The 243,793-nt window shown below is 41.8% G+C and overlaps 2 protein-coding genes across 32 annotated transcripts; one reads left to right on the forward strand and one right to left on the reverse strand.

Moving 5' to 3' along the window:
• Positions 1 to 39,260: 39,260 nt before the first annotated feature.
• LNX1 (ligand of numb-protein X 1) lies at positions 39,261 to 163,537 on the forward strand. Of its 2 annotated transcripts, XM_043572631.1 has the most exons (11): positions 39,261 to 39,393; positions 57,802 to 58,287; positions 127,045 to 127,286; positions 127,796 to 127,948; positions 133,020 to 133,222; positions 135,439 to 135,810; positions 147,721 to 147,855; positions 155,368 to 155,545; positions 157,662 to 157,890; positions 162,438 to 162,596; positions 162,958 to 163,537. In XM_043572631.1, the coding sequence occupies exons 2-11, from the start codon at positions 57,896 to 57,898 to the stop codon at positions 163,091 to 163,093; spliced, it is 2,199 nt and encodes a 732-aa protein (XP_043428566.1). In that variant the 5' UTR covers positions 39,261 to 39,393; positions 57,802 to 57,895; the 3' UTR covers positions 163,094 to 163,537. The 2 variants fall into 2 exon arrangements, with proteins under 2 accessions (XP_043428566.1, XP_043428567.1); XM_043572632.1 differs by lacking the exons at positions 39,261 to 39,393; positions 57,802 to 58,287 and adding an exon at positions 66,902 to 67,490.
• On the reverse strand, positions 161,254 to 242,980 carry FIP1L1 (factor interacting with PAPOLA and CPSF1). 30 transcript variants are annotated; one of them, XM_043572633.1, is made up of 19 exons: positions 242,618 to 242,966; positions 241,420 to 241,464; positions 241,277 to 241,316; positions 233,216 to 233,273; positions 232,005 to 232,108; positions 227,066 to 227,130; positions 226,414 to 226,521; positions 225,822 to 225,952; positions 225,457 to 225,525; positions 217,155 to 217,264; positions 210,569 to 210,676; positions 200,310 to 200,403; positions 198,253 to 198,409; positions 184,252 to 184,278; positions 182,171 to 182,225; positions 180,291 to 180,346; positions 172,994 to 173,207; positions 165,181 to 165,318; positions 161,254 to 164,613 (listed from the first exon to the last, which is right to left on the reverse strand). In XM_043572633.1, exons 1-19 carry the CDS (start codon positions 242,700 to 242,702, stop codon positions 164,466 to 164,468), a joined length of 1,812 nt encoding a protein of 603 aa, XP_043428568.1. In that variant the 5' UTR covers positions 242,703 to 242,966; the 3' UTR covers positions 161,254 to 164,465. The 30 variants fall into 30 exon arrangements, with proteins under 30 accessions (XP_043428568.1, XP_043428569.1, XP_043428573.1 ...); XM_043572634.1 differs by having other exon boundaries at positions 217,155 to 217,258; positions 242,618 to 242,907; XM_043572638.1 differs by lacking the exon at positions 241,420 to 241,464 and having other exon boundaries at positions 242,618 to 242,944.
• Between the last annotated feature and the right edge of the window lie 813 nt (positions 242,981 to 243,793).

Consider the following 243,793-nt stretch of genomic DNA (forward strand, 5'->3'; position numbering starts at 1 on the left):
GTATACTGTATTGCCAGCATTCTTTCCACACGCCCTCCCACCCCAAGTGACTAGAAAGATTGATGGCAGGCCGCAAGCTCACTGCTTGTTTTCGGAAAGGTGGAGGGCTCTACCTTTCTCCCTCCTATTCCAGAATGCTAGTGAACGATTCTGATCGACCTGATAAATCAGCCAACCCTTGGACCGATCCCTGTGACCAGAGAAGGGTGGACTATGACCAGCAGGGCTGGGTCACGCGCCCACCCTTCCTGCAGGGGTGTAGTAGTGAGTCAATTGGGCAATGACGGGCTATGGTTACAACCCCGCTAGGACCAGGGAGTGGAGAAGGAGGTCCCCAGAGGGAAGGGCATACCAATGCCAGAAGAAGGATAGAAAAATGAGCCAGGCAGACAAGAAAGTATTAATTAGCTCAGCCTGTCTCACTGGGCTTAGGATAACAATGGTTGTTGTAAAAATCTAGTTGAGCGGCTAGTATTGGGTGCTCAAGGCCAACGTATGCCTTTCAGATTTCCCACCATCTTCAATGTAGAATGTTACCGTGACACGTGATTTACAATATACTCCATGCCCTACTGAGTTACTTTGCAATGGTTTCAATGTTATTAACAAGAATATTGATAACTAACTACATTGCTCTCAGTCGGTTTCTGCACAGGGTTCCAGTGTTTCCCACATAATATTTTATGAATTCTAGGAGGCCCCATGTGAAGTAGCTGGCACATGTTTTGCTTTATAGCCTTTCTGGTGATGGAGAAACTGGACCCTAAGGAGGTTACGCAACCTCCCCAACGTCCCATGACCAGTTTGTGGCTGAGCCAGTAAACTCTTGTCTCATGTCCCAACGGTGGGGATCAGCTCCCCTCTGGTCCACCATTTGGCCCCGATGAGGAAGATTGATGGTGATGAGGGTTCTTATGTCAAGCACTAGTGTGATTGGTTTTTAATGGTCATTATTTTCACCTTACAAGGAAAATAGCATATCCTTCTCTGGCTAAACATTGTTTTAGTAAAAGCCACAAAGCAGCCCCCTGAGTCCTGTTTACAGAACTGAGCCCAGCCTAACTCTGCTGAACTGGCAAAAACTGATAACCTCACTCCAGCTTCCAGCTTCCCTGGCCCTGGTCCACAGAACGAGGATCTGTGTTTCTGGGTATTGCCATGCATCTTTCTTCATTTATCATGGCTGGGGGAAGTGAAAAGCAGTGCAGAAAACAAAGAAAAGAGATGAAAACCCTGGAAAAAGGAGATGGTAAAAAGAATATATACAAGGGGAGAAAGAGAAAGGAGAGACTAAGAAAACTGTAATGCACAGATGACCAAAGAGAAAGAACAGTGGAGAAACAAGTTCGGAGGAAGGTGGTGCCACAGTTCCAGGAGGCAAGGGAGGCGGACGTTAGCGAATCTCTATCATGTGCCATGGACATTCACACCCATTCTCTTACACTTGTGACCTCCTTGCAAGCAATGTGTGGCCACCCCACGTTATATAGAGAAGGAACCAAAGGATCATGCGAATTGATGGATTCATGCAGCTAAGAAGTGATAAAGTTGAGGACGAACCCAGATATGGCTGACATTCTTTCCACCCCACATTCCCATCATCCACATACTGTGTAATCACTACTTGTCTTAGGACAGGTTATTTAGAAGCAGAGCCTGAGACAAGGATTCTTGTACTTCCTGAGGAAGCGTTCTCAGGAGAAGGGGAGTGAGGGAAGTGGGGGAGGGCAGGGGAAAACTCTAAGCAGGGATATGACTCAATTACTCCAGCTTCAGCTGGACCAGTAAGGAACATGCATGCCCTTCAGAATGCATCCCATCCCAAAGCAGGGGAGTCAGACTTCGGCACCCCTGCCGATCAGTCATGATCTGTGGGCCATCCCTCTCGGCCAGGGTGGATGTGAGACATGTAACATCTCAAGGGAGTGGCTGTTTAGAAGAAGGCAGGTCTCTGGAGGAGGAGGTGGCTCTATGCCTTTAGCTGTTGGAAGATGGGTAGACAGCCCAAGCAAGGCAATCTGCACCAGGGCAACAATATCTTCCCTGCATTCTGCTACCAGTCTCCGACTGTGCAAGGGAAGAGAGAAGGGATGTCCAGAAGAGAAGTAACCACTGCCCTCGTGGTCACTGAAGAGCCCGTTCTGAGTGCCAGTGTCAGTTCTGAAGGCCCGGCCCCCATGGTAGCTGGTCTCACAGTCAATCTGCAGGCAGCAGACCTCACACACCAGGAAGTTTCTGTGATAATGTGGTCCTATATCTGCCCCCAAGCCATATTGCTCCCTTCAACGGCCCCCTGCCTCCCCACCAGGTCAAGGTTCAATGGTTTCTGGAAATCAGAGGACCCAGGATCCTTGACATCCCCTTCACCACATTCATATAGTTGTCACCAACTCTCTCTCCACATTCTTCTTTGCTTTTCTCCAGCAGATATTTTTTAATGTTTATTTATTTTTGACAGAGAGACAGAGACAGAGACAGAGTGCAAGTGGGGGAGGGGCAGAGAGAGAGGGAGACACAGAATCCCAAGCAGGCTCCAGGCTTCAAGTTGTCAGCACCAGAGCCTGACGCGGGGCTTGAACTCACGGACCCTGAGATCATGACCTGAGCCAAAGTCGGACGCTTAAATGACTGAGCCAACCAGGCGCCCCTCTCTGGCAGATTTTATCTTAAAATTTCAAACACATAACTACAGAATCTCACTAAGCCAAAACTTCTCGAGGACTTTTAAAAATACATGTATCAATGCCAAGGCTCCCTCTGCCTCCCGGGAGATTCTGAATCTATTAACTTGGGATTTCTTTGAAGTCCCTGGTTGATTCTGATTGCAGCCAGGATTGAGAATCACTATACCAGGCATTCCTCAGTCACTTTGGGCCTGTATGCTAGAATCACGTAGAGCATTTAAAAAAATACCCACGCTCAAATCCCATCCCCCAGAAATTCTGATCTGTTGGGTCACAGTAGGTATCCGACATGAAGGGTTTTTTAACGCTCCCCAGATACTTCTCACATGTAGCCAAGGTGGGGAAACACTGGCTTGGGGATTTATTCAAATTGTTCCATGGGGAAGCATGCCAGGATAGGGAGATTTGGAACTGCGTTGGGATCAGAGTCCTGTTAAAAGGACCAGAAGCCTCCAGGGACAGTAACAGTAGAGGCGAAAGGAGAGATGCTCACTATTAATTTGACAACGAACAGTCAGTTGGATCACATTTGCCGCCGAACGTAAAGTAGAACTACATTTTTCAGGGATCTTTGTTTCTTCAGGTGTTCCTCGGCATCTCTCTGCTGGAGACCTGCTAAGCGGCTTCTCCCACAACTGGTGAGTGGAAAAGGAGATCACTGTGCCTGAGATTCAACCCAGAATTAATTTACCCAGTTAAGACAGCTCGGGTGTGATCCTATCCCTCTCCTGATTCTCCCCCTGCAATTGTGTCCTATAAAGTCAACTGCAAACACTAAATTAGCAAATACTGAACCATGGCTCCTAGGGGACACATAGGGTTAAGCTCCCTGCTAGCTTCTGGTCACATTTTCAGCAAACAATCAATATACAACCTTGTTTCATATGTGTTTCTGTTTTCAGACACCTTATTTAAATATATATCATTGAACCATTAACATTGAACCCACGGCCAACGCACTATCACTCATGCCTGAACAAAGCGTATCTAAGACGCTGATGTTCTCTGTAAGGCACATCACAGCTTCCTTGTCCTTAGGGACACTAGAGAGCACTTCACAATGCTTAGGGGCCATTTTAGACAGGAAATTAGCAACCGAAAGCACAAAAACTGTGGCACTAAATAGACCATGAAAAGGACACTTGTTGAGCTGAAACAGGAGGGAAGATATAGCTGAACATGTGCGTGAAAGAGTGTTCAAGTACCACAGATATTGAGTTCGGGTTGCAAATACATTTTAGCAAGTAGGGAAATTCACCACTATGGGATCCACAAATAATGAGGATTGACTATATAAGCATCCAGTTCTGAGTGACAAGATGTTTTCACGCCTTACTATTGATTTAAAAGCCTCTGTTTTAAGCTAGCGCTCCTGAAATACTGTATAGTCAATTAGATTAAAAAAAAAACAAAAAAACAAAACAAAACTACAGTGCTGCTACCCCACTTTTTTTTTTTTTAGCCAAGTAACTATTTTCATGGGAAAATATTTGTTTCCAAAAATAATTGAAGATTTTTTATTGGTTTGTCGCCCGGACCAATGGAACATAATAGACAAAATCAGACTAGGTGCGTTATGTAGATTCTTGCTTTTCAGTAGAACGTGTTTTGGAGGAATGACAGAAATAGACATATTTGTGGTCTTTATCGTGGATGCACAGAGAGGGGCTTCTTTTTCTTTTTTTCGAAAATGGTATCATCCATTTAAAAAATTAAGCAAGGTGTGCCTATAATGTAAAACAGAACAAAACAAATAGCTCTGTTCAAGCCAGGGGTGTGGCCTCCGGGCTGTCTAGCTGAGATGTGCTGGGAAGAGTCACAGACTATTACCACTCTGATCAACCCACGGATTAAGCAAACATGGTGAATGGGTGTCTTTTCTCCCAGCTCCCAGGTCTGAGCCTGTCTCCTACCTACCATCAAGCTTTGTTGCTACACCCCTAGGGCAAATAACTTGGCTGCTGGTTCAGAGCACCCTTGGGCAGGGTTGCAGCCTATGTGCTGACAAACCATTCGGAAGGGAGACTTTGTCTTTTACAACACACTTTCTTTCCAGATCTTAGAAGGAACCCATGCTTTGGCACAGCCTGGGACATTTCTGAAAGGGCCAGAACAAGGGCGGAAGGAGCCGGGGAGCTCTCGGCACTGAAAGCCTACACCTCTCTAGAGTTGGCATGAATTTGGTCTGTCTCTTGGTGGGGAAGACCTTGTGGCCCTCATTCTGGCTTCTGCTACGGACAGCTTCTGGTCCTGTTTTTGTTTGTGGATGCACCGAGGGAGGGCTAGAGGCAAGGCGGAGGGGGCTTTGCCCACACTCCCACTTCAAGTAGCCCCTTAGTCAGCCCAAAGAAACATTCTGTACCTGCGTGCTTGCCATGTGGATACAGCTTTAAGAAAAGTCTTCTGTTTGCCCCATTCTTCGGGCTCCATGGCTGTCCTCAAGCTTTGCCTAACAGAAATTCTGGAGATGATCCTGTTTCCAGTGAGTTTACTTTTCACTCCCACTTGACAAGAATAGCCTCAAGTTGGAGTGTTATAAATTGATAGCCATGGTCTGTCTTCGTTGCTTCCTAAATGCAGTTTTCCTCAGAGACTCGTAAGGTCAGAATGATATAAACCACAGGTCCACTTGACCTGAGCTGAGCACTCCCACTGAACACCCATCCTGGAATAATCCTGTGGGAAGTGCAGGGGGGAGGACTGGCTCACGAGGAGGGTGCAGGACTTCTCGGCAGAAGCACCTCCAGATCCTTGAGAGAAGGAGCAAAGGCAGCGGAGGCTTAACAGGTTCTGGTTCCACTCAAAGCATGAAATCTGAACAGATTATGGCAACCATCTTCAGAGGTACGCTAACTCAAGACTGACCTACCCATAAGCACATTTAAAGAAGCAAAATCAATTACCCCACATCCATGCATTCATTCAACCATTGTTTGGCTTTTTTTATATTTAAATTTTATTTTCTTTAGCATGGGAGAATTCAGTTTGGGGTTATTTCATTTATCATTTATTGGAGTCGGGGTGCATCAATTCAAAGCAGAAAATCTTGTGTTGTTGATCTGTGATTGTTACTTTCAACATAAGCGGTCACTGTTAGAAGGAGTTTTCATGGAAATGTTAATGTGAGAGGCAACCCAAGTTATTTGGAAGGGAATTAAACTTTCAACAAGATTGCTCAACTCTGTTGGAACCTGGTTTTTTCAATTTATTTTTAATTTATTTTAATTTTTTTATTCTTTTATGAAATTTATTGTCAAATTGGTTTCCATACAACACCCAGTGCTCATCCCAACAGGTGCCTGCCTCAATGCCCATCACCCACTTTCCCCTCCCCCCCACCCCCCATCAACCCTCAGTTTATTCTTAATATTTAAGAGTCTCTTATGGTTTGCCTCCTTCCCTCTCTGTAACTCCCCCCCCCCCCTTCTCCCCGCCCCTGGTCTTCTGTTGAGTTTCTCAGGATCCACATGTGGGTGAAAACGTATGGTATCTGTCTTTCTCTGCCTGACTTATCTTACTAGCATTACACTCTCCAGTTCCATCCACATTGCTACAAATGGCCAGATTTCATTCTTTCTTTCTCGTTGCCAAGTAGTATCCCATTGTATATATAAACCACATCTTCTTTATCCATTCGTCAGTTGATGGACATTTAGGCTCTTTCCATAATTTGGCTATTGTTGAAAGTGCTGCTGTAAACATTGGGGTACAAGTGCCCCTATGCATCAGCACTCCTGTATCCCTTGCATAAATTCCTAGCCGTGCTTGGCACAAAAACAGACACATAGACCAATGGAATAGAATAGAGACTCCAGGGGTGCCTGGGTAGCTCAGTCGGTTGAGCGTACGACTTCAGCTCAGGTCATGATCTCGTCGTCCATGAGTTCAGCCCCACATCAGGCTCTGTGCTGACAGCTCAGAGTCTGGAGCCTATTTTGGATTCTGTATCTCCCACTCTCTCTGCCCCTTCCCTGCTCACGCTCTCTCTTTGTCTCTGAAAAATGAATAAACCTTAACAATTAAAAAAAAAAAAAAAGAATAGAGACTCCAGAATTGGACCCACAAATGTATGGCCAACTAGTCTTTCACAAAGCAGGAAAGACTATCCAATGGAAAAAAGACAGTCTCTTTAACAAATGGTGCTGGGAGAACTAGACAGCAACATGCAGAAGAATGAAACTAGACCCCTTTCTTACACCATTCACAAAAATAAACTCAAAATGGATGAAGGACCTGAATGTGAGACTGGAACCTGTTAATGTAACAGGTTAGGGCTTTTCTTATAAACATTAACGAGCAGTTTACATGGGAAAGGATGATAAATATATCTGCAGGACTCCTCTGGACCATCAAGGACCATGATAAGAGAGTCAGGAGGATGGGGAAGCTCCTGCATAATCAAAAATTCCAAACCTGATGTCCGTCACAGCATTCAGGGAAGTCTTATTACATGAGTAAAATCTTCCTTCTCCCTGAAGACACCACTGGCCTATGAGACAAAGGCCAGATACAGAGCTTCAACTCTTTCCTACCAAAACCCTCTTAAACCCAGTGAGCGTACGTGGGGCATTTGTAGCTGATTTCAAGAGCTCCTGTTGGAGGTTGTGGTGATCCTACATCCCACTCTCGTCCAACCAAACTAGCCTCGGATCCTTGGCCAATCTTTATATAGTGGTTTTTTTTTGTTTGTTTTTGGTTTTGGGGGTTTTTTGTTTTTGTTTATTTTTTTTTTAATTTTATGTATGTATGTATGTATGTATTGTCAAAGATGTCTGAAGAATAAAGGCTCAGTTTTCCAGACACTTGCTATTCTTCTAGCTTCACTTTCCATTTCAGACTCTTGGCAAAGATGAGTGTATGGTATGTTTTTCATTAGATTTCAAAAGTCAAATTAATACTCAAGTCTTTGGCTTTTATGACTGTCAAGCTCTTTTCTGAAGTCCTTAAGAAACCTTGGAGCATTCTTTGGATCAGAATGAGCTGAAGAAGAGCTTGTTTCCTTTCCTTGGTTTGCCTATTTATGATGAAAAGAATGTAAAGACGGGACTTTTTTTTTTAATGTTTATTTATTTTTGAGACAGAGAGAGACAGAGCATGAGTGGGGGAGGGGCAGAGAGAGAGGGAGATACAGAATCGGAAACAGGCTCCAGGCTCCGAGCTGTCAGCACAGAGCCTGACGCGGGGCTTGAACTCACGAACCATGAGATCATGGCCTGGGCCAAGGTCAGACGCTTAACAGACTGAGCCACCCAGGCGCCCCAAGATGGGACTTTTAACTGAGAAGACATACGATTCTCTCTTTTGGCTAGCTCCCAATTTTGTCAACTGTCCATGTGGCTTCTGGTTCCCTTCCAATCTGATCTCCATGTCGAGGCTGGGTGATCTTTGCAAAATGCTGTTATGCCTAGCACCTAATGTTGTCCCTGGCTCAAAGCATGTTCCACAAAAGTTTGGTGAAACAAATGAATGCGGAAATGAATACTAGCTTTCCGGTAGCTAATCTCTACTTATTTTTAAAAAGCTTTATTGAGTTATAACTCACATCTCAAAAAATTCACCCTTCTGAAGGGTAGACTGCACTTTTAGTATATTTGCAAGGTTGTGCCATCACCACCATCATCAAATTTCAGAACACCTCCATCACCCCGAAATGGAACCCCAGAACCAGTCGCAGTCCCCATTTCCCTGCTGCTCAGCCCCTGAAAACTACTAATCTGTCTTCTGTCTTTATGGGTGGGCCTATTCTGGACATTTCTTTTTAAAGGACCATATGATATGTGGCCTTTTGGGTCATATGTCTTTCACATAACATAATGTTGTCAAGGTGCATTCATTTTGTAGCACAGATCAGTACTTCATTCTTTTTTGTTGGAGAATAATATTCCATTTTGTGCATATACACCACACTGTTAATCCATTCATCAGTTCATGGAAATTTGAGTTATTTCTTTTTTTTTGTTGTTTTCTTGGCTATTAATTAGAAAGCTGCTATGAACTCTTGTGCAAAGTTTTGTATAGACATAGGAATACATATACCTAGGAGCAGAATTGCTAGGTCATATGGTAACTCTGTTTTACATTTTGAGGAACTACCAAACTAAACAATGGCTGCACTATTTTACAAACTCAACAATAGATAACGGTTCCAATTTCTTTCCGTCCTCACCAGCACGTTTTGTCTGTTCATCTGCTTGCTAACGTGGTTTTATTTTAAAAAAAAATGTTTTTTACCATTTTTTACCATTTCCACAGTTCAGTGGCATTAAGTACATCAACTAGTTGTACAGCCATCACCACCATCCCTCTCCAGAACTTATTTATCTCCCCAAACTGAAATTATTTATTCATTAAGTAGAACCTTTCTATTCCTCCTTCCCTCAGCCTCTGAAAAGCACCATTGCACATGCTATCTCTGTGAATTTGACTACCCTAGAGACCTCACCTAAGTGGAACCACACAGGGTTTGGGTTTTTGTGACTGGCTTACTTCACAGAGCATAATATCTTCGAGGTTCATCCATATGATAGCATGTGTCAGAACGTCCTTTTGAAGGGTGAATAATATTCCATTGCATGACTATGCCGCATTCAATTTATCCATTCATCCATTTATGGACACGTGGGTTGCTTCCACCTTTTGGCGATTGTGAACAATGCTATGCACCTGAGTGTACAAATGCCTGTTTGAGTCCTCATTGCACTTCTTCTAGAAATATACCCAGAAGTGGATTTCCTGGACCATATAGTAATTCGATGTTTAATTGTTTTGAGGGACTGCCATACTGTTTTGCACCGCAGCTGTACCATTGGACATTCCCATCACCAAGGCTTCTAATTTTTCCCCCTTCCAAGCAATCCTAGTTATTTTCTGTTTCGTAAAAAGAATAACCATCTAAATTGATGTGAAGTGATACCTCATTGTGGACCAACATCTGTATTGTCTTTTTTATTGTCTTCGTATCCTAGTGGGTACGAGGTGGTTTATCATGGTTTTGGTTTGACTTTCTTCTAATAATAATGTGAACATCTTTTCCTGTGCTGTTGACCATTTATAGATTTTCTTTGGAGAAGTGTCTATCCAAATCATTTGCCCAGTGTTTCTTTTATTGTTTGTCTTTTTACTGTTGAGTTGTAAGAACTCTTTGCATATTCTAAATACAAGTCCCTTATCTAATACATGAGTTGCCAATATTTTCTCACATCGTGTCTTTTCATTTCCTTGATGGTGTCCTTTATACACAAACGTTTTTAGTTTTGATGAAGACCCATTTATTTTTTTCCTTTGTTGCCTTTACTTTTGGTGTCATTTCTATGGAACTATTGGCCTAATGCAAGGTCAGAAAGGTTGACTGTTATGTTTTCTTCTAAGAGTTTTATAGCTTTTGCTCTTACCTTTAGGCTGATTCTTTTTCTATTGAAATATAATTAACATAGGGGAGCCTGGGTGGCTCAGTCGATGAAGCATCCAACTTCAGCTCAGGTCATGATCTCAAGGTCAGTGACTTTGAGCCCCACGTCGGGCTCTGTGCTGACAGCTCAGAGCCTGGAGCCTGCTTCAGATTCTGTCTCCCTCTCTCTCTGCCCCTCCCCCACTCATGCTCTGTCCCTCTCAAAAACAAATAAACATTTTTTTTTAATTTAGAACTATAATTAACATATAACATTATATTAATTTAGGTATATAACATAATGATTTGATATGTATATATATTGTAAAACGATTACCAGAATAAGTTTCATTAACATGGATCACTACTCACAGTTATATATTTTTTTCTTATAATAAGTACTTTTAAGATCTACTCTCTTAGCGGGGCGCCTGGGTGGCGCAGTCGGTTAAGCGTCCGACTTCAGCCAGGTCACGATCTCGCGGTCCGGGAGTTCGAGCCCCGCGTCGGGCTCTGGGCTGATGGCTCAGAGCCTGGAGCCTGTTTCCGATTCTGTGTCTCCTTCTCTCTCTGACCCTCCCCCGTTCATGCTCTGTCTCTCTCTGTCCCCCAAAAAATAAATAAACGTTGAAAAAAATATAAAAAAAAAAAAAGAAAAAAAAAAGATCTACTCTCTTAGCAACTTTTGAATATATAATGCAGTATTGTTAACTGTAGTCATGCCCGTGATCCATTTTGAGTTAATTTTTATATATGGTATGCCTATACTTTTAAAAAATATTCGTCTAAAAATATATCAGTCTTCATGAAAACAATTAAATATATTCATTACTCTGCAAAAGAGGGCAGTTGCCGCAGCGTTGAGCAGTTTCCTTAACCAAAGTCATTTTCTTATGAATTCCTTAAAAATATGCAAGAATGTTCATATGTAGAAAAAAGTTCTTCTCTTTAGCCATATATAGATTGTATTTATAAATTCAGAAGGTGTTTGAATATTTTATTTACCCAATCATTTAGTAGATTTTTGTGTCTAACGTGTACATGTAGCTCTCCAACAGGTGGGTAGTCTTCAGAGTGAAACAGTATAGAAACGTCAAGGTGAAGGACAACTAGGAGAGGCCTTTGGGCCTTAGATCGTAAGTGCCCTGTGAGAGTAAAACTCCAGCAGACGGGGAGGGTGGCAGTGAGGGCTATGAAGTCACCGCTAAGAGGCTGTATATTATACAAAGGACAAAAGTGGGATAATTATTAAAAGGTACAAAAGAAGAAGAAATTACCCAATATAAGGGAAACCTGAGCAGGTGTGCATTGAGAAGAGATAACTGATAAGGAGAGGCCGAAGGAGCCAAGAGAAGGAGGGACTGAGCCCAGTCCTCAGGGGCAAGCACAAGGGACCGCATGACTTAACTGATCCATGCAAGATTGTGGTTGAAACTAGAGAAGTTCAAAACCTTCAAAACTGGAGCTCCACGTGCAGACGGACCCAGATTTAAATTCTGGCTTTGCTTCTTAGCAGCTGTGCAGTCCTGGGCAAGCTGTGTAACCCGTCTATCCTTCACTGCCCTCTTCCATAAAGTGGCATCAGTAATAGACCCACCTCATCAGGTAGTTTGAGTGAGGATTACACGAGCACTACCCGTAAATCTCTTGGTAGTTATAAATTCTCAGGAGCTCTAACAAAAGCAAAACGCATCCACAGTACTGCAACTGAGAACTCAATCGGTTAAAGTTGTGTTCCATTATAAGCCTCTTCCTACCACTTGGTCTTGACAAATACCTGAGAAGCCCATATGGTTTGTATGAGACTTGTTCGCGACTTCTCTTCCTCCTGTTACGCGGAGTTGAAGCTCTTTCCTCTCCCACCCTCTGGTGTAAAATGCATGAAATTAGCATACCTTTTAGCGCAGCCATTCACATTGGCGGATGTACTTCAGCCACTCAATATATGCAGCTCCCAGTGATCCATCTAGGATGACATTAGCACACCATTTTGAAATCTCCAGCCCTGAGCTAGGATAAGTGATTGAAGCTCCAGATGACTGAATATCTCCATACAATGTTTTCCTAATCTCTGGGGAATAAAAGGACAAGATGTTTCCATCTTTCGTGTGCAACCGAATTCACTCTGGGCAAAACTCATTAACGCTCCCCTCCCAAAGAAGAATATTTTACAACCAAGAGAGACAACATGGTGAAAGAAAACGCTGCTGACTTCCAGCTCTATCGGCTAGCTTTTAAAGCCCTGTGACACAGACAATGATGAGCCACCTTTCCGGTGACATAGACGTCAGCCTCACTCCCATACCCGAGTCTCTCCGGCAGTGCTGGGTTTTCCCCGGGAAATACAAGCAAATGTGACTGGTGGCTTGTTTTCCTCAGAATGTTTTTCTTTTACACTTCAACCTTCTCCCTCTCATGAGCTTCCGTTTTTGTGTTCTTTACTGTATCCTGTTGTAATAAGAGGATTTTGTTTTTATACCGATTTGGAAAACTTCCTTCCTGGCATTCAGATTCTCGCTTCAGATGTCAGACTGAGAGATAATGGTCCATTGCTAGCCCTGGGGTCGGGGATGGCGGAGGAACAAGGACAACTGTAGTCTCCACGGGCCGATCAGGTTGACACGCTTCGTGTGTGAGAGGGGCCCAGTGTGCACCAACACTGCCGCACTGTTCACGCTCACGACACCGGGGCATTAACATGCAAGGCTGGTGTTTTGAAAATTGTCAGTCTTTTCTAATCTACGCACTCTTTGAAACGTCAGGAGGTTTTCTAAAGAACTTAACCACTCAGAACAAGGTTGGATTTATTGCCAATGCCAACTCTTGTGCTCAAAACCCGCCCTTCCTGGCTTACGACGTACCTACGGCTTTCTGAAGCGGATTCCATTCAATAGCTGCCTTCTTGTGAAAAACTGCAAATATACAATAAGTAACGTTTTTAAGAATACCCGGGCAAAGAGGGGAAAACATATAAGTGAGTGTAACTCGCCTGTAAAAGCGATTCTGAAAACCTTATTACCCTCCAGAGCCCCATTTGAATAAAACCCTAAATTTCCAAAACTTGCCTACGTACTGACAAATAGTAGAATTCTAGTGGTTAAAAAGATCTCTGGTGGGGCTGGGGGGAGACCTATGGGATTGCTTTGTCCAACTCCCTCATTTATTAGTGAGGAGACAGAGCCCAAGGACGTGAAAGGAGAGGCCCAAAGCAAGGAACTGAATTTAGCACCCAGCTCTCAAATGTAAAAGCTCATTTTACATCACTTCCTTCTGTCTTCTGAGGTGAGATCTGGTAAATAAAATATAACGAGAAATCATAATGTAATTTTTTTTTTTTTTAGAGAGAGAATGTGAGGGAGGGGCAGAGAGAGAAAGAAAGAGAGAATCCCAAGCAGCCTCCACACCCAGTGTGGAGACCAACGCAGGGCTCTGTTCCACAACGCTGGGATCATGACCCAAGCTGAAATCAAGAGTTGGACACTCAACCCGCTGAGCTACCCAAGTGCCCCAATATAAACTTTTTAGAAGTAGAAACTAGATCTTCTTTTTGACCTCTAGCCATTTCCCCGTCCCCCCCCCCTGCTCCCCGCTTTCCCTAGCTCTGTCTGATTCTCGCAGGTACCAGTGAGACTGACCAGTGTCTAGAATCGTGTGATGTAGTATCTACCGTGGGTAATTGGCACATCTCATTCGTCCACACGGTGTTCTATCAAACGAGCATCGACTAGACATCCATTACATGCAGGGTGGCAAGTAGGTCCTGAAGCCCTGCAAATTATATAGAAAAATAAAGCAGTCTCCCCATCCTTAAGAAGCTCATGAACTAGTACTACAGACAAACAGGTAAAAAAAAAACAAAAAAAAAAACCCAAAACAACCCTCAGCCAGCGTGCTTTCTTGAAAGGATGTCCACCTTCTCCGGGGGGGCAGAGAAGGCCAAGGAGGGAAGGGCATTCTGGGCAGAGGGTACTACGTAGAGAATATAATTTGGCAGTTTGGGAGAATTGCGAGGTCCTTCACAGTAGCTGAAGCCAGGCTTCTGAAACTTTAACATGCATACAAATCACAGAGGGCTTTTGTTAAGAGGCAGACTCTGGTTGTGCAGGTCAGGAGTGAGCTCTGAGATTCTGCAATGCTAGCAAGCTCCCAGGTGATGTCAATGTACTCCACGGCCCCTACTCTGAGTAGCGAGTTGCTAAAGAAGAGATAAAGTTGGGGTCATAAGCAGGAGCCGGTGAATAGTGTTTTGAAGGCGATGCTATAGAATTTGGATTCTCTCTAAAAAAGAACAGGGGTAACAACGATGCTTGGATAACTTGAAACTGACGTTGGCTTTCTAAGTTTATTGGAAGCTTGAAAGTCATTCCCACCAGACAGCTTTCTCATCATCCCTGGGTAGAGCATCACATGCATATCTTAGTGTAGAGCCTGTTGCCCTGGAAGGTAATGCTAAATCACCCATCTATCTATCAGATTCCCTTGACTTTAAGCACTGGGAGACCAGTTATGTCTTTTTCTGCATTGAATCCTCAAACTGTATGCACCCCACACCTACCACTGTACCTGACCTATACAACCTTTTTCCATAAACCTTGGCCACATGATATATTCGTTCTAGATCAGTGATTTTCAAATGTTAGCGTGTGTCCCAATCACCTGGATGGCTTTTTAAGGCAGATTGCTGGATCCCACACCCACGGTTTGTGATTCCGTACGTCTGGGATGGAGATTGAGAGTTTGCAGTTACAACATGCTCCCAGGTGATGCAGATGCCACTGGTCTGGGGACCACACTTCGAGAACCACTGGTCTAGAAGAATCACTGGTTACTTCCTACGAAGTGGTGTTAACAAAAGAGATAAAGTAAGTGAATGACAAAAAGCATGCCCTCGAAGCTGTGGAATCGTGGGCAAATTAGTTAACGTCTCCAGGCCTCAGAGTGCCCATGCACAATGAAGATGATGATAGCACCTACCCCCTAGAGCCAATGTGAGGGGTCCTACTGAGCGAATGTATAGAAAACATGCAGGAGTTGCAAATACGTATTAATTATCACTGCCAAAGGAACTCAACTCACTTGCTAATAGAACAGAGAGAAGAAAACAGCTTCTTAACAAAGCCACGGTATGTTTCTTTACAAGTAAACTTGGCAAAGGTAAACTTAATCCCTAATCCTTTAAATCTGTAGGAATATCATAGCCCCTGCTGCATTTTTTGTATCCACAGTTTTTATACATTCTTCATCGGTGAAAACACTAGCTGATCCCTGGGTTTGTTCAGAAGTTTTACACTTCACACCCGTTGGGATGGCTATAATAAAAAAGACAATGATAACAAATGTTGGAGAAATTGGAACCTTTGTCGCTGGTGGGAATGTAAAATGGTGCCACCACTTGAGAAAAGAGTTGGGCAGTTCCTGTCAAATGTGGAGTTCCCATATACCGAGCACGTCCAGGTATACCCCCTGGAGAATTGAAAATGTGTGTTCTTACAAAAACTTTTGCATGAATGTTCATAGCAGCCTGGCTCATAGTGGCCAAAATGTGGAAAGAACCCAAAGGCTTGTCAGTTGAGCTAAAGAGAATGTGGTATATATCCATACAGTGGAACAGCCCTCAACCATAAGAAGGCAGGACTGATCCGATGTCTGGTACAAAGGCCACATGTTGTATGACTCCATTTATAAAAGATGTCCAAAATAGGCAAATCCATAATCCACAGGCAGATTAGTGGTCTTGCCAGAGCTGGGGAAAAAGGGAAATAGAGAGTGACTGATAATGGGATGGGATTTCTTCTGGAGATGATGAACATGTTCCAGAATTAGATAATAGTGATACACCTACAGTCTTGAGAATATACTAAACACCACTGAACTACGTTTTAAAAGGTGAATATCATAGTTTGTGAATTATATCTCAATGCAAAAAAAATTTAAGACCCTAGAATCCTACTTGGTGAGAATAACATTTTCATCTTAGGGTTGTACTATCTAATAAGGTAGCCACTGGCCACATGGGGCTTTTGAGCTCACGAAGTGTCGTTAGTCCAAAGTGAGCTTTGCTATAAGTGAAAATACAGACTAGAATTCAAAGACTTAGTTTAAAAAGAAAAAAAAAAAGGCCATACCTAAATACCTAATTACATTTTTGATATTGAAATGAATCTATTTTGAATATATTTGGTTAAATAAAATATAATGTTAAAATTAACTTACCTGTTTACTTTTTAATTTTATTTTTTAAATTTATTTATTGTACTTTTACTTTTTTAGATGTACTTTTACTTTTTTCTAGAAAATTTAAAATTCTGTATGTGACTCACATTATCTTTCCACTGGCCAGCTCCGCCTTCAAGTTCACCCACAGCAGGTTGGTGTCTTTGCAGAGGCACGTGAAAGTGTTTGCATCTGGAGGTTAGTGAATCTGAAGCTGGTCCTTTTCCTTTACATAAAGGGCTTTGTCCCAGGGACTTGATTAGCTCTGTTTCATTAGCATGACTCAACACATGTACACAGGGCAATTCAATGGATGTTTCCAGTTTTTGTTCTTTGAGTAGAAGGCCACCTGCAAAAACAGAACCTTGTTATCTCAAAGAACAAGGTTCTGGGCCATTATTATTTTAGAAAGTACTTTTTGTGTCTCTTGCTAATGAACTACACAGCAAATCATCTGAAAAAGGAATTTTGTAAGGCATCGTTTCTTTCCTGCTCCCAGTGACTTATTTCCAAGACTCAAGTTCTGTGTCAAAATACTCTTAGCCTTCACGTGCGTTTCTAGATGTAAGTGAAAACAGATCATAGGAATTCTCCTCAAAGGGAAATTGGTTTTAAATGAACTGAACACAAGTATTTATTTAGTAGGCGCAGTAGTTAAGAGCAAAATATTTAAGTAGTGTCGGACTGTCTGTCCATCATTGATCAAGTTAAGTAAGCTGATTGCTTTTTAAAAAATCATAGTATCTTTTTATTATGAAAATAATGGGGGCGCCTGGGTGGCGCAGTCGGTTAAGCGTCCGACTTCAGCCAGGTCACGATCTCGCGGTCCGTGAGTTCGAGCCCCGCGTCAGGCTCTGGGCTGATGGCTCGGAGCCTGGAGCCTGTTTCCGATTCTGTGTCTCCCTCTCTCGCTGCCCCTCCCCCGTTCATGCTCTGTCTCTCTCTGTCCCAAAAATAAATAAAAACGTTGAAAAAAAAATTAAAAAAAAATAAAGAAAATAATGTATGTTATCTTGAAAAATTCCAAAACCATCAAAAAACAGAAGTAAATAACCAGCGCTCCTAATCGCACAGCCAGAGACAATCATTGTTAATACATAAATGTCTGTCCCTCCTTTGGAAAAAATGGCCTTGAGGAGTCAAAATTATTCTATATAGAGTAAAGCTGGCAAAAAATGCTGTTGTTGCCTATTGGATGACACATAGTAGAACATTTATTTTTCAACCAATCAAAAACAATTCTATTGGCATTCTGAATTTTCAGAAGAAAACTCCAGTTTGTATAGGTCTGGTATATAACATCCCTGTGTTACAATTTCGTGGCTGGGCTAAATGTAAGCCTTCGGTCCTTACTTCCGTAAAACAAGAAATATATTTACACTGCACATGTAGAAGATGTGGGTGGGCCTATCTCTGTACACCTTTTTTTTTTTTTTCTATTCACCAACAAGGCTATATAAAAATATTTACTGCTTTCCTATAGGTTCATGTGTGTGGTGTTGTGTCCACGTCATGAGACAGAAGGATGGATTATTCACTGGAGTTTTTATGGACCCACATTCAAGTGTTTCCCCAGCTGTGTTTACAGCTTTGGGTTTCTAAGCCTCTTGAGAAGTAATCAGTTTTGATTATCTTAAATCCCAAAGTAAATTTTCTTTTTTTTGGAGATTATTCTAGTTGCTAACACAGGTTAGCCTGGCCCATTAAACCATCTTTTAGTGCCATGACCTTCAAAAAGAAGGCTGTGGTTTTGCTTCGAGGAGAAAGGACGATTTGAAATATGACTCAGATTCTTCCTCGTAAGAGGTGAGGTCTCAAAACTCCTTTGCTTTTTTTTTTTTTAAGTCTTGTCCTACTCTTTTGTCACTTCATTGAAGAAGTCTGGTCTCTTTAAAATAGTGTTAAGGACTTGTAGAGCCAAGATTCTTATATGATATTGTTTTTTGCTAATTGACAGGTTTATGACTTTCTGTATACAAGCACAGACATATATTATGCTCTCAGAAATAACTTGGTTCTTGGCTAACGACAAGTACAAGTGATATCTAAAAGTTTTGGAGATTATAACTCATTGGTGATTCCTTGTTAGGTAACTTTTACAAATGGTTGTGTTTAAAGGTCCTCAGTTTAAACCTTAGCTAAATATTCCTTAGCTATAACCATACAATTAGCCACATTAAGAGCCAGAGCCTTAGCTCTTAGCAAATGCTCTTGGACAGAGCAGATAACACATCTGTGCCTCAGTTTCCTTACGGGTGTGACAAATAACTAATTAAATTAGGTTAATTCATAGGAAGTGAGTGGTGTAAATGCTGGCATATGGATAGGGTGTCAGTAAACGTTAGCTGGTGCTCCTGTCACCCCTGCCACGAATGGATCCGTGCCACTCTTTCTTGACCGGCACCCCCGGGGCTTCCACCCCCTGGAGAGATGCTCTCCGCTTCCAGGCTGGGATCTTTGGGAACGACCTATTGTTTGGAAAAGTGAGGCAACAAGGGTATATCTGCAGGGCTGGCCAGGGAAGCCAAACCAACCAGACATTTGTTTTCTGACACGTGCAAGTACTAAGAAAACGAGGTGAAAGCAGGATCAGGTATCCCACGAGATACTTCATTTGCTCAACATATGCTGAACTCCCTCTGGCCATCCTGTGCTTTCTGGCTGCGGGGTCCTGAAGAGTAGACATAAGATCCAACGCATGCCTTTTTACAGTCTTGTCTTCTGGGAACTTTTTTTTTTTCAATATATGAAATTTATTGTCAAATTGGTTTCCATACAACACCCAGTGCTCATCCCAAAAGGTGCCCTCCTCACTACCCATCACCCACCATCCCCTCCCTCCCACCCCCCATCAACCCGCCTTCTGGGAACTTTTTAAAGTGGGTAGTACTTGGGAATTACTTGCGTCCGTGTGGGGAATGTGTTTTCCGAGATTTCTCAGGAAAAAAAATAGAAAAGGAGTCTCATTATACACAGAAAAGAGAAAGCTAGATACTGAATTAAAAGGTCCAAGCCTCTGTATCAATCGACTATTACTGTGGGATGAACCACGCCAAAACCCAGCGACTAAACCAACCACCAATTGTTATTTGTCATAATTCTGGAGGTTGGCTGACCTATTTCTCTGCTGGTTCTGTCTGGGATCCATCGTGAGACTGCCTTTCGCTGGAAGGTCCAACAGCCCCACTCCTGTATCTGGGAGTTGGTGCTGGCTAAAGGCAAGAGGCTCTTTTCCTCCCAAGGCCTCTTGCTCACCAGTAGGCTGCCCTGAGCTTCTTTACAGCACGGCTGCCTCAGCGTCCGAGAGGGCAAGAGAGGAAGCTGCAAAGCCTCTCAGTGTCCAGTCTCTGGAACTCCCACAGAGTCCTCCGCCAGCCCAGGCAGATTCCCAGGGGTGGGCAAACGGTCCCCTACTTCAGTTCACTACTGCTGCATTAAAATATATATATATATATATATATATATATATATATATATAATAGCTTAGGGGTGCCTGGGTGGCTCAGTTGGTTGAGTGTCCAACTCTTGATTTCAGCTCAGGTCATGACCCCAGGGTGATGGGATCGAGCCCCACATTGGACTCCATGCTTAAGATGGAGCCTGCTTAAGATTCTCTCTCTCTCTCTCTCTCTCTCTCTCTGTTTCTCTCTGTCTCTGTCTCTGTTTCTCTCTCTCTCTGCCCCCTGCCCTTCTCCTGCATCCAGCTCCCACTCTAAAAAATATAGAGCTTAAAAGAATCTTTTTAAAATTTCTCCGTAATTCATTGGGGGCCATCATCGTACTAATCTCCCACAGCCTATTTACCTACCACTCTTTAAATTGTGACATTTTCTCTGTGGTGGCATCTTTATCCCTCCTCTTTCTTTCTGCAGCTACTCAGTTTGAAGTGTCCGTGATTTGAGGAAAAAGGACAAGTGCATTTCTGTCTCACTCTCAGAGTTCAAAAACAGATGAGTGAACTTAGGAAGGGCTCCAAAAGTCATCTTGGGATAAGATGAAGAGAGTACATGTTTTAGGAGAGAAAAGGAGCCAGATTCTGAGGCGGGACCACACCCCTCGAGCCTTGCCTGCACCTGGAGTTTCCTTTGAAGTGAAGGAAATTGCTGTACCACAAGGAGGCTGAAGGAGGCCGACAGATGCGAGCATGGAATGTAAGACCAGTAAACGTTCTATAAACACAAGGAGGCGAGGGACTCATGAGCAGTAAACAGCGTGGGCTGACTAAAGGTATCTCAAGTTAGTGTTCTTCTTATATTTACCTCATACCGGATCCTGAGGAAGTTCACAATGTAGACAAGGCTATAATTCCAAGATGGATGACCTAAAGAATTGGTCATTTCCCCAGGTACCCATGGTGGAACCCTTCACTTTCTGCCTGGAATTGTGTGATCCTCCTTACTTAGAAAGGTAACCTGGCAGTCAAGAATGGACGTGTGGACAAGACGGAACAGAGGTAGAAACACCTTCATTACTAGAAGGATGATGGAGACTTTGTGAGTGCTATTTCTGAGATGAAACACTGTGTCATAGCAGAGGAAGTCTTAGAATTAAATATGGGAATCCCAGAATCAGAAAATCTTCCCTGGAGAATGTGTTGGTGCAGGGGTACAAATGGAATAGCAAATTTGTATTTGGCCAGATGAGTGCTTTATGTCCAATAGCACACATTCATACATTTTCACAAACAAATGTATGTGATTCAGTTCAATCATAGGTACAAGTGTGTGGTCATGTGTGGGTGGTCTTTTTGTTTGTTTTCTCCTTTTTGGCTTGGTGCTTCCTTTTCCCTTCCACACATGTTAATTCCCAATCCACCCACCTACCCAGATAACCCATATAAATAGTCTGATGTGTATCTTTCCTATTTTACCAATGGCTATGCAACCGTATACATATGCACACACACATACACACCCAAGTGCTTTCTGATAATCATTTGTTTTATAAAAATAAAACCATAGTACACATTTTTTTTTGTCTGCGTTGTACTTTACTCAGTCCATAACATGTTCTGAGTTTCTTCCTGTACATTCTTTGTGATGGCTCTATTATTCCATCCTATGGATATCCCATAGTTCAGTCAACCATTCCCTGTTGCTGGAAACACACAAATAATTTGCAAAAAACAAACAAACAAAAAAACCCCGAATTTTAAACACCTAAAATAACCAAAAGAGTACCTCTCTATGAATCCTTTAGTTCTGGAGATTTCATTTCTGTGGGAGAGGTTCCCAGGAAAAGAACTGTTGACCCGAAGAATATATGTATTTTCAATTTTAATACATACCACCATACTGCTTCCCCAAGAGGCTGTAACATTTTTCATTCCATTCACACTGCATGAAGTGTTTCCTTTCTTACAGTGCCTCTGAACGATAAGCATTATAGATCTTTTAAATTTTAGACAATCTGATATCTCAGATTAGTTTAATTTGCATTCCCTTCACTTGTGGGAAATTTGAGGATATTTCCATGTTTCTTGGCATTCGGATTTGCTTTTCTGTGTATTGCCCATTCATATTCTTCACCCATTTTCCTATTGGTTTGTTCTTGTCTCTCTTGTCAAATTATAATACATCTTTGTAAATTATAAAAATTAAATATATTATCTGCATTATATATATTTCTGCAAATCTGTCATGGTCAATGATATTTTTATGACACCTTTGCCTTAAAAAATATATTTTTTATAGTTAAATATGTCCATCTTTTCTCTTGTACCTTTTGACTTCTCAGTTTTTATCAGGAAAGTTTTCCTGTACAATATAGTACATATGATCTACTAGATTTTCTTGCAAGAGTTTTGCTTTATCTTTGGGGCACCTGGGTGGCTCAGTTGGTTAAACGTCTGATTTCGGCTCGGGTCATGATCTCACAGTTTGTGGGCTCAAGCTCCGTGTCCGGCTCTGTGCTGACAGCTCAGAGCCTGGAGCCTGCTTCAGATTCTGTGTCTCCCTCTCTCTCTACCCCTCCCCCACTCATGCTCTGCCTCTCTCTCTCTCTCTCAATAATAAATAAACGTTAAAAAATTTTTTTTTAAGTTTGCTTTAACTTTATATTTTTCATTCATATATTTGTATTATGTCCTTGGAGGTGCCATAAAATTTGGATCCAGTAAGGTTCCAACTTGAATATAATGGCTTTATAGAGGGTTCAAATAACTGGTGAAGAAGTCCCCTGCCCCACCCCCATTTTTCCGAAATTATTTGTCTTGCCTTTGGTATTTATTTTTCTCTAGAAACTTTACGATCACTTTGTCCAATTGCCAAAACAAACAAACAAAAAATACCACATCGTTGAAATTTGGGGGAATTTTTATGATATTGAGTCTTCTCGTCTAAGAATTTGGTACATCTTTCTTTCCATTTCTTCACTTCTCCTTTTATGTATTTTAGTATGACCTTGTTGTTTATTTCCTTTTTTGTTATATCTATTTCTAAGTATTTCACAGGGGTTTCTTTTTCAATGTTTTAAATGGATTTCTTCCATTCCTATTCTTATTGCCAGAGTAAAGAAAAGCTACAGAATTTTTTTTTTTTTTTTTGCATATTTTTATATCCATCTAACGTTACCAAATTCTCTTCTTAATTCTGGGAGATTTTTACTAGATTCCTTTGGGTTTTCTAGGTTTACCCTCATGTCATCTGCAACAAATAGATCATTTTTCCTCTTCTTTGCCAATGTTTTTTCCAGTTTTAAAATTTGTTGCCATAAAGTTTCATATTCTATTCTCTTTTAATACTTCCAGTCACTTTAATCTGTTCTTTCTACTTCTTGATCTTTCATAATTTTGCTTTTTATTCATTTTAAAAATCAAAATTTGTTTAGCAAATGTATACATTTTTAATATAACAAGATTTTAAATTTATTTACCTATTCTACTACTTTCTTCTTTCCACTTCATTAAGATTTTAACTTTATTAATCACTCTATTGTCTTTTTCTTTTTTTGCTAATTTTCTCTATCTTTTTAATTTTTATTTGAGAGAGAGAGAGAGAGCATGAGTGGGGAAGAGGGATAGAGGAGAAAGAGAAAAATCCCAAGCAGGATCCACACTGTCAGCACAGAACCCGACCAGGGGCCCAATCCCATGACCCTGGGATCATGACCTGAGCTGAAATCAAGCTCAACCAACTGAGCCACCCAGAAGCCTCTTTTTTTTGCTAATTTCTTAGAATGTGGTGTTAGTTTCTTTATCTCTCATCTTCATTATTTCGCAACGACAAATTTTGACTATAACATTTTTGATACAATCTTTGTAGTGTCTTAGAGTATATTATAAAGTTCTCTTTTTTTTGTAGCTTTCAAGATGATCAGTGATTTCTCTTTTGATTACTTCTTTGAACCAAATTATTTTCTAAGTATCTCTTAATTTCCAAGTAGTCAATTTTTTTTGGTCATTTTAAAATATTTTTTTTTCTTAGTGAATTAGGATCAGATCACATAACCTATAACATTTTTACTCTTTAAATTTGCTGAAGTTTTCTTTGTAGCCAGGTATAAATGTTTATGAATGTTCCACAAACATATGAAAATTCTCTTTATCAGGAATGTAGGGTTTCATCCAATTATGGTGTTGGGAGGCAGCATGGCATGGAGGTTAAAAGCAAAGACTTCAGAGAAAAATATGTCTACTTCCAAATCTTTACGTTACATATGACCTTGAGCATATCTGTAAGAAGTGAATGATAATAGTGTCTACCTCATAGAGTTCTTATGGGAATTACATTATTTCATATTTATAAAGTGTTTAGAATAGAAATTAGAACATAGTAAATGCCATATAATTAGTTGCCATATTAATAAAAAATACTTGGACAATTCATTTGTGTCCTTATCGCTTTCTTTCTGCAGAATTGCCCAAAACAGTCCAAAGAGATTTACCCAGTGAATATAAGGTTTTTTTGGTGTTTTTGAGGGTGGCTTGTGGGTTAAAACATTACTCTGGTGCACTATTATTTTTTATTAAATTTTAAAATGTAATACTTCTTTAGTCTTTTATAAAAACTATGTATTTTCAATGCTCACCTTACTTTCTTGGATTTTTCTTATCTTTACTACTTATTTATTTATTTATTTATTTTTGACACTTGACCACACTTAAATTAAAAACTTTGCCCTTTCAGGATGCTTGGGTGGCTCAGTTGGTTAAGCATCCTACTCTTGGTTTCGGCTCAGGTCATGATCTCACAGTGTCATGATTTCAAGCCCCATGTCGGGCTCTGCCCTGGCAGTGTGGAGCCTGCTTGGGATTCTCTCTCTCTCCCTCCCTCTTTTTCTGCCCCTCCCCCACTTGCACTGTCTCTGTTTCTCTCAAAATAAACTTAATTTTTTTTTTTCTTTGCCCTTTCATAAACTGAATTCCAATCTCGTTTTTCCTTAACAGGTTGCCTTTCCCTGCACATAGCACATAAATAATCATTCTTGTTATACTTTAGAATGCTAGGTTTTCTTCCGGGTATTTTGTGCCAGGTAAAGGAGTCTACGAAATCAGATTGGATTAGAGGTGTGCTCCCGGAATGGCGTTAAGTGTACCAACCTCCACAGTCCATTTATTTTTACCATTTCTAGTGCCTTTCATTTTTTTATGTGTAAATCCAGCTTTCTGTCCCCTATCGTATTCCTTCTGCCTAAAGAAATTTCCTTTAAGACTTCTTACAGTTCGTGTCTATTGGTAATGAATACTTCCAATCTTTGTCTATCTGAAAAAGTCTTCATTTCTCTTCATATTTGAAAAAACTTTTTCACTCGGTATAGAAATTTGGGTTTACAATATTTCCTTTTCAGTACTTTAGAGGCGCTCCCTCATACTCTTCGGCTTTCATAGTTTCTGATGAGAAGTCTGCTAACATTCTTATCTTCTTTCCAGTCTTTCTCCCATCTTCTACCCTGCCCCAGTCTTTCTCATGAGTACCTGCTGTGGTCTGTGGAGAAGAGCCTGTGAGTGAGTGCGAATCTTCCTTTTACCTGTGACTCCCAGGATTTCTAGACTTTCATGATAGCCCATGCTTGACTCTAGAAATTCTTTACAGGGACTCATGGGTGGCTCAGTAGGTTAAGCGTCCGACTGCGGCTCAGGTCATGATCTCGCAGTTTGTGGGTTTGATCTCTGCATGGGGCTCTGTGCCGACAGCTCTGTGTCTCCCTCTCTCTGCTCCTCCTCTACTCACCCTCTCTTTCTCTGTCTCTCTCTTTCTCTCTCTCTCAAAAATAAATAAATTTTTAAAAGAAATCCTTTACAAATTTTAGCTGGAGTTTTCTTACCTGCTTTTACGCAAAGTCTGTCTTCCTTCCATACTTGGCTTCACATTAGCTAGTACTCATGTTACATTTCTCCTCGGAGGTGCCTATTTTTTGCTTAGATTTCAGGCTAGTTGGTTTCCCTACAACCTCAACTCTTGAATGGACCCCAGAAAAACTATAATTTTATAGATTATCCTGCTTTTATTTTTCGTAGGGTGTGAGTGATGCTCTTTCCAGATTTTTACATTGTAAGAGAAATCCGTTTACTGAGATTTTAAGTTTAATTTACAAATATTTAATCTAGCAAAAACAAAAAGCAGTTCCTTCTTAGGGTACTTTTGTAAATTGATTTATTAAATGCCTTTAAAATCTTCAACTACGGGTGCCCGGGTGGCTCGATTAGTTAAATGTCTGACTCGATTTCTGCTCAGGTCTTGATCTCACAGTTGATGAGTTTGAGCCCCATGTCAGGCTCTGTGCTGATGATGCAGAGCCTGCTTGGGATTCCCTCTCTCCCTCTCTCTATGCCCCTCCCCTGCTTGTGGGCACTCTCTCTCTCTCAAAATAAATAGGCATTTTTTTTAAAAGAATTTAAAAAAAAAGAAAGTCTATGGGAGCAAACAATAAACAATACACATAATAAATAAACAATCAACAGAGCAATTTAGAAATACTAAATGCCATGGAATAAAATAAAAGTGGAGCAGGGTATGTAGGATCAGGAGTGTAAGGGGACGTTTGCAACTGTACATAGAATGGTTACGAAAGGCTCCACTGAGAAAATGACATTTGAGTAAAAATCAAAGGAGGGACAGAGCTGGCCATGTGGGCATCTGGAGGAAGAGTATTCCAGGGCAGAAAGAATAGCTGATGTCAAGTTGTAGGACAGAGTCATGCTTAGTGTGTACAAGGGAAAGCAAGGAAGCCAGTGTGGCTGGAGTGGGGTAAAGGGGAGAGTAATAGATTAGGACTGAGAATTGTTGTGGATTGGGCAATATGGACGTCATTGGCTGAATATGCACAATTTGGGAGAAATGGGAAGGAAATGCCACGTTCATCGTTCAGCACAATGGTGGAGATACTTAATTCTGTTACTTCTCTCTAATTTTTTTAATTTTTTTTTTACTTTTTTTTACACTTTTTCTTTTTCCTAATTTTCAAAAGTTTGACCATTCTCCGAGGCAAGATATCCCCAGTCTGAATTTCTTGAGTTTTCTGGGCTCTAGCCTCGTCTCATTTCTGTCTCTACCTGCTACAAGGAGAGGCGGGCAATTTCAGCTATTTTTTTCCAGTAGGCCCTGGGCACGGAAAGAGGAAAAGGGCTGTGTGCGATTTGGGGCCACTGTGGCAGTCTGGGCAGGAAACAGGTGTCATTGTCATTAGAGGTCATCAAAAACAGCTTACTGAAGGGGCCACTCGGAAGGTGTGCACAGTGATGGTGCGGTACTCCGTGCAAGTGAGAGTGTGTGTTTCAGTGGCAGGGGTGGAGCCATTACCACATAGGAGAATAAAAGCAATGACTTAGAACTCTGAGGGTTTGTGCCCTATGTTGGAAAATCAACCACTACATTAATCTGGGAGGGGAGTTTAAATGCACATAAGATAGCATGTCACTGCCTTTGGAATCCTCTGCATTCATAGCGTTGTCTTTTTTTGGTTTCCAGTCCCTGCATCCCTATTTTCTTGGACGGGAAGATTACAACCTGCCATCCTCACCCAAGAAGTTCAACCCACCCTAGACATGAGAACAAATCTTTAATCTTGGAGACTTTACTTTCTAGTTCATTATAGGAAAGACAGGTTAATCTGTCTCAGACTTTGGATCGCTATTCGTAATGCACTTTGGGTTACAAAAAAAAAAAAAATCCAGCTAGCCTAAGTATATTCCAGATATCAGGTGTGCCCCCTTGCACATGGAGATTTAGTTAAACTTGGTCTGAATCCCAGTACCACTGCCTGTGAGAATTCAGCCCTCACCACCATCTCCATGGGTTCCCGGGTCACTTTCTCTTGTTTCTTCCTGCCTCCACACTCCCACATTGGCACGGGCTGTGCCAGTTCTGCTTCTTGTCTATCTGGCCGTTAAGTCTGGATTTTTCACCAGTCGCCCCAAATATGCTCATTACTTCAGCATTTTGTGAGGATAGAAACTTTAATGACAGGTCACTTTTCACTGTCTCAGTTCATTTTACCTTCAATTACCTTTCCTGTTCAAGGAGGACGTACAGTGCTTATGAAGAAAAAAAAAAAACAAATAGGAAGTGCACCAGATTTAGTTGCTAGTATATTTTTAGTGGGGCAAGGGGAAAAGAGTAATATACCTTCTTTTCTAGGAAGAATAGAACAAAAGCAACTTTGAATATGGGCATACCATCAGCTTCATAAACCTCCCTCCAACAAATCCACAGAACAATAAATAAATTCTGGCAGTTCCCTTTGTTTCTGTACCACCCACCATCTATGAGAATTTTTTTTTAAGTTTTATCTATTTATTTTAACAGAGAGAGAGAGCATGAGCAGGGGAGGGGCAGAGAGAGAGAGAGAGAGAGAGAGAGAAGGAGAGAGAGAGAATCCCAAGCAGGCTGTGTGCTGTCAGCACGTAGCCCGATGCAAGGCTGGATCTCGTGAACTGGGAGATCATGACCCAAGCCAAAGCCAAGAGTCAGACACTTCATGGACAGAGCCACCCAGGCGCCCCTCTATGAGAATTGCTAATATACATGATAGTCCTATGTTGCAACGAAAAGGCCATCAGAAATAAATTTTCCACTTGTGAAGCCATAGCCAAATATTCCAGCCAATATGATAGCTCGTAGAACTGGGGGTCATTTTCAAAATATTTGACAATCAGTACAGCACAGGCATCGACCAGCAATAGACCAGACCAGTTGGACAAGGTGTCAGGAGTCAATACCTAGTACAGCCCCGTGGTAGATACCAGCTGAATATCTACCTTCGCTACAACCCAACAGCAACTTTGCTAATTCGCATCATTTTGTTCCCAGATGTTCCTTTTCTCTTTCCATTCCCAAACCAAACTTTGTTCATCACTTATGCAACAAAGACATTGTTAAACTTCTTCATGTGCCCTCCCAACATGTCTCAGCTCCTGTCCCATTGTTGCCCCCGTAGGTATCATCCCTAATAAAGTCCATGTTTCATCATACCTTGGCATCTGTTTCTCCCAGGACCCAGACAAACCCTCTAATGGTTGTATCAAAATCACAGACAGCAGAGCTCACTTGTTACATCTGGATTTATCCCTGGATCACTGCAGAGGTTGATTTCATTTCCATTACTTTTGGTATGTACCTTGGCAGACTCTGAGTTTATTTCTCACTTTATCCCTCTTTCCATCAACCAGCAGAATCCTAAGACTTCCTGATGAGGATCTACTTTTGCTCTTCCATAAAATCTCATGGGATCATTTCCAGGGGAGGACAATGGTATGAATACAAGTCAGCCATTTAAGCAGGGGTAAAGAGGGTGGGTGGTGTATGGACTGTATAGAATGGGGAGATTTGGGGGAGAGGGCATGGGGGACAGGGAAAAATAGTGATAATCAGTCCAGAGAGTTTGGCTTTGAGAAGACTGACACTTGGGACTAACCCACTGGCGACCCCTGGCATGTGGTTCCTGGTTTCTTTATCCTGGAGGAGATGCCACCTTGAAATGGGCTGAAGGTAGACCAGGAATGTCACGAATCTTCTTCTGACTTCAAGTTCAAAGGCGTTAGTGCATGCAGCAGGCCCTAGGGGCAGAGATGAGGAAGGGATATCCCATCACCACTGCTGTCCCTCTGCCCAAACTTCCCAACTCCATGACGTTGAAGAACGAGCATCTCACAGTACCTGGCTTACTGCCACTCTCACGCTGTAGTGACAGCTGTGGGTTTAATGGGCAGAAGGAACATGAACAGTGTTGATCCAGGTGCAGCCGGATCACCTGGAAGGACTGGCCACCCTGGGGAGACACTTCAGTGAGAGTCACCCAACACGGGGGTGTGAGTATGCCTGTGGCACAACATGTCAAAGCTGCACATCCAGTCCACCTCCTGGGGCAACTCAGAGAAAGTGGGATTGGACTGGAAGGGTGGCCTCTCCTCTTGCCAGATGGACCGCACCACTCCAGGGGGACAACCTGAACTGGAAGAACCAGCCTGGCCACCCTGAGCTGATGGCCAGCACTGATATCGACAAAGCCTCAAATTAAGACGGTACAAACAGGGAACTTGGCAATCTGGGGCCTCTATTACCCAGACCAGTTAATAACGCTGCTTCTGGCTCTGAACTCTCCATAAATGTTCAGTGAACTGAGATGAAGGGATCTGAATACAAAATGCAGGCCTCTTGTCAGCCGTTCTCACATCCCGCAGGAATGATTTCCTGCTGCCTCACCTGTACCTTGGCCCCTGGCTTGCAGTCGAGTCAACGTTTCCAACTCAGGATCGGTTGAGCTACTCAGTAATGGAGGACTCCGGGAAAGGTCTGTGATGATAACTACCCACCCCCCACCCCCCAGTCTCGCAGTTGGCAAAGGACAGCTGGTCAAAGTATTCATTACTCGGTGATCATCTACACTTCGGAGGGGAAGGACAGCTTCCACACTGACTTTGGGAGGAGATGGCTGCTCCTGGGGCAGAGTTCCCAGAACTGGACCTGAAGAACCCTCCCTCCACATAGCCCAAACCCGTGTCCACTGCCCTGCTTCGCTGTGGCTTCATGACCACGAGGAGGTCTACCCTTGTTTAGTCTAAGCAGCTTGTCATGGAGAAGTGACAGGTAGCCATGGAATTCAGCTCTAAGAAAGACCTGAAAAGGCACCCATCCAGATTCATCATCCACCGTGAAAAGGAGTATCTTCACCTGCTCAGGATTCAAGAAAAGTCAAAGGAACTTTCCTTTGCTATTAGTCAGAATCTGACTGAGAGGCCATCTCCTCGTTGATGGTGAGTGGTCTTCATGATATTCTCTTTTTTATATTCTTTGACTTAGGAGAAGTAAAGGACAGGCTTCTTGGCAGTGATCCCCATTTTTGAGGACCTGCCCTTTCTTGGACAGAAGTGAAAGTTCACTGAGAAGGAAAACACTGCCCCGCCTAGAAAGTTGGCTTCCTCTATACTTCTCACACCAAGGAGGCCAGCAACGTGATCCCCCTCTCGATTTTGCCTTTTCCACTCCATCTCACTGGGACATTTTTGTGGGTGTGTCTGTAAGTCATTGTAAGTTACTAGTTATTATGAATTTTCTACTCCCTCCGGAAAAAGTTTGAAGAAGTCAGGCTCTTAGGCCTAAACAAGGCTCTTAGGCCTGAACTCTATAATACAGCAGAAAAGACAGCAAATAGAGTGGAGAGTTGTGGGGAGGAAAATGCTAATTTGTTCTCCACTGAGGACTGACAGCACAGAAAATAGAATTAAATGGGAATTTAGATATGTGACACTTAAAAAGCTTATGAGGTTTGAGGTGGGGATCTTTAAAAATGGTTTACTGAAGTAAGCCGACTCCACTTTCAAGGAAGTTCAATTCTACTGATGTGAATATCTACAGATGTTTCTGTCGCCTGTAAAGAACGGGCCTTTTTCAAATTCTGCCCAAGGTGCCAGCAATTCTGACAGTGGGCGGGAAACCCAGAGGCCACATTTGAGAATTAGTCTTTCTACCCTCTCGGAGAACCCACCCCTACAGTGTGAAGACTGTAAAGCTGTAAGAGGCCATGAGTTCTCTGGGGTAACATACATAGATTCTAGAAGCAGGTTAGGCTCCCCTTCTTGTGGACTCCCTTCTCTGCATGGCCCTACAGAGCTAAGGGCCACCACGAGGCTGTGTGGGCACCCGGGAAGACTATGAACCCTAAAATCAAGACGAACTGCACTCCAGTGTTGGCTCTGCCATTTACTAGCTGGGCAAACTGGAGCAGGTACTTTTTAACTGGGAGCCTCTAGATGAGAAGAAAAAGCCCACCCCCTCCTTCGTCCAAGTGCCCCTGCGCTACTCCTCCGTTATGGTGATTCCCACCTTTAGTTGTTTAATCATTGGCCTTAAACTCTACTTCTCCTTTGATTATGAGTTCCTGAAAATACTCTTGTTCTCCTTGACCTTGCCTCACATATTAATGGTGTTTCATAAGTTTGCCGAATAAGCGAGTGAAAGAATTAATGAGTGAACAAGGAATGTCTAGACTGTAGCATTATTGTAAAATTAAAATGGAATACAATCAGCTCCCTGTCCAAAGTCAACAGGCCTAGACTCCTGGGAAAGGAAGGGAAACCTCAAGATTTAATTTGACATGAATTCCTCCATCCTCTCGTCCTCTCCTTGTTTTAGATTCAACTTTTATTTATTTTTTTTAATTTTTTTTGTTTGTTTTTAATGTTTATTTATTTTTGAGACAGAGAGAGACAGAGCATGAATGGGGGAGGGTCAGAGAGAGAGGGAGATGCAGAATCCGAAGCAGGCTCCAGGATCTGAGCTGTCAGCGCAGAGCCCGACGCGGGGCTCGAACCCACAGACCGTGAGATCATGACCTGAGCCGAAGTCGGAGGCTCAACTGAGCCACCCAGGCGCCCCTCAACTTTTATTTTTAATGTTTATTTATTTTTGAAAGAGAGAGAGAGAGGGTGAGTGGGGGAGGAGACAGAGGAGACACAGAATCCGAAGCAGGCTCCAGGCTCTGGGCTGTCAGCACAGAGCCCAACATGGGGCTTGAACCCTCAGACTGTGAGAGCATGACACTTAACCGACTGAAGTTGGACACTTAACCGACTGAGCCACCCAGGCGCCCTGTCTTAGATTCTTCTTTAGTTCTTTGAACTAATATTTATCACAGGCATTGGGCAATGGGCTGAGGCCTGAGCATCTATGAAAAGCCATGTTCCCTACTTGGCTGTCTAGAGAGGAGAGAGTCTTTAAGAAACTGACAATCAGTGACAGAGCCGCTGAAGTAGAGTGTGTGTGGTAAGCACAAGGCAGGCACAGATATCCACTCAGGGAGGTCACAGAAGTTTCTGTGAAGGAGATGGCATTTGAGCTGAGCCCTATGGATGGAGGAGGAGTTTCCCAGGCTGAGGGAGGAGTAACACCTGAGTCTCGGGTCTGCCTGTCATCAGTTGGGCATGTCGCACAAGTTACGTCACCTTCCAGAGACTCAGTTTCTTCATCTGTTAAGTAGAGTCAGCTCATGGGATTTCTGCCAGGAATCTGTGAGAGAACACAGACAGCGTGCATACCATCCATCCAGGCAATGGCAAATGAACAATGACTGTTAGATGGCCTCGCAGGGGTGAGAGCCTAGAAGTGAGAGACCTTGGTCGTTAAGGGAACCACAAGCAAGTTTTGGGGGTACGCAAGGAGAACTGCCGTAAACAGTGCCTCTTTCCAAACTCGGGTCTGGGATAATCTGGAAAATATTCAAAAGAATAATGATGGAGGCAAAAATATCACCTTTTAAATGGTAGTGGCTAAATTGGAGAACAACACCCGGGACAAGGGAAAACAGAGCTTGAAGACACCCGGACCAGGCAGACCTGGGAGTGGCGGTTTCTCAAACAGAAGGCCGGCCAGAGAAAACTCAGAGCACGGCGGCGCAGCACAGGGAAAGTCTGCCTTGCTCCCAACACAGAAAAGGGAGGAGCAAAGCCGAGGTTACCTGGTTGTTCTTTCCCGTATTTCCAGTCGGGGACTCCCAGAGGCAGAGTGGGGAAAAGTGTGGAGCTAGTCAGGGCCTGCTTTGGAAACCACTTTCCCGTGGAAGTCGGGGTGTGAGGGAGTGCTCCCCTCCGACACAGAGTTACTCGGGCCTGGGGTCTGGGAGGTGGATGGTGTTCTGAGGATGGAAAAGATAAGAAAGATCTTGACGAGTTTTGATAGGCAGGCAGGGGCCAGATCGTGAAAAACCTCAAGTGCCAGGCAAGGCGGATAAGCTGAAGGTGGGGTGACCACCGAGAGGGAAGGGAGAGACACTGAGCAGAAGTGTCAAGGTTAGTGACCAGGACAGCAGGACATATCTAAATAGTGGCTCTAGGCTTCATGCTTATAGGAGGAGGGAAGGTGGTGCCACGGTCCTGCCAGGTCACCAGGAAGTCGAAGAGGCTGGCAAGGAAGTTGAATCTGGGCCAGATAAGCTTGAAGTAAAACCTAGGGAGCAGGTATTCTTGGGCAGCCTCCAGGAAGCAGGGATCACAATCAGTGCAGAGAAGAAAGCGAAGTTTGAATAAGGGAGTGAAAAACCTGGAGGGTTGAGAATAGCAGTCCCTGATTTTTTGAAATGGAAGATTTGGGGGTGATAAGAAGATCCAACGGGTAGCCCTCAGAAAGGGTAGCCTAAGGGGAGTCGAGGTCAATGTCCTTATAGTTGAGGGGGTCAAGGATGCTGGAGGGGTCATCTACAGTGCCATGAAAGCCCTCAGAATGAAGCCAAAGTTAGCAAAGAGAAGAGACATTTTCCATTTTCCATATATGGTACTAGGTCAATCATTAGAGCTGTATATGAAGGAACCAGTAAAGAAACAAAGACATGATAGCCTCCAAAATAGTAATAATCATCACCCAAAAATGGAGTAACCCACCTGGTTTACGCAGGGGTGGAGTCATATACACATAAAGATATTTACAGTTCCGGAATATAGGCCTTGTGATAATTATAGTTGTGTATATGTGCTGAAGCAGAGTATGCTGGCCACAAATATGTGCCAAGTTCACAAAATACGTGCCAAATCCAATACCTGATGCACTACCTCTCCCCCAAATAGCACGCAAAGCAGAGAAATGTCTGCTCCTAACCTGTAGATCCATAGCGTGTCCTAGAAGCTCATCTGCCAACCAGGCAATACACAGGCTGTGAGTTTGTGGGAGAACCAGAATCTCTTCCACATACACAGAACCAGATGGCATCTATCACATCAGCTGATAGTTGTGATTATTACTATTATTTTCCATAATTGCCCTTGTGGGATCTGCTTATTTGCATCATGCTAAGCACTTGTAATTAGCCAATGAAAGATTTGGGGCTAAGCTAGTTTAAAAAAAAAAAAAAAAAAGACCTGAGGCCAATTTGATGGCATGTATACAGCAATTCCATCTCATAATGCTGAGCACTTTCAGCCAAAGAAGCTTTTTCTAGAGATGTGTTTATTAAAATCAGATGGGATATGTTTTTGTTGTGGCATTTAGTCATCTTAGACAACTCTACAAATATGCCATGAGAAAAAAAAAGGAAGCAAACAGGGGCAAAGTAATTCTGACGAATCACGAGGCATGGTCTTAGCAATGGGTCCATTGCCAGGAGGAATCCTTGAGGATGCCAACCTTCATTGTGTTGATCTAGAAGGAAAGAGCTTTGAAAACAGACCTCCTTTCCCCCCTTAGATTTCCCTGTCAAGACACATAAAAGAATTCAAACTAATCAAAAAGCCCAAGTGAGCTGGCTGGTTAACTAGGACAGGCCCAACCTTGAGTTCAGAGGGATTTCTAATGTGTTCCACCTGCCCTTCCAGACAAAGATGTTTACGGGATATAACGACTGCAAAGGAGACGTGCTTCTAAAGAGAAAGAAGACCATAAAGTAGCCAAAATGGCACATCCTGGAAGTTTAGCTCAACACCGAAAACATTGTCACTCTTTATTTTTTCTAGATAAGTGTATTCTTGATCCCCTTTATCTATTTCATCCCCTTCACCCGCCCCCCCCCCCCACTCCCCACATACACACCTACCTTCTGGCAACCTTCAGTTCGTTCTCTGTATTTAAGAGTCTGTCTTCTGGTTCGACTCTTAAAACATTGTCACTCTTGATAAATTACCCTGTGCATAAGATGCTGAATTTCTTTCTTCCTTTTTTTTTTTTCAATTAAAAAAGCTGTTTATTCATCATGAGACTAGTAGCCAGCAATATCATGGAGACCGGAAGCAGTCAGCCCTCGAGGGGCTTCATAATCTGGTCCTACAGTACCCATCCAAACTTAGCATGTGATGGATCCTCTTCCCCTGCTTCCACCTGCTCCCCCACCACACCTTCCTCCCCACCACACACAGGCTGTGATCATTCCTGCCTCCATCTACACGGCCACCCTGTTTGGAACTGTGTGCCCTTCTCACCATCTCGCCAGATCCTTCAAGGTTCAATACGTTCTCCATGAAATCTTCCCTGATGGCACCAGCCAACACCATTCTTTTCCTTTCCTGACTGTCTTGCCGTCTTCTGTGAAACTAGGCATAGAAATTACATTGTCCTGGGACTTACGTCTTGAAGATTCTAAGGTTACCTCTCAGCTCAAGGGCACCATGGCCCTTTAGCAAGGACTAGAGACTACACCGTATGGTATGGGGGAAAAGAATGGTGCAGTGTGCATCTGGTATTTGCCAACCCAGGTCTCCATCATCCGTCATGGCGGTGGTGGTATTGGAACTTAATTTTACATGGTCTCATATTACCCAATGGCATGTTGTTCCTTCCATGTTCTTAGGGCTGCCCTGATAAGATTTTCAGATTTTAAAGGCACTGACTGTTGAAGTTATAGAGAGAAATAACCATAAAAGGTGCCATAGACTGACAACTGATCGTTCTAAAGGGATCCATCAAGTTGATCTTCCATTCTCCAGTTGATTTGACGGGCTTTGAAAAGATGATTTCATACTTCAAAAGTACGATTTCATGGATTTCCTGGTGCGTTTCACATAACTGTATGTAGAAATATATGCACGTGTGTATATGTTCTATGCGTATATACTGTACGTATAAACCAGATTAGTAATTCATCTGTAACTGAAGACACTCCTTCCCGGAAACTACACTCCCCCAGGGCTACTTCCACAAGATACTTCCTTCTGAATAGGGAACAGGTGAGAAGCTTCATTAGTGTCCACGAAGTTGCGCCATGAGCATGAAATTAGAAACTTTCCTCCCCTTCTTTCCACTGGTTAAAACTGCTCTGGGCCTGCTGCTTGAGGGCTGGTCCGTCCTTAAGTAACTTCTCAGCCTTTCTATATGCCTGGGTTTCCCCAGCTTTGAATGCACATAGCACCTAACTTAAAGGGTTGTTGTAAAAAAAAATACTTAGAACAGTAAGTAGCACCCACTAAGTGCCTATTCAATGTTAGTTTTTTACGTTTCTGATTTATATCTTTTCCACAATACTTTAGAAATGTCATTTCCTGAATAATGCGACGACAGCCCCAATGGAATAATGAAACCCATATTGATTTTTTTTTTGTAACTGTGAGAGATTATTCTAAATCCAGGAGTACCAAGATGCCTCTTACTTGGGATGGCTGATTGTGTGAAATACATCTACTTTTGTCTCTTTCTCTTCGTGTATACACCATACTAGGGTGTGAACTCCACTCCTGCTTCAACTGTTGTTCTTAATGTTTATTCATCAGGCCATATATGTAGATGGCCGAGTGTATGTGACTATAGATAGCAAGGGAAGCCCCATAGCCTGGGAGCCTTTGGATAAAGCTTTGTGCCTGATCACTTCCTACCAATTCTTTTCCCCTGCAACTCCCCCACCAAAACCAAACCAAAACAAACAAACAAAAAAACTGTGATTCTGCCCTCTGAGGACAGATTTGGTGGCCCTAGAAAAAAAAGGTGAGGCATGACTGACACACAGGAAAGGCAGGTAGCTTCAAGACTGCCAGAGGCTCGGCCTTCCAGATGACTCACGGGGTTGGCCACTCGCCCTGCCCTTCTCAGGGACAAGGGGACACCCTGTCAAAGTGAAGGAGAAGTCTTTCTTTTGTTGTTTCTCAGCTGAGTCTCAGCTGGTGGACCAGGTCTTTTCCTGAAAGACCTAAGTGGTGGAAAAGTGTTTGCAGAGTTGTTTTGTTAATACGAGACAGGGGAGGCCACGCCTACCTTAGTTTCTATTGGATAAAAATGTGAGCGGGCATTTTTTTTTTTTTAAGGCTTTTCATTCTCTTCAAAGCGCACCCAGCTCCCAGGTGGGGAAGGTGTTAACACAGCAGTCTGGGATGGCTGGGGGAGGGTGGCCAGGGAAGTATCCAGAGTCTGCTCTGTACCTCAGGCACTTAACTAGAATTTCTCCTCCTTCCCTGTCCGATCCTTTTACAAGGTATTGAATGACCGGCTGCGCTCAAAGTGGAGGCCAAGAGAGCAGAATCAAGACCTCCTTCCCTTCCTCCTCCCCCCTCCCCCTCTCCTCGATTCCTCTTCCTCCACCCCTCCCCCCAGTCAAGACACCAACCTACCCATCACAGGACCTACCGAAACCCGCTAAAGTAGTCCAATGTTAGAATGTGTGGAACCAAAGCGTTTCCAGTATCAGGAGAAGAGAGACACAGAATGGGGGGGGGGGGGGCAGGGAGGGATAGGAATTTCAACACTTTTTTCTCAAGGGGTGGGGGGAGGAGGAAATGTCTCTCTGAGGAAACGTCTCTGCCTTCTCTTGGAGTGAGAACGGACAGTATCCCCAGGTAGTGCTCCAGAGAGTGAATAAATTGTTGAGAGATGCTGGATGGGGACCACAGACATATAGGACGTTTAAATACAATGAAGGGAGTTGTTTACAATCTTCTGGAAGATGCCAACGCGTTTAACAGTCAGTCCTAATAGCTCCCAGCTGCGGCTGTGGTGCTGGTGGAGCTGAGCTGTGGAGTTACTATCTTTTCCTGCTGGAAAAACTGAAGCAACACAGCGACTTGCCCAGGGTCACACACCAGGCTTGGGACAGAAATAATCCTGACTCCTTCTTCCTGGCTGTAACCAGCAGACAAAGCCACCTTATTACTGTACTATCATTCAAATCTGAATCATTTAAATTGTTCCTAATTGCAGGCCTACAAGTGAACTGTCAACTCCATGTGACTAAGACGCCAGGCAAGCCGAGGTAGGAATGACCTTGAAGTTTTACAAACTCCTGAATAAGGGCTTAAAACGCTGCCCTCCCACTGGGGCGGGGGTAGGGAAAAAGCATTTGAAAACGTGACCTTGAAAATGCCAACATATAGCATATTAAGATTTTTTTTGAATTTGAAGGGGGGCCTGGGTGGCTCAGTCAGTTAAGTGTCCCAACCTCGGTTCTGGTCATGATCTCATCATTCGTGAGCTCGAGCCCAACGTCGCGGGCTCTGTCCTGACAGCCAGAGCCCGGAGCCTGCTTCGGATTCTGTGTCTCCCTCTCTCTGCCCCTCCTCCGCTTGCACTCTGTGTGTGTGTCTCTGTCTCTCGAAAATAAAGTGACATTTAAAAAATTTTTAAAAAGATGTATTTGAAGACTCACCTCCAATTTTTTTTAAATTAGAACACAGAAACACATGGGATTCAAATGGATACCATTCAAAAAGGCATTTGAGGGTGACTCTCAAATATTTTTCAAAAAGTCAGTCTTCACACTCTTCTTTTTATGCCCACGAATTTACTGTCTTGATTTGGTGGTTCAGTGTCTTTTTTAAGTCTTTTAGGGACAGCTACTTGGGACAGGGTGGGAGGAGGGGGCCGAGGAAACAACCAGGCTTTTAAGTTCCAATCTGTCCACGGGGCTGGACACGTGCCGTGCTCAGGAAAGAAAGTTAATTCCAAGGCAAATTGCTCTAACTGATTCATTTGTCCGAACCGAGACGCCACCTACCTGCTCACAGGTATTCAGGTAAATGACAGGTGGGCGGGACCTATTGACTGTTTCAATAGCTAAGGTCCCAGCAATGTTTTATCTGTGAGGCTCCCTGTGATGTCACACATTTCCTGCTCTCAACCAACCAATGCCTTCCTCCTTCCTTTAGGCACCTGTACGCTGAGGTTGAGCCTGGTCACTGCTCAGGCAGCCCCACGAGCTGCTGGATTCACCCACAAGGCATGGAAACTTCGGGGCTGCTGCTGCTTTGAGAGCCCCAGACACACACTTGAAAAGGTGAGTTGAAACTCTCCATTTTTCTCCTTTGACGGTCAGCCCCATGGCCCTTGAGGGATCTGAATGAGGAATGTGAATGAAAAAAATACATAAGCTGAATGGCTTAGCTCTGAGTTTGTCCCACAGGGAGAAGCCCTTTTGAGAGGGAAGAGCAGAGAGATGCCTTTGACATTTTGGTTGCACAGGAAAATTCTCCCAGGCCAGATATTTAATCCTTTTTCTTTCTCTTAATCATTAAGCCAGCCTCTGCTTGTCTGGGAAGTTGATCTGATTTTTTTTTTTTTTTTTTAAACCCTGCAGTGGAGACTTTTTTGAAACTGAACTCAAAGGTTCAGACCTGTCCTGCCCGTTTAATGGGGGTTGAGAGGCCAGTGCCGACTGAATTCACGGTTGCCTTATTTTTGCCTTACTTTCTGCATTTGTCTCCCCAGAGGGAATTTCCATCTGAACCTAACATGTCCCCCCACCACCAGAAGTCTGTTTCACCAGCTGCCCCCCTCAGAAGCCCTGGACTCCTTCTCCTTCCTCTTTCTCCTCTAAAAACTTCTTCTGTTTTCTTTGTTCTTTGTTGACGCTCTTAAAATCCACTTTGCAGTCTGGATTAGAATTGTTTACATCCAGACCTGGCCTGGCTGCCTGCTGACCTTTGATTTAAAGAAAAGATCATTTCCTCAGTGCTTACAAGAATGTAACTTCAGGTCTGATCTTTAATTGTTGTTTGTTTTGTTTTTTAATTCTTCCACTTTTTTCCCCCTTTAACAGCAAATCTTTATTTAATATTTTTAATAGCAAATATATGGAGGAGACTGTTCTCCCCGGGACCTGACTTTTTTTTTTTTTTTTTGAAGCAATTTTACTCCTAGGATCCATTTTTGTGTTCTTACTCTTGATCCCACAGCCTATACTCCTTCTGTTCTTGACAGCCCAAGAGCCCCACTCTACATCCAGCAGAGAAAGGAAAATACATCCCGTTTCCCTGCTGAGCTGAGCTGGAAAACATGGAGGGGAGAAATCAGCCTGTGAGGGGACCTTTCATTCTGGATTCCTTCATGGCTGCTTTTCTGAGATTTCAGTCAGCCAGTACCTTTGCAAAGGAATAGCCTGTTAGGGGTTATGCTCAGATTCGTCCGCCCCGAAATTCAAAGTGCATGTCAATTCTCCAGAAGTCGAAATCGAAACAAGCTGAGAAGAGTTTTGTCGGACCGCTGCTTCTCACTACCGAGATTCTGCCCCGGCCTTGTTGCCGCTTTCTCGCTTATTCGGTGGAGGCTCGTACTGTTCTTGAACTGACCTTCGTGGGTTCTTTTCCCGAGTGGTATGTCTGGATGGTGGTACCTTACCCGTGTGTTTTCTCACTTGATTCGGAGCTTTGTCAGCAGAGGACAGAAAAAGAGCTCTCAGGTCCTGAATCTTCTGGAGCAAAATATGTCTTTAACGTCAGAAACCTCTCCACGAGACGCGTTGCTTCTGGATTACCATGGTCTGTTAGATCTTTGCATCGTAATTTATGATTAAGTACCCCATTTCATCGCTACATGTCAGGGTCCCTGGCTCCTAAAGGAACAGAGCTGTGGGTGCCATGCCCCCAGATATAAGAAAGGAAAGAAACTACAGAGGCTGGAATTCAGAGTCAGGTTATCTAGACTGCAGTTGGCCTCTTGGATAATTTGTGCACAAATACTGTCCGAGGGGATGAACGCCCCACGGTGGCTCCCTACGTGTGGTAACTGCATCTCTTGGTTCAAGTGGCAATAAGACCTGTCTGGAAAACATACGGTGTCTCTCCACTTAACATCCTTGAGCAAGTGACTTAGCCGCTCAGGCCCTCAAGTGTCTTCATCGGTAAAACAGGAGCCAATCCCTGTGATACGAAGTGATCGTGAGAAGTAGTTGAGGTAACAGAGAGAGAGGGTCATGTGGCCAGTGTCTAGGGCCACGTGGGTGCCAAACAAAGGCAAGATCGGCTCTCGAAGGCATTCTCCTGGGTGCTTGGCAGAGATAGTGTGACCCTAGCAAGATAAGAGATCTTCCGTGGCTGCCGTCGTTAGAAACTCTGATGGTTCTTGTAATGGTTATTAATTGTACGTAATTAACTCCAACTTAACAGTTCAGAGAAAGAAAACAGGCAGGAGGCAGGAGGACACTACTTCAACCTTGTCATACAAGCTGGGGCAATCTGGCCTCTGCCAGCCCCCGGACATGCTTAGGAGCCGCCGGCCGCTGCTGTTCCTCCGGCTTTTCCCGCCTCAAAGCTGTCGCTGCACCACAGACCCAGCAAACGTGGTTCTCCGCAGGCCTGCGGGGGACATGTCCTGTTGTCGTTTGCTGTAATCTGACTTGGCAGGCAGCCCTTTCTGCTTTCCACTGTGCTCTCTCCAGGGCAGACTGGGTGCTTGGTTTCCTCCAATCTTGCTGATAAACACCCTGTGCCGCTGTGCCTCGCCACCCTGGGCGGGGGAGGGGGGTGTGGGGGCGGGGGGCGGGCCGGAGGGAGGAGGAAACCGGTTTCGAGCCCGCACTGCCCTGGGGAAGGGGGCTTGGGGATCCCTTGGATATGATGGCCTCACTAATGGATTATCCTGTACCCTTCGATGACCTTGAGTCATTGCCTAAGGCTCCCGGGCCTTCTCTAGATCTCACCCTATCCTGAAAAGCTAAGGCAGGTTTTCATCATTCATGACCAAGGTAACCGCCTAGCGGATGGACAGGGGTTCATAACCTTGACCTTACTACTGGTGTGCTTCGGGGATCCTGGGGGAAAGCCTCAACTTCCCTGCCCATCAGTTTCCTTGTTTACCTTTCCCCAAAAAGGGACGCTAACATGGCAAACCTCACGAGTGGCCGGGTCCTCTAGCAGAAGCTAGGGGGGGCAACATACCTCGGTAAATCAGACCAACTGCAGGGGAGTGGGTGATGCCTCACCGGGAAATGCTCATCTTGTGTAGTTCTTGGTGGAACAGGGCTACTGCTTTAGAATAGTGGTTTGGCCTCTGCCATCAGGTTGCCTGGGTTCAAAACCCAGCTCTACCTTATACTAGCGGGAGGGGGGGTGGGGGTGGGGGGCTGGGACCGGTTATTTAACCCCGCTTTACCTCAGCTGGAAAATAGGCTTCTTATGAAGAAGAAACAACTGAAATGTGTTAACTGCTTGGAATTCTACCTGGCACAATGTGAGCTATTGCTAGTAGTGGGTTTTTGTTTTTTTTTTTAATTTTTTCAGTTTATTTATTTATTTTGAGAGAAAGAGAAGAAAGGGAGACAGAGAGAGAAGGAGTGAGAGAGAGAGAATGCCAAGCAGACTGCACTGTCAGCCCAGGGCCCAAGGCAGAACTCGAGTTCATGAACTGTGAGATCATGACCTGAGCCAAAATCAAGAGTTGGACGCTTAATGGACTGAGCCACCCAGACAACCCCCTTCCCTGAATACTGTTTTTTAAAAGGAAAGTAGAATCAGATCTGGGTTCGAGGCCTGGTTCCACCAAGTAATTACTAGGCACTCAGTACCTCTTTGTCTTATGTACCAAACCCCATGCTATTGTGAAGAATAACTGACATGGTTTCATGTAATTTGCCTGATGTATAATATAGCAGGTGCCCAATAAATGGCAACTCTTGTTCTATTATTACAGGCATATATCTCTTGTTATATGATACACAGGCATATATCTCTTGTTATATTATATACAGGCCTATATCTCTTGTTATATGATACACAGGCATATATCTCTTGTTACACACAGGAATATATCTCTTGTTATATTATATACAGGCCTATATCTCTTGTTATACACGGGCATATATCTCTTGTTATATGATACACAGGCATACTTAGCTTTATTGCATTTTGCAGATATTGCATTTTTTACAAATTACAGGGTCGTGGCAAGCCTCCCTCCAGCAAGTCTATCGGTGCCGTTTTTCCAACAGCATTTATTCCCTTCATGTTGTGTCACATTTTGGTAATTCTCACAGTATTTCAGACTTTTCATCACTATCGGATTTGTTATGGTGATCTGTGATCAATGATTACGACTCAGTGGAAGCTCAGATGACAGCATTATTTAGCAATAAAGGTGTTTTTTTTTTTTTTTTTAAGTTTATTTTGAGAGAGAGAGGGAGAGCACAGGTGCATGCAAGCGTGAGTGGGGGAGGGGCAGAGAGAAAGGGAGAGAGAATACGGAGCAGACTCCACAATGTCAGTGTAGAGCCCAACGTGGGGCTCGATCCCACAAACCGTGAGATCACTACCTGAGCAGAAATCAAGAGTCAGAAGCTTAACTAACTGAGCCACCCAGGAGCCCCTAGAAATAAAGTATTTTTAAATTAAGGTATATACATCATTTTTTTTTAAATTTTTTTTTCAACGTTTATTTATTATTTTTGGGACAGAGAGAGACAGAGCATGAACGGGGGAGGGGCAGAGAGAGAGGGAGACACAGAATCGGAAACAGGCTCCAGGCTCCGAGCCATCAGCCCAGAGCCCGACGCGGGGCTCGAACCCACGGACCGCGAGATCGTGACCTGGCTGAAGTCGGACGCTTAACCGACTGCGCCCCCCAGGCGCCCCGATTTTTTTTTTTTTTAGACATAATGCTATTGCACACTTAATAGACTGTGGTGTAGTGCAAACATAACTCCTATATGCACTGGGAAACCAAAAAATTCATTTGACTCGCTTTAGTATAATATTTGCTTTATTGAGATACTCGCTTTTTTGTGGTGGTCTGGAACGGAACCCACACTGTCTCCGAGGTGTGCCCGTGTGGAAAACAATTATTATATTGGTTAAAGTTAGACTTCTTGGGTCGTGCTACAGTTTGGACGTAATAACGATGGAAACAGTAGTAAGTTGAGGGCCAAAGACTCTTTGAGAAAAACAGATTTCCCGAAAGCCCCCTCCTTCCCCGAAGGTTTGGAAAGAAAACCTGTTAACAAAGATTATCTTGTTTATCTTGGAGCTCCGGGGTAGGGTGGCTGCCCGTTGAAATGCCTGGTCTTTTGCAGACCTGTGGCGGTAGGACTCGGTGAGGTAAATAAACAGTGGATTCTCCTGGAGCAGTGATTCCTAGCTTCCTGGCCTCCGGTGTCTCCCTACTGGATGTGAATTCCTCACTTGGAGTGGAGAAAATAGGGTCTGCTGGGATTCTGACTTCTTGAAAGGCCATGTAAAGTGCCTGCCAAGAGAGCACGTACAAGGGAGGCTCTGAAATGTGTCTGCCTCATCACGTCAGTATTCGTGGAGCTCATCTATTCATGGATCTCCTGGTGATGACACAGAACTATGCCTGATATTTACGTGCTGGCATCGTGTAGACTCACTTTTATGTGGGTGGCATATTTATGGCCCTCTGACAGTGCCTCTAAACTATCAAGGGCTTTTCAAAACTATCTGGAAGGAAGACCACATCTCTCTTCCTGGGTTAATGGGATTTAGCTATCTGCTCTCCCCAGGGACTAAGGGTCAACATGAAAACCATGCAAGTTGGTAAGTATAAAAAGTGCTGAAATCAGAAACAGAAAATGTTGGTCGCCTCCTGTGAACCTCTTACATTCACCATTTCCTCTAATCTCGTTTTGTTCCGAGTGAACAATGACACCCTCGTGACCTATTGCTTAGTTATCTGGAGACACACAGCTCATCAATATAAGAAAGAATTTTCTTTTCTTAAGAATTAGAGCTGTCCAAAAATCCAGGAGGTTGCCTTTTGGGGTACTGAGATCTCCGTCACTGATGGTGATTGTTTTTTGGTGCATTTGTTTATTTGGCATATTTATATGTGCCTGGTATGTGTTGCTAAAAGAATGAACGAATACCAGAGAGAATTCGTGTTTCTTCAGCAAATCATCTATTCATCTCTAAAGTGAAGGTTATCGTTGATCTCGTAGCATTACTATAACAATTAAGTGAGAAAATACATGTAAAGCACCCAGCACAGTATCTTGCACCTAGTGAACTACTCATTACGTAGTAATAATGATTATGTTGTATTTTCTACCGTATTCTAAAAAGGAGGGGGAAGAAGCGAATCCTGCTTCAGGTAGGGAGTAGACAAGATGGCCTCCAGATTTGAGATTTGTAGTTTTTATGAGAATCCCTTCATTTCTATCCTTTTCATCCCTGATCTTCTTCCTCTGCCTTTCTAAAAGAAAGGTGCTTGCTCGTGGGAGCCATGCTCTTTGACATAGTAGGTTAACCAGTACACTTTTAACCGTGGCAGTAGGTTCTGTCCCAGTTAACCAGGGATGTTGTTGTTGTTGTTGTTGTTGTTCTGTTTTGTTTTGTTTTTTACATCATTCATTTGTGCCTTGGAATGTGTGGATTCAAATTCCACCATGATTTTCCAGTGACTCTTATTTGCTTCTTATGTTTGATGCATTTGTCACAGGCACACAAAAGACTTCACCAACAGCAGAATGGAAACTCTCCAAGATTTTTCTTTAATAGCCTCTTGGCACAGCGCATGGCAACAGCACTGCATGATGGTGAGGTGGAAACATGCCATTGCTATCTGGGAGATGATTTGCATAGCTGGCTTATGACTGCGTTTGTCAGTCACGTGGCCTTTTTTGACTAGAACGCTGCACGTTTTGGCTCCTGCGTTAATACATGAGTCACCTCGTGTTTTCAAACTCCTCATTAAGTATTGTTGTTATGTGTGTATTATGTTTTCTACAACACACACAAACTCAGCCATTCCATCTGTAGTCTTGGGGCCCTGGCAAATTTGGTGTAATTGTCATCGCAGAAGACATCAGTATTCCAGCTTAGTAGTGGATTGAAAGAAGTTATTACATTTTTATACTAGGGCAGAACTGCCATCCCTAAGCACAGAGCAGTCTAGGGGCGCCCGGGTGGCTCAGTCAGTTGAGCATCTGACTTCAGCTCAGGTCATGATCTCATGTTTCGTGAGTTTGAGCCTCGCGATGGGCTCAGTGCTGACAGCTCAGAGCCTGGAGCTTGCTTCAGATTCTGTGTCTCCCTCTCCCTCTGCCCCTCCCCTGATTGCACTCTGTCTCTCTCTCTCTCTCTCAATAATAAATAAACGTTAAGAAAAAAGAAAAAAGAATGGAACTGTCTAAATGGCTGCCATCCCAGCCTATTTTCCATTTCCTTAAGCTATGGAGAGAAGTGTTGGTGTGGATCGTTGGGGATATTTCCCTCAGTCCTGGGAGAATGCCCCTAGAAATACATAGCCTTCTGGGTTACTTTCCCAAGGCTGCTGTAACAAATCACCATAAACCCGGTGGCTTAAAACAACAAAATTTATTCTCTTGCATTTCTGGAGGCCAAAAGTTTGAAATGAAGGTATTGGCAGAAACTCACTTCCTCAAAAGGCTTCAGGGAAGAATCCTCCCTTGCTTCTTCCAGCTTCTGGTACCTCCAGGCATTCCAAGGCCTGTGGCTGCATAACCGTGATCTCTGCCTCTGTCTTCCTATCACCGTCTCCTGTGTGTGTGTTCTCTTCATCTGTGTCTTATGAAGACACTTGTCATAGGATTTAAGGTAATTTAGATAATCCAGGATGATCTCATCTCAAGGTTCTTAATGACATCTTCAAAGACCTTTATTTAAATAAAGTCACATTCACAGCTTTTGGAGGTTAGGACAGGGCCAGATCTTTTGGGGGGGCGGGGCATCATTCTACCTGCTATACCCCCTAACTGGCACTTACATATGCAGGCTCCTCCCACTACTCATGGAGTGATTCCCTGTCTGTGTGGAGGCTGAAATATTGGTCATTAAATAGGTAAGGAGAGTTAGAATTGACACCACTTACTACCGTTTATTTCTATGTTCAAGGCACAGTAGTGTTTTATGTTTTAAAGACCTATTGAGTGTTTTTGGTCAATAGCCTGATGTATCTACAAAAGCAAATCAGTAACGGCTGTCCTCCATTGCTTTTAAAGACAAGTAGTATCCTGGTTAAGAAACAACCGCTCCACTGAACCACTAAACCACAACTGGATAAGTGTTCACTTCCAGCTGTCATGTTTTCAAAGGGACTTTAACAAACTAGCGAGTACCCTGGGCGGACCCTGTACCCTGGGTCGACTCCCCAGGAAGACAACGGAAAGAACCAGAGACAAAAAGAAGAGACAGGAGAGAAATCACCCATCCTCTCTTTAATTCGGGGTGGCTGCCATGTTTGGAGGGAGTGACTGTGATCTGTGTCACACGGCAAGGTCAAGGTAACGAAAGGAAGGCATTCAGCTGTTGGGAAGCTGATGAGCTCCCCATCACTGTAGGTGTTTCAGGCAGAAGCTGGTAGGCCAGCTCACAGCCACGTTATAAAGAGGATTCCCTATACTTGGGGAGAAGCTAAGATTCTTACCCAACTCAAAGTCCTGTGATTTCTTCAAAGGTAATTCTAAAATCTCAAAGACAGATCATCACGTGACCAAACACTGGTGTGTGTATTTCTCTTCCTCAACTGGGGGATTTGCTCACGTTCTTCCCCTACCTTGATTTCTTCCCACTTGTCCATATACCACGAAGCTTTGATGATGTGCCCTGAGGCCCAACTATTCCATGAACTTTCCTGGCCATTCCGGGTCACATTATACTGTTCTCTTGTCTCTTTGTCTCCAAAACTTGTCCCTGGCTCCTATTTGGGGGGGATCATACCCCTTGCCATACTCAATATGTACTTTTTTTTGCAGTGCTTTCGTATTTTTCTTCTATATGTAAGCTCCATTTTTCTAATTAGACTTACACTCACTGAGGATAACATTGAATTCCCTATGGTGTAGCAGGATTCTCGCACAGAGAGTCGGGACGCTGAGGCTTTTCTTCCCAGGAAACAACTTTATTCCTGCCGGCACCGCTCCGTTGGGTTCGTACCCGAAGAACTGAGCCCTGAATGCCACATGGCATAGTTTTTTTTATATATTTTCTGTTTGTCTCCCATAATGGTAACATACAAACATGTAGTCTGATTAACTGGTCGCGTGACACAGGGTCCTGAGGGATGTTGTCACGTACGTGTATAACCAGGTGGCCTTGAGGTGTTTTTTCCTTTTGCTTTCCTTAGGGAGGGGAACCCTACCCCAGTGGGAGCTCCCCCAGAATCTAAGACAAATGCCAGGCATATAATAGGGGATCAACGAACATACATAGAATTGAAAAACAGCAGAAACAATGGTGAGAATTCAAATATCTTCCTTCACTTTGTCTTTCACTCTGTAAAACTTGGTTATCTGTTATAAAAAAAAACCCCGAATATGTTTTTCAGCCTTGGGTGGAAGAATGTCGGCTTGCTTCCCCACGTTTCTCCTCTGAAATTGTCTCTTCCCAGGATCCTATGGTGCTTCTTTGCATGAACAGAACCCTTGGTTAACACAAAATACCCTGCCTTCATTTTTGTTGTTGGCAGGGGGTCAGCTCCATCTCACCATGTTGATAGACCAGGAAACGAAAGGACATCTTTTCTGGGACAGAGTTCTTACAAAGAAACCCAAGTATGAAAGGGGTGCCATGACACCCAGGGGAAAGGCAGTAAATCTTTAGTCAAGGGAGACAAAGCTCTTCTCCAACCAGCTTGTAAAAATCTTCCCTGGGCTTCTAGAACTTGTATCTGATTGGCTAGCCACTTGGGACGCTTTTCACTTAACTGCTTTTCTTGTTCTTCCCACTTCCTGTCTACCTACATTCTCAGTCATTGACTCCCGACATGGTCTCCTTTTAGTTCAATTCTCCTTTTTTTTTTTTTTTCAACGTTTATTTATTTTTGGGACAGAGAGAGACAGAGCATGAACGGGCGAGGGGCAGAGAGAGAGGGAGACACAGAATCGGAAACAGGCTCCAGGCTCTGAGCCATCAGCCCAGAGCCCGACGCGGGGCTCAAACTCACGGACCGCGAGATCGTGACCTGGCTGAAGTCGGACGCCCAACCGACTGCGCCACCCAGGTGCCCCTAGTTCAATTCTCCTTTAATTTCCTGAAGATATTTCGACCTCTTTAAAGACCACTTTATATATTTGTCCTTTCTAGTGGTGGCAACACTATGCAGGCAAGTATCTTTCAGTGATCCAATTAATGAATTGCTTACTCCCTCTTGGGGATCGTTGATTTAGATATTAAGTAGATTCAGAACCAACCCTGACCTTTGCAACAGTCCATAAGCACCTGCCTTCTTCGTGTTCTCTCTCCTTTTCCTCTGCAAGGTATATGACTCCCCTGCCTCCTCAGCCCCCACTTCAAACCCTCGTAAGTTAAAAGACAGTTTTTATTTCATGTGTGACCGTTTTAATTCAGGTCACTAAAGCACTTAATTCCTCCCTATGACTGATGTGTCTGTAAGCTAAGGAATAGCCCACAGAGCATTCGTCCATCCTCTTAGTTCACAGTTGGTATTTATAAAAAAAATCAATGGCACGTTATTGATATCTCCAAGTTGCACACAGTTTATCTATAAAGTGTAATTATAAATGTACTTTGTTTAATAGACGAAGAGCTTGCCCTAACTTTGACAATTGCTTTCCCTCCAATAATCTAATTTAGGAGCTCCAGCCAGTGCCAGGGCAGCGGTTAGACAAATACGCCCACAGATAATTGTTTAGAAAGAGAATGAGGCCATTGACGTGAAGAATTTACCAGCACTATTCCATTTGATTCCCACATGAATGTATTTCTGGTCTTCACAGTCCAGGATGAGGTTCCTGAATGACTGTGATCTCTGTGCTGAGGTGTGGCCTCAGTGACCAGTGTGAACCAAGTTCTGAACCAGCCTGCATAGCTTCATGCAAATTGCAAAGCATCATCAATGACGAAACACCTTCAGCTCAGTTTCTAGAACCTAGAAGTTACTTCAGAAATCATCTGGTATAGGGGTTCTCAGTCTTTATTTGTTTTTTTTTTTTTAATTTTTATTTATTGAGAGAGAGAGAGAGAGAGAGCGTGAGTGGGGAAGGGGCACAGAAAGAGGGAGACACAGAATCCGAAGCAGGCTCCAGGCTCCGAGCTGTCGGCACAGAGCCCGACGCGGGGCTCGAACTTGGGAACAGTGAGATCATGACCTAGGCCAAAGTGAGATGCTTAACCAACCAAGCCCCCCGGGCGCCCCCTCAGTCTTTATGTGTTTGTGTAAAACATTAGGGTTGGGGGAAGGGATTAGGAGATTTTGAAAAAAACATGAAATAAGCCAGCAAAAATTAGGAAGCAAACACAGCGAGGGTAGGGCAGAGCCCCACGCTGTTTACATAGTGGTGGTGGCCTTGCTGGAGAGACTGTTTGTGTCACTTGACTGATAGACGCTTGAAACAGTGCCCTTTCGGGATCCAGTCATCCAGTGATCATTTTGGGGCCTGGCTTCAGATTACACTTTTTTCTTCTTGTTTGAAATCTTCCTCCTTTGTATGAGCCCTCAGTGACTGCTCAGCTAACGGTGCCAGGTGACTAGGACACCTCCTCAGACACTTTCCTTTTCTGGTACTTGTGCACCAGTCCTTTTCGCTTTTCTTTTCTCTTCTCTTCTCTTCTCTTCTCTTCTCTTCTCTTTCCTTCCTTCCTCCTTCCTTTCTTTCTTCCTTCCTCTTCCTTCCTTCCTTCCTTCCCCTTCCTTCCTTCCTTCCTATTCCTTCCTTCCTTCCTTCCTTCCTTCTTTCCTTCCTTCCCCTTCCTTCCCCTTCCTTCCTCTTCCTTCCTTCCCCTTCCTTCCTTCCTTCCTTCCTTCCTTCCTTCCTTCCTTCCCCTTCCTTCCTTCCTTCCTTCCTTTCCTTTCTGAGGATCATCCAGAGCTTTAGGACTTTCAGTTCATCTCATGGCCCTTCCATTGGCTGCCCGTGGCCTGTCGCTTTTTTAACTTTTTCATTTATTACTGAATGTCAGTGACAGTTAATCGATGTTGTGATCTGGATGGGAAAAAAAAAATTGTCTCCGATTTGCCATTTGTTTAAATGGTTTCCATGTCTCTTGTCTCGTGTTCATTTTGTCAGTACATTCTAGATCACCATTGATCAAAATATAGGAATGCTTATAAACAAATGGGAGACTCCCAAACCCCAAATACCACTCATTCCTGGGATTGGGTTATACACTGAGGATTCCAATACCAAACTGTCTAGCCACGGAGGAATTTCTGTTTATATAAATCCACCTAATACCACTAAATGTCTTTGCATTTTCTAAACTGTGTCCCTAGCTGCTACTTTTATACTTTATTACCGTGGATTTTTTTTTTTTTTTTTTTTTTTTCCCTTCTCGGTGCTCAAGAGTTGCTAATAGCTTTCTCCAGGCCTCGGGGCGGTGTCTCAGTCTTGCAGCAGGGCAGATCAGCAATGACAGCAATGGCCTTCTCCTTCCACCAAGAAAGCAGACACAGTCCTAGGCTCTGAGTGCCGTTACTCCATTCCACTATATCCTAGAGTTTGGGGGCTCATTCTACCCATACCTCGTAGGAGGGACACCGAATAATCTGGAAAGTTGCAGAGGATGGTCAGCTTCGCAGAGTATATGGAAACTTGAAGGAATGCCACATAGCCCAAAGGCTGCTGGCCCCGGGGGAGGAAAAAGGTGTCTTCCAACAATTAAAGGACTTAAGGAATTTGATATATTCTAAGTAGCTACTGGGATACATCTGACACCCATGGAGGGGTTGGTGAGTTCTAGAGAGGGATTTTTTTTTTTTTCTTTTTAGAGAGGCGAATTTTTGCTCTGTATATGGACTGTCCCCCCTAGTAGTTAGAGCTCTCCGAAGCAGGATGATCTATTTTATAAGGTAATAAAGGCCTGTTTCATTTAGGGACCTTCTCTCAAGGCTCCCTTTCAACACCAAGAATCTATGGCTCAATGTTTCGTCTTTCTCAAGGTTAAAGTCCCGATGTGGGGCACACTGCCGTGGACTGTAAGATGAATTCTTTTTGATAATATGAAGTCCCATTACTATTGTTGTAAAAGTGTGACTCATGCAGCCATCCAGGAGAGGCTCTGGAGTCAAGTCTTGTCCTTGGAGTAAGAAGAAACTGTGACATTGTCAGCGCAGCCTGCCAAGGGATATGGTTATCCATTGCCTTTCCAGTGCAGTACATGGTTTATCAAGGTCACCTTGGATAACCATCTTTTATAAAGCCAGTGTGCATTTAAAGGAGAATTAGAACAGTAGCACACCAGGGACTCCATTGTTCTGGTAGGTTATTTCATGCAGACAATTTTCCGTTTCCAAACAGGTTGTACCCCAAGGGCTGTTCTTAAGACTATTGGATTTTTAGTGCAGGTGACCTTATACATATGACCTCTAACGACCTTCTTTGCTTGCAGACAGCGCCGACTCACTTTGCTCTGGAATGCATCCCTGTTGTCAGCCACCGAAGTTTCAGAATTTGAAAGTTAGGTCGAAGAACTTCTGTACAAGTGTCGGGCGTGACCACAAAGTGGCGGGGGAAAGGAAGCAGGGATTAAGGACAGAGATGGAGATTTTGGGTTTTCTTGGCACTTCTCACCACTGCGTTGGTAGGCCACCTGCATGTCTAAAAGTCATCTTGGGCCTCTATTGCACCCCAAATCACAGGAAAGACAGAAAAGATGGTTCCTAAGCCACCGTAGGGGTCTACTGAGGAAGTGTAAGATTTTCATCCTCACTCCTACCCACCCCCCCATATAAACCCAAGGAGGAAATCTACTTCCCTTCTCTTTCTCCAAATTGCAAAAACACCAGGGCCGGAAGTGCCGAGGGCTGGGACACTCAGTAACAGATGGACTCAGCTAACAAGCCCTCTCGCTGACATTTGGAAGGAAAAATCGTTTACCTTTCAAGCCTTAATGATCTTTGATCATTTCTTCTCAGTTCATGTCTTAAAAACATGATACATCATACAGGTTTATAAGATGTAAACTGGAAATAAGAAACCTTGCATAAATAATGTTCATGGTATTTTTTTATTTTTAAAAATTCGTTTAAGTCTACTTTGAGAGAGACGGGGGCAGCACAAGTGGGGGAGGGGCAGAGACAGAGGGTGAGAGAGAGGATCCCAAGCAGGCTCCACACTGTCAGCTCAGAGCCCAAGGCAGGGCTTGAACCCACGAAGCCATGAGATTATGACCTGAGCCAAAACCAAGAGTCAGACACTCAACCAACTGAGCCACCCAGGTGCCCATTAATCATAATTTTTCTTTTTTTTTTTTTAAAGTGTATTTATTTTTGAGAGAGAAAGAGAAAGAGGGGACAGGGGAGGGGAAGAGGGAGAGGGAGAGAGGACAGAAAAATCCCAGGCAGGCTCTGCACCATCAGCTCAGAGCCCAAGGTGAGGCTCAAACCCATGAACCGTGAGATCATGACCTGAGCCGAAACCACGAACAGGACACTTGACCAACTGAACCATCCAAGCACCCCATTAGTCATATTTTTAAAAGCCTACCTAGTTCTTTCTTTAGAGCCCAGACTGCTTTTTGCTTTTTTTTGGCCAATTATCTCATAATCTGTGTCTATTCATATAGGCTTTATTTAGTCTAAAGCAAAGTTGGAAAATACCAACAGCAGTGTTTACGCTAATATTATGTTAAGGATCTGGTGTACTCGTATGGGCAAGTGCCAGGGAATTCAAATCTCTCTCAGAAAAACAGGAAAGGAAAGAAAAAAGAATTGGGGCTGGAAGCTAGAACCTGCCGGTTTTGTTTACCTGTTCCATTCATTTAGTGTCCACCATTTTGGCACTCAGTAAAGTCAAAGAAAATTTTTTTTTTTTTCAACGTTTACTTATTTTTGGGACAGAGAGAGAGCATGAACGGGAGAGGGGCAGAGAGAGAGGGAGACACAGAATCGGAAACAGGCTCCAGGCTCCGAGCCATCAGCCCAGAGCCTGATGCGGGGCTCGAACTCACGGACGGCGAGATTGTGACCTGGCTGAAGTCGGACGCTTAACCGACTGCGCCACCCAGGCGCCCCTTGTCAAAGAAAATTTTTAATCAGAGCCTTGGAAAAACCTATTCGCAATGGTCCTAAAGAGATTTTTAAACCCAATTTCCTGGGGCTCTTCTATTTGCTTAGTTGCATTCCAAGGAAGTCATGATGATGGGGGGGGGGGAGGGGAAGATGCGTGGCCACAATGTAGCAAAATAGGAACAGAAACTAGAGTCAGCACCATTTCTTGGTTTGTTTCTTTTTTGGTGTAACTGGCAAGTTACTTACATGTCACACACTTCAGCTTCCTCATCTGTTCAATGAAAACAAACAAAGGGCACCTGGGTGGCTCAGTCAGTCGTGCATCAGACTACGGCTCCAGTCATGCTCTTGCGGTCTGTGAGTTCAAGCTCTGCGTTGGGCTCTGTGCTGACAGCTCGGAGCCTGGAGCCTGCTTCAGATTCTGTGTCTCCCTCTCTCTCTGCCCCTCCTCTGCTCATACTCTGTGTCTCTCTCTCTGTCAAAAATAAATAAACGCTAAAACAGAATTTTTAAAAAATTTTTTTTCAACGTTTATTTATTTTTGGGACAGAGAGAGACAGAGCATGAACGGGGAGGGGCAGAGAGACAGGGAGACACAGAATCGGAAACAGGCTCCAGGCTCCGAGCCATCAGCCCAGAGCCTGACGCGGGGCTCGAACTCAAGGACCGCGAGATCGTGACCTGGCTGAAGTTGGACGCTTAACCGACTGCGCCACCCAGGCGCCCCAACAGAATTTTTTTTTAAATGAAAACGAACAAAGCAACCCTGGGGATTTGTGTGGATTAAATAACATAATGTATATAAGGCCCCCAAGTACAGTGCCGGGCACATGGTAAATGCTCAAAACTTGTCAGAAAGCAAAGAGAAAAAAGATCCTCCCAAAAGCCAACTGCCCAAAACAAAGCAAAACCCTCTGCTTTATTAGCACAGAATCCTCTGTGCTGAAACTCTGTTTCTGAAAGAGATTTTATAGTATCGATCTGGTGGCTTGCTTTTTTTTTTTTTTTTAAGCTAGGGTTCTTCTAACAATATTATAAGGAAATTGATGTGTCAGAGACGTGAAAATGGAGCTGGGACTGGGTGGGGTGGAGAAGTGGGCAAATCTCTACCCCACCTGCCTTCCTTCCGTCCCTCCCCTGGAAGGCTCTCAGGCACCTGCCACTTTCTAGAACACAGTCTGAAAACCAAAGATCTGGTCCAGTCCCACCATTTCACCCATAAAGGCATGGCCCAGAAATGTCAAGTTGTTTTTTCAGTGGTAAGACCAGAGCGACAGCTGCATTCCTATCACTTTTCAGTATAGCACAGGGAGGAGGAATGGAGAGGACCCAAACACGTGGGGAGATTTGACAAAACTCTTGTCAAAGTTCAAAACATGTGAACTTTTTTTTTTTTTTTCCTCTAGTGGATGATAATCTTTCGGGTGGCCCGTGTCCGTTTTCATGTTTATTTTTGGACTGTTTTTCATGCCACTTAAAGCATTTCCTGTGTGGTTCCAGTACCTTCTATCAGCCTCAGGACGAATAGCAGCTGTGTATGTTTCCATGAAATTTGACTAGAAACCACTTCACCCCCTTCTGCACTCTCTACCTTAGTCTTCTGTGTTCTCTTTTGATGCTAAATCAAATGCTATGATCTAAGTGTTTTCACATTCAGGGCATTTTACTTCAACCTTCTGACCAGAGTGTTCTTTCAGGCACATTAGCACAGGACAGAAATGTAAACACGAAGCTGACCCACTGAAAGCTTGAAGTCCATGTATTTTCTTTTGGAGATAAGGCTGTGCTCCTACAAACAACCTTGGACTTAATTTGGAAAAGAAAAAAGATATAACACAGTTTACGACTCTGCTGTGCCATGTTTCCAAATGCAGCTAGTTTCCTGTTAGGTTACTCATGTGTCTTTATGCTCTTGCGGGACGCTTGACGTCTTTTCCTTTACTTCCCAAAATGAAGAACGTTGAAGGGGGGTGGGGGAGGGTGCAGGATTTTTATTTTTATTTTTATTTTTAAGTAGGCTTCACGGCCAGCGCAGAGCCCAACGCGGGGCCTGAACTCAGGACCCTGAGATCAAGACTCAGACGCTTCGTTCACCGAGCCACCAGGGGACTCCGTGGGGTTCTTAATCCTCATGAGAGATGACCCAGGGTCACCTCGCGCACACTTCCGGTTACTTGTGCCGTCTGCGTCCCCTGGACTGGTGACCCCACGAGAGCAGCAGCGTGTTTTTTAAAGCTCTCTTGAAGGTCTCCTCCACACCCAGCTTACTACCTAGCTCAGAGCTGGCGCTCGAAAACATTTACGGAATGATTCCAGGAGACATCCTAGATGTTAATCGGGAACGTTAAAAACTCCATCATTTAGACACCTATACGAGAGGAAAATCCATAGTGTGATAGTATTCTACTGGTTTGAAATACATATATGATTAAATAAAAGAGTACTGTTAAAATGAAACAAAAAGACCCCTTGTACGAACTATAGCTTTCAATTTCTAGGTCAGGGGAGCTGGACTGTAATGAATGCAGTAACAAATGCATGTAAAAATAGTAACTAATATTGCGGCACCTGGGTGGCTCAGTCGGTTAAGTGTCAGACCGCGGCTCGGGTCGTGATTCAAGCCCTGTGGGTTCAAGCCCGGCGTAGGGCTCTGTGCTGACAGCTCAGAGCCTGGAGCCTGCTTTGGATTCTGTGTCTCCCTCTCTCTCTCTCTCTGCCTCTCCCCCAATTGTCTCTCAAAAATGAATAAAAGTTAACAAATTTAAAAAAAATAGTAGCTAATATTGACTGAGCATGTACTATATTCCAGATACGATGCTGAGAGCTCTCTGTCGCGTGTCTCGTGCAATCCTCACAATAGTCCTACGAGGCCGGCTATTGTTATCCTCATTTTCCAGCTATGGATTAAATGGCTGGCCCACAGCGGTGGTGGGATTTGAACCCAGGCGGTGCAGCTGGAGAGTCCACATAACTGCCAAATGCCTGATTGAATGAATGAAATGCATATGGAGGGAAACATGCTCTCACCACAGTAAAAACGCTACAGACGCCCCAGTTCTCGGTTCTTCTGACGAGAGTTGAAGGCTCTGATGTCCTACCTTCTCTGAGTTTTACAGAAAGTTGGGAGGAAAGATAAGAAAAAGCCATTAGAGTGTTCACTGTTTTTCTTCTTGTCCCGATCTGACAGAGCAACTTCTAAATCTCTAATTTATAGTCTATATAATTTATGGTCTAATTTAATTTTACTAACAATTTATATCTCTGGGGATTTCCCGGATAGTCCCCGATGGTTTTTACCACCCAGCGCGAGGATGTTAAAGGCCAACGTTATTCCCACCAGGATGGATGGTAAACTGAGGCATAAGGAGGCCAAGTCACTTGCCCAAGGTCATGTCAGTCACCAGAGGGGGCAGTCAGCCCTGGCCTTCTGAATCCCAGCTCAGTCCCCCGCCCTCGGGCGGCAGGGTGTCAAGTCCATTGCTTAGTCTCCAGTCTCATGAAAACGAAGATCAGCTGTCTTGTTCTCTTTTAGGTCTGTGGATGGCTCCTGGAAGATCGTGATTTTCTCCGGAGGAAATACTGTTGCCCTGGGCTGCTCTCCTGCCATACCGTCTCCCGAGCTGACCATGAGCCAGCCAGACCCTGCCTGTCCCCCTGACCCCAGCTCTGCCCCCCTGTGTGTGGTGTGTGGCCAAGCCCACTCCCCTGAGGAAAACCACTTCTACACCTACGCGGAAGATGTGGACGATGACCTCGTGTGCCACATCTGCCTGCAGGCTTTGCTGGACCCTCTGGACACTCCCTGTGGACACACCTATTGCACACTCTGCCTCACCAGCTTCCTGGTGGAGAAGGACTTCTGCCCCGTGGATCGTAAGCCTGTAGTGCTGCAGCATTGCAAGAAGTCCAGCATCCTGGTCAACAAGCTTCTCAACAAGCTGCTGGTGACCTGCCCGTTCCCGGAGTACTGCACCGAGGTCCTGCAGCGCTGTGATCTCGAGCAGCACTTTCAGACAAGGTAGGGCCTCCCTGGTTGGCCGGCTCCGAGCCGCCCGCCCTCCCCGGGGACAGCTGGCCTCCCCTGCCTCCCAAGAGCAGGGCCGTCCTCGGGGCCGGGTGCTCCGCGAGATGCCATTTCTCTGTCTTCTTTTTTTGCAGCCAGGGCAAGCATCCGCTCAAAGGAAACCTCTTAGGTGTTTGTAACCGTGGTTCAGTGTGAGAGAACAGCCCGTGATAGAGTTGGGGTGTGCAGGTGTGTGTGTGTGGTGGGGGGTGGGGGGGGACTGTTTTCTCGTGGTAACCTATGCATGACATTCGCCATTTTAACCAGTTTTAAGAGTACGGTTCAGTGGCATTTAAGTGCATTCACACAGTTGTGCGGCCATCACCACAATCCATTACCAGAACTTTGCTCATCTTCCAGAATCCAAACCATACCTATTAACCCCAGATTCGCCATTCCCTCCTGTCCGGCCCCTGATGACCACCATGCTGCTTTCTGTCTCAATGAATCTGACTGCTCTGGGAGCCTAAGAGAAGAGGAATCGTACAATATTTGTCCTTTTGTGGACTGGCTTGTTTCATATGGGTGCGTTCTGAAGTGTCAGATCCTGGACAGTTCTGATGAGCAGCTTTCTCTGAGCTTTTCTCTGAGGAAATCCTCAGAGATTTCCTGATGGGCATTGCTTACCTTTTCACATCAGAAAAAAAATGTCTCCCAGTTTGGTCCATGATTCTTAAGATTTCTTCTGTATGGGAATTGACAAAGCCCACTGTTCTTTAAGGAGATGTGAGGTATTGCCAACTGACTTTTAAAAGGAGAAACATACAGGGCCGCCTGGGTGGCTCAGTCAGTTAAGCGTCCGACTTGGGCTCGGGTCATGATCTCCCAGTTCGTGAGTTCGAGCCCTGCATCAGGCTCTGTGCTGCCAGCCTGGAGCCTGGAGCCTGCTTCAGAGTCTGTGTCTCCCTCTCTCTTTCTGCCCCTCCCCTGCTCATGCGCGCTCTCTCTCTCTCTCTCTCTCTCTCTCTCAAAAATGAATAAACATTGAAAAAAATAAGAATATAAAGGAGAAATGTAGAAAACTTCTGTCTTCCAGAGAATTTCTGCTAAATTTTCAGCCAGGGTACACACCGGTGGCAGAGCGATGGTGTGACCGCCCCTGCTGGTGGCGAGCAGCAGGTCCACTCCACTTATCTGCCTCTCATTGTGTCCACTTACATTGTCACATTCCTGGGCATTCCTGTGCGGATGGCCTCAGGGCAGCCCCGGGTCTTGCTCCGCAATGAGGTGCTCAGAACATTTCAGGTGGTTACGGGAGGATGAACAGTAATACCACAATTATTTTGTACGAGGAAATTTGGAAGCTGGTGTTTATCTTGGTTCCTCGGTCATGACGAGGGCAAGAGGTAGGTGCCGGTGTTTTTTTCGAAAGGTCACATACTTGAGGTTGTGAATCTTGAGTGTTTTTCAGGACAGGCAGATTCTCTAACATAGAAGTTTGCATCGAGGGGGGCGCCTGGGTGGCTCAGTCGGTTAAGTGTTCGACTTCAGCTCAGATCATGATCTCGCGGTTTGTGAGTTCGAGCCCCGTGTCGGGCTCTATGCTGACAGCTCAGAGCCTGGAGCCCACTTCTGATTCTGTGTCTCCCTCTCTCTCTGCCCCTCCCTGCTCCCACTCTCTCTCTCTCTCTCTCAAAAATAAATAAACATTAAAAAAAAAAAAAGTTTGCATCCAGGGCAATGGCCTGGGTGTGATGCTTAGCACTTGGTTTCCATGCTAATTATGTCAGCGAACTCACTTTTCTTCCCAACACGTTGAGTGAAAGACATCTAACTCGGGTTTGCGGGTTGCCTCTGACCCTCTGTTGTTGCCATCTATTGTTGTTGCCTCTGTGGTTGGCATCTGAACTAGGGTGCCCTTCTCATTGCCCAGAAGGAGGTGTGGCCAGAGGAGAAGAGGGTGAGGGGGTCTATTTGTGACCTTTGCTGGAAGTTTGACCCGGGGAGGAGAGGCCCTGTCTGGAGGGAAGGGGTCTGGGGTAGGTCAAAGTGAGGCAGATGCTGACAGATGCTGGCACAGAGCCAGGGGCCAAGGCTGGGGCCATACTGGCTGAGGGAGGTGAGAAGCAGTGGAGAAAAGGGAGAGCTCCCTGTACACATCACATTCCCATGCTCCCAACATTTGCACCCCCTACCTTTGTGTTTGAGAGCTGTATGGGTTTCCTATCGCTGCTGTAACAAGTGATCGCTAACCCAGGGGCTTCAAGCCATGCGAATGTCTTATCTCAAGGTTCTGAGAGCCAGAAGTCCAGTGAGAGGTGCATTGGACTGACATCAGGTCAGAGAGGGCCAATTCTCTCTGGTTCTAGGAGAGAACCTCCTCCCTTGCCTTGCCTAGCTTCTGGAGGCTGCCTGCCTTCCCTGACCTGTGGCCTCATTCCCTACCTTCAAAGCCAGCAGTGTGGAATCTTCCAGTCTCTCTGCCTGCCTGTCTCTGCCTTTTGTCTCTTTCTCTCTCTCTCTCTCTGTGTCTCTTTCTTTCTGTCGATCTCTTTGTCTCTCTCTCTCTGTCTCTCTCTCCCTTTCTCTCTCCCCCCTCTCCCTCTTTCTCTCTCTTTCTTTCTTTCTCCCTTTCTCTCTCTCTCCCTCTTTCTTGCTTGCTTGTTTTCTGCCTCTCTCTCTCTCTCCCCATCTCCTCTTTCTGTCTGTCTGTCTGCCTCTCGCTCCTCTGCTTCCATCATCACCTCTCCCTCTGTGGCTTTGGCCTTCCTGCCTCCCTCTTCCAAGGACACTTGGCGACTACATTGGGCCCAGTTGGATAATCTACAATCATTTCTTCACCTGAAGATCCTTAAGTTAGTCAAATCTACAAAGTCCCTTTCGCCATGTTAAGGTAACATGTCCCCGGGTTCTGAGGATTGGGAGACGGCCGTCTGTGGGGAGAGGCCTTGTTCTGGCCCCCACGGGGGCTCCACAGGGGAGGGGTAAGAGAGTGGAGAGACAAGGAAGGAAATGGAGGTGGTCTCTTGAAGGAACATGAAAACACAGCAGCTCTTCCTCACCTCCTCATCAAGAACTGGTTTGGGGCCAAGAGTACCCCCAAAACTCGGGGTGAGATGGCGTACAGATGGGAGGGTGAGTTCGTAACGGAAGTGGGGCAGCAGAAGGGCTGGGAAGGGGCAGTGGGGTCCTACGGGGCCTCCGGGAGCCCCTCAGCTGCCCAGACTGGGAATGGCCTTCACCTGCCCACACAGGCCGTGTGGCCCCCACACCACAAGAAGCCCAGGAAAAGGTCTGGACGAACCCTAAGCCGATAATGCTATGCAGGTTGGAAAACAACAGGAGGAAAGAACGCAAAAGTAATTGAAATCACCTCTTCACACGGAGGCCTCAGAGTTTTTCGCAGGCAGCCATCTGCAGCTCCCTGGGGAGAGGAAAACTCCCATGTGAGGGGGGTGAGGGCCTCAACACCCGTTCTTGATCTTCCCCCACACGTCGGCTCCCTAAGTAGGTTGAAACCAACGTTTCCAAAAATATGTTGTATATATTAGTCATCAAATGCTTAATATACACTTCCGCCCCTCCCGCCCTCTGGCCGTCTGATTGGCAAGGATTCGAAACTTGGAGCTAATCCAGGACTTGACTCTGGAGCCCTGTTAGGCGTTGGGCCAGCAACTGGGCTAGTGGACTATCTCTTCCTCTCCTCAGAAGGGATATTAAGATTAAGTCATTACTACTCTGGAGTCCTCCCCACCCCCCCCTTTTGAAATTTTTTTTAATGTTTATTTATTTTTGAGAGAGACAGACAGATAGAGTGCGAGCCGGGGAGGGGCAGAGAGAGAGGGAGACCAGAATCGGAAGCAGGCCCCAGGCTCTGAGCTGGCAGCACAGAGCCCCACGCGGGGCTCAAACTCACGAACCGTGAGATCATGACCTGCGCCGCAATGGGACGCTTAACCCGCTGAGCCACCCAGGCGCCCCTGGAGTCCCTTTAATTGGGAAAAACCAAGAGGTGACCAGGAAGCAAATGTTTTCCTTATATTCCCATAGGAGACCTCCAGGTTGGTGGCTGTAGCTGCTTCACACATTGGTCCTAGAAGATAGCTTTGTTTATCAATTTTGCATCTCAATTTCAAGATTTCACATGCAATGAGTTTTAAAAAATATTATTTGGCCTGTGGCGTTGTAATGAATATGAACGAGGCAGGCTCAGATCCTACCTCGTACAGAGAACTTAACTATAAATCTGGTTGAGGATTGCCGTATGACAGATGTGGACCCACACATTCCCTTCCAGCGGGTCCCAGTATGCTAACAGTCCCAGGCTTCATGGGCGAATCGAGACTTAGGTTTCTCTACCTACAAAATGGGCATTTATTTCAATTAGCTCCTTGAACACAAAGCTCTTCAGAAATGAGTCAATTTAGAATGTCACCATTGTCCCTCCAGAAAAGAAGATATGGTAGAGAAATACTTCCAAATACTTCCCCTCCCACCCCATCCCCCTCCCCCCCCCCCCACCCAAGCTGAGGTCTCTGTTCATGACCTGTCCAGAGGACCACTAATAATAGCAGATGACCTGAGTCAGGAATGCAGGCAGGCAGCATCATGTCTTTAAACAAACGCTGCCTGTTTTCTCCAAAATTCGTGTCCTTTGTAAACAATATTATCCAGCCGCTTCAGACCCCGAGTTGAATGTAAACCCTTAAGTAAAACATTTCAGATTGACTGTGGTTGTACACGATTGCCTGCACCAGTAACTCCTTGGACAGCTGTTCCTGACTTCAGATGAGAGGGTTCTTCCATGAGAGTAAGCCTGAACCTGTGAGCTAATGTCTGGAATCTTCGGGCTAATTCTGTTGACCTCTGTCCTCTTAGACGCTTGCAGACTCCCCTCGCATGGGTCTACTGCAAAGAATTCCCCCGCAGGTGATATAGGCTTATGTTGAGTCAAGAGACAGCCTTCCTAACCAAGGACATTGACCGTGGATGTGGTAGAGGTGGTGCAGGGGCCAGTCCACTGCGTCTCTCTTGACCTGGATCAGTGACGGGGTGTGTGGGAATATAGCTGTTACTTCCTTGATGCTCCGTGGGTGTTGTCTTAGGCTCCAGACCACATCTTCCTTGTGTAATAATATCGTCATCTGCATGCATCATATTTATCAACGATCCACTGTAGGACAGGCCCGGAATGAGAGAAAAATCTATACACACCGTGATTTCTGCCTCTGAGGAAATGACCCTTTAAGAGTAGAGAAGTCGAAACCACACACACACACACACACACACACACACACACATTGAATTGTTTCATGGGATAAGTGCCTCTGGCCTTTAGCTTCCTTCTTATGGAAGATAATAACAATGGGAGATAAGAAAGCTGCCCCTACTGGCAGGAACAAAGAGATCACTGTTCGATGTTTTGAAAACAGCCCTGCATGAAAATGCATATTTCGCCCAAGACTCACCTGACTGAAGGCTCCCTGGGTTTGTTTGTTGTTGCTTTTGTTGTCGTTTTTGATTAAATGTGCACTCAGAGTCCTGGAGTTTCTTCTCCAAAGACCGACCCTGCAGGTTCTCTTGACCTTTCCTCCTCTCAGGTGGCTCTTTCCTGTAGTTCGCCCGTGGAGCATGCGCACAGTGGCTGTCTGTAGTGTCCAGAAGATGGTGATGCTGGAGGGAAGGTCTAGGGGAGTCTTACCCTACGGAAAGATGGGGAGGTTACGAGTCTCATTGGTCATGTCAGCCATGCTTGACCTAGTCACCATAACTGTTTTGACATTCATTCTTCAAGTGACATTCCAGTCTTGAACCCAACTGTTGCCTGGCTCCTACCTGGCTGAGAGCTGCTCTCTTCACTCTCCCGGGCATGGAAGAAATGAGGCAATTGTCCTGCATTGCTCCCTGAGGGACCCATTGCTTTTACATTATGCTCCGAGCAATCTGCTAAAGAAACAACATTCTCCTGGGTGCTCGTGCCCAGAAATCTTCTTTACATATTTCCTTTATTCCTGGACATTTATTATCTCTCTGTATAAACGCTTGACCCCTCCCGTGGCTCTTGGCACGTTTGAAGTCCTGAGATCCTTTTGTTTTGTTTTCCTGCTTTGCCTCTGATCAAGAAAGGTTGGTCCCAAAGTTGACTCTGTAACCATGTTGAATTTTATGTCATTCAGTATTTATTGAGCATCTATTGTGTTCTAGGCACTGTGGTGAGGCTATAATAGAGAACAAGACCAGTAGACTTCTGCCTTCAAGCAGTTCCTGGTTTAGGGAAGAGAAAAGAGACAAGAAAACAGGAGCTTATGGGTGATATCTGAGATGACATTTAAGGATAACTTAGCTGGGCAAAGGGGACAAGGATTAGGGGTAGGGCTATTTACTGGCAAGGTAGCTACAGAATATGGCCATTTGAAGGTGAGATTTCATCTGCGGGGGGTTGTATTAGGATTGTAGCTGATGGCAGGTATCAGAAAATTGAAGTTACATTGGTTTCACTTTGTAAAAGTTTTATTTTTCTTATATAACAGAAAGTATGGGTGTAGGAAGTCCATGATTTGTATGATGTTATCATGATACCATCGATAATCCAGGCTCTTTCGGCTTTGTGGATTAGCTTTCAGCCTCAACTAGTCACCTCTTGGTTCCCAAACGGCTGCCCAATCGCCAACATCACATCCAAGTTCCAGGCAGAAATAACCAGCTAGGAAGAACCAGGCAGGGAGGGCAAATTGACAATATGCATACTGAGACTTTTCCTTTAAAAAGCTTTCTGGGATGCCTCACCCAGTAATTTCTGCTTATGCCTCATTAGCCAGTATTGCGTTGTATGGCCACCCATCTGTGAGACAGGCTAAAGTGCATTACCACCGTGAGCTAAATGTAGGCTCCGTGAAAAGGAAGAAGAGAAGGTGAGATACTGGATAGGCAACCAGCAGTTTTTGCAGTAGCGACATAGACAACCACAAAAAATAATTCCTTTGTTTTTATACTGCATTCCTTTCCATTAATGGATTTTATTCTCTTGAAATGCAAGGAGGTAAAAGGGCAGACATCCTTCTTTTGTCATAGAGACTTGGAGGAACAATCTGACATGCCCAAGGTTATCAGAAGTACAATCTTGCACACTACGAAACCCACAGCATTTATTATTTTCCAGGCTGTTCAGGAGCTGTGATCTATACAGCAGATCCCGGGCACTCCAGAAAAGCGTGGCCCAGGACTCTGTGAAACTCCATATTCAGGAACAGACCGTAACGTTTCATGCCCCTAATAGTGCAGAAGGGGAGAAAGGACGAGAAGAACAAAGCCTCTGGGAGGTGGGCGCTGAGCTGCCAGCAAGGCTCATTCACTGCTACTGGTGGTTATTAATAACAATTTTTATAACAATAGCTAACGCTCATTGAGCCCTTTGTTCTTTATAGGCATTATCTCATTCCACCTTCATAACAGCACTATGAGTTAAGCACTCTTGTTATTGTCTTTCTTTTACAGAGGAAGATACGGCGGTTCAGAGAGGTTGAACAACATGCCCAGTGTCACACAGCCATCATGTGGCAGAGCTAGGGTTCAAAGTCATCTGTTTGACTCCAGGAACTAAATGCCAAACCTAACTTCCGTTTTACTGCTATTTCATGGTACTTCCTTCTCACCAGCCCTGACTCACTCTTGCATACCAGACTGACAGGGAATGGAATTCAAATTAGAGTCTCAACAAAACTATAAATTAATACAGGTCCTGCGTTACCGAGATTGCTTATCCCTGATCTCAACTGTAGCCGTTAAAACCTGTACATTCGAAGGATCTACTATATGTAAACTCTTTCAGTCCTGCCTCAGGTCAATGCACCTTCTCTGAGGCCAACCCCCCCCCCCCCCCCCCTGCTTACTACATAGCTCATTGCACTTGGTCTCATTCCGCAGACTTTTCCCTGGTCTCTTTCCCGTCGAGTCTAGCTTGCTGTAATTGCTTGGTTGCATTAGTGGACCAATCCTTTTAAGCCGTTTCTGTTAAGATTTAGGCCTTGAGTTGCAAGGTCCACATGGATTTTCGACTTCTTGAAGATGGGGTAGAAGGAGAGGAGTCCCGGGGGCCTCTGGCACATTACGGGGCTTAGGCATGCTAGAAGTCCTGTTAAGACTGATAGCGTAGGCTGCAATCACAGATCTTAAAGCTAGAAGCAATCATGTCCCGCGCCTGCTGGACCCAGCAGGTAAGGCACGAATAGAGCTCCATTTCAGAGATGACATAGCTGAGGCTCGGGAGCTTCAATGAAATGCCCAGGGTCCTACAACTAGCGGCAGAGCTTAGCTCAGCCACTCAGGGGAGGAGGAGGAACGGAGTGACTTCTTTTGTGGCGGAACAGGAATTTGTGCATCATTTGGACAGAATCTTACGTCTGTCTATCAAGGCTCATTATTCTCAAAGAGAACGACGTGGTCTATTCTTGTAAAGGGCCAGTTGTCTAAATTAGTGGAGAAGCCGTCACTTTGCTCACATCTGCCAGCGTAGTCAGGACAGGGATAGGTAAAATATCTGCCTATTCTAAATATGCGTCGAGACGTGGAGTTGGTTCATAATTAACCCTTGTCTGTCTCAATGTCTGAAGACTCACTTGGAGCTCAGATCCCCAGGCTGTGTTCCAAGGATGCTGATTTCTTACAGTGTCTTCCTCTAGCAGACTGTGGGACAGCTTTTGATGATTTGCGCATCCACACCGCGGGGTCTGACTGTGCCATGCTCCTGCCCTCTTCCAACACAGTTCAGCTTCCAGCCCATCTGCTCCCGGCCGGTGATGTAAACGTACCAGCTGCTTCCCAAGAACCAGTCGGCATCCTGCAGGAGGGGCAGGTCCCTTTCCCGGGCATCAGCCTGCTTGCTCTCAGCCCGAGCCCTCTTGCCAACCATGGTGGGTCCCTCCGGTCTCCTATCTCCCCATCCGAGAAGCAGAGGGCACGATCCTCTTACGAGCCCATGATTTATCAGCGTGGCTCCATCTAAGGGCTCCAAATCAGGTGCCATTGTGGGGATATGGCAAGGTTTGTTTAAGGGAACTGAGCTGGGCTGGGCCCCTGCAGCGGACAGAGAGAAGGTGGCCAGGAAGAAAGCAGCACCCTGCTCGGAAAATGAAGGCGCTTCTGCTGCTGGTCCTGCCGTGGCTCAGCCCCGCCAACTACATTGATAATGTGGGCAATCTGCACTTCCTGTACTCAGAACTGTGAGTCCCTCTATAACGCTGCCTGCCTGTGTCTGTGTGTTGGGGCTGTTGGGGGTGGAACCGGAGTCAGTTCCCTAGCTGGTGTGTCTGCTTACAGGAGTCAGCCCCACAGGAGCTAGATGCACTTGGACAAAGCACCCTGCCAGCAGTCTGAAGCTGCATGCTTAGGTCTGTGACTTAACAAAAAAACACCATCTTCCTGATGCAATGCTTTCCCAGCAAAGGCGTATTTTTCCTGCTTCTATGCCAACCCTGCCCCCCCCCCTTTTTTTTTTTTTTGGGTAGTCTACTTTTTCTCGATAAATGTGTCTTCTCTTCCTTCCGTAAATAGAACCAAAGAGCAATTACGAACCGAGCTTGTGGGCAGAAATCTGCAGCCTGTCAGGCATTTCTAATTGGGAGAAGACAACTCCCTCTATTCAGATCATCAGCCTTCATACCTGCAAACACAGATAGCATCAGTACAGCAGACAGATAACCCTAAATGGAAAAAATATGCATCCATCCTATTTTTGGTTTTGACCATTTTCAAACGTATGGGCGAGCAGAAAGAACTGTGCAGCGAGCTCCCATAACTCCATCACCTCGGTCTTGTGATTACTATTTTGCCACATTTGCTTCACTTCGTTTATTTTTGTTGTTGTTGAAGTGGTCTGGCGTAGACCGCGGTCATGACATTTCGCCACCAAATACTTCACTGTGCATCTCTGAAAAATAGACATTTTCCTATATGACCCATGTCCATTTTATAAGAGGAAATCATTCATGCATCCAAACTCTCCAGTGACAATTTTCTGGCTCCTCTTGTTAGTAAGCTTTAAAAGAGTATTGCAGGTGGGGCGCCTGGGTGGCTCAGTTGGTTAAGCGTCCGACTTCGGCTCAGGTCATGATCTTGCGGTTCGTGAGTTCAAGCCCCACGTCGGGCTCTCTGCTGTTCAGTGCAGAGCCTGCTTCAAGTCCTTTGTCTCCCACTCTCTCTGCCCCAACCCTTGCTTGTGCTCTCTCTCAAAAAAAAAATAAATAAATAAAATAAAAAGAGGGGCACCTGGGTGGGTCAGTCAGTTAAACATCTGACTTCAGCTCAGGTCATAATTTCATGGTTCATGGGTTTGAGCCCAGCATCAGGCTCTGGGCTGACAGCTTGGAGCCTGGAGCCTGCTTCAGATTCTGTCTACCTCTCTCCCTGCTCTGCCCCAGCTTGCTTGTTCTCTCTCTCTCTCTCTCTCTCTCTCTCTCTCTGTCAAAAATAAATAAACATTAAAAAAAATTAAAACAAACCAAAAAAAGAATTCATAGAGCCCAGACTAGAAAAGCTCAGCTAGTCGTATTTGGGTAGAAGTAACCTCGCCCCCCGAATGTTTACGGTAATAATCAGGGTCTGTTTTATAATTAGCCAGACTAACCAATTTGTATAGCATAGCAGATACTCAACAAATTCTTTTAAATTTTTTTTTTTTTTTTTTGAGACAGAGAGAGACAGAGCATGAACGGGGGAGGGGCAGAGAGAGAGGGAGACACAGAATCCAAAGCAGGCTCCAGGCTCTGAGCTGTCAGCCCAGAGCCCGACGTGGGGCTCGAACTCACTGACCGCGAGATCGTGACCTGGCTGAAGTCGGACGCTCAACCGACTGAGCCACCCAGGCGCCCCAACAAATTCTTAATAGAGGAGAGAACAAATGACCTAGGTCCTTGGAGGTGGATGATGCATCCTGAGGACCCTGCATTTCAGGGTTAGCTGGGCCCATCCTTTTGGAATGTAAGCCCTGTCCTCCTTAGATGCGAAGGTTCAGTGGGGAAATATCAGGCTTAAGCCTGCATGGTGAGCATCTCTGGGGTAATAATGGCATGTGGACGTTTTCTAGAAAAATATGCAACGGCAGGGCTACTTGGGATTGTGGCAAGTCTCCTCCCTGGATGGTGTCTCTGAAATCCAGTGCGCAAGCGCTCCTCCCCACCCTCGCCGCCCCCACCTGCTATCCTTGTTGGTTACTGTGTTCATTTCCTGCGGCTGTTGGGACAGTGACCGCAGATTTGTAAGTTAAGACAACAGAGGTCTATTCTCTCACAGTTCTGGAGGCCAGAGGCTTGAAATCAAGGTGTCGACAGGACCACACTCCCTATGAAGGCTATAAGGGAGAATCCTCCTTTGCCCCTTCCGGGTCCCGGTGACCCCTTTCTTGGCTTGTGGCCTCGTAACTCCAATCTCTGCCTTTGTCTTCAAATGACCTTCCATGTGTGTCCTTTCCAATTCCCTGTCTTTCCCTCCTCTTACAAGGACGCTTCTTATTGGATTTAGGGCCCACCTGCATAATCCAGGATGCTCTCATCTCGAGATCTTTAACTGATCTTTCTCTAAATAAGGTGAATGTTCACAGGTTCCAGGTGCACATCAGTGAGGGACCACCACTCAACCCCACTGCAGGTGCTCCTGAGGAGGCTTTCGACCAAGTTACTTTCAGTTTTGCAGCCTAGTTAAAGGAAGGCTCTTCCTACTGGCTTATCAGTTTTCTTTCCTACCAGTATGTGCATCAAGGTAACTTTTCCGTTGAATAACTGGACACAAGTTCTGCAACGTGAAGCAATCGAGGAAGCCTAATGCCAGGAAATTGCCAAGACAGTGTTCCCAGACTAATTTGCTGGAACTTTCTGGAAGTTTCCAGTCGCTGGGAATGATGATTTATGAGAGAATTCTATGTAGCTATTAGCTGGCACTAGTGTGATAATGAACTAATCAGGAAATTAGTGACACATTTCAGGTGCTGTGGCAGTGCTTTGAGCAATACAGGTGGTAAGAAATGAGGCATGGTACCCACCCTCAAGGAGCTGACAATTCAGTTGAGATGATGAAATTTATACACATAAGAAATTTTTTTTTAAATTTTTTTTACGTTTATTTATTTTTGAGACAGAGAGAGACAGAGCATGAACGGGGGAGGGTCAGAGAGAGGGAGACACAGAATCTGAAACAGGCTCCAGGCTCTGAGCTGTCAGCACAGAGCCCGACGCAGGGCTCAAACTCACGGACCTCGAGATCGTGACCTGAGCCGAAGTCAGCCGCCCAACCGACCGAGCCACCCAGGCGCCCCCACATAAGAAATATTAACAATGATCCAAGGCAACAGGGGCTATGTCATTAAGAAGTAAGGTAGGGAGTAAGTTGAGAGGAGGTGGAGGTCGCCCATTTCCGTGAAATTGGTCAGGGAATACAACTGGGGGAGTTGGGGGTTGGAGCTGGATTTTTGAAGTAGTTAGGGAAGGACTAAGCAGCAACGTGGATGGAAAGAGAAAGCATTTCGGGCAGAGTAAATGGCACTGCAGAAAGGTTGCGAGGTGGTCACCAATAAATAGGACTCCTGGGCCCCTTCACTGTTCGTGGAAGGTGGGAGGCATGGGGAGGTGGCTGCGTGTTCTTGAGGTGAAAAGACGCTTCTCTCACTACCACAGGCCACTGGGATCTTGAAGGCAGGCCGTGCTGGGTGGATTCACTGGAAAGCACTGGGGAGCCAGGCTTCCGCCTGCTACCCTTGTCTGGGCTTTGGTGTCCTGGCCTTGGGTGAGCTTGACCTGTGTTCCCGCACTTCCAGCTGCAGCGGATTGGCCAGGGCTCTCTCGGTCTGAGTCCTGCTTCCTCAGAACCCAGCTGGAAACTTGGATCTAATCCAGTAAACAGTGTCAATTACAGCATGTGGCCCTGAGGGTCGCAAACTCAAATGCCTACAGGAACCAGGCAGGAGTTATGTAAACATGTGACTCACTCATGTATAAGACAGAAGGAAGGGGTGAGACCTCTGATCAACTGCAGTGTGTGTGTGTGTGTGTGTGTGTGTATAATTTGAATGTTTTTAGACACTATAATAAAATATATATTATAATACATATGTATATAATATAGCATATATCAGTATATGTTTTTACTATATTATATACAATACATATGATATACGTATAATGTCTAAAAGTATTCTAATTCAATTTAAAACAAAGTAAAACAGGGGCACCTGGGTGGCTCAGTCGGTTAAGCATCTGACTTCAGCCCAGGTCACGATCTCGCAGTCTGTGAGTTTGAGCCCCGCATCAGGTTCTGGGCTGATGGCTCAGAGCCTGGAGCCTGCTTCCGATTCTGTGTCTCCCTCTCTCTCTGCCCCTCCCCCGTTCATGCTCTGTCTCTCTCTGTCCCAAAAATAAATGTTAAAAAAAAAAAATTAAAAAAATAAATAAATAAAACAAAAACACTTGGTCGAGCCCAGCAGGTCACTTCTGCCTGCCCAGTTTGGCCTTGAAGTCAACAGTTTATGACCCTGAGCAGCTCCATCTTTAAACATGTCCATGGTCACCTATTGGCTTGACCCAGAGGACAGCGAATTCCACAGAAGAAGCCCCAAACCAGGGCATGTGATGTGGAATCCCAGTCCACAGGTCAGGGGCAGGGCGTGTACGTCGGTTCTCAGGGCCTGCAGAGGGCACAGCATGACATTGAAGGGCATACACGGGCACTGCAAAACACACTCCTGACAAACTGCACCGCCTTCCTGCAGCAAAAACATCCACTTTGGGGCTTGCAGGCCAAAGAGCATCTTAAATCCCTCCCAGCTGGGCATTCCGGGCGCTCAAGTGAAGATTGTCGCCCTTAGTCTTGGGCGGCACTCATTTGGCCCTTGGTCCAGCTCTTCGAGTTCCCCTTCCCCAAGAGCCCTCACCTTCACACTTCCGCCAACTCTCTGAATTGCCTAGACCCCGAAGCGAATGTAGGAAATAGACTCTAACCCTCAGGCATGAGCATCGATACGGCCTTCTCACCTTTCCGGGCCTAAATGCAGCCCCGCACGTGGGGAGATGTAGGTGAAGTCTTAAGAGCAGCGTCAGGTCTGAGGACGGCTCACGTGAGAGCTGAGGGCTGTTTTTTTTTAAAATGCATGGGCTCTAAAACCTGCAAAAACAAAAACATTTGGCAGGGGGCATCTGTTTCCATTCTTATGCTCCCCAGGTGACCCTCTTCATGCTGAACACGCTCCTCAGGTGATCCTTGTGGCCGCTACAGTACACGCAAGCGCTCTTAGCTCCCTACCTTCCCCTGTGGAGAACCAGCCCTCCACTCTCCGGCTCTGCTCCCTATCTCCGGCAGCTTTCCTGTGTGTCTCCTCTACCTGGTGAGTCCTCAGAGGGAGAGCTTGAGAGGTGTTCATTTCTGCACGCTTCAGGCTTCCGTGAAGCTGAGTGACATGAATTTGGTTCTTATCCTGGCCAATTCCTAAATATGGCAAGGCCTGACGAAGGATGACCCTGGTTTGGCTTCCGTGGAAGGGAGTATCGATGCAAGACAGCCTCACCCCAGGTGTTGCACAAAGCGGAGCCGTGCTGGCGTAACAGAAATGGACACCGCTCTGGTCATTGGTCTCCTGTGGCTGTTGTAACATTTCTCTACATATTTCGTTTGGCAAGGATCCCAGGAAGAAACCTTAGGCTCCGGTGGATGGTGAGATGTAGTTTATGACACATGCCCAACTCTCCAAAGCCGTTTACAGAAAACTGAAAAGCTGTGTTCATCTTCCCCCCACCTTTACAACTTGTAGCTCCTGTCACCCTCAGAAATACTTCCTACTGTCACGTCCTGGGGGTGGCGGGTGTGGTGTTCGTGCCTTTGGTGTTAAGTCTGGGTGCGTCTTGAGTCCTACTTTTCAAAGCAGGAAACTGCCCTCTGTTTTAGGGATGCGGTTACCAGTAAGGCAGGTAGGCATGGTCACTGCAGGCTAGTGCTGCTGCCATAGCGGTGTGACTTCTCAGGAAGTCAGGAAACGTTGGCACTCTTTCTAGTGCATGTAAGAGGATTTGGGGTGTGTAAGTGGCATATCTGTGAACGGTGTTTGTGCCAGCATCTGGAGGGTGAAACTCCACTCTGACCCATGATGAAGATAGCAGTTCTAAGCAGGAAAAGTTTATTCCCCCTGGGGTTCTGTGCTTGGGAAATTAAGGTGAGCGACTCTGATCTCGTAACTTGAACCATGTAGGGCTATGGACAGATGAGGTCTCCTGGAGAAACTGCCAGGAGCAGCAGGAGTTTTAAGGAGCCTTGTGTGCATCCTTCCTGGGCAGTGGGGTAGGGCCTGGCATTCAGAGACGGAGAACACCCACCAAATGTCTTAAGTCCAAGGACTCCAACCACCCACTACCTCCCTAGCAGAGCTTTCTCAAGCCAACCTGTAAAACACACTCCTGACAAACTGCACCGCCTTCCTGCAGCAAAAACACCCACCTTGGGGCTTGCAGGCCAAAGAGCATCTTAAATCCCTCCCAGCTGGGCATTCCGGGCACTCAAGTGAAGACCTTTCACCTTAATCTTGGGCGGCACTCATTTGGCCCTTGGTCCAGCTCCTCGAGTTCCCTTTCTCTAGGTCAAGGCTATGCAGAGGCCCTGGCCTTAGTAACTTCTCTTCTCCCTGCTGACTTCAGCTAGACATGGGCTGGGTATTGGGCCCTGAGCCGCAGAGCTGGGGAGAGCATCTTCTTCTAAAGCTGTGTACCACGTGGAGCTCTGCATGAGGCCCATCTATATGGTTGCAGTCAGAGTCTCTCTTGCAAGAGTGAGGAGGGAGGGGAGCACACGGGGATTACCTCAGCCCCCATTTCCTCTGCACTTAGCTGTGTTAACTACTCCCAACACTTTCCAAGTTTAAACCAACGGAGTGAGCTTTATGGATTTGCCAGTAAACACTTTCCAAGTTGAGTCTCCAAGTATTTGCTGGTTTTTCTTCAGAACGGAAAAGGAAAAAAAAAATATTGCTGATCTCTGGATTTTTCTTGTCCTATGTTTTGAGAATCTGAAGTCAAGTTTGGATTAGACCTGGAAGGAAGGAGGTGGGGTTTACAGAGGAAATGGAGTGAGATCGAGAAGTCCTATTCCAAGGGAGAGGAACAACATCCAATCTGAGGGAGCAAAGCCAGGGCACATTCGGGTTCAATGACTCTCCATGTCTTTCGAAGCATTACCGTTTAGCACATGTTTAATAGAACACTTTTCCTTAAATCTACAAGCGTGTGTATTTGGAAGGAAATTGAAGCTGCATGTTCCTGGTTCCTTTACACTCAACTCCTCAAAATGTTGCTTTGTAACTATTCTTTGATGTCCAAATTTCACAGGGATCCTATCTCATGGTCTTATTTTGTTCTCACTGAGAATCAGCAAATTCTCTTTTGCCAGCAGTAAAGCAACTCCAGTCCCAAACCATGCGCTCTCTGGTCTAAAATGCGAACCCTGGGAGTTTCAAGATCTCACTCTAATGCTTGGCAAATTGTGCTTGCCTTTCTTTGGGTCACATGTCAGGTGCATGACCAGCAAAGTGAGGGTTTCTTTCACCTCAGGACTCCTTGATTGCTTCATGCTTGGTTGATTTTTACTTTCTTCATTTTAACTTCCAATGAAAACCTCAAAGCAAAAACAGAAAAGTATAATGAATCCCCATGTACCCTATTCCCCATCTTAAATAATAAGTCAAGGGTATCTTGTTTCACCTGTATCCTTGAGTTGTTTTGAAGCAAATCACAAACACCATATTTGTAGACCTTTTAGTATTTCTCTCCAAAGGGTAAAGCTTCTTAACCGTAACACTAATATCACACGAGAAACCATTAGTTTGTTCATTAATATCAAATATCCAGGAAGCTCAAATTTCCCCCATTCGTCTGTCTTTTCGTCTTACAGGCTGTTTGAATCATGAGCTAAATAAGGTCTACACATTGCAATTGGTTGCCCTGTCTCTTAATCCCCTGCCCCTTCCACCTCCATCAACGTAAAAAGGAGTTCTTGAAATAAAATTTGAAGAAGATAGCTTTGGCAAACTTCTAGTACTAGGTAGGAGCTGGAAAAAGAGAAAAGGTAATTAATTTACTATCAGGTTGCAAGGAAATGTAAAGGCAAGATCCGAGGCAATCTTTCACCAAAATGAGTGGTTTTTTTGATGATCTTGTCACCCAGAGCTTTGAGGTGAATTTAAAGAGCATGGAGTATCTTCTCCCCAGGGTGACAATCTTACCACTTCTTGATCACAGACTTTTATCAATGAAGAAATGTGTCCATATGCCCATCTGATGTATAATTGTCTGCTTACCCCTGGATTACTGTATTCTACCCGTTAGAAACCCTAACACAAACACTGGTAAAGGATTTACTACATAAGAATTCTCTTAAATCCTCCCACATTCCTTATGGGTATCTGCACTTGGGAGACCACGGCAGAGTTACAGGCTCTCAGGCCTTGTTGGCATTAGAACACCACCCCTTCAAAGTAAACAGAGTAAATTGCCCACTGCCAGTCTGTGGGATTGGCCTTGGAAGGAATAGGGCAGGAAATGGCCCGTTCTTGCAGGCCAATGAAAACTTGTGGGCCAAAGAACCAGACCTCTTTTCTTCGTCATCTTTCCCGTTTTGGGGCCATCACTTCTTCGTGTGGCCCGTGTGGACTCGACTCTCCCAGCTTCCTCCACTCTCAACCATACCTGCTTTCATAAACCTCAAGAGCGGGGCTTGGGGCTGGGGCGGGGGGTGGCCAGGGTTGTGAAACCCGAAGAATTTAAGAGTTTGAGGAGTCTTCTTTTTAAGACACATGCATGAATTCATACTGGCTAGGTCTCCAGTCAAGTCCTGGGGAGGCTTCTGCATGCCTTGGGGTGTAATCATCAGTCTTACAGTAACCCCCCTCCCTGTATGAGCAGTGACATCCAGTCTGTGTGCCCCCATTTCTCTGTTTCCATATAGAACCAACTCTGGGAATTCTGGTGCCCGCTTTTCTTGTGTCTAACTCTTCCGTGTCCAGAGTTAAGAGTTTTGCAAATGCTCCATGGGCCAAGGAGGTACCTGTGGCCACTTCTCCATCCTCTTCTTCATTAGCCTCTCTACCTAGAGTAAGAGAAGGAGAAGGTGGGGCCCCAAGACAATGACTGAGTCCCTTCATCTTCCTGAGAACCATAGCCAAATGGGCCACCACTGGAAGGTCGGAGGTGAGAGAACTTGGGGACTAAAGGCAAGTGCTTTGGAGTCAGGCTGACTCAGGTTCCTATTCCATCTCTTCCACCTGGGCAACCTTGGGCAAATTACTTTAGCCTCTCTGAGCTTTCCTCATCTATAAATGGGGATAATAAACCCTACCTCACAGGTTGTAGTAAGTATTGAATGAGATTGTATAAAGCATGTAATGCGGTTTCTGGTACATGGCAAACCCTTAAATTATAGGTTTTATTAATAGTAGTTATAAGAGCGTACTTTATCAATTCTAAAATAGTTAATATTCTGAGAGCAGGCTGCGTCTTCTCAATGGTGCCGTACAAAGATAACGGGCAGTGTTTTTCTTGGTAATCTGTCAAATAATGGTGCATCCTACAGTAGAGATGGAGTCTTTGATTTAATGAAATTTGATAGTAAAACCCCATCTACAGTGAGCACAGATGGGCTGAAATCAAGAAAATGGAATTGCTAAAACCACGCAGTCCCTTTTCTCTTCTCTCCCTCACTGGAGAGGCTGGTAAGTGACTTGGCTGAGCTGAGAAAGCATGTCCGGTGTCTCAGGGTGAAGCCTGGGAGAGGACTTGAGCCATTTGTTGGTGGATGAGAGCCACTCCTCCCTTGGGCAGGTCCTTTACCGCACCCCCTTCTCTCTACTGTCTCCCACTCTTCTCCCTGGTGTCTCCCTCAGCCACTTAGCGCCCTTGCTTGTTACCTTGACGCCACAGCTCCTACTTCCTTCCTGTTTCCTATCCATCTTCCCCCTTCCCCCTTCCCCACTGTGAAGAGGAAGGCCTAATCCAGCATGTTACTTGGTTGGTAGACTTTGTGGTCCAGAACCATCCTTTTTTCAGGGCCAAAGGAGGCAACAGAGATGGTCTGGCCCAATCTTCCCATTTTTATGGAAGAAACTGAGGCACAGTAATTTACCTGAATGCCTTGGCCCTCTCGGTAATAAACTATGTAGACCTTGAACATGTCATGACACTTTTGGGGGGGAAATGGTAACTCGCTTATTTTCATGTAGCCTCAGGAAACAATAAAGCTAGATCTAATTAACATTTTAAACTAACTGCTTTGGGCAAAGCAATGGCATCGATGTGCACCTGACCACACATATCGCCTACTAGGGATTGAGTGTCCTCTGAGGGGAGCTGACCAGATGGGCATGCTCAGAACGCTCTCCTGGGACTTCCTTGACCAATTTTGTACAAATGCAAACTGGGGCCACTTGATAGCAATAAGGCTTTATATTTGAATAGGGCATTCCAAGGATTTCATTTACAGCGAATGGCAGCAGAGAGGCAGGGCTGAACCCAATCATGAACCAGTTACAAGCTTCAGCTTGCAGTAATTAAAAAGGTAACCTCTGAAGTCCCTCGGATCTGAGTTCAAATACTGCTGCCTCCCTTCCCAGCTATGTAACCTCGGAGGGATTAATTAATTCCCCTCAGCTGGGCTGCAAGTTTCTCATCCTTAAATCTGAGCTTTTATTGATAGCACCTACCTGATGGGGTAAGAATGAAATCTACAGATGGAGCACTTAGTGGACCCCTGGAATATCGCCAAGTGCACTGTAAACACTAGGTGTGGTAATGGTAGGTAATGACCTAATGACCTCATTTGAACTTCACAGTAAATGCAGTAAATCCCCATCTTACTGATGAGAGAACTAAGATCCATTGAGGTTAGGATGTGCCCCTAGAGGATCCAGCCAGCCTGGGACACAGGCATCCTGATTCTAGGACCAGGGCTTTTTTTTCCCCCTACCACATGTCCCTTTGTTGCTGTGACGATGGTGTTGCTGGGGGTGGGTGTTGAGTTGCTGTGGGTCTTTATGATTCACTAGGGCCAGGTTGGGGGACTGAAATGGATTCTGCACCAAAACAAGTAAGTTGTTCTATAGATGCGATTTTTCTGGGCAAAACATTCGTGTAGTTTCTCTGGCTAGTTAAAATTATGCTGAGGATGGAGCTTTCTAGAATGTATGTATTTTTTTCCCCACTGAAATAGACAGAAGAGAGCTTAGCCAAAAAACATCGTTGGCCTCCTGAGCTAATTGACGAATGAAGAGGCTGTTGGAGGGATTCTGTGGCAAATGCATCTGTGATAACCCTTTCCTCCCAAATGCTGCAGTTTTTGTAGAAAAACATCTGGGCGACCATCAAAAGTAGAAGCCCCAGGGGTGCCTGGGTGGCTCAGTCGGTTGAGCATCTGGCTCTTGACTTCAGCTCAGGTCATGATCCCACGGTTTGTGGGTTGGGGCTCCGCGTCAGTTTCTGTACTGACAGGGTGGAGCCTGCTTGGGGTTCTCTCTCTCTGTCCCTCCCCCACTCATGTGCTCTGTCTCTCTCTCTCTATCAAATACAGTTAAAAAAGAAGTCCCTTCCCCCCCGATGACACAAACCCTGTGAGGATCTGAGGTGTCATCAGGGGTATGCAGGTCATGTAGCGTTATGATCATGAACATGGGCTCCACAGCCAGCCAGCCGCTGGTTCTGTCACTTACTAGATGAATGTCCTCAGCTGCTGTAACCTCTCTGAGCTCAGCCTTGTGGTGTTGGTGAGGGCTACCCGAGCTCCTGCGTAGGTAGTCTCCGTACTAAGCCTGGCACATGGGCATTGTTGACCGATGTTCGCTATTTTTGCTTCCTCCTTTGCGACTCTACAAGCCAACGTCCTCTTTAGAAAAGAGACCCAAGAGGTATTAGGTGGCGGCGGAGCTAGAAGCTCTTTGCTGACTATCCCTCTTTTGGCCACCTCTGGCTCTATTCAAGAGGGCGGCCCAGCCCCATCAGAGAATTAGAATTCCTTTAACGTCGCAAAAGAACGATTAAACACTTGAGATGCTGACTCTCCATAAAAAGCCTCCAAATACTTATGACCTGTTTCAGAGAATTTAAAACTCTAAATGGCAGCTAGACGGGAATGGTGTCTAGGGCTCAAACATGGAACAAGGGAGGGTAAATGAGACTAAGAAACAGTGCGCGCTCTAACCTAGGCATTGTTTCTTCCATTACAAAATGACGATTTAGGTTATTATGTGAGAAGTGTGGTCAGTTTGGTTTTTCTTTCAAATCCCTCATCAGCTGCTTTAGTATCATTAAAGAAAACATGACGGTTTCTCCACTTCTCTGTTGGCTTCTTTGTACGTAGATCCATTTTTCCTCTTACTTTCACGGTGGGGTTCGTGGGGTTGGGTTGAGACACGGACCCCAAAGGAGTTCAGTGGTTTGGTTCTCCTTCAGATTCTTTGTCTACTACTTAACAAACGAAGGGTATTTCTATTCATAAAGTCAGTATGTTACAGAGACAGATTGTGTCGTCCGGTAGAAATAAATCCATGTTCTGGAAAAAATCCAGGAAGACCTTTCCCACTCCTTACAATTCTTCCCCTCTGAGTGTTTTATAAGTGATTCCCACCCCCCCCCCCAAACTAGGCAACCCACTGGTAGATGAATTGGTAAAAGAAAGCACTTATTCCTGGGGAGCATATAATTTAATCGGTATTTATCAAGTACCGATGAAACCTGTAGCACGTTCTAAGGCTCTGAGGATGCTGCAGTGAGTGTATATTCCAATGAGAGGGCAATAAACAAGCAAACATCTAGCATATCAGATGAAAATAAGTGGTATGAAGTAAAACAGCATCCCCAGACCCTGGCTTACTTCTACAAGAAGACTTCTGAGAAGGTGCCATTTGAGCAGGAACTTGAAGGAGGGGGCTGTGAGGGTGCCTGATATCAGAGAGCAGGAGTTTGGACTTGGGGTCCTCTCTGAAGACCTCAGATCTCACACCGTCTTGTTCCATGTCTCCTTATGTGGCCTTAACCCCCCTGAGCCTCTGCTGTCTCCTCTGTGGAGCAGAAATGAGGATTCAGACAGCACAGGACTCCCTTGAATAGTGAGACCCCTGGAAAAGGAGCTGGTGCCTGGCCAGGCTGGGTGAAGGGGAGTTCCTGCCACTTCCGTTTTCCCCCTGGCTGGATTATTTCTGAAGGAGGGTCGGGGAGGACTTTCACCTGGTTAAACATCGCTCTGGGTCACACGCTCCCAGTATAGGAGAGCTTAGAAAAGCTCTCCTATAGAAAGCAGTATAAAACGCTTTCTAAGTTTCTCCAGCCTGTTCATCTGTTTCCGGTAAATTCTGTTCGCAGATGTGTGTAACCTGGTTTTCTTGCTTCCTCTGGTCTTGGGTCTTCTGTGGTGCTCCCCACCTGAGCATCCTCCATAAATTTCATGACACCCTATCCTGGGTCCTCCGTCAGGGTTTTGAGTCAAGGTATTGATGGGTCAGAGTATTGAGTCAAGGCAGATTAAGATCCTGTTCTTGGAACACCTCTCCGTAACTGGGCTTAATACCTTGTTTGTTTGGGATTCCCATCCATTTTCAGCCTCCGTTTGGAATCTTTGGACTGATGGAAAATAAAATCTTTCCCAAGACCCACGCGCATTCAGCTCAGTACCCTCTTCCCCATACCTTTATGTTCTCAACTATAAAGAGAAATGTACTTAAGTCCTCAAGATCCTTTCCTAAACGTGTCTATGGGGCTTTAAATGCAGATCACTCTTTGTTTCTCCATCTCTGGTATTCTGACCCTTCTGAATTTTGCTGCCCTGATCTTTATTCCACAACCAACAACGGCATATATCCTACATGAATTTCTCACTGCCCTTTCTGTTTTCTTTCTATATCACTATCATATGTTGTTGGTCTTTTTCCAATCTTCTGACATCCCCCTGTGTGCAAGGTAATTTTTCAGAAATAATTATTCATCTCTGCTGCACCATTGTTCGGTAAGCATGTTAGTCAAATTCCCTTATTCCCTGAGGGCATATGTCATCTGGAGCAGCTGATTTATGTATGTTTGTGTTTGCCAAATAGGCCTGTACCTATTTTTTGTCTGAACTTCCCCACGTGAGTTTATAACTCTCGAAATTTCACTTATTCTTGTATTTTTAAAGGAGTTTAGCATTTCATGCCTTCACATGTTTATTTCAGCGTTTGCCTCTTTTAAAAACCTAGTAGATCTGTGTTCTTTCAAGATTCTTGGCCTGTGCTTTATGACTCAGGGTGAGCTTACAGATTTTAAAGCTATTGCAGAGTGTTAAGTTCTTTTGTTTCAACTTGTTTTGTTTGGTTTTTCCTCTGAGCTTAATTGATACGGTCCATTGTCTGGGCATCTTTTCTTGTCTCAGGTATTCAGAACTGTTTGGTGACCCTAAGTTTCTGACATGGCTGAATAGGTGTCCACTTTTTTTTTTTTTTCTTAATTTGATCTAGAGACTGGAATTAAAGAATTATGAACTGTAAATTTCAGGGGAAAAAAATAGCAATGGAATATGCTGATCTGCTTTTTAGAAACCACCAAGTCGCTCCTCTTGCCAGAGTGTACAAGTTTCCACTATGTGAATAGTTTGGCACTAATTATTCACTCTTTTCCTCAGGGAAATAATTTTCTTCCACCCAGCCTATCTTCGTAAGATGACCTTGCCAAATCAACATGATTTTAGAGAACATTTTTCTGAAGTTTATTCAGTTGCTATCTGTATCCTGACTTCGTCGATCCCTCCACCCTCCCACTAGAGACTCCTGAAGTCACAGCACACATTCCTGCCACTTATTTTTAGACTATAATCCAACGCCCCTGTTTTACTAAAGACAAATGTTTGACCTCAATAAGCAAGGACATGTAAATCTGCAACCACTCTGTGCCAATGACTACTCCAACAGAAAGCTCTGTTTATAATGCAATAACCCTCATTCTTAACAAGCTTTACAAGCAATAACCCTTATTCTTAATAAACTTCACGAGCTGGTGTGGCACTTGACTTTGAAGCTGGTATTGAAGTACGTTCAAGTGAAGCCCCATTGTCATTTGGAGCTGTTAGCAAGGACCATGTAGTTACTGTGCCAATTTTTATTTTATCCAAGCGGCATTAGATTTGGTATTGATTAGTAACCTGAGCAAAAATGAGCTGCTGAAAACTAAATTTCCAGTCTTAACCGCATGGCCATGTCCACCTTTGTCATGGATGCCCCATGCCAGGATGGCAGAGATTAAACTCTGATGGCAGCCGGTTGCAAAGAGGGAGCAGCCTTGCTCTGGTGGCCTCCCCCTGCAGCTTACAAGACGCGGGTGCTGTTTTCTGAAAGCAGACTTTGAATCTTAAAACCCGCAGTAAGCAATGTTTTTGATAGCATCCGTTGAGGTCCCCGCCGTCCTGGTATCTGGAGACGTATGTATACATTTTCTCTAAAGAGCTCAGAGCAGAAGTTAAACCAGTTGGAACGGAACCATTTTCTGCAGGCGAAAAAATGTATGAATCATAGGCTACGAGAAGAGAAATTCCAAAGTTCTAAAATCTTCAGAGCCATGGGAAGAGGAGGCACTAGGAAACACTGGAGTATTTTGTCAGTACAGACCACTCGGTGGGTGAATCTACATATGATGCCACTCTGAACGGAGGATCAAATCCCTTCCCTACTTCTTGAGGTTTCTGCATGATTAGAGGACCGGAAGGGTAGGAAATCTTGCTGGAGACCTTCTGGGAAGGGAGCAATGGACATTTCTCTAGTCCAGACCCTGGTCTCGGGCATCTGACAGCTCCACTTGGCAGAGGGCCCTTGTGGTCCCCTTGGTACCGGAGGGAGCCCTTGATTTCTGTAAAGCACCAAGGACTCCTTTGACGTAGCAGGATGGCTACATGGCTGATCCAATTTTAGTCAGGAAATCTACCTTATTTAAAGTGTGGCTTTAAAAACCTTTAAGACAGATTAAGTCCTTGGAACGGACCCCACTTTCAGTGGGACTGAGTTGATTTAGTCCTCTTTCTGGACCCCCTTCAACCGCTCGGATGTCCCGGACTTGGCCAGGTGGAACTGTCTGTGCACGGATGGTAATGGGCTGTTTGGCTCGCTCCCTCTGATTACTTCCAGAAGTTGCAGAACATCTTATCCCCGTTGAGGGTCTTCAGTTACCTTTTTCTTTTTTCTTCCTCTCTACCCCCAAAAGGGCCCTTGTTTCAATGCGTTCACGTCCAGCCTTTCCTGGCCATGAAAATTACGAGACTGGACACTAATGGCCGCTGCATTTTAAATCTGTGTGTAGCGTCCCCAGCGAGCCGCACACCTGCAACTTTGAAGGCTCTTTCAATCACAGCTTTTGAGTCCCAGATGCATCACATGAGATGCGGGCTGCGCGGGGAAGAGTTTTTAACCACACACGTGCCGGGATACGAGGCTTAAGCCATCTGGCAGAAGGAGCAGATTGACTGGCTTTTCTAAAAGGTAAAGCCTTCTTCAGATCGATTGGACCTGAGTTGTAATGTAGTGGTTTTCCAGAGCTGAACCCTAATCCATTCAGAAAAGAAGCATCAGGGTTCTGATCTCTCACCCCCACCTCCTCCACGCATTCCCCTGGAGTTAGGCGCCTCAAACGCAGCACCACTGCCTCTGGCTGGCATTCTAGGGCCAGCAGCAGCATTTTTCTCTCGCTGCCGATCTTGGCCCTTAGGTCTCGAGACTAGGTCCCACTCAACCCAGGGGTTTTGTGGGCAGTGTAGTGGAAAGTACGGATGAGACACAGGCACGGTGGCTTCCCACCCAGGGGCGAGCCAGACACCCACCCTTCAGGCTTGTGTTAAGCATGTTCTCCTGCGATGTGTTCCGAGTGCCAGGCTTGGAAGTGGGTTTTCGGTGGGATTTTGCTGCTGGTGGTGGTGGTGGTGGTGGTGGTTTTTTAGGAGACCTTTGTATTTAGCCAAGAGCTGATTGAAACCAATCGCCATGAAATTTCTTCACATACGTCGCGTCCTCTGATAGCTCACGTTCCAACTGAGAGTAATTAGGGAAGCACTTACGAACAGTAGACAAGCCCCACTCAGCCTCAGGAGACTCTGTCCCAGCTCACCCAGGTCACTGACTCTTCCATACCATCATCCCCAAAGAAGGAACTGGAGGCACCAGGTTGTGTGTTTAATGAGAAAGGAGAATGTTGTTCACTGAAAGCTCCCATCACCCACCCCCCCCCCCCCCCCCCATTTTTCAAAGACCTTCTCTTCCTTGGCTGTGTGGTCCTAGGCTCCTGTCAGGTGGAGGGGAATAGTACAAGGGAGGGTGCCCGGGACTGCCCACGGGTGTGGGGCTCAGGCAGATCTGAGAGTCTCTTGAGTCTGACGGCAGAGTGAGTGTTGGGTACAAAGTTGGGTTAGAGAAAACGGAGAGAGGGAGAGGGTGCGTGAATACTAAAGGAAGCTGAAAAGTGACCACTCCTTTGTAACTACTCACTGTGTACGTGTGTTTGTACGCATGAGGCCACTGGCTACCTGTTGATAGAAGCACTGCAGTGTGCCTCCCTTTTCCATCCAGGTACAAGGCTGGACATGGGGAGGGCTAGAACTCCGCCCTCGGACAAAAGATTCAGTTGATTAAGAAAGGGCGGACTTCTGGCCATTGTACGCATGTGACTCCAAGGGTGGTGGTTACCGTTTCAAAGCTTTTATAAGCATGCTCGTAATTCCTCCACAGTTTGCTGGCTCTTTGACTCCACTAAAAAGCACCGGGTATTCATGCAAGTTGGCTGCCTTTAAAAAATTATACACCTTTTCTGCCTGTTTTGAGGCAAATCACTTTTTGTTTAAAATTTTTTCAATGTTTTTATTTAAAGACAGCAGGAGCCGGGGAGGGGCACAGAGAGAGGGAGACAGGAACCGCAGCAGGCTCCCCACTGTCAGCAGACAGCCCGATGCGGGGCCTGAACCCATGAGTGATGAGATCGTGACCTGAGCTGACGTTGGACACTTAGCTGGCAGAGCCACCCAGGTGCCCCTAAGGCAAATCACTTTCGACAGGAAAGGCTGTACACTTTGCCCACCACCGCCTTCAAATGTAAAGAAAATAAACCTGGAAGTGAGTCTCTTCACCTCATAACATGCCAGGATGACAGCTGGCTTGGGATATACACAAAGCAATAAACAAAATGTAGATTTTCCTAGGAAATCTAAAGCCACGTGGGACACCCTTAGATTTTGCTACCAACAGTGAAAAGAATGATCCCTTGGTTAGAGTGCAAAGTCTGCATTGATGCTATTAGTTGTGTTCTCGTGTCATAAACGCAGCCTACCGCATCTTCTTGGTGTTTTTTAACCAAGTCAATGCATCACTAGGTGTAGAAGCAAGCAGAGGAAGAGAACCAGCTACTTCTAGAAAAACAAAGGAGTGATTTTTTTTTTTTTTCGTGAACACTTCATGCTTCCTCCGTGTAATCAAAGGGTCTCGAGCGGCATTTAGAACCTTCATCCAAGGAAGCTGTGTCCCAGCAGGATCTGTGGAACTCTTTGTAAATAAGCGATGTGGGAGCAGAGGTGCTGCATTGGGAATGGAGTGGCTCCGAGATCTGCCCCCCGAGTTGGTAAATCGGTCCTGCTGAACAAGTTTTTATAAGGCGCGTTTGTAGAATCCGCTGTGTTCTTGGACGAAGATTTAGGAGAATGGGGGAAACCTGAGGTCAGGAGCTGGCTGTGGTCCAGGCACCAGTCCACTTAGTAACATTTCTAGATACTTGACTGTGACCGTTTTTGTGCTTGCCCTCCACAGGAAGAGTCCCTCAGGGGACAGCTTTGGTGGCTGTGCCCTTTGTGTTGGGATCATCCTCTGAAGGAGGCAAGCAGTGACAGTCTCCTCACAGGGTGATAGATGGCTTCAGTTATGGGAGAAAATCCCTGTTAGGCATTTCCCAAGAGATTCCCACGAGTGTTGGACTTGAACTTGAATATAGGAGGTACATTCGCAGATGAAGGGCATCCTGTTAATGTGGTTCTCCCTACCCATTTCTTTATGGTTAAATAAGGAAAATCGTGCTACCTTGTTATGTGGAATAACCAAGAAAACCATGATAAGATCGTTACAGGGTGTTGTAAAATGCTTGTTTAAAAATAGGTGGAAAGACTTCAGGTCAGGGGCAAGGGATTGACCCACAGAGCTTACACTGGTGCAGTCCTTGAAAATCTCTCGGAAGTAGTGACCTTGATGGAGTCTAATACTTTGGCATTGGAGCTTCTCCATGTGTAAAATGGGGTAATGGTGCCTTTGTCAAGCAGTTATCAGATGCCATGCCAAGTGCAGAAGGTAAAATAGTCCCAGCCCTGTGTGCTTCATGAACGAAGCCAATAGCTGAGGGAGGAATAATCAAGGAAATGAAAGCAGGAGGGAAAGAGCATAAAGAGGGGAGATTCTTTAAGGAGTACCTGGCATCCTCACGGCACTGGGTTTGGGGAGCCAATTCAGGATCTGGGACTGATCATTGAGTCGACTCCTCCTTTCTTGACTCTTGCCCCCCCCCCCCAATTTCTATAAAGAGATCACCATGGTTCTTGTTATAACTGGTAGTAACATTTACCTCTGAGGACATAAATATGGCGTCTGAAAGTATTTGTGAATAGAGTCGGAAGAAATTAACATTTCGCTCACAAGGCAACAGGGCAATTTATTTTATTAGATTGATTTCTTGTGTGCCCTTGGCAGTAATCAGATTTAAAGATTTCTGTTCTGGATGGAGGGGGCAATATTCACTTGTAGCTACATCAGGATGCAGGGTTTGTGTCACGGAAATAGCATTTCGGGAGAAAGACCCTGATTGCAACAGAATTTGCAAAAAGGACCCAAAGAATCATGCTGTAACCAACCAAACAACAAAGCCTGGTCTGTTGTTTATGGAGTGTAAATAACCTAATGAAATAGGCTTAGTTTCTAATGGAAACACCAATATTGGTGAGTATCACGTAACTTGGATTATATCCTTTGTGTTCCTCAAAGTCGAAACCTTTGAGTTATGCAGAAAGAAAATTCTATTTCTCTTCTGACTCAGCCATGAGGATTCATTATATTCCAAGATTGACAAACACCTTTTCCATCCATGACTGAATAGAAAACCATTTTCATTTACAGCAGGTTAACACTACTGGTTTCTTACCTTCCACACTCAAGCACAATCTTTTCTTTCCACTATAATGTTTTTAAAGGCCATTTCTTGGTCATTTGCTCAGCAATCCTTACAGCATTGCAGCGAGTTAGGTCAAGCATCATCATGGGCAAGGACACCGAGGCCCCCAGAGAGAGCAGCCTGGCCAAAGCATATGGCTGATGAGTACAGAGACCAAAAGAGCCCAAATCATTTCACTCTTGATATACTGCTGTCTTGAGCTCTAGAAGACAGTTGAGATGCTTCTTATGAACTTTTTCACCTCTTTTTCTAAAGACAGGTTCTCTTAGCCTTCGGTTGCACACCAAGTGACCAAAAGACAAGGCCTGCTCTCCGCTTTTATCAACTTCTGACACTTAAGGTTGAAGGTCAGACCTTACCCAGAAGCATAGTGCACTTGGAGAAGGCCTTGCGAACACTCTCAAAGAATCCACAAAGTCATGAAGGAAACGATGGGGTGATGGGGGCTGTCCTGTGCACTGTAAGATGTTTACTAGCCTCCTGGCTCCTACCCACTAGATGCTAAGAGCAACCTCCCCAGCCGTGACCATCAAAAATACCTTTTAGATATTGTCAAATGTCTCTTGGGAACAAAACTGCCCCTGGTCGAGAATTACTGTTATGGACTCTAATTCCTAAGGGGAGAGTGGGGCCCAGGTTCTATTTTTAATAAGCTGCTCTGGCAAATCTGTTTCCTGTATGCACTTTATTCGGCCCTTTCCTTTCAATACCCCATGTCCTCCAGCCCCTGCTTCCACAGCCACCTAGAGTATTAAAAGGTAAGTCTCATTTCTTCCTTTGCCAGGCTTAACTGTTCAACCCAGAAAGCAATACACTAAATAAACAAAATCCTGCCCTGTGCTCATGAGTGACCCTCTTTGCATCGAGGGAGCATATGTGCTCAATAACAGTCTTTGGGGGAGAATGTTCCTGCTGTTCTTTTATAAGCCAGGAAAGCAATAAATGAGCTCCCCTGCTGGGACCTTTACCCCCAAAAGGAAGAAGAGAAGGTCAGTGTAGCAGGCTGCCGGAGGGGGGTGGGTGGAAATGTTGGGAGCAGAGGATGCCTGGCAGCATTCCTCAAGCAAAGGCTGCACCTGAACTTGCCTGCAGTAGGGCATCCTCAGCAGAGACCCACCAGCCTGCAGTCCGGCACAAGCTGGGCACTGGCAAGACTGACTCTGATACCTGTGTTCCAGCGTGAATGACGTGGAGGCTTTCGAGAATTCCACTGTTTATTCTGTCCCCTGTGGCTGGAACTTCCTCCCCAAATGGTCTTATCGGGGATGTTATTCCCCAGCTGGCATGAGGAAAATTTCCTCCGGGGACTGTCACGGTGCTGTGCTGTGGAAGAGCTGGCCGTTGTGCGGGGATCTTTATGGAAAGCAAACGTTTTGTTTCAAAAGAAGCCTGGTGGCAGTCTGGCAGCTCAAGGGCTTCCGGTCTGTGAGTTTCCTTGGGGCTTTCAGCTCCGGTGGCTGATGGCCTTGTCGCAACAGGTGCTTTCTCGAAGAGGACACTGAATGTGTTCATGGTATTCGTATCCTGCATCCATCCCTTCCCTAAGTCCTTGCACAGTCATATTTAGAAACAACATTGCCTTTGTTTTCTCATTCGAAGACATCCCTGGGTGCGGGGGGTGTCAGCATGTGGCTTGTATATTTCCTCAGCACAGCGGCAGAGCCCTTTAACTCCTTTGCAGCAAAACGAACAACTGAGACAGAAAGGGGTTTCCAGTCCTCAAAGACACCGCACTGTGTCTGTTCCCTAAACATTCCTGAAGAGAGAGAAATAAATACATCACCAGGATGTTGTGATAGAACAAAGAGCAGCAACACCCATGTCTGGAAGGACTTGTCCTAAGATCTCTTAGAACTCCCAGCGTTCGTTCTGGTCCAACATCAAGAAAAATGAAGTGCAGAAATTGTGGCTCACCAGCAGTTTGGTTCAAACGGATTACAAATGTGGGGCATTTCAGCCTCACGTTTAACCCTTGCTCACGGTTTACACAACAATTAGGAGTTCTTTCACCTCCCTTTACACTCTCTCCGGGCTTATATGTTTACATGGCGGGGAAACATCAGAGCAGGCAAAACCAAACAACCAGCGTCAAGCTAAAATCATTTATACTAAACATTTTTTTGAAAACTAAATATTATCCCAGCCACCGTCCGTTCTATGTGCCTCATCCAGGGAGCTTTGGGTATAGAAGGTGAGGTGGAGCCTGTGTCTGAGCCAGGCTGAGCCACAGAATCTTAAGATTTTTTTTTTTTTTTCAACGTTTATTTTTGGGACAGAGAGAGGCAGAGCATGAACGGGGAGGGGCAGAGAGAGAGGGAGACACAGAATCGGAAACAGGCTCCAGGCTCTGAGCCATCAGCCCAGAGCCCGACGCGGGGCTCGAACTCCCGGACCGCGAGATCGCGACCTGGCTGAAGTCGGACGCTTAACTGACTGCGCCACCCAGGCGCCCCGAATCTTAAGATTTTATTAGAGACATTGAAGATGGTCCCACTGAAGCCTCTCACTTTATAGGGGACATGCCCTGAAACATTACGTGGTTTGCTTAGGAGAAAACGAGCTGGTGCAGAAAAAGGGCAGGTGGCATATCTTACTTTCTGACCTCGTTTTCTGCAAATACTAGAATTCTGTTGCCCACAAAGTGTTCCCTACCTCATGTCCACAGCGTTTCCTTGCTGGACAGAAGTGCAGAAGTTCTTGACGGGTGCCAGTTGAGTTTAACTTCTTCGAAGAAAGAGTAAGAAGGCTGAAAGCTCTGTGTGTTGTGATGGGGGGTGGCTGGAGGGGACCATACCCTAGTCCCACAGACTAGGGGGAGTAAATATCAGAAATGTATTTCCTCACAGTTCTGGAGGTAGAAATCCACGATCAATGTGTAGGCAAGCTTGGTTTCTTCTGAGGGCCATGAGGATTTATTCTAGGTTTTTCTCCTTGGCTTATAGATGGCTATCTCCTTTCTGTGGTTCACATGGTCTTGCCTCTGTTCCTTTCTGTGTCCTAATTTTCCTTCCTTATAAGGTCACCAGTCACATTGGATTAGAGACACCCGAGTGACCTCCTTTAACTTCTTAAAATTTTTTTTTTACATTTATTTATTTTTGAGAAACAGAGTGAGACAAAGCGTGAGCGGGGGAGGGGCAGAGAGAGAAGGAGACACAGAATCTGAAGCAGGATCCAGGCTCTGAGCAAGCGGTCAGCACAGAGCCCAACGTGGGGCTCGAAGCCACAAACTGTGAGAGCGTGACCTGAGCCGAAGTCGGACGCTCAACCCACTAAGCCACCCAGGCGCCCCTAACTTTCCTTCTTCAAAGGCCCTATCTCCACACAGAGTCCTATTCTGAGGTACTGGCGGTTAGGACTTTCACATCAGTTTTGGGGGGACACAACTTAGTCCATACAGCGTATGTACGTGCACATTTTTGTGCAAAACAGGAAATGAGAGCAACGGAAGGAGGGAGAGAAAACAAGAACAAGAGTCCCTCAGAGACCTGTCGAGAAGCCGTAAATTCATGCCAAGACCGTGGCAGGAGATTGGAGAAAGAAAAAGTGAGGAAGGAAGAGAAGATGGGGCTTGTACCTGGCCAGATCCTGGGACCCTTAGACCTTCCTGTCCTCGCCCGACGGGGCTTCGGGGCTTCCGAGAGGCCAGGCTGAGGGTTAGGGCATCTTTGTGTGCCCCAGTTTGTTTGGTTTGAAACTAGACTGCCCAGGAGCCCGTTATATAAGGAGAGGGGTTGAAGAGGGCTGGCGCTGGATTGTCTGTCCATCCTGGTAGCCGCTAGCTTCACGTGGCCACTGCACAGTTGAAACCTGCTTCCGGGCGGAGATGTGCTCCAGCATAAGACACACGGTAGATTCCAAGGATAAAAAAAAGTGAATTAGCTCCACTTTTGCTCAGATGGTGAAATAGTAATATTTTGGGGGCTGCTGGGTGGCTCAGTCAGTTAAGTGTCCGACTCTTGATTTCGGCTCAGATCTGGATCTCCTGGTTTGTCGGGCTCTGTGCTGACAGGCCAGAGCCTGCTCGGGCTTCTCGGTCTCCCTCGCTGTCTCTGCCCCTCCCCCACCTGTGTGTGCATGCACGCATGCACTCTCAAAACTAAACAAAAATAATAGTAATATTTTATATACTGAATTAAAGTATATTAAAATACCTGCTTTTAAAAACTTACAGAACGTGGTTGCTAGAAAGCTTTACTTATTGGCTCTTACTAAACTTCTACTGGACAGCTCTATGCTCTAAACTATGCGTGGAAAGGGGCGCCTGGGTGGCTCAGTCGGTTGGGCGTCCGACTTTAGCTAAGGTCACGATCTCGCGGTCCGTGAGTTCGAGCCCCGCGTGGGGCACTGGACTGATGGCTCAGAGCCTGGAGCCTGCTTCCGATTCTGTGTCTCCCTCTCTCTCTGGCCCTCTCCCATTCATGCTCTGTCTCTCTCTGTCTCAAAAATAAATAAACGTTAAAAAAAATTTTTTTTTTTAATAAAAAAATAAACTATGCGTGGAAAAAGATGGGAGGGAGTTAGGCTTGAACTATTTTGAAAGGTTAGAAACTATACAAACGTGTGTGTATATAGATATACGATTTTTGTATCTTGCATTATTCATAATCACATTTCTCTTATTTGCTTTTTTTTTTTTTTTTTTTTTTTTACAAATATGTTTTTAAACATGCAGGGTAGGATTTTGCAAACATACACAATAGTAGAGAGAAGAGTAGAATAACTTTCCCATTTTAACAATTGCAAACATTTGATAGTTTTACTTCTTCTGCAACCCCACCCCTCCCTTTTTTTGCTGGAATATTCTTAAAATTTTTGGCGTTTATTTATTTTTGACACACAGAGCAAGTGCAGGCGGGGGAGAGGCAGAGAAAAAGGCAGACACAGAATCTGAAACAGGATCCAGGCTCTGAGCTGTCAGCACAGAACCTGACGTGGGGCTTGAACTCACGAACCACGAGGTCATGACCTGAGCCAAAGTCCAACCCTTAACTGAGCCACCCAGGCGCTCCTGGAATATTTTAAAAATAAATTCCAGAAATTATGTAATTTTACTCAAATACCTCAACAAAATGTTTTTCACGTACTGCATATTATTCTGACTTTGGCATGTCTTAATAGATTAAACTATTCTCTAGACGTAGGGACATTTTTCTTCAACATAAATTTGCAGATTTTCTCTATCGTGAGTAATCTGTGATGAAGATTTTTTTTTTTTTACCATAAATCATTTTTAGGCTGAATTCTTAGATTGAGACTTTCTTATTCAAAGTAGATCTTTAAAAAAAAAAAATTTGATGCGAAGGCCAAATTGTTTTCTCAAACATTTATACTCTCATCTGCTTTTGGTCAACATGTTTCATTATAAACCTATCTACCAGCCCTGGATATGATCCCTGCTAATTTGATACATCAAATACTAGGTCAGTGTTGTTTCTTTAATGGTAACATTTCAGGGCGCCTGGGTGGTTCAGTCGGTTAAGTGTCTGACTTTGGCTCAGGTCATGATCTTACAGTTTGTGAGTTCGAGCCCTGCGTCGGGCTCTGTGCTGACAGCTCAGAGCCTGGAGCCCTCTTCAGATTCTGTGTCTCCCTCTCTCTCTCTGCCCCTTCCCCGCTTTCAGTCTGTCTCTCTCTCAAAAATAAACATTAAAAAGAGAATTTTAATCGTAACATTTCACTTTAATTTACAACTGAGGTGAACAGTTTTTTCTTATTTTCTTTTGTCACGTGCATTTCAATATTAGCCATTTTTTTGGTGGAACTTTTGGTGATTTTAATATATTTTATATTAAAGAATCTTTTGATTATATATGTTGAAATTGTTCCATTACTCTTTTATTTATTTTGGGGGGTAATGTTGAAAGATATATGGAAAGAGGGGAACCTGGGTGGCTCAGTTGCCTGAGCGTCTGACTCTTGATTTCGTCTCAGGTCATGATCTCACGGTTCCTGAGATCAAGCCCTGCATCAGGCTCTGTGCTGACACTGCAGAGCCTATTTGGGATTCTGTCTCTCCCTCTCTCGGCCCCTCCACCTCTTTCCCTTTCTCTCTCTCTCTCTCTCTCAAAAATATTTTAAAAATGTATGGAAAGCCAACCATAAAACACATTTGGAAAATAGAGAACACAAATATTGTTTCTAACCAGATTGCACTAATACAGCTATTGTTATTTTCCTGTTTTGCATATGAAAGCAGGTATTTTGCATAATTCTAATCAGCTTAGAATATTTGGGGATGGAGTGTTTAATCTTGTTTAAACATATCAACCTTTGCCTCTTACATTTCTTTGAGGTATGGAAAGTTCTTCAGGCTGAGGTCTGGAAAGCATTTACGTTTTCTTCTAGGCTTTGCAGCATTTTCCACAGCCCCATGTTCATGTCTTTTTCTTTCTCCATCCTGGAATGAGGGATGCTCTTCCAAGAGCCCTTGTTCGCCCTGGTCAGTGTATGTCCATTTCTCTCAGCCCTGGTCACCGTACTTTTGGCAGCTCTGGTGACAGCTTGTGCAACCAACCCTCCAGCTTCTCACACTCTGGCAGCCCACGGTGGACACCGGCCTGTCAAATGCCAGCTTGCTCTGCACCCAGCATCTCCCTGCAACTGTCTCTGCCCAGAGCTTCCTGCATTACCGAACAACTGTCTCTCTCAGGATACAACGTGCCCGTCCTCCCTTCTCCCTTGACTTTTGTTCTCTTGCTTCTTGGGAATCCCAATCTCCACATGGATGTAAAAATAAGTGAATGTGATAATGGCAGCTTGTTTGTCTCAAAATCGTAGCACCCACAGTACTCTACTTTTCACCTGGAATAACCTCTCTGTACCAGAGAGCAGACAGAGGCACAGAAGACGTGCCTTCTCCACTCCTGGAAGATTCTATAGATTCTGTCCTGTTCCATGAGTCCAGCATGGAGCAAGGGTAGAGCTGTTGGGTTTCTCAGTTGGCTCCAGTGGCCCTGTCTCCTAGATTGTGTTAGTTCATTGCCTGCCATTCTAAGTTCTCTTCTTCTTCCTCTTCTCCTCCCTCTGTCTCCCCCTCTGGCTCCCCCTCTGTCGGGACTCTTTAGGTGCCAATGTCAGTAAACCAGCAAAAACAGAACGGGTCATGAACTGAAACCCCAGGCATCACTGGATCTTGGGTCTCCGCCACTCTGTGCCTCTCTCTCCCCCGGCTGTTTTTTCCTCAGTGATTGCTTCTTTCACAGGCAGCTTCTTGCCACGAGTCAGTCATGCACAGTCCCAACTCGGATCTGACATGGGTCACGTGTGCACTCTGGAACCAAGCCTTTTGGCTATGGATATCCTGACTGGCTAGGATAGCTCATGTGCCTCACCCTCCCCCCCCCCACCCCAAGGGAGGCTGTGCCCAGGGCAGGCAAAGGCAGCCGGTCCATTTAGTCTGGGTTTGGTTCACGCTGATCAATCATCTCTACTCATGGGTTGCTGTGTAGACTGTACTTGATTTTTAAATGTTTTGGCTCTCCTCTCTGGGTGAGTTCACATAATTGATTGGCAGGCCCTGCCACTCTCAAAGGGAACATGCTGAACAGACACAAGAGGTTAGACAATGACTTTTGTGTTCTAAAGAATTTTAGGAGACAGAATGGCAAAGCAATTGAACATGGGTGCTAAGTTTAGATCAACTTAGAAAACATAAAACTTTATTCCCCGGACTTGGCACATAGTGGGCTCAAAATTAATATTTCTTGGGGGGATAAGTGAATGAAAGAAAAAGTGAACTATATTAGACCATAAACATCACTTAATTGTACGGGGGAGTTTTGCTCATGTAATGGGCTTAGAATCCCTCCACTTCCTCTCTTGATTATTGGGGAAGATCTAAATCTGTCAGTGAGGGGGGTCAGCTTTCACAAGAGATCTGTCTTCGCAGAGTCTGGTAGCTGACAGCCCTGGGGTGCCCCGTACCCCTGCTGAGGCTCTCTGTTGCACTGCATATTACCCTCCACGATGGATCCGTGGCCATGGGTTTTACCACTGATCCAGTGGGGAATAAGGTTTCAGGCTTACTGAGTAAAGGGAACAATGCTGTTGAACGTAAAAACACGGGATATGTACAGAGAAGGCCAAGCATTTCCTATGAGTAATGAAGTGTATGGAAGCAAGTGTGCCTCCAAAACAAAGCCAAGAAATGTTCTGGAACTAAGAACCCTTATAATAATTGAGCCAGCACAAGACTTGTGGAAACGGATATTGGGTGTGGGGAATTCATGCAGACCCACTCTCGAAAAAGATTTTGAAGCCATCAGATAGTGAGTACCACACCAAGTTAGGAAAACGCATTTAAGTCAACAAATTCCTAAAAGAGAAGAACGTTAGTTACGGTGGATAATTAAATAATTTATTTTTCTGAGTCACAGATTCTTTGCACCATGAACCTGGGAATTAGCTAGTCCATTACACATGTAGAATTAAAACTATACTCAATCACTGAAATTCTATCTCAATTTATAAAGATGAAATGAAGTTGACCTTTGTGCTGAGAATATAGAACTGGATTTTTAAATTCCTAATGATGTTTTTTTTCAGTTGCTGCTAATGTCTATGAACACACTGGATTTTTTGGGGGGAGGGCCCAGGGAGGGGAGTTGGGGTGCCGAAAGAAGAATCTGAAACCTTACTGACCCAGTGTGTATTTAGCCTCTAATTCATGCATTCTCTATCCCTTATTTGGCTTTTATTTTTTCCTTCTTTTTAATTGATGTACAATGTTAGTGTCAGATGTGCAACACAGTTTCAACGTACATGTACGTTATGAAATGATCACCATGATAAATTTAGCTTCTGAAATCTATACAAAGTTGTTATATGCTGCACGTTACAACTGAATGAATTGTTTGTTTTATAACTAGCACACTGTATCTTTTAATCCCCTTCCCCTATTTTGCCCGTCCCCCACCCCCTCCCCACTTGCAACTACCAGATTGTTCTCTGAATCTATAAATCTGTTTTTGTTTGTTGTTTTGTTTGTTTGTTTTTTAGATTTCACATATAAGTAAAATCACATGGTATTTATCTTTTTTTTTTTTTTTACTTGTTTCACTTAGCATAATAATCCCTAGGTCTATCCATGTTGCCACAATGGCAAGATTTCATTCTTTTTTTATGGCTGAGTAATATTCCATACTCTGTGTGTGTGTGTGTGTGTGTGTGTGTGTGTGTATACATATATATACCACATCTTCTTTATTCATTCATATGTTGATATACACTTAGGGTGTCATAGCTTGACTGTTGTAAATAATGCTGTATTAAGATAGGGGTGCATATATTTTTTTGAAATAGTGTTTTTGTTTGGATAAATCCCTAGAAATGGAACTCCTGGATCATAGGATAGTTCTATTTTTAATTTTTTGAGGAAACGTCATATGGTCTTCCGTAGTGGCTGCACCATTTTGCATTCCTACCAACAGTGCAAGAGGGTTCCCTTTTCTCTGTATCCTCACTAACACTTGTTATTTCTTATGTTTTTGATTATAGCCACTCTGACTGCTATGAGGTGGTATTTCATTGTGGTTTTGATTTGCATTTTCCTGATTAGTGAATTGACCATCTTTTCATGTGTCAGTTGGCCATCTGTATGTCCTTGAAGAAATGTGTATTCAGGTCCTCTGCCCATTTTTAAACTTGGATATTTTTTTTGATGTTGAGTTGTTTGTGTTCTTTATCTATTTTGGATACTAATCCCTTATCAGTTATATTGCTTGAAACTATTTTCTCCCACTCAGTAATTTGCCTTTATGTTTTGTTGATGGCTTCCTTTAGTCTGCACAAGTTTTTTAGTCTGTTGTAGTCTCACTTATTTTTGCTTTTGTTGCCCTTGCCTGAGGAGACAGACCCCAAAAATATGACATCAAAGACTGACATCAAAGAGTTCACTGACAGGGCACATGGATGGCTCTGTCAGTTAACTATCTGACTCGATTTCAGCTCAGGTCATGATCCCAGAGTTGTGGATTGAGCCCCACATCAGGTGCCACACCGTGTGTGGAGCCTGCTTTAGATTCTCTCTCTCTCTTCCTCTGTCCCCACCCCTGCTTGCACATGTGTTCACTCTCTCAAAACAAAAAACAAAACAAAACAAAGACACTCACTTCCTGTGTTTTCTTCTAGGAGTTTTATGGTTTAGCCTTACATTTAAACCTTTAACCATTTTGAGTGTATTTCTGTGTATACTGTAGGAAAGTGGTCCAGATTCATTCTTTTGCATATTGTTGCTTAGTTTTCCCAGCACCATTTATTGAAGAGACCGTCTTTTCCCCATTGTATACTCCTGTCTCCTTTGTCAAAGATTAATTGAATATAGAAGCTTAGGTCTATTTCTGGGCTATTTTGTTACATTGATCCATGTGTCTATTTTTGTGCCAGTATCATACTGTTTTATTATAGTTTGTAGTATAGTTTGAAATCAGGAAGGGGCACCTGGGTGGCTCAGTTGGCTAAGCGTCTGACTTCGGTTCAGGTCACGATCTCATTGTTAGTGAGTTCAAGCCCCACATCGGGCTGTGTGCTGACAGCTCAGAGCCTGGAGCCTGGGTCGAATTCCGTGTCTCCCTCTCTCTCCCCCTCCCCCACTTGTGCTCTCCCTCTCTCTCCCAAAAATAAATAAACATTAAAAAAAAAAGTTAAAAAAAAATAAGGAAATCAGGGAGCCTGAAACCTCCAGCTTTGTTCTTTCTCCAGATCGCTTTTGCTGTTTGAGGTCTTTTGTGGCTTTGAATAAGTTTTAGGATTTGTTCTAGTTCTGTGGGAAAAAAAAATGCCATTGTTATTTTGAAGGGGATTGCATGGAAGCTGTAGATTGTGTTGGGTAGTATGAACATTTTAATGATAATAATTCTTCCATGAACACAGACTGTCTTTCCATTAATTTGTGTCTTCTTCAATCTCTTCCATCAGTGTTTTAAAGTTTTCAGAGTACAGGTCTTTCATCTCCTTGGTTAAATTTATTCCCAAATATTTTATTCTTTTTACTGCAATTATAAGTGGTATTATTTTCTTAATATATCTGATAGTTTGTTATTAGTGTATAAAAGTGAAACAGATTTATGTATATTAATTTTGATTCTTGCAATTTTATTGAATTCACTAGTTCTAATAGTTTTGGGGTGGAGTCTTTAGGGTTTTTTATATATAGTATCATCATCTGGAAATAGTGACAGCTTTGCTTCTTTTCCAATTTGGATGCCTTTTATTTGTTGTCTGATTGCTTTGGCTAGGATTTCCAATTCAATGTTGCATGAAAGTAGTGAGCATAGGCATCCTTGTCTTGTTCCTGATCTTAAAGGAAAAACATTCAGCTTTTCACCTTTGAGTATGCTGTTAGCTGTGGGTTGGTCTTATATGGCCTTTATTATATTGAGGTCTGTTACCTCCATACCCCCTTTGTTGAAAGTTTTTATCATAAATGGATGTTAAACTTTATCAGATGATTTTTCAGCATCTGAAATTATATAATTTTTACCCTTTGTTATTTTTAATATGTATCACACTGATTGATTTTTGTGGCTATTGAACCATCCTTGCTTCCCTGGAATAAATCCTACTTGATCATAATGTATAATCCTTTTAATGTATCATTGAATTCAGTTTGCTAATATTTTGAGGATTTTTGCATCTCTGTTCATCAGGGATATTGACCTGCAGTTTTTTTGTTGTTGTTGTTATGTCTTTGGTTTTGGTTGTCAGGGTAATGGTGGCTTTGTAGAATGAATTTGAATAGTTTTTTTTGAATAGTTTGAGAAGAATTAGATATTAACTCTTCTTTAAATATTTCATGATTTTCACCTATAAAGCTCTATGGTTCTGGGCTTTGGGAGTTTGGTTACTGATTTCATTTCATTCATTGTAATTGGTCTGTTCAGATTTCCTATTTCTTCATTATTTAGTCTTAGAAAATTGCATGTTTCTAGGAATTTATCCATTTCTTCTAGGTTTGTCTTATTTGTTGGCATATAATTGTTCTTTGTAACTCTTACACTTTGTATATCTGTTGTATCAATTATAACTTCCTTTTTATTTCTAATTTTGCTTATTTGGGCCCTCTTTTTTGTTTTTCTCAATGAGTCTGCCTAAAACTTTCTCAAGTTTATCTTTTCAAAGACCCAGCTCTTAGTTTCATTGATCTTTTCTGTCATCTTTTTAGTCTCTTTCTTCTCTGATCTTTATCTTCTAACTTTCGTTTTTGTTCTTTTTCTAGTTCTTTTAGATGTGAGATTTGATTGTTTGAGATTTTTGTTTCCTGTAGTAGGTCTGTTATCACTATAAACTTCCTTCTTAGACTGTTTCTGCTTCATCCCATAGATTTTGGAACATTGCATTTCCATTTTCGTTTGTCTGTTACTTTTTTTTTCTTTGATCTCTTCATTTACCCAATGGTTGTTTAGTAGCATGTTGTTTCGCCTCCACGTGTTTGGGGGTTTTTTGTTGTTTTTCCCAGTTTTATTCTTGTAATTGATTTCTAGCTTAAGACTGTTGAGTTGGGAAGAGATGCTTGATATGATTTCAGTCTTTTTAAATTTATTGAGACCTTTTGTGGCCTAACATATGATTTATCCTGGATGAAGGATGTTCTATGTGCACTTGAGAAGAATGTGGATTCTGCTGTTTTTTAATAGAATGCTCTGTATGTTAAGTCCATCTGGTCTAAAGTGTCCTTTAAGTCCAGTGTTTTCTTATTTTCTGTCTAGATGATCTATTCATTGATCCAAGGGAGATGTTAAAGTTCCCTATTAGTATTGCCAATTCTCCCTTTATATCTGTTATTTGCTTTATGCATTTAGGTGTCCTTATGTCGGAAGTGGTGTGTGTGTGTGTGTGTGTATGTGTGTGTATTTACAATTATTATGTCCTTTTGTTAGATTAACACCTTTATTATCACGTAATGCTCTTCTTTTCTCTTGTGGTAGCCTTTGTTTTAAAGTCTATTTTATCTGCTATAAGTGTTGCTACCCCAGTTTTTTGTTTTTGTTTTTTATTGCTTCCATTTGTATGAGATATCTTTTTACATCCCCTCACTTTGTATGTTTCTTTAGGACTAAACAGAGTCTCTTGTAGGAAGCATATAGATGGGTCTTGTTTTTTATGCATTCAGTCACCCAATGGTTTTTTTTGTTTTGTTTTGTTTTTTAATTTTTTTTTTTAATGTTTATTTATTTTTGAGACAGAGAGAGACAGAGCATGAGCAGGGAAGGGGCAGAAAGAGAGGGAGACACAGAATCTGAAGCAGGCTCCAGGCTCTGAGCTGTCAGCACAGAGCCCGACACGGGGCTCGAACTCACAGACTGTGAGATCATGACCTGAGCCGAAGTTGGACGCTTAACCGACTGAGCCACCTAGGCGCCCCACCCAATGGTTTTTTATTAGAGCATTCAGTCCATTTACATTTAAAGTAATTATTGATAGGTATGTATGTATTGCCATTTTTTAAATTATTTTCTGGTAGTTTTGTAGTTCTTTGCTGCTCCCTCCTTCTCTTGCTCTTTTCCCTTGTGACTTTCCTTAGTGCTATGTAAGAATTTTTTTCTCTGTACTTTCGAAGTATCTGTTCTAGGTATTTGGTTATTGATAACCATAAGATTCATATATAATATCCTATGTATATGGGAATTTACGTTGATGGGTGTTTAAGTTATACTATATTTTTTACTATGCTCCCCATGATTTCTGTTTCTGGTGTTCTATCTTACGCTTTTTTTAAAAGGTGGGCTCCATACTCAGTACAGAGCCAAACATGGGGCTTGAACTCACGACCCTGAGATCATGAGTCAGTTAACTGACTGAGCAACCCGGATGTCCCCATTTTTTTACATCCCTTACCTAATTATTGTAGGTCTAGATGATTTTACCACATTTGTCTTTAAACTTCATATTAGCTATGTAGGGGGTTGATCTACTACCTTTACCATCTGTTTACCTTTACCAGTGATTTTTTTCCATAATTTTCTTATTTCTACTGATAGCCTGTTCTTTTCCATTTAAAGAAGTCCTTTTAATATTTCTTGTAAGGCCAGTATAGCGATGAACTCCTTTATCTTTTGCTTGTCTGGGTAACTCCCTGTCTTCTTCAGTTCTGAGAAATAAACTTGCTGGGTAGAATACTCTTGATTGTAAGTTTTTTTTCCTTTTGGCACCTTAACTATATTGTGCCACCTCTGGCCCTTCTGGCCTGTAAAGTTTCTGCTAAAAAAATCAGCTGACAGTCCTTTGGGGATTCCCTTGTATATAACCAGTTTTTCTCTTGCTGTTTTTTAAGATTCTCTTTATCTTTCACTGGTGACACTTTGATTATAATGTGTGTTGGTGGGAGTCTTTGGGGGCTTATCTTACTTGAGAGACTCTGTGCTTCTTGGGCTTGGATGTCTGTTTCTTTCACCAGGTTAGGGAAGTTTTCAACCATTATTTCTTCAAATAGATTTTCTGTCCCTTTTTCTCTCTCTCCCAGTGTCTCAGAAATGTTAGTGTGGCTTAGTTGTCCCTTAAACTATTCTTTTTACATTATTTTTGCTGGGGTTCCTGGGTGATTCTGTCGGTTACCCTCAGTCTTGATTTGGGTTCAGGTCATAATCTTACAGTTTGTGAAATCAAGCCCCCTATCAGGCTCTGTGCTGATGGTGTGAAGAGCTGCTTGGGATTCTTTCTCTCTCCCTCTATGTCCCTCCCTTGCTCGTGTTCGCTCTTTCTCTCTCTCGAAATAAACAAACATGAAAAAAATTATATTTTTTCTTTATCTGTTTTGATCGTGTGAAACATTAATTGCTACTATCTTCCAGATCACCAATCCATTCTTCGCCATCTAATCTGATCTTGCTTCCCTCTAGTGTATTTTTCATTTCAGTTATTGCTTTCTTCATCTCTGATTCTGTTTTTTTTCTTTTTGTTGAAGTTCTCACTGTATTCATCCATTACTCTCCTGAGTTCAAAGAGCATCTTTATGACCGTTACTTTGAACTCTTTATCTGGCACGTTGCTTATCTCTGTTTTGTTCTTTTGAGTTTTTGTCTCGTTCTTTACTTGGAACGTTTCCCTCTGTCCCCTCACTTTACCGAATTGTGTTTCCATATATTAGGTAGATCAGTTACATCTCCCCGTCTTAAAAAAGTGGCTTTATGTAGAAGGTGTCCTGTGGGGCCCAGTAGTGCAAACGCTCCTAGTCACCCAAGCTGAGTGTTCCCAGGGTATCCCCTGTGCAGACGGCATGCACTCTTCTGTGGATGGGCCACACGGTTATGGGTGCACTAGTGAGCTGGACTGGCTGAGAGACCCAGTCGTGACTGCTGGTGAGCACAGCTGGCTGTGAGGTCTGGCTGTGATGGTTGTAGTTGCTCTAGTGTATGGGGATGTCCCCCAACACCCCCCCCCCAACCTCCCCATACTGCTTGGAGGGGGCTCCAGTGATGGCTGAGGCTGCCTGCCAGGTGTGGTGGGATGGGGATCACTCAGGAGGGGCTCTGGCTGGGGCAGGTGGGTTGAGCACGGTGAGTTCTCGGGGGGACACTGGGGGTGGGACAGGTGTTGCTAGCACAGTAGATAGAGGGCATCAGAAATGGCTCTGTGAGTGCCAACCCAGAGAGGTAGAAGGGGAGTTAAAAAGAAAAACAGTGATGCCCCCCAGCACTTCATTCCCCAGAGAATGTTCCAGTAGATCCCTGCCCCTCTGGCACATGCCCTAAAATTAGTCAATGGATCTCCTTCATGTGTACCCCAGGTGCTTTGCAAACTGCTGCCTCTGTGCTGGGACCGGAGTGGTGAGACTGTGCTTGTGCCCTTTGAGGCCAGAGTCTCGGCTTCCTACTAACGTCCGGCTCTCTTAGACCTGAGCGCCACTGGTTTCCAAAGCCACACGTTATGGGGGTTCATCTTCCCGGGGTGGAAGGCTCTTCGTTGCTCAGGGAAGGCCTCTATGGTTTGATAGCCCTCCCGTGCGCAGTTAGCTGGGTCTAGGCTATGGTCCCGACTAGACTGCATCTCTGCCCTCCGACCTGTTTCAGTGTGGTGTTTTCTTTATATCCTTGGTTGCGTAAAACACTTTCCTGTGAGTCTTCTCATTTTCAGAGATAGTTGTTCTAAATGTAGTTGTAGTGCTGGCTTGTCTGTCAGAGGAGGTGAGCTCAGGATCTTTCTCCTTGGCCCATCTGGATTCTGCCCCCAGCTACGTTTCGTTTTCTTTCTTTCTTTTGTCTTTTCTTTTTTTTCCTTTGTCTTTTCTTTCCTTTCTTTTCTTTCTTTCTTTTCTTTCTTTCTCCCCCCGCCCCACCTCTCTCTTTCTCTCTCTCTTTCCTTATCTCTCTCTCTCTCTCTCTTTCTCTTGGTCTCTCTCTCTTTCTCTTGGTCTCTCTCTCTCTCTCTTTCTCTCGCTCTCTCGGGCTCTCTCGCTCTCTCGGGCTCTCTCTCGCTCTCTCGGGCTCTCTCTCGCTCTCTCGGGCTCTCTCTCTTTCTCTCGGGCTCTCTCTCTTTCTCTCGGGCTCTCTCTCTTTCTCTCGGGCTCTCTCTCTTTCTCTCCGTCTCTCTTTCTTTCGGTCTCTCTCTCTCTCTCTTGGTCTCTCTCTCTCTCTCTCTCTCTCGGTCTCTGTCTCTGTTTCTGTCTCTCTCCTTTTTTTAATTATTTTTAGGGAGAGAACACGTGGGGGAAGTAGAGGGGGACAGAGAATCTGAAGCAGGCTCTGCACTGACAGGCTGACAGCATCGAGCCCAAAGTGGGACTCGAACTCGCCAACCGCAAGATCGTGACCTGAGCTGAAGTCAGACAGACGCTCAACCGACTGAGTCACCCACGTGCCCCTAAGTTTCATTTTCTATTACTTTAGAATGATGAGTTATCTAGTTTACAAAGAAGAACTTGCTCTGGATATTAATTTATTCCACAAACATTGGGAGCCTTCTATGGAGCCAGCTGCCGTAGAAGTAAAGATGTTAAGCTGCACCCTCTACTGTTAAAATGCTCACAATTTAACTGGGGACGTTGAGGAATTTCTAACTGAGAAATGCCAGAAGCTCCAAAGGTTCAAAAGAGAAGGATAATTTTATCCGGGGGCTTATGAAAGCCTTTTAAGAAATGACCTTTAGGCTGGGTCTTGAAGTGGAGTAGGACTTTGTTGGGCAGAGGAAAGAGGGGAAAGGGAATTTCGAGCAGAGACTAGCGCAGATAGAAAGGCACAGAGATGGTTGCAATTCCTGTCCCGAGCAGGACAGGTCGGGTGGGGCTGTGATCGCTGAAGCCTGGGGGCCAGTTTGTACTGTATCTTTACCACCTGCTTGGCCAACGCTTTCCATTAGGCTTTAAATTTCATTCTGAAAGTAGTCCTTCTAATATGAACTTGCAGTATTTGGTTTCCCCACTTAGTGCCAGGGATCGGGGGGGTTGATTGTTGGGTAATTCAGACACAAGAATTCAGGAATATGGAAATCGCTCCCAAGTAGCTGTTGTCTTGCTTACATAGCAACCAGTACTCATCGTTTTACATCAACATTTGCAAATTCCCCAAACTGGATTTCTGATATAAACAAAGGGATGAACACTTAAGAATGTGTCCAGTGACTGGGTTCTTTGTTTGTTCACGTTACCATTGATTAGAAGAAGTTTCTTGCCCAACAGGACTTAAATTATCCTGGAATCTTTATTAAATTTTTGTTTGTTTGTTTCCTAAAAAGTCTCCAAACATGCTATATAATGCTTTTCCTTCAGGCAACTTGCAAACAAATGACCTATATTTTAAAAATCAAATGTCAATAACCAAGCAATTATTTTGATTAAATAATAATTGGATACTGGCAATTTGCACAGTCCAATTTGCAAATTACCCCTTACCCATTTTATTAAATGATAGGGTACAAGCTAACCCTGATCAGGTGGTATTTCCTAAAAATGTGAGTGCTAACAAAGAACTTCATTATTTTCACCATCAGGTCAGCTTGCCATTGTCTTCCCCCAGTCACCCCCTTTCCTGGCATTCCACATACTCTCCCAGAGAGGGAGAAGCTTTCAGCCACAGGATAATAGCATCGCCTACCATGCTTTTTAAATTTATTATTTTTTTTAACATTTATTTATTTTTGGGAGAGAGAGAGAGCATGAGCAGGGGAGGGGCACAGAGGGCGACAGAATCCGAAACAGGCTCCAGGCTCTGAGCTGTCAGCACAGAGCCCGATTCTGGGCTCAAACCCACAAACCACGAGATCATGACCTGAGCCGAAGTCGGACGCTTAATGCACTGAGCCACCCAGGTGCCCCAACCTACCATGTTTTTGATTCCAGAAACTTCCTGATTCCATCCATCATTAAGAACTTAAGAACACTGGAGCTATCTCCATCCACCAGCCTGACTGACTGTTCTCTCCCCATGGTGATGGCCAGGGAACTTTGACTGAGGGTCAGAAATATTTCTATGATTTGCTGAGGTCAAAGCAGAGCTGGAATTGCAGCCAGGAAGTCAAGCATCTTTGTGTGCAGTTCACTCGATAGGCTAGTTTGGGCTGAAAGCAGGCACTGCGAAAATAGGAGGTGGGAAAAGACGTCTGTTTGACTCTTCTTGGCTTACCAGGTGTATGGTTTTGGGCAAGAGACAGAGCTTTTAATTCATTTTCTTCAGTGTGTAAGAAAGGGGAATCACATCCCACACTGAGTGGCTATGGAAGTTTGAAATGAGCGTGAAAGAAGAGCGAGGGCATGTGAAGGCCCTGTGGCTGCAAACAGCCCTAAAGCGTAGATTCCTATTTGCGCAACACAGGAGAGCTTTCTGGAAACATCCAAATCCAGCACAGATCCCACCTGTACACCCTAAGAGTCCTTCCCCATGAGACCTTTAGATCACGCATAGATTAGAAGAAAGCACCCCCTTGGCAAGTGGACAGAGACTCCCCCTCCCAGAGAAAGGGCCCCTTTCTCTTGGAAGTTGTGTCCTCTGCTGACACTCAGCTCAGAAAGCAGAGCACTAGCTGAATGTCAGCCCCCTGAACCCTCCGTTGACCCCCTTTGTGCAGGAGCCAAACTGTCCAACTATGTTTATTTCCCCTAAACCTTATAATCTCCTCAGAAATGCAATTAACTTTCCAGGAATTGGATTGGTCCTAGAAGTAACGTTTACTGATAGAAAGACATGGGCGTAAAGCCAGACAGACATTTTTCATGTTTTGATCTGCCATTTACTAATCGTGTTAGAATGAATGACTTCAAGGAAAAGCATCTTGGTGGTCTTGTTATGTGACCTTGGATGCGTGACTTAGCATCTCTAAATCGGTTTCCTTATCTGTACAATAGAGAACACCCACACGTGCATCTCCAGAGTTAGTGATGAGTATTAAATGTGAACAATACCATGGATGAAAGGGTAGCATAGGGCTCAATAAATGTTCTTTTCCTGGAGTGCCGTTTCTTCTGCCACTTCCAGATTTGGCTCTTTGGTTATTTCTGGGACAGGAGATCTCACTCTTGATCACTAGCCCTTCAAATCACAATTTCTTTCTTTCTTTTTTTTTTAATTTTTTTTTTCAACGTTTATTTTATTTTTGGGACAGAGAGAGACAGAGCATGAACGGGGGAGGGGCAGAGAGAGAGGGAGACACAGAATCGGAAACAGGCTCCAGGCTCCGAGCCATCAGCCCAGAGCCTGATGCGGGGCTCAAACTCACGGACCGCGAGATCGTGACCTGGCTGAAGTCGGACGCTTAACCGACTGCGCCACCCAGGCGCCCCCAAATCACAATTTCAACAAGATAATGGCTTCAGTGCTAACAAGGTCCGATGAAAACCTTGTTGACTGTCATTTCAAAACAGGGATAAAAACACACTTCAGCTTAAACCTTACGACTCTTATCAAACCATGTCTTCTCAAAACAAAGCAATACTATTGACATTAAGGGAGTAGACATTAGGCAAATCTGGTTTTCTGGTGGAGCAAAGACCCTTATCCAAAACGGCAGTATTATGTAATCTAATTGATGGTCAATTTAAGAATAGGCTGGCCAGCCGGATTACAATTAAGTTACTAGAAAAAGTTGTCCTCTGAAAAGCAGTTCTCAGTATCCGAATTAACAAAATCCTCTACTATAATTGACCAAATCCTCTGTCCTCGACAGGCAAGCAGGAAGGTGGGGAAACGTGTGTCAATGTATTTTGGGACAATTGGCAGAGTAAAGTGAGGCACTAATTGTTTTGAGAATCTGAAACTGCCTGAATCCACAGTGATTTCTGCAACGTTTTGGGGTCTGTCCTCATTCAAAGAGGCCAAAACTAACCTTCCAAGTTCACCTATGAAGCAGAAAATTAATGGTCTCCTTCTAGTAGACCACTGATGTTATGAGATGTGCATATTTTTATTTGAAAACTCACTGTACCGCTTGAGATCCTAAATTTCAAAGTTCAAAGTATAGGGGTCTTTCTCTATAATAATACTTTTTCTTTGCTAGGAACATAATCCCATGGCAAGGTGGGTATTTCCTTGGAAGATTTATAGAGGGTCCTGTTGTTTAGTCTAGCTGGAGGTCTACTTGATTATTTACCTGCATATTATGACAAAAACTATTATTTACATCTTAATACAAATATAAAATATCTAGAAGAGTTCAGATCCAAAGGATGTTAGCGCCAAATTCCATCACATAAAGTTGTAGGTCTTTGCATTTTATGATAATACTCTGTAGCTTCACTTCTAAATCTCTTCTATTTTTGGAAGATGGGCAAAAGCTTGATTTGAACAACCTGAAGTCCACATTGTCCTAATAAATCTGGGAACTCCATTTATTCCCTCTAGAATAATTGGACAGATTAAAATGTTTGACCTCAGTGGTTTCAGTGCAGTTCTTTGGTGATAGATTTTAGTCGTGAATAGGTTGAGTGATAAATTGGATGGTTGGCAAGTGGCCAAAGTTTAAGTTTCATTTATGGGTTTTTTTTTTCCTATTCCCTTTCTTTGCTTTCTCTTCCCTAGGGATGGTTGAATTCCTAGAGAGGTAAAATGAATAGGAATCAAATGGATTGAAACCCAAAAGGCAACCTTAGAGCCCACAAGTGACAAAAAGTAGGAGCTAGGGCCAGGTTCAGGATTCAGCACGGGTAAGAGGAGTCAAAACTAAACACTGACGTTTTGAAGGGTCAGTAGTAACGACAGAACCTTTAACATGTAGGCAAACCCTGAACTCTGTTTATCAAAAATCACTAAGAACACATGCTGAGCAAAGTAGTACTTTAAGACATTGACTCACCTCGAGGATCTTAGAATCTTAGCATTCATGGTCTGTGAGTGTGTTGGAGAAGCAAGTATGGAAACGAATGATAAAGTAGGGGACGTTATTAAAATTATTTCAATTTTTACATAAAAGTGCCAAGCCAAAATCTATCCAGCTTTATTAAAGATACTTTTGACAAACAGTCATGGTATTTCAGGTAGGACATAGGCAGAGAGGATTGTTAACAGTATACAACCTTCCAACTTCCTTCTTCAATGAACTACCAAAATCAGAAAGGGTATAAAACCCATGGAATAGGGTAACATTTTTACATAAGTAGTTGGAATCAAGAATTTACTTGTTGAAATCTTCCTGCTTCATTATTCAATAAGTGTTCATCAAGAGCCTCCTATTTATCACACACTCAACATAACTCCCAGTAGAGATTTATCATTTTAGGCTTACGGTTAGAGCTAAAAGAGAATCCAGTAGGTTCTATTTAAAGGTTTTAGCCACTTAAGGTAATAGGAAAAAAAAAACAACCCCAAACTTGAATGGCTTGTTGAAATTCCTAGGAATCCATCATTGTGTTTATTGAAGTGGTATCTCAACTGATCCCTTGAGTTATAAGTTTTGGGAGTATTTCATGATCATGTTGGCTAGCCTTTGAGGGGTGGTTTGCCTGGTTATACCTTAATTATATCATGCAAGTAAACAAAACTAATAATTCAACTGCTAGCGTTTCAGATGAAACTTATTTGTGCCTCCTTATGCTACTGATGGTAGCCTCCCACACATACTATGGATAAGCGAATACTGTCCAGGGGAGGAGATGGCAGTGAGTCAATTTCTCCCCTTATCCAAGTCCAGATGATTTCAGCACAGAAAGAAACCCTATGGTACCTCGTTCCCTGGGGGGACAACACAACCAAGTTCTACTACCCCAGACTTTATCCTAGACCATTCTCTGCACAGCACTTAAGGAGGGATGAGGGAGAGGACTCAGCTACCCTGCAGACAAGGACACCTGGCCACCCAGACATCAACGATGAAATGGCTTCAAGAATTCACATGGCAGTGATTGGTCAGTGGGCAGATTGTGCAAAGCAGATTGCGTAATTCAATCAATTAAAATTTGTGAGACGGGAAGGATTGGGCTAGTAGTTCTCAACCGTGGCCACACGTTGGGCTTGCCTGGGGAGATTAATGAAAACACCAGTGTTTAGTAGACCCACCCCAGAGATTGATTTAAGGGGTCTGGAGTACCTGATAGGCTGGAGTTTAAAAATCTTCTCAGGTCATTCCATCGTTCAGCTAAGATTGAGAACCACTAGGGGAGTAAGCATGTTGATGCACTGTTTAACAATCTATCTCAAAAACCTTAAATGTGCATCTACTTGGTCTTGGCCCAGCTATGGAAAAGCAACACAAAAGCAAATACATACGTACTTGCACGTCTGTGCATTGAAAAGAAATTGGAAGGATAAACCGATTAGCACGAGTTTTAATTGGGGATAGAGTTAAGAGGTTGTTCTCGCTTTTCTCTATTGTCAAAAATATCTTCCATGAACCTCTGTTGTCTTTTGAAATTAAAGACCATTTACATTTGATTCTAATAACACGAAGCATTTCATGAATGCATCCTGTCTTCACCCCTGTATGCAACACATGATCTCAGGAAGTTTTGATCTAGTCAGAGAAACACATCACTCCGTGTCGATATGTAGTAAAACACTGAGGTCCTGGGGTAAAACTAGTTCCTACTATACTTGTTTGCCTGCCTGTCTTCCTTCTGTGCTAGATTGCTAACTAAGAGGGAAGTCTTATGAGCACCTAGCCTTGTGCCTTACATTTGGTGGAACCGAATGCTCACATATTTGTGGAACGAATGAATGAGAGAAGAGAGATTCGCCTGCCACCTCAATGGAGAAAGTGGGATTAGGGGCAGGTCTTGGGGAAATGAGTTGGATTTGTTTGAACGGCAGCCACTCCAGGTGGGGAGCCAGCTCAAACAAAAAAACCTGTGGGAGAGGCCCGTGTGACGTGAGGAGGGACGGTTTGTAGTGTGCTAGACTGCAGAGAGCCTTGTCTAGAGCAGCGACTGTGCCCAAGCAGAGGAATCGAGCAGAGTGATAATCAGAGGGGGGCCTGGAAAGAGAGACGGAGAAAGGAGAGGCTTTCCGTGACCCTAGAAGTAAATAGTAGAGTCCCTCACTTTCCCTTCCGTCCATTTGCGTAACACAATTTGGGGGAAAGGAAATCTGATTCACAGGACAGGAAAGGTGATTTCCTTCCAATATGTTGAAAGGGAAGAGGAAGCTCAATTAGCAAATAGAAACTGGCTGATAAAGTAGAATTTTTGCGTGTGTTTCATGCAAAATGATTCATCAGAAGAGGGCCAAATATCTTTGCATGACACATTCTCAAACAGAATGAGGGAGAACATACTTCCTCAACATCCGAGTGCCCAGTCGTATGTCCAGGAGGCCTCCTGACACCCAGCTCAGAAGGGGCTCGGAGAAAGTCCAGCATTTCATAGTTTCCCTAAGAACCGGAATGGAATGCACATTGAGGAATGAAGGAAATGCTTTAACATGTCGTCTGGCAATGATTTCCACTCGAATGCCATACCGTCTTCTCCCACCCCCACCTGCGTGCCAAGCCGTCACCTCTGGACAGGCGCTGGGGTTGTGCAGGCTTCACAAAAACTCGAGGTGTTCAAAAAAGACTCCTCTTGAGCAAATGGAAAGCTAGGCTGCTTTCAAAGCCAGCCTGAAAACCTCACTGGGCAGCAGTGATATTTACAAACCCTCACCACTATGAAATCCACCCTTTCCCAGTTACCCTAAAAACATTTCCTAGTCGATCCTGAAATAGAAAAGTATAGTTGATCCATAGCCCGCTTTCCCGAAAATGAGAAGCTAACCTTTAGTTAGTTCCAAGTGTTTTAAAGGTAAAGATGATCATTCTGAATGGAACCGAGAATTGCACAGACCAAATGTTAACCAAAAAAGACAACCTCCCCCCCCTCCGCCGCCACCACACACACACCCTCAATCCATGGACAGAAAGCTCAAATCATCTGTGGCATGAGAACTGTCTGTTCCCTCCCCCAAAGTGTCCAGGAAAACAACTCTGTGACCCCGAAGATGCAGGAGACTCAGGGAATGGATAAACTATTCTGACGTCTCTGTGAGGAATTGACCTGGCATCTGGACTGTGCCTGAGCCCTCAGCCATCCCTCATTAAGCACTGTCAAGTTCACATCTGGCTGCGGCTTTAGAACCCTGAGCATCACCCCAGGGAGCAGCACTGGTATTTATCAGGCACTGCTGGCTATCGGCTGGGCTCTTCCTAACTGAACAGTGGAGTCGATTCTCCTGGTGCCTGGAAGCTCTGGAATTTCACGCGGTTTGGACGTGCAAGGTGCTGTGTACCAAGTCAGCAGTGAGGGTGGCCCTGTGGACCCCCTTCTAAGAGGGTGTCATGTGAGTACGTGCGGGGAGGCACCCGAAACCACAGAAGCCCCACCCAACTCGCTTCTGTTTCTGTGAAATCGTGGCAAAAATCGATGCCGGTGACGAGCGTATTATTTGGAGTCAGAGCTCTGACTTTAGGTTCTGTCTCTGCTACTTGCAGGGTGAGCGGCTCATCCTGGTTTACTTGAGGGGCTCACCTGATTTTAAAACTGGAAGCCCCTCATCCCAGGACCCCAGTCAGTCCTACGCAAACTGGGATGGCTGGCCACCTTAGCGACTAACTGCTTAACCCTGGGCAAGTGAACTTTTGGATTAAGTTTCCGCATTCGCAGCATGGGGATGATACTATTCTCTACCCCGTTATGTTGTTGGGAGGGTTGAATGAAAGCGGGTGAAGGGCTTAGGGCTGCCTGGCCTGTGTCAAGGGCTATGTGTTTTAGTTATTCCAAGAATAACTGGACAGCTACAGGGTTTAAATTGACGACGCAATCCCAGACAGAGGAAATATGTTTGACTTTCAGCTCCTTGGCTTACTGCTGTGTCCTCTTGGATAAGTTACTTAACTTCTCTGAGCCTCCTTTTCCCCATTTGTAAAATGGGACAACTATCATCCAGCCGGGGCGGTATCTTGACGGCGTAAGCCACAATACCATGCCTGGTGAGAAAGACCAAGCATGCAACAAATAACCCCTCAGGTGGTTGCAGTTCTGGCTTGCTCTCAGCAGGGGAGAAGATGTGCTCCCAGCCAGCGTGGGCTGCGTGGGTCTGCCTCTTGTCTCCTTCTGGTAGTACCCGCCTACCTGCCGGGGATCCATTCCCAAACCCGGAGTGGAAGCCTGGGATTGCTGATGGTACCAAACCCTCTCTGGGCTGTGTTCTCCTGACATCCATACCTAGGAGGAAGTTTCACTGCTACATCAGGCCCCAGTTGGAGCTCAACAACTGGTCATAACAGAATTGAATTGTAACCACCTACTGTCATTTATGTGAATGGCCTCGCAGATTCTTGTACTCCACTCCCCCTTGTTCTTCGTGCGACGATGTCCGATGGCGAAATGCCTCTGTGGCACCGTGAGGTGAATGGCGTGGGCGTGGTGGCCTAGCATTAGGCCACTGCTAACCTTGTAACTATATGCCGGAAGGGGGGTTTCTGCTTCCTGGCTGCGACAACCACGACTGCTGTGTCTTTATACTGCACATTTGAATCTGAGTGCCTGGGCGAAGGGGCTCTCTCTAGAAAAGGAGTGAATCCCTTAGAGGTGCTCGCATACCCTGACAAGATCCTTTTAAGCCTCTGCCTCCGGGGATGCTGGGGGCCACACCTATTCTCAGAAATAACTAGGTCTTTTTAGAGAGGAAGAATGGCAGGGAGACAGCACGTCCAAGGGCATGTGGGGACCACCGTACCTGCTCCCCCCACACACTAACCCACCGAGAGTACCCTACAGACACGGCCTGTTGATGTGGCGGCAGTGAAGCCATATGGCGACGCGAAGCTCCCTGCTCCTCCTGTCAACTGCAGGCCTGAAGATGACCGCAGGGCCACACTTGCCAGCTCCTGCTGTTTCCATCGGTCATAGCCCGCTCAGCAGCTGACCGTGAACGGTATCTGCAGTAAAGAATACAAGGTTATAAATAACCTGCTCCTAAGGTTCCTTGCTTTCTCCCTTCCTCCTACGTTGCCGTCGCTCCGAATCCTCAGCCACCAGGGGGCATGGTATCTTCTAGCACTGGGGTGCATGCCTCAGTTAAAAGTCTTGGGTTAGAATGTCAGTGCCTCTACTTACCAGCTGTGTGACCTTAGGAAAGTTACTTAATCTCTCTGTGCCTTAATTTCTCACTAGCAAATGACGGTGGGCATCTTCCTCACTGACCTGACGCGAGGACTACGTGGGCTAATATGTGTAAACCATGTAGAATAGCGCCTGGTCCACGGTAAGGATCCTGTAGGTGCTGGTTGTGATTGTTATTCACCTGTGAGTTGAGAATTGAAGCCTACAAAGATGTAGCCACAGATGGTCTTCCAGACCTAACGCTGTAAACAAATAGGAAAAAATAAAAAAGGAGAGCCATTCGCATGAGGTTACAGAATATCTACTTCTCGCCTGCCTCCCCCAAAACAAAAACTGAGCCCGTGCAGAGACTGGCCAACTGTTTCTAACGTCTGCAGGCAGTGGGTGATCTCCCCCATAGGTCAGTGTAGGAACCTATGAGCATCTTGGGTAAACTGAGTCAAGCGTGCTTGCTCAAGTTGTCGCTCGGGCACATGTGTTTCCTGAGCCAGTTCTACGGTAAAAGCACCCTGCACCTCTCCCCACTTCCCCGTGCCCAGCGTTACAGCTGCCCAAAGGTTGGCCTGAGTTTCCCTGTTGCTTTCCAGTGTGTTTTTAATTTTCCCTTTCTGGTATTCATTAACAAGTGAGGCAGGGGTGGTTGGAATTGCTGGGGACATTTTCCCTAGTGGTTTGGAGGCAGACGAAAGGGACTAATGAGAGGAAGGAGTATGTGGTTGGTGGTGATGTAAGAAGTCCACGGGCTCCCCAGGGTAAGGGCCTTTCAGGCTCAAGTTCATACTCAGGGTCTAAACGAACTCCCAGAGGGTGGGCTTGACCAACTGATGACCTCTTTTACTTATTAACTGATGTTTACTTCACTCGTGGCTACACAAAAGTGCTAATGACTTTTTTTTCACTTATGGTTTCTGAGAGCTTTGTGAGCGACCACGTAATTTGATCCCAGGGAACGTGGGTTTTAACTTCAAGGAGGAGAAAAAGGCATCCAAAGAAGGAAAAATGACTTTACCTAGCATTCTTAGACCAAAGAGAGATTATTTAAGAAGCTACGGGTATACTGAATGAAATACAGAAAGTTTCCAGTCTGAATTCAGGAAGGAAGTTCCCTAAGGAAGTCCTGTGCTCAGGACCAGGCTGCCTGAAAACCAGAGGAATCGTATTAATAGAAGTTGTGTTACTGTTACTTGAGTCTTTTCCAAGTAACATGATCAGGATTAATTCACAAGGGTGGGTCCTGCTCGAGGGTGGGCTCAGGGAGCTCAGATGGGACTGTTTTGGAAGCTGATGACTGATGCATTTATTTTTATCTTGGGCACAAAGATTTCTAGTGCTGTGCATTAAGAGGATCATGAAATATTAGTTATCATGTATTTAGAATATACAGCCCGCCTTCTTCGAAGAATAGAAGGCAGCCTGCAACAAATAAAACACATCTGGGCCAGCACAATTAAAAAGTATAAACAGAAAGCATCAAATAAAAGGAGCAAAAGGAAAAACACAGTGCAGGGCACTATGCTAAGTGAAATAAGTCTGACAAACACAAATACCGTGTGATCTCGCTCACATGTGGAATATTAAAAAATAGAGATAGAACAGATTGGTGGTGGACAGGAGGGCGTGGGTGGGTGTGTTAAATGGACGAAGGGTGTGAAAAGGTGCACACTTCCAGTTATAAAATAAGCATGGGGATTCACTGTAAAGCATGGGGACTGTAGTTAATGATGCCGTATCGCATACTTAAACGTTGCTCAGAGTAGGTCTTGAAAGTTCTCATTACAAGGGAAGAATTGTAACTGTGTAGGTGATGGAAGTGAGTAGACTTATTATCATTTGATCACTTAGGAGATCATTTTGAAATGCAAACACATATCAAATCATGTACACCTGAAACTGATGCTATTTGTCAATTACACCTCAAAAGCCATCAAAAGGAAAAAAGCCATCTGGGCTAACACAATTAAAAGCATGAATAGAAAGCATCTAATGAAAAGAATAAGAAAAAACCGTTGTTCCCCAAATCTCTCAGGCTGCTGACCCAGCCACATCCTTGAGAGCTGTTAGCACAGTATTGAAAGCTCATGGTGAGCGAGATGAGCCAGACTTTTACTCTCGTGGAAACTGTCTTCTTTGGGGGGAGACACGTATTTGGAAAGGAGGCAAGTAAACCTACAAAATAACTTCCAAAGATGTTAAGGTGCCAGGAAGTGAAAGCAGATGCTGCTGGGAGAGGTGGTCTGTTTTAGATTGATGGGGTCTCTGAGGAGGTGACTTTGAGCCTTCCACTGTCAACTTCATGCCTCTGGCTCCCTCCTACCCTCTCCTGTGTTGGCATCAGATCCCTCGCTTGTGGGCATGGTATAACCCTACTGGACCTCAACAGTGGTTTATGGACTGGTAGTCAGGCGTCTTGGGTTTTATCCCCAGCTCACTCCTAGCATCTGCCCTCCTCATTGGTCTCACTTCAGCTCTGCTTTTTTCCCTGTCAGTGTCACTTGGGAGAAAGTCTACATCGAACCCCATGAGGCTGGTACCTGTCATGTACTTGCATCCTTGGGGCCTTTGAAGGTAGCATTTGTATCTAGACTGCTAGATCAATGTCCTTCATTTTTCTAGACTCGTTTCCAAGTTCACCTCTTCTGGGGAACCTTCCCTGATTACCTCCAAGCAGAACGCACGGCCTCGTTCCTCTGATCTCTCAGCACTTGGCTTGTACTCCTGTCTCTCTCAGATAACGTGGCCTGGTGGTTTTTCTGTTTCCATGTTCGTTTCCTCAGGTGCATACACTGTAGAGGGTGTTTTTGTTTTTTGCCTGTTACACAATAATTATGTTAGTTACTGTTTATTGCTACTGTATTCCAGGTCCTGTTAGGCACTTTGCATGAATCTTTAAATCTTACAGTAAACATCATTGTGCCCATTTTATACCTGGGAAATGAGGCTCAGGGATTAAGGAACTTGTTCAAAGTCACGGAACAGGAAGGTAGCAGACCTAGGGTTCCCGCCCATATGTTTTAAACTTGAAAGCCTGGGCTTTGTCCACCTCGCTGTGTCCTCTTTCTCAGGAAGCACTCCATGAGTGTTCATTGAATGAAAAAAAAAAAAGTATTTTAAAATCAGCCCACTCTACCAGCATAATCCATCAAAGGAAGATGTATGGTAACTATTACTTCTATGTGTGTAATAGTTTTAAAATCCACATCAAATGAAATCCTATTAAAGTTACTAGGGAAAAAGAAAAGAAGAATTAAAAAAATGTCTTCCCTCACCCCTCTCCTTTTTCGCCTCTTCAGTTGGGATGAGGGGAAGGGAAAGGAACATCATGAGCTTGCTGAGGGAAGAAGACTGGGATGCTATTGCAATCAACCACGATAATTATGTGTTATCAGGGCCACGGGGGTGAGTCCATCCATTCCCAGTTTGATAATTTCAATAAATAGAATGCCAGAAGGGTGACTGTTCAGTTCAACTCAACAAATGTTTGTTGAGTGCCTGCCCTAGGAAATGTACATGCTATTCAGACCTTCCGAGAGGCACCTCGGTAAGCAAGACTTTGTCCCTTTAAAGCCTCTGAAACAAGACTTGCCCAGAGCTAACTGGTCAGCCAAGGCCGAGCTAATGTGCCTGGAACATAGGCAGGTGGGGGGGAGGGGTGGTGATGTGGGAATCCACAAGGTAACTTCCCCCAGCACCAACATGAGTACCAATGAGGAAGTCATCGCTCGTTGAGGGACCGAGATTTCAGAGTTTGGCTCTATTGGCTGAATTATGCAACTAGACTCTTTCCACCTCCCTTTGGAGCTTGCATTCTGTAGGAAAAAAAAAAAATCAGGATGAGCCAGAGAAAGCTGCTTTAAATAATAGGGTAGTTGGGGAAGGTGGATTTTAATCACAGACCTGAAGATAAAGGAGCAGACCAGGTGGGAATCTGAAGAAAGTGTTCCAGACAGGGGCAACAGGATGCAAAGCAGGAATGTGCTGGGCCTGGCGAGGACCAGCAGGGGGTGAATGAGTGAGGGGTGGGGTAACCGGACAGGGAACACAGGTTCTGTGAGCCATTGCAAGCACCTTACGCAAATAGATGGGGAAGGGAGAAAAGTGTAGAGGCAGGGGTGCCTCTTAGGAGGCTGTTACGATAACCCAGGCATGGATGGTGGCCGTGGAAGTGATGAGAAGTAGTTGGACTCTGGATATATCTTGTTGGTTGTATTTGGAGTGTTGAGAGAAAGAAAGGAATCGGGGATGGCGCTGAGGGTCTTGGCCTGAACAGCAGGAAGATATATGGTGTTGTTCAATAAAACAGGGAAGACGTGGGAAGAGCTGATTTGGCAGGGAACCTTAGGGTGTTTGGATATGTTAAGTCCAAGGTGCCTATGAGATGAGGAGGTGAAAACATGGAGGAAGCAGGTTGATATATGAGCCTGGAGTGCAGGGGGAAGTTCTGGGCTGGAGGCCAGGCCATGGGAGGGGTGAAAGCATAGAACCCCACAGCCTGGATTCAAATCCCAGCCGCACTCGGGGAACCCAGACAAGGCTTCCTTCCCTTCTGGCTTCCACATCCTCTTCTGTGAGGAGTGGAGGCAGCCTAGTGAGTGTTCCCTTCAACCATTGGGAAGGTTGAAGAAGGCCACATATGTAGAGCATAACACAGTATGTAGCAGATCGACAGGTAATAGCGGTCTTCTTTCCAGCCCCCTCCTGGGCTGCCAGACCCTGTAGTGAGCCCAATGACCCACACGGATGAGGCAAGGCCCAGAATGTCGGCCCGAGGAATTGAGACAATCTGATAAGCAGTGGGAAATATTTCTATGGGAAATTTTTTGAGTAAAAAGAAATTGTGTGGGTGAGGTTAGGATGGAGTGGGTGGGGGGAAAGACTGGTAACAGGGAGATGGGCCGGGTTTGTTGCAGAACGATGGAGGTACAGGGTCAGGAGGGCCAGGGTGATGGCACAAGAGATGGAGTACATGTGACTGAGGGCCACCAAGCACCTTGACAAAGGCTGTCTCTGAGGACGCACTATGGCTTCCTGAGAATCTCAGTGGCCTGTCCAAGGACACAACAGGGAGAGCCTGTCACTATGTCATGGTGACCACGTCTCTTGCAGCAGTCTCCAGGCCTAGCCCCGAGGACCTTGAGCAAAGTTTGAGTCACTCATCCTGTTCAGTGGAGCAGCTGAAGCCTAAGACCCAGCTGTGGGCGGGGGGAACTCACTTCCCTCCAGAGCTTTCTGATCTTGGTTCTCCTTGCCTGAAAGAGTGAGTACATCCATTAGGGTTGAATGGCTCCCTTTCCCATTATGTAACGACTTAGGGCAAGTAATTAGCTCTCCCAGGAGTGAAAGGCCAACAGTTGAGAATTCAATGTCCTTCTCCAACTTGGATCAGAAATAGGGCTGGGGCAAATGATGAAAGGGAAGCCCCTTTGAGAGCCATCTCCCCTACGCATGCCAAACACAGACCGTCACTCAAGTGGGGAGAGAGGGAGATTGGGGAGACAGTAAAAGGACAGCCCTGCCTCAAAGAGGACTGATAAGAGAGAAATGGGTCTGACCTATTGACGTTGACAGGGTATTTTTTTTTTTTTTTTTTTTTTTATTTCCAGAGGGAGAAATTGTCATCCCTTAAGATACATCTGACCTTCAGATGTATTTTGGCTCACATGACGTTCGTTAAAGTGGTGAATTTGTTGTCAACTTAAAAAAAAATCAAGAGACTGTACATAAGATTTCAGCTTATGAAGTTTTCACCCCAGCCACACTGGGCTTTTATTTTTTTTCTTAAGGTACAGTTGACATAGATTAGTGACGAATTTCCGGTGTACAACATAACGATTTGATACTGTGAAATGATTTCCACAATACGTCTAGTTAACATCTATCTCCTGCATAGTTACAACATGTTATTTTGGAGACGAGAAGTTGTAAGATTTACTCTTACCGACCTTCAACTATGCAAATGCATTATTATGAACTATACTCACCCTGCTGTACATCACACCCCTATGACTTCTTTTATAACAGACATTTGTATCTTTTGATCCCCTTTACCCATTTTACCCACCTCCACATTCCCCTCTCTGGAAACCCCCAATCTGTTTCTATTACTTCTGGGTTCTCTTGTTTTGCTTTTGCTACTGTTGTTTTATTTCTTTTTTTTTTTTAAGTTTATTTATTTATTTTTGAGAGAGAACAGGAGTGGGGGAGGAGGGAGAGACAGAGACACAGACACAAAATCCGAAGCAGGCTCCAGGCTCTGAGCTGTCAGCGCAGGACCCAACGTGGACTTCAAACTCACCAACCACGAGATCATGACCTAAGCCAAAGTCAGACGCTTAATCTACTGAGCCACCCAGGCCCCCCACTACTGTTGTTTCAGATTCCACAGATCATATGATATTTGCCTTTCTTTGACTTACTTCCCTTAACATAATGCGCTCAAGGTCCATCCGTGTCACAAATGGCGAGATATCCTTCGTTTTTCTGGTTCCGTAATATTTTATCATATTGTATATACCACATTTTCTTTATCCATTCATTCATTGATGGACACTTGTTTCCATATCTTGGCTTTTGTGAATAATGCTGCAGTGAACGTGGGGTGCAGATGTTTTTTGAACTGGTGTTTTTGTTTTCTTCCAAAAAATCCCAGAAGTGAATTGTCGGATCATATGGTATTTCTATTTTAGTTTTTTTGAGGAACCTCAAAACTTAGAGTGGCTGCAGCAACTTACATTCCCACCAACAGCACACAAGTTTACCTTTTCTCCACGTCCTCACCAACACTTCTTTCCTGGTCTTTAATAATAGCCATTCTAACGGGTGTGACATGATATCTCATGATGGTTTTCATTTGCATTTCCCTGATGTTTGGAGATGGTGAGCATATTTTCATGTACCTGTTGGCCATCTGTATATGCTCTTTGGGAAAAAAGTCTGTTGAAATCTTTTGCCCATTTTTAATTGTGTTCTGTTATTGTATGAATTCTTTCGATGTTTTGGAGATTAACCCTTTATGAGATATGATTTGCAAATATCTTCTTTCATTTTGTAGGTGCCTTTTCAATTTGGTGATGGTTTCCTGTGCTGTGCAGCAGCTTGTTAGTTTGAGGTAGTCCCACCAGTCTAGTTTTGTTTTTACTGCCTTTGTTTTCGGTGTCAGATCCAAAAAGTCATCCTCAAGACCAATGCCAAGGAGTTTACTGCTTATGCTTTCTTCTACGAGTTTTATAGTTTCATGTCTTACATTTAAGTCTTTAATCCATTTTTCATTAGTTTTAAGGCTTTTTTTAATATTTATTTTTGAGAGAGAGAGAGAGAGAGCATGAGCAGAGGAAGGGCAGAGAGAAAGAGAGAGAGACAGAGACAGAATCCGAAGCAGGCTCCAAGCTCCAACCTGTTAGCCCAGAGCCCAACGTGGGGTTCGAACTCATGCACCATGAGATCATGACCACAGCCAAAGTCAGACGCTTAACCAACTGAGCCACCCAGGTGCCCCAAGTCTTTAATACATTTTGAGTTAGTTTTGGCATATGGTGTGAGACAGGGGTCCAATTTTATTCTTTTGCATGTGGCTGTCCAGTTTTCCCAGCACCATTTCTTGAAGAGACCACCCTTTCTCATTTGTATGCTATTGACTCCTTTATCATAAATTGACCACATTTGTGTGGGTTTATTTCTGACTCCGTGCTGTTTCCTAGATCCACATGTCTGTTTTTATGACAATACTAGACTGTTTTGAAATCAGGCAGCACGAGGTCTCCAGGTTTGTTCTTTCTCGAGATTGCTTTGGCTATTAGAAGTCTCTTGTGGTTGCATACAAATTTTAGGATTGCTTATTCTATTTCTGTGAAAAATGACATTGGAATTTTGATAGGGATCGCTTTGAATCTAGATTACTTTTAGATATTTTAACAATATTCTTCTAATCCATGAGCACAGAATATCTTTATTTGCATCTTCTTCAATTTATTTCATCAATGTTTTACAGTTTGCAATGTATAGGTCTTTTACCAATTTGGTTAAATTTATTCAGAAGTATTTTCTTTCTTTTGATATGATTATAAATGGAATTTTCTCAATGAATTATCAGAAAATGTTCGTATATAGAAACAACAGAATTCTGCATATTGATTTTGTATCCTGCAACTTTACTGAATTCGTTGCTTAGTTCTAATAGTCTTTTGGTGGAGTCTTTAGGGTTTTCTATAATATCCTGTCATTTGCAAATAGTGACAGGTTTACTTCCTCGTTCCCAATTTGGATGCGCTTTATTTCTTTTTCTTACCCCATTGATCTTAGGCTGGCCTTCCTGAGACCTAGATCAGTGAAGTCCTACGACAGCTGCTGTACCCTTGAAATGGAGCAGAGCTGCTCGCCATGGACCCCAGCTGGCCTGACCTTCCCCATTTTCTCACCTCACTTCGCTAGCATATGAGTTCACAAGTCTTGGTTTAAAGTAGGCTCACACTGGGCAATTAATGAATTTGATGTGAAGAGCAGACTTGATGTTTACCTAGTTCAGAAGTAAACCAAGACAGAACATGAGGGCAGTTAGATCAAAGGGAGGTTGTGTAGTTAGCCAGACTATTATGACGAGGGCACTGAGGCTCTCTTTCTTACAACTTCTGCTATCACAAGTGGGTAAGTTCCCTGTCAGAAGGTCCACTGAAAAGCAGCTCATGTCTCCTTGTTGGCTGAATTTAGCAGGACACCCCTTTAGAGCCTCTGTGAATTCTGTTGGGGCCTATCCTGCTACAGGTCAACTCTTGTTAGCAGCAAACTCATGGACTCAGGAATTTTTGCAAGAAGGGAGTTCATTTTCTCCCCATGCCCCTGCAAAAAAAAAAAAAAAAAAATTCCATGGAACATCCATTGTCCACATTTTTATATTTAGACTGATTTGCCTTTCAGTTAAGTGTCTAACTCTTGATTTCAGCTCAGGTCATGAGATCAAGTCCCATGTCTGGCTCTGCACTGACAGTGTGGAACCTGCTTGTGATTCTCTCTGCCTCTGTGTCTCTCTCTCTCAAAAATAAACAAACTTACACACACACACACACACACACACACACACACACACACACACACACTGATTTGCTTCTGCTAACTGTGATATGGGAGCTCAGGATCCCAACTCCATTATTACCAAAACAATTTGATTTTCAGAGTTCCTTTGAACAGATAGCATATCCAAAATGAGTGATTTGGTTGAAATATGTTTTTGTTGGTTTTTTTTTTTTTATGTTCCCTGTATTCATCCTTCAAGTTCATGGCCATCACCCATCACCACCTGAGAGTACTTAGTTCTCAGGATAACTAAAAGGGAGAATAAATCCTGCTTGCTTTGAACACAACCCAGGGTTCACCATATGTTCCCGTCCTGGCCAATGCTAATCAGCTCTTCCCCACTCCTCCCCTCTTTTGTCCTTATAAATCAAGAGCCCTCAGTGTTAGTCACCACAAAAGAGATAATTAGTGAGTACAAGCTGCTACCTTCATAGATCATTCTGTGCCTCGGATTCCAGCTAAGCCAAGAAACTGGAACGAGCTCCATCACATAATTATGAGTTGCTTTAGCAGAACATTTTTTATACAAGGCTATGCGTCTGAACGTTTAAATCTGGATTCTATACACCGCCCCCTGGCTGTTGTAAGGATAGCTATGATGTGGGGCCAAAGGGAAGTTTACTTACCCATTTTTTAAGGTTTTTCTTTCCTAGACTAAAAACTGTCTCTAGAACCCCAAGGATTTGGAACAGCAGGCGTTTCTCAATGTCATAGCCTTCAGATTTGGATATTTTAAATACCTTGACCCTCCACGTGGATGTGGCAGCAAAAGATATTGTCCCTTTGTTCCACTAGGGATATGCTGTATCCCCCCAGAAAGCCATGGCTTGTGCCCTTACCAGCCATTTGTCCAACTGGAAAATTCATTTCATGCTCTGGCAGGACCCATGGTCAAGGGCATTGCTGCCCCAAGAAAAGAAAGACTGTTTCCCGTCCAACTAAATAGTCTAGGAACTTCCTTCCCATGCGTTGCTAACCAAATATCGCTGGCTTGCATAGCAGTGTTCCGCTCATGTATTTATGACTTTGGAGCTGTTCAAATGCATGCTGGCTTTTATTTTTTCCATCACACGGTGGTTCTTCCAATTTTTTAGTTTCCCATATCAACCACTTTGCTATTTTTAAGCAGAACCATTTCAAGCCTGAGTAGCTAATCCGAACAGTGAAACCTTACCAATTCAAGCAGAGAGCTTGTATTCTTCCAGTGAGGGAAAGACTAGCATTTAAAACTGGAGGCCTATTTCATTTTCTATAAGATAAGGGTACAGGATTGTATAATCCAAGTTCTTCCTACTAATATTAAAACCACATTTCATCAAATCTAAGATGCCATTGATCATAAGGAACATGTTTTCTATACCAACAGTTTTAAAACTTGTCACTGGTTAAATTGTTCCAAGACACCTTTAAAGATTTCCCTGCGATGTGTGGACTGGTCCCATCAGACTCCTGTGGCTTTGAAATCCGTTCAGACAAATCTGGTGACCTCTCCTGCCCTCTAGTTGTATCGTTTGGCACGAAATAGGCCAATCCTTTTGAGTGATCTCAGTAAGGAAATGTAACACCACTTTTTATCTCCTTGGGAGTATCTGTGTTTCTGAGCAAATAAAGCATTTGCTGATCTCTTTGCAAGAAAATACAGAATTGCTGTCCTCCTCCTAACGATTAACATTTGCTTCATCAACATCAAACATTACATGCCGCTGCTCTGTTTTTGAGACTTTTTACGTGTACACTAACTTTCCGGACCGATGCTGAATCCTAATGTAATCTTTTCTAAGACATTTAATGGCAGTGAAATTCAATGGTGTAGTCCCAAGCACGGACACCTGTGACTGTTTGCCACGCTCAGACAATGGCATTTGCATCATGACGGCAGCTTGGCAACAGAAGCTGCATGACCCCTCAATCATCTGTGCATTCTAGTCTCAGGAGATGTTAAAGTTTGCAAAAACAGGCCTCCTAGGATGGATCCGTTATGGAAGTAGCTACAGTCTATTGATAACTTACTGCATGGCTGGTAGGCTGTCAAAATCTGGACAAGACTTAATATTGACCTGACCTCACCACTGCCCCAAATGTATGTCTGGATCAGGAAATTTAACCAGGTTCACAAAATTGCCCCCGACTACACCGGTAAACTTCAGAGCAAGGATTCTGATTCAGATAATAAGCCATCCTATCCACCAGCTGTATTTCTTCCGGCTCTATAAATCATGTACTCATCAACTGTAGACTGCTGTTTGATTCCATTTACTTTCGAGAACATGAACCATCGTTCCAAATAAGCGCTCAACCTATAGTCGTTTAAAATAGCTATTTAAAATAGCTCAACCACGGGGAGCCTGGGTGGCTCAGTTGGTTAAGCGTCCGACTTCAGCTCAGGTCATGATCTCACGGTTTATGAATTTGAGGCCCGCGTTGGGCTCTGTGCTGACAGCTCGGAGCCTGGAGCCTGCTTCGGATTCTGTATCTCCCTCTCTCTCTGCCCCACCCCTGCTCTTGCTCTGTCTCTCTCAAAAACAAAAATTTTTAAAAAGCTCAACCAGGGGCGCCTGGGTGGCGCAGTCGGTTAAGCGTCCGACTTCAGCCAGGTCATGATCTCGCAGTCCGTGAGTTCAAGCCCCGCGTCAGGCTCTGGGCTGATGGCTCAGAGCCTGGAGCCTGTTTCCGATTCTGTGTCTCCCTCTCTCTGACCCTCCCCCGTTCATGCTCTGTCTCTCTCTGTCCCAAAAATAAATAAACGCTGAAAAAAAAAAATTAAAAAAAAAAAAAAAAAAAAAACTCAACCACATAAGATTTTTCTGTAATGAATTGATACAAATATCTTATAATTAGCATATCCGTTATGAGCAAAATGGCCATTTCTTAAAGGGGCTCCCCCACGTGATTTCTGCCTGAACAACCGCTGTGGGAGCTGATGTGGCCGTCTGCAGCTACTTCTCACCAGAGTGCAAGGAGATAGTTAACTCATCACCATTTTCTGACCAAAACCCCACTTAAGAGCTGGAATGACTTGTTCAGTAGCACATGGGCACACACAGCAAACTATGGACCGAGATCAGCTTGTATCTTGGTCTCTTGGCCCTTGGGCCCGCTCCTTTTTTTTTTTTTTAATTTTTTTTTTAATATTTGTTTATTTTTGACAGAGAGAGACAGAGCATGAGTGGGGGAGGGGCAGAGAGAGAGGAAGACACAGAATCCGAAGCAGGCTTCAGGCTCTGAGCTGTCAGCACAGAGCCCGACGCGGGGCTCGAACTCACAGACCATAGGATCATGACCTGAGCCAAAGTTGGACACTCAACTGACTGAGCCACCCAGGTGCCCTTGGGCCCGCTCTTTAACATGAACGGTGAATGGTTATAGGCAATTATGGCTTTAGTGTTTTTTTAAAGACCTTTAGTGTAGTTTTACTTTCCCGATGTTAGAAGACCAGACAACAAATGACACTTTTAATGGACAGGAGCCCCCAGCCCCTGATGCTGGCTACCAGCCCAGAGGTAGAGAATGGAAGCCGGGAGCCAGCTTGCCTCTAGGGAATAGTGCTGCTAAGCAAATCCCCGTGGCTTTGTGGTGATGGCGATTCTGTTTCCACAGACAGTTAAATATGGAATCTGGGAGGAGCTTTGTATTTATGTTCAGTGCTTTGGGAACCAAACCCAAAAGAAAGGACTGAGTGTGACTAAGGGCTTTCGTGGTCAAAATAAACACCAACAAGAGGGAATTACCAAGTCCAAACAGTTGAGGAGTGCCAACCTCAAGCTCTAGTCTTGTAGATACCATGACCACTACACAAATTTGCATTCCAGGGACTAGTGGAGTGTTTTAAGAGAATGCAAAAAGCATCTTTTAAAAGTTGTTTTCTCAAATCACTAATTCACTCGGTTGGTGACTACATATTGAGTACGTACACATGATACGGGGGGGGACAGCGGAGTGAACAAATCACGTTCTGAGTGTAGCAAGCATGTGTACTTGAAGAGGCCCAGTTGAACAATAAGCAAAGCCGGAGACTTTTCTGACCTCCCGCTGGTTTTGTGACAGCTGTAAAGGCGCTTCCCACTACGGCCTGACCAAAGACAGGAAGAGGCGCTCTCAAGATGGCTGCCCGGATGGCTGTGCGAGCCTCACGGCGACAGCACTCTCCCCAGAAGTCTCTGCAGCGGCCACCGTCTCCTTAATGACAAACGAGCCTGGCCTAGACAACCCTGCCTACGTGTCCACGGCCGAGGATGGTCAGCCAGCAGACGGCCCACTGGACTCTGGCCGGAGCAACCGAACTAGGGGTGAGTCAAATGGGTGGTTTTCTGGGAATGGGCTCCTTGCCTTGAAATCGCCCTCCATGGACTATTTACTGTAGAAGGTTCTAGCAAATTTTTTTTTTGTTTTAAGGGGAAATCATTCTGGTAGTTTCGGCAGCAATCCAACGTCCAATTCTCTAAAGTGAAATGAAACCACAAGTACCTCAGGTTGTTAAAAATGTGTAATTGGACTTGGCGGAAGGGGCGAAGTTAGGCCTGATGATTCACCACCCCTTCCCGTCCTTCTATCCATGCTGCCCAAGAAAAGGGCTTCCACATTCAGTCCAGCCCAGCGAGAAAGAAAAGCAGATTTTTCAACAAGCCATACATATGTCATGGTAGAAAACAGAGACCGCACAGGGAAGCAAATCCTGTCTTCCTACCACCTAGAAGCAACCACTTCATGTTATTGCATATATCTGACCAGACACGTCCATAAAAGAGGATTTCTGTGAGTGAGTAGCTCCTGTTTCTCCCTTCTCACTTGTCCTCAGCACGGCCTTTTGAGCGATCCACTATCAGGAGCAGATCTTTTAAAAAAATAAATCGAGCTTTGAGTGTTCTTCGAAGGACAAAGAGTGGAAGTGTAGTTGCCAACCAAGCTGACCAGGGCAGAGAAAATTCCGAAGACGCCGCTGCCTCCGAAGGTAAGTGAGCCCCCTGTGAGAGCGGACACGGTGCTGGGCTTCCAGAATGACTTCAGGGGTGATGACACCTGACCATCACCCGCTTTCTAGGACACCTCCCCTCACGAGGGCATAAAATATTTTTTTTTTTACCTTGATTAGCTTACTGCTTATATAAGTAACTAGAGGCAGAAGCGATTGTCCTCTTTTCACGGAAGCTGAACACACAGGTGTTGGAACCCTTACCTCCAGGTGCTAGCTTAACACATACAGAACATGATAATTATTAAGTAAAAAGCATTTAGAATAGTGGCTGGCATGTAGTAAACACCATGTAAATATTTTATCTTATTGCGGCTATGTATAATGTGTAGTTCTCAGTGTGTTTTTCATGCACTTACTTAATTCTCACAACAAACCGATGACGTAGCTGCTATTATTACCCCTCTTTTACAGACAAGAAAACTGAGGCACAGGGAGATTACTTAGAGTGTTTAACTTTAAATCCAAACTTGAATGTGGCTCCAGAATCCGGGCAAAGGAAGTTATTGGCTCTTAGGTCTTCTGTGGTTCTGCCAATATCAGTGAAGCTGAGGAAATACTTCCTATCTTACGTTAGAGCTTTAGAGCAGTCGCAGTAACTTTTCTTTAAAAAACGAAGCTTTCGGGGCGCCTGGGTGGCGCAGTCGGTTGAGCGCCCGACTTCAGCCAGGTCACGATCTCGCGGTCCGTGAGTTCGAGCCCCGCGTCGGGCTCTGGGCTGATGGCTCGGAGCCTGGAGCCTGTTTCCGATTCTGTGTCTCCCTCTCCCTGTGCCCCTCGCCCGTTCATGCTCTGTCTCTCTCTGTCCCAAAAATAAATAAACGTTTAAAAAAAAAAAAAAATGAAGCTTTCTCGTGAGCCAGGTAGTGTGTGCCCTAAGTCATTTAGATGTCGCAATGCTAAGGGACAGGGATTATTATTCTCATTTCACAGATGAAGAAACTGAGACCCAGAGAGTAACTAGCCCAGAGTCACCCAGCCAGAAAATGACAGACCCAGGAGCTAAACTCAGGTCCTCTGGCTCCAGAGCCCACCCATTAACCACTGGGTGAAGTGCCCTCCACTCCTGGGGGGTTGAGAGGTAAATCCCAAACCACTGTCGTTATCCTGCCTTCAGAGAACCCATGAGCAGTCCTAGAAAATCTCTCTTGTCTCCTTATCACCTCTCCCGATATGCGCACCTGTACTGGCACATGCACGCACCCATACACACACACACACACACACACACACACACACACACACTCTACATCCTCTAACTACTCTGAACTCATTACAGTCCTGTGAATACTGTGTCTTTCTCTCCCTTCCGTGCTACTGTCCAACCTTCACTCCCGCACTCCTTCAGCAGGCATTCTGATTCCTCCTTGCAAGCTGTGCGTGGGCTTTGCCTCCTCTTGGAAGCCCTCCCTGACTTCCTCAGTCCCCTTTCCTTTGTGTTCTCCATGCACCTGCATCTTGATTACAGTGGTGTCACCTTTCATTGTAACCGCATCTAGAAGAGCAGGGCTTCTTTTTATGAGTCGTTGTATTCTCAAGATGATGTGCAATATCCAGCACATATGATAGTGTTCACTGAATGTTTGTGCAGTGAAAATGGGATTACAACTTCCCTTCTGCCATTTCTCTCTCTTATTAAAGCATCCTGAATTCTCCAGGTAAAGTTTTCTCCTGCCCGAATAAGACTTTTTTGCATGTTTATAGCAGAAACCTTTTTAATAAGAGATTCTATGCATAAGGTACTGGCCTAGGCTCTGTGATATTATGTAAAGATTACAAAATCCAGTTTCTGGCTTCAAGAGGCTCATTCATAACTAAAAGAAAAGAAAGCATCATGAAGAGTGAGATATAAATAAATGGCAGTGGCAGCCACAGGGAAAAGAGCATCATTTGCAGGTAGGGTGGCAAAATCTGTGTTTAAGGGGCGGTTTATGACCTGGATGGGCATTGGGATCTTGGCTGTGTTAGAAAGTAGCGGAAGGCGAGGTTAAGGCTAGATTAGGAGGGTCTTGGATGCCATTTGGGCGTCTTGATTTGGGGCAGTGAACACACCTGGGAGCTTTTGCAGGCTGTTATTGCCGGATCTGTGCTATGATCCAGGAACACGAAGACGGCTGCCATGTGAGGTGTGCAGGGGGCTTAGAGGGGGAGAGAATGGATTTCTTCAGATGCTCCAGGAAGCTATTACCCAGAATGGGATGAGGTGTTAAGACTGAGCAAGGCTGGTAGTGATGTCTTTACAGGACTTGTGAGGCAACAAAACTTTCAAAAATGGCCTTTGAGTCTCACTGCTCCAGCAACTTGTGGCTGGTCTGGTGACCCTCATGGTGTGATTTATCCATCCTTTTCACGTGGGCAAAGAGGCTCCACTGTTTGTTGGCTGGGTGGTCCTGGCCTGGTTATTTAACGTCTCTGAGCTCCAGCATTCTGTCATCTAAAAACAAGGATAATAATAATCTACTTCATGGGCACCCAGGTGGCTCAGTCAATTAAGCATCCAACTCTTGGTTTTGGCTCAGGCCATGATCTCATGGTTTGTGAGTTCAAGCCCCACATCAGGCTCTGTGCTGACTGTGCAGAGCCTGCTTGAGATTCTCTGTCCCTCCCCGACTGGCTGAAATATGGCCTTTTGTAGCAACTTGGATGGAACTGGAGAGTGTTAGGCAAAGTGAAATAAGTCAGGTAGAGAAAGACAGATACCATATGTTTTCACTCCTGTATGGATCCTGAGAAACTTAACAGAAGACCATGGGGGAGGGGAAGAAAAAAAAAAAAGGGAGGGACCGAAACCATAAGAGACTCTTAAAAACTGAGAATAAACTGAGGGTTGATGGGGGGTGGGGGGAAGGTAGATGATAGGCATTGAGGAGGGCACCTGTTGGGATGAGCACTGGGTGTTGTATGGAAACCAATTTGACAATAAATTTAATATTAAAAAAAATAATAAAAAATTTAAAAAACAAAAACAAAAGCCAAAACAAAAAGTAATAATCTGCTTCATAGGGTTGTTGTAAGGACTAAATGCAAAAAACATGCACCCAACTGGCTGGCTTGTAACACCCTTAGGTGAGGACATAATTTTGAACAACCCAGTTTCATTCCAGACCAGCACACATTTGGCAGTTGAAAATTATTTTAACTCTTCAAGGTCACTATGGTCTGATTGGCGTGGTTCTAATTAGCATTATGTACAAAAGTGACTGGGCGTGTCTTTTCAGACTCTCAAATGCCCTGAATAGTCCAGGTTTGGGAAGACAGTTTTTATAAATCTGTTGGGGAAGTGGGGGATGGACAGGGAGGGGGAGGGAAGCATGAATCAGCAACTTGGATGATTTATTTCTAAATCTTTCTTTGTTCAAAGTGGTTTTTTAAAAATCACCATTCCCTGTCCCCAAACCTGTTCCAACAAACGCTTGTGGTAGAACCTATTTAATGTAATCAAAGTAGTTTAAACATCCACTGAACTCAATCACCCAAGTACTTCGAGCACCAGAAACTGACAGATTAAGGCTATTGCCCGTAGCCTTACAGCAAAGCCAATCGCTTACATTAAATTACATCCCAGTGGACGTTAAGGACCCCCATTTGCAATGTCTCAGGCTTCCTCTGACTGCTCAATTGCCTTGTGTATCCTATTCTATACTTCGAAGTAATTTTAATTCTTTCTGTATTGTTCCTGGAGAGTTGAGCCCTTCTTAATGAACTCAGAGTTCATTAGGGAAATGGACAAAGGTCATGGGTTTTGAAAACGGTGCCTTGTGCAGAACCAGACCTGCAGAGGACTTTCCAGATGACTTAACGAAGAGAGAATCTTAGGGCAAAGGCAGCTGTCAGCAGCTACGGGAGACAAAAGCATTTCCACCCTCCACATCCAAACTCTAGTAACCCGGGAGGACCTGCTATCAGCAAACTAGGTGTAGGTTGGGCAATATTTCACGGCGTCCCTTCCGCACACTTTTCCCACTAACAGGTCTATATGGCAAGTCCCCCGTGGACCTGTTGTGAATCCCTGGCTCTACAGAAACCTGAGGGAGGTGACAGGATGGCGGTCGCCTGGAGCCCCAGGTTGTGACCTGACTCTGAGAGCGCCTTACTCGGCACCCTCCCCAGCAGCCAATCATGTCACTTCCCCACTCCACGCTCAAACATCCTCAGGTGTAAAATAAAGCCACACAACTGTCTCTGTCGAGCCAGGCAACTAGGGAAGCTCTTGTGTGGGCGCAGTGTTGGTGGGGTGGTGAAGGGACCTGTGAAAGATTTCATACAGAAAGAAGAGCCTTCAGTTAAAAGTTAGAGTTTGAGGCATCCGCCTAGGTCTCTGGGCCTCCTGTTAGCTCCGAATTCAGCTAGATCAGGGACGGGGTTCTGGAAGCCACATCCATCTCTTTGTGGTCATGGATCAGGCTGCTTGACTTCCCTTTATCGACAACAATGTCTGGTAGAGAGGACTGGTAATTCCCTAAGCCTGAAAAAGCAGGGACTTCCAGGCAGAAATCTTCAAAAGGGACAGAGAAGAGTAGGTTCGTTCTGTTGTGTTCGTGGATAAGTAAGTGATAAAACTGCGGTTAATTCCATCACGACCCTTCATTCATTTTCATTCACTCGTCCACCCTCGGGAGGCCCGGCCCAATGCTTGCGATCTGTGCACGCAACCACGGAACAGTCAGAAGTGATGTCCTCAAGGATTTTAGAGTCCAGGAGAGGCTGTAAGAAATGAGCATGACTAATGAAGGCTCGGTGCTGTGAGAAACAAGTTTCGGGGAGAAATGGGATGTTTAGACAAAACAAGGGAAGTGGGATCGGGGTAGAGTTTAATTGAAAGGGATCATTTCATGCAAGTCTTGAAGAAAAACACTGGGCCTAGGCCTAGAATGAAAACCATTCCAAGCAGAGAAACTTATCCTGGCACAGACGCAGGAAGATGGAAAACATGTATGAGGAACGATGAATAGTTTAGTTTGGCCGAAACCAAAGTTTGGCAAGAAGGAGAGTGGTTGGAAATGTCCGTTGGGTCGGTGTCTTAAGTAAATACTGTCTTTGTCCATTTTAGTCTTTCCAAGGTTGTATCACCTGATTCCAGATGGCGAAATTACGAGCGTCAAGATCAATCGAGTGGATCCCAACGAAAGCCTCTCCATTAGGCTTGTGGGAGGCAGCGAAACCCCACTGGTCCATATCATTATCCAGCACATTTACCGTGATGGGGTGATTGCCAGGGACGGCCGGCTCCTGCCAGGAGACATCATCCTGAAGGTAGAGCCCATCTGTGGGGCCGTGAAAAGGGCTTAATAAAAATCACTTTGGAGCAAGTAATTGGATGGATGGAATGCTGAATCAATATGGAGCGGCCACTTTCCGTATTTATTATGTTGTTATGACTCTTCATCTGAGATTTGTCATTTAATTGAGATAGGTCTTTGTCCCCCCTCTGTCTTTCTTGTTCTTCTGGTCTCTCCCTCTTTCTGTATATAAGTATTTCTCTGTGTCTCTGTATCATTCTGTCTTTTCCCCTCCACCTTTCATCCCCCCTGCCCCTTCTCTACCTCCTTTCTTCTCTTCTTCCTCCCTCCTCCTTTCTGCCCCCTCCTCCTATTTTAAGTAACAATAGCCTAAAATATCAAACTGGAGCGTATATCTTCTTATATTGTTTTTAGAGCAGATTAATGGAACATTTTGTATTTTATCTAATCACTCCCATTCACACAACCCTCTAAAGTAAATTTCCTGTAGCTTAATGGCCCTCCGTGAGAAAACCCAAAAAAGTATTCCTAAGCTATTCCCACCAACCCATAGGCATTCCAGGGAAGGCAGGTGATAGAACAGCACACCCTGGGCATTTCTGTCCCCTGAGGCTTGGGTGAGAGGAAGGACGTTAGGGAAGAATGTTGAGAAGAAAAGAAAAGGTCAAGGAAGAGTTGCTTATCAGAAGTCAGACGTGTGGCAGAAGTGACAAGAAAACCCTCCCTGGTCACACATTTCCTGTCTGATGCCCGGATGGGGGTTTCATTCCATTCCTTCTAGGTCATTGAGGGGCGGACACCTGACACATCATGAGCTATTTCTCTAAAAGAAATTCTTATTTTGGGGGTGATAAGAGGTGAAAGAATTTAAAGCAGGTGTCGTTGCAATACCGAAAGTCCCGCCGGTCCCTGAGGTGGAGCACGAGGCGAGGCCCATCCCCCTCCAGAGATGGTCCACGGCGCAGTCAGCGATACTGTGCATGGCTCCCCTCCAGCGGAAACTGCTGCTGGGGAGGGTTGTATAATACGCAGTTGTGATTCTTACAGTCTTCAAGTGGCCCTGGCAGGCAAAATGCTGCCAGAACTGTCTAGGAGATGACCCCGGCCTTCTCTCGGCCCGGGTGCGATGGGACGACCAGACGCAGACGTGACAGAGCAGAGCAAGGGCTTTGAGCTCACCTGTGCTTGGACAAAGGTGGTGAGGCTTGTCTGTGCACGAGAGCCCCCCTCCATCCCTGGAGAGGCAGCAAAAGACTGATGACTGTACGTGCAGGAGGGCCTCTTAAAATCTCACGTCACGCCTCCACTGATAATCGACTGCAAGTACGAGAAATCTTACCAAACCATAGAAATTCAAGAAGGTTGTCTCTCTTCTGTGGGGCCCCTGTCCTTGAGACACTACACAGCGGGGTGCCAGAGCGGTGACTACCATTAGGGGCTGTAGCCTCCAGGCTGGGCCTGCTTAGCCAGAGTAATTAAAACCAGAAAGCCCCATGTGGCATCGGCCCTACAGATAATTAACGAGGCACAAATGAGAGGGCTGAGCTTGAGAACATTTAAGTAGCATAATAAAGTGATCCAGCCTTTCAGTAAGAGCCTAGAAAACGCAGTCACATCCGTTTGTTTGACACTATACAGAGGTTGTTTTTCACACACACACACACACACACACACACACACACACACACAGTGATGGGGCCTGGAAGTTCAAGTTCCAGGATGGAGGCCCCAGGGAGAACAATTCATCTGGAGCTCTTTGGAAAGAAAAGTGTCAGCTCAGTTTGATCGGAAGAGTTTAGTATCATCATTTGAACTTCATGGGAAATGTTCTTCTTTTGCCTTTTCCTACTTTTTCTTCCTCTTTTCTCCACCCTCGTCTCCCCCTCCACCCCTGCGGCTGAACACTAAGTTTGGCCAGCAATAGGAATGAGGGTTGGGACTTGCACAGATAAATCCAGGGGCCTGTACAAGAACGAGCCTGAAGAAAGATGGCGTCCAGTGAGACAGACTTGAACTGGAGGGGCGAGTGATGCTGAAGGAAAGCAGGGTTAGGAGTAATGTTGGAAGGTGGGTGTAGGCAGGTATTTGGACAGAGGAGGAGGTGGGAAACCAGAGCAGTCTTTAAGGAAGGATCCTGCTGACGCTGTGGGCCTGGGGCCTTTTAGGAAGTGTTGTGGCAAGTGGAGCCGGTTGATTTGTTCTGACTTCCGGTCTCCCCCCCCCCCCCAGGTCAATGGGATGGACATCAGCAACGTCCCTCACAACTATGCCCTTCGCCTCCTGCGGCAGCCCTGTCGCGTGCTGCGGCTCACCGTGCTGCGAGAGCAGAAGTTCCAAAGCAGGAGCAATGGACAGGCACTGGATGCCTATGGACCCCGCGATGACAGTTTCCATGTGATTCTCAACAAAAGCAGCCCTGAGGAGCAGCTTGGAATAAAACTGGTGCGCAGGGTGGATGAGCCCGGGGTTTTCATCTTCAATGTGTTGGATGGTGGGGTAGCAGACCGACATGGTCAGCTGGAGGAGAACGACCGTGTGTTGGCCATCAATGGACATGACCTTCGGTACGGCAGTCCCGAAAGTGCAGCTCATCTGATTCAGGTGAGTCACAGGTCATTGCCAAGATCTCGGCTGGAAACTGCCATCAGGAGTGGTATGCTCATTAACCTGCCCTACCTGCCATGTTACTACCACATGTAACATGTAGTGCCCCCCTTCCCAGGAATCAATATTGAAGGGCCAGGTAAGAACATTACTCAAGCAAATGATGTGTCTCAGGTTCATGGACATTCCCTAAGTGTCGCCAACCATGACTGCCTATAAACCAATGACTGCCAACCAATATGACTGCCCGTAAACACTTAGGGTTATGTGCTGCAACCTGACCAGGTGAAGATCACTTAAGGTCATCCTTATAGCCCGTATGTTGTTTGCAGACCGAAGGGTCGTTCAGATACATTCTGGACATACCCAAGACCTCTAGTTGTACTAACTCCCATGAGAAGCGGTGCCGTATGCCCTCCAGGAATCCTGTGGACAGAGACCACTAGGGAATTAGCTAATAATCCCCGTCCCCATGGCTGAGTCCAGCCACTTTGGAAAACCCACGGAACTCAAGTATGAACCTTTAGGAAGGCCTCTCAAAAGAGAGGCGTACAAGTTATGTTCCCAATAACCTGACGTTGGTTTAAATTAATTCACTTTCCTGACTGGTATGCCATCATCAAGCCCCAGCATGTATCCTGTTGGCTCTCCCTGGGTCACCATGGTTTTCTAATGCATGATGAGCTGCCATCTTTATTCTTCGAAGGACAGGCTTTGTTCTGTGCTCTTGTACTCCAAATTCATTTATTTACTTCATTTAGCCAAAACACATTACGTTTCTGCTGCTTGCCTAGCCATGCATCAGGTACAGGGAACACAGAGATGATGGCCTCTTAGGCTGCTCTCTCAAAGGAGCCCACAGTCTAGTATGGGGGGTGGACTTTTTGTAAATAATTCCCATATGGTGTGTTAGTACTATAATGGAGAAATTAATAACAGTGCTGTTTCAGATGAAGGAGAGATTATTGCTTGCATGGGCCTAGGAATTCTTAATAGAGGAGAAGACCTTGAACTGGGGCTTGGACGAATCAGTAGAAGGCCTCTAGGTAGACAAGGAAGGAAGGGTCATTTGAAGGGTATACAACACAGAAGAACATTTCCCGAAAAGCTGGTTAGGAAAAGGGTTAATACCAGGAGCATGGAGTACATTAAAAAAAAACAAACAGCCATAGACGAGGCAGGAGTGGCAGGCGAGGACCAGACCCTAAGAAGCTCAGACTGTATCCTCAAGGCCATGGGGTGTCATTGGAAGGGTTTAAGAAAGGAGGTGACATGATTTTCTTGATTCCTCTAGAGGCAGTGGAGAGCTGATAGGAGAGGGGACAGATTAGAGGCTTTATCTTATGAAGCATTTGCAATTACCTGGCATACTGCGTCAGCTTCTAGTTAGTGACTAAAGTATTAATACTTCAAGAATAGACAGTGAGTCAGCAGTATATATTTGGCTGAACCTTGTACCAAGTTCCACTGAAGATGACAGAAGACCGAGCCTGCTTTCAAGAATTGGTCACCTAAGCACACACTGATCTCCCTACCCGGGGTTCCGGCCATGGACTTCTTCTGGGTGTCGGCAGCTCTCTTCACTGTCGTGTGGAGCATCTTCTGCCTCTTCCTTGGGGAGAAGCAAGTGGTAGATGATACTGTCCTTTTGTACGTGGACAGCATGAGGCAGAGGGGGCAAGGGGACTCTCCCTCCTTCCCCTGTCCACCAGGAAAGGAAGCACATGTGCTGTCTTGGCCCCTGAGCTGTGGATCTTGGTGGTGTTCCACTTTCAAGGTGATGGATGTTTATCTCCCTAACAGGGCCTAAGGCCATGGCCTGTGGATCAGGTGGAGAACAGAATCAGAGTGACAAGAGGCATTTCCCTTCTGGAGTTTGTGCCATCTAATTTCCGAATTCATATGTCCAGCCTCAACTTCTCCTCTGAACGCCACCCTTCTATAACCGACTGCCTGCTTGGTATCTCCATTTAAAGGCATCTCAAACTTAATGTCTAATATCAAATCCTTGACTTCTCCCTACTCTATTCCTTGTCAAACCTGCTCTTTCCTCAGCTTTTGCCAGCCTCTAGAAATGGCACCATTTGCCCAGTAATTTGGGCCAGAAGAATCCCTTATTCCCTTCAACGTGCTCTTTCTGTAATCCGTTCCTCACTATGTCCATGGCTCCCATCAGGCACGTTACCATCAGTGTTCAGTCTCCACCAGAGACCTTCCAACTGGTCTCCTTGCTTCTGCACCCGATTCTCTACCTGTGCTCTCTACATGGCAGTTAGATGGCCACTTTACAATGTCAGTCCCATCATGTCACTCCTGTGGTCAGCTCTCTGATGCTTCCCAAGACACTTAGATTAAAATTTCCAAGTCTTGGGGTACCTGTGTGGCTCAGTCAATTGAGCATCTGGCTCATGATTTTGGCTCAGATCATGATTCCCCAGGGTCCTGGATTGAGTCCCATAATGGGTTCCATGCTGAGTGTGGAGCCTAACTTGTTTCATTTTCTCTCTCTCCCCTTCTCCCCCCTCTTTCTCTCCCCCCCTCTCTCTCCCCCCCTCTGTCTTACTCTCCTTCCTTCCTTCTCTCCCTCCCTCCCTCCCTCTCCCTCTCTCCCTCCCTCTCCCTCTCTCCCTCCCTCTCCCTCTCTCCCCCTCCCCCCTCCCTCTCTCCCCCCTCCCTCTCTCCCCCCTCCCTCTCTCTCCCCTCCCTCTCTCTCCCCTCCCTCTCTCTCCCCTCCCTCTCTCCCCCTCCCTCTCTCCCTCTCCCTCCCTCTCTCCCCCTCCCTCTCTCCCTCTCCCTCCCTCCCTCCCCCTCCCTCTCTCTCTCTCTCTCCCTCTCTCTCTCACTCTCCCTCTCTCTCACTCTCCCTCTCTCTCTCTCTCCCTCCCTCTCTCTCCCCCTCTCTCCCCCCTCCCTCTCTCCCCCCCCTCTCCCCCCCCTCTCTCTCCCCTCCCTCTCTCCCCTCCCTCTCTCCCCTCCCTCTCTCCCCTCCCTCTCTCCCCTCCCTCTCTCCCCCTCCCTCTCTCCCCCTCCCTCTCTCCCTCTCCCTCCCTCTCTCCCCCTCCCTCTCTCCCTCTCCCTCCCTCTCTCCCTCTCCCTCCCTCTCTCCCCCTCCCTCCCTCTCTCCCCCTCCCTCTCTCTCTCCCTCTCTCTCTCACTCTCCCTCTCTCTCTCCCTCTCTCTCTCCCTCCCTCTCTCTCTCCCTCTCTCTCCCTCCCTCCCTCCCTCTCTCTCCCCCCTCCCCCTCTCTCTCTTACTCTCCCTCCTTCCCTCTCTCTCTCCCCCCTCTCTCCCCCTCTCTCTCTCCCTCCCTCCCTCTCTCTCCCCCCTCCCCCTCTCTCTCCCTCCTTCCCTCTCTCTCCCTCCTTCCCTCTCTCTCCCTCCTTCCCTCTCTCTCTCCCTCTCCCTCCCTCTCTCTCCCTCTCTTCTTCTGTCTCCCCAGCACATGCGTGCACGCTCTCTCTCTCTCAAATAAAATAAAGTATTTCTTAAAATTTTCTAAATCTTAATAATGGCCCGCAGAGCCATACATAATCTGGCCTTTAGTTATCCTTCCAAATTAATTTCTTAAGCAAAGTAGAAGATCTCTGGTATTCTCACCCTTGCCCAGCCATTCTCAGTCACATTGCCTTCTTGCTACTGCTTCTCAAACATTTCAAGACCTTTTTCACCTCAAAGCTGGCATTCTCGCTCTCCCTGTAACTGGAAGAATCTTCCAAATAACTGTATAACTGCCATGCTTCATTCAGGTGTTTCCTCAGACCTCACCTCAGGGAGGCCTTCACTGACAATCCCACTTAAAATAGCTTCTCCCACCCCCAGCTCTAGATCCCTTATTTAGTCAGCTTTATTTCTTCCCACCAACGAATTATTACCTGTCAACATAGTATAGAAGAGTCCAATACGGTATCTCAAGCACTTAGAGAAATGCCGAGCAAGAACAGGCACTCGATAGTTGTTCAATGGATAAATTGAGCCAAGTTCTGAAATTGTACATATATAGAAGACCGGATTTATACATTCATCCCATCTCCTAGGGATTTTTCATCAAACCATTTACCAAAGAACAAACACCAAATCGACTTTTACATGCTGTTTGTCCCCAAGATGGAATTTCTACATTTTGTCCCTTTGAATTTGTTCAGTTATTACTGGTTGAGCACCTTCTACGTGCCGAGAGGTGTATGTTACAGTGGAAAACGAGACTGACACAGTTCCTGGCCTTCTAGAGCTTGGAATGTGTTCCTGTCTCTGATCTCCAATAGAATGAAGTCCACGTTGGGCAGGTGGGTGTAGCCTGTTGTGTCAATGGGCGAGAACAGAAAGTAAGACAGTATTTCTGAAAACATTAACCCACGGACAAGGAAGAGCCCTTTTCCTCATCACGAAGAAACTGCACACTAAGCGTGATTTTTGTCTTCTTTGAAACTAGACTTTTAGGTGATCGTCAATTTTCGTGCACGTTGTGTTTGTCAACTTCCTCTGCAGGTCTGTCTGTGCAGCTCATGTTCTAGAGGTAATCTGCCAACTACACTTGGCAATAGGCGAAAGAAAAGCTGTCTTACTCATGCCATTTGGACAAATTTTTGATTACATATGGCATTCTACTTTTGTAGATTAATAGCAGAAGAGGAAAAAATTTTTTCCCTGAGAAATTTATGAAGTAAAATCTTGCCTAACAGGGGGACTTCCTAAAAGAGTCTTCTCACAAAGCCAGTGTGCTTTATAAGCAGGGGAAGGGGGGGAAAAAAATATCTTTTAAAGGCTTGGGCAAAGCTACTTGGAAAAGAAATGGAAAAAGTAGAGTGCTGGGAAAACCCAGTTAAGCAATCTCAAGAGTAGATTTTATTTATGTGATACTTGTAACACACACCAGGCTGGGGGAATTAAACTTAATACCCTTCAAAGGTTGAGACTCAAATTACCAAGCGATCCTTAGCTGCATGGCCCTTGTGTATCTACCCCATGAATCATACTTGCCTGAGAAAGAAATTCCCAGACAACAGGTCCCGTTGGTCATGTTTTCTCCCACAGTACCACACTTTTGCCTTTTTTCTCCATTATTTCAGGGAAAAGTTATTACAGAGAAGCCACAACTGTTTTCAATTTGACCAACTGACATATGCGGAGTCCTAACCCCCACTTACTCAGCAGCCCCGGGTGCCAGACCCCAGGAGTTAGTTGGCTCCTCTAGGAAGAGAAACCCTAAGGACACAGAAGTTTCGCGTAGGGAGCAGTTGACTGACTGAACAACAGGACGACTTTATTTTCCCCCCCGTTGTCAGTTTCGTAATTCTTTGAGTGCCATATCTAGAATAATCGTAGGAAGGAGACAGCTTTGTGAAACTGTCTGGTGTCCTACCTAAAATCTGAGAACCAAGAAATACAGAGCGAAGATTTGAGACCCTGGGAGAAAAAAGAGATCTCCACTTCCCTCACCATGGGGATTCAGCATCTCTCAACCCACCAATCAGTGTGCAAATGGATTAGGCTGACAGATGTACCTATTTTGAGATGCTCTCCTCTCTCTGCAATTCTGGAACAGTGAGTTGCAAACGTATGTGGGAGATCAAATATATGCAATTCATAAACGAAGTAATTACGGATTCCAAATTGGAGTATTACTCTTGTGCCTTTTGTTTCTAGGCAACCCCCAGACTTGAGGCAGAAGCTGAAAAACAATTCGAAGCCATTTGTAGAGGTGGTGACACACAGGTTTTCATTAATACTAATTTCATAATGCACACATGTGCGATTTTTTTTTCCCTTTGCATGAATTAACATTTAAATGAGAAGTGATTTTATCAAGAACAACCAACAACTAGGCTCTACAGACTTTTAAAAAGAATGTGAGAGGCCTCTGGACAGAGCCAGAAAGCAAATAATGGACTGCTCGTATTACCGACCTTTGTTCTGAATGCGTGATTCCAGCTCGTGCGTTCTGCGTAACTGAGGGGAAAAAAAAAAAAAAGAGCACTTTTGTCCCTTGAAGCCAGGAAGAACTGCCAATGAAATAAGACCTGATAGGTCAATGTGCTTTTTACAGATCAGCACAATACAGCACTAATACAGAATCAAATCCCCATTTCAACATATTTTCTTACCATGGCATTGTAATAAATGTAATACAATGGCTAAAGAATGCGCAGATTTAGTAAGATTTAGTCTTCTTGAGCTGAATTCTTAAAGTCCAGATAAGTTTTATATACAGCTCTAAATCTCCTGCATTCCTGATAAAGCATGACTTGGTAAACTGTACAGCTTTTCAGCTTTGAATTCTTGGAGTGAATCTCCTACACCGCCACACGCTGCAAATATTAGGGAATCTTGGAACTTTACTGCCCTTCCTCCAACTCCATACCCCCCCACATGCATTTTTTTTTAACACCATGGAACAACATTAACCATGAGAGTAACTTCTAGATACCATAAAAGAGGGGCGCCTGGGTGGCTCAGGTTGAGCATCTGACTTCAGCTCAGGTCGCGATCTCGCGGTCCGTGAGTTCGAGCCCTGCATCGGGCTCTGTGCTGATGGCTCAGAGCCTGGAGCCTGCTTCCGATTCTGTGTCTCCCTCTCTCTCTGCCCCTCCCCACTCATGCTCTGTCTCTCTCTGTCAAAAATAAACATACATTTAAAGAAAAAATTAGATACCATAAAAGAAGTGATGTTTGAGGCAAAGGACTTGGGTCATTCTACCAACTCAGCAAGCAGCAGCCACAAGAACTAAATTCTTATTTTGACCTTGTCGCTGACCTCTGTATGATCCCATGTACACCAGACTGTCGTTAATATCTTAGCACTTAAAGGAGGTGCTTCTGGGAGCCCAAGGATGAATATGGAGCTATGGTCAAGAGGGAAAAAGAGACCAAATTGCTGTCTCAAATCTCTTTTTCTACCTCGGTCTAGTCCTAAGGTCCTATTTCACCACTTTCCCTCAACCCCTCCTTAATTTTCTTTTTCCTTGGTCAGACTCTTGCTCGTTGCCCACTAAAATAGCTGCTGCCGCCCCCATAGAAGATATTCTTGAAGTCTTCTTTTAAAATTGTGGAGCACCTGGGTGACTCGGTCAGTTGAGCATCTGACCCTTGATTTCGGCTCGGGTCATGATCTCGTGGTTTTGTGGGATCGAGTCCCACGTCCAGCTCCGCGCTGATGGCGAACAGCCTGTTTGGGATTCTCTGGCTCCTTCTCTCTCTCTGCCGCTCCCTACGCATGTGCGCGCTCTTGCTCTCTCCCCCCAAATAAATACACATTTTTAAAAAAATGCATCAGGCTCTATGCTACGTGCTAATGTTTCATTGGTGAACAAATCAACTCACACCAGGTTTGCTTTCACCAAGTTTATTTCATAGCAACTATCCATTTACAGTGAACCATTAGCTTGTCCTGGAGTTCTATTTCTGGAGCCCCTGACTTTTTGCTCCGTGAGAGGCATTTTTCTCAGAATTCCTCTTGCCCCCCGGAAGGGAGGGCCAGGGCAAGGACTTTGCTTCTGCACGTCATTGCGTAGTATGGTGCCATGTCGACAAATGACTGATGACTCTGGTATTTTTCTAGCATCTCAAGTGCTAACTCTCTTCTGATGCCTCCTGTTCTCTGTATTGCCACGTATGGTCTGTGTGCCATACGTGATCTCAGAGTTAGGTTTCATTGGTGTAATGTGTCCCTTAGTGAGGACATCTTTTAATCAATCATCTCTTTTAATTAATCAGTAATCTTTTAATTAGTAATAATGAAGACAGACCTCTATGGAGTTCTTGGCTTCATAGGGCACAGAGATAATCGCGTCTGCATATATGACATGGCCAACTGGGCCCATCATGGAGGTCCTGGGGGCAGCTGGTCCATCAGCAAAAAGACTACTCTGCATTGGATCTTCCAGGTCCAATTCTGCAGACACACACCCCACTCAGCTTTATTAGAGTGAGTCCAGACTTTGTCAAGCTTTTGAGATGACTTGAAAACATATGAAATATTAAACTAGAAATACTTGACCTGGAAAGGAAAGGAGCCAAGGGAGAACAGTGAATGTTATCTTCAAATAAGTTTGTTACATGGAAATTGATTTGGGGCTGCCTGAGAGAGCATCACGGGAGCCAATGGGTAAGCAAGAAAACGGTACATTTAGCTCAGCCTGAGGACAGACTTTCTAATTAACGCCAAGTATGGCGCAAGCAGCCTGGGGACACAGTGAGTTCACTGTCATTGGAGGCACCGAAGCATGAGATGGGTGACAACGTGACAGGGATTTTGTGGGGGAATTAGAATATGGGTTACAGAGAACGTGTTGGATTAGGTGATGCCTGACATCTCTTCTGTATATGTGACTTTTTTAAAATATGAAATGTATTGTCAAATTGGTTTCCATACAACGCCCAGTGCTCATCCCAAAAGGTGCCTTCCTCAATGCCCATCACCCACCCTCCCCATTCTCCCACCCCCCATCAACCCTCAGTTTATTCTCAGTTTTTAAGAGTGTCTTATGGTTTGCCTCCCTCCCTCCCTTTTATTTTCCCCCCTTCCCCTCCCCCATGGTCTTCTGTTAAGTTTCTCAGGATCCACATAAGAGTGAAAACATATGGTATCTGTCTTTCCCTGTATGACTTATTTCACTTAGCATCACACTCTCCAGGTCCATCCACGTTGCTACAAAAGGCCATATTTCATTCTTTCTCATTGCCCTGTAGTACTCCATTGTGTACATAAACCACAATTTCTTTATCCATTCATCAGTTGATGGACATTTAGGCTCTTTCCATAATTTGGCTATTGTTGAGAGTGCTGCTATAAGCATTGGGGTACAAGTGCCCCTATGCATCGGCACTCCTGTATCCCTTGGGTAAATTCCTATATGTGCTATATGTGACTTTTTAATTACATGGAAGGAGTGGTCCCCAATTTCCCAAGGCATTGTGAGCCCAGGATAGGTGAACTGACCGTGATACTTGAACAATTGATGGAAGGGAGCCTAAGAGGGGGCAACCCCAAACGGTATAGAGAGAACCATCCCCACGACTATACGTTGAAACCCAAAGCTAGACTGCCTAACTCTGGGATCCTTGGAAAAGAAGCTGGTGGGGAATGTGGACGCAGGATGAATTATTTTTAAAGAAACGCTCATTAAAATCTTTGTTGATGGAGCACTAAGTACAGGCAAGTTCACGTTATTATAAATGCAACGATAGCTCTCGCTTGTCTCTCTAACAAGGGCCGTTTCTCAACACTGCACCCAGCTGCTGCTGAGGCGAGAGCCAGTACAAACACATTAGCCTAGTTTCCACCTCACAACTTCAAACACTAGGAGAGAAAGTGCAGCCAGTAGTCTCCCTGAGAACAATTTGTAAGGTGGCCGGTAAGAGCCACAGATCCAGCCTTGCGGAGAATTTATTTCCAAGCAAATGGATACCAGGCTCATTTATTGGAGGCTTGTTCCTGCCGGCAACTTAATGCCAAAGTCGACATTTGAAAATCCAGTGAGAAATTTGTGTTTGAAAATGTGAATTAAACAGCTCTTGCAGGCTGCTCCTTGGCATTTTGAATTTTGCCTGGCAAGTTGATTTGATATGAAAGGCTCAGATTTTCTCCATTCTTAGGAGATGCTTAGCACACATGACTGCTCACGTTCACGAAGTGAACGTGATGGCGATGTGCGGGCCAAAGACAAACCCCCTGCTGAGATCCTTCAAAACATTGGACTTTCCCTGCAGATAAAGAGCAAATTTGGGCTCAGCAGTTGGAGTTTTGACTTGAGTGTTTTGCTGCTTATCACTAGGAATTTTTGCTTCAGAAAGTTCCTAGCGATAACCTCATTAGGAAAAGTGAGGCTTACAGGGTAAAGAAACGGTATTACAAAATACTCTTCCAAGAATTGAATTTAGTTGGCTAATACCATAGTTCTTCATGTCAGCTTGCCGCATTATTGTTTCCTGAGCTTCTTAGTTTTTGTTCTGATGCAAGCTTTATACGTGATGAGAAACACCAAGGGATTCAAGAGAGGCAAGGAACAGAGGAAAGGTGTAGAAATACTGATTACGTAGACCAGCAAAAGTGATGACTGGGCTTTATGGGAAGGAAAATGAAGAACTTGAACTTGTTTTCTGGGCCTGTTCAGTAGGATTTTTGTAATTTATTTGAGATGAGTCAACTCAACTGGCCCACCATCCACCTTGATGTTCACCATAGCCACGCTTAGTGGATTTTAGCAGCTGTTTTTAAAAGTTCATCTGACTTACAGCTACCCAGTTGATGATCCCTAAGTTTCAAGAGAGCCCTGAGAAGAAATGTTTATTAATACAAGCATGCAAAATCATGAAGGTTTGGGCTGGGCAGTGTTGGACAACCGTGGGGACCTGATTTCACTGATGGGGTTTTGATTGCTTCAGGTTTTAAAAACAAAGTCCTCCTGGGGCGCCTGGGTTGCTCAGTCAGTTGAGTGTTCGACTTCGGCTCAGGTCATGATCTCACAGTGAGTTCGAGCCCTGAGTCGGGCTCTGTGCTGACAGCTCAGAGGTTGGAGCCTGCATAGGATTCTGTGTTTCCCTCTCTCTGCCCCTCCCCCACTCACATTCTGTCTCTGTCTCTATTAAAAATAAACGTTTTAAAAAAAATTAAAAACAAGGTCCTCCTTCCTGACCAGATTTCTCCACAGTCTGGCAGCCATACCTGTAAATGGAGAAGGCAGGCAGGCAATGTCCGTCTCTGCGGAGGTGAAGGGTGGTCAGCGGATGACATGAAGAGAGGAACCCCCAAAACGTACCCCTCTCTCCTCCTCGTGCCCAATCCTAGTCCTTCCTGGGGACCTTTCTAATCCACTCCGGGCCATGAGGGAGCTTTGTTTATCTGTACTTCACAGGGCTAATTAATGTCTCCTCTATCTGCCCTGCGGATCTGGAGTCTCAGTAGTCAGCAGTTTGCGAATAACGCTGAATGCTCTCGAGCAGATCTGAAATTCATCTGTGGCACAAATCCAATTTGTAAATTTATGATGTGGAATAGACTCTCCCCAGTAAGCAACATACTTGCTCTCCGGAATGCTCTGTGCAAGCATCGATGTTGATAGCTGAGGGGAATAGTAGTCAGAACTGGGGATAGCCACGTGAAAGATAAAGGCTCGGGGTAAAGGCCCTTAAGCGGGTTGCATTTGCACTGTTGACTCATCCCTGTATTTCTAAACTGTTTCTCCTTTCCCGTGCCCAAATGTTGAATTCTGTACATGCGGGATTTCTACTCTTACCTTGGTAGCATTGCCACCACCAACTCTGTTCCTTTTTCTGTCCTGCTCACCTTTGGCCTGGGTTTTAGACTGAGCTGCAACTTTACGCCGCATACTCGGTTCTATCTGGAAAGCCCTTCAGACGTGGCTTGTGTGCAAAGGAGCCATCTCTGAAAAATAACCATGTTCCATGATGTCTTTTCAAAAACTGTTGGATGCATCAAACCTTCCCTAGTTTTTCCCTTGAAGTAGGTTTCCTTACCTGATTTAAAGCTAAAGGAAGGGCACCTGGGTGGCTCAGTGGGTTGAGCATCCACCTGTCGGTTTCGTCTCAGGTCATGATCCCAGGGTTGTGGGATCAAGCCCCGAGTCAGGCTCCATGCTGAGTGTGGGGTATGCTTAAGATTCTCCCTCCCCCTCCCCCTCTCTCCCCCATTCATTCTCCCTTCCTCCCTCCCTCCCCTCTCCTCCTCTCCCCATTCTCTCTCTCTTAAACAAAAATTTTAAAAAAGTAAAGGAAATGAGTCTCATGCTCTTGCCAAATTATAAAATGGGCACTGCCGTGAGAAATACTAAACACCATTTTTTTTCTCTCTAAAAAAAGGTAGAGTAAAATTTGCATCCTAGTAAGCCTCTGGTGCCCAGTGCTTTGGATGGAAGCTCTGAGGGTGGCTAACGTCTGTGTCTTCTTACCCAGGCCAGTGAAAGGCGCGTTCACCTCGTCGTGTCCCGCCAGGTTCGGCTGCAGAGTCCTGACATCTTTCAGGAAGCCGGCTGGGACAGCAACGGGAGCCAGTCCCCGGGGCCGGGGGACAGGAGCAATACTCCCAAGGTGAGCCCCAGCCAGGCTATGTCCACTCCTCCTGCAGGAAGCAATTGCTTGGGAAGGCTGAACACTTTAACATTTCTAAGTGTATTCTCTGGACTTCATCACTTAAACACTGTTTGACTTGCCTTGTGAAACAAAAAGCCCAAGGTCCCATCTTCAGGACCCAGTGAGATAACAGGTGTCTCCCATCCAAACAAGAGAGAAGAAGGTGCAGGCAAGTTTTAAAACCTGATCTTGCAGACTCCATATGGGGACCTAATTTCTAGTCTAAGCCAAAGAGATGTCATGTTTTTCCAACAGTCGCGTTGCTTGAGGACCGTTTTCATTCATTTTGAAATGAAACAAGAGATTCGCTTGGTTTTTGGTTTTTGAAGTTCCCAATCTGCCTGAAAATTAAAATAACAATTCCCCTAATTTTAAATTTTTTTTTTTAACGTTTTATTTATTTTTGAGACAGAGAGAGACAGAGCATGAATGGGGGAGGGGCAGAGAGAGAGGGAGACACAGAATCGGAAACAGGCTCCAGGCTCTGAGCCATCAGCCCAGAGCCCGACGCGGGGCTCGAACTCACGGACCGCGAGATCGTGACCTGGCTGAAGTCGGACGCTTAACCGACTGCGCCACCCAGGTGCCCCATAATTCCCCTAATTTTAGTATGTTCATTTTTTTTTTTTTTCAGAAGAACTGGGAAGATCATATATATACTTGGAGTTCATGTAACATTAGGGAGTGGCGGGGAATGGGGCGAATGAGAAAGCATATGCCCTGTGTTGTGCCATTTAAAGTCAGAGAAAAATGTAGGGTGATGTGAATGAAACAGAGTGCACCTACGGGCTGCTTGCGTCCTTCAGGTCAGCAATGTGCAGCTTCTCTTTCAATGAGGTGACTCAGCCCAGTTTGTACTCCTGTCGGTCTCTTCTGTCAGAGGCAACGCCATCACCTCTCCATTTGGGTGGGTATCAAAAGCAACACAAACCTTGCTTAGCCCAAATTCAGAGTCCTATAGCCTTGGGTTGGCATCCTATTGTGATGGCAATGGATTTCTAGCCAGTTCTCCTAAATCTGATTGCATTCAATCACTTGTAATTAAAACAAGTCTATAGGTAGTCTGCTCTTGTTGTAAGAGAGATTAGGGAGTGCCTGTCTGAGCAATCGTATCAGACTATGCTTCAGTTTGGGATAACTCACAAGTCTGGGTTTTTGAGTAATGTATGCAGAAACAATACTCAAAATCTTGACTTCTTTTTTTTTTTTAATTTTTTTTGTTTGTTTGTTTATTTTTGAGTGAGACACAGAGCACAAGCAGGGGAGGGCCCCAGACAGAGGGAGACACAGAATCCGAAGCAGACTCCAGGCCCTGAGCTGTCAGCACAGAGCCTGATGCCAGGCTTGAACCCACAAACTGTGAGATCATGACCTGAGCTGAAGTCAGACGCTTAACCGACTGAGCCACCCAGACGCCTCTCAGAATCCTGACTTTTAATAACATAGCCTACAAGGCTACAACCCTCTCTTTCCCCAGCCAGCCAGCCGTGCCCCATACATCCATAAATTCCAGGCTTTTTTAAAATTTTTTTTACAATAAGCAACCTCAACAGACCAGGTGCCTCCTGCTAACACATTTTATGGGTAAGGGCTTCCTGGTATCTTTTCACTAGTAAATAGCATTAGTGTGTTTTTTTTAAAAATTTTTTTTAACGTTTATTTATTTTTGAGACAGAGAGAGACAGACCATGAACGGGGGAGGGGCAGAGAGAGAGGGAGACACAGAATCTGAAGCAGGCTCCAGGCTCTGAGCCATCAGCCCAGAGCCCGATGCGGGGCTTGAACTCACGGACCGTGAGATCGTGACCTGAGCTGAAGTCGGACGCTTAACCGACTGAGCCACCCAGGCGCCCCAGCATTGGTGTGTTTAAATTAAACTAATGGTAAATAAATAAATAAACTAATGGTGTTTACTAATAGAAAACTAGTTTATTAGCTTAGTTAAGGTTTAATCTAATTAACTAATTATAGTTGGGTTACCCAGACTGTATTGTAGCCTAGTCATTAAGCCACTAAGAATGAGGCTTCCACCAGCTCTGTGGGTCTGTAGTCCCTTTCACCTAACTGCTACGAATCACGGAAACAACCGGGTGAGCTGATCAAAGTTTTGCTGCAGTCTCTGTCATGTATTTAATTCCCGGGAAACGTACCGAACAAACTGGCCTGGTGGGAAATTATAATAGTCTCATTTTAATTTATAGGTGTGTCTGCCTTTTGAGATGAGATGCGTGCGTGCACACACACACGCACACACACACAGCCTATTTAAAACAAAACTAAGACATACGTGGCTCTTCGATTAGTTTTTTATGATCCTAAGCCTTGCTTTATCTAGGAAACAACGTGGCTTTTTTAAAGTAGGAGCTTAAATGAGACAAAGCTCAGAGAAGGCAAACCAAGACTCGGGAGACAGAAATGTTTGTAGCCAACTGAAAAGCAAAGATGGAAAGGCATCAGATGGAGGCGCGCGGCTGCCTCTGTGGGACAGGAAAGGGGAAGTGACCAGAAAGAAATCACAGAGGGACTCCACCTGTACTGGAGCACGTATTTCCTACGCTGGGTGGCAAGGTACATGGGAGGTCATTATGTTCATCCTTATACTTGTTTTTACGTCTAAACTGTTTTAAAGTATTTTTACAGCTGAGTGATAAGTAGACTAGTGCTCACGATGCTTTTCAGCCACCTTGAATTAGTTCGTACCAAATTATGTTTTCGAACATCAGGGAACATCCTCAGGTCTCTGAAGCAGGGAAGGCGTTTGGGAGAAAACACAGATGGAAAAGAACATCTCTGTTGTATTTCATTCTCCTTCTCCTCAATGAGGATTAGGCAACTCTGGGTGTGAAGGGTTCGTGGCGGTACTTGGTTTTTTCCATTGTTAACGTGAGTCTCTCCCTCTGGTGTGGAAGGCAGATGGCTGTCCAAAATACAAGGGACACGTTTCCAATTAGGGGGTGCCCAGTCATGTGTATTGAGCCCATAGGTGCTTGAAACATCTCCTTGCTCAGTACAGCAAGGCTGTTGGGTAAGCACTGATGAAATGTGGAGGAAGATGCTGCTCTCCAGGAACTTGGATCTAAAAGCATAAATAACCTACCTGTGCAGCCAAGAGAACATAGGTTTCAGCATTCAGATCTTATATGTCAGGTCTTTTATTTGACAGGATTGGATTTGAGTTCTCTAGTCAATGAGATAAACCTTTCATTCTTGGGTAACTGATTCTTTCATGTGTTTTTTCTGACAGGCACCTGAAAATTAATAGGTTAATTTTTTTTTATCACGTGTTAAAATATTGCCTCTGAAAGCAGAGTAGTGTGGGCAGGAAGACCATGGATTTACTCAGATCTCTTGGATGTCAGTCCTCAGTTTCCCCCGGCCAGCTGTGCTTCCTTGATCAGAATTGTTTTAAGGTTGAGTCTCAGTTTTTCTGCCCAAACACATTTAAGTAGATAACAAACTGTATTTCTTTTTTCCTCAAAGAGTGTCTGGCCAATCTGTGCATTGTTCAAAGAATATTTATTCACAACAAAATAATTACAGCCTCACTTTTTAATTTATTTATTTATTTTGAGAGAGAGAGAGAGAGAGAGAGAGAGAGAGAGAGAGAGAGAGAGAGAGACAGCACGGGTATGGGAGGGGCAGAGAAAGAGGGAGACCCAGAATCCCAAGCAGGCTCTGTGTTGCCAGCTGCGGAACCTGATGCGGGGCTTAAACTCATGAACTATGAGATCGTGACCTGAGTCGAAACCAAGATCCAGTCACTTAAGTGACTGAGCCACCCAGGCGCCCACAGCCTCACTTATTTCTATTATCTGGTGTGGCAGGTGAGAAACCATTTCTGGAATCTTTCATGAGATAAGTAAGTTTTCTACTTTCAAATGAATTTAGTGACCCATTTTTTTTTTAACTAAAGGATTCTCAGGTCAAAGGCATATCTTCCATTCCAGATGCATTTCTTCCCATCACAGGACTGCCCCAATGGGCATGCTTACCCTCTTCATAAATGAAGTTGGGGAAGCTGGAGTGATGACGGTATTATAAGATCGAAAATGCTGTTACTGTTAGAAGTTTAACAATAAAACGTGTTTAAGCTTACTACCTAGAAAGGCAATTATTTGCAATCTTCTGTTCATCTGGGCAAATGTTGTAAATACTGATAAAAACCAGTGTTGGCAGAATTGTGGGAAATCAGCATTTTCACAAGGTATTGGTGACATTATAGATGATAGAGCTGTGTCGTATGTATCAAAATGTAAAATGCTCAGGTTCTTTGATTTAGCAGTTGTACTGTTAGGATATTAGCCTAAAGAAATATTTACACAAGCGTACGAGATATGTGTTGTCTAAGGATGTTTGCAGTGACACTGTTTAATTTTTCACGAGACTTATAAACAACCAAAATGGTCATCAATGGGGGATATGACATATACACATGATGAAGTACTAGGAAGCTGTTCAAGAATGCAATACAGTGTGTATGTGTGTGTACATATATATATTTTTTAATTTTTAATGTTCATTTATTTTTGAAGGAGAGAGAGGGTGAGAGGGGAGGGGCAGAGAGAGAGAGAGACAGACAGACAGAATCCCAAGCAGGTCCAGGCTCTGAGCTATCAGTACAGAGCCCAATGCGGAGCTCAAACTCATGAGCCATGAGATCACGACCTGAGCCGTAGTCGGACGCCCAATGACTGAGCCACCCAGGCACCCCTGTGTGTACATATATTTTTTTAATGTGAAAAGATGTCCTTGTTTTCCAGAGCATTCCATACTGTGTTTTAGTCATCACCTTGGGAGATTGATCCCCTGTCCCAGCAGCATGCCTGGCTTCCATGTGGAAACAATGGAGGAAAGACCTTGTTTGTGATTTGGGAGTAAATGTTGTACGACTATCCCCAGGAATGAGCTGAAGAAACAGAGCAGCCAGTAGGAGTCTCCAGGTTTAGAACTTAGCCCTGAGTTGGGTGCATTTCAGAACTGTCTGCATGTCCAAACAGGGCTCTTTTGAGAGATGTCTGTGATTAAAGGCAGAGACATCCTACATCTCATGGCTTTGTGGACGAGAAAAGTTACATACTGAGAACGGACCTTGAGAGCACCTCCAGATCTACTCTGGAATGCTAGAGCCACTGTGTACACAACTGTTACTTCTCTGTTTTATTTTGAAACTTTGCCCTGAAGAAGGTCCCATTTCCGTTTTGCAACCCGCGTCTGATGACCAGTCTCTTCAAGGTTCTGGGGGTTTAGAGAAACACACAACCCAGACCTTGTAAGCACTAATTGTAACAAATACCTTGCCATAATAATTTGCAATCCCTATTTTAGTATTTCATCACTACCAAAAACAATTTGTGTCAGCCGTAATTTATCACCTGTTTATTCGACAAACACATAGTTACCATCTTGAATATGCCAAATGCTATGTTCAGTGCTAGGGATACAGTCAACAGGCCGTTACTGGATGCAATAAGGCCATTAGAACAGAGGTGGGTAATTTTATACCATAGAAAATTGTGAGATAATAAATACACACAAAAAAAAACCCCTAAGCTTATCTTCATAATGAAGCATTAAAAATGGACTCATGCATTCAGGCAGTAATTCTATATGATGTTAACCATCAACTTTACAGAAGTTTAATTATCATTCAGTTGGTTTGTTGGACAGATAATCTATTCCCAGGTTTCAGAAAATGGAGACGATACAGGAAGGAGCCCCTCACCCATGCTTGATCTGTCCAGTTCCCCCCTCCGTGCCCAAAAAACCTCTTTGTTTCCAGAGTTTCTTCATGAAAATGCAAATATTAATACAAATTCTCATTCCTACACCATTTTAAACAAAAGGTAGTATACTTACACTGTCTTTTGTACGCTGATTTTTTTTTTTTTTACCAGATGTGTTTTCTAATTTTCTTCCTTTAGATACAACTGTAAACTCTCTCTTGAACCATAGACTTCTCTGAGGTCTGATCAAGTATTATAAATATTTATTTGCAGGGCACATTCCCGTTTAGTTCCCAAGTCATTGCACAATCAGGGAGGAGAATACATTTTTAGGAAAGTATGTGTTGAGGGGCACTCGGGAGGCTCAGTCAGTTGAGCTTCTGACTTCAGCTCAGGTCATGATCTTGCGGTTCATGAGTTCAAGCCCTGCACCAGGCTCTGTGCTAACAGCTCAGAGCCTGGAGCCTGCTTCAGATTCTGTGTCTCACTGGCTCTCTGCCCCTCCTCTGCTCACACTTTGTCTCTTTATCTCTCTCAAAAATAAATATTAAAAATTTTTTCAAAAAATAAAAGTACATGCTGATCTGTATTCATTGGTAAACAGCGCCCTTGACCAACTCTTACTGCTTTAAGATAACACTGCATGCAGCTTTGACTGTTTTTGGTCTAGAGTTGTTGAATCAAAATCACAGTTCTCTTATTTTTCAAAAGTTGGTCTTCAATGTATGCTACACAATGTGTATGCTATATTTTTACATAATATAATTCAAGGGTAGAACTGCATATTTGTCAGAGATATGTGAAGAGTGAAGATGCTAACTGGGGAGAACCCAGTTATCCATTGAATGGGATATCTATGAAATCCATTATTTTTTTTTTCTTTAAGGAGTTCTATAATTGACTTCCTCTACCTTAAACTGAAGACTATTTAATTACAGTTCCTTTTTTCAATTAATTTTTAAATTTCATTTAAATCCAAATTAGTTAACCTACAATGTAATAATGATTTTCAGGAGTAGAACCCAGTGATTCGTCACTTCATATAACACCGAGTGCTCATCCCAACGAGTGTCCTCCTTAATGCCCATCACCCCTTTAGCCCATCCCCCCACCCACCTCCCCTCCAGCAGCCCTCAGTTTGTTCTCTGAATTTAAGAGTCTCTTATGGTTTGTCTCCCTCTCTGTTTTTATCTTAATTTTGCTTCCTTTCCCTTATGTTTATCTGTTTTGTTTCTTAAATTCCCCATATGAGTGAAATCGTATGATATTTGTCTTTCTCTGACTGACTTATTTCACTTAGCATAATACACTCTAGTTCCATTCATGTTGTTGCAAATACCTTTTTCTAATTTAGAAAAAAAATCCTGATTCTCATGAATGACAAGAGTTTTCGGAAATACTCCCTGCTATCAGGAATGAATGAGTCACTTGGAATATTTGGGATGTAGTTCACTTTGTGTGCTTAATATTTCTGCAGTGGTTTCCAACCTGTTCCTCTTCCTTTTTTTTTTTTTTTTTGTTTCCATTTCTATTTGAAATGTAAACTTTCTCTGAGCCTATAGAGTTTGGGATAATGCAACTCTGTTGAGGGTAGAGGCAAAGTGTGGGGTGTCTGAGCGCGTCTTTCTCTGTGAGGGCAAGGACTACCATCTGATATTTATCCAGCTTTGGTAGCTTTTGTATGTAGGAAATGCAAACCCACTTGTGAACAGATATGCCGTGTTTGTTTTTCTGTCTGTGCCTTTAGCCCCTCCATCCTGTGGTCACTTGCCACGAGAAGGTGGTAAGTGTCCGAAAAGACCCCAGCGAATCTCTCGGCATGACCGTTGCAGGGGGAGCATCACATAGGGAATGGGATTTGCCTATCTATGTCATCAGTGTGGAGCCCGGAGGAGTCATAAGCAGAGATGGAAGAATAAAAACAGGTAAAAAGACACTTAAAGTACTGGGGCAGCAGAGGGTTAAAAATGAATTAGGAGCTTGCTGGGTTAGGTAACTGCTTCCAGAATTAACAAGAGAATGAGACGTTGATCTGCCCAGGACCAATGTTACCCGTTGATCTTGACTGGTTTGGGTTTAGTTGCTGGACTGGGTTTCACCCCTCTTAGTTTATGTGGGTCGATGTGGGCTCCTTGGCTTGCTAATAAAGTGGGCACCTGCACACTATGCCAAGAAGTGATGGAGAAGTTCTACAGTTATGAGCAAGTGGCCTCGACTAAATGGCATAATTTGGTTCCATTCTTTCTAAGTGATTCTTTTGCCGGATTGATCCTGTGATGAACCTATTCATGAATTGTTCCATTTCGTGGGTTGGATGGGAGAAATACTTTCATGGATTTTGAGCCAATGAATATTTACCATTGACATTATTTACCATGAAGTAATATTTATCATGAAAGTACCATGCTAGGTTCTTTTCCACTGGTAAAAAAAAAAAAAAAAAAATTCATTATCTAAAAAATTTTTTTTAACGTTTACTTATTTTTGAGACAGAGAGAGACAGAGCGCAAGTAGGGGAGGGACAAGGAGAGTGGGAGACACAGAATTAGAAGCAGGCTCCAGGCTCTGAGCTGTCAGCACAGAGCCCGACACGGGGCTCGAACTCACAGACTGCGAGATCATGACCCGAGTCGAAGCTGCACACTCCACCGACTGGGCCACCCAGGCGCCCCTAATTATTTTAATCTTATGTGTCCTGGGTTACTCTGAATGAAGGAAGGTGATGCCAAGTATGTATCTTTAATAATATTGTCAATTCCCACGAAGGGGTAGCTCAGATGGTTGAGCAATTAAGTCGTTGAAGGAGATTCAGATTCAGGAGATCATGTGAAGTTCCTGAAGTACAGCTGTTCAGCCTGAGGAGCCACGGGTGGGGGCGGGGGGGGGGTGGGGCATGGTAAGGGATTTCTTTGGCCAACCTAACAGTGCTTCTTTTGGGGTCAGGCAGGGCTTGGGCTGGTGGTCGAGCCTTTCCCATCTGTCTCTTCCTATCTTTTTACTCTTGCTATGGTTATTCTGTGTGAAAAAGATGAGAGTCAAAGGAGGCAGGAGATTAGGAGAGAGATCAAAGAATAGAAATTAGAGGTAGGAGAAGTATGTCTTTTGGTTTCTCTTGCTCTTTTTCACCCAAGCACCAGGGTGGAGAGTGATGAGGTCTGCCAAGAAGTGGCTTGTTAGCGAGAGAATGCGAGCAGAGGACTGTGCGGGATGGTGTATGGAAATGGCCCTGCACGTAGTAGGTGCTTAACCGATGGAAGTTACTATCACCTTTGCAGTGAACCACAATGTTAACTCCTTTCCCCTCTTTAAGAGCATCGCTCCAGCTCGTTTTTCTTAACTGCTGTGTTCTCCTCTGCCAGACCCTTTCAGGGGTGGTCTCTTCTTCAGGCAGTCCATGTTTGTTGGGCGCCCACCGCATGCCAGGCTCCATGCGGGTACTTGGAGCTTTTGCCAAATGCTCTCTCTTGTGCTAAAACCAAGAAACAAGAAGTGAAGAAGTAGGTTTTCTTTGATTAAATGGTAAACGAAGCTAATTTATCTACCTGCTTTCCCTTTTTAAAATTTTTTTTTTAATGTTTATTTTATTTTTTGCGACAGAGACACAGCATGAGCAGGGAAGGGGCAGAGAGAGAGGGAGACACAGAATGTGAAGCAGGCTCCAGGCTCTGAGCTGTCAGCACAGGGCCCGACGCGGGGCTCGAACTCATAAACTGTGAGATCGTGACCTGAGCCGAAGTCGGACGCTTAACCGACTGAGTCACCCAGGCGCCCCTGCTTTTTGTTTTTTAAAGGCAACAACCAAACACTAACGAGTATGCTTTAGAAACCTCCAAACATAACTTCCCAGTGCCGTGAAACACCCACATGCTAGCCATTTTGCTGTTGGAGAACTCAGCCTCATGTCAGTGCAGGAGGCTAATGACATGGCCCTTCACCCTCCTCACCTCCCCACATCGCAGTCAGCCCCTGCCCCTTTGCACTTTTCTAGAAGTTCCTATTTGCGCTCTCACTAAAGACAGCTTCTGCTTCTCTGGCCATCAGGTGACATTTTGTTAAACGTGAACGGGATTGAACTAACAGAGGTCAGCCGGAGTGAGGCAGTTGCATTATTGAAAAGCACATCCTCCTTGGTGGTCCTGAAAGCTTTGGAAGTCAAAGAACGTGAACCTGAGGAAGCGAGCAGCAGCCCAGCAGCCCTGGACTCCAACCACAACGTAGCCCCGGCCAGAGACTGGTCCCCGTCCTGGATCATGTGGCTGGAATTACCACGGTGAGTCCCAACTTGACATCCTTGCGGAGATGTGGGAGGAAACCGTTGCATTTCCCGGACCACTCTTACTCTCTCGGCACTAGCCACGTTCGTGGCACTAGCATCCTTGTGAGCCCCACGTTTGATTGTGAGACCATTTGAAAGAAGTCTGTCCTCCCTTCTGTTACTGAAAATGCACACGGAAATCCCAGAGCAGGATGAAAGCCTGGATGTGGAAACATTGTTAGACACTCACGTTGAGGAGCTCCTGGGCTGCTGCCCTTGTACGTTGTCTGGCTCATGCAGCAGAGAGAGCTCAGCTGATGGGGGCAGAGAGCTAAAACCCAACCAGGCTCCCCCACTCTGGAACCTTCCCTTATTTTGCTAGTGGAATCCTCAGAACTTGCAGAGGTAAAACCCTTCAGCAGAACATCTTACGTGTACCCGGATGTTGAAGCATGTGCTGGTTGAGGGGCATGTCTCAAGACTCTCTAGTTCCTACTCTGGTCGAGTTCTAGAAAACTTCAGGGAGCAGCCGGGTTGTCATTTCAGTGAGACGTAACCGGAGCCTTATGTGAAACCATTAAATTGTCTTGCACAGACACGTCGGGACAGTTTTTAAGGACATTGTAAATGGCTAGATGCAGAAATTAAATTTTTGAAGAACAGATAAATTGGGGTTTGCACACCTGCAGCAGAGCACAAACTCTTGACCTTCAAAGGATTGCCTTACAAATTCCAACTGCGTGATGTAAATGTTAAATATTAGAGTCACCGAAGATGAAATGCTGCCGTTGGATTTAATGAATAAAAGTAGGATGTTTGGTTTTAGGACATTTTTCTTGAGGGTGGAGATAGGACGGTCTCTTTGTCTTTTTTTTTTTTTTTTCAAATTTCAAATGAGGTTTTAAAAAACATCCCTGCCTCAGATACACTGACCTAGATTCCTTTTTGAGCCTTTCCTAGTTGATTATTTTTAAAATAAGGACATTTTTAAACAGTTGAAAATTGAGCATTGAGGCAGTTTGAAAATCTGCAAGCATTTTGGACTGAGCCTGAGTGGAAGAAGAGTTACTTGAACTAACATTTTTTAATCTTTCTGAAACTGGAGTCTATGAAAGCAGGGTTTTTTTTTGTTTTTTGTTTTTGCGTGCTTGAAAGCTATTCATCATCTATCAGAGTTCCTCATTCGTGGTAGACAGGACAAATGCGAGATGCTTTTACTCCAAATATAACCAACCGAGTGGCTTTCTCTGCATTTTTTTTTTTGTCACCTGGCCTGAGGCAGCGATTCTCCGCTCCTGCCAGAAGTGTAGTCTGGATTTGGTTCATTTCCTTTAAAAGAAGTAGACAGGAAGTGCGAAATGATGCCAGCACAGACAACACTGGTCTTCGGTCACCCTGGCGGCCCTTAGTTTCCTTTGGCCCCTCGTCCCCTCACAGTAATATAATCACAGAAGAAATCTGAGGCACCAAAGGGGAGAAGGGTGCAGGGTGAGTCTCTCATGCCTGTCCCCTCAGATCCACTCCCCTGAGGTAATCACGGTTACCAGTTCCTTGTGTGTTTTTCTAGGAAAAGTCAAAGTCAGGGGTTGGCGAACATCCTCTGTAAAGCGCCAGAGTTGAGGCTTTGAGGGTCACACCATAGGCGGCAACTCCAGGATTACCCCTCAGCTTTACAACTTATCAGATGCTCTTCAACTCCAGGGGACTCAGAAATCACCAAAGACCTTCTGCTTCGTTTTCTGTTGGCTCCCAGGGCCACACTCCACATCTGGAAGTCTTTCAAAACATGCTCTCATCTGGACCAGTAGGATAGGGGAGAAATGAGTTAATGTGTGTTACTATTATACAGGCACAGGGTGCTGTGGGAACCCAGAAAAGACTTCGGAGTGAGATAGTGAGAAGAGTAGCAGTATTGTTTGCCAACCTCTTTACTCTTTGGCTAGAACAGAAGATACCTGGACTCTCACATCTACCTCTGCATTCACTCTGTTGCCAGATCACCCATCCTGTGTTCTCTGAGCTTAAACGCTCATGAGAAAAATGAGAGTTTTTAAAACGGCAAATAATGTCTATTACGATAAAATTATTTTTTGACCTCTGGACTCCCTGAAAGGCAAAAGGAGTTTTTGATCTCCAGACACTTTGAGAACCACCCTTTGGTAGTGTAGGGGCTCCGTGAAACACTGAGGTCTGCTGAGAAAAGGGGAATCCTTGGAGACTGAGAAGGAACAGCCAGTGTAACAAAATTGTACAGCTTCTTGAGCAACCCAAGACTTCACCATGGTCCTTAACATGGAGTTTATTTATTAAGGTAACCATAATTTTCTCACTGGGAGAAAATTACTAAACTCGTTGCTATTTTTTTTAATTATCCAACTCTTCTTCAATGAGCCCTAAATTTAGAGAGTTTCAGAATAGGAAAACTCACGTTTATAGAATTTAAAGTCGCTTAATATTTCAAAGGTAAATCCTCAGCATCATTGACCAAAGCCAGCTTCCACATTTCCCAATGGGGAGTGAAATCATTTAACTTGAGAAAAAAAATGCCCAGTACTCCTCAGTTCCAACTAACCAAGGTCTGATTTTGAAGGGGTTTACAGTACTTTCTTATGCTACAAAGTTAAACTACTCAACACAAAAGTAAGGAAAGTACTTAGTGAAAAATCTCTCAGTAACATTGCCATCTACCTGAATGCATGGAAGAGTGGTCAGGGGTTTTTGTCTGTTCACTGATACCCCAAGTGCCCAGAATGTGGTACGCTCAATAAACATCTGCTAACAGATGATCCCGATACTTTCTCTCCAGTATCAAAACAAGAGTCTAGGAAAATAAACACAATTCATCTCCAGTATCAAAACAAGGGTCTAGGAAAAGACACAATTCATCTCCAGTATCAAGAGTCTAGGAAAATAGACACAATTCATTCACGTTATGTTGAAACTTTTACACTAGAACAGAATTTTTAGATGGTGAGGTTTATAGCTTGTCCACATGAAATCAAATATTCAATAAAAATTAAAGATCCAAGGTGATACTCCATGAAAAAATCCAATAGTCAGAGAATGAGAAATATTGTTTCAAGTATTGCTCTAGGTACCCATTTGTATGTTTTAAGGAATGATGGCTGGGAAATGGTAACAGATATTTGCTGATGACCTTGGGTAGGAATCACCAAATTCTTCATCTGCTTTCCCCCCCAGTACTGGGCACAGGTAGGAATGTAATGCCGTGGGGTGTCTGGAGAACTGTCAGTTACCTGCGTTGTGTATGAGCTAGTCAGTGAACCGCCATGCAGATGTGGTATCTAACACGCCACAGATCCTACAAGGTGAATGTTTCACACCAGAGGTCTTCCTGTGAAATACAGCAGATGAATATTTTGCAATCAAAATATGGTTGTTGTTTTATTAAAAGAAAATTGTTATTTTTCAGCTATCAGTGAAAGAAATTACTGTAAATTATGTGACAACAGATACAAAACAAAACAGAGTTGAATTTTACCACTACATTTTAAAGTTATCCACCAAAGTCAAAGCTTATTTTAAGTTGGAATCAGCAACGTCATGAAGTCACATTTACACTGATTAGCAAGGTCAGTAACAAATAGAATGACCAACGTCATCATTTAACAAAACCTTTCACATGAGACAGTTTATTGGTTTTCCAAAAGGCAGTTAATATTTTAAGGTACAGCTTATAAACAAAACAATCATATCTTGATTTTTACCAATATGAAAATGCTTTCTTTTAAACCAGTTCCTCAACTGGGGGGTTTTAGTCCAATCCAGTTCCTGACACACAACCTGTCACAACTGTAACACAGTTTGCACTTGCTTTGCACCTGTGTCAACACTGGTCCAGCTGCCACCAAATAGTTCCTTCCCTCTAACCTCTATGAGGATTGTGCCCATTCACAGAAGACCTGTGGCCTCTCCTTCTCCCATTCCTTCTGTACCTTGCTATTCGGTTTACTTTTTCTCTTCCCTTATGAATCATTCTTCTAATCTCTAAAAGTACCTCGATTTCCATTCACTTTATGCCTCCATACTTCTCTATAACCTGTCAAGCATGTAGAGCTACATTTAAACTGGTATTATTTCAAGAGTCAAAACTGTGGCAAGTTAGGGTTAGGTTTAAATTTTTTTTCACGGAGATTAATCATTTAAAGGATTTTTGTCTGCATTAAAATTATATCCACAAGTAAATAAAAATATGTCGCTAAGTAGGCTTGAATTGGCTCATCAATAAGGATTTAGGCATTTCCAACTTTTTAATATAAATTGAGACATTGAATCTTTAAGCCAAAAATAGGCTTATTTTTCCCACTAAACATGTAAACAGAACACAATAGTATTTTTTAAGGGGTGTTTAGCAACGGGAAACAGTTCAACTGGAAAAAGCCAGCTAACAGCACAAAACGTCGCTGGGCTATGACAGTTTTGAGTAAGACCCATCCAATGCTAGTCTGAAAAATGCCAATAAAGGGCACGGGAGATGAATCCTAATTATTACTAAGAGTTCAACCGATCTGTGCAGATAAATTGCTTACATTCTATTTCAGGTACCTGTATAACTGTAAAGATGTCATATTACGAAGAAACACAGCTGGGAGTCTGGGCTTCTGCATTGTAGGAGGTTACGAAGAATACATTGGGGACAAACCTTTTTTTATTAAGTCCATTGTTGAAGGAACACCAGCATACAATGATGGAAGAATTAGGTAATAATGATGGCTTATTTCCAGTGTTTTATATATGCAAAAGCATGGCCCCATTAGAAATATCTCATGTATTACATACCTTGTTTTATTGGTAAGAAAAATTTACATAGCATTCAATTTCTAAGAATTCCCTGGTCCCATACAGCAACTTCCCATACTTTTAGCATCCTAACAGAAGCTGAATGGAGAGTGTGTGCAGAATTCAAGTGAGGAGGGGGGAAAGCCTTCATTAGAAGGTTTTTTCAGAATTTTATATAATTAAGATTGACAGATGTAGTAAGAGCTAGGACCACCAGATACACTTGCATCAACCTTAGCTACAGACCAAAATGTTAATCATGGGTTGTTTTATGTTTTTTAGATGTGGTGACATTCTTCTGGCTGTCAACGGTAGAAGTACATCAGGAATGATTCATGCTTGCTTGGCAAGGATGCTGAAGGAACTTAAAGGAAAAATTACTCTTACTATTGTTTCTTGGCCTGGCACTTTTTTATAGAACCAATGATGGGTCGTAGGAAAACAGAAAACCACAAATAAGCTAAGTTGAAACAATATATTTATCTTGTCAATTTTTATATTTAAAGAATAGACTGTAAAAATGTAAACTAATGTCAGGAAAGTGTGATCTGATGAAAGTCCATTACACCTCCGAAAATGTAATTCTCAAAATATAAACATTAGTAATCTTATTCAGCGTGGAGGATTTCACATTACAACTCTGTTTATATTTTTCTATTCATTAAAAAGCTCTTACATGGCTGAGATAATTTGTATGCCCCCACTGAATTCAAATCCTATAATTAAAAATTTGGTATATGCTGAGGCGTGTAAAGTGTACATTATGGACATTTAAAAACCAATTTACAGCCAGAGGATTTTAAAAGTGCACTGGTGAAGAAACTGTTCATCAAATGAGAAATAAATATTTTTCAAATTATAATTGTCTTTTAGTATGTGATATTAAGTTCATTTCTACTACCACTACTTACAGGATCCTAGTAACGGATTCTCTCAAAACCATGTTGTTACCATGACTGACAAATACATCCTAAGGCTTATCCCTAAAAATGCTGACAGACTATTATAAACCTGCATTCTTAGATTTAATAGGAAATGACTAATGCAAAGCTCTTGTCTTTTCATTCACAATTAGCTAGTAACTATGTAAAAACTCCACGTGCTACTCAACCAATGAGCCTTGGAAAAAGCATCAAGAAAGGCCAAACCAGCTTGACCCTGGCTCCTGCAGATAGCCGTGAAGCAGTTCAACTTTGTGTCACAGTGACGGGTATCTGTCCACGTGCCTGCTCTAGAAACTACCCTTCGGGCAGGTTATTTCAGACACCACCCAAAGGCCTGTAGATTTTACTAATTTGGATATAAAAGTTCCCCGTTTAGTTCCACTGAAAACCCATCAAAAAGTTGTGATATCAAGACCGTGTCTTGAGGTCTTCAGCTGCAGCAGTGCTGACAAAGACTGCCCTTAACTTTTAGACTCAGAGGTGCCTGTTGTAGCGCCATCTCTTAAGAGCCTGGTATTTGATTAACTCAAGAAAATGATGGCCAAGGTGGAACCCTGACCATCAGATACTGTGTATGTACACAGCTCTTTAACATTCCCTGCTGAGTGACTCATTCACATTACTTTCTTGGATACAAAGTCATTGCTGTCTTTATTTTTTTTAAATATTACAAGACAAAGATTTTTAACTTAACATGAAAAATTCACTCTTTTATTTTGAGAAAAAGTTAACTTTTCATACTAACAGAACAAGATTAAAGGTAAATTTCTTAAACATCATCCAGAAAAATAACAAGATTTATGGTACACTTCTGGCCCTGACAGACACACAAGGCCTTAGCCACGCCTATTCGGCAGGTGCAGCTTCGGTGCTCTCCTGTTCGGGGGCAGGCTCACTGCCAGCTTCCTTTCCTTCTTTGCTTCTTTTAGATTTTTTGTGCTTGTGTCTCCTGTGACTGTCTCCTTCTTCACTTTCATGGCGACGTCTACTGTTACTGAAGGAAAAAAAGGTGTGTTCTTAAGTAGTGAGAAAAAAACCCCACTTTGTCTAGGTAAATTCTCAATACTGGGTTTTAAATAAACCATTCTTTTTCTCAAGCACATTTTGAGAAGTAAGCAGTTTCCGTGATTTTTATACAGATTATATTTACATTACAAGCTCCCCTTCCTGTTATTATCCTAGAGTCTCAGAGCCCATATACTTTATTCAGAAAACCTTTTACAAATTAGAAATGGAAGCACTAAATCATAAAAGGAAATTATTTCTAGGGTTGACTTTGGGCAAATAGGCATAAAAGAATTTTTTAAGACTATTACTGGTTCACATGCTAAACAAAACCCTCTCCCAACAAGACAATGCAGCAAGTCTATGGGTATTAAATGCAGTCTTGTTAGATTTCAAAACCTCTGGTGAGCCTATAAGAACCAACTATTTCAACACCTTATTCTTAATCCTCCAACAAGGAACACATATGGTCTACCAGTTATTTGGAAATGTTTAACTTTCCAACGTCACACCAACGTCTCTTGGCTTCCAAGTGACTCACTATAAGAGAGCAAACCTGCGAGATGACTTGTGTCTGGTGTCCTCCTTCTCTCTGTGTCGTCTCTCTCTGTGTCGTTCTTCTTTCTCTCGACTTGCTCTGTGACGCTCATACCCTCTTTCCGCATACTCCCTGTATCTGTATCGTTCTTCGTCACTGAAATTGGAATAAAAACTTTTCATGACAACTGGACTAATTGAGTCTAAGCCAGAAGCCTCCATGTTGTTGTTATTAGCATCTTATACAGAATAGATGCAAAATACATTTGTTGAACTGAGGGAAACGATGCCATTCCCCAATTATTACTAGATCTAATATAAAACAATTACATGTTAAAGGTCCAATTTTGTTTTGTGCCTTCACAGTTATTTAGAAATTTTATGTAACAATGAGGGTTTTTTCCAAAAAAAACTGGGAGCAATAACAGATTTAAAATTTCATTGGCTTCATTTTGTTTCTTTTAAAATTAAAAGCATGTTTGTATATCTTAGCTTTCCAACCAAAACTCTTAAATTTTTAGTATCTCTGTGTGCCCAAGATTTTATAAGTAAAGATACCTGGCTCACAATGGCTACAAGCGGAAAGTAGATGAAAGTGCTTACGTTCTTCAATCACATGAAGAATACATTCATCTCATGAAGAAGTATGTAAGCCTGAAGAACAGAAGGACATCAAAGCAGCTTCCACAATATCCACACACAATGCAGGCAGAACTGCTTGTGGACACACAGTCTGACATCCCAATTGCTTAATACTCTGGGTACGTGTGTGGCTGGGGATGGGCAGAGTCCCCTGGACGACAGCAAGTGCACACACCTCTGCTGCAGCTCCATTTCCTGACTTTATTTTTTTTATTTTTTTTTCAACGTTTATTTATTTTTGGGACAGAGAGAGACAGAGCATGAACGGGGGAGGGGCAGAGAGAGAGGGAGACACAGAATCGGAAACAGGCTCCAGGCTCTGAGCCATCAGCCCAGAGCCTGATGCGGGGCTCGAACTCATGGACCGTGAGATCGTGACCTGGCTGAAGTCGGACGCTTAACCGACTGCGCCACCCAGGCGCCCCAACCATTTCCTGACTTTAGATCGAACGGACTGGTGAAGCTAGGACTCATGGCTAGAGTTGGACGGTAGTCTCCTTTTTTTTTTAACCTCTCTAGACTGGTCCTCTTTTTGCGTCTCTTCACTTACAGTCTTCCCTCCAGCTTTCTCTTAATCTTTCCAATCTTTTTTTGGTTGTTGTTCACAGAGGTCAACACTTTCTACAACCTATTATCAGTAAACTCCCTTAGGATAAAAAATATCTTCTAGAACACTACACACTAAAGGGCTCTGGTTTCTAGAAAGGTCTAATACAAATTATTAAATCAGTAACTTGCATGACGCATCGAGATGTTAAGGTATATGAGTCAAAGTAACAGGACACAGAATCAGTTAAAAGTATGAGCCACATGAAAGAAAAAGTCAACTTAATTATGGTCTCCTACCAAAAGTAATGATTCAGTAGTGCTACAACTAACGTCTCCTATTATTGACCAAGTTCTTCCTGCCTGAGATACAGTAAACATTTCAAAAACTTACTAAAAAAAGTATACTGTATGTACCCACATGGATCCACATTTTCTGACCATAAACATATACTCTGTATTTGGACAGTGGAAGCATGGGGCCTGAAATGCAATGCTGCGCTGCATTAAGACGGGAAGTGCAGAACAGACCAAGGACCACATCCTGATCCTGCTACTGACTAAATGTGTGACCCAGGGTAAATTAGTTAACCTCTCTGGACCTGTTTTCTCATCTGTAAAACTGGCAAGTGTCATTTTCAAGGTTGTCGGAGAACTGGCACAACAGTGGGCCCTCAATAAATGGCAGCTAACATGCAGGCTCTCCCCATCTTCAGTCAATTCAGTGCTCAATTTTTTAGAAGCAGAGCCTTTTTCATAAAAGTGACTGACTCTCTTATAATGTTTCTGAAGGGGAATAACCATGACAAACGATTATCATAAATAGTATCCTCCATAAAAATGAGGCCTTCTTTGTATTGGGTTTACATAAAAATAACTAAGGTCAATTATTGCAATTTGTCATTTGTAACCCTCTTTTCTCTCTCATCCTAACACCAACTCTTGTTAGCTGTGAGGTCCCTAATATTCTGAAGACAGCCACAGGATGTGGTGTCGGAAGATTCGGCCTCACACACAGAACATAATGAGGATCTGTCCTTCCGTCCCCTTCTCTGATAAGCAGCTGTGGCGCAAAGGTTTCTCTAGGCCTGGAAATCATTACAGCTCACTTCAAACACCCTAAAATGACCAGCCTTCTTTCGGGCCCACACTTAAGCAGCCTAAAAAACAGATGTTGAGACTGGTCTATAATTTTCAAAACAATGACCCTGTAATTTGTAAGATAACACACACTACATGCCTTATTTCAAAATGTCAGTCTTTAGGAAAAATGGCCCTTACTTTTATACTTCACTGGGGTTTTCCAGAGAACACTATTCCTGGGATAATCCAGAACAACACAAAATTCCTCCATCTTTTACTGCTCTGTCCTTGAACTTTTAGTCAGATTTTGGTAAACACTGACTCCTGATGCCCTATAGCTTACCAATATGAAAATCAAATGTGGTTTAACTATTAATCGTTTTAAGTCTCCATAAAAACTGAGTAACATCTGTGCATGCGTGTATTTGAAACTGAAGAATCAGAGAATTTAGCCTCAAATATTCTATAAATGTATTATTTACACAAAGAATTTATGAACTCTAGCAAAGCAATTCAATTTAGTCTTCTTACGTATATCAAGTTTACATTCAGCACCTTGTGAACATGTACATTCTAGAAATAACTGCTATCTCAAATATATCCATTTGAATTACATTAGAAAAATTCAGCTTCTGGGGCGCCTGGGTGGCTCAGTCAGTTAAGCGTCCAACTTCAACTCAGGTCATGATCTCACGTTTTATGAGTTCGATCCCCACATCAGGCTCTGTGCTGACAGCTCAGAGTCTGGAGCCTGCTCCGGATTCTGTGTCTCCCTCTCTCTCTGCCCTCCTCCTGCTCATGCTCTCCCTCTCCCTCTCTCTCTCTCTCTCAAATAAACAAAAAAAAAATTTTTTAAAAAAGGGAAACAATTCATTGCCTGAAAGTAATGCTCTTGAATGTAACAGAATTACGCACTATGTGGTCAAGGTTAACAGCACATATCCCATCGCACTATATTCATACTGAAACACAAAACCTACACACACACTTATTGTATCAACCTTTACTTATTTATACTTAATAAAATGTTATCAGCTCCTACAGTCACTATTAGGAGCTATAGGAAGGAAAAAGATGAATAAATAAAAGATGAATAAATCCTATTGTTTCTTATGGCACTTTTTTTTTTAGGTAACGCTTAAAACTGCTAACCCGTCCTAGTCCCCTTGACAACATTACATGCTTAAATCTGTAAGGATAGTGTGTGAGTATTTCTGTATCCTTAGCACATAGCTCTGTTCCTGGCATATAACAGGGATCAGAAAATGTCAGTTACATGAATGAATGAATCACCTCCACCCACTGATAAAGAAAGTGCATACAGAGTAATAAGAAAAATAAAAAGTAACAGAATTTTTTAACTAATTTCAAGACTAAAAAGGATTTTAAGTAATATCTCAACCACTTTTTTCAGTAGCCCATATAGCTCTCTACCGTTGTCTTAATTTCTTCACACATCCATTTCCTCATCTGCCAAGTCAAAATTTAGATTAGATAATCCCTAAGGACCTTTTTGGAGTAAGAAGTCTATAACTACATGATCACATCTAACAAAACAAATGCTGCCTGAATCAAGTATATGCTCACATCCTTAATTGATCTAGCAAAATCAGAAAACTGTCTATGTACATTTATCCCATCCATAAAAATAGCTGGTATAAAAAAAGTTATTTTGACTCATTTCATTCTATATTGTGATGGTACCAAGACTGTATATATTTAAATGTTTATTTTTGAGAGACAGAGTGTGTGTGTGCATGCAAATGCAGGGGCACAGAAGGGGTGGAGGGACAGAGGATCTGAAGCGGGCTCTGTGCTGATGGTAGTTCCATGCAGGGCTTTAACTCTAAACTGTGAGATCATGACCTGTGCCAAAGTCGGATGCTTAACTGACTAAGCTGCCCAGGTACCCCACCAAGACTGATATTTTAACGAGATGCTAAAATTAATGCTTTCCTAATGATAAAGTTTGATTTTTCTTCATTTCAAAATCTGCCTAGCTAAAACAGAGTTTCACACAACAGCTTTCAGAACTGTCTTTACTATATTCATCTTCCTCCCCTGAAACGTATGGCATTTTATCATTGCATGTTAGGCATTGACTATACAAAGTGCTGAGAATACAGAAATGGAAGATGGTGGCCAACACCCTCAGAGAGGCTTGCTAAGAAAGACATGCTTTAAAGAAGATACGCTAAATACTTGGCAAGTGAAGGAAATAATTCCATTTTTTGGGGGGTTCAGAAAAGCTCACAGAAGACAGGAACAACATGAACGAGTATGGAATTATGGGGGATTTCCAAAATACCATCTAGTTCAGCATAGCTAAAACATGCGATATACTGGCTTGAGAGAGAACTGGGTGTTCTAAAGTGTAGGAAGGTGTACTGGCCTGGGACCTGTGGATCATTAGGAGAATTCTGAATTATTCTCTAGACCAGCACACGTGCCAGTACCACGTCAGCGTATGAATTCCTTCCAGTGGCACAAAACGTTCTGAGGCATCGACTGCCACCCACAACTTCCAGAAACTTTCCTAAACGTGAACTGCGTAATGATACATACCAGCAGGTAAAGCATCATGCAGCTTCTCCAATCTCTTCTCTCACAATCAACTTCCTAGCCCTTTACAAAAGGCATTCCTTTTACCAATTTTACTCTGATACATTGACTCAGGGTGCAAAAACAATCATGGCATTAAAAATATCTAATTTAAGGGGCTCCTGGGTGGTTCAGTCAAACATCCAACTTTGGCTCAGGTCATGATCTCACAATCCGTGAGTTTGAGCCCTGCGTTGTGCTCTGTGCTGACAGCTCGGAGCCTGGAGCCTGCTTCGGATTCTCTGTCTCCCTCTCTCTGACCCTCCCCCATTCATGCTCTTTGTCTCAAAAATAAACATGAAAAAAAAATTTTTTTTTAGATATCTAATTTAAAATATTAATGTCAGATCTATTTTATTCAAGGAATAACAAAGCTTCTATAAGGCTTTCAGTCTTCCTATCTGACACATTTTTCTGTCAAGGATAAAATACGGAGTAAGAAATGGGAGTATTCTGTCTTCTGGGATGTCCTAACTTCAGATATACTATACGTAAAGTAGTGTGGTGGAAGTCATAAACAATTTTCCTTGACCTAGTTAAAACAACAAACAAACAAAATCCACTGAAGTCCCTCTGAAGAAAAGCAAATCAAAAGTGTTGAGGGGCAGCATCTTATACTCATTTAAAGTGAACAAAAAAATGAAATCAGACGTCTTTTCTGATAAAAACTTGTGATTTGGCTGTCAGGACTGATGAGAGCTGTCTTTTACCAATTAAGTTATACGGTAGCTATTTTCCATAAATGGAATGAGGAAAAATTGCAACTCCAAGGTTTGCATGAAAATATTTAACAAAGGCTGTTTTAAAGGCTATCTGCAAAGATGTATTAAAATGAACAATTCTTTCTGAGCATATTAAGTTTAAAAAGATGCATCTGGGGCGCATAGGTGGCTCAGTTGGTTGGGCCTCCGACTTTGGCTCAGGCCATGATCTCGCAGTTTGTGAGTTCAAGCCCCGCGTGGGGGCTCTGTGCTGAGAGCTCAGAGCCTGGAGCCTGCTTCGGATTCTGTGTCTCCCTCTCTCTCTGCCCTTTTCCCACTCACACTCTGTCTGTCCGTCTCTCTCTCTCTCGAAATAAACAAACATTGAAAAAATTAAAAAAAAAAAAGATACATCTAAAAGTAACTTTAAACGAGTATAACTGGAAGTTTTTTGAGAAGTCTTAGTAAAGCCCTTTTGGTGTTCTTTCATAAATTCTAGTTTTCTCAGTTTAAATTCCTGAATGTACTGGGTTGAATTGTGTCTCCTCCCGCCCCCTGAAAAAGATGAGTTTGAGCCCTAACCCCTATATCTGTGAATGTGACTATTTTTGGAAACAGGGTCTTTGCAGATGTAATTAAGTCAAGGTGAGGTCATACTGGATTTGGTTGCACCCCAATCCAATGACTGATATCCTTATAAACAGAGAGAAATTTGGACAGAGACACAGAAGGGAAGATGAGACATGAAGACAGAAACACAAACTGGGGTGACGCATCTCAGAACCAAAAACACCGAGGACTGCTAACAACCACCAGAAGTTACAAGAAATGGAACAGATCATTCCTCAGAGCCTATGAAAATGAGGAAGATAGGCTGGCACCTTGGTATCAGACCTGTAGCCTCCAGAACTGCAGAAAGTATTCACTATTGTTCTAGTCCACCAGTGTGTCGGACTTGGTAATGGCAGCCCAAGGAAACAGTTACACTGAGTAACAAATACTTTCACAAACCAGGAGGTTTCCAGTTCTCTGCTTTCAAGAAAATTGAATAGCTGATAGAGCCGACAGATCCTTAAAAATAATTTTGATGAGGGGCACCTGGGTGCCTGCTGACAGCTCAGAGCCTGGAGCCCGCTTCAGATTCTGTGTCTCCCTCTCTCTCTGCCCCTCCCCCGCTCGTGCTGGTGCTGTCTCTCTCTCTCTCAAAAATAAACAAACATTAAAAAAAATAATAGTTTTGATGACAGGTTACCTATGTAAATCTGGCATATCACTGAATCTACAGGTGCTCAATTAATTAAACGATAGAGCCACAACAAAATTCCATCAATTCTCATTTAAGTATTTTATGTGAACAAGGCTTATATATATATATATATATATATATATATATACACATATATATATAATATATATTTTATATATATATATTAATTTTTTTTAGAAGAAACATAATTAATGGAAAAGTCTGTTTTTTCCTAGCCACAGTAATATTCACTCATGAATACATATACTTAATTGGGGATGGGCAGAAGTCCTCCATAATATTAAGGGATGTAGTTCCACTAAATTATTTTCAAAGGTTGCTCTATCTATATATATTTAAATAATAATTAAAATGAGGGGAAAATTTTTTTAAATACTTAATCTTACAGTCATAAATTTTTTAGACATTTAAACTTACTATAGGTATGCTGCAAGAAAAATGGATAGAATGATCCATTTTTAAAAACTTATTCAAGAATAAAAATATTTTACAGAGGAATAAAATTCTTTGGGGAAAGTTGCTCAGAAATAAGAATTCAAACAGAGAAATGTGAAATTTCCAACTGTTAAAAGAGAGTCTGTTACATGCATTTTTACAAAATATGATGACGAGGTTTAGCAAATCACTATAATGCTCTTAACCCACTGGGTATGTTTAAAATTTGAGTGATTTTATTTTAAAATTGTAATGTTTATAATATACTGGAAATTATCTCTTGCCAACTATTTAAACTTAAGATAAAAATCTTAGATGAAAAGATAAAAATATTTTCAAATTCCTTTAAGGAAGAAGTAAACAAATTGAAGATTACTGTTTTGCATAATGGAAAGCATCTAGGAATTTAAAAAGCCTTAATGCTTTTCATTGGTTATACTAACTACTCTTAAAGCAATCCTTTCCCAAGTGAATTAGATTTTCCATCCTTGCACCAAATATAAATTCTAAAGTGTACATGAAATACATGTGTACGAATTCCTGCACGTTCAACAAACCTGTTAAAAACACTTGGTGTAGGACTGTGATCACGCTCCCGCTCTCTCTCTCTGGTGCGCTCTCTTTCTCTGTCTCGATCACGGTCTCGCTCCCGGTCTCGGTCTCTGTCTCTATCTCGGTCTTTCTCTCTTCTTGCATAATAGTCCCACTGCTTGCTGGTATCCACAAGACTAGGCCATGAAGGAGCAGAACCAGGAAGGTGGGGAAAGGCAACTAAAGAAAAAGACAGAAACAATTCAAAACAAAAGTTATGGCACTTAAACAAAATGAGACAGACAAAACTCTACTGAAAAACAAAACTCCCACCAAAAATGTTTCATCTATAGATTATAATGGAAACCTAGGTTATAAATAGAAAAGAGAAATAATGCATGGTAAATACCCATAGTTTGAGGTAACATACAGAAACAAACCTTAAAGCCCTAACATACAAAGACAGGAACCAGAATTAGATACACCACAAACTTTCCAATACTAAAAACATAAACCAGACATCTTCAAAGTGTTGAGAGAAAGTAATGGTCAACCTAGAAAGATACCCTAAACAAAATTAAATCTCAAGAATAAGAATAAAACAAAGACATTCACAGATTCAAAAATGAGCAAAAGTGGGGGCGCCTGGGTGGCTCAGTCGATTAAGCGGCTGACACTTGATTGCAGCCTAGGTCATGATCTCATGTTTCACTGAGTTTGAACCCAGCATCAAGCTCTCCACTCCCAGCACAGAGCCGGCTTCGGATCCTCTGTCTTCCTCACTGCCCTTTCCCCTTCGCACGCATGCTCTCTCCCTCTCAAAAGTGAATACACGTTAAAAAAAAATTTTTTTTTAAATGAGCAGAAGTTTTAACAGACTTCACCAAAAGAACTTCTATGAAATATATACATAATACATTCCAAAAGTAACCACTAAAATAATAGAAACAAAATGTATAATTTCAAAACACTACAAGGAAAAATAGAATTTAAAAAAATATCTGAAAAACTCAGTTCAAAAAGACCTGGAAAGGATGAGGGTTAGAGAAGACAAGTTTGATCAGTTCAATAATCACAGTAATTCAAGAGACTGAATTCACCAGTTAAACGAAAGAGTTTGATTAGTACTTTGAAAAACTCTGAAAACAAAAAAACAAAACCTCTAATATTCTGAACATAAAGGACATAAAAACAACAAAATGGTTGAAAGCAGAAAGATGAGAGGAACAGTAAAATACCAATCCCCCTAATCTCTGTAGCTCTTCAGAAAAGGCTAGATTAACAACAAAGCAGACTCACAAAGAAGGATTACCTGGACAGAAAGGGCCACGAAAAGGGAATAGACGATGCATCTCACCAAGAGACAGAACTAAACTTTCAGGTGGCTAACAAACAAGCTTAAATTTTTAGAGAGTAAAATAGCTTGAATATATAGAAATAAAAAAATCCACCTTGATCATGGAAGATTACAATAACTGCTCTCAATTACTGCCAGTATAAAACAATTTTACTACAAATAATAGAAGACAAAACAATTTTACTAGATAATAGAAGATTTGAGCAAAACACTGTTAATAGGCTTGATTTAATGAATATAACAGAATACTGCCCAAAACAGCTAAATAATAATCATTCTTCTCAAGCACATATGAAACACTTATAAAAGTACATTATGTACTTTCATAAGTAAAATAGACAACCTAATCTCTATACATTTCAAATTAAAGACACATTTCCGAAAATGCAGGGGTAAAAAAAAATAAATTTTAAATCATTTAGGAACTGAACATAAAAATATGACATCAAAAGTATAGGGATGCAAACTGTTCTGGAGAGAAATTTAATCTTAAAAAACATTAGATGCATTAGAAAAGATGGAAGGCTAAAGCTTAAGAACTTAGACACAAACATAATAATCATACAAAAAGGAGATAATAAAGATAAAGTAGACTAGAAAAGAACCATACAATAAGAAAAAAAACTGAAAGGTGGTTTTTGAAGACTAGACAAAACATAACAATATTCTGACAAGATTAAGAAAAAAAGAGGCCACATAATCAAAACCAAAAAAACCCACAATTACAGATGTTACAGACATTAAGAATACAGAGGATATACTTTATACCTATGCATTTAAAAACTTAGCTGAAATGGACTAATTTCAAATGATCAATCAATAATTTACCAAAACGTGACTCAAGAATGGAAAGAAATCTTCACTGCTCCCCTATGAAAGACATTGATCAGTAACTTGAAACCTTCCCAAGAGACTAGATCATTTTTACAGTTGAGTTTTACTAATTATAAGGTACAGACCATTCTAATATATAAACTTCAAAGAATAGAAAAAAAAGATTATTCTCTAACTTATCCCACGTGGCTTGTTAATACCCAAACCAGTTAAAGACAATACAAATAAAGAAAAATTATAGGCTAATCTTACATATGAACATAGATGTCAAAATCCTAAATCAATCAATGTTTATTATTATTTTTTTAAAGATAACTAATCATGACCATGTTAGGTTTATCTTAGCAAATAAACAGTGACTTGATGTTAGAAAAATTTAGAAATTTACCACATTAGCAGATTAGAGAAGAAAAACGGTATGGTTATCTCAGAAAGCATTTGATTAAAACTCAAAATCCATTCAGTTTAAAGGCTCTTGAAAACTTTCCTTGATCTGATATAGGACTCCATCAAAAACCAAATAGCAAAAAAAGCCTGGTAGTAAAAATGTAAAAGCATTTTCCTTAAAAATAAAGGGGGGGGAAGGGGCTTATAAGACAAGAACTCCACTTTCAGTACTCCAACATTACAAAGAGATGCTGGTCAGAACAGTTAAGAACCCTCCCACAAAACAAACAAACAAACAAACAAACAAACAAAAAACAGGGAGGGAAGCAAGAATCTGAAAAGTAACAAAATCATTATCTGCAGATATGTATTACAGGCTAAAAAGCCTTTATAGACAAATTATACTGAGTTCAACAGATAACTGGCTACAAGATCAATATACATATTGATTACTATATACATACTATATGTATAAATAGAACAAATACCAATCCTATTTCTAAATACAAGCAAATACGAAACAGGAAGTTCGAATGAATATATCACTTAAAACAACAAAAACATTAGATACCAATGACTAAATCTAACCAAAGACGTGCAAAAATTGTGTAAAGATAATTATAGCACTTGATTGAAATATATTAAAGAACATCTCCACAAATGAAGAGAGTCCTTGTTCGTTGATGGACTCAATGCTGTAAAATACAAATTCCACACAAAATGATCTAAGCATCAGTGTAATTCCAATCTAGTTTAGAAACAGCCAGGACTCTGGAGCCAGGCTGCCTGGTTTCAGCTCCTGATTCTGCCACTTATTCTGTGGTACCAGGGAAACCACTTAATCTGGCTGTTCTTCAATTACTTCATCCATAAAATGGGAATAGTAACAGTACACCTGCTTTAAAAGCTGTCAGGACTACATGAGTTAACAGCGTTTTGTCTAAAGTAAGCATAATATAAATGTCACTAATCTAAATCTCAAAACAGTCGTTCATGGAACTTCCAAAGCTGATTTCAGAATGGATATGTAAGAGCAATGGCACCAGAATACTTCTGAAGCAGAATAAGTAGGTAGATTTTGCTGAACCAGATAGGAGATTTACTATAAAACTCAGTAATTAAGCTAATGTGGCATTATTAGCAAAGGAGAGTTAGTCAAGTCTAGGAAGCCATGAAACAGATTCAAGCGTACATGGAAACCTGATGGATGGGACATTATAAATCCCTCAAGGGGGATAAACTATTCAACAAATAACACTGGGACAATTATATCATTACCTTATAACACAGGCAAAAATGAACACCAGATGGCTTAAGGACATACATGAAAAACAAAATCTGAAAACATTTTTGGGGAAAAAAACCTTGAGATGGAGAAAGTCACAGTTCAAATGTGAAAACAATTATATTTTTTTAAGTTTATTTATTTTGAGACCAAGCAAGTACAAGCAGGGTAGGGACCGAGAGAGAGGGGAGAGAGAGAATCCCAAGCAGGCCCCACACTGTCAGTGCAGAGCCTGATGCGGTGCTTGAACCCACGAACTGTGAGATCATGACCTGAGCTGAAACCAAGAGTTGGATGCTTAACCGATGGAAACCACCCAGGCACCCCAAATATGAACCCAATTAAAATGTAGTATGATTTTACAGTTGATGAAGTCTAAGAAAAAAAAAAGGTAACTTCTATTTGCCATTGGAACTTTCTCCTTTGCAGGGCTTGAGTATTATCCTTATCTCTATACAATATTTATATAGTCCTAATAATGTAAATATGGTTTATTGTTTAGCTTTCAGAATAAAAAATTTGTCAGGGCACAGATAGTTTGGGTTATAGGACAGAATATAAATGTTCCTAAGCAGAAGTATGGCTGACCAAAGCTGGCAGGCGGAGGGGGAAGAAGAGGTGAAGACCTGGAAATTTACTTGGTGATAGGCACTTGATAGTACATGAAACCAAGGACATGTAGATAACAGAAAGAGGTACAAAAATAGTCATAACTTCACTGGTGGGGAAAAGAGAGGGGTAGTGATGGTAAGTGAGCAAAATACACATCTATCATAAGAGGATGATAACAGATGGTATCTATAGTTATATAAATCAAGAAATAGAGTGATAAGCTTATATACAAATGCTATGCAGACCATCAGAAGAACTAAAAAGCATCAAAAATGCTGGTCTCTGCAGTTCTTTGATATTTCTCCAAAATACTTTTTAACTGGGTCTTACTTTATAAGCACAATATATTTAAGTTTATTCATTTTGAGAGTGTGTGTGAATGTGCATGAGCAGGGGAGGGGAGGGGAGGGGGGAAGGGGGAGGAAAGAAAGAGAAAGAGAGAAAGAGAGAAAGAGACAGAGACAGAGACAGACAATCCCAAGCAGGTTCTGTGCTTTTACCGCACAGCCTGACACGGGGCTCAATCCCATGAACCATGAGATCATGACCTGAGCCAAAATTAAGAGTCAGACGCTCAATCGACTGAGCCACCCAGGTGCCATGAGCACATTCTTAATATATTAATATGCACATCAAGAAAAATTAGTAAGCAGTGTTTGAGGATAAATTACAAAATCCTAAAATAAATTAACAAAGGTAAAACAGAATTACCAACACAGAGGAAGATGTATCATCATCTACATTTCAAAGCTTTGTTTGATTAGGATGAAGAAAACTCCTTTCTTCTCATTAATTTTTTCAATGTGCTTTATAACTCTTATTACTAAAGAAGTCCTTCGTATTTTAAAAAAAATGCTTCTGAGAGAGGTGTTGGGGTTGGAAAGAGTGAAAAGAAAACTCTTGCTAATATACTGATTAAAAATTTGCATATATTACTTTGAGAAAAAGCTAAATGCTTAATAAATACTAAATAATGAAATCTTCCACAAGGAAACTGTATAGGTAACCTCAAGAATGAAGTCTTACTCCTTCTGATATGGGCCAGTCCTCATGTTTATGTGTACGGAAACAAATATACAAGGACTCTCACGAAAAAGAAAAGGACAAGTGCCTTAAAAAAAGGTAAAAATAAAATTTTAAATAATTAAACAAGTAATGGGTGCCAAGGCCTTACATATTATGGGCATTGTGCTGAGCCCTTTATGCTCAAACTTTATTTTACAGAGGAGGAAAAGGATTTAGGTTATTTAAGTTATCCCAAGTTACAAGGATAAGACAGACGCAGGACCCACCCCCAGGCTAACTGCAGGACCTGTGCTTTAACAATCAAGCTACCCGGCCTCAAAGTGCAGAAAAGAGAGAGAACTCGGAGCTTGCTGGAGATGGTGGGGATCATCATAAAAATCACAGCTAATATTTGAGGGTTTATTAAATGGTAGGATGAAGGTGCTTTAATGTAGTCTCACTAAGTTTAATAGTGAAGATCTATGAAAGTCACATAAATAATGAGAGGGAAAAGTAAGACTCCAACCTAAGGAGCAGGACTTCCTGGGAGCCCAGCAAGAACTAATAAACAAACCAACAAACCAATAAAAGGCTGTATAATCACTGAAACAAGTCAACAGAAACAACCACCTTTTGATGTGAATAAAGGGCATACATGTAGTCTGGACAAGGTGGGTCTGAAGGACAGTACAACACCCTGATACAGATACCTACCTGGTAAATGGATGTAGATGACTGACACTTGACCTACTACCAAGATTTATAACTTCTACTGTGCAAATGCCTTTGGGGGATTTCCATGTTCTCCATCCCCAGTGGTACTACCTGAATACAAGACACCATCATTTCTTCCCCGGATTATTCCAGTAGTTTCTTGTTCCCCAAATCAAGCAGCATTTTTGCCATTCCTCCTTCCATCCACTCTACAAATCCACAATTTCCTCACAGTAAGTAGCCAACATGGACCTTTTCCAAATGTAAGTCTAGCAATTTCATAGCTCAGCATAGAACTAAATGGCTCCTCACAGCCTTCTGAATAAGGTTGAAAATCTATACAGCATGGCTATCACATCTTGCACAACCTCCTGTCTCCTCTCTAAACATTCATCATGCAATCTCTACACTCCAGCCACACCAGACTTCTTTCAGTTCATGCCTACCGGCTTCTCTCTCACCCCTATGCCTCTGAACATGATTTCAATCTCAAATAACATTATCTCCCTCTCCACCCCTTCTGGAGTGGGAGACCCCCTCCACTATGCTCCCATGACACCTTCTTCTGTCACCTGGCTGTTCCTCACCAGGCTATAAATTTGATAAGGGTTTATAGCTTACTGTATCCCTAAAATTAGTGCAGTGCATAGCACTTTTAAAATAAATGAATGGATGATCAAGAGATCTAAGCAGAAGGCGGTATCAGAAGCCCCTAGAATGGATTACTTTGTAAAGAGTGAACAGGAAAGAAGACCTAGCCAAATGATCTAGAAGAAAAAAACAGGGGAAGAGGAGAACAAGGTTAGCTGGATGACCTGAAGCAAGAAACAAAAAGATTATGAACGAAATTTGAGACAATTTGCTGACAAATCCTAAATCCTTTTAGGAAAAGGCAAGGTACAAATATCCATGCTGTCACCATTTACTAATTTTTAAGAGTACAGTTGATAAAAAATAAAAATTCTTCTGTAAAGTAACCTAGAATGTAAGACATAGTTATTCCTTTAGTTAATATTTTTTAATTGCTCTGTAAGGTAGTACTTTAAACCATAGAAGTATGTTTTTATTGCTTTAAAAATATTTAAATACTGGTTCAGACTGAATCTGGGCAGCTAAAAATAATACTTACCATTGCCATATGGAAAAGCACGTGCAGAACGACTATCGTAACCCGAGGAATGTCCACTGTTGAAGAAAAATGTATTTTTATGTGTTGCAAATAAGTTCTAAATTTTAACAGTTTGGTGCAAATGCAAAACATCAAGGCAGAATTATGTCTTTCATTTAACTACCATATAATGATAAACCTTAATTCTGTAATTTAATTTTATAATACAAACACAGGCTTTTAACCTGAAAACATATTAAACCTAATACCCACTTGTAAAAAAATATAGCTTCCTAGTACTTTTAATGTGAACACAATCAATTCAGCTTGATTCCCAAGGTAAGAGAAAACTTTGAGACTAACAGAGTACTTGAGACTTTGCTAAAATTTAATCTTAAAAAAAGAAAACAACAGGTTTTGGGGGCACCTGGGTGGCTCAGTCGGTTAAGCATCCGACTTCGGCCCAAGTCATGATCTCACGGTTTGTGAGTTCGAGCCCCGCATTGGGCTCTGTGCTGACAGCTTGGAGCCTGGAGCCTGCTTCAGATTCTGTGTCTCCCTCTCTTTCTGCCCCTCCCCAGCTCATGCTCGCACTCTGTCTCTGTCAAAAATAAATAAACTTAAACAACAGGTTTTAGGGCGCCTGAGTGGCTCAGTCGATTAAGCGTCTGTCTCTTGATTTCAGCTCAGGCCACTGTCTCGAGGTTCATGAGACTGAGTCCTGCAACAGTCTCCATGCTGAACCTGCTTCAGATTCTCTCCCTCTCTCTCTGCCCCTTCCCCACTTGTACTCTCTCTCAAATAAATAAAACTTAAAAAAAAAAAAAAAAAAAAAAAAAAAAAAAAAAAGGGTTTTAATGATTCAGAAATTCAGCCCCACTGACAGGATAAACAAATAATACTTTTTAACATTTACTGATTGAGAAAAATATTTAACAAGGACATAATAAAATTAAATCCTTATATTCTCACAATTAAGACTGGGCTTTATCATTTCCTTTTTGAAAATTATGTGTGGTTTGATGCTATTGATGTAAAGTTCTCACAATTTTTCTATTAATAGAATTTGGATCATTTTTCAGAAATACACTATTTTCATCAAATTTACTTGGTACTTTAGAGGAAATAGTAATGGCTACCATTTTTTATTGATTTCTATCTGCCAAGAATTGTGCTGATTGTTCTATTCACTCGCTGTTTTAATCTTCACAACTCTATCTAAACACCATTTGGTAAAAAGGGAACAGTCTCAAAGAACAGTTATGAACCTTGCCCACCAGCACAAAACTAAGGAATTCTGAAGCCAAACTCTGAGCCAGATCGGAGACTTCCAAAACCTATATTGTTCAACACCATATTGCCATCTATGTAAATAAATGGCATCTCTGTAAAGAGGTAAATACTCTCTAGTACAGCACTTCTAGTGCTGCAGGGCATAAAAAATAAGGCTACTGCCATGTAGAATGGATCCAATCTTCCTTTGTGAAAGCTGAGTTACTGCAGGCTCATAAAGAATAGGGCAGCTTTTATTATGGTCCCCATTAAGAACTGTCCTTAATCATAAAACAGACGTGCATTATTCATGATTACTAGTCATCTGTAGACACCACAAAAATGACTACAGCCACGTTTTTACCAATCTAGGAATTTCTTTCATCAGTGTGTCATAAATCAAACCAAGATATTTCAAAATACTATCATTTGGTTTTCTCTGTGCTGTGTTGTTACGGGACTATAGGTCCAACGTCTTACATAAAAGTAGCTAACCCAGATCCAGACTCAGGCACTACTTCATGTTTACAAAATTAAATCTCTGAAAATATCACCAAGATACGTATGTGACTTTTCTGTCAAAAGTCTACAAATGATAAAAAAGTTTTATACTATCCATACTGATTTACCTTTCTATTGTTGGGATAAGAGATGGAGGTGGAGCGCCTGGTGGAGGAGGAAAACCTGAAACATTCAATCATAAGATAAAAAAAGTTAATAGAATGTCCATTTAATGTCAAGTATGAAACAAAGTTGCTGCGTATCACTAAATTTCTCTGGGGACATAACGTGCTTCTCTATGTTATAATGGACAGAAAAAATGAAGCTTAAACTTATAAACAGATTTTTTGAGCAGGAAAACTTTAAATGAACAGTCTGGTCTAATACACAGAGCACAAACTGGGAGTCAGGACACCCGGTCATATTTTCAGCACCACACACAGCCCATTTTGTGAGTATGAGAAAGTTAATCTCAATGCCTTACCTTATCCATATATAAACAGTAGTAGTGTTGCCACCAGATATGTTATACTTGAAATACTTTTGAAGAAAAGCAAATAAAATAGCATTTACCTCTTTCAAAAAATACTTTGTTTTAGATGTATAGAAATTTCCTTAAAATTATAATTTTTAAATAAAATCTTACCAGTAAATATATAAATGCTTAAGGCTGAGAACATCCATCATAAAATATGTTTTAGATAGCACAACCCTGAAGAACTATTTTACAAAGAAGGGCACATAATATAGTTTCTGGATTAGTCTGGAAGGAAAATAATTTGTATCTTTATCATGAGGTCTGCATTCTCAGTAATTCATAATACCTAAATGAAATACCACAGAATATGGCTAAAAGGGACCTTAACAGTTAATCTACTCTGCACTTGCAAGTTCCGATGGTCAATAAAGCATCCCAACAAAAGACTTTAAGATTCTACAACTTATGATACCAATTCCTTCCAAGTTCTAACAACCCTCACTGTCAGGAAATGATCTAAATTACGTGACTTACATCTCTCACACTACAATTCATATGCTGTCCTGAATGACAACAAGAAGCAATCCATAGTCATATACTCTCTATCACCCTCTACATATTTGAAAACACTTCCACTAAGCCTCCTTCTTCGGTCATTGATGTAAAAATGAATCCCAGTTCTCTTAACCCTTCTCAAAGTCCATTTAAATCCATTTTCGGCCCTGCTGCAAGTTGTTTCAAGTTCACCATGCTCATCTTCACTGCACCCAGTGTCAGGATCTGTAACTTCTCTATTAAACATCTCAGAACTGTGAAGTTTAGCAATTAATGGGAGGAAAAAGCCTATCTTATACACCCTTTCAACCACATTTCTTTTTAAACTAGACAAACCAATGGCTCCTTTAGATGACTTTTCCTGATAAGCCTTTTTCAGCCACATTGATATACAATCAGTGACTCACTATCCCACAACTACATATGCATACTATCCTCTGCTACCTAAACTTCCACGATTTCTGTTTATCAAGGTCATTGTGAATCCAGACCCACCCTTCCGAGCAATGTCATCTCTTCTTTTTATATTCCTTGGCCTTTAATACTGAACTCAGTAAAACACTTGCTATCACATTTGCATCACACTCCAAAAAAATATTTTTACAAAGGCAACACTGACAAAGTATCAAAAAACAACCCTTGGTCACATACAAACTATTGATCACACCATTACAACAATCAACAATTTAATGACCACCCTAAGAACAACCATCTGACCAGTTGTCAATCTACCTAATTGTATGGTTCAGAACGTATTTTCTCACGATACTGAGTTATGCCAGCAGGGTAAAAAAATCAGAAACCATGAAAAAGTCAAGATAAATGATCCTTCTCTTCTCTTTGCAGTTGCTTTAGCATATAAAAAATTCACTGGTCTGAAAAAACTTTTTCATACAAATATTTTTTTATATCCCATACTGTTTTCTTCAACAAATTGATATGGTGAGAATTTTCTCAGACTCTCTATTTCTACAAAAAGTGGGTAAGACAGGTATAAGAAAACTAAATATCTTAATCAAAACTGGAATGAAGCAAAGGCAGAGCTGAAAATAGGACCTTGAAATCCCAATAGCCTATTCCACAGTCTAACCACATCGACACTGTCCCTCCTGGAACTATAAGCTTGAAATTTCATGTTTATTAACAATGATGGAGAAAACATGAAAAAAGTTTTACCTGGAGGTGGTACAGTTATTGGAATACCTAAAAAACAAGTGATGAAATTTAATATAGTAATTGGATTTTATAACCTGTTATGTATTTATGCCATCACCAAAAAAAAAACCTTTGAAATAAACCCCTCGCCTCATTTTCCTGGCTTATTCACTCAAAAGAAGCATTCTGTTTTCTTGCAGAGGACCAACAATTCCAGTATAACATCCGACTTCCTGATGAAACCCCAGTCTAACAACTTGGTAACAAGATTTGCCCCACTAGGTGTAATCACAAAGTTAGACATCAGTTAAAAAAGCACACTTGTGCATTTTTTGTGCACAAACATCAAACTCCATGAAATTAACACTAAGTTTGATAATCAACATCTGATCTTGTTATTTTAATAGAAAAATTGATCAACAGGCTCTTTAATACTGTACTTAATACGAGATAACTCTGAAGATGATAAATATTCACTTTAGTAAAGCTTTGTGGGACCTTCAAATGTTGCTGTGGATTGTTTTACTGCTGTTGACAGGATTGGGGAAAGGTTATTATTTCCTTTGATATGTGGGAGTAGAAAAGGGGGATATAGCCAATTCATATAGATGTGTGTGTGTGTGTGTGTGTGTGTGTGTGTGTATAGATATATATACGCACACACACACACACACCCAGGGCACATTAAGATAAATGTGGACAATTTACTTCTATAGGAGTCAGTATATACTAATCTGAATGACTCTCATTCATTTGCACATTATACACTTTAAGAAATAAACTATGCATAAATAAACATTCCTAATTTACACTGGTCAAATGTGCCCTTAAATCCTAATGTAAAACTTATGTGGCATACAAATTCTATTTTTTGTATGAAGAATAATGACATTTCTAATTAGGAAAATAGAAAAATTTTTCATGAAAAATTTTATACCATAATTTCAACAGTCAGAATGGTTTACTAAATCCTATCTTAAAAACTGCATCAAAATTCGTCCAAATGGGGGGGGGATGTCAAATTCATTAATTAAATGCATGGGGAAAAATAATGAAAACAATCACTTTCAAATGTTTTCTTGTCAATGGAAACATCTGCTAATAATTTAAATTTTTTCTGCACATGTTTTACCAGAATGAGAGGTTTATATAAAAAAAAATCTAAAGGTAGCCAGAGGCCTTAAAATGGAGAATGAGGCACCTGATTTAACTGCCCACACATTAAAGGATATGCTAAACTTACAAAACCAACAAGACTGAAAAAGATATATAAAATACATGTAAGCCGTTATGTTTCAAAAATTGTTAGACCTCCAAATGTCTACTAACTTCATCTACACCTCATGGCAATTCTGGTCCATCCTGAAGTTACCTTGCTGCTTCCTACATTACTAACAGAATCCAGCAAACAATACAAGCTAGCAGAGTCCCAGACACCATACTAAATGGGAAAAGTAAGAAAGGCAGAGCATATTAAGTGTTCTCAATATCCATTATTACCTGATTTTCTTTAGAACAGTATGAAGTCTTCAGAGCACTGTTTAACTTCACTATGTGGCCTAGTTTTTACATTTAACTACATGATTGCTTTCTTAGGGGTACAGTAGTCCCTCCTCAGCCATGCTTTCCAGTCTCAGCCACAGTCAACCACATCTGGAAGCAGGTGATTCTCCTTCTGACATACTGTCCGAAGGTCAATAGTAGCCTAATGCTATGTATGTCACAGTGCCTATGCCATTCACCTCACTTCATCTCGTGACGCAGGCATTGTATCATCTCACATCATCATGAGAAAGGTAAGCACAATACAGTAAGATATTTTGAGAGGGAGAGATCACATTCAAATAACATTTTACAGTATATTATTACAACTGTTCTACTTTATTATTGTTGTTAATCTCTTGCTGTGTCTAATTTCTATATTAAGCTTTATCACAGGCATGTAAAAGTGGGGAAAAAACTGAACCCGAAGATATAGGGTTCAGTACTATCTACCATTTCAGGTACTCACTGGGGGTCCTGGACCCTTGCAGATAAGGGGACAGCTACTATATAAGACAAAGAAAAAAACTGTATGCCAACTAGGCAAAGAACCCTGTAATCCTACTAAACTACTTAAATGGATACACGAGCAACATGCATCACTTTGGCTAACACTCACTACAGTGTACTAAAATGTGAATTCATGCAAAATAACTAAGAAATTACTAGTCAGCCCTCTCAAAATTTAGAATTTGAAAACATCAAAGTTGTCAAATTTTCACAAAACATAAAGATAAAAGTTATAAACAAATTATTAATTATGCTATGAAGGTTGTTAAAATTAGTCTTTTTTTCTAATGTTTGAGAGAGAGGGGCGCCTGGGTGGCTCAGTCGGTTAAGCATCTGACTTCAGTTCAGGTCATGATCTCACAGTCCATGAGTTCGAGCCCCGCGTCAGGCTCTGTGCTGACAGCTCAGAGCCTGGAGCCTGCTTCGGATTCTGTGTCTTCCTCTCTCTGCCCTTCCCCTGCTCGTGCTCTGTCTCTGTCTGTCTCTGTCTCTGTCTGTCTCAAAAATAAATAAAAACATTAAAAAAATCGAATATTTGAGAGAGAGAGAGAGAGAGAGAGAGAGAGAAAACACGAGTGGGGGAGGGGCAGCGAGAGAGGGGGACAGAGGATCCTAAGCAGGCTCTGCATTGACAGCAGCGAGCCCAATGTAGGGCTCAAACTCACGAACCGTGAGATCATGACCTGAACCAAAATGGGACTCTCAACCGACTGAGCCACTCAGGTGCCCCAAATTACAATCTGCTTTTAATTTTAATCTTTCTATAATAGTATCATAGGGCGGGCTTTTAAACAATCAACTGTAAAGAATTAAGAACAAAATGAAAAATCATGCCATATCTATATATAGATATAGATATACGTCTTTCTAGTCAATATCTACTCATCACAATGTTAGTATGAGAACCAGAAAAGGCCCTTGTGAGACCTCTAAGATATTTCAATGCAAATCTTTATTGGTTAATGTTTACTGAACCAGAACCACAAGGTTGATAAAACACAATACAAATCAATTCTTTGGTGTTATCAGATATATTTTCAAAATGCAACTACAAAAGTTTAATATGTGATATAATGTTAGGTCAATAGAATTCTCATATAAAAATCACTATTTAGTATTTGACTTTTGATAACAAGAGAAACAGTAAAGAAAGAGATAACTGGCCTCCAAAATTATTGTCCTCATCTTCAACACTCCCACCTTCCTGGCTACACACACACTACCTAAGCAACAGATATGAATTACACAGGCAAGTATTGTGTTTTACTGTTTCCTTTAACTGTAAAATGAGTATGAAAAAAGTTTATTATTTCCCTGGAAAGCCTCACGTAACAGTAATAAAAGTAAGATTTCTAGTACTGTAGGCCAAAGCTTTTAGAAAACTAATATTCAAGTTCTAATAGGACTGAGTAGATTAGGTTTTGAAACTTTAGTGACCACCAGAAAAACCTGGAGAGTTTGTTAAAACACAGATTGTTGGGTCTTGCCCCTAGAATTTCTGATTCAGTAGGTCTGCGGTATGGCCAGAGAATTAGCATTCCTATCAAGGAAATGATGATGATGCTGAGCAGAGACCATATTCAATGCATCAGATCCTAAACTTCTCTATGGATTGCTGCTCAACAGCTCAATATTCAATACACATGAAATAAATTCCATTCCAAATTTTTATGAAACAGAACATGTGACGCTTTGAAGTAAAATAATATAGCTGTAGGACAGCCTATACGATCTAACATCCTCAAAAGAAAGAGAATCGGATATAAGTTTTCCTGTAACGCGTACTCTTCCATGTAAAGCATGGGGGTGGGGATCCTGAAATCCTATTTGGGAAGTGAAGAAATTGAGACAAAGAAATAGAAAAGCAGCAGCCCTGTGATACTTATTTAAAGGAATTTACTATATTTTTAGTATTCGCACAAAATTAATAGAGGCTCTGTACTCAACAACAATAACAATGAAAACTGTGTATGAACTCATTCTCAATGTAGCCCATCATTATTTTTCTAAGGCAGAAAAAAGTTACACGCTAGATAGCCTGACATAGCTTCTAATGATCCCTGCCTCTTGCTGATTTACGCCTTTGTATATATACATTTGGTATTCATACCCTCCCCTGGGTGTGGACTAGATAAATAATGACTTATTTCTACACAAAAGATCTAGCAAAAATGACAGGATGTCACTTCTGTGTCTAGGTTAAAAAAGACAGTGACTTCTATTTTGCCGGTATCCTCTACTGTCTTCTCAACATTCATGCTTTCATGAACCAAGCTGCAACAAAGGAAATGAAATGAATCTTGATTTCAACAAAGAGGTGACTGATCTTGAAAGAGTAATTTCTCAGTCAAGCCTTTGAGATGACCATCTCAAAGTCTGTGGCAGACTCTGAAGCAGAGACCCAGCTAAGCTGTACCCACTCCTAACCCACAATAACTATTTAATAATAAATGTATGTTGTTTGAAGCCACTACTTTCTGAAGTGACTTGCTACTCTACAACAGCTAACCAATATTTTTAATTTTTAAATATTACCTTCCACACTACATGCTTTTCTATGCATGAGTATTTTTAAGATTATATATACACACAAATGGTCTACCATCTACCCTGTAAGAAAAGAAACAGATGTAGAATACCATACAACTATTTAACGATTAAAGTAAAACAGTTCATTACAGGGTGCAAAAAAGGATGGAGTAATGTTTTTAAAAATTTGTTAAAAAGGGGGCGCCTGGGTGGCGCAGTCGGTTAAGCGTCCGACTTCAGCCAGGTCACGACCTCTCCGTCCGGGAGTTCGAGCCCCGCGTCGGGCTCTGGGCTGATGGCTCAGAGCCTGGAGCCTGTTTCCGATTCTGTGTCTCCCTCTCTCTCTGCCCCTCCCCCGTTCATGCTCTGTCTCTCTCTGTCCCAAAAATAAAATAAAAAAAAAAACGTTGGAAAAAAAAATTTGTTAAAAGGTGCTATCGTCACAAAACTTAAAACAACAAAGTTATCAGTCTACGCCATACCTAAAAGGTAAACAAGACAATTTTATGTTAAGTATAAAGTGAACTATTTTATCCTTATTAGGAATACTTAATCCTCTAATTTATAAAATAATCTAAAGCCTACTGAACACAAAAATCCTACATTAGACAAATAAAAATATTTCTGAATAGAAATGTCAGTATTTTTACAAAGGAACTGGTCTCTATAAGCTCCAATATAATCACAAAATGATTGGAAGAGTGGCACAAACAAAAGGCAAATATTAAACCATGATTAAATTCTATAAAATGTAGCATCCACAGTACATTCGAAACGTAACTATTATAAAGGGAACACCCATGAGAAAAAAGGACATTCAAAAATCATCATTGTAGAGAAGGTTTTAATATCCATGAAGCTTACATTTAAATTAATTGTGCCAGTAATGTTCAAATGAAAAATAATTACAGATAATTAGCATTATTCCCTATTTTTAGTTCACTGAAAATATTAACCAGCTGTTGGGGGTTTTCTAATATAAAAAAAAACTTAAGAGAAAATGAGTACAGTTCTCAAAAACTTCAAGGAATATATTTTTAAAGGTACTTCTGGAAAAATTATTTTGGGCAAGCAGCGTCAGTTAATAGGCAGATTTACTGTATAAGACCAAAAATCTTACAGAACTATAAATATTAGTCTAATAAACATCATATCCATAAAACAGCTTCTCAAAATTGTACCTTCTCAAGGGTACAGATAATATTCACCCAGGATAGGCCAAGCTTTTGCCAAAGCAGCAATTCTTCAAGTGTTATCTGGAGATTCCCAGGGGTCTCTACCCTTCTAAGGAATCTGCAAGGTCAAAACTACTCTCATAAAAATACTAAGAAGTTATTTGCCATTTTCATGCTCATTCTCTTACAAGTGTCCAATCAAGTTTTCTAGAGGCTACACAATGTGTGAAACCACAGAAAGATTTAAGGCAGAAACAAACAGAAGAATTCAGCTTTTTTCTATTAAGCCACACAGTAATATTTGCAAAAGTATAGAATAAGGCCACTCTTTGCACTAAATGGTTTTTTTGTTTTGAAAAAAGTATTTTTCATACAAATGTTGTCTGAATGCTAATATGTAATAGACTTACTAAGAATATTTTTTAAATAATATTTCTCAGTTTTAATTTCTAATACAAAAAACAGATAAACCATGCATAAATAAAAGCTCTTTGCGGGGCCATATTAAGTTTAAGAGCCACTGTGCTGGAACCAGACTGCTAACAGAAAGCTAATCCAAAATGCAGACCTCAGAAGAAATGCAGCAAGACTCCAGAGGTGAGCTGCCTTTCTCCCTAATTCCCTGTATCATGGCTAAGCCAAAATCAAGATATTTAAGGAATTCACACAACTTTTAAGTTCATGTAATTCACGGTACTACGTGACTAGTGATACACTAAGGTACTTGACCACAGTCTTTCGGAATGAATTTAGGAAACCCTTCTTAACTACAGAACCCTATGCGTTTTCAAATCTAGATAAACAGGTTAACATTATATACAATTTTAAAAGCAGGCATGATTTTTCTCTGTGGTCTGAACTAGTGGGACTACAGTATTTCAGTAAAGCAAAAAGCCTTTTTCAACTTAACAGAATTCTACTCCTGAGAGTTTTGTTCTGAAGACTTACAGAACCATAGTCACATGAGCCTTAATTTTGATTAATGTAACAAGAAATGAGTTAAAATGAATCTGCCTTCTTTCAATAAACTCTATTTTCAAAAATGAAGATAACACAGGATGACACTAAAGTTAATCAACATTTAAAATTTTAAATTAAAAGTCTACAATAAAATGTAATATAGTTTGAACATAGTTTAAAAAAATAGTTTACAAACATTAATTAAATTATTTTAAAAACAAGGTAAGCCAGACACAGGACAAATACTGTATGATTTCACTTACATAAAGTACCTACAGTAGACAAATTCATAGAGAAAGAAATAAAGAGAGGCTACCAGGAGCTGGGGTAGGAGGTAAGAGTTATTGTCTACTGAGTACAGTTTTGTTATCAATAATGAAGAAGTTTTAGGTATAGACAGTAGCGATGGTTACACAACACAGTGTATTTAATGCCAGTGAACCATGAACTTATAAATGGTTAGAATAATAAATACTATGTACATTTTACCACAATAAAAAGTACCATAAAAATCAACTGTACTATATAGCATCAATCCTTCCAATGTTACAATTTTTCTTCCAATAAACAAGTACATCACAAGTTTATATTCACTAGACTTAACACAAATCAGGAAACACAAAACAGCAAAACCTCAGTTAACTAGATTTACGAAAAACAAAATCTGGTTCCTCAACCTCCCTAACTTCTCTATCCACAAATACATATGCATGCACTTCAACATGAGGGAAATACAAAAAAAAAAAAAAAAAGAAAAAAGAAAATAATAAAAATTTAAAAAAAAAGCTTTTCAAAGACATGATATTGAGGTAAATACACACAATGCCATATATAATACAGTTTTCTCGACACAGGTCATGATTCATTTCAACACAGGTAACAAAACAGGCTTTCAAGCAAAACTGCCTACTGGTTCTGCTATTTTCTTTTCTTTTTTTTTTTTTTAATTTTTTTTTAATGTTTATTTATTTTTGGGAGAGACAGAGACAGAATGCGAGTGGGTTAGGGGCAGAGAGAGAGGAAGACCCAGAATCCGAAGCAGGCTCCAGGCTCCATGCTGTCAGCACAGAGCCGAACACGGGGCTCGAACCCACGAGCTGTGAGATCATGACCTGAGCTAAAGTCGGTCGCTCAACCGACTGAGCCAACCAGGTACCCCTGGTTCTGTTATTTTCTAGGTACTACTTAAATGCCTTAAACCCCAATTTCCTCTTCTATAAAATTAGAATAATATCTACTTCAGATGTTGTCAAGAATCATATAGAGTTAATACATGAAATGTGCTCAGAAAAGTGCCATCAATAGTAAGTAAGCATTCAATAAATATTAGCTATTATTAGCTATTACAAGTGACCCTTAAACAACATGGGTTTGAACTGCACAGGTGCACTTACATGTGGATTTTTTTACAGTACAGACCTATAAATTCATTTTCTCTTCTTTATGATGTTAACATATTCTTTTCTCTAGCTTACTTTACTGTAAGAATATAGTACATAATACATATAACATAAAAAAAATATGTGTTGAATGTTTATGTTATGAGTAAGGCTTTCAGTCAACAATGGGCTATCAGTATAAGTTTCCAGGAGGTCAAGTTATATGCAGATTTTTGACTGCTTAGGAGGTTGGCGCCGATAACCCTGGTATTATTCAAGGGTCAAATGAATTTCTATTACTCAGTGAAACCATGAAGCTGTACTAATGCATTTCTGAGAAATGTAACACAATAGAAAGTAGTGGGTGGTTCAAGAAAAGTAACAGACTTTCTGAAAGTTAAGATGCTGAATAATCCGTGTTTTCAAGCTACTGCTGGTATGGTAGCAGGAAACCACATTAAATACGTTTTCATGTAAAAAAAGCTAGTCCAAATGTCATGACATTCATTTAGGACCAGAGGTCCCTTACATATTTGCTATACTCTCCCATTCAAAACGTTCTCCACTGTTCTTACAAATCAATTGTGGCAAATATTTTATTGTTAATAACAAGGTTTCATGTATGTTTGTTGATGTGTGTTTCAGGAGGGTAGGAGGCAATACACGTTTCCTTGTCTGATATTTGACAGTAAAAATCCCTTGAATACATGCGACGTCTATCACCTCATCTTTGTTAAGGAGCCCACTTAATGTGATGAGTCATGCCTGGAAACCTCCAAAAACTGACCATAATTTTTTTTCTTCAAACCAAGGCATTTCTGAGAGTGAATAGAAATAGTTATGCTGAAACAAAAGGTATAAAAGTAAGACCCATTCCAGGGAAATCTGGATATACAGTCACCCTATTTATGAAAAAATCAGCATCTGAAAATATAGGTATAATAAAATGATTACTATCTTTGTCCCATCGTATACAGGCCTTTAAAACTTTAAAACTTCTGCATTTCAAAACAAATGTTACCAAAGAAAACATTAAAATACATTTAAAGTTTCAAGGGATATTTTTTCCTTTCTTCCTTTAGTATTTCTCCAGAAAATCCAAGGTTTCTCTAAGAAAAATGGAGTAATTTTTAAGGAAACATGAAAAGACTCCTCGGCCACAGGTTTCTTCCATTAACTGCTTTTAATTCTTAAGGTGATCTAAATTACAGTGAGCTCTATAGAATGTACTCTAATCATGTGGTTCTGTGGTAAATGGTAACTGAAAATGTGGCTTTAATCAAGGCCAATATTCAGTTGGTATACACCCATGTAGCCATACTGTTATTGAAAGCTAGTACCCACTCTGACTGATAAGTGTCTGACTGTATCAACTGTCAATCTGAAAATCTCTCTGGTGTTATGGATACATAAGCACATTAACTCAATCAGCTATCTTATTTAAGGAATGTCAAGTATACAAAAGATCTTTGTGATTAGCAGTGTTGAGAAACACAGGTGGAAATGTGAGCTATGTTCTCCCCAACAGCTCATGAGCTGGTACAATTAAACAGTAATTCAGATAGTCTCAATTTACAAATATTTGGTTTTAGTATCAATTGGTATCTCCCAGCCACCAGCAAATATACCAGTTAGGTACTGCTTTAACAAGCATCAGAATTCATCTAAATTAGTATTCTTAAATGCTGACAGGACAGCATGGCAATTCTAAGAATAAGCCATCAAAGGAAATCCAGACAGGTGTTTAAAATATGGAAAGCATGTAGCTGAAAATTAACATTACAGTCATACCTCATTTTACTGCACCCACTTTACAGCACTCCGTAGTTACCGTGCTTTTGTTTTTAACAAACTGAAGGCCTGTGGCAACACTGCATCAGCAAGTCTACTAGAGTCCTTTCCCAGTAGTGTTTGCACATTTCACGTCTCTGTGTCACATTTAAGGTAACTGTCGCAATATTTCAAACTTTTCATTATTTTATTTGTTATGGCCACTTGTGATCAATGATCTTTTGATGTTACTGTTTTAACTGTTTTGGGTCACCACAAACCTCAATCACATATAAGATGGCAAACTTAAACGATAAATGTTGTTTGTGTTCTCTCTCTCTCCTTCTCCCCCGAGACACAACAATAATGAAATTAGGCCAGTTAATAGCCCTACAATGGCCTTGAAATGTTCAAGTGAAAGGAAGAGTTATAGGTCTCTCACTTTAAATCAAAAGCTAGAAATGATTAAGCTTAGTGAGGAAGGCATGCCAAAAGCTGATAGGCCTCTTGTGCCAGTCAAGTTGTGAATGCAAAGGAAAAGTTCTTGAAAGAAATTAAAAGTGCTACTCCAGTGAACACACACTGATAAGAAAGCAAACTAGCCTTACTGCCAATATGGAGAAACTCGGAGTGGTCTGGATAGAAGACCAAACCAGCCACAACATTCCCTTAAGCCAAAGGCTAATCCAGGGCAAAGCCCTTATAACTTTCTTCAATTCTGTAAAGGTTGACAGAGGTGAGGAAGCTGCAAGAAAAAAGTTCAAAGCTAACAGAGGTTGGTTCGTGAGGTTTAAGGAAAGAAGCCATCTCCGTAACGTAAAGTGCAAGGCAAGGCAGCAAGTGCTGATACAGAAGCTGCAGCAAGTTACCCAGAAGGTCTCACTCAGATAATTCATAAAGGTGGCTACACTAAACAGATTTGCAATGTAGATAAAACAGCCTCCTATTAGAAGAAGATGCCATCTGGGACTTCCACAGCTCAAGAAAAGTCAAGGCCTGGCTTCAAAGTTTCAAAGGACAGGCTGACTCTTTTCTTGTTAGGGGCTAATGCAGCTGGTGACTTATGCTCATTTACCATTCTGAAATCCTAGGGCCCTTACGAATTATGCTAAATCCACTCTGCCTGTGCTCTGCCCTAAAAGTGGAACAACAAAGCCTGGATGACAGCACATCTGTTGACAACATGGTTTACTGAATATTTTAAGCCACTGTTGAGACTACTGCTCAGAAAAAAAAGATTCCCTTCAAAATATTACTGCCCATCGACAATGTGCCTGGTCACTCAAGAGCTCTCTGTTGGGAGACACACAAGGAGATTAATGTTTCCATGCCCCATAACAAATATCCATTCTGCAGCCCATGGATCAAGGAGTCATTTGACTTTCAAGTCTTATTACTGAAGAAACACATTTCATAAGAATAAAGTTGTCAGAGACCATGATTCCAGTTGTCTGGCAGATCTGGGCAAAGTAAACTGAAAACATTCTGGCAAGGATTCATGATTCGAGATGCCATTAAAAACATTCATCCATGATTCATGGGGAGAGATCCACATATCAATATGAAGAGGAGTTTGGAAGAAGTTGATTCCGTGCCTCGTGGATGACTGGGAGGGGTTCAGGACTTCAGTGGAGGAAGTCACTGCAGACGTGGTGGAAATAACAAGAGAACTAAAATGACAAGTGGGGCCTGACGATGTGACAGAATTTCTACAATCTCAGGGCAAAACATGAACAGATGAGGGTCTGCTTCTCATGGATGGGCAAAGAAAGTGGTTTCGTGAGATGGAGTCTACTCCTGGTGAAGATGCTGTGAAGTTTGTGGAAATGACAGCAAAGGAGTTAGAATACAGAATATTACATAATCTTAGCTGATAAAAGCAGAAGCAGGGTTTGAAAGGATTGACTCCAAGTTTGAAAGTTCTACTTTGGCTAAGATGCTATCAAACAGCATCACATCCAAAAGAGAAATCACTTGTAAAAGGAACAGTCCACGGATGAGGCAAACTTCATTGCTGTCTTATTGTAAGAAATTGCCACAGCCACCTTAACCTTCAGCCACCACCACCCTGGTGAGTCAGCAGCCTTCAACATCAAAAGACACCAAGATCAGCAAAAAGATTATACTCACTTAACGCTCAGATGATGATAAACATTTTTTTAGCAATAAAGTACTTTTTAATTAAGGTATGTACATTGAGTTTTAGACATAATGCTATTATTGCACTCTTTAATGGACTATAGCATAGTATAAACATTAACTTTTACATGCACCAAGAAACCCCCCAAAAACATAATTTGATTCATTTTATTGCAGTGGTCTAGAAGTGTAATATCTCCGAGGTAAGCCTGTAAATAAATAACTTAAACAACAGAAAAATAATAATCAGTGTTACTCTATGGTGTAATGCCATAGATGACCTAAATATTATTAAAAGATACTAATCCTTATAAATAGAACTTATATGGCAAAGAAATGGAGTAGTTTTATGATTTTGGAAAAAGTCATACTTCCAGATAATGCCAGTGCCTATGAAGAATATCCTACAGAGATTCTAAATATTGTATCAATAAGGTATTTATATTTTCACCATTTTTCATACCACTTACTCTCTCACAATAGCTAGTGTTGACCATATAAACTATATAAAGCAATCTGGGGATATACTGTATTAGCTTAGCAATAAAAAAAAATTCTTTCAAATCACCATTAATACCTAGTAAGATTAAGATTATCAAGCAATATAGCATAAGGACTATTATAATGTACACTGATTATCTTGTAATGTCACTAAATCAAGTATGTTCAGAATTAACTATTTATACATTTTATCTTTTCGGTAGACAAAGGACTCATCAATGAATCACTACATCCTTATTCCTTTCCTTTTTCCTTTAGTTAATTCTCACCATATTAAAGACCTAAGAATCCTGGGTCCCATCACAACCTCTGAACGGTTTATGCTCCAAAACAAGAAATTTGTTGAATTTTAGAAACAACGTTGTCTGGAGTAAGCACTTCCAACCTATCCAGTCTTCTCTTTCCTCTATTTCTGAGACAACAGAATCTCTAAAACCAGACGTTTTTCATAATTCTTATCCTTTATGAAGACAGAAGTGACAATGGAAGGGAATCAAAATTGTTGTGGCTGTAGGGCCAATTAAACAGTTGATATTTAGAGACCAAAATGAATACTATAGGGAAGGACTATTCAGACCCTTAATGTGCCTTGGTACTCTTATCAAAACTGGTACCTTAAAACGAGTACGGCTCTCTTGAATTGCCAAGTAACTGAGTGGACGTGGCTCTTTAGTATAAATTAACTTTATTATTTAGTATAAATTGATATTAACTTATTTATAAATGTAAGAAAACTTTATCTCACGTATGTAGTTATAATTATGAGCAGGAGCTAGTTTTTATCATTTACTGCTGGTATTCTCCCTAGGAAGAAAGTAATTGTTATCTCAATCAGTCTTGCTATTTCATCCAAAACTGATTAAGGGGAATAAATACCAGAAGCTTAATGGAAATAAAATAACAAAGGCCACTGGATGTAAGGTTGAAAATATAAAAATCTGGGGATTATTCATGAATTTTTTTCTATTGCCACCAATTACACAAATAATCAAAAGTGGCTCAAATATGATAAAACTAATTTTCTGACTTTTTAAAAGAAGTAAATACCAGGTATCTGGCACCCAGAAGAGGTCTACTAAAAGGAAATCAGGATACAAAAAAACGACCAGAGATTTTCACTTCAATCTCTTCACAGGATATATTTTTTTGAACCTACTCCAATTCTGAAAGTGTCTTTAAACCTTTTCAGAACAAGTTAACATGGTTTATGTATACATAAGCTATGTATACAATTAATAATTTTAGTGATCACTATCATACCTTGGATCACAATTTTCTTATCTGTCCAGTCTTCTCTATTAGCGTATTCTTTGCTGTGCTGACATAGCACATACAGATTTGTTTTCACTCCGAATCTATTGAAGATTTAACATAAGTTTCCTATCTATTAATTATAATGCAGTGCAATCAGTGAAGACTTTATTTTCAAATATATATTTTAATTATTAGAATTCAAAATAGAAGAAACACTCATGGTTATTTTTCTCTCAAAATCAAATGTCTTATTTACTATTTACCTGGTGGTGGAATCAGAGGTGGAGCAGTGCTGACAGTTGGAGGAGGTGGAAGAAATGGAGGAGGTGGAAGGTGGGTGGGAGGAGCTCCTGGAGGGAAAAATGGAGGTGGTTTGCTAAAATTGTTGTCTACTTCAGTAGCAGATCTTTCAGAAAGGACCTAAAATTAAAATATAGTTAATTTTAAAAACATACCTAAGATTAAAAACTCAGTAAATTTATTTCATTTAAGAAACAAAGTAAAAAGTTTTATTCACATAACACATATTTTGAAGCAAATTTTCCATGTCTGTGATTTATGTGTATATGTACAGATGTGAGTATATACTCACACTCTTTAAGATGTCCACATAAAGCCTAGAATAAATGATTGAATCATTACCAAAAAAAGTTAGTAAGAATAAAAACATTCTGGGGCGCCTGGGTGGCTCAGTCAGTTAAACGTCCAACTTCAGCTCAGGTCATGATCTCATGGTTCATGAGTTTGAGCCCCATGTCAGGCTCTGTGCCGACAGCTCAGGGCCTGGAGCCTGCTTTGGATTCTGTCTCCCTCTGTCTATGCCCCTCCCCTGCTCACACCCTCTCTGTCTCTCTCTCTCAAAAATAAGCATTAAAAAAAACTTTAGAAAAGAATAAAAACATTCTCAAGGAGAGTATTTATAAATTAAGTACTTTATAAATATAATGTAATAAGTATTATCTTTGTTACCCAACCAAGTTACTGTACTCACATTAAGGCAATGTAATCATTAGTCACAGATAGTAGCATTAAGAAATCAACATGGCAACAGAAGAGATCTTCACTGTACCAGGGCCTATCAGCAGGTGGTATGCATTAACAGGGTGCAAATAATATGCAGCCCGATATATAAATAACTTTTTCATGTGAGCCTTGTAAATTTAAGAACAAGGGTTCATACTTGAAAAGTGGAAGTGTTTACAAAATAGTGACTTGTGTAAAAAGGTAAGGGACAGGCAGCAAACCTACAGGAGTGACACACAGAAATCTGGATTTTTGTCAGGCCTCCCTGAGGGATTCTGATGTGCAAACACATTTAAGAAAACAGCAGAAACAGACAACATAATGTGCTTTTAATGTACACTTCTAAAAATCCTTGCTGGCTGAAGGGTATCATTTAAACATAATCCCTCTTTTCATTAACTTCTTCATTTTTAAGTATAGCAATTTTTGTAACACTTATGCTGATAAGCTATTTTTTAAAGTAGGGAACAGAATTATTCTAAGAAATCCAGGCATTTTAATGGTGGGGAAAAGAAGAGAGAACTATCTACCAGCTTAGAAATGATTTACCCTCAAGCATGCTAAAAACAAGATTAATTTATTAAAAGTAATGAGGATCAAAACACTTTGACATTTTTTAAAGCACTGAGAAAAAGGAAATAATTTTTAAAAACGTATGATGAAGCTAATAGCTGAAAATCTGTTACTAAAGTTCTAACTTGAATTATCCAAGTTACTAATAACTCATCTCCTTTCATTATTTCACTTGAAAACAAAGAAAATCTACTTCCCCCCAAAATGTCACATTTAATAAATTATGTATGTCCATACAATGAAACTATCACAAAGAAATTTTAAATATTTTTAAGAATATGGAAAAATGCAAATGATAATTTTTTTTAAAGGATACACAAAAAAGAATCAAAACAGTATATCGTAATCTTGCTTGGTGACAAAGAGAAGTAAGTACCAGAGTGTTAAGAGTGGTTATCTTTAGATGCTAGAATTATCGGTAGTTTTATTTCCTTCTTTAAACTTTTCCAATATTTCCCTTTTTTAGTCCAATTAGCCTATATATTATGCTTACAGCAAAAAAAAAAAAAAAAAAAAAGAAAGAGAAAGAAATCTTACTGAAAAAGATCTAAAGGTAATAACTTCTAAATAGAATAGCTTTTGTAATAAAAGTGATTAATTCCATATTTTAAATCTAAAATACCTAACATATAACATAGCACTATAAATGCATATTGAATAATTAAATTAGAACATGGATGTAATTCTTCAGTTTCAAAATTAATTCATTTTTAAAATACGAAACCTGTATGTTGCTGTTTTCGTTTGCCCGTCGTCTTCCTTCTACTCGGCTAATTGTTATAGTCTGACCAATAACATCGATTGCCCCAGGTAATCTCCTGTAACATAGAAATTGAAATCAATTCAGTTTCACCTAATTAGATGTTTGAAAAATAACACAAATATTAAGTGAGAAATAAAGTCTAAAACCTTTTGCAATGTACTTTATAAAATAAAATCAGAGGATAGTACACATTGAAAAAAACTTTACTAAGTTAGTTAGATCTCACTATTTCATACTGTCATAAAGACTAAGCTTTATTTAGTAAGCTGGAACCTATATACCCAATGACGATCATGTTAAATTCACAGATTTTCTTTTAAATTTACTTTTTTAACAGTTTCCAACTGAATGTATCTTTGTGGAACTGAATCAGGTAGCAAATGCTAAGCAAATGGAAATAAAATTTTTTTGGCCACTGTAATTGTAACACGTATCATAGTTCTATTACAGAAACTTAAAAATTCCCCCAGAAGACTTGAAATGAAAGAATGCTCATTTTGATACACACTGTATTTTCCTTAGTGATTTATTCCAAGCATTAGAAAGCATACAATGGGATCCAGTTTTCCATTTCTGATAACTTGCCTTTAAATAGAAAAAATTAATATTTAAATGCCTACTCCACCTCCAGTTGTATTTATGATCCATTAAATAAGTATATGAATACATTAAAAACAGTGTACCAGAAAATGATGCTATAGATTTATCTAGGAGAAGCAAGTAAGTTAAATTTTAAAAAAATAAGGTTAAAAGCCATTTAGTTAGTAGTTAAGGATTTTATGAAAGTGTATATGCTTAACAAGTTACAGAAATCACTTGTAGGAAGAGGCAATGAACAATGGATGCAAATTAGATGAATTTCTCTTCATCTCTACTTCAGTTCTGAACAGTTCTGCCTTTAAAACTTTGTAGAAGTAAAACAACCAAGTACCATGGATCTTTCCACAGTCACAACAGTTAGATTCCCAAAATGACTAACAGCAGCTACCATTTGCCAAATGTCTACACATCATACCTAAACCTCACAATAAAAGTCTGCACTTACTGAATTACCATATAATTGTGTTAGAGATGTTAAAGCCAGGGCTCACGGGGAGGTCACTGGCATCAGTAATAACTAAATGGCAAAACTCAACTTTCAAATCTGAGTCTTTCTGATTCCAAAGCCTACCTACAGATCCCTTCCCTTGAGCTACACTGCCTTCTAGCAAGATAACTGGCTTTTGAGAAATTTAAGACTTCTGAAAACCAAAACTGGTGAAAGTTTGCCTCAAGGGAACCTTGAGACGCCCCATGATTATGTGCTCACAAAAACAAAGACCCTAGAAACAGTATATAATGGCATCTGAAATGTCTACAACTACATAGTCAGCTCCTACTTATCATCTTGCCCACTTCGAACTTCTATTCTATATAATTCTAATATAATTTTTAAAAAGTTCAAGCTTTTCTGATTTTATGCCCAGGTCATTGACTTTCCGGATTTCTTCATGATCTCAAGGAGCGAAAGTGGTTTTATTTACTTAACTCGTACCCCTTCAACATAGCTGGAAACTATCCTAACATTCACACATTAGAAAAAATCCAAATATCTCAGACATAAAACAAGTATCACTCCAATTTTTTCCCTAAAACTTAATTACAAAGCTATGACCACTGTAACTTTGTATCAAAACAGATGCCATCAGCCCTCTAATATCCACACACAACTCAGATTCCAACATCCCAACAGATACAGGTGCCTATTCTGAGGCCAGAATTTCCCTTCACCATTTATTGCTACCAAGACTTCATTGTAAAAATCTTTACCTCTACTATTTCCTTTTCCACTCTTTTCTATTCCCGATTGCTGGATTCTCCCTTCTAAAACTTAATCCACCTGAAGAACAAATTCTCATACATTTGTTTGGATTTTCAATTTCTCCAAACTGCTGAAGTAGGAAAACCTAAGTCTAGATCTAACACTCTAATGTCTTTCTATATACCATGGATTTGTAAAGACTTCTGCTTTCAAAAATTCTGGGACACATGAGAGTACTCACTTCTTAAAGTTTATCTTAAATATGGTCAATCTAATTTTTTCAGCTTTAAGTGAATTACTGAAGATTCAAAATGGCAAATACTAAGTTTCTAAAAACACACGTGGAAAATTAGCCTTAACAAATGTACATCACTAGAAGAAATCCAGAAAACTACAATTTCTTACACATTATTTCCACAATAATACCTCTTTACCCAGGCATTTTTACCACACAGACTGATATATCTTAGAAATGTTAAGCTTACCATTTTGTTCAGAAATATTTTAGGACAGATACATAAGCATATACCGAAGTAACAAACAGCACATAATATTTAACAGAGATGATTAACTATCCAATGTTATTCTGATGCCACATTATGAAAAAAATGACATTGAACTATATTATTCTGAAAATTTTTAATGACACATTTCTATTTCAGTGCATAAAAAGATTTAGTAGAGCTTTACTATGAGGATCTATTATTTTTTTTTTATATATGAAATTTATTGTCAAATTGGTTTCCATACAACACCCAGTGCTCATCTCAAAAGGTGCCCTCCTCAATACCCATCACCCACCTATGAGGATCTATTATAATTTGAGTTTCCACATAGCACAAGTTTATCTTTTTTAACCTTTTTTTTTAATGTAACTTATTGTCAAATTGGCTAACACACAATGTGTACAGTGTGCTCTCGGTTTTGGGAGTAGATTCCCATGGTTCGTTGCTTACATACAACACCCAGTGCTCATCCCAACAAATGCCCTCCTCAATGCCCATCACCCATTTTCCCCTCTCCCCCACCATCCCCTCCCCCCATCAATCCTCAGTTTATTCTCTGTATTTAAGAGTCTTTCATGGTTTGTCTCCCTCCCTCTCTGTTTGTAACTATTTTTCCTCCTTTCCCTCCCCCGCGGTCTTCTGTTAAGTTTCTCCAGATCCACATATGAGTGAAAACATATGGTATCTGTCCTTCTCTGACTGACTTATTTCACTTAGCATAATACCTTCCAGTTCCATCCACGTTGCTACAAATGCCAGATTTCATTCTTTCTCATTGCCAAGTAGTATTCCATTGTATATATAAACCACATCTTCTTTATCCATTTGTCAGTTGATGGGCATTTAGGCTCTTTCCATAATTTGGCTATTGTTGAAAGCGCTGCTTCCACATAGCACAAGTTTAACTGGGCTTACACGTTTGTTCAATAAGGCAGATAGCTAATATAGCTGCCAAGATTCTCTTCTGTGTTGGACTAAACCATATAGCTAAAGAGAGACAGAAACTAACCATGATTGAGATCTGAAGTTTCATTAATCTACAAGCTTAATACAGGCAGTGGATGTTCACAAGAGCCTCTACCTTTCGTGAATATGAAAATATCTCTGAAATTATAATGGAATTAAATTAAAATTAAAATGGCATATTTTGATGATTCTGATATAAACTACTTACAAAGATAAAACAAAATTTTTAAGGTGACAGAATTAGGGCCAAGGGAAGACAAAGAATTAATTATTAATCTTTTGCCACAAATTTATCTCTGAGCTTCTCATTTTTTACCAGCCAAAATAAAGGACATCTTTAATAACAAGTCTTTTAATGTAAGATAAAAACAAAGCATTAACCCTGAAGACTGCTCTTCCTGGTAACAAGAGCACCACCTACAATGTGCTAGGAAGCACTGTTCTAAGCACTTTAGATACATTTACTCTTCACTACTTCCCTATGAAGTAGCAATTATTATTATTCCCATTTTACAGAAGAGAATAAAGAGAAAAAAAATTTCTCCTGAGTCCATGTTAAGAGAAAGTAGGATAGAGTACAGTTTTCAAACTTTGACCCCAAAATATATTTAAGAAACACATTTTACACAGTAATCCAGTAAACACATAAAAAAAACTAAAAGCGTCATGAAATAATACTTACACTTATTAAAAAGGAAAGAGTAACATTAAAATCAAATATGAATTATTAGTATTAAATATCACACACACACAAAAAAAACAATACAAACCCCAGAAATATTTGGTGGTTGAGACCACAAAATTCATTTCACACCCCACTAATGGACTGCAATCTCATGATGCTGTGAAAAACTGAAATAGGGACAAAGTCTCCAATTACTACAATGAAAACATAAGTGAATTTCACAGAACCGTTTCTCAAAATGTTCCTCAATATCGAGTGAAGCATAACAATGTACGATCCAATAAAAGCAATTCAAATCAGGGAGAGTAAAACCACGTGGTCTGAGTACATAGCCCTTTTGATGCAGGCTTTATCTAAAGATTTAACTGTACTTTTGAGCAAGGGTCCTTACCTAGCATACATGGGATACTGAGGGACCAAGAGGATCCTGAACTTAAATATATGCATGTGTACAAATGCATTTTTCAGTCAAGAGTCCACAGTTTGCAGGAAATTTTCAAAGAGGTTACTGTTTTAAGTACAGAACCACTACTCTAAAAGAATAAATGAATCATGTCCTTGAGAAATCTATGAATGTTGCCTTCTCACAACAGAACTTCTAATAAGAACTGAGGAGCAATAATTCATGAATGCATTCTCTAGGAAAAAACGTAGATGTGACAGTTTCATATTCCCAAGTTAAGACACATGCAGTAGTATGATTGCCTAACTCAGGTCAAACATCTAAAAAGATGGCTATAACAGTTTTGCATGGAAGTTGGTATAACATCTTTTTTATTTTAGAAGTTTTTTGTTTTGTTTTGTTTTAGTTTATTTTGAGAGAGAGAGAGAGAGAGAGAGCAAGCACGGGGGGGGGGGGGGGGGGGGGGGGGGGGGGGGGGGGGGGGGGGGGGGGGGGAGGGGAGAGGGAGAGGGAGAGGGAGAGGGAGAGGAAGAGGGAGAAAGAATCCCAAGCAGGCTCCTCACTGTCAGCACAGAGCCTGATGTGGGGCTCAAACTCACAAACCATGAGATCATGACTTGGGCAGAAACCAAGAGTCGGACACATAGCAACGGAGCCAGCCAGGTGCCCTGGTATAACATCTTTTAAGCTACTTTAGGAAAGAGAAGCATTGAAAGACATGAGGAATGAATTTAGCCACACAGGATGGGAAGGGAGGACATTTTAAATGGAGGGAATAACATAAGAGGAAAATAACATTTGCAGGATTCCAATTTCCAATTTTACAAATATACTATCTACCAATCTATATGCAAAAGAAAAAGCGTGATATACCTTTGATACTGGTTACCAACAAAAAGACTTTCAAAGAGGCAAAATATAATAAATTAAATGAGACTCACAAAAAAGAAAGTTCTATGAGGTTGTAAAATGCAATGCAAATGTTAGTGCCCATCAAAGCAAACTCTATCATTTTACCTCAAATTCCAAGGTGGTCACTAAACATTTCATTTTAATCTTTATGTCAAGCCAGAATCCGATCTCTCAATCAATGGTTCTCAATGTCTCCTACACATCAGAATCATTGGGAGCTTTTATTTTCATTTTTTTTTAATGTTTATTTTTGAGAGAGAGAGAGACAGAGCACGAGTTGGGGAGGGGCAGAGAGAGAGAGGGAAGACACAGAATCTGAAGCAGGCTCCAGGTTCTTAGCTGTCAGCAGAGCCCAATGCAGGGCTCGAATCCACGAAATGCAAGATCATGACCTGAGCTGAAGTTAGATGCTTAACTGACTGAGCCACCCAGGCGCCCTTGGGAGCTTTCAAGAATCCCAATGCCCAGAGTACACACCAGACAATTTAATTTCGTCTCTAGGGCTTAAGCATCCATAATTTTTTGAAGCTCCCTAGGTAATTCCAACACATAGCCAAAGTTGAGGACCACAACTAAAGACATGCCCAAGGAAGACACTTACATTGTATTCTCTTCTAGAAAGAATTTATAGTTGATAAAAACCAATACTTATCTCCCTATTACTGAATAAATATAAAGTCGCACTGACCAAGGCCTGATAATTAAAGTAAGACTATCATTCGTTGCATATATATTTTTATACTGATATTGTGAGTTTCATGGACTCACACAGTACTACTTCAATACTTTTTTCAACCGTTACAAGAATAATCTTCTCTAAAGCATATACAGTTTATGAAGAAAATGTAATCTATTTTTCAAGTGAAGATTAATCAAACATCCTGTGTTGAAAAATAATGTATGTTCAACATAAAAATTAGAGAATTTAAAACTGTTTTCAGAGCACATAATTTATTCTCTAATAGTACTACAGTGAAAGAGACTACAGTGGGAGCAGAGATGCAAAAGGAACTAACATTATTGGGTGCCCCGCAACAGGTTCTTTTGCAGCCTTAGAAGCCATTTAATCCACAAGTACTTGGTATAAGTCCAATTAGTTTCATTTTCACGGCTGTGGAAAAAGGCTCTTTTGTGAGTAAAGTGCCGCACCAAGATTCAGGCTCAGGTATGACTCCAAATTCTACTTCTTCTACTAAGTGTTTTCCATGCTAATTCTCTGGGGACTGAATTCTTAAAATGTTGTTACTTTTCAAGCTATCTTAAAAACAAAGACCTTAAACACTTAAAGATGAACTACGCTAAACTTTGACTCAGTAGAGCACATAAATGTGCTCATTAGGAAAGCCAAATTTACTCACTCTTGTGCAGAGCTTGAAATAATAAAGCTTTACCTACCATATTTATGTTTAATTTTATTGTTTAAATGTAGGGAAAGATATTCTACAGGGAATTTTTAAAAATAAAAGCCTTCATATGTCCAATCACATAAATTCTTACAAGCTACATAATACAAGCAATACACATTCAAAGTGCTCAAATGCCATGAAGGTACAGGTACATCTTTCCAGTACATTATTTCACCAAGACATAAAAAGCAGTGCAAGAACAAATGAAGAGGTCAATCTTAGACTGAATGTCCATTTAACATTGTTTTATTGTACATTTTATGTTTGACTATTGTAAGAAGTGCAAGGTTTAAATATTTTAGTAATTCTGGATTAAGCAATTTTTACTTTTCCTCTTTCAAGAGTCTGAATCAGTTAAAAAGCCATGATATGAAAAAACAAGCTTACTAAGACAACCTAGAATATGCAACTACTTACCTAACAGATTTTAATATTATAAAATGAAAACAAAACACACAAACTGGACATTAGGATAAGATTACAGCAATCATCCTTATTGCCAATTTCAATGTTCTGTGTTCATTAAAACTGCTTCATTCTTCTAGTTGGCCTAATAAGTGTCACAAATTTGAATTTATAAAACAAAACTCACACCCAACAAAATGCCCTTGCTACATAGTTATGAAGACTACTATTAACCAAAGTTGGAAAAATACTGTATTAACAGGAATATATGTGAGATAAGAAGTCCTGAGTCTCCAAACACAGTAACTTATAAAAAGGATTTCAATCATCGTTTAAGTGCTCTTACAAAGAGATTTATGCCATGTTTCAAAAACAAAACAAAGCAAAACACATTCCTCAGTTACACTAACTACAACGGGTAGAATCTCATTTTTTTATCTTATGCTGTAAAGTGTGTGTATGTATGTGTACATATATATACATACACACATACATCATTCAAAAGGAGAGCAGTAGCTTTAACTAGAGTTTTTTTTTTCTTTTGAATTTTCAAAGGCACAAAACACGTACTGAAAATAGTGTCAAATTTCCTATTACCTATATTCCCTAAGACTGATCACAAAGTCAGAATGGGATTTTTCTGTGTTTCCAAAGCATCTTTTATTGGGGGGTGGGGGTGGGCAAGTAAAAGTACAAACACTGAGCTGTATTATTTCAGATATGAGAACTATTATTTTCTCTATAAACTACTTATCTTAAGAAATAAACCATTATATCAAAAGTACAACTATTTTAAGCAAAACATTCTGTCAAATGACTGATATAAAAGGAATTTTAGATACTAAAGTAGCAAAAGAAACAAAAGCAAAGTTTTAAATTACACTAAAACGAAGTGACTTAACTATATCTATGCCTTTGCTTATGAAAATCAAGCTGCCTGAATTGCAAGTATTAAAAGGCAGAAAACCAGGGATTCTAGCCCTGACTTTGCCTCTTAATTAGCCATAAATTTGGGCAGATTTCCTACTTTCTTAGATCTCCTTTTCCATGTAAACCAGGGACTAGCCAGAAAAAAAGAATTTCATGATTAAAAGGGACCTTCCTGATAACACAGTCTAGCCCTGTCGTATTAAAAATGTAGACACAGAGGCCTAGAGATTTTAGGGAACTGTCCTAAATTCACACAGGCACAAAACTAAACCTAATACCCAAATCCAGTACTTATGCCATGAAACTGCTGTTAAGTTTAAGAATATAGCTATTCTTTATATACAAAGATGGCTACTGATTCGTTTCAATAGTACAATGATGAAAATTAAAGCTCTTATCATCTGGCCCTTTGGGGATCAGTAAACAGACTGCCAAGATTGCTGACCAGGTTAAATAAGTATAAATCTAGAGTTTCTCTATGCACTGTGTGCTATAATAACCAAGTTTGTTATTATACATAAATTATATTAGCAGCACTCTTCTTACACTATGGGATTTCACAGAAATAGTAAATGTGAAAAGATTCATAGACTCCACGCCACACTTATCAGATCTAACTTTTCTTTATTTAAAGTAACTCTTTTGAAATTTCTACTGGTTCTTCAAGAATGCCAGTTTTAAAAAATAAGATTGGGGCGCCAGAGTGGCTCAGTTAAGCATCCGACTCTTGATTTCAGCTCGGGTCATGATGTCACGGTTCATGAGATCAAGCCCTGTGTTGGGCTATGCACTGTCAGCACCTGCTTGGGATTTTTTCTCTCCCTCTCTGCCCACTTGTGCACACACATGCTCTCTCTCTCTCTCTCTCTCTCTCTCTCTCAAAATAAACAAACATCAGAGAAAAACTCCTAAGATTAATATCATATAATCCTATGAAAAAAGGTCAATAAGCACTTAATAACAGGAAGATATGCAAATTTTCATTCTATAACCGCCAACACATGCAATTGATACTATTCTAAGAATATAGGTAATATATTTCTATCTGAATCAATTACTATACTTACATTTTGGATATTCTTTAAAAAAGTCAAAATATTTTTGACTTTGAGGTGAATAGCCACTTTTGAGAATGACTAAGCTTATTGTCTCCTAACAAGAGATCCTATCAAAGCCAAGCTGACTAGAAATTCTTACTATTCATGAAGAATATATAATGAAGTCCCCAAAGAAAAGGAAATCTAAAAAAATAAAAATTTGATTGTTTCCTCCCCTTGCTTTTCTTTTAGGTGTTATGATCAAAGATATCTGACCATGACTTACATATTTAAAAGTTTATAAATGAAAATAATTAAAAGCACATTAATGTAAGAGCATCAACCTGCCGAGGAAGAAAGTTTAAAATGCTGGAACAACAAAAACCAACAAAATACCACCCCCACACCATCGTTTAAAACTTTAAATAGTAAATGAGGGAGGTATCTAACTCTGTATTTCGAAGTCAAGCAAACTATAATTGCTCAGATTGATTACTATTGGAAATGCACTGTCATACCCTGACATGACTGCTTCTTACTACATCCCTTCAGATAGAAATTATGATTCCCATTTTACAGGCTCAGAGAGTATACAGTATCCATCCAAAGGTGCACGCTTTGTAAGTGTAAGATTTAGAATACAGACCAGAATTCTGCAGAGGGGGATCAGGAGTAAAAGCATAGCAACAATAAGGGAAATACTAATACTTCCTAAGACAGCTGGTAGACTCAATGAAATGGCTGCTTTATGCACTATAGTTGAGATAAAACGTTTGGAAAGATTCAATGCAGTTCAATTTTACAGGTTCTAAATACTAGCTCAGAAGGCTAAATTTTATTCAACAAAGAGAAACACCCAGTGATTTTTTAATAGGGTGTGATATGAGAAAGAAACCTGCAGCAGTGGGGAGAAAAAAAACGCTTATTGAGCTATTAGATGGTTCCACACAATTTATAATGTAGTATAAAAGTCAGAGAGAGAAGAGGGAAGGTGTGAGCTGATAGGGCCTGACTCATGATTTTTAAAACCCTCAATTTCTGTAATAAAAAAGCATAATTGAGGGGGCAAAAATATGGTACAATCCAATCAAAATTTATCTTAGTAATAAACAAAACAACACTGATGACCTAAACATCAGGGAGTAGCCAATGTTTAAAAACAGCCTTACCTTAGGTCAGGTGATTCGGCCCTCCCATATCGGTCCTGCCACTTCCCAACGCTGGAATTGGCTTTTCTGGAGGCAGTACTTGTCTGAGACTGAGAGGAGGTGCTGTTTCTGGCGAGATAAATTTTCTATGTTTTTTCTTACATATTGTTGTCTCTGACCCCCCTTGTTCTGTCTTTTTTTTTTTTTCCTTTTTTTTGACATGCTTTTTCTAAAGTCCTTTAGCATGTTCCTATCGTATCATTTTCTTCAACTCTCTGTGGTACTAAAATCGCTAGTAGGTATTTAAATATTAACGTGTTATCAACATTTTAGTAACTCTAGAATATTTTCAGAAATCTTTTTCAAAATAGTATGTCAAAATGCAGAAATAAGAAAAGAACCAAGGGCTTATCAGGATATTATCAAGAAATAAATTTCTGTGCTTTTATGAGTGACATAAACTTCCACGGTTTCACAAAACCTTATTCAAAACTTTTGAGATTTTTTTCCCCTACACTCTTCAATAGGTACAAATATTGTTAGTGTAGCAGTTAAAAGTAACACTCTGATGTGTCTTATAAAAACCTACACTAAATAAATATATTTCATAAAAATTCCATTTCAAAGTTACTTTCAAAATAACATTCTAAAGAAAGTTAATTATATCCCTAGTACAATACTCCATAGAAAGTTCAGCTATTTACACTCTTGCCAGTCCTTTAAAAGACTAATAAGACACTCTTTCAATAGCAAAGTTTTCTATAGGAAAAAAATGTATGTTTATGTATCTGTTTATTTTTGTAAAAAGAAACAAAGGAAGAATAAACTAGAAACTAGACACAATGAAGTTAATTATTAACAGGAGTGAAAGAAGCAGGGGAAAGAATGTACCTGGGACTCTCTTCAAAGTTTTACATTGGCAAAAAAATGTCAATAAACATGGAGAAAAAGAAAAGCTAATATTGAATACAAACAGAAACAATGGATATAATACTTTACGTGATTAATATAACCACTCTAAAGGAAACTTCTGACTATTTTAACTACATACTCTCATCTTAAAAAAAAAAAAAATTCCAAAGAAATCTTGAATTCTATTTAATAGGTTTGGTTTTTGCAATGGTAAGTGCAGAAGTCCTAATCTGTTCTGAGTGTATTTTAGGATGAAGCAAAGAGTATATATACTGAAATTGTTGGGAAATAGGTTCTCAATGTGGTAAAACAGAGATGTAATCTGGATTAAGGAAAGGGAAGTAGAAATCTGTGGTGTCAAATGTGAAGTAAAAGAAGGATGAATGATTAAAATTATACATAAGGCAATTTTATATTGAAATTGGTTGTTTTCTCCCAGCCGTGAGTGCGGAAAAAGCCTAGAAACAGTGACACTCCAACAGCAATGAGCATAACTGGTGCCAAGATCTTGGTTTCTAATCATCATTTCCCATTAAAAGTCATCAAGGTGCTTTCAAGTCCCTGGCTGCTCCCAAGGAGGGGCAGAGGAAGTACAAGATAAGCATGGAACATTTGGTAAAGCTAGAAAGTAAAAAAAAATCCTCAAAAACAAAACAAAACAAAACAAAACAAAAAACATGATGGGGACATGTCAAAAGGGCACAGGAGCCACTCTGAAGAGGCTCCGATGAAGCAAGTCTGAAACAATTTGAGCATCGATATGAATTACAGTATATAAGTAGTATATATAGTTTATATACTACATATACAAATAAACCATATTTATAAGCAACAAATACACTCTCTCACATATAAAATAAAAATTAATGAGTCTAGATGATAATAAATAAGTGGAGGAGGTGGGAAAACCCATTTTTAAAGAAGAATGCCAGCTAATTAATGTAAGAGAAATAACAGAGTTAGATAATCAGTATTTTACAGTCATTACAGTAGTAACGGGAAAAAGCAAAAATCAACAATGGGATTTTAAAGTTTGGGAAGTTTAAAAAAGAAACAGGATATTTACCATCTCCTCACATATTATTTATTAAATACAAACAGTAAAAACAATAACTTTGCAGTGCAGAAACCCAAAGAACACCATTACAACTAAGTGATTAAAGTTATCATCTCTAAAAATGGGGAAAATGACATCATGTACCTCAAGGCTGATGCACTGAGGACAGAACATCACATATGTAGTTTCCTGCCCAAAAAGCAAAACCTGAACCTAATAAAGAGGAAACGTCAGGCAAACTCAGATTGAGGGAGATGACTTACAAAACAACCAGACTGCACTCTTCAAAATTCAGAGTCAACAAATACAAAGAATGTCTGAGAAACTGTCTCAGATGATACAATAATGAGATAAAAGAGTTAATTATAATGAATGACCCTGGACTGAACCCGAAATCAAGGAAAGAACTGCCATTAAAGACATCATTGAAATAATCAGCAAAATTTATGACTTGTATATTAACATACTGGCTCATTGTAAGATTTTCTCACTTTGATTAACTGTGTCCTAAGATTACATAACAGAATGTCCTTGTTCTTAAAAAATGATGTTTACAATTAACAAATGATTCAAAAAGGAAAATATTTGGGGCAAATTATAAAGCAAATATGGCAAAATGTTAATAAATGATAAATTGGGGTGAATAATATTCAATGTTCATGAGTGTTCAGTTTGTGAAAATTTATCAAGCTGTACATTCTTGACATAATATGAAAACTTTTAAAGATATAGGAAAACATTCTGATATATTAAATATTAACATTTTACTTAAGTATGCCAATTTGCTGGGCAACACAGAAAGTTAGAAACCCAGCATTTCCATCGATAAAGTACAAAGATCCATTTAAAAAAAGTTCTGTGCAAACATACCAATAGTCATCTACACATTAGTAAGGCAATCTAAGATTTTAAACAAAGGCAATACAGTGGTTAGGTCAGTAAGTAGTACAGCTCATTACTATTTGTTGGGCAGTCTCTATTATGTCTTAAATGGCACTTGCTGTCTACTCCCTAAAGTCAGTAAAATTTTACTTTCACACAGGTCCTTCTAATCTCCATAAATACAAAGACCAAAACAGAAAAACACAAGTATTTATTTAGGGAAATACTTCACAATGAACAAAAGTGTGCTTTTGATCAAGTGAAGAGGAACCCAGAAAACAAACTTTCCTAATGAAAAACAGGTACTGTTCTCTGTATCAAGAAAGTGACAACATTGACATGTTGGGCATGTTTCTATAGGTTATGGTAGCAATTATCCACTTTTTTTGGTAGTAGTGATAGATCGACTAACTTTTCTGTCATTTCTTTACCTTTTTACCGACCCTTTCCTGCCACTATTCTCCATCTCTCCTGCAGTCCATGGCCGTCCATCATTATAATCACTTTCTCAAGGACCCTCTCACCTTCCTTGCACCTTTGTCATATTTGCCTGGTATAACCACAACTCATATTAAATCCCACTAGCTAGTCTTCATAAACATACAAATACCTGGCAAGGGCAAGACAAACACATCCAAGCAAGCTGACTACTGGTCTCATTTTAAACACATAACCATCAACTTCAAGAAAAGTTGGAAATGTACAGTCTCTCTCCCTTTGTCAATTTTTTTACTCCACTAATTCGTTCCCACCAGCATATAAAAATGTTGCCATTTTTATCTTGAAAAAAAAAAAGTCTTCTTTTGACAGCACACTTCCCTCCAAGTACTGGCTACAATCTGACTCATTTCCCCTAAGTTTATTCACACACCTCTAAATGACTATTTCAGAATTTCTCCTCTTGTCAAACATTCAACACCCACTTCTACATCCTCACATCCACCAGGTAAGTCAGCATCCTGTGTTGTTGGGAAAAACCGACTCCCATCATTATCTTACCTACCCACCCCCTCCTTCTCTCCTGTTATTGAGTGAACTGCCCATCTCCTTTTTAAGGCTAACTGCGCCGCTTCCCTCCCCCCCCCCCCCATTATATCCCGTCCCCTCTGATCTTAAGGACATTGTTCTAACAACTGTCCCTTCTTGCTTCTTGAATCATCAACTTCCCCTCTAGTAACTCATTCTCGTAAGTATACAAGCATGCTGTAATTTTCATTTTAGAAAAAAAGAACCTCCTGACCCCACATTTCCCTTCAGATACTGTTCCATTTTTCTGCCCCTCTCAAAAGTAAAAAGAAAAAAATTCTCAAAGAAGTTATACATATTTTCTCATTCTAATTCCTCTCCTATTCTCTCTTGAATCCACTCCAAAAAAGTCTTTTTTCAATCTTCACCTTATACCACTAAAAAGGATCCTGGTCAGGACCACCAGCAACTTTTATGTTTTAAAATCCAAAAGCCAGGGCGCCTCACTGGCTCTGTCAGTAGGGCATACGACTCTTGATCTTGGGGTTGTGAGGTCAAGTCCCACATTGGGTGTAGAGATTACTTAAAAATAAAATCTTAAAAAAGTAACTAAAATAAAATCCAAAAGTCATCCTCAGCCCTCTTCTTCTTGGCCAATCAGTATTATTTGGTAGTTAATTGTTCTTCTACTTTGAAACTACACTGGGTGTTCTTCCTATGTCAGTAGTAATTCTTCTGTATGGATCTCCTCCCTCATTCTTATTTTTCTGACCTGCAAGGAAATGCCCCAAGGCTCTGTCCCTCTTACCACTTCTTTCGATACTTACCTCTTTTACAATCAAATTCAGTTTCACAACTTCATTTAAATACTACTTAAACACTGATCACTCCCAAATTTCTATCTCCGGCCCATACCTTTTCCCTCTATTGCAGATCCATAGATCTACTTCCTATGCAAATTTTCCACTTATATGTCTAATAGACAACTCAATTTTAGTATATCCTAAACTGAACTCTTGGTCTTCTCCCTCCAAAAAAAGCATTCCTCCCGTAGTCTCTTCTATTTCAGATGTAAAAGATCTTTTACATCTTTTGAAATGTATCCAATATCTGTCTTCTCCTCACCATCTGCACCACAACCACTTTGTCCAAGTTACCATTATCTCTTGACTAGATCACTGTTACGACCTCTTAACTGGCTTCTCAGCTTCTGCCCTTAATCTCTCTGTAGTCTGATCTTAAATAAAGCAATGAAGACTTAAAAAACCTACAGTAGATAATTTCATTCCTCTGCACAAACTCTGACAGTGGCACCCCATTTACTTTACTTATAGGAAAAGCCAAAGCCTGTATAACGGTACAATGCCCTACAAATCTGGCCCAAGGTTGGTAGGTTGGTTGGTTGGTTGGTTGATGGAGGGGGCAATCCTGCTACCAATTCCTAAATAGTTTATTAGCAAATATCTATAGAGTATTACTTCTGTATTATTTTTCCAGAATATTTCACATAAATGAAGTCATTTAATATACATAACTACCCTGTGAGGGATGTCTTATTATTATTACATTTTACAGATCAGGAAATGAAAGAACAAGATTAGGGGATGTGCTCAAGGACACAGAGCTAGTAAGCAATAGAGCCAGAATTTGAACCCCAGAAGTCTGGCTGTAGAGTCCAAGCTCTTCACATCCTTCTCTACTGCAGAACACGATAAACTCAATGAATGAGCATGACCTCTTTTAAAATAGGAAAAAAAAGCAAAAGAAGACTACATAATAAAGGAATCAGTATTCCTTAGCTATCATAACTTCTTAGCCAAACATTTTATGAGACTGCATTTATTTAAATAATATTTGAAAATGTCCATGACTAATAATTGTTATGATGAGAAGAGAGTCAAAATCCAAGATGGCTTTGTGACATTTAATTTTGGCTGAAAGTTTCAAGAATCTTTATCTTAAGGCTAAACCACATGTTCCCATATGGGCTCTTCCTGCACTTGTATATTATGAAATGTAATCTCTTATAGCAATTCAAAATTGCAGAATAACAAAACCAGAAAACTGTATAAAATAAATTTAAGCAAGTAACGCAAAAGGTAAATGATCTGGCTGAGAACGAGTAACAGCTTGGTGACTGACTTGTTTCAGGCCCAGAGAAATACCTGATTTAAGTCATCTTTACCTAACTCAAAATTAAACTGCTAACATCAAACTTCCTTAGTCTCAGTTTATCCTTTACCATTTTCCTGGTAACAGGCTAACCATTTGTCATGTTTAAATTAAAAGGACATTTGCCAGCACATTTGTTTCTTACAATTGGTACCTTGTGGAACTTAAAGTTAGGTATTATCAAAATAAACCAAAGAAAGAAAAGAAAGTGGTTTTAATTGGAAAGATTGCCCAGGCTGAAATGTCCACCATCTTTTACTAAAATCTGTAAAACACATTTAGGCCAATAGATCTAGACTTAGGAAGTCCAATAATTCTTTATGTAAGAATAATAAGCACAGAAAACAGCAAGACCATTGTTATTGCCATCTCTCCTGAATGTAAGATTGTCTTTTTTACGGACGTGTAACTATATACCATGCTTCATTTCTTGCTCACCTAAATGTTTTTTGAATGGGAAGGCACCAAGAAGAGTTTTTCACAAAGAACTCATTTTGTATTAAAACAACGTGAAATGTTCTTTGACAGAATATTCAGCGCTTTTACATTTTATAGCACTAATACAAGATGAAGATACCAATGCCTTCAATAAATGGAGTTATTAATTGTCTAACTAACCTGCTTGGTGGGAGTCCAGTCTTGAACAAAGAAGGAGGAGAAGTAAACTCAGCTTTTGTAGATGGAAGTGCTGCTTCCTTCTCTGAATTTCCAGTTCGTCCTTGCTGTACCTTAAAAAAAAGGGTTATTAGCTTATTTAATAGGACACTCAAATATACTACAGGTATTAAAATAAATTTGTAACATCTAATTTTAAATTAAATATGAAGAATGTTTTGTTGCTGAATATTTAATAAAATTACCTTATCTTAGAACAGCATTATGAGAAAGGCACCAAAGATGGATTATGGAATCAAAATGTTTCCAACTATTAACAAGTTCACATTAATGTTACTTAAAAGTCTAGTAAGCTCTAACTCTTTAGTCCTTTCATAAATTCCCTCAAACTGCCACAAATGAGCCCAAGATACATGGTTATGACCCCACATTTCAAAGTTCAAGAAAGGCCTTGAAGAATTTTCCTCTTCTATGTTTACTACCATTCTAAGAAAACAACCAGTGGCCATTTTCGCCATTCTGACCATTTTCTATTCAGACTGTGATTTGCTCCAACGTAAATATTAACAACTTTCCATACCATTTGTTTCCCCATCATCAACAGTACACTGTCCTGCCAGTTCAGCACACTTAAAAGCTTGATGGCTGTTTCCTTAATAACCTCTATTCCCTCCTTCATATTGACTTTCAAATCAGTTATCTACTTACTCCATAATTTCTCCCATATTGAGCCATCCTTTCTACTCCTATCAGATCTTTTGAGTATGGTCCAGTCATACTCCTTTAGACTGGTGAAATTTTTCCTTTATGTTCTTTTGCTTTTATACTCACCTGCCTATCTTAAATCATCATTTATTAAATCTAAACAAACTACATTTACCCTACACTTGAAGAACATCACACCATATTTTATGCCCTACTTAAATTCTACTGTTCAGTCTAAATTCAGCATCATTCTCTTTCCCCAGGAGACAAAGGCCAAGAAACCCTCAGACACTTTGATACACTCAAACCACTGATTCAATTCCAGAAACTATCTACCTTTCACGTAATCATTACATGAGAAAAAGAATATATTTGAGTCGTTAAAATCAGATCTCTTATTAATACCACAGAACCTAATCCACAATTGGTGTCTTCATACAATTAGGGTTTTACACGGACATTTTACTTGAAAATGAGTTCTACTCATTAAAAAAACTCATTTAAAAGGCCCAGATCCTAATGAGGGATGACTGAGGATCAGCACTAAGACAATGAGGATAGAAAGAAATGGATTTGATAGACACTTGACAGGTAAACTGACAGAATGTGGTGACAAGAGAAATAAAACATGGTTCACTCATCAAACATTAAATATCTATTGTTATCTAAAAATCTTTCACCAGAAGCTGAGATTACAGAGAGAAATACAACAAAATCTCAGGCCATGGGACAAGACAGACACATAAACAACTAGAGCAATACAATAAATGCTATGAAAAAAGTATCTATGAGATAAAAATGCTATGAGAACACAGAAAAAGAAATGTATTATTCTTCCTGCATGTCAGGAATATTGAGAGTTGACAGTATGGTCTCAACTGTTCCCCTGAGCTCCAATAATTTATATCCAACATCTTATCTATCTAATAAGCAACTCAAACTTACTGTGGTCAAAACAAAACTACTGATTTCCTACTATCCCCCATTCTGATTCTCCCCAAGTTTTCCCCAGTAAATAGTACCATCATCGACTGAGTTGCTCAAGAGAAAAAAAAAAAAAAAAATCCCAGGAATTATCCAATAGATATGACAATCCTATGTCAGCTGTACCTTTACAATATATACCAAATTCAACCATTTATTATGTCCACCCCTAAAACCCAGGTTAAACTTACCACTTCTCAACTGTTCTACTGAATTGTCTCTGCTTTGACCTTACCTCTAAAAAATCTATCCCCTGTATACAGCCAAGCACTGTTATTAAAAGTGTAAATCACCTCATGTCTCTCTCCTGCTCAAAATTCTCTAATAGTTTCCCAACACAAACAGAATGAAACCTAAATTTCTTATCATGGACTACAAGGATTTATACTGCATTTAGGTTTTATTCAAATCTGTATCCCAATACCTAAAAACAGTGCCTGGAATAAGTTTTCAGTATATATTTTTATTTGACTGACTTTGGGATTCACCTTAAATGTCACTTCAAAGTCTTTCACAGGACATGGAGTTTTGGCCCAATTATCTAATCAATCACGACTTTTCCCATTAAGTCAGAAAAACTCTAAGATCACAAAGTCTAGGTCTATAATGCTCACCTCCCCTCCCTACTTAAGTCAGAGCTGCTTCCTAACATAGTCAATGCTCAATTAAAAACTGGGGAGGGGAATGGGAAGAGAGTTGAAGAAGTAAAAGAGGAGGGAAAAAAAGAAAGAGCAAAGATGAAAAAAAAAGAGCAAAGATGAAAAATTATTTACAACAGGGGAAAAGACATCAGGAAGACAGTACATTTTTAAACATGTAAAAATTGCTTGTGTTTCTTAGTTTTCTTTTCTCCTTTATTTCCTTGTAAAATACTCTTACTAATTCTGAAAGTCCTTCCCATTTTAGCAAGTCTCCTAATCAACTTGCATCCACTTGTTTTTCTTCAGATGTTGCACTCAGGGTTACAGACAGAATTTGTTTAACCAGAATGAGATAATTTTTTAATATGATCTCATATTTTAAGAAATGACTGTAAGATACCATGACAGGTTCTCTAAACACAAAGTCATGTCAGGTCTTACATATCCAAACAAAAGTTTGACTGAAGTCTGTAACCTTGAGAAGCTCAATATTTACCCAAATTATGCTACCAATGTACCAAAACTTAAATTATTTTATGAAATTTCCTTCAGCTACCCTTCACAGGTTAACCTTCCAAACAAAATATCTAAAAAGAAATTTGTTGTGTGCTACACCCAAATAATGCATCATGCAACTATTTAAAATGTTATCAAAAAACTTTAATAACCCAGAAAGGCATCTGCCACATAAATGTTAAGGTAAAAAAGGAAAAGTAGCAAACCATATAAATTACCAAAATTTTGTTTCAACCCACAAAAACAAAAAGACTGCGAACACAATAAAATTTGGGACTCTGAAAACAGATGAAAAGATAGTAACTGACTGAGCAGAATAAAGAAACCTGAATCCTAAGTCAGCAATAAGAAAATAAAGATACTATGATTCTCATGGCAGAACCCCAAAAGGTTCAGCAACTGGACAACTCCAGTTTCCAGATTTTATTCATATTCAGAGTTCCCAATCACCTTTTGAGTGGCCCATTCCCTTGTGAGTGAATGGCCAAGGACCAACAAACATTTGAGAAAAGTCAGTCAAAGGCCAAAAACAACAAACACACTATGCAGGAAAATCTAAATGAAACAAACAACGTATCATCAACACAAATATCTTTTGAGAGACAGATGAGAAAAAAAAAACACTATATCACTGCATGCATGAACAACAGCAGGACACTAAGGTTAAATACTAAAGAAAAATTTTCTTGAATATTAACAATATAATCACAGAAATGACAGTGAACAGAAGGGTTATAAGGTGGAAAAAATTTCCCAGATAATGGAAGACAAAGAGGTGGAAAGTAAAAGAGAAAAGAAAATTAAAGGACCGGTATAAGAAGTCCGATATTTAATTAAAAAGGAATTTTAAAAAAGGCGGGGGGGCGGTGGTGCCTGGGTGGCTCAGTAGGTTGAGCATCCGACTTTGGCTCAGGTCATGATCTCAAGGTTCATGAGTCTGAGCCCCACATCGGGCTCTGTGCTGACAACTTACAGCCTGGAGCCTGCTGCAAGTTTCGTGTCTCCTCTCTCTCTCCCTCAAAAATAAATAAACATTAAAAAAAAAATTAAAAAAAAAAAAAAGGAGTGCGATATTTGAATAGGAGGCCCAGAAGACATTAGAAAGCAGAGAGAAAGTAAAAAACATAATAGAAGAAAATATCCCAGAAATGAAAGATACGTGCTTCCAAATTAAAAGGGTACAAATGAATGCTTGGTATAATGGACAATAACAGACACATAGTTGTGAAATTTCAAAACACAGCTTATACATACACAGAGGAAAAAAAAATCATCTATGCATGTGTGTGCACATATAGACATAAAAATATTTTAAGAGAAGATTGTGGTCAATTTTTTTTTCACACATACTATGTAACCCATTCCCACTAGTCACTCTTCCCTTGCCCCTCACTCCGAATTATAAAATTACACAACTGCTTTTATAACCAATTAAGTGACTATTTTTCTATTAAACTTCATCTCCTTTCATTTCACTGAAAAACAAAAATTAAGCCAAAAAAGGGGTCCCTAGGTGGCTCGGTCAGTTAAGTGTCTGACTCTTGATTTCGGCTCAGGTCATGATCTCACAATTCATGGTTCATGGGATTGAGCCCCACTCGGGTTCTGCGCTGTTGGCATGGAGCCGGGCTGGGATTCTCTCTCCCTATCTCTCTGCCCCTCCTCCACTTTCATGTGGTGCTGTCTCTCTCTCTCTCTCTCTCTCTCAAATATGAACTTAAACAAGTTCATTTGTACTATTTTATCTACTTGTTGGTTCATTTGTACTTACTTGGTTCATTTGTACTATTTTATCTACTTGTTAATGTTTGAGAATTTACTTAACAAGAAAGTAAAAAAAAAAAAAAAACCAACAAAAATTTAAAGGGGCTGGTAGGTTGCTTATTTCTCAGTTGATCAAGGATGAAACAAGTATCTTTGCAGTAGACATGAAAAGAATTTAAATTATGATTCTTAAATCTGTCCCCTTTGTTCATTCACTACTTTAAGATCTGGTCCTTATTCATTTCATTTCTACAGTATTGCAAATGCTCTGTATGTGGTCTCTGACTTCCTTTTCTCCTCCTTACATTCTAGAGAACACTTGTAAGTTCTTTTTCTAAAAACCAAATTTGCTCACACTATTCTACTCAAGAACTTTCAAATGGCTTCCTATTGTCTACACAAATGTCTGTAGACTAGTTTCAGATTAAGGTCTTTCCTATCATGGTGCCCCATTTCTGCCATTTCTAAGCTTCTCTCCTGTAATACCTCTCATCTACCCCAACTCTCCATTCATGCTATCTGGTTTTGCTCATACTGCTCTCTCTGCCTACAATGTTCTACACCCCATCTTCTAATGAAAACTCACTCATCTTCCGGTTATCATGTTTGAATCCTTCTAGACTCTGTATCATAGGACAATCCACTCTATCCTCTCAACTCCCTACTGCACTTTGATAATACCACTAACATAACATTTCTCACAATATATCATGGTTAGTTCATACGTACACATCGCTTAGACCATGAGCTCCTTAAATACAGAGTCTGTTTTCCCATGGTATCTAGCACAGTGCTGTGCACATTAGAGGTGCTCAGACGTAACGGGAAAATTGGGGAAGTCCTTTTCCTTCTCAATCACCAATCCTAATAACTGTAGTTCAAACAGTGGATTAATGGGTAAGAGCTTAGACTTCCTTTTTTCAACCTTACACTGCTGCCAGAATTGTTACTTATTAGGTCACTTCCAAAATTATATTACTTGTATGTCACTTTCATGCTCACAAACAGGGAATAATTCCTCCAACTCATCCTCCTTGTTTCTAGGCCTTCTAGAATTGAACCACACCTCACAAAGCAATCTCTCTTCTATTCCATTCCGAAAAGAACTCATCCAATCAGGCTAACTTCTTAAATACTACTCTCATCCACTTCTACTCAACTGAGTTTCTTTCTTTGACCAAGCCATTTCCTCATCCGCAATACTTTTTTGTGTGTGTTCTCCACACTCACAAGGCTCTGATCAAAATGGCGTATGCTTTGGGGCACCTGGGTGGCTCAGTCGGTTAAGTGTCCAACTTCAGCTCAGGTGATGATTTCATGGTTCGTGAGTTCCAGCTCCACATCGGGCTCTGTGCTGCCAGAGCAGAGCCCACTTCAGATCCTGTCTCCCTCTTTCCTTGCTCCTCCCCAACTCGCTCACACGTGCACCCACTCTCCCTCTCAAAAATAAACATTAAAAAAAAAAAAGCAGGTAACTTTAAAAAATAAATAAAATAAAATGGAATGGCAAATGCTTCTCTAACACTGCATCTTTACCCTTTTAAGAAAACACAGAAACAGAATGGAACTATATATAAACACTCAATGTTAATAATACCTAAGAAATTTGCCTCTGCATATTTGGGATACCAATTACATCCTTATAATATTTTTTGTATTCTCCAGAGTTGCAGGATAGATAATGAAAAACAACTCATACTTTTTCAAGAATAACAGTCCTACAAAAACCTGAACAATGATATTTCTTTATTTAAGGTGACAGCAATTCATCTGAAATTTAATGTCAAGTAAATTGTGGCCTGAAAATGCCAAACACTCACATATAACCAGTAGTTGCAGATCCTGAGCAACATCAATAAAATATATCCTACAGACCACAATATGCATAAAAAATGTGAGCCATACACATTATTAAAATATACACCCTGTTCCCAAATCAGTATTTCTAACAGATGAATAAATATTTAATGCCCATTATCAAGGCAAATAAAACCATGAAACTATACTCATCAAATTCAAACGCTTATTCCTTTGGAAGCAAATGAATGAGAATGGAACAATGACCTCCCTCCCTCTCATATAACCCAAAGAAACTTCAAAACAATGTTGATAGACCGTATGTATATTAAAAACTCATTCATGGTGACACTTCCAAGAAGAGACCAGCCTCTAGTGCTCACTTCAGCAGCACATGTACTTAAAAAACAAACAAACAAACAACAAAAAAAAAAAACAGAGAGACCTTGGGGTGCATGGGTGGCTCAGTAGGTTAAGCATCCAACTCAATTTCGGCTCAGGTCATGATCTCACAGTGGTGAGACTGAGCCCAGAGTCAGGCTCTGCGCTGGGCATGAAGCCTACGTAAGATTCATTCTCTCTCCCTCCTTCTCTCTCAAAAAAAGAGAGACCAGCCCCTAGGAATTTCTTTTTATTCCTTAGTTTTAGAAGTCTACTGCAAAAAGACAAAGTATACAGAACTTGGCAGTTTTACAAAGGCACCTTGTTTTCATTTGTTAGAAAAAAATAAAAAGCACCACTGCAAACAAACTATTTCATCATCAAGACAACTAGCTTTCCTATCTATTCATTGGAATCAAGTACAATATATTCAATCCCTGAAGAAGAGAGCACCAAAAAGAACCGGATGGCCATTTAAAATAGAATAGACATCATCACACACTTTCAAAAGATTTACAGCAGAACAAGAACCAAATACTTACCCAAAGTAGGATGTAAATTAAAATTAAATTCTCTACACAGAACTGTGTCCAGCAGAGCGGCTACATCTGCGGATATAGCACATGTATTGCATAAGGCAGTATTTTGGTGCCAGGGCTGCAGTCCCAAAAGGATCACAGGAAAGTTCCTGCCCACAAAGTTCCCTGAGTACACAACCCAATCTAAAAGCCACTCCCAGTCTTCATTCCAGTGTCGTTCAATACAAGAATCAAGAACTAAGAATTAAGGTAAAGGAAAAAAGAGTACACAATCAGGTATTTTAGAGAAAAGTTTGTAGGTTGCTGTGTATTGCAGAAGTATGAAAATACGGTATTATTCTTTGGACTGGGTCTGTGATCATATGGAATGGAGAAGCCAGAATTCAGACTTGATACCCAAGTGGTAATAACAACCTGCAAGTCCCTACCTAAACCTAATCCTTTTAAGTTATTAATTTTACACATCAATGGCTTTATCCTATTCTGTTGAGTCTTTCTTAGAGACTCTCTAAAACGGCCAAGCTTCTTGAGACATCTCAAACTCTAAGACACGTTACCCCAATGATTTTAGTGTCATAAAGATAATAAGCAGTATGCCATCTTCCTTATCATTTTTTAAAAGAAAATTAGGAAAATAATTCTCCCATTCTGATAAAGCATGATCTGAACTGAGAGCTTAGCCTATCGGCATGAACTTTTATGTCCTACAAGCAAACATACACTATAATTCAAAATAAAATCACAACATACAGCAAGAATAGTTTTACTTGGCATATGTTAGTATAATAGGCTATAAATTCACATGCTTGCAAAGTGGAGATAAAACAACAATCAGCAAATTTGTAAGTCACCAGGAAGCTGAAGATTTGGAAAAAAGGTAGCTATTTCCACTTTAACCTCATCCCTTGAGTAGTGGTATGGGAGCAGACTCAAGAACAAAAAAATGAGAGCAACCAAGGATAATTTACTAAAATTCACCTTAAAAAGATTGAATCTGCCATCTTGGATCTCTGCACCTGGTGTAACTTCCATAGTACAGTCTTCGGCCTAAGTTAAATAACATATTCCCCATTAAGATACCACATAATTTTTAATTGATAGGCCACATAAAGACAAACTAGCTGTAGCTAGTCTGTGACTTGAAACTAAGAACATCAGATAATCATTAATATGAAACTCTGAAAGGGAAGGAAGGGAAAAAAAACAAACATGATAAAAAGAATGAAAATTTTAAACTATCTTATAGCATTTAACCACCTTTATGGGGAAAAAGTGATTTATCTGGGGGAGTTTATTTGGGACTGTAGAAAAGGCTGGGGTATTCTGGAATATTTACTAATTACCGTAATTTTATTTGTAGTAGAGGTAACTGGTATAACTTCAAGTCCCATTCGTATCCTCTTTTGTTTTTCACAGTAAGCTTTCCAGGTATCTTCATTAAACCCATAATTAAAATAATCAGAAAGATCAGCACCTAAAGATAAAACATAGTATTAGTGTATAAATATTTCAATTTTATTTTTATGCAGCATACAAAATATAAACTATAAAAACAAAAATTTAGTGTTCCGTCAATTTTATCACCCCTTCTAATTTTCCCAATTACTAATATAAAGCAATAGGACTATAAAAATTTTTGATCACAAGTATCTCCTTTAAGCTAGAGAATATTATGCTAAGTGAAATAAGTTAGTCAAAGACAAATACTATATGTCACTCATATTTGGAACTTAAGAAACAAATGATCATGGTGGGGGAACGTATTTCCTTTAGAAATGGTGTCATGATAAAATAATATGCAAATAATAAGATTTAATAATATAGGTCATCTTACTCTTGTAATTAAGACAATAAAAATTACATTAAAAATACTCTTCTAAATGACTGTTGATACTAAAAATCTTTCGAAACAGATACAGTCCACAGGAATCTTACCGGGTTTACGCCATGGTTTATCTTCAAAGGAATCCAAATCTACCTCCAAGAGTGGAACTCCGTTAATGCTTCCAGGTGCATCGAGGTCCACTCCCTTGACTTTTGTTCCTATTTTATACAATTACAAAATGGTGAAGGAGCTATTATCAGCACAAAACTGAGAGACACCACAGGTAAATAGAAATCATTGACACCTTTTTACCACTGATACCACTAAATATGGCAGAGGTTCCAAACACAGCATTTAGAGTAATACTAGCATAAATAAAAAGCGAGATCAAACTTTATGGAATAGCTGTAAAATAAACTGGATTGAGAGATTAGGGACTTGTTACTTATAAGGAATTCCTGTACCAATAGGAAGTTGCTAACTTCCATGTTTGAAATCACTTTTTTTGTACTGCCTGTGAGCTAAGAAAAGTCTACTTTTTTAAAGGGCTGTAAAACAAGTAAACCAACCATGTGACAGGAGCCCTGTGACCCACACAGCCTAAATATTTATTATGTAGCCCTTTCCGGAAAAAGTTTGTCCACCTCTATGATGTATGGTGAAAAACTGCTCTTTTTAACTGAGGTGTAATACCTCAACTTATGACCTATTCATACATTCGACTTATTTTCCTATTGATACAGCTGCAAATACAAGTTTTACCTGTAGTTCCATAAACTCTTCCCCCTGTTTTGATGTTAAGATTTACAGGTGCTGTACCATAACTCCTAAAAACAAAATAAAAATTATCCTGAGAAATGTAAACAAAACAGCAATATATTCAACATGTACAAACAAACTATACACCCACATAGTAACTAAACAGACTAATGACTGACACATTTTAGAAAATGTTCTAAACTAATTTCAAAAGTCTGTCACTTGCTCAATAAGAGAAAAAAATATTTTTTAAAAGTCTCAACTTGTTTTTCATCTGAAAACCTATCAGCCACTAAGTATCTCACTGTAACAAACTTCACAAGAAACGGGGCTAAGAGGAAATCCATCTCTATCACTTTGTCTGCATTTCCTCACCTACAACATAACAGCAATCATGCAAGAATGAAATTTCTCCACTTTGTTCCCGAGTCCAGTGACCTCCTTATAGTCCTTCCTACATTTGATATTGTTGATAATTCCTTTTCCAAATATCCACAGAATACTTTTACCCATAAAATGAATTCATTTATATTACATTTAAAAATAAATCTAGGGTGAAAGCAGAACAGTGTTTGGTGGTAGTCAGTGTTTAAGGACTGGGAAAACAAAGGCAAATTTCTAGAATGCTAATAATGTTCCATATCTTGACCTGGGTTGTGGGTTCATGAATGTATACATTTGAAAAAATTATTGAGCTATACTTTTTAAATGTAATATACACATGATAAAGGAAAAAAATACAAAATCTGCATTCAGACCCCAGGCTCAAATATAAGTTTTGTCAATTATTAGTTGTGTAACCTTGGCTAAGTAACTTAAGACCTCATGGACTTTGTATAAATTTTCTGTAATATGGGTTTACAGACAGTTCCCTAACTTTTCCATATAATGTATTCTTGCATGAGGAGGAAAATCAAATATAATAACAGAAAGAGACTTACATAATTAGTAAGACGTAAAATAATAGACAATATTCTCAATGATATATTTCTCACATAATATTCATGTTATTTAATTTGCTTCTTTACCCTCCCAAGTTCAGGCAACTGGACTTGTAAAGATTCACTGTTTCTGATCTGCCTAATAATTTCCATTTTTTTTTCCTCCAATGTACTAAATTTATGAGACTTAGGTAATTTACATTAGCACTATGATTTTTGTTTTCTGCTTAAAAATAAAATGATAAGGAAGCGTAATAAAATATTCAAGTAACTGTATGAAGCTCCACTGCTATAAATGCAAAAAGTATGAAATAGCCCGAATTAAACTGTTACGGTCAGGTAGTGCTACCATTACAATCTTGAAACGCTTCAATCATCTCATTGATATTAATTCCCATAGTAAATGATTAAACACCAACAATACATCAAATACGGCTCTAGGCTAAAGAAAGAGAATGAGGAACTGAACAAATATGCCTCCTGCCCCATGCTGCTTACATTTCAACAATCTAAATTCAGCACAGCAAAAGCACCTTTTGGTTATCTATATATGATGTACAAAAGTTCCAGCTGTTACAAGTTAAATGCACAAAAATCAAGTACTATCTCTCAATGGTCTTCTTACAGAATTGCTAAAGCATAAAACAAAATAGTATTTATAAAAGGCTTAACCTTAAGTTCAATAAATGAATTTCTTTGCTCCCTACCTAGCTACTTTCCCTTCCACATTTGCCTTTGAAACATCACTTTTGTTTTTAAAACTACTAAGGCTTTGTATTCATTGTGTTCAAAGAAGCTTAGCTGTTTGGAAAATTACACTTAAGCTAATATGATACCTTCCATGAGCCTCCCATGAGGTGTCAGGCTTCTCTAGGTGCTAGATCCTACATACTCGGATATCGAAAGGAACTTCAAAATTAATGCATAAAAAAAAATGTGTTTTAACCTACTCCTCCTACATTACCCACACATGCTAATATACGGTAAGGTACTCAATTAAGGGCTCTAAAACCTCTAAGTCATTGAGTCCTTTATCTCACTCTGCATCCACAACCATGTTATTTCTATTTATTATGCACTCAAGTATCTTTTTCCATCCATCCCTATACTACTGCCACTGGCTTAGTCTGCATTATCATCTCCTGTGGACAACTCAAATATATCAACCAATTTCTATTTAATCCATCTCAACTACTGCTGCTAGTTATCTTTTCACATAACCTAACCTGCCTATAAACCTTTAAAGGTTCTAATTCCTGCCTATAAACCTGCCTATAAACTTTTAAAGGTTCTAATTCCCTAAAGTGGTTTCAACCATTTTTTCCCATCTATTGTATCCTCCAGCCATGTTCCTCTAAGCCAGGCTTCCACCACATCGCAGTAGTGTCCCTGCTAAATCATCAGTCCTCTTCTGTCTCAGGAATCATTCAAACAAATTCAAATATTACCGCCTCTAGGATTTTTTCTTCAATACATAGGCTTTTTAGCAACTCTCCTCTCAAAGCTTTCCAATCACCTTGTACATTCTATTCTAGCACTTAAACTGCACTGAAAGTATTTGCTCACATGTCTGTCTTCCTCACTATTTCTAATAAGGACTATATTATTACTTTTCATATTCTCATCAATTAATGCAGTGCCAAACTTTTTAAAAACTGTTTATTAAATGGATAGATGAATCTCAAAGGTAAGAAACTACTTCTCTATATGACTTAAGTTATTCCTACTCTAGGGGCGCCTGGGTGGCTCAGTCGGTTGGGCATCCGACTTCAGCTCAGGTCATGATCTCGTGGTCTGTGAGTTCGAGCCCTGCGTCGGGCTCTGTGCTAACCACTCAGAGCCTGGAGCCTGTTTCAGATTCTGTGTCTCTCTCTCTCTCTCTGACCTTCCCCCATTCATGCTCTGTCTCTGTCTCAAAAATGAACTCAAAAATGAATAAATGTTAAGAAAAAAAAATTATTCCTACTCTAAAATTTGCTTTCTGGGGAGCCTGGGTGGCTCAGTCGGTTAAGCATCTGACTTCGGCTCAGGTCATGATCTCGCGGTTTGGGAGTCTGAGCCCCTCGTCAGGCTCTGTGCCTGACAGCTCAGAGCCTGGAGCCTGCTTCGCATTCTGTGTCTCCCTCTCTCTCTGCCCCTCCCCTGCTTGCACTTTGTCTCTCTCTCTCAGAAATAAGTAAACATTAAAAAAATTTTTTAATTTGCTTTCCTTCATACCTTAGAGAAAATGAACTTCGTAACAAAAGTATGTTACCTAAAAAAATGCTATTTTGTACTTTCTAACAGCTTACAATAAATCCATTTAGTATTGTTCCCGGAATACAATTTGCTCTTTAAACTTGCTTCTGAAAATTCTGTGCACAAAATGTTCATCAAACTTCATTTTCTCACAAGATCTTTCAGTTTTCAAGGGACAGATCTTGAAATATCAAGGTTAAATAAGTTCTATACCCTTCAGAAAGATCTATAAAAGTTACTTTGAAATGCATAAAAAACATAAAAAGTAGATCAACTGAAGAATGGGTGTAAGCATAGATAGATGGAGATATACACATTTACTCATATAAATGATAAAGCAGACCTAGCAAAATGTAAATTGTATAATCCAGATGATGGGTAAAATAACCATATTTCATGAAACTGGAAATTGCTATAAGAAATAAAGTTCAGAAAAAGTACTGTGGGAGTCTATATACATTTAACATTTGACTGCAATTCCTAACAAAAATTTGATGTTAATAAAAAAAAAAAACACCTCACCATTTGCTTTAATTGTTCTATAGATGCAGATACAAATAATTTTATGTAACAGTATTTACTAAACACAAGGATTACAGCATTCCTTTTGCATAATGCAGATGGCAAAGGCCTATCAGCATTATACAGAAGCCCAACACTAATTCTTTAAGTGGAGATGGAACACCAATCTACCCCTCATATGAAGAAGTCTCTTCTCAACCCTGCTCCCTAGAGTTTTAAGATTACACAGGCAGTGCTTATTATAATGTGAAACCGACCACAACAATAACTGAGTTACCTTTAAGCTCCTAAAATAACTGAACAAAATGGCTCTGCTATAGAAATAAAATACTCAAAAGTATTTATGTATATACTGCTTGATTCCAGATAAGGCTGCTTACTGAACTACAGTGCAATTAATGAAAGTTTTATGTTCCTAATGCATTCCTAATGTACCACATTATACATCCAATCTGAAAAAACAGAAAAAATATGGACTCTTATTCTACCACCATAACAAAATCACATTCTGTACTTTAATATATTCCCTTCCAACTTTTCTGGAAGATTCTTTATGTGCTCAACGAGCTAATGACAGTCGATTCACTTGATCTAGTTTTATAGACTATAAAACTTGATACAACATATTGGCTTAAAAAGTCTACAGGACAATGAACAACTTCAAAAATACATTATGAGGAGCAAAAAGAAACACTTTTGATACCATTTTTACTGGACAATAAATTAAAAACCTAAACACAGTTGTGGATAATATAATGGAAGAACAATGTAGGTGAAAACTGTAATTTAAGGTTTTTTAACTCTAACTAAAGAATGTGTAGTATTCAATTCATTTATAAAAACACTTTAATTTTAGAAATCAAAAACAGCTGCTTCCACGTAATTTGCCTAATAAATTAACTTTATCTTTGAGAAAGATTTTCATGGTGAAATCTCTTTTTATCATGATAAAACTGACACAACACTGTATTAATTTTAGGTGTACAGTATAATAACTTGATACTATATATTGAAAAATGATTAGTTAACATCCGTCACCAGACAGTAATATATTTTTTTTCTTGTGACAAGAACTTTTAAGATCTGCTCTTTTAGAAACTCATGGTGAAATTTTAACAAAAGTTCTTTCATTGCACGGTAAGACGGAAAAATGTAAAAAATATGGAATCAACCATTACTGGTTCGAGATAAGCACACTACCTTGCATTGAGGCACGTAATCGTTAGTTAAAAATAACTTACCCATACTGTGGTGCTCCCGTTTTAATGTCTCCTATAGTGACATGAACATCATCCTCATCGTCATCACTGTCACTATCACTATCATCTTCAGTCTCGGTCACTTTCTATACCAACATAAACAATTACAGAATACATTCAATAATCCATCTCAACACCTAATATGAATAAGTGAAAAAGTAATCATTTTGTGATTTTGGAAGTAGTTTTAGAGAAAAAAAGTTATAATCTCATAGCACTGCTACCTCATTTATAACTTTTGTTTTACATGATAAAATGGGATAAGAATGTGAAATAAAATCTGTTTTTCAGCATCTTTTTGTAAATAACACCTCATATATTTTTTCCTGTTATTTATAAATGCTTCTCTGCAAAACAAATCTAAGGCATTGTACTAAAATATCTAGAACATAAATTATAAAAAAAATCGAGTGAGAAATTTTTGGCAAGAATATGAAGAGGATACTGTTAAGAGTCACAGCGTCATGGTTAAAAAGCACCAAATCGTTACGGAGAAGCTCACTTAATTCTTGTCATTCATTTGTAGCTAGTCGAGGCCCAGGGTGCAAGTGACTGAGGAAATACTTGTTTTAGGAGTAAAAAGTAGGACCATTTATGAAGGTTGTATTTGGCTCCAAAAGGCTATTTTGTGGTCAGTCACATAACAGTAAATAAAAAAGTAGATCACCTCAGGCAAAATATTTTTTTTGTATTCAATTCAAGCCTGCAGAGTAAGGATTTCTTTCTTTCTTTTTTATATAGAAACAGAATGTTAAAATATTTGTAAGACCAAGAATACATGTTCAATCCAAAACACATCACTTTTAACAGGCATGAATGAGGTCAGAGACTATCACTTATATAAAGAATTGTCTTGCTAAAAATTATGGCACTCAAACTTGTGCTGTGGGACTTAAAGTCTTCCTTCAAAATGAGTCTCATTATAATCTTTAGTTGAGCTACAATCATTCAGTTCCTTGAAAGGATTAAACTTCACATCTTTGCACATGCTCCATTTCATCTGAAGTCTCTTCCCACTATTCTCATCGCTATGTTTTTGATGGCAACAGATGAGGCTGGAGATATAAACGGGGCCAGATCACGCCGGACACTGAAAGTCATCTTAAATTTTTGGCTTTCTTCCTTAGTGAACAGGAAACTACTGATAAAGACTTCACATAGGGAAGTAACTGGACTTCAAAGCCTTGTGTTACCGGTTTAGGTACGCCGTTTTCAGCAGTTTCATCTTCAATTCCAGATGGAGGATTAGCACTATGAATAATAAAGATAAGCACATAAGTCTGGTATTACTTTTCAGAGGTACAGACAGGATATACTAGTATTCTTAAGCTATGTCTGATAATTTCCTAAAATTACGGTCTCCACTGGATAAGAAAAAGGATGGCAAAAGCTGCCTGTGTTATTCCACCATTCCTGCTGCCTTGCATAAAATCCAGACTCAACACCGAAAGTAGAATGGAACTGCCTCTACAATTTTTTAATGATATGAAATTTGCAACTTGACAGTGGGGTATAGTTCAAGTTTTTTAATATTTAAAAAATCTTCATCACACTTAATTTTACTTATCCTAACTCTTTACTGAACATCCACCATGTGCCAGGGACTACTAAAATTGCCTAAGGCTACGGAATACACAGTTTCCTCCATTCCTGCCGCCCGAGGAACTGAAGAACTTTAATATGACCACATTAACTCTACCAGTATTCAGTTAACACACATGCTCCGTTCTGGTTTTGTTTCACCTATCTTATTGGACACACGTTCTTCGTTGCATGAAAAATACATTTTAGGATTAAAGAAAAGCTTATCTTCCTAGAAGACTATCTTCCAATTTGGTGCCAATAAAGAGCTCCAGACCTAATTCTGATGCATTAAAAAAACCACTTTTTTTTTTTTTAATGTTTATTTATTTTTGAGACAGAGAATGAGAGGGGGAGGGCAGAGAGGAGACACATAATTCTTAGCAGGCTCCAGGCTCTCAGGTGTCAGCACAGAGCCCTACGCAGGGCTCGAACCCACAAACTGTGAGATCATGACCTGAGCCAAAGTCGGTCACTTAACCAACTGAGCCACCCAGGCACGCCCAAAACTAATAACTTTTTAAAGTCCAGTTAATACCTGTATTTGCCTTATTAAAGCAAAACTGATATAAAAAAATAAACCCCTCTTTTCTCATGAGACTCAAGCATCTGGTCATTAACCATCAAATAAAACTTATAGTATTATAGTGTAATTGGCTTCCTTTTTTTTAATGATTCATTTATTTTGAGAGAGAGAGAACACATGTGCTCACAAGAAGGGAGAGGGGCAGAGAGAGGAGAGAGAGAATCCCAAGCTGGATCTCATAAACCTTGAGATCATGACCTAGGCCATAATCAAGAGTCAGATGCTTAGCAATCTGAGCCACCCAGGCGCCCCTGTAATTGGTTTCTTATATTTCAATAATTAGGATTTTGATAGTGGGAATTAACCATTAAACTCATTTTACAAATAAAGGCACTGAAGTACAAAGCAACTAACTCACATTTAGTAGGATTTCTGAGAACGATATCCAGATGTCGATATAGCTCAAACCTCTTTTCATTACATTTGTTTATCTCTTCTAAACTTCATTTTGTCAAGCAGTTTTATAGAAGTCAATGCAATCTCTATAGTGGTATTTTACAGTAGTACAATCCTCATATAAAGCAAAATAAAGATAATAATTGAAAATTTGAATGTGAAGTTTTCATTGTTTTACTGCTTGACCCAAGAAAATATGCAACTATAATTCTTCAGTACATTTACCTCCTGCTTAAGTAAGTTTCTAGGTAGCCAGAAACAAGTTTAGCATGCTTTTTATGCCATGGAACAGTGTAGTTAGCCAAACCTTGGATTAAACAACATGACAAAATTGGACACAGCATAATACAATGGTTAAGAAGTTGTAACAATGAACTGGTCACAAAGAAGCTGGGGAGAACTCTAATAGCAAGGACTCTGATCAGTCCAAGCTGAATACCAGAACACAGGTTTGGTGAACATGCCTTACCAAATACTTCTAAAAGTTTTAATTCCTATCAACATTAAAATGCTACAAATATAAAATTACAAGCTTTTTCTAGAAAAATTAAGCTTTAAGAGAACTTTTCCACAGAATGAAATAAACTTAATAGCTCTCCAAATAAATTTTTAATAAAGAATATAAAGACATTTTGACAGTAATGCTCAAGGAAGGTAGAGGCTTCCCTCCAATACATTTAATCATGCTAAGGGGCGTCTGGGTGGCTCAGTCAGTTGAGCCTCCGACTTCAGCTCAGGTCATGATCTCACAGCTCGTGAGTTCAAGCCCCACATTGGGCTCTGTGCTGACGGCTCGGAGCCTGGAACCTGCTTCGGATTCTGTGTCTCCCTCTCTCTCTGCCCCTAACCCACTCACAGTCTGTCTCTGTCTCTCTCAAAAGTAAACAAACATTTAAGAAAAAACAAATCACACTGAGTATAAAAAAAATTAAAGGACATTCATTCAATCAAAAAACAGGCTTCGGGGCGCCTGGGTGGCGCAGTCGGTTAAGCGTCCGACTTCAGCCAGGTCACGATCTCGTAGTCCGTGAGTTCGAGCCCCACGTCGGGCTCTGGGCTGATGGCTCAGAGCCTGGAGCCTGTTTCCGATTCTGTGTCTCCCTCTCTCTCTGCCCCTCCCCCGTTCATGCTCTGTCTCTCTCTGTCCCAAAAATAAATAAACGTTGAAAAAAAAAAATTAAAAAAAAAAAAAAACAGGCTTCAAGGATTGTAACCAAGAACCAATACTAACAAAATTAATGGAATAAAGATTAGCTCATAAAAAAAGGTATTTAATTATGAATCTGTAGCATTATCCATTGATTCTTCACCAATTAAAAAGCAGTATGAAGAAATTTTCAATTACTTCCATAACTATAAGCTACACAAATCAACTTTGTGAGTAACTGAGATTAGGGTTAGGAACTGGGTTGGACCAAATTTCAAAACTGAATGATAAAATTTCACATGATATAGCAATGAGTGAAAAAAAAGTCTTCCAATAAAGGGGATATTTTTAAGTGAGGAAATATAATTTCAGCATCCCTTAAGGTAGTTCTATTTCTATGTCTTACTTCTTCCTTTCATTCACTTTTTAACAAGTGCATACATACCTCCTTTTATCATGCTTGGCTCCATTACACCTCACTTTACTGCACTTCCCAGATAAATTTTTTACAAACTGAGGTTTGTGGCAACACTGTGTCACCCAGCAGTGCAATTTTTCCAATAGCATTTGCTTACCTTGTGTCTCTGCCACATTTTGGTGAGTCTGGTAATATTTTACACTTTTTCACTATTGTATTTATTATGGTGGTCTGTGATCAGTGCTCCTTGATGTTACTATTATAATTGTTTTGGGGAGCTATGAATCACAACCACTTAAGATGGTGAACTTAATAAAGATTTTGTGTGTGCTAACCACTCTACTGACCAACCATCACTTCTTCTTTCTCTCCTGCTCCTTAGGCTGCCTATTCCCTGAACCACAACAATATCCACACTAGGTCAATTTACAATCCTCTAATGGCCTCTAAGTGTCCAAGTGAAAGAGTCCACAGGTCTCTCACTTTAATTCAAAAGCTAGAAATGATTAAGCTTAGTAGGAAGGCATGTCAAAGACCAAAACCTAGGCCTCTGCCACCGGTTGGCAAAGGTGTGAACACAAAAGAAAAATTCTTGAAGAAGATTAAAAGAGCTAAACTCTAGTGAAGCCACGAATGATAAGAAAGTAAAAATACCTTACTACTGATATAAAGTTTGAGTGGTCTGGGCAGAAGACCAAACCAGTCACAACATTCCCTTAAGCCAAAGGCTAATCCAGGGCAAAGCCCTTATAACTTTCTTCAATTCTGTAAAGGTTGACAGAGGTGAGGAAGCTGCAAGAAAAAAGTTCAAAGCTAACAGAGGTTGGTTCGTGAGGTTTAAGGAAAGAAGCCATCTCCGTAACGTAAAGTGCAAGGCAAGGCAGCAAGTGCTGATACAGAAGCTGCAGCAAGTTACCCAGAAGGTCTCACTCAGATAATTCATAAAGGTGGCTACACTAAACAGATTCGCAATGTAGATAAAACAGCCTCCTATTAGAAGAAGATGCCATCTGGGACTTCCACAGCTCAAGAAAAGTCAAGGCCTGGCTTCAAAGTTTCAAAGGACAGGCTGACTCTTTTCTTGTTAGGGGCTAATGCAGCTGGTGACTTATGCTCATTTACCATTCTGAAATCCTAGGGCCCTTACGAATTATGCTAAATCCACTCTGCCTGTGCTCTGCCCTAAAAGTGGAACAACAAAGCCTGGATGACAGCACATCTGTTGACAACATGGTTTACTGAATATTTTAAGCCACTGTTGAGACTACTGCTCAGAAAAAAAAGATTCCCTTCAAAATATTACTGCCCATCGACAATGTGCCTGGTCACTCAAGAGCTCTCTGTTGGAGACACACAAGGAGATTAATGTTTCCATGCCCCATAACAAATATCCATTCTGCAGCCCATGGATCAAGGAGTCATTTGACTTTCAAGTCTTATTACTGAAGAAACACATTTCATAAGCATATAGTTGTCAGAGACCATGATTCCAGTTGTCTGGAAGATCTGGGCAAAATAATCTGAATACATTCTGACAAGGATTCATGATTCGAGATGCCATTAAAAACATCCATCCATTATGAATGGATAAAGAAGATGTAGTGTGTATATATACATATATATACATATATACGTATATATATGTATATATGCACAACACACACACACACACACACACACAATGAACTATTACTCGGCAATCAAACAGAATGAAATCTTGCCATTTGCAACTACGTGGATGGAACTAGAGGGTATTATGCTAAGAGAAATTAGTCAGAGAAAGACAAATATCATATGACTTAATTCATATGAGGACTTTAAGACACAAAACAGATGGGGGCACCTGGGTGGCTCAGTCCATTAAGATACAAAACAGATGAACATAAGGGAAGGAAAATAATATAAAAACAGGAATGGGGACAAAACATAAGACACTCTTAAATATGCAGAACAGAGTTACTGGAGGGGTTGTGGCAGGGGAGATGGGCTAAATGGGTAAGAGACATTAAGGAATGTACACCTGAAATCACTGTTGTACTATATGCTAACTAACTTGGATGTAAATTTTAAAAATTAAAAATAAATAAGAAAAAAAACAAAAAATAAAAAAAACATTCATCCATTGAATGGATAAGGAAGACATGGTGTATATATATATACAATGGAGTATTACTCGACAATCAAAAAGAATGAAATCTTGCCATTTGCAACTACGTGGAAGGAACTAGAGAATATTATGCTAAGTGAAATTAGTCAGAGAAAAACAAGTATATGACTTTACTCATGTGAGAAATTTAAGACACAAAACAGATGAAAATAAGGGAAGCAAAAATAATATAAAAACATAAGAGACAAATATACAGAAAACAAAAAGAGGACTACTAGAGGGGTTGTGGGAGGGGGGATGGGCTAAATGGGTAAGGGGCATTAAGGAATATACTCCTGAAATCACTGTTGCACTATATGCTAACTTGGATGTAAATTTAAAAAAAAAAAAAAAAAAAAAATCCATCCATGATTCATGGGGAGAGGTCCAAATATCAAATATGAAGAGGAGTTTGGAAGTTGATTCCGAGCCTCGTGGATGACTGGGAGGGGTTCAGGACTTCAGTGGAGGAAGTTACTGCAGACGTGGTGGAAATAACAAGAGAACTAGAATGAGAAGTGGGGCCTGACGATGTGACAGAATTGCTGCAATCTCAGGACAAAACATGAACAGATGAGGGGCTGCTTCTCATGGATGAGCAAAGAAAGTGGTTTCTTGAGACGGAATCTACTCTTGGTGAAGACGGTGTGAAGATTGTGGAAATGACAGCAAAGGAGTTAGAATATAGAATATTAGATAAACTTAGCTGATAAAGCAGCAGCGTCTGAGAGGATTGACTTCAATTTGGAAAGAAGTTCTACTATCAAAATGCTAACAAACAGCATCATGTGCTACTGAGAAGTCGTTCGTGAAAGGAAAAGTCCGTGCATGTGGCAGAGGTCATTGTCTTATACTGCCACAGCCACCTCAACCTTCAGCCGCCACCACCCTGATCAGTCAGCAGAGTTCAATTTCAAAGACCCTCCAACCAGCAAAAACGTTATGACTTGCCAAAAGATCAGATGATGGTTAGGATTTTTTTTTAGCATAAAAATAGTTTTTAATTAAGGTACGTATATTGTCTTTTAGGCATAGTACCATCGCACTTAAGAGACTACAGTATAGTGGCGCCCTGGGTGGCTCAGTCAGTTGAGTGTCCAACTTCCACTCAGGTAATGATCTCGAAGTTTGTGAGTTTGAGCCCTGCATCAGGCTTGCTGCTGTCAGAGCAGAGCCCACTTTGGATCTTCTGTCCCTATCTCTGCCTTCCTCTTTCTCTCTCAAAAAAAGTTGAAACTATTAAAAAAAAAAAAAAAGAGAGAGAGATATTATAAACATAACTTTTATAGGCACCAGGAAACCAAAAAATTCATCTGACTCACTTTATTGGAGTGGTGTGGAACTGAACCCACAGTATCTCCAAGGTATAACCCTGCCAGCTTGAAACAGAATTCATATGCCACACAAACCATCCGTTTAAAGCAATCAACGGAATGACTTTTCTTTTTTTTTTTTTAAATTTTTTTTTTTTCAACGTTTATTTATTTTTGGGACAGAGAGAGGCAGAGCATGAACGGGGGAGGGGCAGAGAGAGGGAGACACAGAATCGGAAACAGGCTCCAGGCTCTGAGCCATCAGCCCAGAGCCCGACGCGGGGCTCGAACTCACGGACCGCGAGATCGTGACCTGGCTGAAGTCGGACGCTCAACCGACTGCGCCACCCAGGCGCCCCCGGAATGACTTTTCATGTTCACAAAATAGTGCAACCATTACAACTACCTAATTCCAGGACATTCTCATCACCCCAAAAAGAAACACTGCGTATATTAATAGTCACCTCCCCATTTTCCCCGACCTCAGTCCTGCCAACCACTCTATGCATTTACCTATTCTCTACTTTTAATATAAACAGAATCATACAATATGTAGTCCTTGGGGACTGGCTTCTTTAAATTAGCATAATGTTCTCTAGATTCATCCATGTTATTACAGGTATCAGCACTTCATTTTTCACTGCTATATAGTATTCCACTGTATGAATATACCATATTTTGTCCATCCATTCATCATTTGATGGGCACTTATATCCATTTTTTGGCTATTATAAATAACACTGCTATGAACATTCATGTACAAGTTTTTGTGTGGATATGTATCATTTTTCTAAAGCATCTATGTAGAACTGGAATTCTTGGATCATATAGTAACTGTGCTTAGCCTTTTGAGGAACTGCCTGTTCTCCAAAGTAGCCGAACCTTTTTACAGTTCCACGATCAGTGTATGAGAGTTCCAATTTCTGCATGTCCTCACCAACACCTGTTACTTTCTTTTTGAGTACAGCCATCCTAGCGGGTGTAAAATGGTATTTTCTCTACTTTTTAAAACCAAATAACCTTTCAAAGCTCTTTTTTTTAACCATGCCTTCATTATAGGACATCAAGGCATTGATACTACATTTGATCAGTAATGTAAGCATGTCGACGGACTCCCATGTGTGAGTTGTTTTGAAATTTGGAGAAGTTTCAAGCTGCTTTTACGTGTTCTATAAACGACAGTCATGTATTTCTAGTAGTCTAACAAAGGGAATCAATCTTATAACAAATTCATTAAATATCTGACTTTACATATTTTAAAACATGGAGATGATAACCAAAGTGCACTACACCATCAAAGGTATTGTGAAACTAGTAATTTAAAGGATTCTTTTTTTTTATCAAAAACATTTTTTAAAGTTTTTTCTTATTAGTCTAATGATTACAATCGTATATTACACTTCTGAACTCACTTAAGAGTACAAAGTACTTAACAGTGAAGAGTATTCAAACCCTTACCTCAAACACTTTGTCCCCTACGCTACTAGCAAATAAACGCAGAACTGATTAGGTCCTGAAATAGAAAATTCTAACGGAATCAATGCCTGTGAACTTTAAGTCAGTATGCTGTAATTAAGCCAAAGACTATGAAATAAATTTGACAATGTGTTGACAGAACCACTGTTACCACACAATCTGCAGAAGTATTGACAACAAGTTCCACTAACCTGGCATTTTCTTCTTCTGGCCTTTCAACTTCATTTTCATCTACCAAAAAAAATACATAAATAAATAAATAAAATTAACAAACAAACCACTCTTAAAGAAACCAGTATTATGAAAATCTGAAGTGATCATCACAAGCACTAACCTAGGTCCTTTGCCAAATCACTGTGCACATGCACGTCCCATGGGCCTATAAGCACATCCAAAGTTAGATCACCTTATAATGACTTAACAAGATATGTCTTTTATGAAAAAAAAAATGACTTTACTTTTATAAAAGTAAGCTTAATTTAAGAGGCATTAAAAATTTCTAGATCTTTGTTAAGGAAACCCTACACATTTACATTCCAAAGAATATTACTAATGCTGAATCTTGCCACCAAAGACAATTGTACAGGTTTGTCAAAGCCACAGCATCAAGGAGCTGCATGGTGCTCAAACGTGCACTTTTACTATACTAAAGAATACATATTTTAGGTAAGGAATAAATAATTAACTTTCAAATCTAGTTATCATTAACAGACAAGAGACTGTGACTTAATGAAAAGTTAAAAGCTAGATGTCAAGTCCCTTTCAAGAGGGAAGTACAAAGTGCACTGAACTTATTTTTGGGAAAAAAGATATATACGAGATAACTGAAAACTGTAAGGCTAAGGGACATGAGATACTTCTAATGACGTGGGTTAAAGAGCAGTCTCTTAAAAAAGAAAAACTTCACCTTAATACAGGAGACATTCGGGGTTTTCTTTATGGGCCATAATGTATTCCATCTCTTTCTCTCTCTCTCTCTTTTAATTAATTATTTTTAAAGCACGACTTTCAGACAAGGAGGTACCCTTGCAGGTGCATTCCATACAAACTGACCATCAAGAAACAAGACGTTAGTTTTACAGCATCAACTTTATTTAGCTATTATTACAGAAAGACTGTTTCTGAAAGAAAGGGGCAGGGAGGGCATCCTACAGCCAAGGGGCAAGAACAGACACACCAACAGAGCTCAGAATCGAGATAGAACAGTAGGGGAAAGAGCGCGGAAGCGAGGCGGCCGGGAATCCCCGGCGGGGAGGACCGGGAGACGGGGTCCGGCCCGGTGCCCAGCCCCCGGCCCAGCCTGGCTGCCGCGGGGTGGCTGCGTGATGGGGGCGTGGGCTGGGCGGGAGGAGGCTGGGGGCGGGGAGGCGGGAACGCGCACGCCGCACTCGGCCTAACTCTCAGGCCGGAGGAGGCTCCGTACCAGAGGCCCCAGGGGCGGCATGAGGGGCCCAGGACGCCGGCCGCTGACGGGCCGGGAGGACAGGCCTGAGAGAACCCGGGAGTGAGAGAAGGGACAGGAAGTTCCGTACCGCCATAGAGCCACTCTTCCTCCTCATCCCCTCCGGTCCCGCCGCTCAGCTCCGACACTAGGCGCTCGACCTCGCCGGCCGACATGGCCGCCCCGAGCACAACTTAAAGGCGGCGATCAACAGCCCCCTCCAACCCCTTCCCAGCCTCGCTGCCCGGGGGCGCGAGAGGGGCGCGAACCCGCCGGCGAGCAAACGAAGAAAGCGCGAGACTCAAATCCAGGAAAGGCGGCCGCGGCGTTCAGCCTGCAAACAAGACGACTCCGGCGGCGATCCGCCTGCGCAGGCGCAGCAGCAGCCCCAGCGCGCGGCGTCTTTAGGAGGCTTCGCTTCCGTGGCGCCGGCCACCTGGACCTGGTTGCGCATGCGTGCCGTGGTTGGCCCCGCCCCTGTGGAATCCCGTTTTGCCTTTTTAGCGTGGCCTTCTCCCCTGGCGTCCTGCGTCGGGGAGGGTTCCCTTCCCCCACCCTTTCCTCTGATAAGCTGCCTATGCCGGCCGGCGTACTTTTGTTCCCTTGTCCTTTAACGCTTTCTTTCTCAACTTTTTTGTCTGTGTTTTAATCTTATTAAAGGCCTTGTTTCGTTCTTCACATGTTGTATCACTCGACACAGAATTGTTACCTTATCACTCGTTTCTCATTGGAGAGGAAAACAATGCCTACTTTATTGAATATTTAATTTTAACAGCAAACGAAAGCCGAGCTCGTGCATGAATAATGCATTCTCTTTGTTAAAATAAAACATTACACATAAGGTCGAAGACCCCCTCATCCACTACCGTCCTTTGCACAAGTATCCCTCGTTTTCTGTTTGGTGTGAATCCTCGGATTTTCTATATGTTTACTTCACGTGTATTGTTTTGGTGGAAGAACCTGAGATTAACGAATCTTAAAGGGTGCGATACTGTGTATCATTCTCCGGATTGCTTTTTTTTTTTTTTTTAATTTTTATGAAGTGTCTTGGAGACCCTTCCCATGTTGGTATACATCAAACTATATCCATTTTTAAGTGCTTCCCAATATTCCATAGCATGGCTATCACAAAATGTATATAGCTATTTCCCTAGTGGTGTACATTTAGATTGGTTTCAACTTTTCACTTTAACCACCCTCCCTAAAAATACTACAAACGTTTACAAAAGCCTTGTAAATGACTTCTTGCAGATTTTTACAAGTATTT

This window comes from Prionailurus bengalensis, chromosome B1, assembly GCF_016509475.1.
Source record: "Prionailurus bengalensis isolate Pbe53 chromosome B1, Fcat_Pben_1.1_paternal_pri, whole genome shotgun sequence".
In the NCBI taxonomy this organism is placed as follows: Eukaryota; Metazoa; Chordata; class Mammalia; order Carnivora; family Felidae; genus Prionailurus; species Prionailurus bengalensis.

Excerpts from the sequence above, each read along its gene's own strand:
- LNX1 (XM_043572631.1), top strand. The coding sequence starts at position 57,896 with ATGAGCCAGCCAGACCCTGCCTGTCCCCCTGACCCCAGCTCTGCCCCC. Across the intron at positions 127,949-133,019 it reads AGACGCCGCTGCCTCCGAAG|TCTTTCCAAGGTTGTATCAC; the intron begins GTAAGTGAGCCC and ends TGTCCATTTTAG. Across the intron at positions 157,891-162,437 it reads ATGTGGCTGGAATTACCACG|GTACCTGTATAACTGTAAAG; the intron begins GTGAGTCCCAAC and ends ATTCTATTTCAG.
- FIP1L1 (XM_043572633.1), bottom strand. The coding sequence starts at position 242,702 with ATGTCGGCCGGCGAGGTCGAGCGCCTAGTGTCGGAGCTGAGCGGCGGG. Across the intron at positions 200,404-210,568 it reads GCCGAATCACCTGACCTAAG|GAGATTACCTGGGGCAATCG; the intron begins GTAAGGCTGTTT and ends TCTATGTTACAG. Across the intron at positions 173,208-180,290 it reads TGCTTTTCCATATGGCAATG|TTGCCTTTCCCCACCTTCCT; the intron begins GTAAGTATTATT and ends CTTTTTCTTTAG.